Source organism: Pongo pygmaeus, chromosome 21, assembly GCF_028885625.2.
Source record: "Pongo pygmaeus isolate AG05252 chromosome 21, NHGRI_mPonPyg2-v2.0_pri, whole genome shotgun sequence".
Classification (NCBI taxonomy): Eukaryota; Metazoa; Chordata; class Mammalia; order Primates; family Hominidae; genus Pongo; species Pongo pygmaeus.
In genome coordinates, this window is record NC_072394.2 from 60,861,433 (window position 1) to 61,132,488 (window position 271,056).

Consider the following 271,056-nt stretch of genomic DNA (forward strand, 5'->3'; position numbering starts at 1 on the left):
CAGAGTTGATTTACAAAGAAAAGAGAGTCAACAGGCCCATCTGGGCTGGAGGGTGATGTTTTATATATATATATATATATATATATATGTTTTACATATAAATATATATTTACATAGACGTACCTCATACATATCCATACATGTCAGATATGTATCATATTTATTTTTTTCCTACCACCTTCAGTCTCCCAGGATTTGGGGGTCATATTTTCAAAGGAAGACTGTGAAGGACAATTTGAAGGCAATTTGAATTGTTAACCTGGTGAAGCCACAGTCCTCTTATTCACCTGAACACTCATCTAGGTATTGCTGTGACAGTGTTTGGTAGATGTGATTAAAGTCCATGATGTCAAGTAAAGGAGACTATCCGGGATGTCCCAGGTGGACCTGATCCAATCCATCAGTGGAAAGGACCTAGAACTGGGCTGAGGCTCCCTGCAGAAGAAGAAATTCCTCCTATGACAGCGGCCTGAGAGGTGCTTGGGAGACCCAACCTGTCTTCACCGTTTCTCCATGGATTCCAGACTTGCCTGGCCAGGCCCCACAATCACCTAAACCAACTCCTCCCAATAAATCCCTCAACATCTTCCTCCTACTTGTTTGTTCTCTGGTTGAATACTGACTGATACAAGGACCACAGAGAATTACTCCTCATGAAACCTGGCCAAGATGCTAATGCTCTAAGAGCTGGCACAAAACACCTTAAAAGGAATTGTTGGAGTCCTCGGGACTCATACACCCTGGGAGTCCAGGGCAGCCACAGAGACACTCCAGAGGCCGGCAGCATACTGAAATGCCCTCAGGAGCCTTTAGTCCACCCTCTCTGGGGGAAACAAGGCTCAGAAAGGGTGCGTTACCACCTTGAGACCACCCAGGGACACCCAGGCTGCCTGTAGCAGCTCCCATTCCCCAGTGACTGCTCCAAAGCAGGCAGCCTGTTTCTTGCTCTCAAAGCACCCTCCCTAAGCTGGTGATTATACTGTTAGTGGCTTGAAACAATAGCCTCATGCTTTGTGTGTCAGAAACCTGGGCAGGGCTCAGCTGGGATGGCTCATCTCTGCTCCACACGGTGTCAGCTGGGGTGACTCAGCTAGGGCTAAAGGATCCGAGATGGCTTCACTCTCATGCCTGGTGTCATGGCTAGTGGAGCTGGGAAACTGGGGGCTGGCTGGGCACCCCTCTCTCTCTCTCCCTGCCCCACAATGACCTCCCAACTATTCCTCTTTCCATCAGAGTTGTCAGATCTCTTTACATGCCACCTCTAAGAACCCAAAAGAGTAAAGGCAGAAGCTACCAGGCCTCTCACTGCTTAGCCCAAGACTGGAGTAGTGTCAGACAAATCCCAGGCCAGGCCAGATTTAAGGGGAGAGGAAATAGACTCCTCTTCCAATGGGAAGAGTGGCATGTACACACAGGGACAGGAGGAATTGTTGGTAGCTGTGGGAGGCTACATAATGCCCCCCAAAATGTCTAGGTCCAAATCCCTGTTCCCTGTGAATATGTCACCTTATGTAGCAAAACGGACTTCACAGATGTGCTTACGAACCTTGAGATGGAGAGATGATCTGGGATATCCAGCTGGGCCCTAAATGTTCAAGGGTCTTAACAAGAGGGAGGCAGAGAGAGATCTCACTACAGAAGAAAGAAGGCAATGTGACAATAGAAGCAGAGAGAGGCTGGAGGACGCTGCACTGCTGGCCTGGAAGATGGAAGAAGGGGCCACGAGCCAAGGAGTGCAGGCAGCCTTTGGAAGCTAGAAAAGACAAAGAATCGATTCTCCCCCAGAGCCTCCAGAAGGGATGCAGCCCTGCGGCCACCTTCATTTCATTCAGTGAAACCATTTAGGCCTTCTGGCCTCTAGAACGGGGAGAAAATAAAATGTGTGCTGCTTTAAGCCACTGAACTGTGGCCATTTGTTACAGCAGCTGCAGGAGGTGAATGCAGCTGCTGTCTCTGCAGATAATCACCATGGGGACTTTCGACCTCCTTGACCACAATGCCCTCAATGCCTGGCACAGGGTGCTCAATACTTATGTGGGTTGGGGAGAGCCAGCTTCACACCCCCCAGGGCTCTCTCTCCTCCCCATCAGGCTCAAACACAGAAGGCCAGCTGCCTGGAGCTCTCTGCCACACAAACCCTCCCCCTCAGAAAAGACACACCCACCTATCCATCTCTTGGACCAGGCCTCCTCCACCTCTTCTTCCCCACCTCCTCCTCCCCACCTCCCTGGACCCAGGCCTCTCCATTCACCCCTGGGGCAAGCAAACACCCAGGCCTCCTCACCTCCAAGTCTTGCCTCTCCCTGGAGAGGGACAAGACCTCTCAATTCCCATCTGATTCCGCCTCATTCTAAGGAACCCATGTTTCTCCAACCAACAAAAAGCAGAAGTTTTGGAGTAGCACAGGCCTTGGATGGAATCCTGCCTCTGAGATGTGCTTGTTGTGTGAGTATGAGTGAGAGGCTGGATTTCTCGAGCCTCAGTTTGCCATCCCGAACGTGACCACCCCCCTTGTACTTCCCATGTGTCTGCATGTGCATCCACGTATGTGTGCATACCTATGTGTGCGTGTGTGCCTGTGTGTGTTTGCACCTGTGTGTATATGTGTGTGTGTATTTGGGCCGGGGAGTATTAAACTAGATGAGGTGTGGTGAGCAGCTGGTACACGGCTGTGCAGTGGGCATCTCAGGTGTGGTACATCAATAGCAGCTCCTCTGACCTCCGTCTCTAAAGCCAGCTCTTCCCACACTCTTCCCAAGCTCAGCACATAGAAGTTTGCTAAGGCTGGGAAACTAGAAGTTATCTCACACCCCACACCCTTCTGGCAAGCAAATCCTCATCAGTTCTGTCTCAAATCTCTCCAGAATCCACAAGCTTCTCACCTGCTCAGAGCCCCAAGTGGAGGGTCCAGGCCACCCCACCAGGCGAGCTGCCCAGACCAGCAGAAGTGCAGGCCAGAGGCAGGGTGTCTAGAGGGGCCGTGGAGGAGGGAGAAGGTCAGTGTCAAGGGGCAGCCTCAGGGGCAACAGCTCCCCTCACCACCCATCTCCCAAGAAAGCCCTAAAAACGAGGGCTCCTCATCCAGGCAGGGTGGGATCCAAGAGGTGGTGAAGGGAGAACTAAGAGGATGGCTGAGGGCCGGACACGGTGGCTCATGCCTGTAATCCCAGCACTTTGGGAGGCCAAGATGAAAGGATCATTTGAGGCCAGGAGTTCAAGACCAGCCTGGGCAACAGAGCAAGACTCCATCTCGACAAAAATAAAAATAAAAGAGGGTGGCTAGACAGCAGATGGCAACCAGTTCAGAAAGTTATAGAACTTCTTCATGAAGCCAAAGATCTATTCAGTCACTGATGTGTTGGATAGCGTGGAGATCTCTGGGTAACCGGTGAAAAGTTGAAGTTGAATGAATCAGAAGAACACTTAAAAAAAAAAAAAAACTAACCAAGCAAGTAATGCTGTAGTTATTAACCCCAGGGAAAATAAAGCTGGGTAAAAAAGCAAGAATTTCATAGTTTATGACATGGTCCAGGACATTTACAAAGTAATAATATTGGAAACATGGAATATTGATCTAGACAACTTTATGTCATATGGCTCAGAAAGGAGGGTGGACCTGTGTGGGGAGCGTGTGTGTAAGGAAAGAGAGGGAAGCCCTTGTTTCCGAGGAAGGAAGTCCACGGGCAATGCCCGCAGCTGCTCTGTCCAGACGGAGCAGGCCGAGCATGTGGTTTAGGTGCAAAGAAAAAAATGGCTGAGATAATCAAGTCAAAGTGTGGGATCTCCCTGGTCAGGCAGGTGCAATGGATACCACCTTTTTTTTCGCCCTAACAACCTTTATGGAAATATTTGGCTCTAAGCATAGTAATTGCTTTGATTAAAATATAAATTTGAAAATAAGAGTCCCATTTGGTTCTAAATGGTATTTCATTTAAACTGTGCCAGCCCATGGTAAGCACAGAATAAATGAATGAATATTCCGTCCAAATCCCTCCTCCCACGCAAAGGCCAACCTGGGCTCTGGGAGAGTGGAAGGGGGCACGGCCACGCTTGGGCCAGCCCCTCTCGTCCACGCTTTCTCATCCTTCCCACGCTGGAGCCAGGTGTCATTTGTGAAGGGAAGGCCAGAGCAGCCCACCCTCATGTTTGTGGTGGTGCTCAGCCCCACAGCTTTTCAGTCACTCCGGCTAGTGGCATCTTGCCACACCCCCCTGACACACATGCTTCTGTGCCACACTGCAAGGATTCCTGGTAGGGTGAAATCCCCGATCCCATTGACCTTTCATGACCCAGCTCTGGGGGCATGCCAGATGAGTGAGCTCCATTCCCCGTTCTCAGGACCATGAGCATCGAGGGGTGGTGATATTGGTCACACCAGGACATTTCTCCCCAGCACTTCTCGCCTCCACAAGGCAAGAGAGCTGAATAAATGTCCAACTGGGGAAAGAGAAGTCAGCCTCCCATTTTTTTCAGACATCCCTAACCTTCCTGGGCTTCTCCTGAGTTGGTGTTTTTTCTGTAGGAGGAGGAGAACCTACTGAAATTGAATCCCCCAGGGGAAAAAAATGGTATTGAAACCCTTTACATTACAAAGTTTCTCATAAAATCAGATGTCCTCAAAAATATTTTAACAACATGGCTGGGCGCGGTGGTTCATGCCTGTAATCCCAACCCTTTGGGAGACCGAGGCCGGCAGATCACCTGAGGTCAGGAGCTCGAGACCAGCCTGGCCAACATGGTGAAACCCCATCTCTACTGAAAACACAATAATCAGCCAAGCATGGTGGCTCACACCTGTAGTCCCAGCTACTCAGGAGGCTAAGGCAGAATTGCTTGAACCCAGGAGGCAGAAGTTGTAGTGAGCTGAGATTGCACCACTGCACTCCAGCCTAAGTGATAAAGCGAGATTCTGTCCCAAAAAGTAAAATAAAATATGTTAACAACAAAGTTGTGTTTGAGGATGGCATATTATCTTAAAAAGGAAAAGGGTGTTACAATAAATGCTACTTTGGGAGGCTTGCCTTGATGTCATCAACAAGAAAGGAGGAAGAAGCCCATTGATTTTGTCATTATCTGGAGAGTATCTTCGCATAGCAATTATTGCTTCTCATTGTAAACAGGTGTGTTAGGCAGAAGGCTAAGGTGAGCCCATGATTCCTGCCTCTGATGTCAGTACCTTTGTATGGCCCTTTCCCTGGAATGTGAATGGAATCTATGACTTGCTTCTAACTGATGGACCAAGGCCGAGGTGAGGGCTATCATGCCTGTGATTATGTTAAATTATATGGCAAAGGTGAAGGAATTTTGCAGATATCATTAAGGTTCCTAATCGGTTGACTTAAAGTTACTCGAAAGGGAGATTATCCCTTGTGGGCCTGACCCACTCTGGTGAGTTCTCTAAAAGAGAGGTTCTCTAAAAAAGGTGAGAAGTCAGAGCCTCTCTCCTGCTGGCCTCGTAGAAGAAGCAAGCTGCCCTGTAGTGAATTCTATAGCCACAGAGAAATGGATTCTGTCAACAGCTTGAGGGAGCTTGGGAGCAAAGTCTTCCCTCCAGATGAGAACACAGCTCTACTGACACTTGGTGAGACCCTAGAGGAAAACCCAGATAAGCTGTGCCCAGACTTCTTACCTAAGAACTGGGAGAGAACAAACAACTATTGTGTTAAGCCACTAATTTTGTGCTAATTTGTTACACTGCAATAGAAAACTAATGTAATGAGTCTATTAAAATCTCTTTAAAATGCAATAAAGCAAGTGATTACACTGCGAGATCACTGGCTTACACCTACAGGACAAATGGGGAGAGCCATCCTAATACGGTGCAAACGTGCCTTACGATGAAATGGGGAATGACAGCCTTATGGAGGGAATTTGGAAAGTTCTGTGTGTCCCACAACTTGGGTGGTAGTGAAGACACTGAGCTGTAGAAAGCATCACTCAGACATCGAGGGGCTGGTGATGACCAAGAGGCTGGAGGAGGCCCAGCTGAAGAGTTGACATGAAACTTACTCATGAGATGCGCCAGAGGGAACTGGCCATGTTTTTGATTCACACCTCGTGTTGTGTAGTATGTGATTTTTTTTTTTTTTTGAGACAGAATCTCGCTCTGTTGCCAGGCTGGAGTGCAGTGGCACGATCTCGGCTCACTGCAACCTCCTCCTCCCAGGTTCAAGCCATTCTCCTGCCTCAGCCTCCTGAGTAGCTGGGACTACAGGCCTGCGCCACCACACCCAGCTAATTTTTGTATTTTTAGTAGAGATGGGGTTTCACCATGTTGGCCAAGATGGTCTCGATCTCTTGACCTCATAATCCGCCCACCTAGGCCTCCCAAAGTGCTGGATTACAGGCGTGAGCCACCGTGCTCAGCCTAGCATGTGATTTTTAAATTGTGAACCCCGAAAATCTGAGACAGGTCTCAGTTAATTTAGAAGTTTATTTTGCCAAGGTTGAGGATGCCCACCCATGACACAGCCTCAGGAGGTCCTGATGACATGTTCCCAAGGTGGTTGGAGCACAGCTTGGTTCTATACATTTTAGGGAGATGGGAGACTTCAATAAATATGTGTGAGATGTACATTGGTTCAGTCCGGGAAAGTGGGACAACACCAGATGAAGGCAGGACAACTCGAAGGGGGGAGGAAGCTTCCAGGTCATAGGTAGATAAGAGACACACAGCTGCGTTGTTTTGAGTTTCTGATGAGCCTCTCCAAAGAAGGCGATGAGATATGCATTTTTCTCAGTGAGCAGAGGTGACTTGTTTGGATAGAATGGGAGCAGCTCCCAGCTTGACTTTCCCCTTTAGCTTAGTGATTTGGGGGCCCCAAGATTTATTTTCCTTTCACAAAACATATGTATATAACTAGTTAAATAAACATTGTAAAGCCATTTGGCATCTACATCTCTCTTTGTTTTTAGATCTTTTTAGAAAATCAGGGAGAGGCTGTTTCAGTTCCCCCCATACATTCAAATGCTATTTGCTGTAAATGGATTCAGGGGCATCTGTTTCCCAGATAGGGGGTAGATCACTGAGCTTGCAAGTAGGGGAGCCAGGACACAGAGCAATCACCTCCAACTCAGAGACATCCTTTCAAGACTACATTAGGCAAACATGGAGAGAAGAAAGTTTCCAGGCCCGGAGAACCAGCAGATGACAGGGAAATTGAGGTAGCCCTAGGGCGTTGTGGAGCCCTGGGAGTTAGCCAAGACCCCTCCACTGGAATCACAGGTGTCCACTGGCAGCAAGTCCCCGTCCCCCTAGACTCCTAGCAAACTTCCCACCTTAGGTGCTAAAACTCACACCTCTTCACTAACACCTACTTGAAACTCCTCACCTCCCAGAGATAATAACTTGGCTTTCAGGACAATTTCAGTTGTGTTAATGGAAAAAAAAAAATCCTTGGACTAAGGCTTTTAATGACCAGCCATACCTTTCTCATTCCCCAGCCCACTGGGAAAAGGATCTTGTCCATTTACTCTCCTGAAAACGATATCTGGGGTAATGTGTTCCAGGAACCTAACTCTCAGGTCTTAATGGCAGAGAAAGCCCATCTGGGGGCCACACTTTGAGTTAATGACATATACTCATTTAATGCATGGACAGCTAAAAGCTAAAATGCAGTGGCTACAAAATTACTGTCAAATTCTACCTTTTTGTTTTATTTTGTTTTAAGTTCCATATACTACCAAAAGTTCTCAAAGTTAGATAAAAGCTACACATTAAGTTTGGTTTCCAAACTAGGTCAATCTAGGAAAAGAAAAAGATGATGTTGCCTTTTTAATTATAAAATAATGTAATGAGAAGAAATACACATGCTTTCTGCTCAATACTTTCCTTCAGAAAACCACCTTTCCAACTCCAGTCAGCCCCACTCCTGCAATCATGTGTCAGTCATAGTACTCCACCCCCAACACATGCACGAGCCAAGAGCCAAGCTGGTCAGTCAGAATCCTCCATCCTGGCTGGGCGCGGTGGCTCACGTCTGTAATCCCAGCACTATGGGAGGCTGAGGCGGGTGGATCACGAGGTCAGGAGATCGAGACCATCCTGGCTAACACGGTGAAACCCCGTCTCTACTAAAAATACAAAAAATTAGCCAGGCGAGGTGGCGGGTGCCTGTAGTCCCAGCTACGCGGGAGGCTGAGGCAGGAGAATGGCGTGAACCCCGGGGGGCGGAGCTTGCAGTGAGCCGAGATCGCACCGCTGCACTCCAGCCTGGGCGAAAGCGAGACTCCGTCTCCAAAAAAAAAAAAAAAAGGAATCCTCCATCCTATAGAGCCACAGGGATTGGTTCCAAGATGTGCATGTGACCCAAACTGGCTAATCAGGGACTTCGCTGAGATCTGATGCCAGGAGAGAGAGTTTCTCCTTCTCTCTGGGGTCTTAAGCTATGAAGACCACATAAGCTAGAGCTCCTGCCTCCATTGTTCCCTGACACACGGAAGGACCTGTCTGCAGGAAAAGAGGAAGACACAGATAAATGCAGAGACAGCGGAGATGAGAGAGAAAGAGAGAGAACAACCTGATTCTATCATCTGACTCCCTGGAGCCCCTAAACCCAGGGGACCCATGAACTTTTCAGTGTCTTGAGCCAGCAATGCCCTCTTTGCACTTAAGCCAGTTTGAGCTGATTTTCTGTCAGTTACACCCAGAAATGTCCTGAGTGATACAGAGAATTTCTGTCAGTCATTCACTCACTCAGACAAGAAAGACACGGTCCCTGATCCACAGCCAGCAGAACCGAGCAGAGGTCACAGCCACTAGATAAATAATTGCACAGAGTGTCAGTCAGAGACAGGAGTGATGGGTGCCACAAAGGAGAAACCGGGGTCTTCAGGGGAGTGTGCAAAGAGGATCCCAACCCCAACTGCAGAACTCAGGGGACCTTCACCCAGAAAGTGACCATGAGATCCAACAACAGCTCCTTCATTCCTCAGTTTTGCTTTGTAGGATTTTCTTTTTTGAGTTCAAAAGTCTTCACTGATACCACTCTGTGGGTGAAAGAGGATATGCACACACGCACGCGGACACATGCACACATAAACACGCACACACGCCCGGAAGCACATGCCGGCACACACAGACATGCATGCACCCAGACTCACATGCATGCATGCATTAACACACGGAGATATGCACACAGACACATGCAGAAACACACCCTGGCACACAACCACGATTCAGCCATATCTGGATGCATTGGACAAATCGGATTCAAATTCTGGCTCCCCTGAGCTCCCATGAGCCTCAGGGTCTCTCACTGTAAAGTGTGGAGATGGCGGTCTCCCTCACAGGTGTGTGAGCACTCAGTGAAGATGGATGTGAGTGAAGGTTTTAGCTCCAAGCTGGTCATGGCGCTAGAAGTCACCCTCATCATTAATAATGAGGAAAAGGTCATGTCTGAATCCAAGAGAGCAGGTCACGTGGGAAATGGCACCCTTCCTAAGCAATCCATAAGAGTCAGCAGTCGGCCCTGCTGGAGACCCTGACACCATCACTAGGAAGTTGGGGTCTTGCTCACCCCTCATCTGCAGCCCAGGGATGGGGCCGCTGCAGCAGTGCCCAGGGACACCAGCAGAGGGCAGTGGTGGCCAACAGACCCATTTATGAGCACTTGTGTGACCCCCCCCCCAGAAATGCCTGGGGTGGAGAGGACATGGGGGCTTTTCTGGGACCCCAGGAAAGTAAATGACCAGGACAAGACTGGGTGACATCTGGACTATCAATGTGGCCCTATTTGTACCCACAGGTTGGTGCAAAAAGTGCAAAGTGCAGGTCCCATCAGTGACATTCATACTTCTTCCTTGCAGAGGGGGAATAAAACTAGACCTAGAAAGGAATGATGTTGGGAGTGGGGGTTCAAAGAAACCCCATGAGTGTGCCCCATGCAGGAACAGTATTCCATGCCCAAGGGGGCAGAAGGCGCTCAGCACCCGAAGGAGAGCCACACATGCCGCCAGCCACATGGAAAGACCTTGGCCCCGCTCCTTCTCACCCCTGTCCAGCCCTGACCCTGCCAGATCAGGAGCACAGGCAGAGAAGGTAGCAGAGCAAGGAGGGTGGAAGACAGGCCATCATCCCAATGGCAGGACCCTGGCGTCCAGTTGGCCTGGTCTGGGGACCCTCTCTCAGAAGCTGTGAGCTGGACGTGAGCTTTACGTTTTGAGTTCCAGTCACATAGATGTCTTCACAACTGAGTGTGACTGGAGACCTTGGAGTCTGCCGAAGATGTCCCCAGAGGAAGGGGGTATGGCAAGGAAAAGCAAGGCATGTCCTAGCCCAGTCACCGTCTGCGGACACACCCTGCTCCTGTGAGACGTGGGACGGGGTTCCCAGCCAGGCTCTGAATTTCAGAGACTGGGCCTCACACAATCAGGCCACCGGCCTCTGCTCGGTTACAGTCAGACACAAAGCCAGGAATTAGATTCCTTTGCTGGCCTGGGGGCCCTCGAGCACCCTGTGTCTGTGAGCACCCTGTCCTCTGAGCAGAGCAGAAGCAGAGGTGCAGCCCCACCTCGGGGACAAGTCCGGAGGGGGAAGAACTTAGTCCCAGCACAGTGTGCAGAGCCAGCCCCTCTCCACGCTCCAGGCATGCTACACACATACCTGGAGCCCCTCTCTTCCCGTCTCTACCTGGCCAGATTCTTCCCATCCAGTAATGGCCCCTTCCTCCAAGGAACCCTCCTGGACTCCTTTGTGTACTGCTGAACTGCTTCCTAAGTTAGGCTTGGAAATGTCCAATTCTCAATTGCTTTTGCTTAAAATCCTGGAGTTCTCTGGACTCCATTGCAGGCCCTTTTCTCTCCTTGCTGTGCTCTCTTTCTTGGGTCATTGTATCAGTCAGCTACTGCCATCTCATGCTGCATAACAAACTGCAGGGTCTCGGTGGCAGACAACTGCAAGCACATCTGTAGTTCGTGCACTTATGGGTCACTGAGGGTCAGCTGCTCACAGTGAGGTCTGGCTAGGGCAGTCAGCTCCGTGTGCCTCTCAACCTCCTCCTTGGACTAGCAGAACAGCTGGGGCGGGTTCTTCTCATGGCAATGGCAAAACCACAAGAGGAGGAGTGGAAATGTGGGCGGCTCCTTAAGGCCTAGGCTTGGAACAGGAGATTATCTTTCCTGCCTGTTCTAGAGGCCAAAGCATGTCACATGCCAAAACCCAAGTCACATGACTCCTTAAGGCCTAGGTTTGGAACAGGCACATTATCTTTTCTGCCTTGGTCTAGGGGCCAAAGCAAGTCACATGGCAAAACCTAAAGTCAAGAAGCTGGAAAATATACACCACTCCATCCATGGGAGAAAATGGCAGAGTCACCAAAGGGTGTGGACACAGGGAGAAGACGAATTGCTGGAGCCAGTCATCTCCTCCAGACCCATGATGGTGACTCCCCAGCTGTGCCTCTAGCCCAGGCCTCTCTCCAGAGCCTCATGTTCATCTGGCTGATTCCCTACAGGACATAGCAGTGCAACACTGTGTTCATCCCAATAACAAAAAATTTGGAAATGACCAAATAATTAGTAAGCAGCTGGTTAAATATAGTTTGTGTGTACAATAAAATTGTTGAAAACAATTTTTTAAAGAATATTCATGTAAAAAGATGTGCACCATAAAAATTGTAGCATAGAATGTATAGTATAATGTCATTTAGATAGACAGATAGATAGATAGATAGATAGATAGATAGACAGACAGACAGACAGATAGACAGATAGACAGACAGACAGATAGACAGAAAACAGCCTGGAAAGGCATAGACTGTATCAGTTAGGAAGCTCTTGGCTAGAAATAACAAAGAATCCACTAATGTGACTTTAAAAATTAAGAGTTTGTCTTCTCACATCAGAAAAAGGTGAGTGGCAGCTGCTGACCCTGGCTTAGCAGCTCCATGGATATAGCTGCAGTCTCTGCAATTTTCTTGGTCTTAATGATGACAAAATGGCTGCCTCGTCTCTAGTCATCACATCTGAATTCAAGGCCAGGAGGAAGAAACAAAAGGCATCTCTAGCCATGCCGTCCTTTTATTAAGTAAGCAAAAGCTTTCTCAGCAACCCTGGCACACTTCTCATTGGCCAGAACTTGTAACATGGCCACCATCAGCTGCAAGACAGGCTGGGGAAATAGGGTTATTTCCACCTGTACAGTGAAATCAGGCAATGGAGGAGGAAGGTGGGAGCTGGTTGGAGGCCAGCCGATCTGCCAAGTCTGCCCCAAACCCAGACTGTTTTGTGTTGATTATCTTCAGTGGGACAAATGAAGTGAAATCTCCACTTTTTATGTTGTCCATGTCTGTACCACTTGAAGTTCATTAAGAATTAATATTATTACTTTTACAGTCCTCTTCCCAGCCAAGCTCCTGAGATAAAAAAATAATAATGAGTCTTGGGCCAGGCACAGTGGCTCACACCTGTAATCCAAGCACTTTGGGAGGCCGAGGTAGGAGGATCACTTAAGGTCAGGAGTTGAGACCAGCCTGGCCAACATGGTGAAACCCCGCCTCTATTAAAAATACAAAAGTCAGCCAGATGTGGTGGCAGAGGCCTGTAATCCCAGCTACTCAGGAGGCTGAGACAGGAGAATCGCTTGAAACTGGGGTGGAGCTTGCAGTGAGCCGAGATCAAGCCACTCCACTCCAGCCTGAGTGACAGAGTGAGACTCTCTCTCTAAATTAATTAATTAATTAATTTAAAAAAAAGAGTCTCCACTTCCTGCCTCAGCTTCTCTGTGCCCACCCACCCACGTTTCTCCATCCCCTCTGCCTCCACCTCCTCTCAACTCCTCTGAATCCCCCTGGAGAGACCTGCTGTGGCCGCCCGGTAGCCTAACCCAACCCACCTTCCAATCTTCCTCATCCTACGTCACCCATCCTGGTTATCACCTCCGTCTTGAAATCCTTGCTATTCTCTCCCTCTGGGATTTGGCATGCCATGCTATTGTGTAAGCCACACAAAGGAAGGGATGTTGTCTATTTTGTTTACTGCTGCTGTGTCTGCCCAGAATAGCACCTGGCACGTAGTAGGTGCTCAAGGACGTTTGATGAGTGGGCGAATGAACAAGTGGACAGCAGAAATCCTGCACCCCCTCTGCTTAGGCTGCCACTTCTCAGTCTTGGGCATCATGGCGGCCACCATGGAAATGTCCCCGAAGACCTTTCACTGCCTGCAGGGGGTGGAACTGGCCTTGGGTGGCCCCAGCTGCCTCCCTTTGAAAACATCCTGGCCTTCACACCTAAGGCACGCTCTGTCTATAGCGGACATGTCCAGGACGCTAAGATGGATCCCTTCTTCAAGATACTGCCTTGCAGTGCATTCGAAAACACGTCCGTCCCCTTCCTTCGCTCTCTCCTTACAAGGTTCTCCCAGCATCCCTGCCTCCTCCCCATTTCCCCATCTCTTGCATGGATGTCTACTTCTCCGAGGATCCAGACACCCAGCATCTTTCCCCCGCCTGGCTCTCCAGCGCATCCCCTTGTGTTCTCTCCTTGACCCTCCTCTTCTCATGCCACCAGCTTTCCCTGTGGCTTCTCATCCACACCCGCACCTGATGCGCACGCGTGCGCGCACGCGCGCGCGCACACACACACACACACACACACACACACCTTTTTTCCCAAACCTAGATTTCTATCCCTAACCCTTTGTGCTGCCTCCGGAGTGTTCCACTGGCCTGAAGTTAGCACAGCAACGCTGAGCTGATCACCTTCACCTCTAGCCCCGCCGGCCCATCCATCTTACCACCGCCCCATCACCCGGGCCACCTCTTCTGGCCCTCTGCCTCTCCCACTCCGCCCCATCACCGGGGCCACCTCTCCTGGCCCTCCGCCTCTCCCACTCCGCCCCATCACCGGGGCCACCTCTCCTGGCCCTCCGCCTCTCCCTCTCTTCTTTTCTCCTTGCTAGGTCAGCAGATCTTCGAGGACGGAGCCAGGCTCGCACTTCTGTGGCGCTGATGCTGTCCCACCAGCACACAGTCGCAGGCATTCATGATTCATGAGGCTGCTTTTCAGCAAAGGAGAATCCCCCTTTCTCTTGAACTCTACAGCCTTTCATCTGTTCAATATCTGTAGGTGCCTTTTTAAAAAAAAAAAGTTCACATACCTTGAAGATCACCCATTTAAAGTGAAAAATTCGATGGGTGTAAAATTCAATGTAAAAATTCACTGGGTTTGGCCAGGCGTGGTGGCTCATGTCTATAATCCCAGCACTTTGGGAGGCCAAGGCTGGTGGATCACTTGAGCTCAGGAGTTCAAGACCAGCCTGGGCAACATGGCGAAACTCCGTCTCTACCAAAAATACAAAAATCAGCCCAGGCATTGTGGCACGTGCCTGTAGTCCCAGCTACTCAGGAGGCTGAGGTGAGACTTGAGCCCAGAAGGCAGTGAGCCGAGATGGCACCACTGTATTCCAGCCTGGGTGATGAAGCCAGATCCCGTCTCAAAAAAAAAGGAAAAAAGAAAATAAAAGAAAAAGAAAATGAGTTTTAGTATTTTTACAGAATTATGCAACCATCACCATTATCTCATTTTAGACTATTTTCATCATCCCAAGAAGATACTCCCCATTCTCCCTAGCCCTAAGCAACCACAAACAGAAATTTTCTGTCTGCACAGATGGATTTGCCTTTGCTGGACACTTTGTGTAAATGGAGTCGTGCAAGATGCGTTCCTTCGCGATGGCTTCTTCTAGCTCTGATGCTGTGCTTGAGGGGTCTGCCTGTTAGATCCCACCCGTGAAAGGGAAAACAGGGCAAGAGCTGGCCCTGCTCTCACCCAGCCAGGGACCAACTCAAACACCACACAAGTTGTTGCAGAGTCCACCAGAGACGTCTGGGGGCTCTGAGGAATGGGTCAGGGCAAATGACGGGAGTGGGCTGGGAAAGCAACAGGGCTGCAGGATTGGGGGGTGTTGGGGACAGCAGGGAGAGTCAGGAAGAGCACTGGGTTGGGGAACAGCCTGAGTAAAAGATCTAATATGGGAAGGAAATGACGGGAAGCCACATGCCAGAGACTCAGAGGAAAGGAGCGTGGCCTGGAACGAGATCCACAAAGAAGCCAGCGGGACATGGGGAGCCTTGACCTGTCAAAACCATCAGGGGTTTCGACGTTATCTGAACAGCAATGGGAGCCATGGGAAGTCTGAAACAGAGGGGTGACGTGATCATAAATGTTTTTGGAAAGATCACCCTGGTGATGGGGTGGAGAAGGGAAGGTGGCTGGGAGCTGTGTGTCCATCTTGGGCTGTAGGGATGAGAGAGAGAGAGGAAGGAGTGGGTGGCACCATTCTGAGATGGGGTGGGACAGAGCCACAGCAGCCCAGGAGCAGGCCAGGGGGTGGACACCCTCTGGTCAGTACTCTGCACAATTTGGAGCCAGAGCAGCTGGTGACTTTCAGGCCCCAACCTCATTACTTAAGGCAGCTCGGCAATGAGCTTGCACAGGCCCCTCATCAGCCCCATCAACATTGCCTGGATCACTTAGAATGCATCTGGCTGCTCCCACGAGCGTCTGCCACCTTTTTGCTATTTTATGTCATCAGCAAACTGGCGCCATTGTGAAATTATGCTCCGCTCCTGGTCAATGCATCAAACTTAAATGTTTTCTATAACCAGTGCGCCCTGTGCCTGCCTTAATTCCCAACTGATTTATCTACCCGATTTATTACCAGGGCTCAATTCAATCAATACTGGCTGGGATTCCACCCGCAGAGGCATCTGATTTATGCACGAGACACTCCTGGGGTGATCTGAGAGTCCTCTCCTCCACCACAGAGCCCCAGGCCCCAGAAGTTGATGTGTCTGCCTTGCTCCAGGGAGAACTTGCATCAGCATCAAAATGACCCAGCCACAGGCCCTCCTGGAGGCCTCAGGCTCCCCCCTCCCTGCCCCAAGGGGCCTGCAGCCCTTGCTCTGGAGTGCCCTGGGCCGGCCCTGACCTCAGGGCTCCCTGGGAAAGGAAAGTTCCAGAAACCATGAATGCTCAGGGTTAATCTGGGCTTTAGGCTCTGGGGAGAGGGAAGGCATGCACGCCCTGTCTGAACTATGTCTTATTACACTAAGGGCAGGGTCTAAATCAGATCCTTATCTTTCATTCCGGACACATAAAAACAGGATGTTGGGTTTCTTATCCCCAAGGATTTAGCAAACTTCTACTAAGAAAAACCATATATATATGTACATAGCACAAAAGATTCCAGACAAGATTTTTTTTCCTTCCCAAAGGAGGATCATGGGGTCTGAAATCAAATATAAGAGGTCAAAGTCTTCCCTCTTGAACTTGTTCTGGCAAAAGTTCAATAGAATGACATCCTCTGGTTCTAATTCTAAACCTCCCTAGGGGCCACAGCAGAGGGCCCGCTCCATCTACAGCCATTCTCAAAATAAATCACCAGCGGCTCATGGCAACAGGAGTTATTAAAATATGAAATTATGTGGTGTCTCCATGTTCTTGACTTCCCCTTCTCTTTGTAGTCAGGAGGAAAAGCCTAAAACCTGATGTACTGGCCAATGCCTCAGGGGCCAGGCAAGTTCTGTAAAAGGGTACAAGGCTGAGCAGAAGAGGCCAGAAAGGAGGAGAGGGGCCTGGGGCAAACTCAGGAAGGGGGCAGCTGCTCCTCCACCCCCGGCAATCATTGCAGGGAAGGGGAACTCCAGATACCAGGGTTCTTGGCCTTGCCAAAGACATGTGACCCCAGAACGGGTACCTAGATCCAGTGCCATCAGGCCATGTACCAAGTGTGCTGGGACCACCGATAGCTGATCCACAATGACAATCCCACCCTTCCCAAGACTCATCAAAGCTCAGTTTACCGCCAGCCCAGAGGCACGAGGCTCTGAGTCAATATTTGCATTTGCATCAAAGTCATACTTCCCCATCTTCTTTTTCCCTTCTGACCCCTCTCCTCGTGTGGGAGTCAAGTCATGGTACTACTGCTCTGGGAAGGAGGGGGGGCTCCAGGAAGCAGAGGAAAACCAAAGTTGGTTCTTGGCTTTTAGGCTTCAAAAGTCTCGTTCTTAGAGAAGAGGTGAGAACTCAGGAAGCACAGAGCTGGGGAAGAACTGATGGGGGGGGTGCGGTGGAGCTTCCTAGAAAACTTGCCCTCCCACTAGGAGGTGTTTTTTTTTTTTTTGAAACAGAGTCTCACTCCGTTGCCCAGGCTGGAGTGCAAAGGCAAAATCTCGGCTCACTGCAGCCTCCGCCTCCTGGGTCCAAGCCATTCTCCTGCCTCAGCCTCCTGAGTAGCTGGTATTACAGGCGCCTGCCACCATGCCTCACTAATTTTTGTTTTAGTAGAGATGGAGTTTCACCATGTTGGCCAGGCTGGTCTCAAACTCCTGACCTCAATTGATCCACCCGACTCAGCCTCCCAAAGTTCTGGGAGGTGCATTCTAACAGGCTCCTGGGTAAATCAGGGTTTCTGGTCTGGGGACTCACTTTGAGAACTGAGGTGCTAGAAGCTGCGAAAAAAGGACCCTGAAGGAGGATCCGGAATGCATCAGCAGAATCCCAGCAGATCGGCCAGCTGGGATGAGTGCAGGCCAGAGAGTAAACACCAGCCCAGCGGGGACTTCTGGTTCATTCTCTACCTTGAGATTAAAGTTAACTAAAAAAACACAAAATTACCATTTTAAAATGTGAGTCCCGTATTCTCAAGTGGGATTGCGGTGATGATTGCACAAGTCTGTAAGTTTATGTACATTTAAAATATGTCACATCCCATTGGCCAAATTTGGAATTACCTAAGCATCAAAAATAATAATAACAATGACTGTAATGGTGGAAACACACTGAATGCATAAGTACCCAAGCACCTGTAATGATCAAGAACTAAGTGGCTGGGCGCGGTGGCTCACGCCTGTAATCCCAGCACTTTGGGAGGCCGAGGCGGGTGGATCACGAGGTCAGGAGATCGAGGCCATCCTGGCTAACACGGTGAAACCCCGTCTCTACTGAAAATACAAAAATTTAGCCGGGCGTGGTGGCAGGCGCCTGTAGTCCCAGCTACTCGGGAGGCTGAGGCAGGAGAATGGCGTGAACCCGGGAGGCGGAGCTTGCAGTGAGCCGAGATCGCGCCACTGCACTCCAGCCTGGGCAACAGTGTGAGACTCCATCTCAAAAAAAAAAAAAAAAAGAACTAAGTATTTTCCTGCCCCTTCAGTTGGAACTGCCTTTCAGGGAAACCAAATAGCTCCAGAGGGTGAAGTAAAGCTCTTTTTGACAAAGAGGGCCAGCTAACGAAATGCAGAAGAAGGGACAGAATTATAAAATCACCACTTTGCAACATCCATGAACTAATTGGCTCAGTCAGGAGCATCAATTTGATCAAGGGTAGATGGAGACAGACCACAATGAGACACCAACTCCCTCACTCACTGGGGTGCTCACTGGGGTGCTCTAACCGAAGACAGACAACGACACAGACTGATGAGCACGTGGAGGAATCCGAACCTTGTGCACTGCGGGTGGGAATGAAAAAGGTGCGGCTGCTTTGGAAAACAGTCCATCAGTTCCTCAAAGCCTGCACAGAGCTTTCATGTGACCTAGTAGTTCCACTCCGACGTGTTACCCAAGGGAATTGAAAACTCATGTTCCCACAAAAACTTGTACATACATGTTCACAGCAGCATTGTTTATGTAGCCAAAAAGTGGGGACAGGGAGACAAATGACCATCAACTGATGAACAGATGGAGTGGTCCAGTCATACGAGGGGTTATTAATAAGACATGAAGTGCTGATCTCTGCTACGGCCTGGACAACTTGGAAACCATGATGCTGAATGAAAGAAGCCAGAGACAAAGAGTGAGTGACTCCCTCTATAATCCCATTTATATGAAATGTCCAGAATAGGTCGTTCCATGGTGACAGGAAGTGAATCGGTGGCTGCCAGGAGGTAGAGGGAGGCAGAGGCGGGGAGTCCTTTGGGAATGATGCAAGCCTGTTGGAAATACAGAGAGAAGTGATGGTTGTACAACATCCTGGAAACTATTGAATTGAATTGCATACTTTTAATGGGTAAATTGTATAGTATGTGAATTACATTTCAATAGAGTTTTTGTTTTGTTTTGTTTGAGATGCAGTTATGCTCTTTTCGCCCAGGATAGAGTGCAGTGGTATGATCTCAGCTCACTGCAACCTCCACCTACCAGGTTCAAGCGATTCTCCTGCTTCAGCCTCCCAAGTAGCTGGGATTATAGGCACACACCACCATGCCCAGCTGATTTTTTTTGTATTTTTGGTAGAGACGGGGTTTTACCATGTTGGCCAGGCTGGTCTCGAACTACCTCAGGTGATCCACCTGCCTCAGCCTCCCAAAGTGCTGGGATTACAGGCATGAGCCAGCACACCTGTCCTCAATAAAGCTGTTTTTTTTTAAAGGTAGCCAGGAGGATGAATATTGGATGACTGCACTTATAGGAGGTCCCTAGAGTAGTCAGATTTATAGAAACAGACAAAATGGTGGCTACAGGCACCAGGAGGAGGGGCTGGGGAGCTGGTGTTTAATGGTTGTAGAGTTTCAGTTTGAGAAGATGAAGTTTTGTGGATGGATGACGATGATGGTTGCACAACAGTGTGAATATACCTTTTTTTTTTTTTTTTCTGAGACAGAGTCTTGCTCTGTCGCCCAGGCTGGAGTGTAGTGGCATGATCTTGGCTCACTGCAACCTCTGCCTCCTGGGTTCAAGAGATTCTCCTGCCTCAGCCTCCCGAGTAGCTGGGATTACGGGCATGTGCCACCACACCCGGCTAATTTTTTTTATTTTTAGTAGAGACAGGGTTTCACCAAGTTGGCCAGGTTGGTCTTGAACTCCTTACCTCAGGTGACTCGCCTGCCTTGGCTTCCCAAAGTGCTGGGATGACAGGCGTGAGCCACCACACCCAGCCAGGTGAATGTACTTAATTCCATGGAACTGTACTGTTAAAATAGTAAATGTTATGTTATATGTTTACCATCATAGCAAAAAAGGTAGGTGAGAAACAGGATACTCACAGGGTGAGAAAGAATCATCCAAAATTACTTGCTACACCCAAAGAAGGGTCTTCCCATGGAGGGGCAGCTCTCAGAGCCTCAGGGTTGGCAGGCTGGCAGCGGAACCCCTGTTGTCTGTGCCCTTTGGGGAAACCCTGTAACGTGCATGTCATCACCCACAGAGTGGTCTGGTGAAGGATGGTCCACCTGAATCAGACTCCACCTGGAGATTCCACTTCCTAGGAAATCGGGGGAGAGGGGGACAAGTGGAAGGGCCCCACGCAAATCAGATGCACTCAGGACACAGGGTCTGCGACGGGACACCCGGTTGGCCTTCTCAACAGGCCATGTCATGAGGTGAATCACTGTTCTGGGTTGAAAGAGGCTCAAGAGCCAATATAACCAAATGCAACAGCTAAATGAGAGGAAGCTGGTTTGAAACAGCTGGCTTCCCAGGCATTTGAAGAGACCTGGGGAGAGTTGACTCCAGACCAGTTAGCGGATGCTGTGGAAGGCTGAAAATGGCTCCTCAAAGAAGCCTGCGTCCTAACCCCCGGAACCTGCGAACACGCCACCTTGTGCTGCATAGGGGATTTTGCAGGAGTGATGAAGGACCTGGAGCTGGGGAGATGATCCTTGCCCAATCTAATCAAGGGAAATTCATGGAGGTGAGAAGAGGTGGTACCAGAAACAAAGTCAGATTGGTATGAGGCTGCTGACTTTGACAGTGGAAGAAGGGGCTGGACTGGAGCCCAGAAACGGGGCTGCTTCTAGACACCGCCAGCAAAAGCCAGGAAATAGGTTCCCCCTAGAGCCTCCCAGGAACCAGCTCTGCAGGGTTTAGTCCAGGGAGATCCATTTCGAGCTTCTGACCCTCAGAACTATCAGATGACACATTCATGCTGTATTAAGCCACTAAATCTCTGGTGATTTGGGACAGCAGCCATAAGACACCAATATGGGTGCTCTATGGGGGTCCCTATTAACTCGATAGAGTGTGTTTAGTGGGAGAAGGCCCTGATCTGAGAAGACGCAGGTGATATGGTTTTGCTGTGTCCCCACCCAAATCTCACCTTGAATTGTAGCTCCCATAATTCCCACGTGTTGTGGGAGGGACCCCATGGGAGGTAATTGAATCGTGGGGGTGGATCTTTCCCATGCTGCTCTCGTGATAGTGAATAAGTCTCACGAGACCTGATGGTTTTATAAAGGGGAGTTCCCACGTACACGCGCCCTTACCTGCCACCATGTAAAATGTGACTTTGCTCCTAATTAGCCTTCAGCCATGACTGTGAGGCCTCCCCAGCCATGCGGAACTTTCAGTCCATTCAACCTCTGCCCGACACCTGGATATCAGACTTCTAACCTCCACAACTGTTTTTAAGTTATTGAGTTTGCAGTAATTTGTGACAGCAGCCACAAGAAGCTCAAATGGTGACTTACGCAGAGCCCTTGAACTCCACCATAGGTCTTCCTCATCCCCAGAGTCTCCTCCTGGGTAAATGAACCACCATTCTCTCGGTCACTCCATCCACAGAGTGGGGTGCCTGCTGGGATCCCCACTTTGCTCCAACCCCATACCCGTTTTTCTGGGGTCTGCCCCCTCGGCTCCATCTCCCCTGACAGTCCCTCTGGCCTGGCCGCCAGCTGCTCTCACCTGGACAGCAGCATTAGCCCCTGACTGGCCTAATGACCCCACTCTTGCCTCCTGCCAACCATTCCCTTAAAAATATGGAGAAAATCACACTGTTCCCCTCCTAAGCCCGCCAGTCACTCTCCACTGCTCCTGGAGCAAAATACAAGCTCGTTTCTAGGGCCTCTGTGGGATTAAGACGTCGGTTCCAATTCTTCAGCCTCTGCCCCTTGCCGTGGCCTCATCGGAGGGAGGCATTGCTCCCTGCCCCTCGACTTTGAGCTTGGCCACTTGACTTGCTTGGCTTCCCACCTACAGCCAGAAGCGACGGCATAACAGGTCTGCGCCCACACCTGAAGACGCCTCCCACGTCCCCGCTCCCCACATCCCCACGTCTGCGCCCACACCCGAAGACACCTCCCACGTCCCCGCTCCCCACATCCCCACGTCTGCGCCCACACCTGAAGACACCTCCCACGTCCCCTCTCCCTACGTCCCCTCTCCCCACGTCTGCACCCGCACCTGAAGACGCCCTCCACATCCCCGGCTCCCCACATCCCCACATCTGCGCCCACACCTGAAGACGCCTCCCACGTTGACGCCTCCTAGGTCTCCACTTCCCACGTCTGTGCCCACACCTCAAGATGCCTCCTACGTCTCCGCTTCCCACGTCCCTGCTTGTGGAGCCTGTGCCCTGGCTGACCTGCTGGTGCCAGGGCCATGAGAGACGCCTGCTGCAGAGCTGCCCAGCTGCACCCAGCCTGGACCCCTCAGGCCGTGGCAGACCTGCTGGCCTGTGAGTGGAAATGCTCAGTTTTGTTTACACAGCAGGACTGTGGCGCTAGCTGGCCACACAGCCCCTGAGGCACTGCTTGACCAGCCTCCGCCCACTGTTCTAACCTCGTCTTTTACCCCATGGCCCTCTTTGGTAACCATCCTCTCATGTCAACAGCTTCTGGAAGGTTCTAAACCTGCCAGATTTTCCCTGTTCCTCAAGTCTCGGTGTCGTCTTACCTCCTCTGGGCAGCCACTCCAGCACTGCGCCCACCTAAATCCCCCTCAGCCACCCTCGGCCACTTCACTCTGTGGATTCCTTCTGGGCACAGCCCAGCCGCGCTGTCTTCTCTCAAGCTGTCCTATCACTCAAGCAGCTTTGTGAGGGCAGGAGCCGTCTCTGCAGATATCAAGCGGAACATCACCTGTTTTCTGGCATTTCAGCTGAAGCCCACAGCTGAGAACTATCCGTGACTCCAAAGAGAAGCACTTTACTGAGACAACCCCACTTGCCAAGAGAGACCAGAGGCCACTCTGAGACCCACGCCCCTCCCCTCCCCCATCAGGCCATTCTGAGATCCACACCCCTCCCCTCCCCCAGCCAGCCACTACTTTCTAGAAGGTTAGAAACTCAGTGCAGGGAGTGAGGGTTTCTTGGGAGAGGGCTGGCATCCTGCAGGAATCTCTGCACATTTCCTTACCTTCCCCACCACCACCACCAAAAGCCGAGCAAAGACCATCAGAGACCCCCCCACAGGGACTGGGGTTATCCCAGGAAAGCCCACCATCTCACCCTCGCCCGGGGGGTTTGCTGAGTGGGTTCCAGAGCAGGTTCTAGGGAGCAGGCCATGCTTTAGGAATTCCTCAGGACAAGGACAAGGACCGTTTTGTCATGGACCAAATGGACACATGGAAGCCAGGCTAGGTGGCAGTCGCCAGTGTGGGCATCCCGAATAGGGGTCTCCAAATACCCGCCAAGTGCCTGAGATCCCCCTGACATAAGGCATTGGATGGTCAGGGGGCACCCACATTCAGCACCCGCTCAGCTAACGCCTTTCAGCCGCTCACCTTCTTCCTGCATCCTGGGCCCACCTTGAGGAGCTGGGCAAGTAGAGAGGGAAGGGGAAAGCCAGCAGAGATGTCCCAGTCCCTCTGCATCCGCAGCCTGGCCCTGAGCTAAGGGAAAAGGGTCACTTTGGAAGAGCAAATACAGCTTTTATTTGGAGCAGGCTGGATGTTTTAAGATCTGCAAAAGATGACTGTTGATTGGCAGCTGTAAACAGCCCTACCCAGATTGCCTTGTGCTCCCAAAGGCAGGTGGAGGGGAAGTCAGCACAGGTGTGCAGGGCAGTGGTGGGAACAATGAGACTATTTTCTAATGGCCCCAGGAGAGCTTCCCAGCGCCCAGAGGAGCCGACCAGCCCACAAGTGCTCAAACAGTTCATTTGCTGAATGAATGCGTGGGAGTGAGATAGGCTCTACGCCACCTTCTAGGGCACTAATTTGTCTCTTCCTGTGAAGTCCAGCTCCACACCGCAGGGCAGGGATCCATTTCTCCTCAAAGCTAGGAGTTTTGGTTCTGCAAGCCTCTGTCTCTACCTGTGGGGTGGGAAAAATAATACCTCACTGGGTCATTACAAGATTGAAATGCGATACTTTATAGCGCTGGCAAAACCAGACTGATGAATTTTTTCTTTATTTAAAAATAATTCTTAAACCATGTGTGAGATGAGCCAGGTATAAAATACACTGCAGGCCGGGGATGGTGGCTCACGCCTGTAATCCCAGCACATTGAGAGGTTGAAGCGGGTGGATCACCTGAGGTCAGGAGTTTGAGACCAGCCTGGCCAACATGGTGAAACCTTGTTTCTACTAAAAGTACAAAAATTAGCCGGGCGTGGTGGCAGGCGCCTGTAATCCCAGCTACTAGGGAGACTGAGGCAGGAGAATTGCTTGAACCCGGGAGGTGGAGGTGGCAGTGAGCCGAGATTGCGCCACTGCACTCCAGCCTGGGCGACGGAGCAAGACTCTATTTCAAAAAAATAAAAATAAAAATCTATACAGTATGGTGAAAGTTAGAACTAAATCATGAACTTCTTTGATGATATAATTTGGTAAAAAATAGTAATTCTGACATGTGCTCACTCATTTTAAATCTCAGCCCTTCCCTACATGCCACGGATTATACCCTTATAACCTTTCAGTTCACAAGAGACCACATGTATGACAGTGGTCCTATAAGATTATAATGGAGCTAAAGATTCCTGTTGCCATAGCCATCATACAGTTGTAGTGCAATTACTTTTTTAAACAAATGTAATGTAACCTAAGTGTGCAGTGTTGATAAAGTCTACAGTAGTGTACGGTGATATCTTCAGTCTTCACATTCACTCACCACCCTCTCACTGACACCCAAAACAATGCCCAGTCCTGCAAACTCCATTCATGTATGTGCCCTACACAGGCGCACCATTCTGTATCTTTCATATTTTAGTTTTACTGTACCTTTTCTATGTTTAGATATACAAAGACTTACCATTGTGTTACAACTACCTACATCAGCAGTCTCCAACATTTTTGGCACCGGGGACCCATTTCGTGGAAGTCAATTTTTCCATGGACCAGAGGGGAGTGATCGTTTCGGGATGATTCAAGCACATTACATTTATTGTGCACTTTATTTCTATTATTATTACGTTGTTATATATAATGAAATAATTACACAGCTCACCATCATGTAGAATCAGTGGGAGCCCTGAGCTTGTTTTCCTGCAACTACACAGTCCCATCTGGGGGCGCTGGGAGACAGTGACAGATCGTCGGACATTAGATTCTCATCAGGAGTGCACAACCTAGATCCTCACATGAGCAGTTCACAACAGGGTTCGTGCTCCTATGAGAATCTAATGCTGCCTCTGATCTGACAGGAGGCAGAGCTCACAATGGGGAGCGCCTGTAAATACAGATGAAGCTTCCCTTGCTAGCCTGCAGCTCACCTGCTGCTGTGTGGCCTGGTTCCTAACAGGCCACAGAGCAATACCCCTCTGTGGCCAGGGGTTGGAAACCCTGGCCTACAGCATTCAATACAGCAGCATGCTGTACAGGTTAAGTAACCTGGTGTAGAAGCAATTGGCTTTACCCCATATCCTAGGTGTGTGTGGGCTCTGCCATCTAGTTTGTGTAAGTACTCCCTATGATGTTTGCACAGTGGCAAAATCACCCAAGGACACATTTCTCGGAATGCACCCCTTTTAAGTGACACATGACTGGTACCTTGCTTGGGGAGAATGATGTTGAGGATCTCGGGCTTGGAAATACCTAGGTTAGCCTAATTCCTTCTTGCTTTTCTTGTTGCAGCCCCTCCTGGGTGAATATTAATTAACATGTTCACTAGGATTGAAAGGAAGGTCCTAGACTTTTCTTCCCTTTAGGAGGACAAGTTTTAAAAAATGGAATTTATCTGTAAAGCTGGCTAGCTCTTATCCCTGACCCTAAAAACATAGTCTGTAAGCCCCCCGCCCCCGCCCCCACCGGGGAAGACTCTTTGGACTGGAGGACCGTGTTTCTCTCTAAATGCTTACACTATGAATGGCATGTGAAAATAATATCCACGTGGTTACATATTTTTCAAAACAGTGTCTACTATCCAAAGATCAACAGAGCACAAAAGTACCAAGAGTGGAAAATCTTTGGTGTATAACGGCCTAACGGGAAAGGGGAAAATTGGGGAATGCAACAGGATCTGCAATTCGGGTAGGGGCGGCTGGACGCGGATGGACGACCCGCCTGGATCCGCGCGAGGCGCCACTCGGGGAGTTGATCTGCGGTCTCGCAGTGACACCTACAGGCCGCCGTGGCCGCGCACCTGCAGCAACTGCGTTCGACAGCGCCACCTGGCGGGAGCCGACCCCGGCAGGCCCGGGGAGGATTTTCTTCGTGAATCCAAGACAAGAGGGGATGAAAGTTCTCAGGACCTCTAGGGTGTGTCCTGTGGGCCGCTGGGGCTGGGGTGCAGCCCAGGAGGAAGTGTCCGTGGGGTGTGCGTACCTGCCCGTCCATCCTGCCCTCTGCACTGCCTGGCCGTGCTCAGCCCAATGTGCCTGTCCCAGCTGGACTCTGGCCTGGCAGGGCCGTCGATGCTTTGAGAATGAGTGCTGGCATTTTCTGCCTTTTACAAGTAGGGAAAGAGGAGAATTGGAGGAGTAACCAAGGTCGTAGCCTCCAGGAAGGCCTCCCGGGCCAGCTGACTCCAGAACCAAAATACTCCCCCACCTGCCTCCCAAAGGTGGTGGAACCTCTACTTTTGCCGCTCAGAACAGTCACATTCAGCTTCATCCCAACAGGCACTCGAAACTACGGCAGAGGGGCAGGCATCCTCACTCTGCCACCTAGGTGCTGTGTGTTGCTGGGCAAGTTGCTAACCTTCTCTGAGCCTCCATTTCCTCCGTGACAAATGGGCATGAAAGAGAACGTGCTCAGTGCTGCTCAGCACCACCTTCCCAGGGAGTTTGTCAGAAATGCAGTCTCAGGCCCTGTCCCAAACACTGAGTCTCGCATCCTTGGGAGGTGGGGCCCAGCAATCTGTGTTTTAACAAAGCCCGCTTGCAATTGTGATACCGATTGAGAATGTCTGCCTTCCAGGGTCACTGAAAAGACCAAATGAGATCACGCGTGCAGGGTGCCTGGAAAATACTCAACACATGATTGTTGTAATTCTCCAACTCTAGACAGCCTGGCGTGGGGGCGGGGGGGGAGCATTTTCTCTTTTCCTTCCTTTTTTATATTGGTTATGTTTTTAATACAGGGTCTCACTCCGTCACCCAGGCTGGAGGGCAGTGCTGTGATCACCGCTCACTACAGCCTCGACCTCCCCGGCTCAAGCCATCCTCTTGCTTCAGCTTCCTGAGTAGTTGGAACTACAGGTGCATGCCACCAGCTAATTTTTTATATTTTTTGTAGAGATGGGGTCTCACTATGTTGCACAGGCTGGTCTCGAACTCCTGGGCTCAAGCCATCTTCCCATCTCAGCTTCCCAAAGTGTTGGGATTACGGGCGTGAGCCTCCACAGCCTGATTTTTTTAAATTACAAAAGTAAGACATGCTGTTAAACACAGAATTACTATGTGACCCAGCAATTCCCCTCCTAATGTACACCCAAAACTTGAATGCAGGAATTCAAACAAATCCTTATACACCAATGCTCATAGCAGAACTATTCATGATAGCCAAAAGATGGAAGCAACCCAAATATCTATCAGCTAATAAATGGATAAACAAAACATGGTATATTCATACAATGGAATGCCATTCAGCCATAAAAAAAGAATGAAGTACTAAGACATACCACAACATGGGTGAGCCTCAAAAATGTTATGCTAAAAACCAGGTCCGAAAGGCTACACGTACCTGGGCACAGTGGCTCACGCCTGTAGTCCCAGGACTTTGGAAGGCCGAAGTGGGTGGATCACCTGAGGTCAGGAGTTCAAGACCAGCCTGGCCAAGATGATGAAACCTGGTCTCTAGTAAAAATACAAAAATTAGCCAGACGCGGTGGCACGTGCCTGTAGTCCCAGCTGCTCAGGAGGCTGAGGCTGGAGAATCGCTTGAACTCGAGAGGCGGAGGTTGCAGTGAGCTGAGATCATGCCTCTGGATGACAGAGTGAGACTGGATGACAGAGCCTGGATGACAGAGCCTGGATGACAGAGTGAGACTCTGTTTTTTAAAAAAAAAAGGGGGGGGGGCTACATATTGTATGATCTGATTTATATGAAATATTCAGAATATTCAAATGTATAGACAGAAAGTCGATTGGTGGTCATCTAGGGCTGGAGGGAGGTGTCTGGGGTGAATGCAAATTGGTATGGGGTTTCTTTTTGAAATGATGAAAATGTTTGGGAAATAGTGTGATGGTTGCACAACATTGTGAATGTACTAAATGTCACTAAGGATAATGTTGTGTGTCTTTTGCCATGATAAAAAATAAAAGAAGGGCCAGGCATGATGGCTCATTCCTATAATCCCAGCACTTTGGGAGGCTGAGGCAGGCAGATCACTTAAGCCCAGGAATTCGGCAACATGGTGAAACCCTGTCTCTATTAAATATATATATATACACACACAAAATTAGCCAGACACAGTGGGGCGCTCCTGTAGTCCCAGCTACTCAAGAGGCTGAGATGGGAGGATCACTTGAGCCCAGGGGGTCGAGGCTGCAATGAGCCGTGATTGCACCACTGAGCTCCAGCCTAGATGATGGAGTGAGACCCTGTCTCAAAAAAGGAGACTTGCCGGTTGTAACAATTTAGGGCTGTGTAAAACAGTTCTCTTGCCCTGAAGCAAGCAATGCTAACAGTTTGGAGGTATACCTTTGACATCATTCTTTGTGCTCAAATAAACATATATAGACAATGGATTTGCGTCTTTTTAAAACCGTGCTCATCCACATTTCTTGGGCAACTTGCTGTTTTCACTTAGTGACACATCCCAGATACCCCTCAAGACTGTCCCCTGGCCTATACATACAGATCAAGTCATGTTTTCGTAGCTGCAAAATGTGCCACCATCCCTCCCACGTGTGGGCATGTAGAGTGTTTCCAGGTACCTGCTACCATAAACAGCAGTCACGAACATTTGTGACCAGGTCTCATTTTGTACAGGGGTTTCCTCTCTGTAGGATGGATTTACAGAGGTGTGGCGCTGTGCTGTTGCAGGGATTCTGAATACGTATTGTCAGATAGCAATCAATTCTGCAAGAAGATGGGAATCAGCAAGCTCCCCTGTGCAGCGCTGACATGTTTCTCAGGCGCACACACGTGCACACACACACACACACACACACCCCCCGCAGCCCCAGATATTATGAGTATTTATCATTTTTCCAATTGTAAATTGGTAATGAAAGCCAGTCAAATGGGCTTCGGTTTGATTACTTTGACAATTGCTATGGTTGAGTTCCTTGTTTTGTGAGCAGGTTTTGGTACCTTGGGGAAGGGGGTGGTCCACAGACCCTTTCAGGGTATAATGAGAACTATGAAGGTTCTCCCCAGAAAATGTGTACAGACAGGCACATTTTGCAGACAATTCCAGGGATTCAGGCAGAAAAGCCCATCTGTGAGGCCCCTTTTTCAAAGTGGCGCAGACTGCGGCGTTTCTGACATTTCTGATGAACACAAACACGAGTGTTTGTCTAAATGTTAATGGGTTTCTGTGCCCTCTGCTGGAAGCATCTGCAGTCAGTGCGGCACTGCGGAGGCAGAGCTCAGTGACTGGAATTTTCCTCTTGCCTTAGAGCTGTTTTCCTCTCCTGCAGAACTGGCCCTGGAGTTTCAAGTTCAGAACGCACTTTTTGCAAGTTGCTGAAAAAGCCCTCTACCTCACACCCAAATCAGCAAATTTAAGGGAAATTATTTATCTCCCATTTTGGGGATTATTAGTTCTGGACAGAGACTGTTAACTGTATAAGGTTTGCTGAAAATGTATGAGGCTATCTGGAGACAGGTGGAGGGGGGTGTATTGAATCCCAGTGAGTAAACATTTTAAGCAAATTAAGTGGTTGTAGCAATAATAATAATAATAATAATGGTTACCATTTTTCAAGTGTCTGCTCCGTGCCAGACATTTAATCCCTCCAATGACAGGGGCCAGGTTTTAAACTGATGTTCTGGAGGTGCCATTGCTTGGCCCGATGCCACACAGCTTGTGGTGGAGGAAAATTCTAAACCGGATCTGCCAGACTGAAAGCCCAGGCCCCTCCCACTGCACCTCGGGGTCACGCTGACAGCGCCTTGGGTCTTGAGGGCACAATCCACATTGGCAGTCTCCTTTCACCAATGCAAACCAGGTTGGGATGCTGGTTACGAGGCCCACATGATGGATAAAGACTCTGAGGCTCTTGGGAAGTGACCATTTGGTCCAAGGTCACACAACTGGTAAGGAGGAGAGAAAGGGATAGAACCCTGGCCTGCAGTTCACTGAAAACAAGACAGTGCCATTAAATTCCAGCAAAATACTGCTACCAACAAAACACTGCGCTCTGTTGATGTGTTTTTAGGAGGGAGATCAGCGAGGGTCAGGGAGGTGTTGAATCTATACTAGCACAAAAAGGAAACTTTCTCCTTGTGGATACTGAAAGGATCAAGAGCAATGTCAAAAGGGATTGCCTTTCCCACCCAGTGTTTCAGTGTCACTTCATACCGTGTCAGGGACCACCTGAAGTCCCCCTGAGGCGCCACCAGTGAGATGCCCTCCCTGCTCTCTAGGAACCCCTAAGTTAGTGAATACGCTTCAGGCAAGGGAGTGCCCCAGGTCTGAGATGGAGTGAGGAGATGGTGGCAAGAGCCCAGCATGCAGCTGAAGGCCCCGCGGAGTCATCTTCGGAGAGAGAAAGCAAAGTGCCGAGGACTAGGGCAGAGCCCCAGAGACCCAGGATGTACAGAAGCTCAGAGGGGCAGCCCCAACACCCACCTCCCGGCTGCAGAGGCTGCTGGAGACTCCAGCAATAGACTGGAGCGCAGAAGAAAAGCTCAGCATTTTTGTTTCACCACCTGGAAGGCTGGATGGCCAGGTAGCTGGGTCTGCTAAGCCAGTCCTGGGAGAGAAGTTCAAGTCACCCTCCAACACCACAGTTGGTGGCATCTTTTTTTACAATTTCTACTGCATTGACTTCCAGAAAGGAGGCAACTTACAGTTCAACACCTGTATGAGGCAGTTACTTTTTTTTTTTTTTTTTTTTTTTGAGATGGAGTCTTGCTCTGTCGCCCAGGCTGGAGTGCAGTGGTGCTATCTTGGTTCACTGCAAGCTCTGCCTCCTGGGTTCATGCCATTCTCCTGCCTCAGCCTCCTGAGTCACTGGGACTACAGGTGTCCGCCACCACACCCGGCTAATGTTTTGTATTTTTAGTAGAGATGGAGTTTCGCTGTGTTAGCCAGGTTGGTCTTGATCTCCTGACCTCGTGATCCACCCCCCTCAGCCTCCCAAAGTGCTGAGATTACAGGTGTGAGCCACCGCGCCTGGCCGGCAGTTACATTTTTAGAAAGGGAGATAACTCATTCAAGGGAAGATAAAAGGCAAGACGGTGGGGGGGGGGGGGGGGCGGGCATTGGATATTTGCCCCAGGTGTGCATTAACCTTGGCTCTGAGCCTCCCAGCAGCCAAGGCAAGTGGAAACATGATGGCTGACTCAGCTGCCATCATCATCTGCTCATGGCAAGTGTGTCCATCTCTCCAGTGGGCTCCGGCCTGACAGGCTGGCATAAGGCTCATGGGTGAGCAATGTCCCTGACAGTAACGAGGGGAGGAAGAAGACTCCGCCTTTATGTGGCCTCCAAGAAATCCAAGGATACACAATGGCATTTCCATGGGGCCACTAAGCTCAAAGGGTCAGATCATCAATTTTTTTGGTGATCAAAACTTGGGAGCCCAGGAAAGGCACCAAATGGGGGTCTCCTATCTCCCCTCTCACCAATGTCAATAATTTCACCCATGACTTCAGCAAGATTTTCCAGTCGAGCTCTGAGACAATAATAGTTGGCATATACTGAGTGCTTCCCACCTCCCAGGCCTTCCCAGAAAGCTCAGAGACCAGGATTACCCTCCTTCCTCCTCTACAGAGGACTCTTGGCTCAGAGCAGTGGGGAATTCACCCAAGGCCACATGGCAGAGCCAGTAAGATGCAAGCCAAGATCTGTGCTGACCCCAAAGCCTGTATCCCCACCTCCGCACAGGCAGCTCTTCCCCTCGGGTGACTGCAAGCCCAGCCCTACCTGGGGATGCCAGACGAGGCAAAGGAACTGGATGTCATGGCCTGGAAGACCAGAGGAAGCTCGTGTCTGCCCTATGCAGAGCAGAGATGTGCCTGACCACCATGCCGGACCACCTCCAGGGTCCAACAAAAATGCTTGAGATTGACCCCTAACACACACTCAAAAAAACTTTGTTGGCTCCCAAAATGTGGGGAAAAAACCTTCAAAATAAATGTTTAATGAAATATCTACAAAATGTAACATATCACCCAACGGCAACTCAATCCTTCTATGGCTCTGGATATATTTTATTTCGTAAGTGATACAGACTTGTTGAATATAAATAGGATGTCAGGATTGTCTAAAATGAAGCGCTCCCCAGGACCTATGAGTGTTCAGATGACCCTACCACAGACTGAGCAAAATGTCACCATGAAGAGTTTGGGACCTGCCCAATGTCTGGCCAAGTGCTTAATTGAATTGGGGGTAGATGAAGATAGAGTGCTTGCCCCCAGAATTTTACATATAGGAGTCAAGCTCTTGGCTCTCCAAACAATGAAGGCAGCTGGGCAGAGCTCCTGGCAAATGCACGACTTTGAGTAATGCCACTTGTTAAGTTAAAAGAGTGCCCGCATCACCCCCCTAACGCCTCATTAGCTAAATGGATTGCCCCATTGGGTTGGGGTTGCTTAATATCTTTCTATTGACTTTGCAGAACGTCTGCCAAGAACAAGATCTCAGTTTTGACATAGTTGATGCTGAGCTATTTTTTTCCTCGACTATTATTTGTCTAACAGAGTGCTGAGCTGGGTACAGCCACGTACACTGAGTGTAAAACCACATCATCAACACAGATCTTACTTGCTATGACAGCAGGAAATGCAGCCAGTTAATTTAAAAGCTGACTCCAGTTCTTGGGATGGAAGTGGGAAAGGGTGGCCAGGATACAGTGCCATTTCCCATCCCCAGGAAAACTGCAATGGTCATAAGACCATTGCCACACATTTTGATTCCAAAAGTTGCTTAGAAGGCAGAGCTTTAGAGAAACATAAATGGTCTGTGGGAGGTGGGAGAGTGGACCCCACATGCCACCCAGCAAGACCCGTGGCTACTCCCTCACTGTGGCATCAGAGTCTTGGATTGTTCCAGAAAGACTTTGGTTGTTTCTATCACATTTCTCCATGAAATGAATTAGAGTTTGACAGTGAGAGGCAGTCACATGGGTGTGCCCCATATCTTCTCACTCCTTTTGTAGCAGACCACATTCTTCAAAAATTCAAGCCAAATTTTAAAAATCAAGAGAGATCTGGCCAGATGTGGTGGCTCACACCTGCAAATCCAGCACTTTGGGAGGCCGAGGGGGGCAGATCATGAGGTCAGGAGTTCGAGACCAACCTGGCCAACATGGTGAAACCCCATCTCTACTAAAAATACAAAAATTAGCCAGGCATGGTGGCAGGTGCCTGTAATCTTAGCTACTCAAGAGGCTGAGGCAGGAGAATCGCTTGAACGCAGGAGGCAGAGGTTGCAGTGAGCCGAGATGGCGCCACTGCACTCCAGCCTGGGCAATAGAGCAAGACTCTGTCTCAAAAAAAAAAAAAAAAAAATCAAAGGAGATCCTTTCAAGAAGCCAGATTTCCAGGTCTGGAGAGCTCTAGAAAGATCTAGTGGCCTCTGCCTTTCATTTCTGCAGGAGTCGAGTCTCGGTGCCCTCTTCAGACAGCTGGCCCCATCCTTGTCTTTCCTTCTTATTTCCCACACCCAGCTCACTCGTGCACTTGGCAGGCTGGGACCCTGTAGGAACACCAGGCACATCCTGCAATGTCGTATAAGGTTTTGCAATGCAAAGCCCTGAGAGTTGAGCATAGACACTCCAAGGTGGTTTGCTTAAAGGAAAGAAGGAAGGGCTATCCCAGTGCTGGCAGGAAAAGGAGAACGCTGGCAAGAGGAGACTGCATGGACCACTGGAGATGGGACAAAAGAGAAGATGTGGCCAGCCTGATTCTCATCTTCTTTTACACTGTTTCCTTCCCATCTAGCACCAACGTGTTACCTTTCAACAAGAGTAATAAGGCATCCCTTCTGGAGAGTGTGTGTGGAGAGCCAAGCTCACCCAGCTTCCCTTCTGCCCCCGACTCAAGAAGCAGACCCCTCAAAGATGGCTCAGGAAACCTGGAACATTAGCTGTGGGAGCATTTAGTTCCATGGCTTTACAGACTGAAATTCACAGCCCACACTACACACGACCTCCTGACATTTGCTGGCACTTGTTTTGTACAATAACAATAGTGCTATTATCATTATTGTTATTACTCCTATTATGCCAGTGCATTAGACGGTCCCCAGAAGGGAGAGAAGGTAATTGGCTCCCATCACCCTAAGCAGCGCTATTGGGTACAATGTACAAATAGCTTAAAATTAAAGGCTGGCATCAGAGCCTGTTCAGTCTGTAATGGATTACTAAATGAGCACAGACTTACCTACTGCCATCAACACCCTCCAGAAATCATTTGCAAACAGGACAGATAATTTTGTATCTGATTCAGGTTAATTGCCCTGTTTTCCTGCCTCCCTGCTCACCAAAGGCCCCATGGGATTGAACTCTGCAAAGTTGCCCAAACCAGCCTCAGCAGGCAAACGTTCCCACTGGGAGCTAATGAGGGGTCATCGTCATCTTCTCAGACCTAAACCCAGACTTGACCCTCTGCAAAGCATTCTTCATGACCAAGTCATTCAGATCCCTTATCCCCGACTTTGCTATCCGGTGGAGGAGGAACATCTGCCGCTCGCTCAGTGTGTGGTTCAGGCGGTGCGCAATGGAGATGGGGGTCTCCCCCTTGGCATCTCTGTCGTGGATGGAGGCCCCGTGCTGGAGCAGGAGGCTTATACAGTCTGACCGGCCCATAGCTGCAGCCACATGCAGCGGTGTCCTGCCCAGGGGGGATCTGCTGAGGCAGCTGGCTCCTGTAAAATAAGAACATTGGCCAGAAGGAAGACATGCAGAGGGGGAACACAGGAGGGGTCCAGGGCTGTGAAGGGAGTGCTCCTCAGGGAGGTCCTGCTGCCTGGCCCAGCTCCAGTACTGCCCTGCCTCCAGTCCATTCCCCTGGCAGTAGCCAGGGATCTTTCCAGAATGCCCATATCAAACTCCTGCTCAGATCCATCACTGCCATCCCACCGCCTATGGGGTGATGTTCTAGGCCTTTCCCACTCACTCTCACCCTACCTTCCCATTACTGTTCCAGCATTCCCTCCTGCCATACTCTCCTCCCCCACCCCACCACCGAGGCACCAATTATACCTACCTTCCACCTTCATCCCTAAAACACACCCTGCTCTGCATCCTGCCCCAGGCCCATTCACAACATTCTCACCCATTTTATTCTGGGCTAAATCTGACCTTTCTTTAGGTTTCATTTCTTTCCTTGGGAAAATCTTCCTTAGTTCTCCCACCCCATGAAACCTCCTGTATAAGCTCAATAGACACTCTACATCTTCACAACACCGTGTACACCATTGACTATGGAATTATTTGTAATAATCTACTGACTTCCCCTCATAAACTCCAGGAGGGCAGAAAACACACACATCTGGCTTGTTGCTGTTCTAATCCCGAGCACGTAGCTCAGTGCCTGCAGAAGACAGGCACTAGGGAAATGACGCAATGGGCAGCCTGACTCATGGACAGATTTCACTTCGATTAAATTCCCCACCGCCTCCTGCAGATGGATGGGCTAATGACAGGTGTCCAATATGGAGTTGTTGAATTGAATCAAATTCTGGATAACAAATATGACACAGAAAACAAGGCAATTCAATTAAATTCAGCTGACATTTCGGTAGCCAGTTTTTATGAGCTCCGGCTGGTTGGTGAGGTAAAGTTTTAAATAGGCTCTTAGAACACCAGTGTCGACCATGACACCTCCCCCCAGCAGCTGTCTGCAGAGGACAGAAAACTTTGCAAAGCTGGCTGTAATTTTTTAACTGGTGCCTTCAAATACATCACAGTTCCATCAGAGTGAAAATGACTTTTTATGAGCTTAAAGGACTGCTGGGCTGTGCAAAGCCCATATTTCATTTTACAACAAGCAAAGAGCAGACAGGCAGTGAAGGAAGGAAGGAGAATATTGTTGAGGTAAACTTTACCCATCACAGAGGTTTATACACCCGATGCACGGCCCAATCATCTGGCCCAGGAAGTCCAAGATGTTTTCCACCTTGCTCGGTGTAAGTGGGAAAAATAGCAATGACTAAGTTGAGAGAGGCTGGAGCCAAGGCTGTGAGTAGGAAAGAAAGGGGTCTAATTTGGAGGCAAGTTGATACAGGAGACCCTTGAGAAAGGCCCCTCCTGAGCCCAAACCATTGACCAAACACCACGTAACATGTTCTCCCTTTTTCCAAGGAAGCTGGGGGTCTGGGCTGTGACAGCTGTTCTCCATTGTTCTTGAGGGTCTAGGCTGTTACAACTGTTCTCCATTGTTCTTGAGGGTCTGGGCTGTTAACAGCTGTTCTCCATTGTTCTCCACTCCACACTGAGTGGTCTGCATCTCCATCAGTGGGCATCTTTTCTCAAAAATATCCCACATCCAGGGAGGATAGAGTGTACACCTATGGAATATTATGTAAAGCTCTTTAATTTGGAGACAGTTGGCTAAGGCTTCTGTTTCTATCTATCAAGAGAGCCAGAGAGAGACAGAGAGAGACAGAGAGAGGAAGGAGGCCCTTAAGTGGAGGTGGGGGTGAAAAGAGAGTTCAGCATGAATGTCTTGTGAGAAAATAATAACAAGGCTTGGAGAAGGGAGAATGGTGAGCCTGCCATCGACCACAGAGCTGTGCTGGCTGGAGGGTGGACTATTTTGGGTTTTTTTTCTAGTGTGTGTGCGTGTGTGCGTGTGTGTGTGTGTGTGCATGTGTGTGTGTTGTAGTCTCCTGTCTCAGCCTCCTGAGTAGCTGGGACTACAGGTACGTGCCACTACACCCAGCTAATTTTTGTATTTTTAGTAGAGACGGGGTTTCACCAGGCTGGTTGGCCAGGCTGGTTGTGAACTCCTGACCTCATGTGATCTGCCCGCCTCAGCCTTCCAAAGTGCTGAGATTACAGGCGTGAGCCACCGTGCCTGGCCAGAGGCTAGACCGTTTTGGACCGTTGCAGCATCCTAATTTCATGCGAGGCTGGAAATCACGCAGACAGCATGGGACTATTCCCAGCAATGTGTCTGGTGAGAAATGAACCAGGAATCCTTTGTAGCTGCCCCCCGTATCTTGGGTCCTGAAATTTCTGCCTCACTGAAGCAGAAAGAATCTTCTCGAGACCTGGTGAAGAGAAGGAGGGCAGCCTCTGACTGGCGTGCCCTAAGACACTTGCCTAGACAGGGAGTGAGTGGCCCCATGGGGACCGTGATTGGTGGCTGACAAGACACAGGTCCAGGAAACCACTGCTAGAAGGACCGGGAACACAAGACACTCTGTCCTTTCTACCTGCAAAAAATCCCAACTCATGAATATAGCAAGCTTTCTACCAGAATTACCGTGTTCTAGAAGGTACTGCACAGCATCAAGGTGGCCTCTGTGTGAGGCCACATACAAAGCCACAAATGCTCTCTGAGACGTCCACTGCTTCCACTTCTCACCCTCAAAATGTTCTGAATTTGCAGTTCGGTAGAAGGAATCTTCAGTAAGCCCAAGACAAGATAGCTGGGCAAAATAAGAGGAGTTTGAGTTATTCTCAAAAGCGTGGCTACATTTTGCTGGACGGCTGATGGGGCATGCTCAGGGGAAGGCTTGCTTGAATGTCAAATTAAGGCTCATGATGGGAAAAGAGAGGTGCAAACCCTCACTGAAAAGCTGAGAAACACCCAGGACAGGATGGGGAGGCCATGATTTAACGCTTTATATATGTTCAGGAAATACGAATTCGCCATCATTCAGGCTCGGAACGCAGGAAGGTCTTCCTGTCGATGTTTTGAAGAGAGAAAATAGCTTTGCCAGGTGTCCACAGGAAGGTGGTTGAAGCCACTGAGGAAGACACCAGCCAATATAAATGGCCTCCCAGAGGGTGACAGGCATCTCTTGGAGACCGGCTCTGGCCTTCCCATCTATTTGTGTGCCCATTGCCTCCATTAGGTTTCAGAGCAAGCTGAACACGCACAGGTGAACAGCCTGGTCATGTAACCACCTCGTGGTGAATTAAGTCTTTGAGCCTGGGAGGAAGGCTATGGGTTCCCCCAGGGAGGATACTCTGTCCTGATGTGGGAGTCAGGACTGGGGCAGTGGGAGGAGCAGAATCGAGACGAGGATGACGGCAATTCTGACAACCTCAGACAGCAGGGAGGTGACCCCTGCAGCCAGAGCAAGAGCCAGAAAACCAAGCATGGACCACACTGCTGGTGACAAAGGGGAGGGAGACAGAAGGCGCAGAGGAGAGTGCAGAGGAGGAGGAGCGGGAGGGACTGGGAGGAGATGCGTCAGGGCTGGGACAGGGCCCCATCCTGCCTACCCTCCCCGCCAAGGCTGCCTCCTGCCGCACCTGCCCCGAGCCCACCCACTCTTCCAAGAGCGCCAGTCCCAGCGCCTGCTACACCCAGTCTTCCCTGACCCCTTTCTCAGGAAAGAAACTCCGTCTCCTCTTCTCCAGGAGCGCATAGCTTTCCATCCGAATTTCTTTTCTAGCAAGAATATAGCATTGCCCCTTGTGTCACAGTGATTCATCTTCCGTGTTGGGTACACATCTGGTTTCTATCCTCCTGCCCCCCACTGCCCACCCCTAGAGCCCAGCTGAGAGGCCAGCAGGAGCCCTGGAGGACAGAGCGCCCACCGCTCACCCCGGGAACAAGGGGCCTCTCCCCCCAGAACCAGGCAGCACGTGGCAGAGGCCTGTACCACAGCCCCGAGCTCTGAGTTGTACGTTTCTCAGTTATCTGGAGTTCTCCTCTCAGTATTAAATTAGATTTCCAACCTTATCACTTATAAACATGAATAGAAACGTGCTGCCTCGACTCCTTTGCAGGGCGGGGCGGGGCGGTAAGTGGGTTATAAATCACAAATCGATAAACCCAGCAAAATGGTAAACCCAAGGAGTGAAGGCAAACCCTCAGTGCGGTATTTCATAATTATGACACAGCTCATCATTCTCTCTTCCCTGCTCTGAAATTGTTACTCACATATCTGTATTAAAGACTAATTTTCCCCCCACAATTTACGGTTGCTTCGTAACGTATAATATCCATTTAAAGAAGCTTGAAAACACCTTGCTGGGATCCCCTTCCACAGCCGCCAAAACAAGTTCTGTCCATCCGTCATGATGCCAGATACATAATGAAATAATCCCTCCAGGAACAACATCATGGAACTTCAGGGTAGTGTCATCCATCAAAACTCCTGCAGGGAATAATTTTTTTCTTTTAAAAAATTGGGTATTAAAGATAAACTACTACATTGGTTAAGAGATTATCTGACCTTGAGTGACACAAAGATAATTTTAGAAATATCGAATACGAATCTCATTTGATGGTGCCGCATGGGTCTATCTGTTGTCGGTAATGCTTTTCAGAAGATAAATTTGGTTCAGCTCAGATGGAAGCCGAACAAAATCACAATGCCAACGATTTATAAAATTCTGTAATTGTAACTTGTCCTATTGTGAAAAGGCACATGAGTCAGTAAAGTCATTTTATGAGGCAAACTCCACAAATAGAATGACTTAAACCTGAAGTAACCAGTCATTAGACACACAGCACAATGTGGTTATACAAGTCATACAGGGTAAACCAAAATACTCCTGGATAATGTCATTACCTGGCTAAAGAGGTGACAATGACAAAAAATTGTTGGATCTTTCAAATTGAAGCCTGGGAGGGATTTTTCCACCTTGGCACTGCTGACAGTTTAGACTCCTTGTGGCAGGGGCCCCTCCTCGTTGTCCTGTGTTCACAGCTTCCCGGCCTCTACCCACTAGATGCTAGCAGCATGTTCGCCAAATCAAGACAATCAAAAATGCCTCCAGGCCCAGCACAGTGGCTCATACCTGTCATTTCAGCACTTTGGGAGGCTGAGGCGGGCAGACTGTTTGAGCCCAGGAGTTCGAGATCAGCCTGGGCAACATGGCAAAAACCCATCTCTACAAAAAATACAAAAATTATCTGGGCCTGATGGCTCGCACCTGTGGTCCCAGCTACTCGGGAGGCTGAGGTGGGAGGATCACCTGAGCCTAGGAGGCAGAGGTTGCAGTGAGCCAAGATTGCACCACTGCATTCCAGCCTGGGCAATAGAGTGAAACCCTGTCTCCAAAAAAAAAAAAAGTGTCCAGACATTACCAAATGAGCTCTGGGGGACAAAATCTCCCTAGCTGAGAGCCAATGTGATGTAAGGAGCTAATGCTGACATCCACCCCAGTTTGGACTTGGAGTACCAGAGCTCCTTAGGCCTCATGCTTTCTTTATGAGCAATGCTACCAACATCGAGTCTCAGCTCCGCCCAGGTGACACAGTCTATATTCCAGCTGGGTGGGATTCATGAGTTTTCTGGTTTCATGATTGATGGCTTTGTGCTTCTGTACTAGGTACTTAGTGATTACTTGGTGCCCAGACCGAATATCTATATTCTTTCATCCTTAGGACAGCCCTCCAAGGTAGGTTTGTTATCTCCATCTGTTGATGAGCAGACGGAGGCTCACGTAGCCTGTGAACAGCCACCCCGGTGCTGGCACCAGACCTGCCTCCCTCCAGGGCCACTGGCTTCTCACTCTTGGCTCTATGAGCACCAATTTGCTACCAGAAACTCAGGATGGTAGATGTCAAGAGGGAATAGTGATCAGCAAATCTGTTAATTAGTGTCCTATTTGTGGTTCAGACACAGAGGATAATCGGTAATTAGTCTAAGTAAGACAACTTGACTCCCTACAACTTTGAAAATATTGAGTAAAGCTGTGTTTTGCTGAGACGGGCAAGAGTACAACTCCCACATGCTGAACAGCCCCTGTAGAAATCGGAGTACATCCTCTTTTTATAGACAGGCAGCCACTGCCTTGGACTTAGACAAATACTAATTATCACCAGCTAAATAAATTATCAAAGTTGACAACAGACGTGTAAGGGCAACCCTGGCCCATGGATTTGCTCACTCCTTTTAGATTTGTGAATCTCAAGGTTTTCACACATGATTTCATTTGATCTCCCCCGGCCCCAAATTTTGAGGTGGGTAGGAAAGGCCTCAGAGAGTTATTTATAGGCAGTAGCCCAAATTTCTTCTAATAATGAGTAGCACTTTCTGTCTTTCTTGTTTGCCACCCACAGCAAGGACTACAACAGCAGAGAGAGGTCGAGCTTCTAACAGTTGCTAAGTGCCTGTTGAGTGATAGCACTGTGACATCAGTGTTAAGTCACCCCCTCTCGCGCTCCCTCTTAGCTCTCTTGGATTAATAGCCCCGCATAGCTCATCAGTGAAAATAAATGAACAGAAGGGGTGCCAGGCATTTGTAGTTGAGGATACATAATTTTCAAATTACTTGTTTGGGAACTCTTACTAAGTCCTTCAACAACTCTCCTCACTTTTAATATGTTAAATACAGACTAGGCTCAAAACACATTGCTTCCCAAATAAAGCCTCAAAAATGCCCAAGAGTAACTTCCAAACACTCCTATAGGAAAATAAATATGTCAGGAAAAATGCTTAACCTATTTTAAAGAGAGCAAAGGAAGGTATTTTGGCCTTCACTGTGCATTTTGAGTTTCCTGCGTCATTTCTGTCCATAGGGAGAAACGGCTCTGAGAATTCTAGAGCTGGTTTCTCTGTGTTACGGATTAGGAAACTGAGCCCAGAAGGGCAGTGTCTGGCAGCACCAAGCCCGTGGAGGCAGGCTGCTTTCAGATCTGTCTCCATCGTTCCCCAGCCCCTGCAGTACAGCTGCAGCCCTCTGCAATATCAGCTGTTCACATTCTCTGTGCAGCAGCTCAGAGATTTTTTCTATATCTTCATTTTCTTGAAGTGTGTTGCGTTGATTTCAACCAGGTGGGGAGATCATGGCGCCCAGGGACTTTGATCCTGTTCTCATATCCTAAATATTGTAGGGAATCGGGATAGGGAAAGCCACGCCTTCAGGTCAGGGAAGGAGACTGATGGAAGGAGAGATGGGCTCTAGGGTGCCTGGCCTCCACTGGGTATCTGCCACATGAGACTTGTCTGGAGTGGGGCCCTTGGGGTCCTAATTCAGTCACAGGGAACTTTCGGTTCTGGGTTCTGATTCCGGCTGGGCTAGCTTTGAGCTCCCGATGTGAACAAGGACACAGCTTGGAATTTGGGGTTCTGATATGTACTGGGTTAGTTGCCAGTATTTGGGGTTCAAACGTAGATAGCAGCATTTGCTTTGAGACTCGGGTTCCTGTGAGGGCAGCTTACTCTGGATTTGGGGTTCTGATTAAAGTAAGATTTGCTGTCTGTTTGGGGGTCCTGATGTGAAAAGGTCTGTTCTGGGATTTGGAGTCCTCATATGGGCAGGACTTGTTTTGGGATGTGGGGATCTGATGTAGCCCCGAGTAGTGTGGCATTTGGAGGGTAGGAATCGAGCACATCTGTCCTGAGATTTGGGGGTCTTCATGGTGATAAAATCTGTTCCAAAATTTGGGCCCCTGCTATATTCAGGGTTTGGTCTGGAATTTGGGGTTCTGGTATAAATAAGGTTGGCTGAAGGATTTGGGTTACATATACAAGAAAAGTTTGCTTTGAGTTTTGGGGTATTCATGGAGGCAAGGTTTGGTTTGAACCTTGACTTCCTGACATGGACACGGCCAGCTTCAACCTTGGAGTGCTGATGTAGACACGGTTTTATATCTGGGGGTTCAGATATGGGTGGGTTTGACTTGAGCTTTGGGGTCCTGCTGTGGACTGAGTTTGTTTCATTCTTTGGAGCCCTTATGAAGACACTTTGAGGGGATTTGGGTTCTGGTATGGTCATGGTGAGCTCGGTGACTGCCTTTCAGATGTGAGCAGAGTTAGCTTTGAATTTTGGGGTCCATATGTGGGCAGGGTTCATTTTGGGCTCTGTCATCCTTATATAGACAGAAGTGGCTAATGGATTGGGGTTCAGATGCGCAAATGGTTAGTTGGAGACCGTGGGTCCAGAATTGGGCAACTGAGGGGCATGACGTGGGTAGAGTCTGCTCTGGGATTTAGGGTTCTGTTATGGCCAGGCATAGCTTCAGGGTTTGAGGCTCAAACATGGGCAGAATTTGCATAGAGATATATGGGGTCTTGAGGCAGGCAGCGTTTGTTTCAGATTTTGGCATCCTTGTGTGGACATGGTTGTGGAGGATTCAGGGTTCTAATAGTCACATAATTAGTCTGGCAATTTGGGATTTCAGATTTAGCCAGGTTTGTTCTTGGTTTTGGGGTCCTAAACTGGACAGAGTTTGTTTCAGCTTTGACCTCTTTGCGTGGACACAGTTGTTGAAGGATCTGGCGTTCTGAGGTAGTCATGGTTAGCCTGGAGATTTGGGATTCAGTTGGGCATGTTTGCTCTGGATTTTGGGGTCCTGAGGTGGACAAGGTTTGTTCAAGCCCTGGCATCCTGGGGGGGATGTGATAGCTGGAGGATTTGGGGTTCTGAAGTAGTCATGGTTAGCCTAGAGATTTGGGTTTTGGTGTTGGGCAATTTTGTTCTGGATTTGTGGGTCCTGAGGTCAGCAGGGTTTGTTTCAGGTTTGGCATGCTTGCCTGGACATGGTTGGCTAGAGGATTTGGGGCTCTAATGTTCTCAAGACCAGCATGGAGAAGGACTTGGGGTTTGCTTTGAGTTTGGGGTACTGACATGGGCAGGCTTGCCTGGGCTTGGGGGGTTCTGCTGAGGACAGGCTTTGTTTCAGACAAGACTTACATGAACAGAGTTGGCTTTGGGACCTGGGTTCCTTATGAAGACATGGGGAGCCTGAGGGTCTGGCTTCTGGGGGGTCCTGGCTTGGACAGGATTTGCTCAGGGTTGGCAGATGCAGCCCGATCCAGGCAGGACCTGCTTGTGGATTAGGGTCCTGCTGTCGACAAGGTTTGCCTTGATTGGGAGTCCAATTTGAACGCCGTGTGTTTGAGATTGGGAAGTCCCTCTGTGGCCAGGACCCTAAGTGGCCCTTCCATCTGGGTTTCAGGGTGGCTGGGTTTCAGGGGTTTGCTTTGACATCTGGGGTTTCTCACGTAAGCAGGCTTCCCTTTGGGAATCCACTTCAGAAGTGGACAGGGTGCCCTTGCACGTGGCCAGGGAAGGAGTCAGGGCAGGAGCCACCTTCGTCGAGGTACTGGAGCCGCTGGAGGTTGAAGGGGATGCCGACCATCAGGTCCAGCTCCTCTTTGAGCTCCCGCACGGTCATGTCGCCGCGGCAGTTTGCCACTCGGAACATCTCCCCCGTCTCCTGCAGCCGCACCCGCAGGACAAAGACGTCAGGGGCCAAGTCGGGCAACGCACTCGCGGCCTTCGGGTCACCGACGAGCCGCTGGCTCCGGCCGCGGGCACAGGCCGGGGGCTGCGCGGGGAGGGCCCGCGAGCCCGCCGAGCCCGCCCTGGGCCCGCCGCACCCCTGCGCCCCGGCCCCCGCACCGCTCCTGCGTCCCGCATTGGGGTGCAGGCGAGAGGCGCCCCCCGTTGGCCCCGCCGCCCGCGCTCCGCCCGCCCCCGCCGCCGCCCGCCGCATAGCCCAGCCGCGGCCGCGCGTCATCCGCGGCTCGAGTGCGGTGGCCACGCGTCATCGCCGCCCCCGCCCTGACGCCCCACGGCGGCCCATGCGCCCCCCGCCCCACTGTGACGCCCAGGCCCCGCCGGGACCGCCCCCTTCAGACGCAAGGCGAGGCCCCCCCCTGCCTGCCGCCCGAGTTCCCAGGGGGACCGACGGGCGGGGGCCCCCCAAGGTCCCGCAGTCCTTTCCCGCTCCGCGATGAACAAAGACGCAGTTTCACGTGGCCGCGGGAAACGGTTCTTAAATAATGGAACAGGACATAGGTGCTTCCCAGAGCAACCGGGAGATTTATTGATAAATACAGAGACATCGCCGTGCGGCCACGCTCCGACAACCGGCACTGGGGCCCCGTCCCTAGCTCAGGCCACGTCCCCACCTCCTGGAAGCCTCCAAGTTGCTGTTAATGTCAGTTCTTTTCACCAGGCAAACGGAAGGGGCATTCTTGCTGCTGTTAGGAAACGGTTACCACTTCTCCGTGTCTGTTTAAAATGGGATCTTTGCATAAATTGGGATAAATCACCTGCAGGAATTACACGTGAACAAGGCTGTAAATCACCATTGCATGCATGGCCTGCAGAGTTGTAAAGTGCAGACGTTCGTTATAAAAACACTTCTAGTATGAATGAATAAAAAAAATAATAAAAATAAAAATAAACCAACATTTCATAAACATGACTCCCTGCAGCAGATCTGGTCCCGACTTGGGGGTGGATCCCAGAAGTGGGAGACAGCCTTCCATGGAAATTTGCAAAACTGCACCAAAATCTATCAATTTTGAAAATGCTCTTGAATTCTTGGCGGGAGAAAGATGCTGATAAACACACTTAAGTGGGGAAATGCCCCCTTGAGAAAGGCTGGGCTGGCTCTATGAAGACACCTTTAGAGTGAGCTCTGCCTGGGAGAAACCCATCTGTGCTTTTCCATTCATTCACCGGAGATGAGGCTGAGTGTTCGAGTAAACAGGAAGCTTACCTGTGGTGGTCAAATTACAAACACTCAACATGGCACCCATGAATAATTAGAAAATACAAGCGCCGAAGTGATGGGGGCGGGAGCTAGGAGGGCAAGGGGAAACAGAACAATCTTGGAAAAATCTCGGTCGTTGCAAAAAAAGAATAAAATGTACGCTTAAAAATTATTTTTACAGAGAAATTACAGCCATAAAAAATATCTTTGCATTGGAAAGGCACTCATATTATAGAAAAATGTTAACATATAAACGGAAATTGTAAAGGTTAGATTATTTACCAGTCTCTACAATCTCTCCAAGCATGTTGTGATTCAGCATGCAAATTATACACATCACAACACAAACTGAAGCTCATTTTTTTTCCTTAACGGAAAATTAAGCTCTGAATAGAATACAAGATTCCAGTTGAATAATTCTACTTGCTGCTAGATCAACAGATTTTAACAAAACAATCTCAATTTGCAGGCAATAAAAAAATTAAAAATTGCTAGTTATCAAAGCAAAACAATATCTCCATTTACTTTAGGCAAGAATTAAACACACGACGGATTGACTGATTTTTTTTTTTTAATATGTAGCTTCCGATTTATTAACTCACTTTTTGCCGATGCTGCCTAAATGCTACCCTGGGGTATGACTTACCCTGGGGTATGACTCACATACGTACCTTATTATTATTTTGGCATGGTGTATATATTCCTATCTTTCTTTTAAAAGAATCAGTTAAATGGAATTTGGAGGTGGGAGTAACATCCTGTATACTAGAAAATTCAATACATAGCTTCAAAAATTTCATTAAAAAATAAAGACAAGACAAACAAGGAAAAGACCAAAGGGCAGACTATATATAATAGCTTACAAGCCCTTAGCAGAGCTGGCTCTTGAACCCCAAATGGGCTGTTTCCTCCTTCCTTCCCTTATCCTACCTTTGAGAACATAAAAATAGAAACACGAAAAATGACATGTGCATACATGTATGTAAAATTTGTTCAAATGGTTAGAAAATCTTAAATTACTGATTTTAAAAACCTGGTTAAATTCTAGAGCATCGTTCTCTTAGTCTAAATTTGAAACGCATGAAATCTAAGTGATGTGTATTTAAGTCAATTTGAAGAGTATATAATTTGACCCCCAAAGTCAGAGGTGTGTAGAACTTGTGGGCAGGTTCTGATCAGAACTGAGTTTTCCTTTTTTTTTTTGGTTAAGATTCTAAAGCATTAGATATAAAGTCAATATCCACGCATCTCAGTTATCAATTTCCCTCCCAAGTTTTTAAACATATAGCATATCCATATAAAAATGGAAAAACCTCAGTTATCCATTTCCCTCTCAAGTTCTTAAACATATGACAGCATATCCATATAAAAATGAAAAATCTTTCAGCTTTATGCCTCTATCAAAGGCCAACACATATCTTCATGGAAACAGTTCCTGTCAGGCGGGGAGGAGTGAGTGCCTGAGGAAAAGTTCCAAGTAGTTTACAACAAAGGCACAATATTAGAAAGACTGCCATCAATCATTCTTTAGATTTCTTTATCACATTTTTCAAAAATAAACAAATTGAACCATATTTGTAGCAACTCAAAGTGGAGCATAGATTTAAATGATGTATTTGTTCAGCTCACTGATAGGGGGCAAATACTACATAATATATTTTCTGCCTGTCAAGAGTTATTTACATATGTACAGTATTTCAGTTAAAAATAAAATATAACACCATAAACTATATTTTATAGGAAATCATAAGGGAAGGAAATATGCAGGTCTATTAAAGACTTAAGAGCTTCTAATAAACTACTTTACTTGGAGAGGGTTGGGGAGACTTCAGATCATACAGTCTGCCATGGAGAAAAGAACTTGCTGGCAGGCAGCCTGATAGTTCAGAGGCTCCAGTGCCCAGTTAGCCACCTGGTCTGCAATCTTTCCACAGACTTACTGATCAGGCTTGATCAGGATGGCCCAGCCATCCAGAAAAAGCCCCCATCAGGTTCAGTCCCTTCGGGGTACAGATGGAGAAGGCGTCAGTCACTGAGTGCACAGTACGAAAGGTTCCAAAATCTCCCCCAGCTGGTATAATACAATCAGTTTCCCTTCAAGTTATGGTAAGCCATATGTGCCAAGCATGAAATAATCAGACTGCAACTCATCACGGAGTAGTTAATTCTGTTTTTCTAGTACAGCAGTGTCTATGATATTCCGCCGCTTTGGTTCTAGGGCTGCAAAAAACGAAACATCTTGGTCCCGGTCTGACTGCAATGCTAAGATGGTCTCTTCAATGACTTCAAGATGAGGGTTACCGGCATTTCTAAAATACGCTAAAGAGAGAAACCATGAGTCTGAATCAGGTAAGCTATGAACAGTGTTCAAAACACACTGGGTTTTGTTTTTTGTTAGCCACATGTCAGGACAATAAATCAAAGAGTATTTCTAAAATGTTAAAGATGGACTCCCAACAGTTATGCATATTTTAAAAATTATAGTAACTATCTTTTTTCCTGCAATACAAAAGAAATGACAATGTGCAGAGCAGGAGCAGGTTGTAGGTAGGGTGAGGCAGGGGGTGAAGTGGCAAGAAATGTACATGTAGGGCAGAGTTCAAGATATTTTCTTATATGTGTGGTGTAGAAATAAACTATCCAAGAAACACAAAGCTTTTATTAAGTCCTGTCCAGGTGTAAATAACCCACTAGTTGGGTTACAAACGTTTTCTAACTGACCACAAAATAATACCATTAAAACGTAATAGCAGTTAAGGCTTACATTTGCTACCTTTCATAATCTTTCATGTCATAACTCAAAATTTATCAATTTCCCTCATTTCTGGAAAGCTATGTAATATTTTGCATTTTAGCGTATGTTTATTAAGTATGAAGACCAAATTACATTCATTTCCTTAGTCATTTTATAAATAACATAAAATGATGCATAAAAGTTAATATATTCATTTACATAATAAATCTTAAGCGTGCTGTCACACAACCTGCCTCAGTTTCCTAGAGGAAATCTAGTTGTTGCCTTTAACAACTGGTGGAGTTTACCCGAAATGTGTAAGTTGCGAAAAGTGCTCCACCTACCCTTTTCCAACAGCATCTGCCTTAGGGCCTTGGCTAGCAGAACCCTCACGTTGGGCACAGGATCTGACGCGAGGCTCAGGAGGCTGGGAAGCAGGTGCTCCACGAACTGGTCCACGGGGACACACTCCTTGCTCACCACTGCCTGCTCCAAGAAAGTCACAGCCAAAGAAATGATGTTTTCCAGCAGTCTTCTAGAAACATACACTTCTTTAATCCCAAAGAAGTCATTTCAGAATCTGTAGGTTTGAGGCGTGTGTGTGAATTTTTAAATCTCAAGCACTGCATTTGGTTAGAAACACAGTTAACATTTTATTATAATTCACTACCAAGCAGTGAGTTCCAAGTAGGTTAAGATCTGGTGAGCTTAGGAGTCAGAAGTCTAGATTCAAAACCTAACTTGGTCTTAGTAGCTATGTGACTTCTGGTTAAGCGGCTTGGCCTTTCTGAGCCTCAGTTTCCTCATCTGTATGATGACAGGTCTGTTATGCAAAACATCTAGGACAATACCACCACACTGCATACAGCTGACCAGTAAGGAAGGGTCAAGAACCTCACCTCAGTCGTTCACAGCGGCCGTGGCTATCAAGTAACAGTCAAATCCCAAACCATAACCCAATGCCCAGACCTCTGTAAACAATCAGTAAACGCCAGTCCTGTAGTCATACCCAGCATGTGCACATAACTTCTCCACTTACAAGACTTTACATGTATTCTCTCACTTAATTCTCAGAACTAGCCCTGGAATTCAAAATCAGCCTAGTTTTACAGGTAAAAAACCCTCATTTCCAATGTGGTGGTGACACCCAGAGGTCTCATAACCACCAGGGGCAGCAGGGGGGACCGCGAGCCCAAGTGTGGGTTCTAACTCCTGTGGCAGCAGGGTGGGGACTGTGAACCGAAGTGTGGGTTCTAACTCCTGTGGCTTTTCTACGCCAGGGTAATTTGTGTCGTGGAGCATGGGCGCTGTGGCGGTGGCTGCTGGTGTTCCCTAGGTGCCAGGCGCCATGCTGGGTAGCTCAGCTCTATCAGCCCACAGAAGCCCATGACAGCACTAGAAGGCAGGCACATATTCCTGGGCTCCTTTAAGCAGTGTACACGGCACCCAATGTGTAGTCTTTTACCCCTCACCCCCTCCCACCCTTCCCCCCAGTCCCAAGAGTCCTTTTGTTTATTTCAGACTTTCTAAATCTCAGATAAAGAATTTAAAAATAAAAGCAAAAAATATTTCCTTTAAGCTTTCTCCGCAAATTGATTTGGAACATTGACTCTGCCTTCACAAAAGTCTGTGCCGTCTGTGAGTTTGTGAGTCTGTGAGTTTGTTGTTCACTCCGCCATCCACTGCCCTTCTCAGAGTGGGCTGCCAAAGCACTCCTGTAATGTCCCACTGGTCCAACAGGGGGCGCCGGTGAGTCCTCTGGTGCCCTTGGTCATCAGGGAGAGAAAGGGTGCTTTGTGGTCTGGGGTTAGATACGGTCCCAACCACGGCTTCACTGTATTATCAACAAAGCTGGGTGGCGGGTTCACAGAGGTTCATTACAGCAATCCCTCTACCTTTGTATATGCTTGAAAACGTGCACAATGAAAGTTAAAATGTTTAAAACAATACTTTAGCAGAAAAAAAAAATCATGGGCTTACACTTCCTGTGTGATCTTGAACAAGTGACCTAATCTCTCTGGGCTTCAAATGTTTCACCTAAAAGAGCTGGTCTAAAGGTAAATGGGTATGCCATGCTCAGTACACATTACCTCTTGTTTTTTTTTCTTCCCTGAGATGGAGTCTCACTCTGTTGCCCAGGCTGAAGTGCAGTGGTGCAATCTCAGCTCACTGCAACCTCCGCCTCCCGAGTTCAAGTGATTCTCCTGCCTCAGCCTCCCAAGTAGCTGGGATTAAAGGTGCCCGCCACGACACATTACCTTTTATTAGAAAATTAAATGTGTGATGTGATGCCTGGCACACAAGAGGTATTCAAGAAATGGCAGCCATTATCACTGCCATTGCTCCTAGGCAAACATAAATCACACCCTCATTTCCAAGAGGCTGAGTAGAGAGGGCGATCTGAGGAGCTGGACAGGATGATACGAACTCTACACATTTACTCTAAAGAGGTTAAAGTCTCAGCCCTAACCCACTGCCCAGTTCTTCATCTTGCCTTCCTTCCAAAGCCACTGGCTAAGGTGAGGTGTAGTGGTGGACACAGACCTGGATAGGGCAGGAGTGGACTGTGGGCCTGGCCCTTACCTTACTGGATGGAAGTGTGGGAGAGCAGAGGCTTGTTCACTCTGTCTTTAGCATCTAGAATCTGTCTGGACCATGGTAGGTACTCAATCAATAGCTATGTGGTGAATGAGTATGCCAGTGGGGTAACCCTGGGCAAGTCCCTTCACCACACTGGGTTGGTCCCAATGTCCTGTGAGATAACAGGGCCAGGTGAACTAATTCCTCAGTTCCTGGCTAGTGCTCCAGGCTGAGATTCTCTGTCTGGTGAACTTGATTTCATCACATGGCAGATGTTACCCAGGGTAGATCCCTCCCCGGGTCTTGCTAACCTGACAAATGAAAGCGAAAGCTTGCCTTCCAACCCACTTAGAACAGTGCCGGAACCTTATGATGAGCTCATTGATGAAATTTAATCCCAATGCACTTTCACTGTTGGAATAGAACTTCTGCAGAATTGCCACGACCTGTGAAAAATATCAGAAGAGCACATTTAAAATGCTGCCATCTATTTGAATTATGAATACTACTCTACAAGGAAACTAGACATTTTTATGCACCCTTCCACCTTTAAAATGAATGTATAAGCACAGGAGGAAGTAATTTTTGTCGCGGTCATCATTAGAACACAGAGAAAAAAGATGTTTAAATATATGGCAATACACACACACACACATAAAACCCTTCATAAAAATGAAATTTAAAAGGAGACTGACATTAGAAAAATACATTCTTAATCTTAAGGTTCCAAATTTTAGAGCATGTCCCCTTGCTTAATAACTAAATCATTACCTTTCAGAACATGTCATTTTTATAAAATTTTAATACCATCAGAGTATCTTAAAATCAATATTGTCAAATGTGATTTTTTTCATCAGTATTCAGCTGGTATAAAGCCCACATAAAAAAAAAGATCAGCTTTTCTATAGCAGAGTCTTTGCTCACTAAATATTTTTCTACAAAACCAAGCTGTAAATCAACCTGTATTTTAAAAACACTAACCTATTGCTTAAAGGGTTTCATATATAAAAGGATTACTCCACAATTGCCATCACTGAAACATATAACTTAACAAAAAAAGCTATCCTACAAAGTGATAAAACTATAATATAGTTCCTAATTTCAAATTTTAAAAGCTAGTTTCATAGGTCAGCTGACAAATTAAGCCCAGAAAAATTAAAAGAGTTAAAATAGAAGATACATCAACATTCCTATTTGTAAAAATCACAGAGCAAATGCCCTGATTCCTTACTAGTTTGAAGGAGATCCACCGAACTTCAGAAACTCGATCTGCACACAACTTTAAGGCAATGTGCATTAGGTAATCATAAACATCATTGGGACTATAGAGTTCCAGAATCAGTATCAGCTGTCTGAAATTAAAGGGAAAACAACAACAACAACAACAAAAAAAAAAAACATTATTTTTGGGCAAAAAAAAAAAAAACTTATTGATTTCTTTTTACTGTCATTTCATCTTACAGACAAAAATAGCCAGGCTGGGAAATGAACAGCAAAAGACCCAGCAAGATTTCGGTTTTCAGTAAAATGCCAACAGCAGAAAGCTGAGCAAAATGACCATGCAAAAAAATGTGAACAAAATTTTAATTCTTCATCTCACACACATACAAATCAAACAAAAAGTAAATAAACTGTAAAATAGAGGCTGAGAAATTTATGAATACAGATTTAATATTTCAATTTTAGGTTATCAGTTGAAAAGCACATAAAACTTTAAAAATCAGATAACATAAAAATAGCCAGAATGTTGAAGTTCACAAAGGTCAACAGATCAAGCGAACACTCTGAGATTGCACGACCGCCCCGGCGTTTCTCCGACTGCAAACCGAACCGGATGCTCCTGCTCGCGGCTCTTGGCAGCACGAGGTGGTTTCACTGCAGCGAGGTCCGCTTGGAGAGAACTGGGAGCGCGTGCTCCTTACTCCGAAAGGCGAAAGCATGCAGGAGACGGCTGGCTGCAAAAACCCACTACCAAAGCTTTCACTACTTTCTAAATGGGGACGGGGAGAAGGGCATGAAAATAAATGACATTGCTTTCACCCAGGCAACGAAAGGAAATGAAAAAGAGATGGGAAGGAAGTTAGAACCAGAAGCCCGGAGTGCTAGTGAATACTTTCATATCAAAAAGCACCGTTTTCAAAAACATGATACCAATATCATGGGCACCGGAGCACAGAATTCATATCAGTCGCTGTGGCTTCAATAAGCCGGCAGATGGGAGATAGGGCGCGTAGGGGGCTAGATAACGTGGTCGGGCACTGGGGCCGCGCAACCACCCGGGGAAGCCCCGCCGGGCACCGAGCGCGCCTACTTCCCGTGCGCCGCCGCTAGAGGTCGCACTGCTTTCATGGAAAACGTGGGCCTGTTTTTCTCGACTCAGAACAGGATGCTGGGAACATGGTAAAATGACTGAAACCTCAATCTCTCAAATTAAGCAGAATGATTAAAGACCATAGCAAAGAGAAAGGCTTTCGGTTTGCCCCTGGCATCAGCCAAATCATATCCTGAATAGCTGCAAAAGCCTGATGAATTTATTCAGGGAAGACAATTATTTGAGAGATTTCTAGTTGTGGATGAGAAAAATGAAAACTAAAAACACCGAAATGAAAACAAGGTAAAAACTAAAACCCAAACAACAACTGCCACAAACAAATTCCCTCCACACCGTGAAAGGCACATTATATACCTTAGGAAGGGGAGTTATTTAAACTGATGCTTCCACCCTTTCATCATCACTAAAGCCTGGAACATTCCTTTTGCCAGCTGAGGACAGAATTAAATAACTCCTTCAGGCACAAAATGATGTGCAGATAGGAGCCACCTTGGGGGACCTTTTTGTTTCATAATCATCTCATCTGGGTTAGACCCCTTCCTGTCTCCCACAGTAGCTAAAGGGCATTAGGCATGCTGTACCCTACGGAGAGGACCACACTCAGAATGTTCAGGAAAGCTCTGGCAAAAACTGCTCCGATTAATAGGAAAATACTGAAGAGTGGGTGATTCATCTTTTATTTGGTTCAAATAAATTGCCTTCTAGAACAGCAGAACACTCTAATTCGAAAGTGACTCAAGCCCTGTCTTCATCTGAAAATGAATGTCTCCCCGGAGACTGTGGTATTTGTAACTCAGGGTTTTTGGAATTCTGTTTATACCTTAATAAAAACATAATCTCTTTATCTAAAAGAACACTATTGCTGCTGCTTTAGAAATCAATTATATGGTAAGAAAATTAAGATTTATTCCATCTAGTTTGCTTTCTCATACCCCAAATATGTTTTTACTTACTCTGCTAGTTCATATCGAAACCTCCAATTCCTGCTGTTATCAGTCACTACAAATTCTTGAAGCTGATAAAGATAGTCTCTCCTCTTGTCTTCATGAAGCAACTATTTTTTAAAAATGTATATATAAACAAACATGTATAATCCTTCAAAATGACCCCAAATGCCCCCTTTTATTCCACTTCTGATTATACATTTGTCACTGGCAAGAACTTTTGCATTTCCCCTATACCTCGTAATCTATCACCCAGCGTGGCTGTGAACGAACATTGCTGTACACTGACATCAAATGCATCCCTGAACACCTCCAACCTTTTCCCCTGGCTAGGACATGTGCTTATTACGTATTTCTGAATGCCCCTGAGGTCTTCCTGCTTTAGTAATTTCCTATCTAAAAACAAAAAAACAAACAAAAGCCCAGTCTGTGTGTGTTTGGAAGACAGCGTGCCAGTGCCGCTTCCCAGGGAGTGAGGCTGCTGCTCGGCACCAGGAGAGGAGAGACTCAGCTGGAGCAGCGCCCACCAGAGTCCGTGAAGGGCAGCTCTTGGTCATGTGGATGACAGTAATTAGTTTCTCTAGGTCATTTTTAAACTCTTATTTTTATATTCATCATTCGTTTGGGGGGGTGGGGGGAAGCAGCAGCGACTTGCAGAAAAAGTGCTTCATGCAGAACAGAGGTTGGACTTCAGCCCAGGCTCTTCCCCTGGGTGACTTCTGGGCAAGTCAGGTCACTACCTGGGGGCCTTGGTTTCTTCTTTTGCAAAGAGTGTGCTAGGCTTTGTGTCTACCATCTTCCACAGAATTAAAACTCTAATGGACAGGAAAATTAGGAGAAAAAAGTTTAAAATATTTACCCATCACTGAAAGAACATCCACTTTAAGATTATGGATGGTACATTTCAGCTAAAGAAAGCTAAACAACTGCATTGTTTTTTTCACTGACACCATAGACATCCAGGGCTTCACAAATTTGATTCGGAGAGAGGAGGCTTGTTTTTTGCTTTTAACCCTTCTTCCTACCTTTAGAAAATCATACAGGTGTTTAAGAACTCCTATTCGCACTTCATCCAGATCCTTTAAAAATCCATTGAAGATAGGCACCAGGTCAGCTGCTGTTAACTGATCCCCAAGAATCACAGCCAGCTCGTGAATGGAGAAGGCTAGGGTTCGCCGTACCTTCCACTAGGGGTGCATAGCAGACACACGAATCACGACAAGCAAGTGCAATTCAACCTCTTCCGTATCTTACGTGGCATTTTTGGAGCAAAATGAATACTGCCAGGTGTTGGCCACTTAAAGCTTTATTTCATCAGAGACCAGTAAACATGCCAATTTGCATCCACATAAAATTCAGGCCAATAAGCCTTGCTGCAGCTTCCCTTTTCTCCCTAATGAATGACCCACCCTCTTTCTGCACGTGCCTCTGAAAAGGCTTTTACCTGTACATCAGAAGCCAGTGTTTCGTACGTATCTTTCAGGCAGTGCCAATTTTGCCTGCCCAGGGTCAGTGCCACCCCTGGGAGGCTGTAGGCACAGTGTTTGGCTATGTCAGTATCGACAGTCTGGGCTCGAGCTGGGTCAGTCATGGACACATACTGATCTAGCAGCGGCTGAGGTATTACATCCTGGGAAATGAGAGAAAGGAGGCCATCGTGAGTGCAGGAAAATACTCAGGAAAAGCAAGGAGTTTGGAGTTTAGAGGTGAAAACAATAAAGCAGAAATGTGAGAGGAACAGGAGGCCTTCCTAAAGCCAAAGGGCTTCGGATTGCCAACTCTGTTTTCTCCAGAGAGTGGGTTTTCAATTTTGCTTGAAGTGAAAGCAACACCCAGAACTCATCTTTTTAAGATTGGCACAATATTTGATATCATAGAGGACAGTCTAGACAGCAATGTCTCCTTAGGCTGGTACATCCAGCTCTTGAGAATGGAGACTGGCTTCTCTTTTCTTACAACTGCCCCAAGAACCTAGCACCTGAGACCTTATACTCTGATAATCACGTCTATGTTTGACTGTGTTTGATTGAGATAGAACTCAATCAAATCAGTGTTAGATGTCCTATTTTTTTCTCATATTAGTTTGCTTTATTAAAAACACTATTACAGATTGTTCAGAAGCTTAAACACTACCTTACAATTAATTTTTTACAATTATATTAGCAACACGAAATATGAATTAAAATATGTAATCAATATTGATGGAAGAAAAAATATTTGGTTCCAATTCTTAAAGTTAACTTTAAGAAAATATACAGTTTTGAGTTGCCTTCCCCGCCCCCCAAGAAACGAACCTGTAATTTAGATTTATTCTCTTCAAGTGGGGTGGGATCCTGCCTCTGGTCAGTCTCCAGATGGTCACTGGTTCCATTTCTGGATTCACCTGGATCCTACAGAGTTGATTGGACATGTTACCAATTTGCTCCAAAGGAAGCAGCTGTCCTGTCACTTCCCCTTCAAAGAGTCCTTTTTCAATGCCAGAAATTACTTCTGTAAGCCAAGGCAAAAGCTTTCCTTGAAGTCAGTGGTATCTTTCCAGATGTTAAAAATTACATTTGCACAGTTACATATGATACTGTATAAACCAGTTCTTTTAAGTGCTAAGGAAAACTGATTTCATACATTTTAATTTCAAGACTGCTGGAGGTCCTTACAGAAATACAAAGGCTAAAGTGAAAGCAGTGAGGAGCAACCCTGTGAGTTTGCATCCACTATTCCTTATGCCCTAGGGACTCCCCGGTATGGCTAACCAACACCTTTAAGTAATATTCACATGTTTAAGGCACAGACTACTCCAGAAGGGTGAGGTTTGCAAGAAACGGTAGAGCCAGCACCTCCAGCATTTCTTGGTAATCAGGGATTGCAGCAATGGTGGGTCCCTGAAAGAGGATGGGGGCTGGGGAACCCAATGAATTTGAGAGAAAAGATGTGGCTGATACAGGAGTATTTACTCAGAAAATTGTCCTAGATTTTCACATGTACAAACACTCCTAATGTTTGCTGATAAACCTTTACATTAGGTAAACAATTAAAATGAACAAGAACATTCAATGGTGACATTTTGGTCTCTGATCATTGATTAACATTAACTGAGATGGACCTGACCTTCTCCTTCAACCATAACATGGATTTCCAACTTGCACTTGAAATGTCATACTGTCTACCAGCTTAATGGATTCTGACAAATCAGCTCAATATATGATCCAGGAAAGTCGATTAACACACCGATAGATGCTTCGTTTGCTCTGAGGCGCGCCACCAGAACCTTCAATTCCCAAGGTTTTCACGGATATGTACTGTTTATTTTAACAGAGGACATGATAAAACAGAAATATTTTGGTATAAAAACCTAAGACCTCAATTTCTCCAAGTTAATAAATTCACATATAGTAACAAGATGTGTCATTAGAATCACTATTATCCCTTTAGAAATTAATTTTATTCCAAAGTCTTCAGTGCAAGCGTATGTGCAGCACTTAATCCAGGAGCCAAATCAAGGCTTAAGCAAATCACCACAAGTCATGGCACCTCCAGAAGGTATTGTGAGTTCCCCAAACCCCAGTGGGACACCATGCTGGCTGGCTACCTGTGCACCCACCACTCAGCATCCAGCAGCCTCCTTTCTAGCAGGATCCCGACTCCGTTCAGGGGGCTCCCATGTTTCTGCCCAGTTCACCATGCTCAACCCATGAATGCACGCTGTGCCTTCTGTGGCCAGAAAGAGGGAGGCAGAAGGAGAGGGCAGGGAGGTGGCTTCCCGCCTGGGGTGTCCTTGTTCTTCAAAAGAGACAAGTGGGAAGACACAGGCCCCGCCTTCCACTGGGCATTTCATGCTGACAAGAGCTACCACAGCAGAGGGGAAGGGTGGACAGATCAGAGCCAAAGGTATGGAGTCTAGCAGCCCAGAAGCTGCCCAACCACAGCACTTCTTCCTCTTGTCTTGTGCAAGAGAACATTTTCCACATGGTTCTTGGAGTTTTTTATTTCCTTTCCCTTCTTTTGTGACAGGGAGCATCCTAATTAATCCCACTAGGACCTCGGAGTCAAGCCGCAAATTCAAGGGCTCTGCCCTCCCACACCATAAAACAAAGGCCCCATTACACAAACCCTTTTAAAGCCGCAACTCAAAAGCCCCAGCCTGGAGGAATCGTTCTTTTTTTTTTTTCACCTCTATGATAAAGAAGTCCAAATACTATCACATCCCCACCAAGGTAAATGTGGTCACACCCTTCTACTTAACACTTGCAACTTTTGCACTCTAGGTAACAAGGTTGACAGTAATGAGCTTTCTTGCTAATTTTTTTTAGCAACAAACCAGCAGAAGAGGAGGATATCACCCCATTTCTTATTCAACACAGATAACCAACTCCTACACATTTTATGTTTGAGTTTTAAAATGTTTTCTTTTGCGTTATTAGAGCAGGCCTAAGGGGTAAAGGAGGTGTTAAGTTAATCACTGAAATCAAATTATAAACTGTATGAATAGAGAAACAATTGGTATTTAGGCCCTGGAGACCATGAGATTGAAGAGATTATCCATCATGGCACATGATAACGACACAGTGCTGTCCCAATGACTGTATGACCACAGACTCCTCCCTCATTTTAATCCTCCATTCTGCCCCCCTGCCTGTGGAAGACCCCAACTTAAAGTGGTCCAAGTGGAAGCTCAGTAGAAACTAGGACAGCTCAAGAACCTCCAGCTACAAGGGGTTGACCCACGCTTCTGGAGAAACCTGAAGAAATAAATCATGGGCCCCTCCTCACTCCAGCTTCGGGGCCGTGGTCTCACAAGGGGCTGGTTCCACCCACAGGAGGAAGGGGGTCACTGGTGCTTTTTCAAAAGAAAGAGAAACAGCATGCCAGGACCAGCACTGGAGCATCCATGTACGCCAGAGCACCTACCAAATGGGGGGCTGGTGTGACAGCTGCTCGCAGGGGCCTCGTCCACTTGAAATTCCAGGAACTGCCTGAATTCACCCTCCACTATTATTAAAAGATGTCGATGTCTGTTAGCAGTGACACAGAGCATTTACACGGTTAATCCCCCCCAAGAAGAAGTTCTTGTCATCTCTGGAGAAAAGGGAAGGCACTTTCTGGTGCCCACCCGTCTTCGTGGGAGCACATCGGCACTATCAATCACCTGATTGATTGGTTGTCTAGTTATCCAAAACATGACCTTAAGAATAAAATGAAATTTGCCATTTATCATCTCTGCTGGGATATATTAATAAGAGAAAATACTGCTTTGTGATTTCTGTCACATCCTCGGTGGCTGAGGGATAGGGCAGATACTTACTGGGCTTTGTAATATCCTGGCCACAAAGAGCTCATTCTGAGATGATGAGGCCGCCAGAGTGATCTGATTGTCAGAGGCAGAGCTGGGATGTGAAATGGACACTTCATTTAGGCCTGCTGTTGGCTTGCTCTCAGGTTCATTCACGCAGTCGAGCTGTGCAGCTCTCAGTGCAGCGGATAATACCTGAACTTGAGCTGTAGGAAGAGAAGTTTCAAGAAATTTAACAACTTTATTTGGTTTGTGGGGGTTTACTTCAGAGAAGTCTTCAAAACAACATAGTCTGCACTAAGCTACACGGTGTGGGTGTACTACACTGACACGTATCTGTTCTGAAGTGACAATGCTCTGGAGTCTCAAGACAAGCTCTCAGCAAGGTGGTGATATTTCCAGCCACTAACAATAACGACTTCAACTAAATGCCAGCCACGCACAGAACATCAAACCTGAACTTGAAAAGTCTCAATTCGGAAAAACCCAAGTGACTCCACCATGTTTCACGGAAAGACAGCATGGTATCACTGAACAAGGATGACTGGGAGGTCCAACAACTCAGTGAAGGGTATCCTGCTCCCCCATTTGTAAAGCAGGATGGCTACTTGCTCACATACACATACATACATGTGCACACACACACCCATGCATGAATACATCCATTTACACACAGATGAGTAATGCTCTCACTCACCAAGCCCCAAAGGCTGCCCATTCTTTCTGTCCAGAGTATGACAGTTTGAGATTATCTAAACAGTAAAGGTAACACACTTCACATACCTTTCTGTAAAAATAAACAAATGTTTTAGTGTCCCCAACCTCCCAAAAGACACACACACACACACACACACACACACATATTACTTCCTGCATCCTGCTTCTATTAGTTAAATTTGGTGGACTCCAACATTCATCAAAACACTGAGAGCTTGTAGCTGGCTCTGCGCTGTGCCCAGGACAAGTCCCACCGCTCCAGTGCTACACACCAGGCCCTTCCCAATGGCCTGAGTGACATCTCCTGCCTGCCATGGCCAGTTCACAAATAAAATGCATCACTTATTTCTAGATCTTCTGGGATCATAGATCTCTTTGAGCTCTGAAGAAAGCTATGGGCCTTGTCTTACAAAGAAATTAAGTATGCACAAACATGCAAGATTTTACAAATGATGATTTCAGGGAACTGAAAGAACCCTCTGAAACTCATCCCCTGACTTCTCTGAATGGTGGGTTCTCAGCCAATCTCTAAAGCCCAGGCCAAATGTCACCTGCTATGTAAGGTCTCTCCCAGACATTTCCTCTACACATCGCATCCCCTCCGTTCCCAGCCCTCGCCATGTCCCACAGGGTGGCTGCCTGCACAATCCCCTTAACCGTATCACAAGGGCCTCAGGGGCCACAGTCATCACTGCCCAGCCCCCAGTCCAGGTCTTACACCGGGGATTAAGGCAGCTCAGTAATGTGTTTTCCAAAAACAGACCTTTGTCTCTAGCTATTAGAAGTGATATGTTACGTGTACCTATTCCTTCAGCAAACATTGATTTAATTTCCTTCATAAATTTAAGGATAAAGAATAATCACAGGGCTAACTGAATTTTCACAGTTCCCTTCCCGAAAGCTTCACAAATCTCTGCCCAGCAACAGCAGCAAGTGATGTTTTTTTCCAATTTCTCCAGTGCAAGGAAGAATACAAATATAGCACTGTGCAGAGAAGGAAGATCACGATAATGGGATATGGATTGCAAGGTCCAGATCCCTGATCAGATGCTCAGTGGGAGCACGAGTCATAAAATGAAAAATACCCCAAAGAAGTAGCTGTGCTTTTCCTTCCTGTACAAAGACAAGAACCTTAAAGTTTAGCTAAGGGCTGCGTTAATAGGCTCCAAAAGGAGGCCATCCTTGGCTGTTCATAACTAGAAAGGGCATTCTATGTGGGAGATGATGTAAGAGTGTGTCTAAGGAGCTAATAAAATTTCCCCTGCTACAGATATGCCCACAAACTATCCACTTTCCTATTAGAACTGACTTCAGACTCTGTGCACGTCCATCTGCAAAATTAGAAAGCAAAATCATTGCACAGGTACCTGCACAGAGGTATTTCTGACTTTTCGAACTGTACTGAGGCTGAACAAGTCTCTCCTCTCAATGTGTATACAGTGTAAACGAATACAGGTCCACACGCACATGCGTCAGTACACATACCTGGGGAAGAAGGAAGTGGCGAAATGCAACACACGACACAGAAATATCCCATCTTCTCTTTAATGACAATAAACGACATTTACCTTGAACATCTGGATCATTCATCAGATGCTCCTGCAAACTATCAAGGACTTTCTGAATCTCACTCCGGGCCACACAGCTGTTATGCACAACCCCAGGTCTGTTGCAGTCGTCCTCCTGAGGCCCAGCCTCGCTCAGAAGCAGCTCTAAGTCCTTGCTTATGTCAGGGAGAGGAGTTCGCCAATAAAGAAAATGATTGAACACATCCTCAGTGTTCCCTGGGCAGGCCCAGGAATCTGATCCAGGGTAGCTGCTGATGGGGAGGTCGTTCATGTCAGAAAGCTTTGAGAAGGCGCTGGTCTCTGGGGAAAGCCTGGTCAACTCAGCTCCAGCTGACACACAGCTTTCCACAGGGTTTTCCGTTGGGCCGTCAGAGGAGCTACTGATGTGCGGGAAATTACTGGTTTTCGCTGAGGTCCCTTCCACGGGTAGCTCTGGCTCCCTCTGCACAGGCTTTGCTGAACTAGTTAAACTGAGGGAAGCAAACTTTTAATACTGTATAATAGACTGAAAGTCACAGGGAAAAACATGAGAACCACATCCTCACCCAGTCCTCTACTTCCTAGCTGACCACTGGCCCCTCTTTGTGTCTCCTGGTGACAGCTGACTACAATCTCACGAGAGGATAAGAGGTTTGTCAACCCCCACTGCCCCGCCGGGAGTATGATGGGCACTGAAAACACCACTTGAAAGTTCAGCCGTTCTCTCCACTATACTCCAGGGCTGAGCCGGCCTGGACTTCTGCTGGAGCACCTTCGGTACATTTCATCCATTTCCTGCTCATGAGTACCTCCACCAGGGGGCAGGCATTAGAAAACAAAAGGCGCTGAAACTGGTAAGAGGTGGCTGGCTATTTGTTAACCACCTTGAGGTCTTGAGGAAGACACTGCCCATGGGCCTGCCATACAGCAGGAGCTCAATGAACTGTGATGGAAGAGGGATGGAGGGAGGATGGGCCAACCTCGGAAGGATTTGTATTCTGTGAGAATTACCCACTCTCACACGCCTGCATGCTAGCAACAATGGAGAGACGTTTATGAACGACTTCAAATAGGATGGTTGGTGTATACACATCAGCCTCAGAGGAAAGACATGACAAACCCAAGATCCAGCGCCATACTAGCAAACACTGGAGGGTCTACCACTGTTGGTCAGGAGTGTCGCCTTTATGTACATGTAACCCAATCTCCAAAAAAGTACATTTGGGAGACTTCACATTTTTCCCTAAGTAAATTACCCAGAGAACTTCATTCATCAAAAAGTAAGAGAAAATTTTCTTTATAGGTTATTTAATCACTAATCTCAATGAATATTTTATCTAAATTTAGGAGACATAGTAGCTTCATTATTTATAACCCAGTAGTCATGTTTCAAAATCATTATTGCAATTACTTTTTGCTTCTTTACATAATTAAAGCTCTAATATTCCATCTTGCCCAGAAGGTCACTACTAAAACTCGAGACAAGATAATTGCTGAAATTTTAGGTGGGTGCTTAAGGTACATCGAGGGTCCTGGTGGTGACCCTAGCCAAAGCATACCTGGCAGGGGAAGTATTACCACCACTGCTGGGAGCAGGTGAGCCAGAGGCAAAACCAGAGTCCAAATCCTGGGTGAGTGGCCAGATGCTCAGGGCGCCATCCTCTCGAAGATAAAGGCCAGCCCTGGAGGGGTTTGCAAAGGTGGAAATGAAGGGGCCGAGGGACTGGAAGGCAGCCTGGCGCACCTGGAACCAGAGAGAACAGTGCAGTGAATGAACGCACCATCGGCCAGCAGCAGTGGCCAGGACTGAGCTCAGGCTGAAACAGATGGTTGGACCCCACACAAGCTACTCTCCACCACATTACATCTATGGAGATTTATTGCTTTCTAAATCATTCCCTAAATTCCAAATACTATTATTCAACAGAAAGTAAGGAAAAATTTAGCCCTATTATACTGTTTCCATTCTTCCAGAATATTAATTTTATATGAATAATACATTTTATATCAAGTATTTGAACAGGCCTTATTAATCATTACAGACATATTTATGATAGCAACAGAAAAGGTAACAGTTCAGTTACATAGTTTTTTCTTTCTCAATTACGATTTTCATGATATTCATTCACTATAAATGGTACAGTGTACCTCACCTTCTTAATTCACCCCAAGCTTTTGAGATTTTAGTTTCCCTGAGACCTCACAAGGTCTAAATGTGATTATGGTAATCAGTAACTGAAGGGACAAAATACAAAGTTACGAGCCCCGAAGTGAATCCCAGCCTGGAAGCCAGACGTAGCTGTTCAGTTGGTCAACAGAGGCCAGTGTCTGGACAGGGCTGCTGGCACTCACCCATCGGCAGGGGTCGCTGACAAGTCTGATGAAGAGCGGGGAGAGCTGGGTTCTGCGGACCCCAGGGGAGGAGCTGTGCGACACAGCCGTGAAGCATTCCGCACAGGCTTTCCGCATGCCCCAAACAGCATCAGAGCAGAGCTCAAAGAACTTTGGGATCTGCCAAAACAAACAAAAGAGTGCTACTCCAATTGGAGACTCTGAGGAAGAGCAGAACCTGTTGTATTTATTTATTTATTTATTTATTTATTTATTTATTTATTTATTTTTGTGAGACAGAGTCTCACTCTGTCGCCCAGGCTGAAGTGCAGTGGCGCGATCTCGGCTCACTGCAACCTCCGCCTCCCAGGTTCAAGCGATTCTTGTGCCTCAGCCTCCCGAGTAGCTGGGATTACAGGCGTGTGCCACCATATCCGGCTAATTTTTTTGTACGTTTAGTAGAGATGGGGTCTCTCCACATTGGCCTCCTAGCCTCAAGTGACCAGCCCACCTCAGCCTCCCAAAGTGCTGGAACCTATTTTAATGAAGCAGTGAAGGCATATGCAGAAATTAATGACAAGGAAAAGGAAAATACATACTGGTCTAAAAGGAATCATTTGAAACAAACAGATATTATGAGAAGTGGAAGAAATAAACATTTCTTTTACCTCCTAATCTTAGTAAATGACTTGGTTACCTTTAATAGATAATAGAGAAAATCCCAAAAAGGGCAGAATGACTGATATTTGTTATGTAAATTGTAGAGAAGATTGTGAAAGACTCTGAAACAGTAGATGTCCCAACTAACTCACCCACCCAGGTATCACTGTCTTTGCCTAGCTATTTTACAACTCTGAAGTGATAGAAGGTAGGTTGCTAAAACCTGATAGTAATGCAAATAATTCCTGCCAACAGAAATGCAAATTGTGTCCAGTGAAATGCAATCAATTATCACCCTGGATACTGACCAGTTTTGAATTCATTTGTAAGTTCACTTCGATATTCCTTGCTCTGACTATAAATGAGTACTTTGAGTTCTCCATTAAACTGGCTGTAATATCTTACTGGTTTTCCTCACTAATAAATGAGTTAAATAAAATCTTTGAAATATGTTCATTTCATATCTCTATAAAGGTCATGATTACATCCCCTTTTAAAGTGTATCCTTTAAAAGGGCTTTGTTTTTAATATCCTAATGTAAAATAGCCTAAAATGCTTCGCAAATGGGAATATGATATAATCATGCCAATATCTACCTACAAATGATTAGCATGTTACTCACTGCCATTCTTCATTCAGATATATTAAGTAGAAGATAACATTCACTGTAGATGGGCGTGGTGGCTCACGCCTGTAATCCCAACACTTTGGGAGGCCAAGGCGGGTAGATCACGAGGTCAGGAGTTTGAGACCAGCCTGGCCAACATGGTGAAACCCTGTCTCTACTAAAAATACAAAAATTAGCCGGGCACAGTGGTGCATGCCTGTAATCCCAGCTACTCAGGAGACTAAGGCAGGATCCAGCCTTAGCTTGAACCCAGGAGGCAGAGGTTGCAGTGAGCCGAGATCACACCACTGCACTCTAGCCTGGGCGACAGAGCAAGACTCTGTCTCACAAAAAAAAAAAAAAAAAAGAAAGAAAAAAAATTCACTATATATTCAAAGCAACAGCCCATTAAAAATTATTCTTGGGTTAGAACTGTGTTGACGTGGCTTATACTTTAAACAAAATAAAATGAGCTTCTGAACTTAAATTTAAAAATCAATTTAAAGATTAAACTTTTTGAGGTAAGAATCTCACCCATACAAGGAGTATATTCTGTCAAATAAAAGTGACAAATGCTTATGGAGCAAGGTTCTCTAGGGGCCGGGGACTGACAGGGTAGACACTGGGGAAACAAGGATGAACACAATGCGGTCCCTGCCCTCAAGAAGCTCCTCAGCTCCTCTGAACAAATGCTACCAGGATGCTGAGAAGGGAGAAGCTGATTCTCTCTGGCACTGCAGGTAGGTCAGCCTAGACAAGGAAAGAACTTCACAGAGGCAATTCAAGCTGGGTTGGAAGTGTGAGGAGGGTCCCACCAGGCAGGAAAGATGCTCTTAGTGAGCACAGGCCCAGAGGTATGAAAGAGCAAGAAGTCTCAAGGATGCTGAAGTCACCTGGCTGCTTAGGGAAGTGGATCTCTACTCTGCTATGCATCAGAATCATGTGGGACTTTATCAAAAATGCAGATGCCTGGGCCCTCGCCAGGCTTCAGATATATGGCCAGAAGTGAAACCCACCAAGACCAGGGTAGTGTTCAGAACTGAGAAAGGGGACTGGAGGTGAGGCAGAAAAGGCATCTAAGAAGGGACCTGGAAGGCCCAGAAGGCTCTAGATTTTAACCTGTAAACCAAGAAGAAAATCCCAATGATTCTTGAGGCCCAGGAGTGAGGTGGTAGAGTGGTGTTCTAGAAAGAGCAGCAGAGAGAGAAGACAGAGAGCAACTTGGACAGTGAGAAGAAAACAGGGAAAAGCGACTTTTAAGGAGGAGACAGCCAAGCCCACAGGAAAAAAGATGGGGGTTGCTTCCAGCCCATTCCACAGACCAGCTACCTAATGCTTAGGAAAATGTTAGCTTCAGAAGTTATGAAATTTGAAATTAACAAATGCAAAATTGAGCTGCCATTCACAAATACAAAACTTAAGTGATTTTGAAAGTGCATTAAGAAGCAAATCAACAATTACAATTGGCCAAAACGTCACATACCAAAAATTTCTCAGTAGCTTCTTGTCCAACAGCATGACAAATATCACCAAAATTTGCAGCACAAACCTTAAAAAGGCAAAAGGCATATCCATTATCCTTATCTTTCTTTTTGTCTTAACAAATTGTAAAGACTAACAAGCAGGAACTTTGAGAGCAATTACCCCTCTAGTCAGGCAGCTAACAAGCCTTTCCCAAGCCCATGGCCCATACAGCACAATGCCAGGTGCCTCCATTGCATCAGAAACAGAAGATTTACCATAAGGTGCCAAATTCTAAGATTTTCTGGCTCCTAATTGATCTTAGCAATAAGGCAAAAGAGGCCCCTTAACATTCCCTGCGTGGTAAAGGAGACCTGCTGTCCTGCCTGTGTATCATGAACAGAGACCAGAGGGGTGATGGCCAGTAACACAGCAAGGTGCAAGATGAGGCTGTTTAGGGAGGGATGGTAACAGACTTCAGAAGGAAGAATTTGACAACCAAGTGACAAGTGACTGAAAGGGAATTTGGGGTTGGAAGGTATAGCAAATATAAGAAGGTTCTGGATCAAATCACCACAGATAATCAAAGACCTTGCAAGCCTGGGCATCTAACCATAAACCAGCAAGGTCCCCTAACTCTCACCCTGTGCCTGAAAGCGACAGGTCTAGTCACACAGACTCTTATCTCCAGGTCTCTACGCATTTCTTAGCTTCAGTAAAAACTGGCAATGCTGTTCAGATATTTCCTTACATAGTTCACACTGGACACATCTTTCCCCCAGACTATGTCTACTGAGGAAGTCCAGAAACTTTAGAGAAATCAATTTTGAAATTTTAACTTTAAGAGTTTTGGAATTCTTACATTCCTACCTTCCGAACTTGAAAGAGCTTCCCGTCACCACACAGTTCACAGAATCGGGGGAGTAGCAGGCGTTCAACTGTACTCTTACTCAGCATTGAAGCCATTTTGCAGATTATCTATAAATTAAAAAAAAAAAAATCGAATCATTTAAAATGCCGAAGCATGTAAGTCACATGTAGCACTAAAGATATATTCCAAAAGCCAATATTCAAAATATTCCCAACATACCTAAGAAGGAAAAATAAAAAACACCTTCTTTTGAGTTTTGTCAAGTTATAAGATCAACAGAAGGCCCAACATTTCTCCAGTTTGACTCAGATAACTGTTTGTCTGAAGCTCTAAGAGTTACCATCTGCCAGGTCCCCACCTTGTGCCCAATACACAAACAAAAAAAATGTATGTGCATTGGCTCATTTTACCTTCCCAAGAATCCTATGACATGGGCATTATTTATCCTCATGTTTCCAGATGCGGAAATGCTGCAAGAGGTTAATAAATAGCATGACTAAACACAAACAGTGGGGAGGTGAGACATCCAGTGACAGCAGGACATGGTAAGCACTGGAAAATGATCACATTCTGGAGAAACTAAAGAGTAGACCCTTACAAGAAAAAAAAAAAAAAAAAAAAAAAGATTAAATTTTGCATTTATGCTGCTTTTTGCCTGAGGGTACTTCCTGTTCTACATGGCTACGCAGGGTAGCTAGACCTCAAGCAAAAGCAACAGGTAGAAGTCCTAGCCAGAGCAATCAGACAAGAGAAAGAAAACAGGGCATCCCAACCAGAAAAAAAGAACTATCTGTGTTTGCTGATGAGATGATCTCATACCTAGAAAACCCTAAAGACCCCCTCCAAAAGACTCCTAGATTTGATAAATGAATTCAGTAAAGTCTTGGGCTATAAAACCAATGTATACAAATTAGTAGCACTGCTTTATATGAACAATGAGCAAGATGAGAATCAAATCAAGAACTCAATAGCTACAAAAAATAAAAATAAAATACTTAACCAAGGAGGTAAAAGATCTCTACAAACAGAACTACAAAACCCTGCCCAAAGAAATCACAGATGACACAAACAAATGTAAATACATCCCATGTTCATGGATTAGAAGAATCAATATCATAAAAATGACCACATTGCCCAAAGTAATCTACAGATTTAATGCAATCCTTATCAAAATATCAATTCATTATTCACAGAATTAGGAAAAAAAAATCCTAAAATTCATATAGAACTAAAAAAGTCAGAATAGCCACAGCAGCACTAAGCTAAAAGGACAAATCTGGAGGCATCACATTACCCAACTTCAAATTATAGTACAAGGCTATAGTAACCAAAACAGCATGGTAATAGTATAAAAGCAAACCACTGCAACAGAATAGAGAACCCAGAAATAAAGCCAAATACTTACAACCAACTGATCTTTGACAACACATACAGAACATACACTGGGGAAAGGATATTCTATTCAATAAATGGTGCTGGGAAAACTGGCTAGCTACATGGAGAAGAATGAAACTGGATCCTTCTCTCTCCCTTTATACAAAAATCTACTCAAGATTTTAAATCTAAGACCTGAAACCATAAAAATTATAGAAGAAAATCTAGGAAAAACTCTTTCTGGACACTGGTGTAGGCAAAGAATTTATGACTAAGATCCCAAAAGCAAATTTAACAAAAACAAATATAAATAAATGGGATCTAATTAAACTAAAAAGCTTCTGCACAGCAAAAGAAATAATCATCAAAGAGACAACCCACAGAATGGGAGAAAATATTTGCAAACTATGCATCCAACAAAGAGCTGATATCCAGAATCTACAAGGAACTCAAACAAATCAGAAGAAAAAAACAAATAATCCCACTAAAAAGTGGGCCAATGATATGAATAGGATATTTCTCAAAAGAAGATATACAAATGGCCAACAAGCATATAAAAAAAATTCAACATCACTAATTATCAGACAAATGCAAGCTAAAACCACAATGATATACCATGTTACCCTAGCCAGAATGGCCATTATTAAAAAGTCAAAAAACACAGATGTTGGCATGAATGTGGTGAAAAGGGAATGCTTATATACTGCTGGTGGGGATGTAAATTGTACAACTTCTATGGAAAACATTACGGAGAATTCTCAAAGAACTAAAAGTAAGTCTACCATTCGATCCAGCAATCCCACTACTGGGTATCTACCCAAAGGGAAGGAAATCATTATATCAAAAAGACACCTGTATGCATATATTTATTGTAACACAATTCACAATTGCAAAGATACGGAATCAATCTAAGTGCCCATCAACTGATGAGAAGACAAAGAAAATGTGGTAGTCTGGGTAGTGAGACCTGTCTCTACAAAAACTAAACAAAATTAGCTGGGTGTAGTGGTACACGCCTGTAGTCCCAGCTACCTGGGAGACTGAGGTGGGAGGATCACTTGAGCCGAGGAGGTTGAGGCTGCAGTAACCCAAGGTTGCACCACTGCACTCCAGCCTGCGCAACAGAGCAAGATGCTATCTCAAAAAATGGAAAAAAAAAAAAAAAAAAATATATATATATATATATATATATATACACACACACACATATATTTTTTTTAATGTGGTATATATATATATATATATACACCATGGAATACTACTCAGCCATAAAAAAGAACAAAATAATGTCTTTTGCAGTAACTTGGATGGAACTGCAGGACATTATTCTAAGTGAAGTAACTCAGGAATGGAAAACCAAATGCCCCATGTTCTCACTTATAAGTGGAAGCTAAGCTATGGGTATGCAAAGGCAAATACAGTCATATAATGGAAACTGGAGACTCAGAAGGGAAAAGGGTCAGAATGGGGTGATGGATGAAAAACCACCTATTGGTGTTCAGTGTACACTACTCAAGTGATGTGTACCCTAATATCCTAGACTTCACCACTATACAATTCATCCATGTTGCCAAAAACCACTTGTATCCCTAAAGCTAGTGAAATAAATACATATATACATACATAAACTTTTTAAAGCTACAGTTTTACTGTGAAGGAAGGAGGGAGCCAAAGAAAGGAAAGCTCCAAAACCTGTGGTTAAATCCTACCCTAATCTTTGGCTGATCTCTGAACTGGTCATGCACACGGGAGATGATGAGGTTCACAGAGAAACAGTAACTTAGGGATGAAAGAAGTGAGCTGTTTCAGCTGCTGCCTACTACAGGAAAAACAGAATCTGAACTGCTTTCTAGAACAAAGTCAATACTCTCTAGAGGTAAATAACAAAATCCAGAGTTTCCACAATGTTTCAACAAAATACAATAGAAAATGAAAAATCTATAGACATGAGAAGAAATAAGAAAATGTGACCCACAGTCAAGAAAAATATCAGTCAGCAGAAAAAACACCCACAGAAAATCCAGATATTAGAATTAGAAGACTTTAAAAGGAATTTAAAGCAGCTATTACAAATATGCTCAAGTACAAAGAGGAAAATAGGGCCACAATGAATGAACAGATTAGGAACTTATCAAAGAAATGGAAACTATAAAAAAGAACCAAGACTTCTGGTAATAGCAAAGTCTAAGTTAGACTAACCCTCCTATAGCTAAAAATTACAGAATCTTGACAAAACATTAAAAAAACACCATCTGAAAGCAGTGGAAAGCAACCAAAAGGCAGAAACTGGGGGAGGGGCTACTCTTAAAAGATACACTGCAACAGGAGAGATTTGCAAGGTCCAAAATCTGTGCATAAAATGTGCTTAAATCTTTGGCTAACTGCTAAACTACATATATGTGGGGCGGAGGGGGGAGGATCCCGGAGGACCCAGAAAAAAAGCAGCAGCGTCAGAAATTAAACAAACTCAGCAGAGATTTCAGCTTCTGCTCACAAGGCAGATAATTTGGAGCTGGAGATTAATCAAGGTAACTGCCTCCTAGGACAAAAATCATTTGAGAAAAATATAACAGAATCCAGGGACTCTGCAATGTATCATTTATAATGTCCAGTGTCCAATCAAAAATCACTACTCATGCATTAATAAGAAAAAAGTGATCCATAATATAAGTAGTCAATGAAAACCAACATCAAGATGATCCAAATGTTGCAAGGGCCAGACAAGAACTTTAAAGGAGCTGTTATAAATATACTCAAGAATTACAAGGAAAAAATGCATAAAGAATAGACAGGGACTTTCTATATGATAGAGATATAGAAACTGTAAAGGTCTATAAAAGATCAAAATGGAAATTCTAGAGCAAAAAAGTACAATAACTGAAATTAAAAATTTGCTGGCTAGGCCTAAAAGCAGATTGGAGAGATGTAAAAAAAAAAGAATCAATGAACTTTTTAAATTAATAAAAATTATCAAATCTAAACATCAGAGAGAAAAAATGATTAAAGAAAAGTGAACAATGCCTCAAAGACCTGTGGGACAATATCAAGGGTCCCAACTTTGTGTTAATCTAAGTCACAAATTGAAAGGAGAAAAAGAATACAGAAAAAGGTATTTAAAACAACAATAGCCCAAACTTCCCAAATTATTTGAAAGGCTTAACACACAAATCCAAGAAGTTCGATGGAGACAAAACAGTATACTAACTATGCTAAATCCAAAGATAAAGAGAAAAATCTCATGAGCAGCCAGAGAAAAAGGGATATTTTATATATACGAGTACAATATAAATGACAGATGACTTCTCATGAGAAACAAAGGAGGCCAGAAGACAACAGAATGGCATCTTTAAAATGCTAAAAGAAAAGAAACAAAAAAACTTTTCAACTCACAATTCTACATCCAGCAAAACTATCATTCAAAAATAAATGCAAAATAAAGACATTTTCAGATAAACAAAAATTAGTAAATTTCATCATCAGCCAACCTGAACTACAAAAGGTACTAAAGGAAGTTCTTCTGGCATTAAGGGAAAGGATACCAGATGATAACTCATATCTAGGAAAGGAAAGAATGACAATCACCACAAATGGTAAAAACGGGCATATAAAAGGCTGTATTTTTTTCTTTTTTACTAATCTCTTCAAAAGATGTAACTGTTTAAATCAAAAATTAAAATACTGTACCATATGGTTTAAATATATGTCCCCACCAAATCTCAAGTTGAATTGTTAATCCCCAACATTAGAGGTGGGGCCTGGTGGGAGGTATATGGGTCATGGGGGTGGATCCCTTATTGCTTGGTATTGTCCTCACAATAGTGAGTTCTTGCATATCTGGTTGTTGTAAACTGTGGCACCTGCCTCCCCACTACTTCCTCTCTTGCTCCTGTTTTCATCATGTGACATGCCTGCTCCCACTTTGCCTTCCGCCATGAGTAAAAGCTTCCTGAGACCTCCTCAGAAGCAGATGCTGGCACTATGCTTCCTGTATAGTCTGCAGAACCATGATTCAATTAAACCTCTTTTCTTATAAATTACCCAGTCTCAGGTATTTCTGCATAGCAATGCAAGAATGGCCTAACACAGTGTATTCGCAGGCTCATAATGTAATATACATGAAAGCAACAGCACAAAGGATGAAAGCAAGTGAATGGAACCACGCTGTTGCAAAAGGTGATATATTTTTTGAAAATCCTCAATAGAGGAATTCAAATGCAATGCTAAAAAACATTCATTAGCCCAAAAGAAAACAGAAAAGAATTAACAAAAAAACAGATTAGACAAATGAAAACAGAGAAATGGCAGAAATAAAACCAAACATATCAATAATTACATTAAATATAAATGAACTAAACACACTAATTAAAGAGTAGAAACTATCAGACTGGATATAAAAGCAGGACCCAACTAGATGCTAACAAAAGCACAAACACTTTAAATGTAAAGACATGTAAGTTGAGAGTAAAAAAATATAAACAAATATACTATAATAAGCAATAAGTATAAAAATGCTAGAGTGGTTATATTACTATCATAATTGATTATAAAATACAGATTACTGTCAAAGACATTTCTTAATGATGAAAGGGTTAATATATCACATGGACATTAACATTAAATGTGTAGCTTTAAATGCTTAAAATGGAAAAGAATGCAGGCTTAAAAATATTGTTTCCTCTTTAAAAAGCTAAAAAAAAGGACAAGCAAACAACTCAAGAAAGGAGAAGGGTGGAAATAATAAACAGTAGGAATCAATGAAAAAGAAATAAGTGAAAAAAACCAACAAAGCCAAAAATTGGCTTGAACACATAAATAAATTTGATAAGCCCCTAGCAAGACTGATCAAGAGAGAAAAAAACACAAATTACCAAGATCATAATTGAAAGGGGATAACACCACAGATCTTACAGACATTAAAAAGATAATAGAACAATATCATGAACAAGTCTAACCCAAAAAATCTGACAACTTACATGAAATTAATAAATTCCCTGAAATGTACAACTTACCCAGTGACACAGATGAAGAAATCTGAACAGCACTGTATCTGAATTAAATCTGTTATGAAAAACCATCTCACAAAGAAAACTCTAGGACCAGAGGTCTTACTGGAGAATTCTAACAAATGTTTTAGGAAAAAAATAACTCCAATCTTAAACAAAACCTTTCAGAAAATAGAAAAGGAGGGAATACTTCCCAACTCATTTTTCTAAGCCAGAATAATTCTGATTCTAAAACCCGGCAAAGACATAATAGGAAAAGAAAATTGAATATAGATATGAAAATCCTCAACAAAATGGTGGCAAATTATGGAGAAGGGAGCATAGTAGAATGTCAACCAGAATTGTCAATAGACAGCAACGCTAGTGGGTGAAGGTCTGATGGAGAAGAGCATACTTAAATACAAGGTAATTCTCATTACTTCCAGAGGGAAAAAAGGGCACACTGGAGAAACCTGGCAGATACCACATCTATCTATTAGGTCATCAAAGTTAACATCACCAACATTAGGACAAGCTGAAGTCTTGTGCCTCCTGCCATGACACACTGGGAATACATCACTCCTGTGATACTCCTGCCAGAAAGACAGAGTCTGAATCCAATCACAAGGAAACATCAGGCAAAAGCCAAACAGGGAGACACTCTGCAAAAAAATGTGGCCAGTACTCTTCCAATATTTAAGTGTTACAAAATTCAAAGACAGACTCGGGAACTGTTCCAGATTAATGGAAACCAAAGAGATAGGAAGCTCATTGCAGCAAGTGACCCTGGACTGGGTCTTAGGCAAATGATGATGTTTGCATATGAATGGTGGCTATGACATTAGCACTGTATTGGTGTTAAATTTCCTGTTTTGATCATTGTATTATGGTTATATAAGAGAATTTCCTTCCTTTTAGGATATATACATTGAAGTATTTAGATGAATGCTGCTGTTTGTCCTTAATAAATAAAAAATTAAATTAAAAAATGAAGTATTTAGATGTAAAGAGGGACAATGCCTCCAACTGAGTCTCAAATGTCTCAGAAAATAATAAATACAGTAAATATGTATCTGTCTGTATGTGTGGAGAGAGAAGGAGAAATGGAGGAGAAGAGAAAAAAAGATGATAAAACAAATGAAGCTAAATATAAATTACTAAAGAAGCCAGAGAGAGGTATAGGGGAATTCATACTACTATTCTTGCAACTTTCTTGCAAGTTTGAAATTGAAACAAGATGAAAAGTTGCCAAAAACAAAATTGTGAAAGAATTCTTCCATTCCCCCAACAAAGTAAAAAGAAAAGGAGGAAAGAACAAAAGAAGGAAGGAAGAAGGTAAGGCAGGGGAGTGAAGGACCGAAGTAGGGAGAGAAGAAAGGAAGGGATGGAGAAAGGCAGGGATTGGGAGGAAGAAGGACTTCCTGTCTCTAAAGTCTGTTATTCTCACTATATACACAGCACTACCTATTTACAGTAGAAAAAGGTTCTGGGTTAGTAATCTCCCCATCATTCTATTTGGAATTTGCATACAGGAAGAGGGGGAAAAAAACCAATGGGGATGGAGCGAAAGGGGAAACTAGCCCATAACACAAATAAGGAAAAGGTTTGTGTCCTCAGAACAGAGAGGACACATATTTCTGATGTGATGCTTACCAGAGTTGTACAAAGTGACAGCCACAATAAATGAGGATGTGAGGCTTCCGTATGCAGGGTGATGGGCAACTAAAGCACTCCCAGTATCTCCATCCACCCCTCTCCATCTGCCACACCCGCATGATCTTATTACTATACAGTATAAAACAAATCCAGAGTCATTAAAAGTCAGCACACCAGTGACAAGAAATTATATTCCCGTGGCCCTAGGAACCACTTGTATGGAATGACGATCTTCACTTAAGTTGCTTGGAGCCAACTGTTCTTTACAGCACATAACCACAAGATTCTTCTTAAATAAGTGCACAAATAAAAATTAGCTTAAAAATAGGAATGATGACAAAAAATGAGGAAGCCTTAACGTGAAAAAGTGTTGAGAGAGAAAAATAGGCTTCTGACAATAAGTTATAATCTCAGAATGCTAATGGCGTCCTGCAAGCAAGAGGAATTATAATTGGTCTCCGGTGGCCTGTTTATCCTGTCTAGATATAATTACAAGATACAGCCCTTGCAGTTTTTACCGATTCATTCATCCAACAACTAACATTTATTTAGTACTGACTCTGGGCCTGGCACCATGCTGGGTGCTGATGGTGCAAAGATACCGCAGCCCAGTGTTTAAGAAGCTCACCATCTTGAGGGAGAAATAAACAAAACAGAATTTCACAACTCAACTGCTAAGTGACAGAAGACAGACAAAACCAACCCTTCTGACTGCATCAAGGACAGAGTCACTAACATTGCGTAGGGTTTCTAGAAGGACTTCACAAAGGAAAATGCACATACATTTCCCTTCCCAGGATTCCATGTACCCATGTCCCAACATGGAAGCTGTCCTGCATAACTCAATCTAAAACACCCAGGACACATGCAGTTGGTTATTTCTGATTTTCCCAATCATATATGCATAGAGTTGTTAGCAACAGAATCAACTAATTGTAAGTTCTAATGAGAGTGAAAAGTCGAATGAACAGATGTATTTTATCCATGAAGACATGCAGTCTCCTTGGGAGTTGAGGCACTTCCTCCAAAATGGCACTGCTCTGAGTAGGCATGTGTTTATGTACAGTACAGATGTAGCAATATTCACACCATCTAGATGCAAAGAGAGCCCCCAAACACATAGGGCATCTGACCAGCCCAGTTTGCTTCTTTCCTCATCACCCGTTTAGCTAACAGCTCCCTGAATCACCTCCTAATAGATACACACTGGCACCTGCAATGTTTGGGGTATCACCCACAGACTAGCTAAATCAGAACCCTGCCTTCCTAGGGGAACTCTACAAAGCACACATGTGGCCTTCTCTTCCTTGGATAATGACACTCACACTGTCATTTACTCCACCCACATTGTCATTTCCTAGCTAAAAAGAAGAGATTCTGTCTGTGTTCCACAGCTCTCTGGTACTCAAGGGGCAAGTCCCCCCAAGGTCCCTTGGCCTCCAGGGTCTGGGGAAATAGCTGGAGCAAAGCACACATGGGCCAGACCAGACACCCCACATTCCACTCCCATCAGATCTCCATGGGAGGAAAAGCAGAGGTCCTGCAGGAACACCTGGGAGAAACAGACAAGCACAAGTCTGAGCCTTGGTGGGTGGGAGGTTCAAGATCACTTCTGTTCTCACAGCCACAGTTCAAATCCTATCCATTCAAGTAACGAGACCAGCATCTCACTTGGAATGAAAAATACAATTTATGTGAACTAATTTGTTCTGCAAGTGATTTGTGCAGATAGCTTTTTGAAGGCTTATAATATTTTCCAAATATTTCTACCAAAAAAAATGAAGAAGAAGAAGAATATTGCTGACAAGAATGGAGTATTTGGAAAGAAAACAAAACAAAAATCATGCAAAAATGCCTTCAGCATTATTTTTCATGGTATTATCAGTCTTTAGGGATAAGATATTTGGTTGTCAGTCGTAACCTTGGAAACTTGCCTAACCAACTTCCAAATGAAAAAGAAGATCTAGCTGGCAAAGTTCACTGCTCAATTGCCAAATACCCCAACTAAATGATATTATCCAGGTTCATTTTGCAAAACAAATTTAATTTATTATAGAGAAACTTGAAATGTATAAAAGAACCCTGGAGAATTTGAATTTTAATAATCAATTATTCTTCAGCCTGATTCATCTTATAAACATATGGAATACGCAAAAATTAAATTAGTTTAAAAAGCCAGACCTTTAACGCACAGTTGAAGAAAACTTTTACATAAATGAAGAGTAATTGCCAAATGTTCTGATGCTGTAATACAATTTTTTAGCTCCATGGCGTATAATGCTTCTGCACTTTAAAAAAGAAAATAATTCCTTTCTCTAACGTCATTGTTTCCCAAACAGGAAAACAACTATCTTCGGTATATTTTATTATACTCATAATTAATGCTTATGAATTTTTACATTCTTTATGGACAAATTTTTCCTAAAATGCTGGAATAATCCTGGAGCTATTTGCTTCTATAAGGCAAACAGAAAGGTCATGCCATACAGCATCATTTGCATGGATCAGTGGAGGAGCAGCAGCTAAGAGAAAACAAGATGGCCCATTGTGACCTCCCCTTGAGCCACAAAGGAAAAGGCGCAAGGACAAATGGAGGCATCTTGATCTGAAGGCAGGAAAAGCCAGCACTGGATCATCACTGCTGGTTTGTGAACAAGGGCTTCAGAAGCAGGTAGAAAATCCCACCTGTATAATCATTTAACAATGGGCACAGAATCTTGCAAACCCAAGGATACCAGACTATTAACTAGAAGACACTGAGCATTTATACTATTCCTTTCACTGCACATCTTTGACTGATAGAAGCACAAATACTTTAACACAGCATCTCCCAAATGCCTGTAAATGTTTGGCCACATCTGCATTCTTCACAGTGACTCTTCTTATTTGCTTACACACCTATCTTAGTCTTCTCCTAATCTATAGACACACAAGTCTGCTAAATTTTCTTAATTGTCTAAGTACCACCTAAAATTATCTCACATACCATACTAGGGTTCTTTCTTTGAGAAGGAAGGCCCATGGTCCAAGTAGGTTCAAGGATTTACCTATAAATCTCAGCATCTTGTCCAACAGAAATCTAAGCCAGCTACTGCTGCTAAGCCCAAATCACTCTGATTTCTCAAGCCTTTTCTTCTTAAAACAATTGGTGTTTGGTTTTTTGTCTTTGTGATAGTTTGCTGAGAATGATGGTTTCCAGCTTCATCCATGTCCCTACAAAGGACATGAACTATTCCATGGGAAGGGGAACATTACACACCGGGGCCTGTTGTGGGGTGGGGGGAGGTGGGAGGGATAGCATTAGGAGATATACCTAATGTAAATGACGAGTTAATGGGTGCAGCACACCAACATGGCACATGTATACGTATGTAACAAACCTACATGTTGTGCACATGTACCCTAGAACTTAAAGTATAAAAAAAAACAAAAAAACAATTGGTGCTATAAGGATGCTTACTTCCAAAACATGCTCATGGCTGAACTGTGAGCTTTCTCCAACCTAGGTCGAGTAACTGGTTACCTTGTTCATGAGAACAGTGCTGACCAAAATCAAACGTGTAATACTTCAAGTCAGGTATAAGTCAACTTATGGGACAGTGCCCACAGGTGCTGGGCAGTCATTCCCTGGACAGACTTACGCTCACAGCTTCTGCTTTATATTCGTCATCACTGTCTGGGGCAGAGAGCTGCAGGAGAATGGGACACACTTTGTTTTCAATATCACGCTGGAAAATTAGGTCTTGTTCCAGAAGAATCAAGAGCACTTCCTGACTTGATTTTCTCACCTAGAAGGGAAAAAAAGGCAGAAGGTGAAGCATAAGTGAGCAGAAGTGCCCTCAGGATCAAGACCAACCCCACTGAGCAGGGGTGGCTGAGCCAGCCCCTACCTACCCCCACCCCCACACCCTAAACACCCTGAAGACCACTGGGTCTTCCTGCCTTCTGTTGCCCCTCCTGCCTGAGGCCTTTGAATAGGCTACTCCCTCTACCTGACTGGCTACCACTCCTCCGCTCCAGCCCAAAGCCCCTCTGCTCCTGGACCCTGTTCAAACAGGTCCCCAAACAATACTCAACTAGTGCCCTGGACTTTTTCCTCCACAGCTCTTGTTCCACATTTCTGCATTTATATACATACAAACATATAGAGGGTTTTTTTCTGTATGATTTCATAATTGCCACCTGTCTCTCCTGCTGCAGAGAGTGAATTCAGAAGGCAGGTACCATATCTGATTTATCCTTTGTCTTCCAGTGCACCCTCAGGACCTGGCAGCCTGTGGCACAAAATTTTGCGTTCTGTAAGGATCTGCTGAATCAATGGATGACTTCGTGCCTTTTCTCCTTTGTAGGCAAAGAGACTAGAAAACACTACAGCATCCTCCTGCGACTTTGTAAACCCTGGCATGCCACACCTGAGATGGGAATTATGTCTGGTACAACAGAACGCACAGGGAAGGGGCCCAAGAAAGAGACACTGACAAAGGGGGATGCTCCCACAGAAAACAAAGGCTCCCCGAGTCCACAGAAGAAGAAGGTGGAGGAGCACTTGTTCCTTGCAGTCTGCATGGAATGAGCAAGCACTAGAACTCAGAGGGGTCCAAAGAAGCTGAAGAGACATTTTTGGGGAAATGAAAGCACATAAAACTCCAACTTATAGACAAAATAATGAAATATGCAATTCACCGCAGTGATGAAGAGGCAGGAAAATAATAACAGGAGCCAGAAGTGTGTAGATGAGTCACAGATGATCAGTCGACAGCAGGTTATAAAAGGTTATAAAAGAGGGTGAGCCTGTGAGACACAAGCCACAGGGGCAATATGATATTAACACTTCTGACCAGGCGACAGATGAAAACAGTATTTCAGAAAGATCATCCTGGCAGTAGTGTTCCGAGTCAACTGGAGACAATGAGAAGACCAAGAGCAACGAGGTCAGCAAGGTAGCTACTGCAAACATCCAGGCAAAGGGAAGAGACCGGGGCTGGCTGCCAGGAGTGAGGAAAGCTGATGCCCCAGCAGCACCACCCGGGCACAGCGACAGGACCCGGGGTGTCACTAGAAGAAGCAAAGGCCCATGCTACCTCTAAAGTGTCATCACACTCGGATTGCGTGTCCAGCACGTGTCAGGAGTTGAGAGCATGAGGGGACTACAGACAAGGACAGACAAGCCCACGTGCCGCTTTGCTGCACGATGCTATCCTAGCTGACATACTGAGATGCATGGAGGACAGCAAGGATGGGAGGGTGCGCCAGGCAAGGAGGGGGAAGGCCCTGAGCAGCCACTCAGTATCAGATGCCAAAAGACACCTAGGAGTCTGCAAAGGGTAGTGGGCTGAATGGTGGCCCCCAAAAAGATCTGGCCACATCACACTCTGAATGTGTGTATGTGACCTTCTTTGGCTCTCTGCTGATGTGATTACGGAGCTTGAGATCACCCAGTTACCTGCACGGGCCCTAAATACAATCACGAGTGTCCTTACAAGAGAAAGACGAGAAGAAAACAGACAGGAGAGGAGACAGGCCGTGTGAAGTTAGCAGCAGAGATTCAAGTGATGTGGCCACAAGCCCAAGAAGCTGGCAACCGCCAGAGACTGGAAGCAGAAAGAAAGATTCTCCCCTAGAGCACCCAGAGGGAACCCACCCTGACAACCCCCTGACGCTGCACTTCCCACCTGTGGAACTGAGAGGGAAGAAACATCTATTGCTTTAAGCTGCGCAGTCTGTGGTACGTTGTTACAGCAGCTCCAGGTAATGAATCCGCTGAGCAAGGGTAGCAGGGGAGAAGGCCTTCCAGGGCCAGAGAACAAACAGCACGTTTTAAGGTGCAAGGTGATGAACTCTGGGGCCAAATACTCTGAAGAAGTAGGACAAGTTCCAGATGGCAGAATGGGAGGATGAAGGGCAAGCTGAGGTCAGGCCAGGAAAAGCATGCCAGATCCCACTAGGACCTCTGGTGACCACTTCAGGTGCAATGGGAGCCCCCAAGAGTTTAACAGCAGAGGAGCAACACAATCACACCTGGCCTCAGTGAGGGTGACAGTCTGGAAACCTAAAGTGGTTCTGACAAGAGAGAGCAGGTGAGGGGCTCCTGGGCCACTACAGGCTTTCATGAGGCATGATGTCGGGGCAGGGGACAGAAAGAAGAGGGCAGGTGTGACAGACACTGCTACAGAGAGCTGAGAATGACTACCCAGGATAATCACAGAAGTCAGAGCAAGATGGAGGATAGAGAGACTAGGGCGGGACACTAGAGTCTCTAAACTCTATGGGATTCGCTGGACATCTAGACAGAGCCATCCAGTGGGCTGTGGCAATGGAGGGCAGTGAGACTCCAGAGACCTGGGTGAGAGACAGCAGTCTAGTGTTCAGTTGTGTGTAGAGTCTCCCTAGGGCCACAGCAGCAGACGAGACCACGAAGAGAACCCTGATATCATAAGAAAAGGAAGACCAAAGACAATACCCTAGAGAAAAAACAGCAACTCTTAGGGGCAGGAGAGGATTGGACTAATGATGGAGACTGCAGAAGACACAGACAAGAAGTGCGGGCAGAGGCAGGGAGGAGGCCTGGAGCTCGAGAGCTAACACGGCAGTGGGTACAGGCTCCGGCTGTGGGGTCTGAATGCTGAGCCCCCATCTGGATCCTCCAAGTGACTAGCTGAGTCATCTTGGCCAAGTGACTCGGCCTCTCTCAGCCTCAGTTTCCCATCCATAAAACTGGGTAATCATAGTATCTATCTCATAAGCTTGTTGTGGGGATGAAAGGAGTGACAGGCTTCCGATGGTGTCTGGGATGTGGCATGCGCTAAATGAATACTGGCTGGTACTGTGAGTACAACCATGATTATTGGAAGCCAAAGGAGAGAAATATTTAGAGGATCCCAGCAAGGGGTGTGTCCAGTTACCTTTGCATCCCACTGTCTGGGGTGAAGCAACACTAAATGCCTAGTGGGATCCAGTAAAGGTCTGTGCAAACACTCAAAACTGGTCAACAGTGACAAATGGTGCAAATGGGTCAAACAAAGAAAAAAAGAAGAGAAGTCAGTGGGTAGATAAAGAAATTGGGAGAAATATAAATACTATACAGCAGCTAAAATGAAATATAAATACTATAAAGCAGCTAAAATGAATGACCAGCAGCTATCCTGATCAATGTGGAGGGGTCTAAGACACAAAGGAGGCACGCAATCGGCAGAATGGAATACACGTCCAATGATGCCGTCTATGCAAGCTTTCAAGCTCCCAAACAAGACACTCTCTTATTCAGGGGCCACCTACACAAGTGGTGTGAATGTGAAAACCTGGTGAGAAGGTCTCATGCCAGGCTCAGGAAGGGGAGGGAGGGAGATTGGGATGGAGGAGGGGTACAGAGAAGTTGCCACCGTATCTGTAACCTCTAAATAAAAAATAAAAGGATATGCAGAAAATTGCAAATGTTAACATTTGTTGAATATGAATGTTAGGTATATGGGTGTTTATTACACAATTCTGTCTTGTGTGATTAAAAATCTCATAACATTTTAAACATTCAACTATTAAAAAAAAAAAAAAAAGCACTGGATTTTACAATGAGCAGATTCACTGAGTTCGTGGCAAGATACCTCTCTACCAGCTTCCAGAAAGCATCAGCTGCCGCACGAGGAGCTGGTGCCAGAAGAAGAGCCCAGAGGTAGAGGCAGTGGAGGTTTCTCTTTGAAAAAGCTTGACAATAGGAGAAGGAGTGGGCCACAAGTTCTAAGTCAAGGCCAGGGAACGGAGAGAGCAGGGAGACTGAGGACTGATTATAATCAAACGAGAAACCAATGAGAGAGCTGGAAAAATAAGCAAGCTCTGAGACAACCGGATGGGACCACAGAGAGAAACTAAGACGTGAGACTTAAAAGGGGGGTGGGACATGCCTTCCTGTGAGACAGAGGGGAGGAGCTCAGGACCACTGAAGAAATCTGCCTACATTATCAAACAGCGTGTGCAGCTGATTCAGTTCTACAAATCTTTACTGAAACTACCAGGTGCCAGACCCTGTGCTAGGTCACGGAAGCCGACAAAATACAATCCTCAGCTCTCACTCAAGAAGGTGAGAGACACTTTGGCTTACAACATCTGGAAGAGCCTCCACAGCCCCGTAGCATACAACAGGCAGCCTCACGAAACCAGATATCCAGCCTCCTGCCTTCTCCAGCTGCTACTCAGCACCCATAACCACACCTCTCTGCTTAACTAGCAATTCACTCATACTTCACAGCAGGGGTGAACAAGAGGAAAGGAGATAAGGCCAAGCTAGCCTGGAGCACAGCCCTGGAGCACAGTGACAACTCAAAAAAGGGGTGCTGTGAGCGGCGGCAGTAGTCTTTGCAATAGCACTGATATTACCCCCAACGTTGTGAATTTCATGCCTCACATGTTCAGTGACCATGAAAAGCACCTGCTGATGAACAGAGAAGGGCCAGCTGGCCTGAGCTGCAGATGCTAGCTGGAACCTAGCACACCCATCCCATCCCCACATGCACAAGAATCTTCGCCTTTGCCGAATTAAGAATCCTAATCGGGGACCTTTGGTGTTTTCAGGGGCCCCCACTGTGGATGTCGGAAAGAGTCAGCATCTGTTAAAGGAAGACAGAGACTGACAGAAGAGAGGAGGGGGCATTTGGGAAGGGCAAGAAGGTCAGAATCATAAGGACAGAGGGGATAGGCAGATGCCAGCAGAGTCAAGGGCAGAAAGGGACAGGTGCCCAGGAAGGAGTCTGGGCTGTGCCTCAGGGAACAAAAGGTCAGCGAGAAGAACTTCAGCACTTTACTGTGTTTACTAAGGGTGGGAATGAAGAGGAGCGGGTGCCCTCAAGGGGTTAGGTACTTTTGATGGAAACAAAGGAGACAGGGCTTGGCTCTAGCTGGATGGAGGAGGTGAGGAGAGAAGATTTCGTCAGTTCCTGGGTGGCGGCTCTGGGGATTGTGTGAAGTAGGTAGTGGTTCCCTGCATGGAGACAGGGGATGAAGATTGAAGGCCTCTATTTGTTCTGTGATGTAAAAGGCAAGGTCACCTGCTTGGCGTGAGGCAGGGAGAGGGGAGGAGGCCTGATGAAATGGTGAAGGTCTAAGAGAACTGCCAAGGACAATGGGAAATGCAGCTGATGAGGGACAAGAGAAAGGACTGCCAAGCAACGCTGCAAGCCCAGCCACGACTGGAACCCATCAATTTGCAATGGCACCAATCAGTGCACGACAGGACTCCCTCCACCAAGCTCGGCAACCAGCAGTGGAAGACACTGAAGGGCTGGTGAGGACAGGCAAAGCCAGTGTGGCAGAAGCACCATCAAAAGGACAAGTAAATAGAGGGTGATGGCAGGGACAGGCCTGAAAGGGTGGGACAAGAGAGGGAGCTGCTGAGGAACAACAGGAAGTAAATGCAGGCAGGAAATAGGGGCTGCAGAGCCAGAGGCCTGCGGGGGCAGGAAGGCCCACGGCAGGGGAGCAAAAAAAGGAGGGCAAGCCGTGTTTGTAGTGAAAGTGGGAGTGCAAAGGTGCGGCAGATCTGGACACACTGGGAAGCTGGGTGCAGACACAGCTCGGGCTGACCATGGGAGTGCCTGCTCTCGGCCACGAATACGACTCTTCATCAAACACAGACTGAGTGTCAGGCACCATGCTAGATTCTGGAGTCAAAACCACGCTTCCTGACCCGGCTCTTCTGGAAGAGAAGATACGGCAATGCTACTGGACAAAGGTCAAGAAATGTCAAAACCCCTGACTCAGTGTAATCTCATTTTCAAGAATGAATCCAAAGGAAAAAGAAAAGTCAATGAAAGAACAAAACCACATCCTTTCCGATGCTCACTGCATCTACAGCGCACACACACACACACACACACACACACACACACAAAACCTGAACAAAATCCAAGTATTCAACAAAATTAAAAATATGACGATTATGAGGAAAGTGTTCTACCGCGTCTGTGACAGGGCTTTCTGAGGGCAGAAAATCTGTCCTGCTCAGCTCCCCACCCCCAGGCATGATGCACTGTGCTTGGCCCATAATGGGCACTAAGAAACTGTCCGAATAAATGAATGAGTGGGGAAATTGTATCACATTATGATTAGACCTATGTGGAAAAGAATGTTAGCACCTAGAGAGGAAAATGCAAAAATAATCAAAACACCAAATGTTAGCACAGTAGAAACAGGAGGACTTTTTCCTTATTTGAAAACTCCACTTGAAGCTGTCACACTGCTTACTAGTTCAAAATGAGGATTGGCTCTTTTTAAAATGCTTGGATCAAGGGAGAAATACAAGCCAAAACTTTAGAATCTCTTGAAAATAATGATAATGAAAACATGGTGTATCATTAAAAATCAAATAAATTTACTCTCTGTGGAAAACCATCCCCAAATACACTAGCACAAATAGAAATGATGTAAGTCTATTCACTGCAGCAATTTTAAAGTGGCAAAAGACTGGAAATAGCCCAAATGTCCATCAATAAGCTCTGCTCTGTTCCCCCACTGGGGTACTACACTGCAAAGGAAGGAGTGAGGATGCCACAGATGCTGGGGCCTGCGCTCGGGGTGCTCACAGAGCATACAGCATGGGGCAGTAGGAAGAGGGAGCTCCCCGCACCCAAGAAAGGGGCACGGGTGTGCAGAATGCAAGGACGTCATCTCAGTTGTTTACATGTATGTGCATGCGCGTGTGCGTGTGTGTGTGTGTGTGTGTTTTCAGAATCAAAATCAACCAAAAAGTAAAAGAAATAGTTACCTACAGGAGAGGGAGAGAAGAGGTGGGGGCCAGGGATAGAAGTCAGACTTCTCTGAACGTGCTTTGTTTTACAGTTTTGACTTTGGAATCAAGTAAACATTTTAAATAATTATAAATCAAAATGTACAAGCTAAAACAATTCCTAAAAATAAAAAACAAATGAGAATAACTATATATCAAGTTGGTGGCTTAACCACAAAAAGAAGGATTAATGCAAGTGACTTTAAAACACAATAACATGAATATGACTGGGTACCTCTAGCAGGACGTGGCCTAAAAACACAAGGAATTACAAAGAAATCTCAAGCTATGTTCAGTAACCCCATCATATTGTTAGTACTACTGGGATTTTTATTTTGGATACACAGACATACACATGTATGCTAATGTCATCAAGAAGTAGGATTTATATCATGCAAGTGAAAAAAGATGCAAATAAAATCAAAGAAGTAAAAGCCCTATAATGCTAAATTTGAGTTGGAAATATCAAGATAAACTCCAAGAATTTTTATCTTTAAAAAAATTGTTGTGTCACTAGAAGCAACAAATGCCCCCCCCCCCCAATACCCACATTCCATTTTCTTATTATTTGCCTCATAAAGGAACCTGGGCTCTTGGAGAAATGGTTGATCCCAGGTCGAGGTGTACTATCAGTCTACTGGGTCATGTTAAGAAAGATTCTGGAGCCAATTTGAAGGGCTGCAGCTGGTCAAAGCTGGGATAACTTGATCATCCTAAAGAATAAGTACTGGATAGCATTAGGAGAAATACCTAATGCAAATGACGAGTTGATGGGTGCAGCAAACCAACATGGCACATGTATACCTATGTAACAAACCTGCACGTTGTGCAGATGTACCCTGGAACTTAAAGTATAATTTAAAAAAAAAAAAAAGAATAAGTACTATAACATTTTGAAACATATCTACTATGTTAAAATGCAGGAGTTCCTAACAATACTCAAAAAAATTTTTAAAACCTAAGTGGTAACCTTTGTAGATTATTAAAACGCCAACGATGATTCTGGAAACTGGTAAATAAAGGGATAAAATAAAGCATTTATTCTATCTTTCCTATTCAAACAGGTTTTCAGGGCTATCAAATAGTTGATAGAGGAAGTCTTTACAGAAGAACTCTAGCTATTAAACTAAAAAGAAATGTTGGAATTAGTGTGTCAGAATTTACAACCTCTAATGAGATACTGGATCAGGGCAACCATCACCAATGGTTGCTCATACGATGATGGAGAACTTTACAGAAGTTTGGCCACCTTCATAGAAAAGGTGGCCAAATTCAGCATTAGGAAAAGATAACCATCCAGAGCTTTTCTGCCCCCCTGATTTGATATAGCAGGAAAACACAAACCATCTACAAAGTATTCTCACTAAAATAAAAAATCTGAGTCTGGCTGAGCTTCCAACTTAGCTACTAGTTTATAAGAAATGCCTGGAGTAGAGCAACATCTTAACACTACAGAGATGCAATAAACCATATCCCAAATGTGGGAAATTCTATAAAACTAATGACCTGGCTTCCTCAACAAATAAATAGCAAGGGAAAAAAGTGGGGAGGAGCAACATTATAAATTTTAAAAGATCTCAATGTGTGGACATTGTTTGTATTCTGGTTTGAACGGCCTCTGCACAAAAACACACACTTATGAGAAAACTGGGAAATTTGACCAATGACTAGATGTTAGATGACGTTAGATAACTACTGATAATTTTTATATTTGCATTAATGACATTATCATTTTTTTTTTAAAGAGTCGATTTCTTAGAGAACAATACTAAAAAGTATTTACAGCTGAAATGAGATGGTTTCTGCGAATTCTTTTGTCTGGATTGGATTTTATCTCGGTAAGATAAATGAAAAAATTAATAAAATTTTTTTTGTTTTTATTTTTTTTTGAGACACAGTCTCACTGTGTCACCCAGGCTGGAGTGCAGTGGCACGATCTCGGCTCACTGCAATCTCCGCCTCCCGGGTTCAAGCAATTCTGCTGCCTCAGCCTCCCAACTAGCTGGGACTACAAGCACGCACACTATGCCCAGCTAATTTTTGTACTTTCAGTAGAAACTGGGTTTCACCAAGTTGGCCAGGCTGGTCTTAAACTCTTGACCTCAGGTGATTCACCTGCTTCAGACTCCCAAAGTGCTGGGATTACAGGTGTGAGCCACCACGCCCGGCCAGGTCAAATGTTAACAACGGTTGATGCCAGGTGTAGGGCACATGGGCATTCATTTTCATATTCTCTCTACTGTTATGTGTGTTTGAAAATTTCCATAGTAAAATGCTAAAGAAAAAAAAGAAATATTTCACGATAAGAATGAGTGCTATCTATCTTCCTACATGACTAAAGGAACTGGACACAAATATACCTTTTGTTCTAGAATCACTTAACTCTAAGAAGTTTTTTGAAGTATGAATATCAGCTAAAACAAGACTAAAGAGAATTTGCTAAAGAGATCTTAAGGTTATAATTTTTCAAACCTGATTGTTTGGATCTGTGAGGTACCTCACTACAATAGGTATGAGATATTCAGAGAGCACCACTGGAAAATTTGATCTGTTTTCTTGTAAAAAAATGGCAATAGGAGGAATCTGTTCCATCAGCTCAGTCCGCACTGTGGGCTCTGCAGCAATAAAAAATTTAAAAAAAATTATATTAAGAATAAGCCAAGCATCTTAGATAGTATATACTGATAGTTTCTAGCTTTTCTTACTAAAATACTTCATCAAGGAAATTAGACAAATGCAGTTTAAAAATCATTTCCCGTTTAGAGTATTTATGCTACAGACAGGCTTAAAAAGCTAATGAGCTATACAGCAATATAAAAACATAAAAAGAAGAGAGAATGACAACTCTATTATAACAAGCCATATATAAATTTGAGAAGGGAGCAAGAAGTCTGCATGCTGGGCCAGCATCCAAAAGCCATTACAACTAATGGCTTATCTGCCAGACCTATGGGTTGTGCTTATTTAAATTCTAGCCAGAATGTATACATTATAAATAATTCTTTCATAAATGCACTCCGCCACAATCCACGCATCCCAATTATTTCTAAGGCAAAGCATTAAACAAAAGAGCAGCTCTAGCTCCAATATACCACATTAAATTTAACACAAATGTATAATTGCTACAGCACTGTAAATGGTGACTCATTTACAAAGAGAATCCATTTAAAGACTCAAAACATCCACTTGGGCCTTTTTAAAAGCATTGCGTTATATTCATATGAATATTTTAAACTAATGTGGGAGCTATACGAAAGGCTTATTTTTCTATTTTCAGTTAAAATGATTAAATTCTAAAGGCTGAGAGTCCTGAAACTTTCTAAAGCTTCTCATCATTCATTCTGAATGCAGGAAGGAGGGGGCTGTGGCACAGCTGTCAGTACCGGACAGCCCCGCCACTCATTCATCTAACTCATCTTTACTGGGGTGGTGGGGAAGACAACATCATTGTGTCTGCCGTACAGCAATGTGCTTTTCTTCCACGATACCAATCATGGAGAGGTAGAATGAGAAAGAAAAATCAAGATTCGCCTTGAGGGAAACTAATGACTGAGATTTTCGAACCCAAGAGGCTTCTTTTGATTTGGCATTTCTTAGCAACCAGTAGTCTGGCAAAAGTCAAGAAATACCAAAGGCCTAACTGCCAAGGCAAACAGCATTCATAGCCATTAATCATTTTAATTTTCTAAATATAAGAAAATTTCAGTCAAAATTCAAATAAGACATACATTCTTCAAAACAAAATCCATTCATGGTTAGAAATTGCTTAAAGGTTATTGATTAATAAACAGGTTTTTTTTTAAATAGCTATTATTGGTTATACATAATTTCTTAGAAATTCATAAGTAAAAAATAAAATTATAGAATCCTTATACAAACCTGCATCTTCTGACAATCTGACTACAATCTCCATTACCGTGAGGAAGTCTTCTTCATTGTTACTGAAGTCCCGGAAGATATCAAGCAGCCCTCTGGCAATAATCTGCCTATGGAGACAAAAACAATGCATGTGGTTATTGGGGCCACACTGACTGAAGGACCACAAGGTTCTAGGCATTGCGCTAAGAGCAGGTAAGTGCACCTGGGCACAAGACAAAATGAGCAACCTGTGTCCAGAAGGAGGACGGAGGCTACCCAGGAATGCCCAGCGACGGCCATTCCAGTGTGGGCCACAGTCCTACAGGAAAGGAGGACTGCATCTTCTAGTCTAGTAGTCATCAGAGTTTGAAAATGTCCACTTGAGAATAAGGCAAAACCTTTTTCTCGTTTTTTGACTGGTTCCTCAGGCCTACATAGGCTTAGAAGAAAAGCTCAAGACAGTTGAAGGGAACTAAGGGACCAATAAATGCAGAAGAGAAAGGCCCAAAGAGGCATCTGATGGCCTCTTAATGACTGAATGAGTAAGTGCCAACTAGAAATTCTGCAGAAATTCTCTCGGAAAGCCTTGAGAGAATTTCTAAAATTCAGATATTTCTCCACATTTATTATTTTTACTTTCCTATCTCCCTGTGCTGATTAACCATAAAACCTGTAAAATGAGAAGGACCTACAGATGTTTATTTTGAGGGGAGCAAGGGAAGGAGGAGCTCGGGATACTGCATCCCACTATAGGCAGAACTGGTCAAGAGAACCAAGATAGAGTCTGAAGTGGCAACTACCAAAAGGAAAAAGAAATCATTGCAGTCCACTGGCCTCAGCAATGTACAGGAGAACAGTTAAGTCAGCCCGAGACTGAGGAACAGGCCAAGACTCAACTCAGAAAAGTCTCACCACAAGATGGCAAGCAACAGAGGAATGACATGCACTACGGCATTCTATACAGAAGAAGCTCTGGCCATGGGGGGAGACAATGTGATTGTCATTGCAGGACCAAGTGACGTTGTCCCATCATAAGCATGATCTGAGCTAGAGCTACAAAATGCCTACTGAGGAGAAACATCAAGATCTCTGCAACAGCTAATTCCATCAGTATACTGATCAATGGAGCAGGCGGGGGGCAGGGGTACCCTAAGGTGTGGGGCCTTCCCAAAGAGTGGACCCACAAGCCCAGGAGGCCACTGTGAACTGTGGACCATCCAAAGACAGGAAATTTAAAAAGAATAAAGACTCTTTCAGACATTCAAAAAATCTATCACCAGCAGATCTGAAATATAAGAAATGATAAAGAAAATCCGATGGAAATCTGAATCTGCAGAAAGGAATAAAGAACACCAGAAGTGATAACTACATGCATACATATACAAACTTTTATGTTATTATTTAAATCTCTTTCAGAAATAATTGACTATTTAAGTTAAAAATAACACTTTATTATTACTGTGGATTTATAACACGTATATAATAAAATGCATGACAAAAATCACATAAAGACCAGGAGAGGGGAAACGAAGGCATACTATGATAAGGTCCTTACACTACACATGAAGTGGTAAAATACCACTGGAAGGTAGGCCATAAGTTAAATATACACACTATAAATGCTAAGGCAATCACTAAAATAAAAAAACAATGAATTATAACTAATAAACTATTTAAAAAGCAAACTAAAATCACAAAGAAGTTCAATTAACTCAAGAGAAAGCAGATAAAGAACAAAAAGGGAACAAAACAGATGTGACAAATAGAAAACAAACAGCAAGATGATATACTTAAACCTAACTGCATCAATAATTACATTAAATGTAAATGGTCTAAACATTGCAGTTAGAAAAGATTAACAGAATGGATTAAAAAAAAAAAAAAGACCCAACTACATATTACTTATAAGAAACATATGTTAAATATACAGATGCAAATAAATAATAAAAGATGAATATATTATGCTAACGATAGTCCAAAGAAAGCTGGAGTAGCTATATTAATATCAGACAAAACAGATTTTGGAGCAAAGAATATCACCAAGGGAAAAGAGGTCATTTCATAATGATAAAGGGGTAAACTCATGAAGAAGACATAATTATCTCAAATGTTTATATGCCTAATAACAGAGTTTCAAAATACATGCAGCAAAAACCAATACAACTGCAAGGAGAAATAGACAAAAGTCAATGTCGAAGTCCCGAAACAAACCCACACATATATCAAGTGATTTTTTTTTTTTACAAAGGTGAACAGGGAAAGTCTTCAAAAAGTGGTGCTAGAATAAATAGCCATATAGGGGGGAAAAAAGAACATTGACTCTTATTTCATACCATAAACCAAAATTAATTCAAAATGGACCCATAGATCTAATGTAAGAACTAAAACATAAAATTTCTTGAAGAGAAAAAAAAATCTTTGTGACCTTAGGTTAGACAAAAGATTTCTGAGGAGCCAAAGTATACAAACATAAAAGAAAAAAACTGATAAATTTGACTTCAAAATTTAAAATTTTGCTCCCTAAACCACACCACTGAGAAAATAAAAATCATGAGCCACAGACTGGAGAAAATATCTGACCAAAACTGGTATCCAGAATATATAAATAATCCTTGTGCTCTTATAAGTCAATAATAAGCAGACAAACAGCCCAATTAAAAGAGTAAGTGTTCATAAATGAGCCCAGCACATTATTAATACTAGTAACTGAAAGATGTAAACAACCTAAATATCTGTCAGCTGAGGAGTGAATAATCAAAATACTATGTATCCATTCAATGGAGCATTATTAAAGGAATGAGGTACTGATGCATACTACTACAACATGATGTAGCTTTTTTTTGTTTTTTTTTTTTAAAAAAAACACAGGGTCTCACTCTGTCACCCAGGCTAGAATGCAGTGGCACGATCACAGCTCGATGCAGCCTTGAACTCCTAGGCTCAAGTGAAACATGGATGAATACTGAAAACAGCATGCTAAATGAATGAAGTCAGTCACAAAAGACGACATACTGTATGATTACATTTCTATAAAATGCCTGGAATAGGCAAATCAATAAAGACACAAAGTAGAAGAGTGGTTGCCTAGGGCTGGGAGATTGGAGAGGAATGGGTAGTGGTTGCTAATGGGAACCAGGTTTCTTATTGAGGTGATAAAAATGTTTTAAAATTCATTGTGGCAATGTTGCACAACTCTGTGAATATACTACAAACCATCAACTTGTACACTTTAAAGTGGTGAAACGTATGACATGTAAACTAAATCTCAATAAAGTTGTTTTATTCTTTTAAAAAGCAAAAGATTTTAACAACTTCACAAAAGAAAATGTACAAACAGCCAAGAAATACAAGAAAAAATTCTCAACATCACAAGCCTTCAGAAAACTACAAATCAGCCAGGCACAGTGGCTAACACCTGTGATCCCAGCACTTTGGGAGGCCAAGGCAGGCAGATTGCTTGAACCCATGAGTTCGAGACCAGCCTAGGCAACATGGTGAAACCCCGTTTCTACAAAAAATACAAAACTTAGCCAGGCATAGTGGCACACACCTGTACTCCCAGCTACTCAGGAGCATGAGGTGGGAGGATCACTTGAACCCAGAAGGCAGAGGTTGCAGGGAGCTGAGATCGCACCACTGCACTCCAGCCTGGGTGACAGAGCGAGACCCTATCACAAAAAAAAAAAAAAACCTGTCAAGATCATGAAAGACAAGGATAGAACAAGAAACCATCACAGATGGAGGAGCCTCAGGAGACATGGCAACTGTAAATGTAATGTAGTACCCTGATGGGATCCTGGAGCAGAAAAAGAACATTAATGGAAAAATGCAGAATCCAAGTCAAATCTGTAATTTAGTTAACAGTATACCAATGCCAATGTTATTTTCTTAGTTTTGATCAATGTAACATGCTTATTTAAGCCGTAAACATTAGAGCAGTTTCCTGACCTCAGCATTACTGATATTTCGGAGCAGGTAAGTGTTTGTTGGTGGGGGGGAGGGGCTGTCTGGTGCACTACAGGATGTTTAGTAGCATCCCTGGCTTCTACCCACCAGTAGCACCCTCTGTGCCCCAAGATGTGACAACCAAAAATATATCTAGACATTGTATAAGATCCTTTGGGGGCAAAATTACCCATAATTGAAAGGCACTGCATTAGAAGTTGGGCAAAAGGTATAAGGGAACTCTCAGTACTATCTCTGCAACACTCCTATAAACCTAAAATTATTTCAAAATAAAAATCTTAAAGACAAAACAAAACACAAGGCCAAAAATGCAAAAGCCACAATGAGGTAACACTACAACTACTAGAAGAACTAAAATTATAATGACAATACCAAGTGCTGGCAAAGATATGAAACAGGAATCCACAGACATTGGTAGAAATGCAAAATTGTACAGGTAATTTGGAAAACAGTGTGGCAATTCCTCTAAAAGCTAAACATACATTTACCAGTCAACCCAGCAATTTCACTCGTAGGCATTTACCCATACGAAATGAAAACATATGTCCACACAAAGTTGAATGCAAATGTTCATATAAGCATTATTTATAACAGCCACGAAATGGAAAACTCCCAGTGTTCCCTGAACTGGTGAATGTGATACAAAACACAGAGTATCTGTACATACTCAGCAATAAAAAGGAATGAGCTATTGATAACAACAGGGATGAATTTCTAATGCATTTTGCTAAGGAAGAGAAGCCAGACATGTAAGAGTACATCCCATATGACTGAATTTATATGAAATTCTAGAAAAGGCAAAATCTTTTGAAAACATCAGAAACAGGGTCAGTGGTTGCCTGGCCCTATGGCGGTCAGGGAGGGAGGGAGTGCCAGACAGCCAAGGGGCAAATAAGGGCACTTGTCAGGTGACTGAAACTTTTGAACTCCATTGTGACAATGGTTGGATTACTGTATACATTTACCAAATTCATCCAAGTGAACAATTAAAGTGGGTGAAGTTTATTGCATATAAACTATGCCTCAATAAACGCTCTTTAAACAAAGACATTGATGAGGGATAAAATGAGGGCCATCAGCAGTGGCCTGGGGTGATCTGGAGGCCTCCCATGCAAGCAGAGGAACTGGAGCTCCTGAAGGCTTTCTCTGATCAAGTAAAAAGGGGCCCCTGACTGCTTCCGTCCACTCCTCTGAGCAACCCACCATCCAGGAACAATGCATGTCACTTCTGGCCATGCATGCATCAGAAGAATTCACTGAAGTTGAAAACCCACCCTGACTTGCAGGAAAAAAAGAATAGAAATATGGAATTCAAAGGGGCAGTCCTTCGGCCCAGTATACTACAGGAAGAAATCCATCAACTCAAGCCTGTATCCAGGGAGATTTATACCACCCTTGGGATGAAAGATCAAAATCTGGCAGCCAAGAGGTTTTGGAAAGTCAGAATAGACCCTGCAGAGAAAGTCACTAATTACATTTCACTAGACCACATTCATTCAGCTTCCCTTGGGAAATCAAGCAACTAAGATCCCCAATCTGCTTCTAGGGCCATAGAACAGAGAGGCAAATCTACATCCAGCCTCAAGTGGTCACAAGATACCTGCCCTCTTAAAGAAAGCGAGGAAAGGGATAAGAGAGGACCGACCCCTGAGGCAGAGACAACTCCACAACAGAACAGGAGAGAGGTAAAGATTCAAACAAATTGCTGCTTTGGAACCACCATTTTGGAAAACCTGGCTGCTTTGCAATGACCTGGAGAGCCCACAGTGGATGAGCAGAGTCCCGAAGCCTCGGCCTCAATACTTCTCACTTGTTTGTTAGCTTTGTTAATAAGATGAAAGAAGAAAGCAGCCCTCTGGAGAGATAAACCCTGCCTGACTCAGAAGAGTGCAGGGAGACTCAGCGACATGATGTGTAGCAAGCACAAAGCTGGGGAGTGGCACACTGTAAGTCCTCTACGGTGCCAGCCACTAGATTACAAGACATGCAGCTGCCAACAACAAATGAATAGAGAGAAGCTTAAATAAATTATGATCTATCTATACCCTGGCATACCATGCAACTATTTGTATGGTCTTAGTACCTCTAGATATGTACTAAGTTAGAAAGATATCCATGATACATTAAATGAAAAAAGGTGAAAAATTTTGCATATGGTATGAGCCCATTTCTTTCTTTTTTTTTTTTTTTTTTTTGAGACAGAGTCTCCCTCTGTCCCCAGGCTGGAGTGCAGTGGCATGATCTCAGCTCACTGCAACCTCTGCCTCCCGGGTTCAAGCGAGTCTCCTGCCTCAGCCTCCTGAGTAGCTGGGACTACAGGCGCACGCCACCATGCTCAGCTAATTTTTGTACTTTTAGTAGAGATGGGGTTTCACCATGTTGGCCAGGATAGTCTTAATCTCTGAACCTCGTGATCTGCCTGCCTCGGCCTCCCAAAGTGCTGGGAATACAGGCGTGAGCCATCACGCCCAGCCAAGCCCATTTCTTAATACAAGTTACATTTAGGTCTACATGTGCAATACATGTACACATAAACACATTCATATATACATACACTTATTTAGGAAACAATCTAGAAGGGTACTCACCAAACTTCACAGCTCTTCCCAAGGTTGTAGTGGGGGAGGGAGGGAAACTCTATTTAAATTCCTGAAGTTGTTAAATATTTCAATGGGCATGTATTATGTTTCTGAATTTTTTTTAAATATAAAGAGGATGGATGGGGAGGCCAAGGCAGGCGGATCACTTGAGGTCAGGAGTTCAAGACCAGCCTGGTCAATATGGCAAAAACCCATCTCTACTAAAAATACAAAAATCAGCTGGGCATGGTGATGTGTGCCTGTAATCCCAGCTACTCGGGAGGCTGAGACATGAGAATCACTTGAACCTGGGAGGCAGAGGTTGCAGTGAGCTGAGATTGCAACACTGCACTCCAGCCTGGGTGATGGAGCGAGACTCCATTTCAAAAAAAAAAAAAAGAGGATGGCTTAATTTTACATGGCAATATAACCAATGTTCCCTGGAAATCCAGCCATGGAAGTAGCCCTCCGTGTCTTTGTTCCTTCTTTCCCTCACTCAATCACTCAGTTATAGTCATGTGTTAAGCCCAACCAACTCTAGACTCAACGCAAGAAGCTTGGGATACCAGGATAAGCAAGGTCCAGGCCCTGCTCTTAGGAGCTTTACAGTCTAGGCCTGGAAGTAAACAAGAAAATTATGATGACCAGTAGGGACAGGACCCACAGAGAGCGCCCACAGGATATGACAGAATCACAGAAGAACACAGAGGGGCTAGCCAGAGAGATGAGGAGTGTGAGGATGAGAAGTTAGGCAGAGACCCTGGATGTCGGAAAGATGAGACGAGGACTTTAAGATAAGTGTGAACAGCATGGAAAGGTCTAGAGGAAACCCAGGGCGCACTGGGCAGCTATGGAATGCGGGAACTTTCTGTATTTCCCACTCGACTTTTCTGTAAATCTAAAATCCCGCCAAAAATAAAGTCTATTAGTTAAAGAAAGAATGGAAATGAAACGTTTTTTTCAGACAAACAAAAGCTGAGAAAATTCACTGACAACAGTCTCGTACAAAACAAAAATTGTTAATGGAAGTTCTTGAGGCAAAAGGATACCTGATGGAAATGAGCATTTTACAAAAAGAAACAAAAAACATCAAAAATGGTAAGAAAAAAAAAGATGGCAAATATTTAAAAATCTTCCTCTTATTTGTAATTGCTTTAAGATAGTTGCTATATAAAGCAAACATAGTAAAAAGGTATTCTGAAATGTATGAATTGTGTAGAAGTAAAGTGTAGGAAAGTAACAGCATGAAAAGATGGAGGGGAAGAGGTGGAAGAACACTGTTTTGAGGCTCTTATGCAACATCTCCAACTCTACAGCATGCAAAGTGGTATCATTTTGAACATATGTCGTGATGAATAAAAGAAGTATACTGTAATCCCTAGAAAAATCCATAAAAATGTTTAAGAAGAGGTACTGTATAACGAGTAAGTCAACAGTGGAAAAAAACTGACATATTTAAGGCAGGAAAAACACAAAACAAGAATAGTCAGACAAATAAAAAATAAATACCAAGATGGTAGATTTAAACAAACCACATCAATAGTAACATCAAATGGAAATGATTTAAACATTCAAATTAAGAGGCAGAGATTGTACAACTAGATAAAAAAGCAAGACCTAATTATATGCCTTCTATAATAAACACACTTTAAAGACAGATAAGTAAAAAATAAAAGTATGGACAAAAATATACCACACAAACATTAATCAAAAGAAAGCTAGAGTGTATATATTAATATCAGACATGGTAAGCTTTGGAAAAGGAGAATATCGCTAGGGAAAAAAAGGGACGTTATACAGTGTTAATAAATCAGGCCGGGTGCGGTGGCTCACGCCTGTAATCCCAGCACTTTGGGAGGCCAAGGTGGGTGGATCACCTGAGGTCAGGAGTTCGAGACCCGCCTGGCCAACATGGTAAAACACTGTCTCTACTAAAAATATATAAATTAGCCGGGCATGGTGGTGGGTACCTGTAATCCCAGCTACTCGAAAGGCTGAGGCATGAGAATTGCTTGAACCCAGGAGGCAGAGGTTGCAGCCTGGGGAACAGAACAAGATACAGTCTCAAAAAAAAAAAAAAAAAAAAAGAAAAAGAAATCAATTTATTTAACAAACCACAATACTAAATGTGTATGCACCCGACATCAAAACTTCAAACTACGTGAAATATGTAAAACTAAAATTAAAAGGAAACTTAGATAAATCCACAATTGTGGATGCAGGTAACAACATTTCTCTTAGTAATTTACAGAACAAGTAAACAGAAAATAGATAAGCATGTATTACCCTTAATCTAATTTATAAGATATTCGTAAGATACTCTACCCAAAAAACATTGCAGTGCATTGCAACACACATTCTTTTCAAGCAGACATGTAATAGTTTACTAAAATAGAACACATTCGGAGCCATAAAATAAATCTCAACAAATTTAAAAGAGAAAAAATACAAAGTATGTTCTCTGACCATAAACGAATTAAACTAGGAATCAATAACAGAAAGAGATCTGCAAAATCCTCAAATACGTGGAAATAACACACTTCTGAATAAGTAAATGATCAAAGGAGAAATCATTATTAACGTTAAAAATACTTGTGCTGAGAAATAACAAAAACGTTATATATCAAAACTTGAGGTAACATAGTACTTGAGAGGAAATTGTACAATATAAAATGCAGATGTTACAAAAGAAAAACCAAAAAAACAAAAAACTGAGCTAAATACCCTTAAAGTAAGAAAAAGAACAGCAATTAAATCCCAAAAGTAAAAAAAAAAAAAAAAAACAAACAAAAACCCCCAAGGAAAAAATAATACAGATTAGAGCAGATATTATTGAACTATTATAGGAAACAAACATACAACAGAAACAAAGCCAAAACTTGAGTCTTTGAAATAACTAATGAAATTCATAACCTTCTGGTAAGAATTATCTAGGGGGATAAAAAAAGAGAGAGAGGGCACAAACAACAAATAACAGGATGGAAATGGGAACACAACAGATCTCGCGGACAATAAAAAAAAAATTGTCATTTTCCAACCCAGAATGAAATAACAGATTTAAGCAATGATTATTTGTGAACCCTGAAATCATCAGAAGAAAGACTGGTGAGGAATTTTATAATGAAAGAATAAAACACCTGAGCCCACTGCTCAATATGAAATCTCTAAAAGTGTGACAACTAGACATTGTTTCCTGGTGTCTCGTAATAAGAACTTCACAAAACAACATATGAAGTATTGCTTTTAAAAAAATTGAAGCAGAATATAATAAATTCTCCAAATGTAATTTTCAGTTTACAGAAAAGACAGGGAAAATGATACCATGAGAATAATGACCACCAAATACAGAATGTGGAAAATTCTCTAAGCTAATGACCGCTTCAACAAATAAATGATACGGAGAAAGATGAAACAGAGAACCATTCGAGATTAAAAAGAGTTTAAGATCGAAAGGAAAAAAACCTGTAAACAAAAAGAGACTTAAGAGACACATCTACCTAATGAAATCTACAGACCTTATTTGGATCATGACTCAAACAAATCAACCATAAAAAGGTATTTTTTTAGTCAGGAAAACTCGACATAGAGTGATAAACTAGAAAGCATTGTTGTTAATTTTCTTAAATGTGATAATGATATTACAGTTAGATTTGTTCTAAGTCCTTAACTAGATAAAATACGATGTCTCAAATTTCCTTTAAAATACACAACCAAAAAAAAGCACAAAACCTCTGCAGAGAAAATGATCAGACTGTATCGAGAAACTAAAGAAAACCTAAATAAATGAAAAGATAAACCATGTTTATAGATTGGAAGTCTACACATTATAAAAAGGGCAATACTCTCCAAATTGACCTATAGATTCAATGCAAACCCAATCAAAATCCTAATAGATGTTTTGTTTTGTTTCATTTTGTTAGAATCTGGTGAGCTGGATTTTAAATTTACATGAGAATACAAAGTACCAAGAATAACAAGTCATGCCAAAGAAGAAAAACAAGATGGGAAGACTTGTTCTATCAAATATCAAGACTCATTATAAATCTATAGTAACCAAAACAGCGTAGTATCGGCTGAGGGGACCACTGGAAGAGGGGAGAGTCCAAAGGCTGTAAACAGAGGCTGGACTGTAACAGAGGTGGCACTCCAGAGCAGCGGGAAAAGAACATACTTTTGATAAATGGCATTGTGACAATTAGGAAAATGAAGCTGGAGCCATTTTTCTTATGGTAAAAATTAAGTTCAGGCAGATTACAGAACTATAGTATATCTATTTCACAGAAAAAAAATAAAGGCTTTAAAGCAATATAAAGAAATAGAGAAAAAAGCTTCCGAATGCACTATTAAGGAAAATGTCAATAAACTTAACTACATTAAAGTGAATACTTGTGTGCCTGGCACGGTGCTCACACCGTTGAGGCCAGGACTTTGAAATCAGCCTAGGCAACATAGTGAGACCCTGTCGCTATGCAAAATAAAGTAGCTGGGCATGCTCCTGTAGTGGCAGCTACTCAGGAGGATGAAGCAGGAGGATCTCTTGAGCCCAGGAGTTTGAGACTCCAGCTATGATTGCACCACTGCACTCTAGCTGGGTAACAGAACTTGTTACCTTGTTACCCAAAGTCTCAAAAAAAAACAAAAAATAAAAAACGAATAGCTTCTTGTCACCAAAAGAACACCATAAAGAGAGTTTAAACACAAGCCACCAGTTGAGAGAAGATGTTTATCATACATAATTAATAAAGGTTTGAAATCTAGAATATACACAGAACTCCCACAAATTGATAATAAAAAGACAAACAATCCATCTTCTCCCTACCAATTCAACCAAAGATTTGAACAGGCACTTCACAAAAAAGAAATACAGATGTTCAACAAACATATGAAAAAGTGTTTAAACTCACAGTAAAGAAAATAAAAATTCAAATCACAAAGTGATATCGTTATATACACTACCAAACTACCAGACTGGCAAAAATACAAAAATCTGACAATACCAATTGGCAGATAAAATGTAGGGCAAAAGTAAGGCCGAGCATAGTGGCTCACACCTGTAATCCCAGCACTTTGGGAAGCCGAGGCGGGTGGATCACCTGAAGTCAGGAGTTTGAGACCAGCCTGGCCAATATGGTGAAACCCTGTTTCTAGTAAAAATACAAAACTTAGCCAGGCATGGTAGTGTACACCTGTAGTCCCAGCTACTCGAGAGGCTGAGGCAGGAGAATTGCTTGAACCCAGGAGGCAGAGGTTGCAGTGAGCCAAGATCGCCAGTCTAAGCAATCGAGCGAGACTCCATCTCAAAAAAAAAAAAAAAAGTAGGGCAAAGGTAGGAGTATAAACTGATACAACCACTTTGGGAAACTGGCATTATCTACTAAAGCAGAAGATAAGCATACACCATCACATAGTATTTCTTTCCTGGGTACATGTCCTACAGAAACGCCTACTTGTGTGTCCCCAGATACATCTACAAGACTGTTCACAGCAAAACTCTTCTTTAACAATAGTAGATGGATAAATGTCAGTATATTCAAGAACACTATCACAAAAAGAACAAATTCAAACTATTAATATATGCGAAATCCATAAAAGTAATGTATCCTGTATGATTTCACATATATAAAATCTAGAAACAATAAAATTAAATTACATTATTTGGCGATAGCTAGATGCCAAAACTAGAAAGACAAAAAAGAAAAAAGACACCATTCAGGGTATCATCATTCCCTAGCATAAAAGGAGAATAACAATGGACTCATCCTGCAACATTAAATGGATCCATCCATAACATCCTTGTGAGCTTTCTATGATTTAATAGATGAAAGGGCTTAGCCTATATTTGGCATAGAATGTAATTTTTATTTTATCTTTTTCTTTTTTTTTTATAGAATGTAATTTTTTTTTTTTTGAGACGGAGTCTCACTCTGTCACCCAGGCTGGAGTGCAGTGGCGCTATCTCGGCTCACTGCAAGCTCCGCCTCCTGGGTTCACGCCATTCTCCTGCCTCAGCCTCCTGAGTAGCTGGGACTATGGGCGCCTGCCACCACACCCGGCTAATTTCTTGTATTTTAATAGAGACAGGGTTTCACCGTGTTAGCCAGGATGGTCTCGATCTCCTGACCTCGTGATCCGCCCCCCTCAGCCTCCCAAAGTGCTGGGATTACAGGCGTGAGCCACCGCACCCGGCAAGAATGTAATTTTTAAAAGTAAGAGCCGATGAAGGTAAGGAAAGAGGCTATGTGAGCACCATCAAGTCTTGGCAAGTGGTGTAGTTAGGGACTACATGGGGAAGAAGTAGGGAAGCTCAGAGGATAGTTTAGAACAAGACAAGTCAGGGTTGCAAGTGGGGTGAATATGCACCTGTAACAGGAGAGGAGACACAGATGACAGAAGGCAAACCTGAGGGGGGCGAGGGATCAGGGACGGAGGGCCCATCAAAGGGCAAAACAGGAGGAGAGAGACTTCCTGCTGAGAAAGGAGGGGAGAATGCTTTCAGATTCACAGAAGTTTGGGTAGCTCGTAAATGGAAAGGGAAGCCTTAATTTTTGCTTTCTTCAGGATATTAAGAATCAACATCATCTACTGAGCCAAGGTGGGCCTGGAGTCGAACCCTGCCAACACCGTACACAGTGACAACGGAGCATGGCATGACACATTGCCACCGAAGTCCCTGATGCACAGTGCAGTCAAAATACAAAGCGGGCAGACGATGCTTCCAACTGATGCTTCTTGGTGCTTCTCAATTGAGGAATGCATGACTTTTCTGAGTACTGCATATGTGAAAGAAACCCAGTTAGCAATCCTAATCATTGAAACACACTGAAATTCATCACCATTTCCTTCCTGGCTTACCAGGTGGTCAGCAAAACAATAACAAAAATAATGAAAAAGCCTAATAAGATAGTACCATTCAGACAGAAGCCCAGCATCCTGGTGACAATCTGTATCCAACCTACCTCATCATCCATGAAGTCTCCTCAAAGCTGTCACAGAGAAGTGGCCCCAGTGTCAGCTTAAAGCACACAACAGACAGTTGTCAACATACACAGGCCTGGTCAGGCTTACCGGTTGAAGGTGTTCTCGCTGAAAGCATACTTCTCCAGGCGAGTGAGTGGAGGCAGTTTATCCCGGCCTGGAACGTCCAAGAAGGCCGTTACTCTCATGTTGTTGCAATCTGTCCCATAGTCTTCAAATCCATCTAAAGAGGAAGAGTGGAGGGGGGAACCCACACTCAAAAGTGTGCATCAACTGTGACAAGTCACACTTGGGCAAAGACATGGCCTCGTGGCATGCGTTCTACCTTCACAGCTGAAGTCTCTAAGAATCGCAACGTTGAGAATTCACTCAAAATGAAATGGTCAGTTGAAGAACCCCAAAAGAAAAGTAATAGGTACCAGAGTAACAAAGAAGAGCCGGACGTCTTTCTTTTAGTGCAGTCTGTCTAATGCATGAGTGAAAGGAACCAATCCTCTACTGGAGAACTCAGCAAGTGAGCAGATGTTCACCTCTAAGAAAGCCCTGCTGTTTAAGAAGCCCTGCTCACCACGCAGGGCTGTGCAAACAGGTTAAAGCAGTTGAAGGAAAAACAAATCAGTTTGGCCTTACTTGTTAGCAAGACTCTGACAGAAAGTCCACCCCACATCCGGTCTGTTCTAAACGTACTCATGTAACCTCATAGACACCATGACATACATTCCCATCCATCCATATCTGTGGCCCCACCAACACCCAACCACACCTCTCCACACTGGTATCTAACAAGTTCCTCCAACTCATTCTGGCCAAAAACGAGCTAATTATCATCCTTCCTCTTCCTCTTTTTTTTTTTTTTTTTTTTTTTCCTGAGACGGAGTCTCACTTTGCTGTGCAGGCTGGAGTGCAGTGTCCCAATCTCAGCTCACTGCAACCTCCACCTTCTGGGTTGAAGTGATTCTCCTGCCTGAGTCTCCTCGAGTAGCTGGGATTACAGGCATGTGCCATCATACCCAGCTAACTTTTTGTATTTTTAGTAGAGACAGGATTTTATCATGTTGGCCAGGCTGGTCTTGAACTCCAGACCTCAGGTGATCCACCTGCCTCGGCCTCCCAAAGTGCTGGGATTACAGTCATGAGCCACCATGCCCAGCCCCTCTTCCTGTTTAAACCTGCTCTTTTCCCTCCTGTGCAGTGGGTAGCTGAATTCATGGGCTCTAGAGCCAAACACACCTGGAATGGGATGAATCCCACAACTACTACTCACTGCTGTGTGGCCAGAGTTTGTCACGTCGCCTGTCCACACTTCCATGTTCTCATCTTGAGGGTGGGATGAGACCCCTCCCTTGTGCCATCAGGATGCTGGAGTAAGTGGGACCATGCATGGGAAGACCTGCAGGATCTGGCCGACCTTGACATTGTTCACCTCCCTTTACTTACTCCCATGTTTCACATCCCCCACAGTGTTCAGAAGATGCTGTTCCCTATCTACCCTCTCTCATTTAGACTTAAGGTCTCAGCTAGGGTGCAGCCTCTTTAGAATGGCTTGCCTTGTCACTCTCCTCACACCTCAAGTACCCCTGGTGATGGCAACCTGTGCCAGCCTCCTGCAACATGAAGTTCACTGTGTATCTGCAAGAAGTCCTTACACAATAAACGCTCTTGAAGGCAGAACTATGTCCAGTTACTGTTGGATTCTCCAAGCCTAGCACATAGGCTTGGTAAAATGCATAGTCTTAAAGTGAATGTACTCATTATGTGTTTAATGAGCACCTACTATGTACCCCTGGAACATTATTAAACACATAATGAGTACATTTAAAGACTATGCATTTTACCAAGTATGGTCTCCAACAAAACACCAACCACTGAATTAACTTAATCTTTCCATCCACTCTATAAAACACACTAACTAATCCCAGGGCAATGAACACTCATAGCAAAGAGGCTACTCTCTAGGAATAACAGTGGTAAGGGGAGTTGTTGGGATGATGATAATAATAAAAATAATGGCTACATTTTTTGAGCTCTTATAATAGGCCAGGGACAGGGAAGTAGCTTTCACATATGATTCAATTCCCACACCAACTCAACCAAGTAAGATTCCTATCCTTGTTTTACCGATGAGCAAACCAATACCTAAAGAAGTTAGGCAACTTTCCCTCGGTCACTCACCCAGTTTGCCCTAACTAGAAGGAGGCTCATGCGCAGCTATTCCCAACAGGAGTTACCTGCTTACTAACAGTCAGGTCCTGTGCTGTTATTTCTGAACGTAAATTCTTCAGAAAGATTCAATAAAAATGAGTTATTAAAATATAGCTGTCAAATTAGGAGTAGATAAAACAAGTGGAAAATACTGTAAACACACTGTAAAAAATGACAAGGGCTTACATTTGCATTGTATGACATGTAAGTCTTCTCACTCCACATAAGACACTGAACCTGGAAATGTAGACGAGGCCTTACGGGTGTGGTCTATGGATGAAGGGAAAGGGTCCATGTGCCAAGCAAGGCAAGGCCTTGGCTCAGATCACACGGTCAGCCTATGACTATCTATTCTTTGATTAAAATTAGAAGTTTTAGAAATGTAGCCATCTTGGCCAGGTACGGTGGCTCACGCCTGCAATCCCAGCACTTTGGGAGGCTGAGGTGGGTGGATCACTTAAGGCCAGGAGTTCAAGACCAGCCTGGCCAACATGGTGAAACCCTGTCTCTACTAAAATACAAAAATTACCCAGGGGTGGTGGTGCATGCCTGCAATCCCAGCTACTCAGGAGGCTGAGGCAGAGAACAGCTTGAACCTGGGAGGTGGAGGTTGCAGTGAGGTGAGATCGCACCACTGTACTCCAGCCTGGGCGACAGAGCAAGACTTCACTTCAAAAAGAAAAAAGAAATATAATCATCTTTTTTAAAGAATCCCTGATATGACCAACTTTTTCTATTAAGCAGTCACCTTCTCCTCCCATTCCTGCTAGAAAAGAGGCTATCACTGAAAGAACAAGGCAGGCAGGGAACTACCTGCAGTTGAGAGCTAATTATCAAGAGGACTCCTGCTATTTCAAAGACAGCCTGGCAGAGTCTGTGCCCAGTAAAGAGAAACACACCTGGCAGAGCCCTACCTTCTCCCATTCCCCCACCTAGCCTTTCCATTGCTAACCCAGGAAAATAAAGATAAAGAAGCAGGCTGCTGAGGACTTCCCTGAGGCTAATTTTGGCAAAATAACAGCCTCAATAGTTAGTTCCAGAAAGATTAATCAGCACCTGCTCTAGAGGTGGAAATGCATCCCTCCTACCCCTCGCCCTGAAAACTAGACAGTTGGTGATGGCACTGATGTGAAAAAGTAGAGGAGTCCTACCAGGCAGGTAGAAAACCCAAAGTCAATGCAGGCAGTAATGGAAAAGAGTTCAATATAGAGATGACAAGTTTGTGCCTAGGTACTTACTTTTCTTTGAACGTGAACCACATTTTTCCTCAACTAATTCTTTTAGACTAATAATATGAGCTTACTAAAAATTTACACTGTATAACAGCTACTCAGAGAATTTTAATAATTATACAGTTACAGAAAAAATATGTATGACATAATCAAATATGCCATTTCTCTGCACAATAGCTGCCTTGATGAATAGGTCCACACTGGGTCACAGCCAAGCCCAATGACCAGAGTCACTGCATACGAGCTATTCTCAACGCACTTCAGAGTCCAGAAGGAATAGGCAGCCTCGATCCCACAGATAATTATATAGCATCTGCAGGCCCAGGCTGGAATGGACTTGAAAACATTAAGTTTAAAGCGGTAGTTCCCAAGCTTTGGGGTAACAGACAGTTTTGGAACCTGAAGATATCTACAGTCATATACATTCAATACTTTTCATACAGGATCAGGGATTTCAAAAGATCTTCTGAGGACCACTGTGTACTTTATGGGTTAAGAACATGGTGTTTTAAACTAACAGAAAATACCCAGACACTCTTCAAAAAACTGTGTTTAGTCAGACAACTCACGAACTTAGCAATTAGCTCCACCAAAGAATAGACGTTACTGGAGAATATTAATGATCCTACCACATTAACTATATAAAACTACACTATCAACAAGGAAATAAAAGCTATGTATAAGCCATAAAATAATGAATAATAATTTACTCTTCTTGGTTACCTCTATAAACCAGAAACTGTGCTAAGAGCTTTCTGTGTAGTAGCAGTAGTTTGTTAAATCTTGATTAAAAAACCATACTAATCCCATTAAAAAAATAAAAAACAGACCAGGTAAAGTGGCTCACGCCTGTAATCCCAGCACTCTGGGAGGCTGAGGTGGGAGGATCACTTGGATCCAGAGGTTGGGGATCAGCCTGGGGAAGAAACTGAGACTTTGCCTCTAAGAAAAATATAAAAACTTAGTGGTTGTGATGGTATGTGCCCGTGGTCCCAACTACTCAGGAGGCTGAGGAGGGAGGATCATTTGAGCCCAGGGGTCGAGGCTGCAGTGAACTATGATTACAGCACGGCATTCCAGCCTGGATGACAGAGTGAGACCCTGTCTCAAAAAAAATTAGAAAACAAAAAAGCAGCTCAGAGAAGTTAAGAAAATTGCTACTCATAGAGTGGCAGAGTCAGAATTATTACTATCATTAAATCATTAGCTGATTCTATTACTAATATTGCTTATGTTTGTGTCTCCAGAGTTCAGGGCAACCACAGACACTACAGAGCGTGGGCAAAGGGGAGGAATCCCAGAAAGGAAAGAGTCAAACAGGGGAAGCCTCTGTATTAAACTCTGCCCAAACCCTGGCTTGAGCCCTAAACCAAGCATTTGTGTGACAAATTCCAGTCAGTACAGCTAAGACTAAAAGAATTGAACCAAGATTTGGAATATTATCCACTCTAGGGGTGATGAGTTAACAGTCTGACCCCAGTCAATTTAAGTGCCTAGTAAAATAAAACAAAAGAAACAAAAAGAATCAATACTCTTTGGAGGCATATAGCAGAATCCAGAGGTTCTACAACATGTAACATTCACAATATCCAGGTTATACTCCAAAATTACTCAACATATGAAGAAAACAAGAAAACCTGAACTAGTTGAAAGAAAAAAAAAATCAAAACAGAGTGACTCTGAGAGGACCAAATGCTGGAATGACAGACAAGGACTTTAAAGCAACTATCACAATAATGCTTATGGATGGATGGAAAATATGCCATGAATGAGAAGGAGTCTCAGCAAAGAAACATTAATATAAAAAGGCACCAGATAAAAATTTGAGAACTAAAACAATTATCTGAAATTTAAAAATTCACTGAGAGAGTGGACTTAATAGAAGAACAAAGATGACAAAATAATGACCAAAAATTCCGCAAATTTGGTGAAAGACGTACATTTCCAGAATCAAGGATCTTAGTGAATGCCAAGAGGATAAATACCTAGAAAATTGCATCTAGGTATATTAGAGTCAAACTGCTAGTAACCAAACATGATCATCTGGACAGCAGCAGAGAAAACAAGTATCACACACATGGAGTCATGGCCTGAATGACCACTGACTCTTGACCAGAAACAGTAGAGGCAGAAGACAGTGAAACCACATCTTTTTTTTTTTTTTTTTTTTGAAACGGAGTCTCGCTCTTTTGCCCAGGCTGGAGTGCAGTGGCACGATCTCGGCTCACTGCAAGCTCTGCCTCCTGGGTTCACACCATTCTCCTGCCTCAGCCTCCCGAGTAGCTGGGACTACAGGCACCCGCCACCACGCCCGGCTAATTTTTTTGTATTTTTAGTAGAGACGAAACCACATCTTTAAAGGACTGAGAGACAAAACTAGCAATCTAGAACTTGACATCCAGTGAAAATATCCTCCAGGAATCTGACATTGTCCGATTAAAAAAAAATGCTAAAAATTTGTTTCTAACACACCCTTTTTACACAGCCAGCCAACATGGACTACAAGAAATATTAAAAGATGTTCTGTAGGCTGAAGTGGAATGATACCATTTGGAAACTTGTATCTTCAAAAGGAATCAAGAGCATTAGAAACAGTAAATATTTAAAAACTAATATTCTTCTTAACTTAAAAATGCACATGATAGTTTAAAGCAAAAATTAAAACCTTGTGCTGTGGAATTTATAACATATATAGAGGTTCTATATATTTTAAACTATAACATAAAGCAGGAGCAGTAAATGGAACTATGCAGCTGTCAGGCTTCAACATTTTACATAAAGTGGTACAATATTAACTCTAAGTAGACTGTTTCTTTCTTTCTGTTTTTTGTTTATTTTTGTAGAGACAGGGTCTTGCTATGTTGCCCAGGCTACATTTGAACTCCTGAGATCCTCCTGCTTCAGCCTCCCAAGTAGCTAGGACTACAGGCACACACCACCAGACCTGGTTTCTCTTTTTTCTTTTTTTTGAGACAGAGTTTTGCTCTTGTTGCTCAGGCTGGAGTGCAATGGTGTGATCTCGGCTCACTGCAACCTCTGCCTCACGGGTTCAAGAGACTGTCCTGCCTCAGTCTCCCGAGTAACTGAGATTACGGGTATGCACCACCATGCCCGGCTAATTTTGCATTTTTAGTAGAGACGGGGTTTCTCCATGTTGGTCAGGTTGGTCTCGAACTCCCAGCCTCAGGTGATCCACCCACCTCAGCCTCCCAAAGTGCTGGGATTACAGGCGTGAGCCACCGCACCCAGCCCAGACCTGGCTTCTAAGTAGACTGTTTCTATCTCTAGAGCTAGACCTGGAGGTCCTTTAAACACTGGGACCATGTCATATAATGCCTGGCACATAGCACAGACGCTTAATAAACACTGGTTTCTATAGAAATCACTCTCCCAAGACTTTGATTACCAGTATTCAATTCATGAAAGCCTACCAGCCCCTGAGAAAGCTGAGAAAATCCAGCTTTCACAAAACCAAACCTGAGATGCAGCACCTAGCCTAAAACCACCTGTAGGTGTACCCATAATGTGAGTAGAAGGCAGCCAAAGACATTAACTAATTTGCTTCTGCTTACAAAATGAGGTATCTCAGTCTCAAATAAAAAAAAGGTCAAAAACGTAACTGTTCAAGTAAAATTAATGAATTCGCACAGTCAATATAATGTACACGAATTAATCAAAAGTATTCAATCATCTTATTAATGAATTTAGTAGAACACATTTTGGTAATTCATGTTAAGTATACAAGGAAGGGCAGAGAGAGGAAAGATGTTTAAAATTCATCAGAAATAATAAGTCTAAATAACAGGGATTTCTGTTTTAAGCAACGGAATTACAATTTTAGTCCTATAAAGAACAAAGAACCAGGCTGTCTAGCTGCTACCACCCTGGGAGAGTTCTGCATTAATAGGCCATTGGTGGCCAATCACAGCCAACGAGATCCCGCCTCCATTCTCTCACTGGTTGTTTCTATACTATCAGGCACAGCTTTGAGCCCAGCCAGCCATGCTGCAAGTGCACAGCCTGGTCACCTGGCCACAGAGTGCAGACAGCTTGAGACAGCATATCTTCAAGTGTGACACACTGAATGTCATTAAATCACACAGTGGGAAAGTTATTCTCTTTTTCATTTTCCAATTAAATCAAGGAAATTCCTTTTGTTCAGGCATGTCTTGAACACGTCCCTAAGACTGGTAATCTTCCTTTTAATACAAAGCAGGTCTCTGCTCAGAATCTTTTGCAGGCACTGTGTCTATATATATAGAATTTAATTTTATTTCTGTTTTATATTTAGGTTAAGTTTCATTTAGAGCAACTGATGAAAGTTTTCTAAAATGTGTTTAAATAAAAGAAGTTATTTGATAGGAAGAAAAATCCAGGTGGTATTATTAAAAATAGAAAAAAGTGGCACACAAATGACTGATGTCTAAAAAATACTGGATTAGCAAAATCCAAGGAAAATATTCCTACTAATACCATCATATTCATATGTAAAGAATAGTATTTTTCATTCCAAGTACTGACAATCGCTTCTTTCCCCACATATGCAAACATTTTCCCTGGTGTGGATCAACAGTCTAGACTTCCTCAAAATTAGGAAATCCTACTTGAGTCCAAATTAATAAGATTATCCGTAAGATTATTACTATTTACCTGGGAATGGTGTATTTTTTTTTTTAACTAATCCTTCAATGCACCAGGGCTTCCTAAAATATACATGGAAGCAAGATTTGGCTCTCCTTTCCTCAAAGTGAATGAGAATAGCCAGCATTCGCTTCAACGTCAACTGTGAAGGCATTGTAACCAGGTAACATGATGAATAACCTTTTCCCATGACCTTTTTATGTTTTTTTTCTTTATTAAATCTTAAAAGACAAACTAAATCAATCAACAACTGATGAACTATATAAAGATAACAGAGCAGGATTCCTCAACCTCAGCACTATTGACATTCTGGGCCAGATTATACTTTGTTTTACGGGCTGTGTACTGTGGCAAGTTTAGCAACATGCCTGGCCTCTACCCACTACGTGCCAGAGCACTCCCTTCCCAGGTTGTGATGATCAAAACCATCTCCAGCCATTGTCTGATGTCCCCTGGGGGTGGGGGAAAGCAAGGCAAAATCACCCCAATTAAGAAGCACTGTGAAAGAGAAAGACAGGCCAGGCAGTGTTACCTGCGGGTTGTCCGGTCAGTGGAAAAGATCTGGCCCACCCTTACTTCTTCGCCTCATCTCCCACTTATCTCCTTCTCTGCCACAGGCCCTGTGGCTATTTCCCAGATGCTCAGTCCCTCGGCAGAGGGCCTTTTCACTGGCTGATCCCTCTACAAACAATTCCTTCTCCTCTTAAAAATCTTTGCTCATTCATCATCCTCTCAATGAGGTCTTCCCTCACCACCTTATTTTAAAATTCCAAGTCCCCCATCTATAGCCCCCTTATCCCAATCTACTTTCCTGTTTTTCCAGAGAACCCCCTGCCTTGGAACAAACAGAACATTTACTTTCTGGGTTTACTGCTTGTCAGCTGTGTCCACTGCTCCCACTCCTACCCTTAGGGTAAGAATCTTTGATTGACTCATTGATATGTCTAGGCCACCGCAACCATTCAGTAAAAGTTGCTGAATGAAAGAATGCATGCATGGTAAAGATCCACCAAGCTAGTTTGCTGTGTCCCTTAACAATGGGATTAGCACATAAAATGATCCTCTCTCTCAAAAAGAATGTTCTAGAGGCCAGTGTGGTGGCTCATGCCTACAATCTCAGCACTTTAGAAGGCCAAGGTAGAAGGATGCTTGAGACCCGCCTGGACGACGTAAGAAGACCCCATCTCAACAAAAAGTAGAAAAAATTAGCAGGGCATGTTGGTGTGCACTTGTAATCTCAGCTAGTGGGGAGGCTAAGATTGGAGGATCACCTGAGCCTGGAAGGTCAAGGCTGCAGTGAGCTATGACTGTGCCACTGCACTCCAGCCTTGGAGACAGGGTAAGACCCTGTCTCAAAAAAATAATAATTTTCTAGAATTTACATTTCTAAGGACAGGTGCGGTGGCTCACACCTGTAATCCCAGCACTTTGGTAGGCCGAGGCAGGTGGATTACTTGAGGTCAGGAGTTCGAGACCAGCCTGGCCAACATGGTGAAACCTCGTCTCTACTAAAAATACAAATTAGCCAGGCATGGTGGTACACGCTTGTAATGCCAGCTACTCAGGAGGCTGAGGCAGGAGAATTGCATGAACCAAGATCATGCCACTGCATTCCAGCCTGGGCAACAGAACAAGATTCTCTCAAAAAAAAAAGAATTAACATTTCTAGCCATTGCTAAGTTGGCATGTTGTCTGGAAAATGCTGATAGAAACAAGGGGCTATGGTCTACAAGGCAATATTACAAACAATGACTCTGGGACCCAGCAAGTCCAGACCACACATAAACATCAGGAATCTTAAGCACTCAAGTTACAAATGAAATATGAAGTAGCACAGAAATAATTCCTAGTTCAAATTTTTTTCACTGTATTTGTTTTACATTTGAAAAACAAAAAAGCTACTAACTCCATTTATGAAAGCTTCGCATGATGCAGAAAAACAAAGCTTTCTGAACAAAACAGTTTCTAATAATAACTTCAAGTTGTCTTGGCCCAGAGTAAAATATGAAATAAACCAGTATTGATCATGTTTTGACTTCATTTGTCATCTACACTATAATAAGCTTTTAAGCAGCAGCTGCTTTCTATGTTTCTGCCACTTTCTAAATTTCTAGGTTTTCTGACAAGTTGACACGGGATACTACTGACTCTCTAACAAAAATGATTAATATTTAAAGCTAGCAATGCACAGTAGGAAAACGGCTTGGAGAAGGGCCATGGTGATTCGCAGGGGTCAGTGGCCTCTCCTACCGTCCCATATGCTCAGCCCCCATCCCCTGGCTCTGCACATACGAGCCACCTTGAACTGTGTGCCCAACACCCCTGCAGCTCTGTTACACTGCAGTCGGCAACTGTGGCTGCTCCTGGCCCTCCAGGGAGATATACAGTTTAAAAATCCACTTTAATAGCTAAGACATAGACAGCTCACCTCTACCATCCAAACCACTTCAAAAGCTAGGACATAGACAGCTTACCTCTACCATCCACTTCAATAGCTAAGACACAGACAGCTCACCTCTACAGATAGCCTCAGCTATCAGGGAGGCTGAAGTGGGAGGATCGCTTGAGCCTGGGAGGTCGAGGCTGCAGTGAGCTGATTGTGCCACTGCTCACCAGCCTGGGAGACAGAGTGAGACCCTGTCTCAAAAATAATAATAATTATTATTGTCTAGATAATAATTGTCTAGAATTTACATTTCTAGCCACTGCTAAGTTGGCCAGGGTGGTTCTAAGCTCGCACAGCCTAAAACAAGATCAGTTCCTCTTCAGGAAGGTCCTGACCGCTTTGCAAAGAATAACAGGGTTTATTATCCCTTGCCCCTGATGTTAGGTGACTACATTTAAAAAAAAAAAAAAAAAAAAGGAACTCTTCTCTGACTAAAAGGCCCACCAGAGAAAAATATTTCTGGAAACTACAACATTGAAAAAAAAGGTTTTACCCTCCTCTATGTTAACCAGTTACTCAAGGGTTATCAAACCCTGTCAGTATCTCTATCACTTAACACACGTTGGGGCATAAAGGAGATCAGATGAGGATGCTGTAGTGAAACACACCATGGACTCCTGAGTCCTCACCTGTGTGTCAGTGCTTTTCACCAGACACCAATCTGTCCTAAAGCAGGCCACATATGAATTAATATGTTAAGCATAACATCAGGTGAATGTGCATTGCAGGTTCAACTACAGCAGATATAATCTAATAAATAGAAAAGAAACTTTACAGGTCATTTTACAGCAAAAAAAAAAAAGGATTGGAAGATCAATACAGAAACAGAAAGCATGCTGACAGCAGACTGATCTTGAACACCCCCTCCTCCCTCACGGTTCACAGCAGGCAACAACAGCAAAACCTACTTCAACAGAGTAGTGGTCCCTGGACACCATAAGCCCCCACGGGAAAAAAGATCATCAAGTACATCACCACCCACAATGCCATGGTGGCAAGCACCACGGGACATAAGCACAGACAAACAGGAGGGACACAGCTCCACTTGGAAGGCAGTGAAGAGATGGGAGAGAGCTTCCCTAGAACACAGGTGGGCCTTGAAGGTTGAACAGAAATCCGCCACGTGGGAAGAGAGTGAGAATCTGGGAAAGGGAAAAAGAACATTCCAGATGAAGGGGCAAGCACAGCAAAGTACACTGTCTGCCACCTTCAAGTGGTTCAGGGACACTGAGCCATTTCACACAAAGCCACCAAGCCCTGAGTAGCCACACCATAATCAGCTTTAAGTGGAAAAGGGGGAAAAAAATAAACACAATAAAACATACCCAGTGCGATCCCTTTATTGGCCCAGACATAAGCAGAACTGGAGCTGGAGGCAGAATGTTATGGCATGTCTACCCCAGCAAGCATTTTCACTCAGAGTTTGCTCTCCAGTCATTCCCAATATTTATGATTCTCCATTCAACATGTCACCCTATCATTATAACTCTACATGATATATGCCACCCTGAGCCAGACCAATTATCCATACAATCCAATATTCTGTTTCTGACATACCACCAGGGGACACTGAACAGGGAACATGATAGACGTGGTCCACTATGTCCACGTTTGACTCAAAATATTAAAAGATTGGTTGATGGTGGCCAAGGAGTTTAAGCCTTATTTGCAAAATCTGCACTTAGAATGTAGAATGTATTCATGGAAAACTTACATAAATAAAAATTAATTTTTTAAAGGATCACATTAGCCACTCTTCAATTAACTAAATCTTTGCAAGGCCTTAGGTGATTTGGGGGGAACTAGAATACACCACTCCCGTAATGTATTATTTAAAGTAGTTTTGCTCTTCTCACTAACAGGTTTGTAAGTACTAATGCAGATTCCTGAATTGGGACTATTTCTAATAGCGAGACTAGACAAGCTTGATCCATCTAACAAATAAAGAACACTCTTGATTCTTCACCAGCTTTTGGTGGGAAGTGACCCCCGCACACCTCAGGTCCTTGTTAACTTAACTAAATTCAAACGGCAAGTTGTGCAAGCAAACTTTCTCTATATAAACATCATTCTCTAACAAGACCCACACTGATTTATTAGCTCTCATATGAGCAGATCTATCCAATGCATAATGTTTTATATTGCAAATCTTTCAGGGCTACTGATAGGTTATTACTAGCACTATGCAATGGGCTGGCTGGAAAGACCAGCCTAATTCATGAGCAGCCATCCTTTCTATGCCATGCAGACACGGAAATTCCTCTTTGATTTGTGGCTTTAATCATGGCTTCCAAAACCCATCATTATTTATGACTCTTTTATTTACTTTTATTTTGAGATGGAGTTTCGCTCTTGTTGCCCAGGCTGGAATGCAATGGCGTGATCTCGGCTCATTGCAACCTCTGCCTCCCAGGTTCAAGCGACTCTCCTGCCTCAGTCTCCTGAATAGCTGGGATTACAGGTGTGCGCCAGCATGCCTGGCTAATTTTTTTTTTTTTTTTTTTTTTGTAATTTTAGTAGAGACAGAGTTTAACCATGTTGGCCAGGCTGGTCACGAACTCCTGACCTCAGGTGATCCACCTGCCTTGGCCTCCCAAAGTGCTGGAATTACAGGCGTGAGCCACCATGCCCCTCCGACTCCAACTTTTAAGTTGACAGTCAATGGGAAACAGGTTACCTGATAGGAAAGAACTCTGCAGCTCAAAGCAGTTCATATGCTCCATTTTAATGGTACCAATCTCCATTCTCCTGCCAACTCGTCCACTTGAGGGAGGGAGTTGGAGAAGATGAGGGTGGTAAAGTCTACATGGCGTGAATGAATGAATGAATGAATGAATGAATGAATGGAACAATATTACAAATGCAATGAGTTCTCTAGTCAGACTTGAGGTAGATGCAAAAGAAAAAAATGGTTACAGAAGACAGTCAAAATCTTTGGGATGAGTATTGGGGTATAGGGTCCTCTATTTTCGTACTGTTCAAAATAGTTAAAACAATCAAGCAATGCACTCAGACCAAGCAAGATAACTTTACCAGCATCTCCAAAACCACCTCTTGCTCCATTCCACTTACCACCTCCTGCAATGGGTAACAACTCTCCTGCCTTCTAACAGCCTAGATTCGCTTTGCATGGTTTCATAGTTTGTACAAATAGAACCATGTAGTGTGTACCCTTTTGTGTCTGGCTTTTCAGATGTTTGTGAAATTATCCATATTACTGATTAGAGCTACAGATCATTCATTCTTACAGCTGCATTGTTTTCCATTGTGTGAACATACCAGAATTTATAATCCTTTGTAGTCATGATAAATATTTGAGTAGATTGCAGTTTCCGACTCTTAAGAATCATGCAACTGGCCAGGCATGGTGGCTCACGCCTGAAATCCCAGCACTTTGGGAGGCCGAGGCAGGCAGATCATGAGGTCAAGAGATCGAGACCATCCTGGCCAACACGGTGAAACCCCGACTGTACTAAAAGTACAAAAATTAGCTGGACCTGGTGGCACGCGCCTGTAGTCCCAGCTACTCGGGAGGCTGAGGCAGGAGAATCGCTTAAACCCAGGAGGCGGAGGTTGCAGTGAGCCAAGATCACGCCACTGCACTCCAGCCTGGTGACAGAGCGAGACTCCATCTCAAAAAAAAAAGAGAATCATGCGACTATGAACATGTTTTTTGAGAATATATGTCTATGTTTTGTTGGGCATATAACCAGGAGAATTGGTGGGTTATTCAAATTCTGTTTTTAAGGTTTTCAGAGTACATATAAATCATGCAAATCTGTGCCGGAATCTTCCATCCCTGACGAAAAGCCCCTTGAAGCCCTCCAGCTGCTTCTTGAAAGGCTGTGCTTTCTCCTGCTGGGCTGTGAGCCCCAAACGCAGTGACCACTCCTCAAAGTGCCCAGTGCCTAGCTACAGCCTGCTGTATTCCTCACCTTGGCTACCAAGCATGGGACACTTTGACCACTGAGCTCCTGGATTCCAGACCACACTGCCTCAGCTTCCAAAACCTTCCCAATTAACTCCAATCTGGCTTCCACTTCTTGGCTGTGCTGAACTACTCACTGAGGTGAGTGAAGACACCCTAACTGCCAAACTCCATGGCCTGTCTTCAATCCTCATCTTACCTGACGCTTCCGGGGCAAGTGACATCAATAAATGATTATCCAATCAAAACTCTGGCTCCAAGGGTCTCCTGGTTTCTTGCCTCCATGGCTAATTTCTAGAAGCCTCTGCTGCCCAGGAAGTACCCCTTCACCTTCTTCTCCAACATTCCCTCTCATCCTGCTCCCTCTCATCCTGCTCCAGCTACCACTCACCACTAATGACTTTCACGTCTCCTCCCCAGTCCTAACTGTGCTCCAGAACCCTACAAGGGGGCTTTCTGGTGTCCTCCACAACGCCACCAGGATCTGTGTCATTGCTTCTCATGTGCTGTCCAGTGCCATTCACTATGTTAGACCACAGGGACCCAAAGAAGGATAAGACCCATTCTAATGGTCAATGCTATTAGTAAATTAGCAAATGCTGCCACAGGAAAATACAGGGCTCAGGAAACACAAAGAAGGAGCACCTAGCCCAGTCTGGGTGGAAGGGAATGGAGGTGTCAGAAGAGTTCTCCATGAGACCCTGTCTCTGAGTTGACCCTTCCCTCACCACCGGAACTATCTGTCAACCCTATTCCCCACTCCCAGGCTCATCTCCTTGATTGAGACCCCACTCCCCTCGCCTGAACCGCGGGAACACACTGGGGATCCCACCTCAGCTTTTCCTCCACCAGTCTTTCCTTTCTTTAAAGCACAGAGCAGCTCTAGTCACTCCCTGGTTCAGATTCTCCAGTGGCTCCCATGACTCCATGGATAAATGGCTAACACTTTACCTTACAATGGACTTAAGGGCGATGTATGGCCTGGCCCCCACCTCCTCCTCTCACCTCCTGTTTCTGTTATTCACTGCTCCAGACACACAGGCCTTCCTGCTAGTCCTTGACAAGGAAGAGCTGTATGCAGGAGGCTTTCTCTGGCTCTTCATGCAAGTATCTCCAGCTTGTTACTCAAATCTCAACTCAGAAGCACCTCTCAGGGCTCCGGAGATGCCTTCTCTGGCCACTTGATGTTAGCAGCATCTGTATGCATGCAACCACACTGTGCTGGCACCTTCAGTCACACTCACCTGCTGTACGTCCTTCTGCTTACCTTTTTAGTGTCTTGTTTCTGCTGCTGGACTGAAAGCTTCATATAAGCAAAAACTGGGTTCGTTTTATTCACTTCTGTGTCCACAATGCCTAACATAGTGCCTGAGACTTAATAGGCCCTTAATAAATATCAGTTGAATGAATGAGTGAATGAATGAATGAATGAATATAACAGTGAATTACGAGTCCTCCAAAGGATAGTAGTTAAGATAAACTCTGCAGCCTGACTTCCTGGTTTAAATTCCACCCCTGTCACTTACTAGCTGTGTTACTTTGGGCAAGTTACTTAGCCTTTCTGTGCCCGCTGTGAGCCTTGCAATAATAAAATGGGATTAAAAACACCCGGCCCGTGGGCTTTTGTTATAACAATAACGTGTCACAGCAGAGCTTGACATGCTCTTAGTCCTAAGTGGCAGTGTTTGTACCACTGCTTGGGTTGCATTCCTAAGACAGAAACCCAACCACAATGCTTAGGGACGCCCTACTGCCTCCCAGGTTAAGCCTAAACCCTGGGCTGGTAAAGCAGACTCTTCACTGACAGCCCCCAGTGCTATCTCCCAGCCTCTCCCACTCCCTCCCTCACACACAGCCCTTGTTCCCAAGTCTCCACCCCTTTCTCACTGGCTCCCAAGCAGACCAGGCTCATGCAACACTCTGCCTTTGTACATACCGCCCAAATGCCCATCGTCTTCCTCCGCCTGCCCCAACTCAAACGCCACCTTCCCTCAGAAGCCTTCCCCTCCTACCCCTGCCCTGTCTTCTTTTTTTTTTTTTTTTTGAGACAGAGTCTCGCTCTGTTGCCCAGGCTGGAGTGAAGTGGCACGATCTTGGCTCACTGCAGCCTCCATCTCCCAGTTTCAAGCAATCTTCCCACCTCAGCCTCCCTAGTAGCTGGGATTACAAGTGCGTGCCACCACACTTGGCTAATTTTTGTATTTTTAGTGGAGATGGGGTTTCACCATGCTGGCCAGGCTAGTCTCAAACTCTTGACCCCAGGTGATCTGCTCACCTTGGCCTCCCAAGGTGCTGGGATTACAGACGTGAGCCACTGCACCCAGCCCTGCCCTGTCTTCTTACTGGCCCAGATCTGTGTTCCCTCTTCTGCCTGGGCCCTTGAGACACTGCAGGCACTTCCCTGCCAGGTTGTGGGTGTGTCAGGAGCTGAGCCCCAGGCTTCCCCACAACTCTATCCCCAACGCTTTTGGGAAGGCTGATACCTTGGAAGATGTGGAGAAACACGTTATGTGCATGAATGACTTTCCAAGCATGGAAACTAATACCTGCCCTCACCTCTTACTTTTTTCCCATCAGGGTTAAATTATTTGGTATTTTCAAGGTCAAAACTATTTTCCCTTTTGTTAGCTAGGTTTTGTTGCAAAATTTGTTTACAAGAGCTTATTTTGTAATGAAGAAAGCCACTTAAAACTCTTCTTTTTAAACAGAGACAATTTGTGGGAATTGCTGATGTTCATCTGTTTGCCTCACAGGAAATAGAAAATACAGAGCAACTAAAGTAGAATGCATTACAACGACAGGAAAGGAAGCAAGGTGGATCCGCTTCCACCACTCTGACTCTTGTTCCTTGCCATTCTCATACACAAATGGGAAAAATGAGACATGAAGTTTGAGCAACTTGTCAAGGGTTATTCAACAGAGGTTTTTCAACAAAGCTCAGCTCTTCTAACCAAACCTAGTGGGAAAGATAGTGATCCAGCTGGCTCAGCTAATCCACAGACCTAGGGGCTCTAATGGAATAAAATCAACTCTGAGCTAGAGAAGGAGTCAGCAAACCACCTTCCCTAGGCCGAATTCAGCCCACCACTTGTATTTGTAAATAAAGTTTTATTAGGCCACACCCATGACTACTCATTTATGTGCTATTTATGGCTGCTTTCAGGCTACAATAGCAGAGCAGAGACCTAGCCAGCAAGCCCTAAAATATCTGATCCTTTCCAGAAAAAAATTGCCAATCTCTGATTTAGAGAATAGTTTGATCTCTGGGTTTTGTTCTATTTTCCAAGTATTAGATATTGCTGTTCAAATTATTTCAGTTGACAGGGAGATTTTTTTTTTAAAAAACTGACAATCTTTGGTTCAAGTATATATCATAGTTCAGAGAAAAAGTTCAATGGTTTGGTTTAGGATTGATTCAAGTGTATATCATAGTTCAGAGAGAAAGTTCAATGGTTTGGTTTAGGACTCAGATTAATATCGTTCCTCTGCTTTGGGGGCTTGGTTGTTGTCCTTGAGGAGATTTTTACAAACATAGAACAAAGTGGGCAGATGACATGGAATGCGTTTTGCTCTGGAAAATGTCTTTTATTCAAGGTTGAACATATATTGCTCCTTCTAGCATTAAGATTCCAACATTCTCTCTACATTCCATTGGCTTAGCTAATCCTGTTTTCACCAAAGGTCCAGATATCATTTGTTAGAACATGGCTTTTCCCATAAATAGAAGTATATCGTCTTCCAAGCTCTTTCATAGATACCTCTTGCAAGCTAAATATTTGAAAAGAAATACACTGCCCCCCAAGCACTAACATATTTTATGAGTCAGTCTTTTGAAGCTAAATGTATCTTACAAGAACTCTGCAGTGACTTCAGAATTGGAATCCAGCCTTCCAACTCTTCCTATAGATGTTTGATCATATGTGACACTTTCATCTCACTCCTTTAAACCTTTTACTATGGAAATTTTCAAACATATACAAAAATAGAGAGACTAGTCCCCAGCAACCAACTTCAACAAGTATCAACATTCTGCCATTTATCTTTCCATCTATCCCTCTCCTGACCTTTTATTTACTGTTTGTTGCAGTATTTGATAGCGGACTTCACACATCAAATGATTTCACCCACGAATGCTTGTTTCTGTTAGATGAGGCCCTTTTCCTTTGAACAAAACCATGACACTATTATCACATCCAACAAAATAATTATTATCTAATACCCAGTCCAACTCAATTTTCCCTGTCTCAATAATGTATTTTTATAGTTGATTTGTTCAACTAAAGATCCAAATATGACCACATATTGTCTTATGTTGATAGGTCTCTTAGGTCTCTTCATATTTGCAATAGGCTCCCCTCATTTTTTATTCACCGGGTCTCTTTCCATTTGCAATAGGCGCCCCTCATTTTTTACTCACCCATCCCTGACACACATTTAAATTCTAATTGGCCAAGCAAACCTTATCAACAATAACACCTCTTCAGCCTCCATATGCTATAAGCAAAACTAGACATTCATAGGCCTGTAGATGCTCAGGCATAGACATACAGCTCCATCTTCCATGTGCAATTCAACACGAAAACCAATATGCCAGGCCATCCCACATACTTTCTGCTTTCAAGAGAAGAAATTTAGATTGCTTCAGCAAGCCAATTCTCTGAAATTAAATCTCTTCTGTGCTGCAATGGCCTGAAGACTCTGAATGATTTAAAAAACAAGACATCCATTCATTATGGCTCCCTTTTGAAATTAGCCAAACATAATCAAGAATCACAAAGTAAATCAGACAAAAGCCTCGTAATCCATTATCGTTAACACTAACAACATTAATTGAGCACCCAGATCATGCGAGACATTGGATTATAGAAAGGATGGCCTGTGTCCCTACCCCAAGGGACCTACAGTCTAAACAGAGAGGCATCGCATCATTTAGACACAAATGCCCAAGGAGGACAACAGTCACAGTACCACCCAAACTGACATCCATCTCCTATCCCCTAGGTTAAGAATATTTATGAGGTTGATCCACGTGGTAGAATAAAAAGAAAAGAGCAGACTGGGCACGGTGGCTCACGCCTCTAATCCCAGCACTTTGGGAGGCTGAGGCGGGCGGATCACGAGGTCAGGAGATCAAGACCATCCTGGCTAACACGGTGAAACCCCGTCTCTACTAAAAATACAAAAAATTAGCCGGGTGTGGTGGCGGGTGCTTGTAGTCCCAGCTACTCGGGAGGCTGAGGCAGGAGTATGGCGTGAACGCAGGAGGCGGAGCTTGCAGTGAGCTGAGATCGCGCCACTGCACTCCAGCCTGGGCGACAGAGCGAGACTCCATCTCAAAAAAAAAAAAAAGAAAAAAGAAAAGAGCAGAAGGAACCACATTTGACTGTGAATTCCACCATTCATGAGCTGTGCCACAATGGGTAAGTTACTCAACCTGATTCTCAGTTTTCTCATCTGTTAAGAGGAATAATCCCACCTACCTCACAGAGTAGCAGCTGTTAACACTGAATCATAAGCTCTTACGTAAAAATCCAGCAAAGATGATGATGATGATAAAAGTCACTGAATACTTTATAAAGCACTAATTTAGAATGTTTTCTGGCTATCCATCTAACCCTCACACCAGTCCTATGAGGCAGCTCCCATTCTCATGCCATTTTGCAAAGAATTGAACAGAATGGGTGAGTGGTCCACCCAACGTAACACAGCTACAAGTGTGAGAGAGCCAGGATGTAGAGGATAAAACTTCAGGGTTCTTTCTGCCAATAATTGTATGATAATACCTCCCAATACTACCATGGGGAGGTGTAGGGGTAGAAGCAGGGCGACACGAATGAGCATGCCCTCCCGTACAGATCAATTATGTTATAAACTCCTAAGGTACAGCATTCCACAGCTCCTACCCTTGCCCAAACAGGAAGCCCCCAAGAGGCTGCCTGAGTTGTCCTACCCAAGGTGTGGTTATGTTCAGAGCCATAACGGTGGTTTCCTTCCTCATTGGGGCAAGTCTTCAGCTGTCTGCTAAAGAGTACTTAAGTCTTTTTAATCACAAGTCTCAAACACCTAACATTTGTTCAAATATTTGCCCAAAGTAAGATCATAATTTTTTCCTATATAATTCCTTCCTTCCTTTTTTGTACATACATAGGCGAAAAAGGACTGAAGGAGGGTAGCCGGCAGAAAAGAGGTGCAACTACCCTGTGGCCACTATACTGTGAGAAGGCTGACCTAGCCTCATGGAGAACTGAAGTCCTGGCCAATAGTCCTGGCAGATCTCCTAGCCAACAGCCAGGACCTATGCCACCCACATAAGTGACATCATTTCGGACTTCACCAACTGAAACCACATTAAGCAGAAGCACCACCCAGTCTACTCACAGATTTGTGGGAAATCAAATGCTGTTGGTTTAAGCCACTGAGTTTTGGGGTGGTTAGATAACTGAAGCAGCTAGAAAATAGCTTTCCAGTCAGACCAAATACCAAATCCATGAATGACAAGCACCATCATGGCAGCTAAACATTGTTTATCAATGGAAATGATACAACTCCTTCAATCTGAGCATGCCCATCGGCTGAAACATTCAGCTGGGTAAACCTGGATCTATACTGTACCAGGCTCAACAGTGTTAAATAACTACTAATAATGATCACATTAATAACAGTAACAGCAGCCAATATTTACCAAGTGTTTATTACATACTAGGCATTGTGCTAAATCCTTTATTCATTTAATCCCTTATAAAAGCCTTTTAAGGTGGGGCACTATAATGCCCATTTTACTGATGAGGTCGCTGAGGCATAGAGTGGTACAGTGACTTGCCTGGGATCACACTGCCAGTAAACAGTGATACGGGATTTCACTCTTGGCCATCTGATTCCACAGACACCGGGTTCTTAACTATCAGCTTGCTTTGCCCCTTCAAAAGTGTTATGCTACTTTAACAAAACTGCCCCTTGTTGGTTTTTTTTGTTTTGTTTTGTTTTTTTGAGACGGAGTCACTCTGTCACCCAGGCTGGAGTGCAGCGGCGTTCACTGCAACCTCTGCCTCCCGGGTTCAAGCAATTCTCCTGCCTCAGGCCTCCCGAGCAGCTGAGATTAGAGACGCGCGCCACCACGCCCGGCTAATTTTTGTATTTTTAGTAGAGACAGGGTTTCACCATGTTGGCCAGGCTGGACTCAAGTGATCTGCCGGTCTCTGCCTCCCAAAGTGCTGGAATTACAGGCCTGAGCCACCGCACCCAGCCGAAACTGCGCCTTCTGAGTTAATGTGTGTAAAGAGTTTAACACTGGGCCGGGCGCGGTAGCTCACGCCAGTAATCCCAACACTTTGGGAGGCCGAGGTCAGGAGATTGAGACCATCCTGGCTAACATAGTGAAACCCCTTCTCTACTAAAAATACAAAAAATTAGCCGGGAGTGGTGGCGGGCGCCTGTAGTCCCAGCTACTTGGGAGTCTGAGGCAGGAGAATGGCATGAACCCAGGAGGTGGAGCTTGCAGTGAGCCGCGATCGTGCCACTGCACTCCAGCCTGGGCTACAAAGCAAGACTACGTCTCAAAAAAAAAAAAAAAAAAAAGAGTTTAACGCTGTCTGGTCCATGGTAAGTTTTCAGTAAACACCAACTCTTACTATTAGGAAACCTGCAGATGTGGAAGGAAAGATGAGAGGAAGTACTGTATATGACTGGCGTATAGTACGCCCCCAATTAATGTTAGCTATTTGGATGATTTATATAGGGCTTCTTCACCAGCAAGCACTCCGGTGCTCGGTAATTTTCTGTTTACAAGTAGGCTCTCCCCACACCCTGTGAGCTCCCTGCGTGTAGAGCTGTTTTCAACACATCCTTGCAGGTTCGGAGCCCAACACGTGGCCCCCAGAGCAAGTAGCTGCTCAGTAAAAGTTTCTTGACGGGAGAGAAAACGCTTCCTTCACCAGAAATGCGAACTTGGATTTCTAATATGACACCTCCCCCAGCTACCAGCCCTTAACATGATTCCAAAGAAGAGGGCAAGAAGGGACAAGGGTCCCACTCAAGAAATGCGGGGGCCAATGGGCTCCATGGGATAAGAGATGGAGCCGGGCTTGTGGCCAGGACACTTGAGAAGTCCGCGCAACTCCGTGGCCGGCCACACCGAGAGGGAGACCTCCCAAACCCCCCAGCAGTCCTAAAAGTCCCTAGAAAAAGGGCGAGGCCCTGAGAGGGAAGTCACCCACCTCCCAGCTGGCGGGCCCCCCGCCCGCCCTGGGTCGACTAGGACTTGGGACTACCCCTTCCGCCCATCCCATGGCAGCTGCAGGCGCAGGAAGAAAAGAAGTGACAGGAAGTCAAAAGTTTCCCCAACAACAAAAATCCTTCCCCCGAGGGAAGGGAAGGGCTCCCACCCTCAGCCCGCCCCGCCCAGGGAGGAGGGACCGCCACCAGTGGATCTAGGCAGTTGGGGGTCCCACTGTTCTGGTCCCGACAAGGAGGGCCTAGCTTGAGGTTCCCCCGCCCCGCGCTTCGTGCACTCTGAATTCTTTGAGAGGGTCCCAGGGAGGGACAGGGGTGCCCCAACTCTTACTTACAGTCGTCTAAGTCATCCTGCAAGTCCACAAAGTACAGGGGGATCTCTGAAAACCAAGAAACATACAAGGAGTTACCAGGGGGCTGCGGCGAGAGGGGACGGGGTCGGGCAGGGGCCCCTCGGCCTCGCGGGGTGGTCACGGGGCAAGAGAGAAGAGAGGCACCTCTGGTATCCCCCGAGCCCAGCCCCACTCACCCGCCATCTTGGGATGGGCATGGAGGCGGGACCGGCAGGGGCGGGGGCCTGTAGACAGGGGCGGGGCCGTCGGCTTCGGGCCCCGCCCCCGGGCCGCGCTGGCCAGCCGGCCCCGCCCTCTCAGCGAAGGTGGCTGCCGAGGTGGGCGGGGAGGTCAGGTGACCCGGCCGGCGTCCCAAGATGGCGGCGGCGGCGGCGCCCGGAAGGCCGCGGCAGCGTCCCGGCTGCTAAGGTGGGCCCCACGCGGCTGGCAGCGGACACGCCGGACCTAGGGCCGGAGGACGGACGGCAACCGCCTCTGCGCGGACCGGGGCTGGGCCGTGCGGCGGCAGCGGCGCCAGGGGATGCTCTTGCTGGGCCTGGCCTCTCCCTTCTTAACTTAGGGCGGCGGCGGGCCCGCGCCCCTAGCTCCCGGGCCATGGCGCTGAGGGAGCTCAAAGTGTGTCTGCTCGGGGTGAGTGGCGGCGGGTCCGGCCGGGAGGGCCACGGGAGGCTGGGCTGGCGGGGACCCCGGATCCCCCATGTCCCCTCCTCCCTTCCCCCTTCCCACGTCCAAGACGCTGTCTGCCAGCCCCGTGGACCCTCCCTCCAGGTCGGGAGCCGTCCCGCCTACCTCTTGCACCCTCGAAAAGGTCATGGAGGCCGAAGGGACCCTTCCCCTTCTCCTCCCTGGAGCCCGTGGACTCTTCCCGCCCCACAAAGAGCAAACAGCCCCCCCTTGCCTCTCTATTGCATCTGGGTTAAGAGAGGCTCTTAAATAGTTTTCTCCCAACTTACCAAGGTATTAGTTGGGAGTTGGCCAAGTCTTCCAAAGTAAAACCAATAACAGGTCGTTAGGTTTTACAAGCAGCATTAGCCTACTTTGTCTCTTGGGTGTTTTTGAACTTGTGGGATACCCCTGCCACTTCTCCAAAGAGTTACTTTGCCAAGTACTCTTCCTGTGGAGAAAAGGGGTGTTCAAATCAGGAAGCCCCAAAGACTAGTTTGAAGCTTCAGCTTCCTGTCTTGTCAGGAAAGACAAGGTGTTGGCCATTTCAAAGCCTTCTTTCTGAAATTGATGCTGTCATTCCAGAGTTTCTGCTTTAAAGATCGGCAGGAACTCCAATAACTAATCTTTATTCCCCCCAAATAGGGTGGGGCTGGGATTCATCAGGGATTACTCAGAGGTAACTCAGGAGTTCAAAGTTTGCTAACATATGTTAAAGAGCAAGTGGACTTGTTACTTTTTACACGAAGCAGAAACTTTGGGTCTTTCAAAAGGTCCTAATCTGTTTTAACTGCAAAAACCTCTCCCTTTTAGTACAGTTGGAATTTCCTAATTACTCTACTGAATTTTTATGACAACCACTTTTGTGTTCCTCAGTTTATAAAATTTACACGTCTAGGGTGATTTTTCTAAAATCCTGAACTTATGCCACAAAGTAGTTTTTGGTGTCTGCCAAAAGGTGAATTTTTTCTCAGTCCCTCATCTCGTTCTCTTTCAGGATACAGGTGTAGGTAAATCGAGTATTGTGTGGCGGTTTGTGGAAGACAGTTTTGATCCAAACATCAACCCAACAATAGGGTAAGAGATTTTTATTTGATACACATCTAAAGGTGCATTGAAAATCCTTCCAAATACATAGTGTGTTACAGGTGTAGGCCCTGCGCTTTATAGTCATTGAATTCTGAGTCGCTGGTTCGCATCATCTCTGGAAGGCTGGACTCTTCGAAGAGTCCAGTGAGGATCTGTGTATTTTAGGAAAATTATCTTCGGACTTGTTGGGGGAGAGAACTTCAAAATGCAAATATGAATTGGAGTTCTACTAATTATTAGAATAGACACAGAAGCTTCAGTCTATAAATGTCAACAACAATTACACCTTGAAATAAGGCAGATGAAAATAGATCCTGGTGCTATTCTTTCAGACATATCAAGTAAAAGACATTTAAATGGTTTTTGTCCTTCCTGAAAGTAGTAGGTTGAGATCTGAACCCTTACACATTCCTGTACTGGTAGTAATAATAAATTAATAAATTCATATTGAAATGGAAGGTTTTTTCAGTTCTCTGGTTCTATGGATAAGTAAAGTTGATTGTTCATATGTTTTTGACTCTATAAGAAAACTTCTCATTTTGCAATACTAATCCTTTGACTACATAAGAAGTTGTGTTTTATAGGCTTTAATATTATGTTAACCTTATAAAACTAAATAGGTGCTGTGCTCTAGTTTTATCATCAAACCCTCAAATGGTTTCCAGGATTTAAAGAAAAAAATCTATGTTATCCATCATTAGGATAAAATTGGCCTTTTTGCTCTATGCAGATCATTCTTTGACTAATAGAGAAATATTTTACAGCCTAGGAGAGAAACTGCCATAAGATTGTCCCCTGAGAAATTATGAGCTCCTGCTGTCAGAGGTTATTTATTTATTTTTTTGAGACAGAGTTTCGCTCTTTTTGCCCAGGCTGCGGCGCAATGGTGCAATCTTGGCTCACTGCAACCTCTGCCTCCCGGGTTCAAGCGATTCTCCTGCCTCAGCCTCCTTAGTAGCTGGAATTATGGGCGCCCACCACCATGCCCAGCTAATTTTGTGTTTTTAGTAGAGACAAGGTCTCACCATGTTTGCCATGCTGGTGTTGAACTCCTGACCTCAGGTGATCCTCCCACCTCAACCTCCCAAAGTGCTGGGGTTACAGGCATGAGCTACCGCGCCTCGCCTATGTGTTCAATATTTTTTATCTGCTTTTTTTTTTTCCACCCAGGCTGGAGTGCACTGGCACAATCATGGCTCACTGCAGCCTCAATCTCCTGGGCTCAAGTCATCCTTCCGCCTCAGGTAGCTGAGATCACAGATGCACACTACCACACCTGGCTAATTTTTTGTATTTTTAGTAGAGATGGAGTTGCACCATGTTACCCAGGCTAGTTTTTTTTTTTTCTTTTTATTTTTTTGAGACAGAGTCTCGCTCCGTTGCCCAGGCTGGAGTGCAGTGGCGCGATCTCGGCTCACTGCAAGCTCCGCCTCCTGGGTTCACGCCATTCTCCTGCCTCAGCGCCCCCCCCCCCAGTAGCTGGGACTACAGGCACCTGCCATCACGCCCAGCTAATTTTTTTGTATTTTTAGTAGAGAAGGGGTTTCACCGTGTTAGCCAGGATGGTCTCGATCTCCTGACCTCATGATCCGCCCGCCTCAGCTTCCCAAAGTGCTGGGATTACAGGCGTGAACCACCGTGCCCGGCTACCCAGGCTGGTCTTGAACTCCTGGGCTCAAGTGATCCACCCACTTCAGTCTCCCAAAGTGCTGGAATTATAAGTATGAGCCACTGCACCCAGCCTATCTACTTTTTTTGTTTGTTTGTTTGAGACAGAGTCTCGCTCTGTCACCCAGGCTGGAGTGCGGTGGCAGATCTCGGCTCACTGCAAGCTCTGCCTCCTGGTTTCACGCCATCCTCCTGCCTCAGCCTCCCTAGTAGCTGGGACTACAGGCACCCACCACCATGCCCGGCTAATTTTTTTTGGTATTTTTAGTAGAGACAGGGTTTCATGTATTAGCCAGGATGGTCCCTATCTCCTGACCTCGTGATCCGCCCGCCTTGGCCTCCCAAAGTGCTAGGATTACAGGCGTGAGCCACCACGCCCGGCCGCCTATCTGCTTTTTTAAACCCTATGGGTCTCCTACACATTTGAAGGCATGGGGATGAAATTCGCCAATAAGTTTCTGCAATTAAAATGCTTTTCCGTGTCCTTTAAGAAGGAGCTGGGTATGACACATGTAAAACATGACCCCATCCTTCTCAGGGCCTGCCTGTCCCTACCTGCATGGGAAAGTGAAGTGTTGGGAAGTGACAGCAAGTACTGCTGGTGATTCAATGAGTGACACACTTCACACTGAGTCAGAGCTGAAAACCCAAAACCCACAAGACACCCAGACACCACCTTGGCTAGAAGTGCTCTCTCAAATAAGAAGAGAGAAAAGTGAAGGGTGTAGCTTCATGCATCTTGGTGAGGCCCGCCCCGTCCTGAGTGTCCACTGTTCCCTTTTTGCCAGTAGCTCCCAATCTGCCAGATGCCTTTGGCTCCTGAGCTGCCTCTAGTCCACTCTCTGCACCAGGAGATTTGGCTCACATTTTCACAGGGAAAATAGCATACAAGACTTTCTCCTCATTTTCTTTTTTCTGCCTTTTTTTGTTTCTTTTTCCTCAGTTTTAGAAGGTGGCTTCCTCCTTTGTGACCAACCCCAAACATGCCCCTGAGCTCTGGAGCCCCACCTCTTCATGAGTTACCCTGTTTCTTCCTCAGCCCTATCATCTTCTCATAGCCTGCACACAGGTTCCGAATCCACCCCACTCCACCACAACAGCACCCATTCCCCAACCTACTGCTCAGTTGGTGGAACTCCTGAAAGAGAAGTTACCACTTCCGCAACTGCTGCTCACTCCTCAGCCCTCTGTCATCTCAGCTCCACCCTGCCATGCCACTAAAACCACCTTCCCCTGGTACCAGTTTCCATCTAATAGCCAAAGTCAAATGGCCTTTTCTTGGTAGTTTTCTTTATTCATAGAGTGCCTGGTATCTGCCAGGTGCTAGACTGGGTGCTGGTGCCTAGACCAGGGGTGGGCAAACTGTGGCGTTTTTGCCCGCCTCCTGTTTTTGTAAATAAAGAGTTACTGAAACAGTCACACCCAATTATTTACTTATTGTCTTGCTGCTTTTGGGCTACAATGACCAACTTGAATAGTTGCAACTAAGACTTGATGGGCCACAAACCCAAAAATATTTGCTGTCTGGTACTTTTCAGAGCAAGTTTGCTGACCCCTGATTTAGACAAAATGGACTTCTGTCCTCGTAGACCTTACCTGCAAGAAGCTACATTATGACTAGTGTACAGGAAATTATTTATTCTTTTTCTTTTTTTTTTTCTTTTCTTTTTTTTGAGACTGAGTCTCTCTCTATCACCCAGGCCGGATTATAATGACACGATCTCGGCTCACTGCAACCTCTGCCTCCCATGTTCAAGCGATTCTCCTGCCTCAGCCTCCCATGTAGTTGGGATTATAGGTGCACATTTGGGAATCTGCCCGCCACAATGCCAAGCTAATTTTTGTATTTTGAGTAGAGACAGGGTTTCACCGTGTTGGCCAGGCTGGTCTCAAACACCTGACCTCAGGTAATCTGCCTGCTTTGGCCTCCCAAAATGCTGGGATTGCAGGCATGAGCCACTGTGCCCAGCCAGAAATGATTTATTCAACCCTTTTCTGTGCTATGAAGGAGAAATGTGCAGTACTATGAAAACGTGTGACAGGGACCTGACCTGGGCCTGTGGGGATAACTAACTCCTACAGTGATCAGTAAAGGTGTGAAGCACCTAGCAGCACTGACATTTAAATATTGAAAGATGAATGGATTAAGTTTAAGAATAAAAGTTGGCTGTGCGCGGTGGCTCACGCCTGTAGTCCCAGCACTGGATCACCTGAGGTCAGGAGTTCGAGACCAGCCTGGGCAACATGGTGAAACCGCGTCTCTACTAAAAATACAAAAATTAGCCAGACGTGATGGCACACGCCTGTAATCCCAGCTACTTGGGAGGCTGAGACAGGAGAATTGCTTGAACCCAGGAGGCGGAGTTTGCAGTGAGCCGAGATCGCACCACTGCACTCCAGCCTGGGTGACAGAGCAAGACTCCATCTCAAAAAAAAAAGAAAAGAAAAAAAAGTTTTTGAAGAATGAAAGTGAAGTAGTTGGTGGTGGTGAGGGACGGTGGGTAGAAAAGAACTGGAATGGGCATGAGGGACAGCAGGGACCTTGAGGCGGGAGGGCAAGGGAGGTTGGAAGAGGGGTCAGGAGGCTGAGGAGGCTGGGGTGGCTGGAGGACCCACAGCAAGAACCAGGAGAGATGGCAGGGAGGTTGGTGAGCCAGCAGGGACCAGTCCACAGGGCCCTGGAGTCCGGGGGAGGAGCCGACATCACTTACTGCAGGACACATCCCCGCTTCTCAGATTGAAGCTCCTCTGTCTTCTCTAGTTCCCTTCCTGCTTCATAACCGTGCTTCCTCACTGCAGTCTCCTGGCCTCTCATACTGATTTGATAAATGCTGGTCTTCCCCAAGCTGTGTCCTGACTTCCCATGTTTCTCACCTCCCTCCGACACCTCACCTTCACCTGTATAATGTGACCTCCAACCCATGATGTGCACCTATAGTCTCCTACAGAACTCGATCTTTGTTCCTCCTCCAGTCCTGCATACCTCACATGGTATCTGTGTTCTTCCCTAGGGGCTCGCCTCTGTCGTATCATGGGGAAGAGCATGGGCCTTGAAGAACCATGCTCCCTAGACTTAGGGCCCTGACTGTGTGCTAGCAGGGAGAATAGCTGCGCAAGTGACAGGGCCACTCTTTTGGAGGTGGGGGGGGGGGTCATAGTCCTGCTTACCTTATAGGGGGTTTTAGGAGAATTCCGTGACTCCATACACAGAGTGGGCATAGGAAGTGTGCAGTAAATGGTGGTGGTGTGTAGTGGTACTGTCATCATATCCCTCTTCACCCCACCCCCAGCCCAATCCCCAAACCCCATTCATATCCATTTAAGAAAGGGCCCTCTGGGACCCCTTCCTCAAGGAGAGCTTGAGTCCTCCTTCCCATCCTCACATCTGAGCCCTCATCCTATCTTGCCGGGGCTATTGAGCTGATTTCAGAACCAGTTGTTCTGTGGCCTGGCTCTGCCACTTGGAGTCAGTTCTCCTCATTGTTGCTGTGTGAGCTTCATTAAAGACAAGTTTGATCCCCTCAGTCAAAACCATGGCAGAGGAACCCTTTCCTAGCCTGGGCCCAGCCTCATCTCTCCTGTGCTTCCTCCATGTTTTTGTTGCTCACTTCTTCGCCAGCACACACCAAGCAGCACCCGTTCCACACCTGGGTTTTTGGCACATGCTGTTCTCTCTCAGGGCCCTTTCTTTTCCTTGTCTCCTTGGCAAATTCCTGATTGTCTGTGCAAACTCAGGTACATGTTAGTGGCTCTAAAAGTTGCAGACTCCAGGGTCAGCGAAGGCCAGGCAAAGAATCTAAATGGGAGATGGACCAGGTAGGAACACTGAAGGGAGCCTCTCAGGCATGAACTGCCCAGACTTCCTGCCCTCCCTGCACCAGGTCCCCTCGTTCATCTTCTTACCTCCAGGGACACTTTGCTTCGGTCTTCTTCAGTCTTGTCATCCCTTTGTATGTCCAGATCCCAGGGTTCTGAGGTAGACTCTTGCCCATTTGCATTTTGTCTCCTCTTGCTTGATGTCATGTAACTCCAGTTGCAACCACAGCAGGGATTTTCAAAGCTGAGGCTTTTTTTCAGACATATGCATGTCTCTGGTCCCTCTTCCAGGATTCCAGGAACCCCCTTCCTCCACACTACACATACGCTGTAAGAAGAGGAGGCCCCCATTAAAATCACCACCGTGGTGAGCCATTGTGTAGTGAGCCTATTGTGTTCGTCAAGTGTGCTAGAGTAGAAGAGTGGCTCCCTGCACGTGGGTGAGTCCTACTGCAGCAGCACCAAATTCCCTCTTAAGCTCTAGACCTGCAGATTCTGTTCACCATAAAGCCTGTGCCCACAGGTGGCCCATAGACACCTAGGGACTGTCCATGTATGTCACTGAGCTCGTGAACTCTCTCTCAGAGGCTTGGATCTCTGCTCCTCTTTCCATGGACCTTGGGGTAGAGGAAAGGACCAACTGTCCTCAGGTACTCAAGCCAGCAACCTCGGCATCCTTCTCAAATCCCTCCTAACTCACCATCTCCTCCCCCCAGCCAGTGGTAAGTCACTCGCTCCTGTCCAAGCCACCTCCCAAATATCCCTCCTTCTCTATTGTTGTTATATGACCTCTAGGGCTTCATCTTCCTTCGTGGAGGTAAGACATGGACTCTAGACTCTGATTAGATCACAGCTCTGCCACTTGCTAGCTAGTTAACCCTGGGCAGTTTATTTTATGTATTTATTTTTTGAGATAGAGTTTTGCTCTTGTCGCCCAGGCTGGAGTGCAGTGGCGCAATCTCGGCTCACTGCAACCTCGGCCTCCCAGGTTCAAGCGATTCTCCTGTTTCAACCTCCCGAGTAGCTGGGATTACAGGCACCCACCACCACGCCCAGCTAATTTGTGTGTTTTTAGTTGAGATGGGGTTTCACCATGTTAGCCAGGCTGGTCTCAAACTCCTTACCTTAGGTGATCCACCCACCTTGGCCTCCCAAAGTGCTGGGATTGCAGGCATGAGCCACCGTGCCCGGCCAACCCTGGGCAGTTTAATCTCTGATCTGTTTCTTCATAAGCAAGTAAGGATAATGATAGGACCAGCTCCATATTGTTAGGAGAATTCCAGGAGAGGTGTATTTAAAATGCTTAGGAAAGCACCATGGATACTAGAACTCAATAAATGATAGTTATTATTCTTTTTTTTTTTTTTTTTTTTTTTTTTTTTGAGACAGAGTCTCACTCTGTCACCCAGGCTGGAGTGCAGTGGCGCGATCTGGGCTCACTGCAAGCTCCGCCTCCCGGATTCACGCCATTCTCCTGCCTCAGCCTCCCGAGTAGCTGGGACTACAGGCGCCCGCCACCACACCCAGCTAATTTTTTGTATTTTTAGTAGAGACGGGGTTTCACCGTGGTCTCGATCTCCTGACCTCATGATCCACCCGCCTTGGCCTCCCAAAGTGCCGGGATTACAGGCGTGAGCCACCACGCCCGGCCTATTATTCTTTTCTAATTTTTTATTTCTATTTTTTAGAGACAGGGTCTTGTTCTGTCACCCAGGCTGAGGGACACTTTGAGCTCAGTGCAGCATCAAACTCCTAAGCTCAAGCAATCTTCCTGGCTCAGCCTCCTGAGTCGCTAGGACAGCAATAGCACGAGCAACACACATCACCATGCCTTGCTAATTCTTTTTATTTCTTGTAGAGATGGGGTCTCACTGCGTTGCCCAGGCTGGTCTCGAACTCTTCACCTCAAGCGATCCTCCTGCCTTGGCCTCCCAAAGTGCTAGGATTAGGCATGAGCCACAGCATTTTGCCTATTCTTTTGTAAATGTTTAAATCTTTTTAAAATTTTAAAATTATTTGTATCAAAGCAAAGTGTATGTGGTTTTTAAAACCTGAAATAGTGTTACAAGGCTAAGTGTTGTATAACAGTACCCTACTCTGAGCCATTCCCTGGAGGCTTACTGTTGCCTTCGCATTTAGCTATTCTTTCTGATTTTTTCTCCAAATTTTTTCGTAACATGCATGTACAGGTTCAGTATCCCAAATACAAAATGCTCCAAAATCTAAAACTTTTTGAGCAACAATATGACACTCACAGGAAATGCCCATTGGAGTATTTTGGATTTTTGGATTTGAAATGCTGAACTGATATAATGCAAATATTCCAAATTTTGAAAAATTCCCAAATCAGAAACACTTCTTTTTTTTTTTTTTTTCCCAAAATCGGAAACACTTCTGGTCAGCACTTCAGATAAGGGATACTCAGCATGTACTGGTAGTTGTTGATCCCTCTCTCCTCCCCGCCTCCTGTTTAAGGCAGTATCTACTGGTTCTTTTTCTTTGGAAGATGGGAATTTTGCCATCCTCCTCCTTCCACCTCCTTGTGCACATTTGCCCTCCCTCCATCTTTCCATTAAAGTTCTCTCATTGGGAGTCAATGTGCCGTAGTGTTTAGAGCCAGGCTGTCTGCCTTCACCTCCCAGCTCTAGCACTTAGTTGCCCTGTGGCATTGGACAAGTTATTTAACTTTTTTGTGCCTACATTTGCACATTTGGGAATCCTCCTTGGCATCTAATTTGTAGGGTTGTTGTGAAATTGAATTCAAAATTGCTTAGAATGGTGTATGTCATATGGAAAGCATTTGTTATTTCTTAGCAAATGACAAAATTAAATTTTAAAAGGTTATTTTTAAATCTCCCACTATGGTTTTGAACCTTATATAAGTGGAATTAGTATGCACACACACATACATGTAGTTTGTTTCTAGGATGATTAGACTGACATATGGAAAAAAAAATGATTCTTGACCCTTAACTCACAAAGTAAACGAGTAGAAACAGATCACAGACCAAAATTTAATAAGGCTGTAAAAGTTCTAGAATAACATTGGACATATAGGACATACAAAAAAACAAAGCATAAAAAGAAGCTGGAGTTGGTCAAAATTAAACATTTTTGTTGAATTCAGCATTTGTTGAATTAAATCACCTTGGCACCTATGAATTTATATATGTGTATGGGTGTATTTCTGGATTCCCTTTTCTGTCCCATTGGTCTATTCGTCTGTCCTCAAGCCAGTACAATATTGTGTTCATTGCTGTAGATGTATAGAAAGTCTTGGAATCAGATAGTATATGTTATCTAATTCTATTCTTGTTTTTCATGTCTGGCTCCTCTGGGTCTTTTGCATTTCTATATAAATTTTAGAATCACAGTGCCCAGTTCCTCAAAAGAGCCAGGTGAGATCTTGATTGGGAACACATTGAATCTCTTGACCAATTTGGGAAGAATTGTCATCTTAACACTATTCCATTTTTGATCCAGGAACATGATATATTCACCGTTAATGTAGGTCTTTTACCATTCATTCAGTCTTTTACCATTCAATTTGATGGCTGTCTCTAGGTCTTTTATAAATGCCCATTATCAGGTTGAAGATGTTCCCTTCTATTCCTGAAATAATGAGATTTTTTGTCATGAATTGTGTTGAATTTTATTAGATGGTATTTTACATATTTTGAGCTGTTCATATTCTTTTTCTTTCTCTTAAAATGGTGCATTACAACCATTGAGAGTTTAATACTGAAATATTAAACCAAGCTGGCACTCCTAAGATAAATTTCTCTTGGTCATTATGCATTATTATTTTTTATATATTGCTGGATTTGGTTTACTAAAATTTTGTTAAGGATTTTTATCTCCATGTAGTTTTCTGTAATAGTCTTTCTCTAGTTCTGGTGTCAGGACCTCATCAAATGAGTTGAGGAATGTCTTCTCTTCTACTTTTTTGGAAGAGTTTGTGTAGAATTGGCATTATGTCTTCCTTAAAGTTTTGGTAGAATTCACAGATGAAACCATCTGAGCAGGGAGTTTTCTTTGTCTGAAAATATGTAACTACAGATTGAGTTCCTTCAGTAAATACTGTAAAGGCTTATTCAGGCAACTATTTCTTCTTGAGTAAGTTTTGGTAGTTTGTGTCCTTCAAGGAATTTGTTCATTGTGTCTCTATTTTTTTAATTTATTGGCATGAAATTGTTTATAATATCCACTTCTTATCCTTTTAATGTTTTGGGATCTGTAGCAATACCCCCTCCTTCCATTTTTGATAGTGCTGATTTGAGCCTTCTCACTTCTTTTCCTGAACTGTCCAGCTATAAGTGTATCAATTTTATTCGTCTTCTCCAAGAACCGGTTTTTGTTATCTGAGCATTTAGAACTGTAAATTTCCCTTCAAGTGCTGGTTTAGGTGAATTTCACAGATTTTGATATGTTGTGTTTTCATTTTCATTTAGTTGCACCTATCATTTCTCTTGTGACTTCTTTGAGCATTGGTGTCTTAGAAATATATTTTCTAATTTCCAGTTCTTTGGGTATTTTCCAGAAATTTTTCAAGTATCGATTTCTAGTTTAAAGCTATTGCGGGTACAGGCGCGGTGGTTCACACCTATAATCCTAGCACTTTGGGAGGCCAAAGCGAGTGGATCACTTGAGGTCAGGAGTTCAAGACCAGCCTGGCCAACATGGAGAAACCCCGTCTCTGCTAAAAAATACAAAAATTGGCCGGGCACAGTGGCTCACGCCTGTAATCCCAGCACTTTGGGAGGCCGAGGCGGGTAGATCATGGGGTCAACAGATCGAGACCATCCTGGCCAACATGGTGAAACCCCGTGTCTACTAAAAATACAAAAATTAGCTGGGCATGGTGGCGCGTGCCTGTAATCCCAGCTATTCAGGAGGCTGAGGCAAGAGAATCGCTTGAACCCTGGAGGCGGAGGTTGCAGTGAGCCTGAGACTGTGCCACTGCACTCCAGCCTGGTGACAGAGCAAGACTCCATCTCAAAAAAAAAAAAAAAATACAAAAATTAGCTGGGCATGGTGGCAGGCACCTGTAATTCCAGCTACTCGGGAGGCTGAGGCAGGAGAATTGCTTGAACCCAGGAGGTGGAGGTTGCAGTGAGCCGAAATGGCACCACTGCACTCCTGCCTGAATGACAGAGTGAGAACTCCGTGTCAAAAAAAAAAAAAAGATCTATTGTGGTCAGAGAACATACTCAGTATTATTTCAAACCTTTTACATTTGACATTTGTTTCCTAGCCTAAGATGTGGTCTGTCTTTGTGAATGTTCCATGTGCACTAGTAAAGAATGTGCATTCTGCTACTGATGTGTGGAGTATTCTGTAAATGTTAATTAGCTCATTTAATAGCACTGCTCCTATCTCTAGTGTTTTTACTAAATTTTTTCTCTTATTTTGCAGTAAAAGAGTATTTGAAGCAGCCCTAATTAAAGATTTGTCTGTTTCTGTTTTTAATCAGGTTTTGCTTCATGTTTCGAAGCTTTTGTTATTGAGTGTATATGCAAGTAGCATTGTTTTTATATTTTTTATATAACATACATGTCATATATGTATTATATATATGTGTATTATATATCATATATATGAATTATATATCTCTGAAATGTATCTGTGTTATATATACATAAACAAGAGACAAGGTCTTGCTCCGTCTGCCAGGCTAGAGTGCAGTGGTGCAATCACAGCTCACTGCAGCCTCAACTTCCCAGACTCAAGTGATCCTCCTACCTCAGCCTCCTGAATAATAGGACCATAGGTGTACTCACCACATCTGGCTAATTTTTTTCATTTTTTGTAGAGCTGGTCTCAAACCCCTGGGCTCAAGCCATCCTCCTGCCGTGGCTTCCCAAAGGGCTGGGATGACAGGCATGAGCCACCTCACTGGGCGTCATTGTTAGATTTTCTTGATGACCCTTTTACCATCATGAAGTGTCTCTCTTTTGTCCGTGGTGAGAGTGCTGTTCTGAATTCTACTTGGTCTCATATTAATTTAAGCTGTTCGGCATGCTATTTGAATATCTCTTCCCATGCATTTACATTTAACCTATTTATAGCTGTAGTTTTCAAGTGGCTTTCTTTTAGATAGAATTATAGGCTCTGCTTTTATATCTAATCTGACAGTCTCTGCCTTTTAATTATTTAGCTCTCCACTGTCTAGTACAGTTGCTACTAGCCACATGTTAAAATTAAAAATTCAAATCTTCAGTCATATTAGCTACATTTCAATCCTCATAACAGATTTCTGTTGTATAGCACTGATTTAGATCATTTTTATTTACCATGACTGTCAATATTATTTAGTTTAAAACTACCATCTTACTTTATTTGTCTCTTGGCCCCATGTTAATGATTCCATTTTATTTCCACTATTATCTTGTTTACCTCTTTGTTTTTATTATTTTAATGATTTGCTAGAATTTATAATGTCCTTCTTTGATATATCAGTCTGTGTTCAAATAATAACAGTTTCACATATAAGAACGTCGCAAGAGTGTCCTTCCGTTTCCCTTCTCCCAGGCTTTGTGCTGCTGTTGTCATGTTTTACTTCTACATGTTATGAAACCACAACACACTTATTTTTTTTGCATTAAATAGTGACCTTTCAAAGAGACCATTAGTCTTTTCTTTCTATCCTTGTGCCAGTATCACAATTTCTAATTTTTGTATCATACTAAGTCTTACTGTCCAGTGGTGTGAATTTTCTGTGTTGTTCTTCAGCAATGTCTTGGCTGTTCTTGACCTGTTTCAATATAAACATTAAAATCATCATGTCCTTTTTTATACACACCAACACGCTAATCCCTACTGTGTTTTTGATTGGCATTGTGTTGAATTTATAAATTGATCTGGAGAGAAATGATATCTTTATAATACTGAATCTTCTAATATATGAACATAGATTACCCTTTCATATATATTAGGATTCTTGAGTTTCTCTCAGTGTTTTTTCTACTTCTCTGTGTTATGGACTTGGACATCTTTCCAAGGGTTTTGATATGTTTAGTGCAGTTTTATGCTGTTAATATGGTAAATGGCATTGTTTTGAAATTTTTATTTTCTTTTTATTTGTTGATTATATACAGAAATACAACTTTTAAAAATTGAGGTTATATCCAGTAACCTTGCTGAATTTATTCATTAATTTATAGAGCTTATCTCTATACATTATTTTATGTGTTTTCTGTATACTTTTATATCACCTGGGAATTAGTTTTTTTAATCTTTATTCTAATTCTTAAACATTTTACTTATTCTATGAGATCAGGTAGGATCTCTAGTTCAATGTTCAATAGAAATGGTAATACTAGGTATTATCCTAATCTTAGGGGGTAGCTTCTACCATCATACCATTATGTTTGCTGTAGGTTTTTTGTACATATTCCTATCACATTGCAAATGTGCCCTTTTTTTTTCTTTTTGTCTTTTTTTTTTTTTTTGAGAGACACGGTGTCACTATGTTGTTCGGGATAGATTTGAACACCTGGGCTCAAGTGATCCTCCTGCCTCAGCCTCCAGAGTAGCTGGGAGGACTGTAGATTGACACCACCATGCAGCAGAAGCACCTTATTTTGTTTGCTGGGATCTTTGATTTTTTTTTAACATAGATAATGTCGACTTTATCAAAATATTTTTCTACATGTATTTGGCTAATCACATAATTATACTCTTTTATGTTAATGTGGTAAATTATATCATTAAATTTTCATAGAACAAATACACTTAGGTCAGGACATGTTATTTTTATTAAATACATATCACTGGCTTTAATTGGGTATTATTTTTTAGAATTTTTATATATGTTTATAAATGGACACTATCATATAAATACTTTTTTATAATGTGCATGTCAGATTTGGCATCAATGCTATGCTTGCCTGATAAAACTGGTTGAGAAACTTCTGTGGAAGAGACTGTATACAATTGCTCTTATTCCTTCCTTAAGTGATGAGTAAAATTCGTCAGTGTTGCCATCTGGGCTTCAAGTTCTTCTTGTATGATAGGCTGATTAAAGAGTCAGTTTCTTTCACAGTTGTAAGGTTGTTGATACTCAGATTTTCTATTTCTCTTGTATTGATTTTAATACATTGGGGTTTTTTTTAAGAATTTTGACTCTTTCATATACGTTTTCCAATTTATTGACATAAAGATTTTAAGATTCTGTACTGAGACCCCGTTTTCATTTCCGATATTAGTTTTGCCTTTGATCAACTCTATGATATGTGTCTTCCCTGTTTCACTAATTTCTACTCCCATCTTTATTATTTTTGTCCTTATTCAATATGCTGTTCCTTTTCTAACTTCTTGAGATAGGCAGTTGTCACTGATTTTCAGTCCTCCTCGGTTGTATTCCTTGTATCTTAAAACTTTAGGCCAGGCACAGTGGCTCACGCCTGTAGTCCCAGCACTTTGGGAGGCCGAGACGGGCAGATCATGAGGTCAAGAGATCGAGACCATCCTGGCCAACATTGTGAAACCCCGTGTCTACTAAAAATACAAAAATTAGCTGGGCATGGGGGCACATGCCTGTAGCCCCAGCTACTCAGGAGGCTGAGGCAGGAAAATCCCTTGAACCCGGGAGTCGGAGGTTGCGGCGAGCCGAGATCGCACCACTGCACTCCAGCCTGGTGACAGAGCAAGACTCCATCTCAAAAAAAAAAAAAAAAACCTGTAGGCCAGGCCCAGTTGGCTCACGCCTGTAATCCCAGCACTTTGGGAGGCCAAGGCGGGCAGATCACGAGGTCAGGAGATGAAGACCATCCTGGCCAACATGGTGAAAACCCGTCTCTACTAAAAATACAAAAATTAGCTGGGTGTGGTGGCGTGCGCGCCTGTAGTCCCAGCTACTCAGGAGGCTGAGGCAGGAGAATCGCTTAAACCTGGGAGTCGGAGGTTGCAGTGAGCCGAGATTACACCACTGCACTCCAGCCTGGTGACAGAGCGAGACTCCATCTCAAAAAAAAAAAAAATTTAGGCCAGACGCAGTGGCTCACACCTGTAATCCCAGCACTTTGGGAGGCCCAGGTGGGCGGATCACAAGGTCAGGAGATCAAGGCCATCCTGGTTAACATGGTGAAACCCCGTCTCTACTAAAAATGCAAAAATTAGCTGGGTGTGGTGGTACATGCCTGTAATCCCAGCTACTGGGGAGGCTGAGGCAGGAGAATCACTTGAATCCAGGAGGCGGAGGTTGCAGTGAGCCGAGATTGCGCCACTGCACTGCAGCCTGGGTGAGAGAGTGAGACGCCATCTCAAAAAAAAAAACAAAAAACTTGACTGTGGCTTTTGCTGGATCCAACAAGTTTTTTTTATAGATCATTTCATCATCATTCAGTTCAGAATATTTTCCAGTTTCTATTTTGATGGTTATCTTTGATCTAAATGCCTTTTCTATGTATGTCTCTGAGTTTCCAAACAGGGATATCTTCTAGTTAACTTTTTGTTAATGATTATTGACATAATTGTTTTGAGGTGAGAGAACATATTTTTGTATGATATAAATCCTTGGAAGTCTGGTACTGTTTGCTATGTGGATCAGCGCATAGTCCATCCTGGTGAATGTTCCATGTTTATTTGAAAAGGTTGTATTCTCTACAACTGTTAGTGCTGTGTTCTCTGAATGGAATTAGGTCGAGTTTACTAATCATGTTCGTTTTTTCTGTTGTCTTTGCTGGGTTTTTGGCCTATCTGCCTTTATAAGTTACTAAGAGGATTGAGTTAAAATCTGTCACTATGGTTGTAAGTTTATTTCTCCTTTTCATTCTATCACTTTTGCTTTATTTTGCACCTACATTCCATACATACAGATTTAGAATTTAATATCTTACTGATAAAGCAAACCTTGTAACATTGTGAAATATATTCTTTAGTTCTAGGAATGTGTTTTGCCTTGTCAGCGTTTGCGTGGTGGATCTTTTTCCCGTTTTTTTGTTTTTTTGTTTTTTTTAACTTTCTGTATGTTTATATTTAAGGTAGGTCTCTTGTAAGCAGCTTATGATTTGATTTTGATAACGTAGATTCCATATAAGTACCACCCACCTTAATCAAAATGCAGAAATTTGCATCGGCTCGGAAAGTTCCCTCTGTGAATCATACTCTCCATAAGCAACCACCATTGCTTATGGGGAGTAGATTTTAATCAATATAGATAAATTTCCCTATTCTTGAATTTTACATAAATGCAATAACACAGTATATAATCTTTGGTGTCTTGATTTCTTTTTCATGAAATAATGTTTTGCAGATTTAACCTTGTTGCATGTCCCAGAGTTTTTTTTGTTTTGTTTTGTTTTTTATTAAACTGAGGAGTGATATTCTCTTATATGGATAGACCATAATTTGTCTATTCCTCCCCCTAGTTGGGGACATCCAAGTTCCAGTTTTTGACTATTATGAATATACATGCTATGAACATTCTTTTACAGGTTTTTTTGTGGACATAGGTTTTCATTTCCTTTGGGAACTAGAGTAGAATTGATAGTTGGTAGGGTAGATGCTTCTATAACTTAATATGAAGTTACCAAACTTGTTCAAATGAAGTTACCAAACAGCTGTTCAAAATGACTGTGCCATTTACCCTCCCACTAGCAAGTCCCCACCCATATTTGGTACTGTCTTTTCGGTTATTCTACTGGGTATAAAATGGTATCTTATTGTGATTTTAATTTGCATTTCTCAGATAACTAATTTTAAGTATACTTACAAGTGCTTATTTGTCCTTCATATGTCTTTTATGAAGTCACCATTCAAGTCTTTTGCTCATTTTTAATTGTTTTTTTGTCTTATCTCTTACTGAATATAAATTTTTAATATATTCTTTATATACTCTTGTTAAATATATTTATTGTGAATATTTTCTTCCATTTTATGGTTTGTCTTTTCATTTTCTTAGTGATGTCTTCTGATGAAGTTTTAATGTTAATGAAGCCTATGTTATTTTGTCTTTGATTTATGCCTTTTTTGTTCTCCCAAAGTAATTTCTGTCTGCCCTAAGTCCTCAAAGATATTCTCCTGCATTTTCTTCTAGAATCTTTGTAATTTTAACTTTATATGTAGTTCTTTAACCCATCTCAAATTAATTTTTCTGTATTGTGGGAGGCAGAGGTAAGGTTCATTATTTTCCCATGTGTTTATCCAGTTATCTTAGCATTATTTGTTAAAAAAAAAAAACAAAAAACTTTTCCTATTGAATAGCCTGGCACTTTACACAAAAATTATAATATTGAGGCCAGGCATGGTGGCTCACATTTGTAATCTCAGCACTTTGGGAGGCCAAGATGGGAGGATTGCTTGAGTCCAGGAGTTCAAGAGCAATCTGGGCAACATAACAAAACCCTGTCTCAAAAATTGAAAAAAAAAAAATATATATATATATTTAATATTGAGACTTTGATCCATGAACATAGTATATCTCTCTTCATTTACTTAGAACTTTTTTAATTTCACTCCGCATTGTTGTGTAGTTTTTAATGTAGAAGTCTTAAGAGTGTATTTGTTAAATTTTTTTCTAAATATTTCATGTTTTCTTAGCTAGTATAAATGGAATTGTATTTTTTCATTTTTATTTATAATTGTTACCCATGTTTAGAAATACCACTGATTTTTCTTTATTAAACTTGTATACTTTAATCCTATTAAATTCATTATTAGTTCTAGTAACTCGTCTTGTAGACTTCTTAGTATTATTTACATATACAATCATGTTGTATGAAAATAAAGGCTGACTTCTTCCTTTCCTTCTAGTTTTTTCCATGCCTTGTTGCACAGGCCAGGACCTCTGTTACCATACTGAATAAGTGGTGAGAGCCAACATCCTTACCTTTTCCCAGTGTTAGGGGGAAAACATTCAGTATTGTACTAGTAAGTTTGATGTTAGTTATAGGTTGCCCATTTTTAGGATGAGGAAGTTTTCTTGTGTTTCTGGTTTACTGAGTGTTTTTATCAAGAATGGGTCTTGTGGCTGGGCACAGTGGCTTATACCTGTAATCCTAACACTCTGGAAGGCCAATGTGGGAGGAACGCTTGAGACCAGTGTGGGCAGTATAGTGAGACCCTGTCTCCAAAAATAACAAAAAAATCGAATGGGTCTTGAATTTTGTCTTGATATTTTTTGCATCTATTTAGATTATTTTGTTTTTCTCTTATGTTAATATGGTGGGTTACAGTATTAAATATTGCTAAGTAACAAATCGTCCCAGTATTTACCTGCCTGAAACAACAAACATCTGTTATCTCACATTTTCTGTGTATCAGGAATCCAAGTGGCCTGGCTCATATGGTTCTGGCCGACTCTGATGGTGTTGCAATCAAGATGTCAGGCAGGGCTGCAGTTATCTGAAGGATCCTCTTCCAGCAAGGCTCACTCACATGGCTGTTGGCTGGAGGCCTCAGTTCCACAGTTCTTTGCCCTTTGAGCCTCTCCATAGGGCTGCTTGAGTGTCCTCACAACAAAGTAGCTAACTTCCCACAGAGCAAATGATTCAAGAGAAAGAGCAGGAAGAATCTGCAGTGCCTTTTGTGACCTACTTTTGGGAGTCATCTACCATGGCTTCTGTTCAGAAGGGAGTTACTAAACCAATCCAAAACTCAAGGGAGTAGGAAATAAGCTCCATGCTTGAAAGTAAGAGTATCCAAAAAAAAAGAGTGAATTACATTAATTGAATTTCAAAAGTTTAACTTATTTTATAGCATTATCTGTATCTAATCATGAGTAAACATCAGACACTTACATTGATAAACGTTTGACAAAACAACTGGCTGACAATCTCCAAAAGTCTCAAGGTCTAAAAAGTCAAAGAGAGACTGAGAAACTGATCCAGATAGAAGGAAACTATAAAGAGTCATAACAATTAAACGCAACATGTGCTTTTGAACTGGATGTTTTGCCAAAGGGATATTATCAGGACAATTAGCAGAACTCAAATGGGTTCTGAGGAATAGATGGTAGTAATATGTCAATGTTAAGTTCACAGTTTTGATTATCTTACTCTTCTTACATAAGAAAATAATCTTGATTGTAATTAATCTACACTAACATTCAAAGGCAATAGGCAACTCACTATCAAATGGATAAATCCTATACCTGCAACTTTTCTCAACTATTTGCAAAAAAATATTATATATATTTTTTGAGACAAGGTCTCACTTTGTTGCCCAGGCTGGAGTGCAGTGGTGTGATCACAGCTCACTGCAGTCACAACCTCCCAGGCTCAAGCGATCCTCCCACCTCAGCCTCCCAAGTAGCTAAGACTACAGGTGCGCACCAACACACATGGCTAAATTTTTTTTTATTTTTTGTAGAGACAGGGTCTGGCTATGTTGCCCAGGCTGGTCTTGAACTCCTGGACTCAAGCAATCCTCCTGCCTTGGCCTCTCAGATTGAATTACAGGTGTGAACCAGTGTCCAGCTACATTCTTTATGTTGTACTTGCAACTTTTCTGAAGTTGGAGATTATTTCAAATTTTTAAAATGATGGCTATTTTACTGTATTTCCCGCCCCCCACAATGTCATTAAAAGACAACTGGCTATTTGAGGTTTCAAAAAAGATGGTAACATTGTGTTGTGGATGCCTTCTTCACAGGATCTAGGATTTCCTGAACCAGCCCCAGCTCGCTTTTCCTCCCTACATAGGTAGTCTTTACTTTAGTCAGGCTTTGATACACCACTCTGGGCACCATGGCTCCCTTCCACCTTCCATACTCAAGAATACCTACCTGCTTGGCTACCTACTAGCAACTTTTGGACTAAATAATTGTTCCAAAAAAAGACCAGGAAGAAAGGAGGAAGAGCAAAAGTAGTTTTATTTTACACACATATTAGCATTACCATTGCTCTTCATTCCTTCCTGTAGAATTGAGTTTTCATCTGATGACATTTACCGACAGTCTAAAGAATTTCTTTGAGTATTTCATGTATTCAGGGCTGGTGACAAGATTGCCTCTGTATTTGTTTATCTAGGGTAATGTCTGCGTTGCATATTCCTTTTTCTTTTTTTTTTTTTTTTTGAGACAGAGCCTTGCTCTGTCACCCAGGCTGGAGTGCAATGGCGCTATCTCGGCTCACTGCAAGCTCCCCCTCCTGGGTTCACGCCATTCTCCTGCCTCAGCCTCCTGAGTAGCTGGTATTACAGGCGCCTGCCACCATGCCCAGCTAATTTTTTGTGTTTTCAGTAGAGGCGGGGTTTCACCATGTTAGCCAGGATGGTCTCAATCTCCTGACCTCGTGATCCGCCGCCTCAGCCTCCCAAAGTGCTGGGATTACAGGCGTGAGCCACCGCGCCTGGCTGCATACTTACTTTTGAGGTATGTTTTTGCTAGTTGTAGATTTCGGATTTTTTTTCTTTCAGCACTTTACTGTGTCATTCTGTTTTATCCTGGCCTTCGTTGTTTTTGTTGAGTGGCCTGTCATCCTCCTTCACATTGTTACCCTGTATGTAATGCCTTTTCATTCTCTGGCTGCTCTTAAGACCTATTCTTTATCTTTTGTTTTCACTAATTTACTTTAATATGCTAAATGTGTAATATACTCTGGGTTCACTGAGTTTCTTCGATCTGAAATTTGATTATTTTTACAGAATTTGGGACATTTGCAGCCAAATTGTTTTAAGTATCTGTTCTGCACCATTCTCTTGGTCCTTTTATGGGATTCCAGTTGTATGTATGTTAAACTGCTAGATATTATACCACAGGCCATGGAGGCTCTGAGTTTGTGTTCTTTTCCCTACCCCCATCTTTTTCTCTCTATTCTTAACGATCACATAATTTCTCTTGATCTGTCTTTATCTTAGTTGATTTCCTCTACTGTGTCTCCAAAGCTGTTGGCCCTCTTTAGTCATGGGTTTCACATCCAGGGGTTCCACCAACCACAGATTGAAAGTATCTGGGGGGGAAGAGTCTGTATATGTACTAAACATGTACTAAACATATACAGACTTTATTTTTCTTGTCATTATTCCCTAAATGATAAAGCAACTATTTACATAGCATTTGCAGTGTATTAGGTATTGTAAGTAATCTAGAGATGACTTAAAGTATATGAGAGGATACATGTAGGTTATATGCAAATGCTATATCATTTTATATAACAGTTGTGAGTATTTGCAAATTTTTATTCGTGGGGGGTCCTGAAACCAGTCCCCTGCAGATACTGAAGGATGACTGTTCTGTTCAGTATATCTAATATTTTTCCCCCAGTATTTAGATACTGTCCTTAATTCTAGAATTTTCATTTGGTTCTTTTATATATTTTACATGCATGGTTCCCCCATCTGCTCACTCAATATGACTTTCTTTAAGTCTAGATTATATTTATAGTAGCTGTTTTTAACATCTGTATGCTCATTCCAGCATCTGGATCATCTCAGGATCTGTTACATCTACTGTTTTTTTTTCTCTTGACCTTGGGTCACATTTTCTTTGATTATCTAGTAGTTTTTTATTTTGTACTGGACACTGCAGAAGATACGCTGCAAAGATTTTAGATTTTCGTATCTTCCACTGAAGAGTGCTGTTTTGTTTTAACGGAACATTAAATTATGGGCTAATCATCTTGAACTTGTGGAAGCTTCATCTTAACACTTTGTTCAGACGGTTGTGTTGGGATGTTGCCTTATGACAAATCCTTATTCTTGGGACACTATCTTTGCTTCTGAGATATGGCCTACCTCATTATCATTCAAGGTGTCCAGTGAGCCTCTGGATTGGCAGGATTTAAACTCCCAACTTTTCTCCCCTGCAGTTGGAAACAGCTAAAATCTCTGCTCAGCTCTTTTTTTGGCCTTCCAGCTGTTGCTGTCCATTAGACTCCTTGGCATCTCCCCAGTTGCATGCGCAATTATAGGAGTCAGCTGTGGCTCTGAGAGGAGTCTGTGTATGGATTTGCAGCTCCTTCTTTTCTAGAACATCCCCTCTCTCTTTCCAGCCACACTGGCAGCCCTGAACCTCATCCTCTGTCACTTCCAGCCAGCGCTGGTGGTTTGTCCTCACCTTGATTTTTTATCACTTTCTTCCTCTCTTACTACATTTCAGCCACATGGCCCTTCTTTTCAAACATTTGATAGTCTCTCCCAACTCAAGGTCTCTGTATTTACTGTTTCCTCTTTTTGAAATGTTCTCCCCCCTCTAAATATTGGAATGGTTGGATCTTCTTCCCTTTTAGGGTTCCTCCAAGTTTTTGCTATCATCCTATCTCAAATTACCACTCCAGTCACTATCACCACACAGTGTTTTTTTTTATCTTCGTAGTAAGTATCAAAATCTATAATCATCTATTTGTTTATTTATTGTCAGTTCCTGCCACTTGAATATAAGCTGTATGAGAAGAGGAACCTTATCTGAAATGACCACAGACAGCTGTATCCTCAGCCAACAATAGACGCTCAGTAAAAAATTATTATTGAAGATTTTCATAATTGTATACATTTATTGTCTCTATTTAACCAATCTCTTATTGACCGTTCTCTTATCAGCTTTTACCTCCATTATTCCATTGAAACACCATTGTTGTAGAGTTTGACTAAATATAAACCACAAATATAATTCGCTTTTTATTGTATTTGCCCTCTAGAAGTATTTGGCGTTATCTTGACTTTTTTTTTTAATCCTTTTGTTTCCTGGGATACGGTTCTGGTTCTTTCTACCTCTTGGGGCTTCCTCCTCCTTGTGTTTCTTGGCTTCAATATCCACCCCTAAAATGTCACAACAGAATTTCTTGCATAGTCTGTGTCTCTTCCTAGGTAATTTCATTCACTCACCACTTTGATAGCCACCTTTCTCCAGTGACTCCAGGTGACTGGTATTTAAACAGAGACACCTGGGTCTCCACATATCTACCACTGAACTCTTTCTCCTCGGTCATCCCCAAATACCTTGTTCTGCCTTGCCATAAGGGAGCATTTAACAAGTCCTTCGTACAACCACTATAAACAACAACTTAGCAAAAATTATCAAATGTAAGTAGTAATGATAATGATGGGCATATTATATCCTTTAAATGTAATAACTCAGTCCTTTAAACAATCCAGTATGCTTTCCAACTCATAAAAAGTCACAAGAGACCATTCTCACCCAAACAGCGAAAACAAGCAAGATAAGTTTTTAAAAGCCCATTAGGCAGCTGAGCACACAAAGAAACCTAAATAAACTAAACTTCAATAAGTGATAGACCATTCAGAAGAGAGCCATAGCTGCTCTCAACTTCTATTGAAGCAGAGGGACAGGGAAACTTTGCCATAGATGGGAACAGTTGGGCTCTTAACTGTGGAGACTTGAAGTGGGGCAGGTGAGCTCAGAGCAAACTCTCCACAGGAATTTCTACTTTTGCTGGGCGTAGGGTAACAGCACCCGAATCCATGGGTGGAGCTGCAAAGCAAAGGAATCTCTTAAAAATCTTGATCCAATTCGCTGAGCCTCTCCTCGGCTGTGTCCAGTCATCTTATAAAATGTCCATATAAAGTCAGATAAGTAGAACGTATCCAAACTGAAACTCGAAGAGAAGAGAAAGATATTTTTTTTAAAGACATCCAAAATCTGTAAGGTGCTGTCAGTTTCACAATTGGCTTCCCTGAAAGAAAGGAGAAGGACAAAGGAAAAAAATAATTCAAGAGATAAAAGGTAAGAGCTTTCCACAATTGATGGAAGTGATCAATGTATAAATCTGATAATTTCTGCAAACTCTCGTCAGGATAAATACAAAACAAACCACAACTCCACAACCTAGGTATATCATAAACTGCTGACAACCAGAAATAAAGAGAAGATCTTAAAAGCAATCAGAAGAGGGATAAAAAACATGTTATATACAGGAGGACAGTGATAATAATTGTCTCTGATTTTTCAGCACAAACAGTGGAGGTCAGAGTATAATGATACAGCATCTTTAACATAGTTTAAAATATATATATATATAGGCGGGGTGTGGTGGCTCACACCTGTGATCCCAGTACTTCTGGAGGCCAAGGCAAGTGGATCACCTGAGGTCAGGAGTCCAAGACCCAGCCTGGCCAATATGGTAAAACCCTGTCTCTACTAAAAATACAAAAGTTAGCAGGGTATGGTGGCGGGTACGTGTAATGCCAGCTACTTGGGAGGCTGAGGCAGGAGAATCACTTGAACCCAGGAGGCGGAGGCTGCAGTGAGCAAGATCATGCCATTGCACTCCAGCCTGGGCGACAGAGTAAGACTCCATCATTCATAAATAAATAAATAAATAAATAAATAAATCCTGCCAGCTAATTCTGTATCCAGCATTAATTAATTAATTAATTAAACCTGCCAACTAATCTGTATCCAGCAAAAACTTTCTTCAAAAATAAAGGTGAATGAAGATATTTGCAGACAAAAGCTGAATTTGTCTACAGTAGGCCCATATCAAGAAATATTAACAGGAGCCTATTTCATCCAGCTAAAAACACTATTGGCTTTAAATATATAAGTAACATATTGTTTGTTTGTAACATATGAAGAAGTTAAGTATCAGGCAACAGGAGCACAATGGATGGGAGGGGAATATATGAATATGTGGAATTCAGCTGGCAGAGTCTTACATTGTTCATGAAATAGTATAATATCATTTGGAAGTAGATTGAAATTTAAAGATGCATACTGTAATCTCTAGAGAAACTATTGAAAAAATAGAGACACATAGAGAGGTATAGCTAAAAATCCAATACAAGAAATAAAATCGAGGGCCCGGTGCCGTGGCTCACACCTGTAATCCCAGTGCTTTGGGAGGCCAAGTTAAGGGATGATTGTTTGAGGCCAGGTGTTCAAGACGAGCTTGGGTGGCATAGCGAGACCCTGTCTCTACAAGAAAATGAAAAAATTAGCTGGATTTTATGAGCCACACCTCTAGTCCTAGCTACTTGGGAGACTGAGGTGGGAGGATTGCTTGAGCCCAGGAGTTCAAGGCTACTGTGAGCCATTATTGTGCCATTACACTTCTTTAAAAAAATTTTTTTTTGGCCAGGTGCAGTGGCTCACACCTGTAATCCCAGCACTTTGGGAGGCCGAGGCAGGTGGATCACCTGAGGTCAGGAGTTTGAGACCACCCTGGCTAACATGGTGAAACCACGTCTCTACTAAAAATACAAAAAAGCATTAGTTGGGTGTGGTGGCGGGTGCCTGTAATCCCAACTACTTGGGAGGCTGAGGCATGAGAATCGCTTGAACCTGGGAGGTGGAGATTGCAGTGAGCAGAGGTGGCACCACTGTACTGCAGCCTGGGCGACAAGAGCAAAAGTCCATCTCAAAAAAAAAAAATTCTTTTTTTTAAGAAGCTGAATACTGCCCTCCATATTTGATCTATCCAAAGAAGATAGAAAAAGAAGAGCAGAGAAACAAATACCAAAATGGGGAACATTAAACCTGCCATATAAATAATTATATTGACTGTAAGTTTTCTTATTTTGAGCTTTTTTTTTTCTTTTTTTTTAAATTACAGACTTCATGTTTTGCCTGGGATTGGGACAATAGTTAACTGGAAATGGGCATGAGGAAACCTTCTGGTCATTGGAGATGTCATGCATCTTATTCTGAGCAGTAGTTACACAAGAATATTTTTTATGGACTCTGTGATATAAAATATATCACAATGTCTGTGAATATAATGTCTGACAATTTTACTGTGTTTACCAACTTTGTACTTTTTTTTTTTTTTTTTTTGGCCTTATTGTATTGGCTAGACCCTGTAGTCCAGTGTTGAATCAAAGTGTATGAGTAGACATCCATGCCCTGTTCTTAGGGAATAGCTAAAATTAAAAGAGTAACCAAATGTTGGCAAGAATATGGAATAACTAGAACTCCATAAAAATATAAATGGTTTAACTACTTTGGAGGACTCTTTTTATGTTTACAAAAACACTTGTACAAAAATGTTTATAGCAGGCTTGTTCATTATAGCCAAAAACTTGAAACAACTTAAATCTCTCAACATAAGAATGGGCAAAGTGCGATATAGTCACGCAATTGAATACCATCCGGCAATAAAAAAACACTGTAGATGAATTTCAAAACCATTGTTAAGTGAAAGAAGCTAGACACAATAGAGTACATATTTTATGATTGCATTTATTTGAAATCCAAGGACAGTTAAGCCTCATCTCTGAAGTGGAAGTCAGAAACGGCTTGTGTGGGATGGGGACACTCTTAGTATGCTGTTATGCCGTCACCTCATTCCCTTTGCCTCAGCAGTTCTGCTTCTAGGTCTTTGTCATACAGATAAACTCATATTATTTCTAAACCAATTAAAAATTCTCCAAGGTTAACACTTGCAGCATTGTTGATGAGTGGGGGTCTGATTATATCCATCATGGTGCAGGTACTCAATATAATAAAGGAAAAAAGCCATCTTCAGAAAACTTGATATGCTTAGGTTGGATGATCTCCTAGGTATAGGATAGAGAAAAAAAATCAAAGGTATGTAGTATGTATTGCCATCTGTGTTTAAAAATAAAAGAGAATACGGGGAAACTGTATGTGCATGTGCTTTATCTAAACCTAACGTATTTCTGAAAGGAGGTCTAAGAAACTGCTACGATCAACCTTCCAGGGAGAGGAATTCAATGGCTGGAAAAGGAAGGTGGGAGATGTTTGGGTCTATCCTTGTTTTGTATGTTTTGAAAATTGAAACATATGAGTGTATTACCTATTTTAAAAATTAAAGAATACAGTTACAGTTTGGAAATAACTGAAATAGTTCATCACACACAGAGTTGTCTGAACTGACAGAAGCCTGCTATGTAGACTTGCTGAGAACTCTCCCTTTCCCTCACCCCAGTTGATACCTTGTGAATTTTGTATGTTAGTCTTAAGTTGTCCTTTTTGTCCCTTCCTGCCCATCCTGTCTTTGTCCAGGATCATTTCCATGGGCCACTTAGCTTGCTTCCCGTCCTTGCTGTTTGTTTTCTTTGTTTGTTTCTTTCTTTCTTTGTTTTTGAGACAGTCTCTCGCTCGGTCGCCCAGGCTGGAGTGCAGTGGCGCGATCTCAGCTCACTGCAACCTCAGCCTCCTGGGTTCAAGCGATTCTCCTGCCTCAGCCTTCTGAGTAGCTGGAATTATAGGCGCCCAACACCACGCCCAGCTAATTTTTTTGTATTTTTAGTAGAGATGGGGTTTCACCATGTTGGCCAGGCTGGTCTCGAACTCCTGACCTCAAGTGATCCACTCGCTTTGGCCTTCGAAAATGCTGGGATTACAGGCATGAGCCACGGCGCCCAGCCGCTGGTTTTTTTTCAGTCATCCAGCCCAAAATGTCAGCCTTGCTATTCTTTTTGATCCACTTCCCTTTGTCTTGTCTGTGCCCTCACAGGGCTTACTATTCCTCAATTTTTGCCTACATCATCTGTCTCTACTTCTGTCCTGGAGGATCCTTAAAAGTAGAGACTTTAAGGATACTGCCTGGAATCTGGGGGGATAAAAAGTATTTTATTGTCTCTTGGGAAAAATAAAACTAGTTCATGAAACTGGTAGGTTTTAAATTTTACCAATATTGTTGCTTAGGCAAGGCTCAGTTTTAAAAAAGAGTGATTTTTTGAAATATTCAGTAGTAATTCAAACGAAGCAACATAATGCAAATGGTACATAGAAATGTACCATTTTTTTGAATATTTTTAGAATATCTCTGAAATATTCACTAGTAATACAAATGGAGCAGCATAAATGGGATGGCGGAGCTCTGGCCTCCAGGAGATTCTGGCTTACAAGGAACAGGGCCTCACACCAAGGAGGCACTTGTCACCAACCTTCACCTGCACCTGCCTGGAGCCTTCTATGTGGTCACCTAACTGCACTCTGCCCACCCCACCCTCCAAGTCTAACCCTGCAGAGCAGCCAGGCTGCTGCTTGACATTCATGATTCTCTACTTTGATTCCTGCCGTTGCTCTTCATGGAATGGGACCCCCCGGGGGTCCTCGCCCATCTTCTCCCTCAACTTTCTGGCTCAGCCCCATACTTCACCTCTTCTCTGAAGGCTTCCCTGATGCATTTGTTTCCTCTTGCTGCTTTAACACATCACAGCAAACTGAGCAGCTTTAAAAAACACACACTTAACTCTTTTATAGTTCTGGAGGTGAGAAGTCCAAAGTCAGTTCACAGGATTAAAGTCAAAATATTGACAGAGCTGGTCCTTCTGGAAGTTCTGAGGGGAGAATTCATTTCCATACCTTTTTCAGCTTCTAGCAACTGCCTTGGCTTGTGGCCCCTTCTTTCATCTTCAAGGCCCATCATTCTCTTCTCCATTTCCATTTTCAGATCACCTTCTCTTCTGGCTCTCACTCCTCTTGGTCCCACCTGAGTAATACAGGGTCCTCTCCCCATCACAAGATCCTTAATTTAATCACATTGGGCAGGTCTCATTTGCCATGTAAGGGAATCTGTTCACAGGTTCTGAGGTTAGGGTGCAGATCCTAGGATGCCATCACCATTCTTCTGCTCACACTCTGTCCATTCTTCACTTACCTCATAGGATAATTACCTGGTAATTATCTATTCACCTGACCAGTACCCCCAGTGTAAGCCACTTGAGGGCTGTGATGGGCTCTTTCTCATCTTGCCTGCCTGGTGTTCCTGCCATGTGGTAGAAGTCCAGGTGTTTGAAGGAGTGAATAGATTGCCCAGTACAAATAGCACTGTAGTTCAGAGCACAGACTTGAGGTTCGACTGCCTGGCTGTGGATCCTAACTGCACCTCTCACCAGCCCTGTCTATTCTGTGTCCCATCTGCAAAATGGTGATGAAGAATAAAACCCAGCCTGGAGCCCACAGTAGAGGGATTCAGTTGGGTCACATGTGAAATCATTAGAAGAGTGTCTAACAATAAAGTCAAGACAGTTTTGTCATTGTTGTTGATTTTGTTTTTGATGTGAAATGGTATATGTTATGTAAATTATTATTGACAAGTTTAGGAAAGGATAGGCTTTTTGCTATTTAGTTGTTTGTTTGTTTGTTTTTATTTATTTTTTTTTTTTGAGACGGATCTCGCTCTGTCGCCCAGACTGGAGTGCGATGGCGCAATCTTGGCTCACTGCATCCTCCACCTCCTGGGTTCAAGTGACTCTCCTGCCTCAGCCTCCTGAGTAGCTGGGATTACAGGGACCCACCACCACACCCGGCTAATTTTTGTATTTTTAGTAGAGATGAGGTTTCACCATGTTGGTCAAACTGGTCTTGAACTCCTGACCTCAAGTATCAGCCCGCCTCAGCCTCTCAAAGTGCTGGGATTACAGGCGTGAGCCACCATGCCCAGCCTGTTTAAAGAAATCTTTTCCTTGATTTTAAATATTTTTCAAAAAGTTTTTAGACTGTATGATGAACATGTAGAAGGTGATAAAGGATTTGCTTAGGATGACCGTGAACCTGTGGAACGGTCCGTTGTGCACCCCTCTGCTTTAAGTGGGTATCGACTGCTTGGGGGAGATTACTATGCAGAGTTAATCCTTAGATCTCATTAGCCTAAGAGATGGTGGAGATTCAAGAAAAGGTTAAAGGTGTGTGTGACTATGGAATGCACATAATACTTCACTGAATTTATGGATACACTTGAGACTTCCGGCTTTTTGAAGCCACTCTAACAAAAGCCAAATGTGCCCTTAAATTCAGCTAACCCTCACTGAGGACCCATCAAGTTCTTTGCACCATTCTAACAGAGATAACTTTGTGAATGTCCCTTGATACCTCTGTTAGAGGAACTTCTAGATGTCATGTGCCTTTCGTCTTTTTATGTCTCAATCTTGGTATTCAGTGGTGTTTCCATCAGTATACGCATAATCCAGAGATCCAAGGGTTGTTTGCATGAGATTTCTAGTTTTGAGAAGTGAGAATCCTTTGTTAATTGTAAAATGTGCTGGATTGTTCAACCTCGGGAGGCACTATATGCCATTATGGGGGTGACAGCATCCCATATGCCATGCAAAGAAAAGGGTTTGCAGTAAAGAGAGGTGCTGGAATGTGATGTCAGAGCACACCTATGTTCCAGGAGAGCTAAACAAGTCTACTGCAGTTAAAGAAAAGAAATGTTTAAAATACCTCGCAACAAGTATTTTCATTGAGAGCACGTACTCTGACCAAAGATCGTGACTACTTGGTGTGCATAAAGAAAGTCATATTTTTAGAATGCCATGAAAAATGAAGAAGTATATGAAAAGCATTCTAGCTTTAGGAAATAATGCTAGTAGGGATTTTAGATTAAAGACATAATAAGATCTGCCTAGGCAGAGTGAAGAGAGACGGTTTAGTAGTGAAAAATAAGGTTATCAGACAAGTAAATGGCAGGCTGGAAAATAAAAAGGTATCATTTGAATGGCAGGGAGCCATTGCCAGTTTTTCAAAAAGCAAAATATTGAAGTTATCATACCCTCTGCATCATTTAACTTGATCGTTAAAGGAGTGATCCTAGTGATCCTAGAGTTCTAGTGACAATGGGAGGGAAAAATTGTAGTAGTCCCACTCGAAGATTAGGGTCCAATTTATGAATTTATTTCAGGGATTGAGGTTCAAGTGTAGATTAAATATAAAAGGAAGAACCAGACAGCTCTACTTCAAAATTGAATGCAAGTAACAAAGGACAAAGAATAGTTGCAGACTCATTTCTGTTCTGTGGAAGGCAGACATAACGTTCTGTGATTGAGATCTTGGAATTTGGGGTGATTTGTGGGGGTAGAGTGGAAATAAAGCCCTATTTTCACCATGTTGGGCAGGAAAGGTGATGAAGTATCTAAATTGTGTAGTTAAACTAAAATCAAGCAGATTTGGAAAAGTGCTGTTCTCAACAGATAAAGACCTGACCATAGGAAGGAATCCATTGTTGAGTCCTGCAGGAGGCCTTCTGCCCGGGGCTAGCCCAGAGCTCGGGAAGAGCCACAGGCAACCACCCCTTCCCATGTCTCACCCTGAATCCAGGTGTTACCACTACGTAAAAGAATCCAATCCTAATGCTGAGGAGAAAGTGGTTCTTACAGATGTGATAGGCCAAGATTTTAACCTCTCAGAAATCAACAGAGATGCATCGTGGGGTTGAGGGGAGAAAGGTTGGCCACTTGAGCTGTGACGTGGGGTTAGGAAAAAACTCCTGATTCAAACATGAATGAGCAGGAAAGAGACACCCCCTCCTTCCAAAAAGCAATATGACTTCTTTCTTAGCAGAATTCCAGAGCTTTGAGTGAGAGAGGGACACAGTGACTCTTTGCTGTAACTCCTGGATTTTGCTGGTTGCCTGTGGGCTAGAAGGAGTTGGAGCTGGTGGCTTGGCAGAAGGCAGGAAGGACACTGCTTGGGCGTACTCAGCCCTGCGCTAGTTGAACCACTTCCCGCATACCCTAAAGGCCACACACCTTGCTAAGGTTGCAGAGCCCAGGTCTGCTCTAATCTCAACGTTTTACCTGCATTTTAATAGTACTTCTCACTTCATGCTTCAGGAAGTGCTTGGCCAAGACACCCTAGATCTGTTGGCATAATAGACAGCCACCTAGCTTGTAGGCTACGTGATAAATGTTTTGTTGGAGTTCTAGGATAGCAAGGAGATGGAGAGATGAGGAGATATCCCTATTACAGAGGAAGAGTTACAGCGAGGCCCCTACACTCAAAGAACTTAAAATTCTCATTGAACAGGCAAACTTTAAAAAGAAACGTAAATGAACTACTCAGATGTTATGAAAGGTGCTCTAAAGACAAAGCGCAGTGGTGAGTTGGGTGGGAGGCTGCCTGGTGGGGTAGATGGCACAGGTGTCTATGGTCATTAACATTTAAGTTGAGACCCAAACGATGGGGAGCATTTGGCCAGGGGAGAGCCAGTGGGAAAGCATCCAAGGAAGAGGAGCAGTCAGTGGGCAGTGGGAAGGTGGAGACAGGGACAATTGAAAAGATTTGAAACTTGAGAAGACCAGTTTGATGACTGCAGTGGCCAAGGCAGGATGTGCTGGGGTCATGAACCAGGGCAGCATTGACACATGATCCAAAGAAAAGACATCTCTGACTCAGCGAAAGTCAGAAAAACGGAAGTCACAGCAAGTATGAGTGGAAATTTGTCTGTTCTCTAGTTGGAAGTGTTGACTGGGGAGCTGGTAGAGAGTTTTGGGGCTTATAACCTGTTTTCTCTGAGAAGGCTGAAACAAGCTATTGTCCTGAAGAGACAGGTAGCTGGAAGTGGTAGAGAACTGGAAAGGAGGAGCGAGAATGTGGGATAATTGCTGTGGAATGGAAGAAGGCCTAAGAGGCATGCCCAGCAAAGTGTAGAATCTTCATGCCTGTCCACATAGTTTTATAATTTTTCCTCAAGCGAGGCCACCACCCAACCATTGGGTAGAGGAAGCAGGTGGAGAGGCTGTTGGGGCTTTTCTGGGTGGTTGAGACAAGACAGGCAAGGAGGCTAGAGAACTGGTGGTGTGGGCAAGTGATGCTGGTGATCAATGGACTGGAAGCCAACAGCAGAGACTTAGACCCAAGAAGGGAGCTTGAGATACAAGAAAACTTCAGGGTAGATGGGAAGGAGGAGTGGTGAAAGTGATGAGAGGGGAGAGTAGAAGGTGGTCCAGGGTCAGACAGGGAGTTAGATTTAATCCTTCAGGGCACTTTCATTACATCATAGCTGCCATTTTGTCTTTTATCTGACTCAATAATAAGTCAGTAATAAGTAATGTTTTCATTAAAGGTAAATGCTTGGCAGATAGGTTAAACTTCATTGAGTCCCGATCCTGTCATAATTATTGTGTATACCTTTCTCAGCTTTTTGTCTACTTGAAATATATTTCTTCTTTCATCCTTTGAGCAGCCAAAATGGAAGTGTTGGATGTGTTGGCTCTGTTGGTGGGCTCCTGTTGGATGCCTGTTGTCACTCATAAATGTAACACCACAACCATAATTGATGGAGAGTTGAGTTGCAAGCTTTTAGGACTAATTGCAAAGTCTAAACTAAAACATTTCCTGGAGCTGCCTTTAAATAATAATAATAATACCTTGTATAGATATAGTGCTTTATAATTTACAGAGCACTTCCATATACATCATCTCATGTAATCTTCACAATAAACAATGCTTTTTGAATGCTTAGATCTTTCCTAAGTGAGAAACCATGTTGTACATCCTGATTTAATCATAGCGAGTCACCAAAAGTTCTTGATACAATAACCATTTATGAGTACCTTCTGTGTACAAAGCACTTTACTAAGGATACCAAGGGGTAAATTTTCAGTAAATAAATATCCAATAAGTAGTACCTATCAGTAAATATGATCTTGCCTCCTAATTTACCTTCCCTTCCTAGTCACAGTCACTATTTTGGAGGCTACTTGCCATGCCATAAATTTATATAAATATTGCCAGGAATTCGTTGTATCAGAGTTGAAGTTTTAAAACTAAGGATTCTGATACTTGTCTAAGCTCATGATTCATCAGAAAGTCATCCTGTCTATTCAACTTGCACTTTTCTTGAAGATTATTACTTGAATCTCAAGAAAAATATTTCAAGACCTCAGCATATCTGAAAATGCCAGCCATTGAGTTCAATGTCCTGATTGGAGTGGTTTGGGTACAACTTGGCCAAAAAACAAGAGTACAATTTGGCAAAAAAAAAAAAAGTATAACTTCATACTTGCTTCCAGAAGGCTTATTATTCATTAGAAAAGAAGACACACCCATCTCTGGGCCCTACTGGCCAGACTGGGATGCTTTGAGGAGACTGGGAGACAAAGGACTTCCTGGGAGGCTGCCCTCTGGGTGAGGGGGGAATGGAAGGTAGTATTGGAGCTGGGCCCAGTCCCAGGGCAAGAATCCTGAACCTGTGTCCTGGAGTCCCCCAAGTGTCCAGATGTGTCTTCTGGGCCACCATGGCTCTTCAGAGGATACACAAACTTTGAGGTCTCACTCAAGATCCTCCAAATGTAGAACCCCCAAAATAATAGGAACCCTGCCATCAGAGTGCCCGGGGCAGAGTAGCTCCCTGAAAGTGAGTGGTGTGACCTGCAAACCATGATTCCTTCTCCCATCTGGGGCTGGATGAGGCCCCAAGGTGTGATGTTGAACTTCAGCTGAGAAACCCGTTTTGTCGATGAAATGCAGGTGGTCGTCAGGGGCGCTGATGATGAATCGGGTCCCCTTGGTTCAGCCGTTACTTCTCCAGCCATCTTCCTGCTCCTTGTTCGACACCTTAATGTTATTAATTCGCATGTTAACATTAGCTCTCACTCACCTATTTACATGGGCACGTGGTTTGGGAATTGGGGGAGGACAAAGCCAGATCCTAAAAAAAATTTTTTTTTTAACTAGCGTATACATTCCTGGACATAGTTTTTTAGGAATATTTTCCCATGATAACATCTTTTTAAATAACAGGTTCTGTGTTTTACAAGGGAGGCTAATGTCTGTATTGCCAAACTATCTCTTGATTCTTTTGATACAGAGCTTAGAACTCTTCTTTCTTGGTGTTGGGCAGATGTGCCTAATGCTTTATTTTGACGGAGGATATGCACTCAGCATCTGAGCATCCCATAAATACTCCAGAGAGGAACACAATTAGGATACAATGTGGTGCTGGGAGATTGAGCATTGGTTGAGTCTAAGTGATGTTTCCGACTGGGGCTGGAAACGTGCTTTACGTAATTGTATTCTGATCATTTAGGTCTCTCTTTATAGGGCATCTTTTATGACCAAGACTGTCCAGTACCAAAATGAGCTACATAAATTCCTAATCTGGGATACAGCTGGACAAGAACGAGTAAGTCACTCTTTAATTTACTCTGTTTTTCTGAGGCCCAAATGAAAGTTCCAACTAAACTGTCAGCATCCCTGTCATCTCACGTTACTCACTTCTCTTCTGTGCACCGGAGACACATTTATTTCCATTTGCGTAGGCCAGCCTTTGCCTTTGCCTTTTCAATTAGAGCCACAGAGTCCACCGATGGAGAAAGTGATAATGGGCACTGAGGGCATTTTTATACCTTGCAGTGTCTTAAAGTAAATGCTGACCAACAGGCCTGATAAAATCCCACTCAGAGCACTGTGTATAATTTAGGGCTCTCTCCTCTAGTAAAGATATATAAAGCAATTAGTGGTAGAAAGGGTGAGTTAAGCACAACTCATTTATTGCTGCCTTTTAAAAGCTAAAGAGGAAGAGGGAACTTTACAGCATATGAAGTGTGAGATTTAAGTGAAAAGGATAAGCTAACACAGTGCCTTGCAATAGATACTTAATAAATGCCTGATGACAAAATTGGCCACGATGGTTATCTACTTAAGGAAGAGCCTGAACCAGAAGCGGGGCCTGGACATGGCAGCATGGGGTCTAATGGAATTTGGGGAAGCCCACCGAAATCAGAAAGGGCCGGGAAGGCAGGGATGGGGACAGACACATCTGCCTCCTCCCCTTTCCTCTGGGTACTAAGTCCAATTTCCCTTCCAAGGTGTCTCTGGCAGCCACCCCATTATTCAGCTGCCGTTTAATTTTGTTTTCAAACAGTACGATCCAAACAGCACATCTGATAGATGCACGGTGCTATCTTAAGCTCTTAAAAGTGTACCAGAAGTAATCAGGAAAAATAGTCTGTCATCACAGCCTTATCTAAGACACCATAGATAGTGTGTGTAGTATGAAATCTGACAAGAATCATCACAGACAAATGGAGGAAAACAAAACAAGCCATTACTGTTGTCCTAGACATAGACTCCATGCATTTGTACAGATTTAATGTCTTAAGTTTGCTCTGTTTGGTTTCTTCTGTTTTTAACACTGGATGTTGTGCCTCTGTCCCATTACTCATCTAAGATATTCTGCTTACCGTCTTCCACTCCCCATTCCTTCTCCTTTGCTCATGTTGTACATCTAGAATGGAGCATTTAGGACAGCTGGACCTTTGCTAACCATCCCTCTTCTGTCCTTCAGAAGTGTGTCGCTTACCAGAATCCTGAATATATCTGTAGACACAGCCCTGGGTTCTGTCCTGTTAGCCACGAATCCGTGTGGCCCTTCCTACTAGTAATATATGTACCCTCCACTAAATCCCAAGTTTCAGTTACCCCTCACATATATTTGATGATACAGCAAAGCCCTCATCATAAAGAACCATGCTGTAATATAGATTCCATTATGCTTTGAATCAGAGCCTGTCCTGGTGTACGCAGTGACGTATAACATCTCTTTTTTTCTGGAACACAAAAAAAAATAACACAAAGGTGTTTGCCTCTCTCCCTTTCTGCCACCATGGTAGCAGAAGTCTGAAATTTTGTACTTAGCTGGTTTTCCTGCCTCTTGCTTGTCCACTTCTAATTGGTTCTGCAACAGGAGTAGTTGCTCTGAGATGCAAACCTGCCTACAGCCTGCCTGATGCCCCATCACACAGCCCAGAGCTGCACAGGAGATACTCATGGGGCCAGGCCACAGGCCAGAGGCGCTGACCAGGATGGCCTGCATGGAGAAGACAGGAGAGGGGCGCCACCTGATGAGCACTCACTCCAGCCGGTTGTTGCTGGGCGTGAGCACAGTGCTAAGGAAAGCCACACACCTGACGGCTACCCACAAATTGTTTGAAATGCTGGGAGGATCACATAAGACACGTCTTGTAAGCCTGTCTGGGTCAGGGACTGCTCGTTTATCCTGGGCAGTGCATTGAAGGTCCAGAATGTGCCATCCACAGCCAGGCTCTATTTTCACCTCCTCCCACCAGTCTGTCCTCTAGTACAAACTGCTTGCTGTTCTCCAGCATGCCATAGTTTCACACCCTCATGCCCTTCCACAACTCTATTCAGCCTTCGGAACCAACCTCCGATGTCACCTAAAGGGGACTTTCCTGCCATCTCTGCTCTCGGACAAATAACCACATCGCCACACTGCTGTGTTGCTCTAGACCCATATCTGGAGGCCTCCCGGGTTCCTCCCTCGCCCTCGGTGCTGGACACCTTCTCCATCCAGGTGTCCTGACAGCTTCATTCTCTACATGTGTCGCAAATCGATTCACTTCTCCATCTCCGCTCCCAGCATCCTGCTCTCAGCCACCTTTGGCCATTCACTGAGTACTCCTTTAGCCTTTTCATGGGTCCCCTGCTTTCCCTCTGTCCATGACATGTCCTCATAGGACCCAGAGGAATCTTGTGGAAACAAAAATCAGCCCGTGTTATTGGCCTGCTTAATATCCTTCAGTGACTTCCCGCTGCACCTCTCATAACAGCCACACTGAACAGAGACCTTCCAAGCCCCACGTGACTTGCCCAGGCCTCCCCCTGGGCTCCTCTCTTCTCAGGGCTTCCAGCATTCCTTGGCCTCATGCCTCTGGATACACTGTTCCTTCTCACCAAAACTCTCTGTTCCCTCCACTGGAGCCCAGCTGGCTCCTTTCCCGTCTTTTAGTCTCAGGTTAAATGTGATAACACTCAGAGTTTTCTCTAAACCCCCTGCATCTAAGCAGGGCCCCAACTTTGTTCGTCATTACTGCCCTTACTCGTTTTCCTCAGAACATTCATTAAAAATTGTCCTTAGATATCTGTCTACCTACCTTCATTGACAATCTCCCATCAGACTGTAACTCCAAGAGCTGGGACCACAGTGTCTTGTTCACTGCTGTACTCCCAGGGCCTAGCATGGTACCTGACCTAGAGCTGATGTTCAGATATTGGTTGGTTGGATGAATCAGCAAATAAACTCTTTGCAGTATTCCTTTGTATCCTGAAGTCTTTGATTGCTCTCATCCATGGGATTGTCACCTGTTTCCTTACCTGTCTGCCTTTCATTAGACTGTAAGCTCCTTGAGGGCAAGGACTGCCTTCATATCTCTGTTCTCAGCCCCTTGGCACATGGTATTGATGTCCATAGGTTTATGTCTACTGATTGACAGCCCTACTTAGTCACAGATAAGGACAGCTCCTCTGCCTACTTTTACCATGTGAGTAGTTCATGACTCAAATTATAAATTTCTGGTGTTGTATGTTTATTACTCTTTGTAGTTATGAGATTTATTATGGAACCAAAATTGTCATAAAATGAAAACCCTTTTGATGAATTGACCATTCAGACATCCTCCCCAACCTCCCCATTTGACATCTTGTACTGCGCATAGTTTTGACAGATGGGTTGTCTTTCTGATGGTCCAGCTACATTTGATTGCAAAGTGATTTCATTAAGTCAGTGAAAGTGATTTTGGAGAATTTCTCAAATGTCCTGTGAAGCCCTTGACAGTAGGGATCTTGTTAACTTAAGAGGAAAAATACTGCTCAGGATGATGATATAAGTGCTTCAGAAGATAATGGTTTGTGTATCAAAGGGTTAAGAGGAGCCTAGGGAAAATTGATGAAGCCCTCAAATATTTTTGTAAAAATTTGTCATTTTTATGATAAGACTATGAAAGTCAAACCTGAAATGAAGGATATCGTATTGTGCTAGCATGTAGTTTTATCAGAAGATTCATAGCTAAGTTATCAATCAAGTTCGACTCAGTGTTCATCCAGAAAATTAGCTCCTGGCTGCAATAATAAACCTAAGGTTTTTCAAATACCAAATAAAATTAAACTTGATTTTACAATTTTAAGTTTATCTTCTCAAGATAGAGTCTTTGTGAGACTATTTTTTCCCTATTATTTGCTATCTTGAATGAATGCATTTAAAGTCACCCTTTTTCCACCAATTATCTCCTTCAGTAACGAGGACTCCTGCAGTAGCATTGAGACAGACACAACACATACATTAAAAAGCCTCATAAATACACCATACATGTGGTAAGAACATGTCAAATACTTGCCATCTGTGTGTGATTGTATAAAAGAAAGCTTCTTGGTCAGGCATAGTGGCTCACGCCTGTAATCCCAGCACTTTGGGAGGCCAAGGCAGGCGGATCACCTGAGGTCAGGCGTTCTAGATCAGCCTGGCCAACATGGTGAAACCCCATCTCTACTAAAAATAAAAAAATCAGCCAGGCATGGCAGCGCACACCTGTGGTCCCAGCTACTCGGAAGGCTGAAGCAGGAGAATCACTTGATCCCGGGAGGTGGAGGTTGCAGTGAGCCGAGATCGCACCACTGCACTCCAGCCTGGTCCATGGAGTGAGACTCCATCTCAAAAAAAAAAGCTTCTTAACCAGAGTCTAATAGACATTGCATCCAGTCTTTAAAGATTTACATTCCTGCATCTTAATGTGGTTTCTCCCAATGACTGTTTTTACAGAGATCAGAACACTAGGAAGGCTCAGACTTATTTATTGTCACAGTAGTCATGTAAGGAATTGTTCTCCTGTTTAAAATCAAGAACAACTGTAGTGGCTTAGTATCATCTAGAATTGCGGCAGACAGTCCCAGAAACCAGTCTGCAGTGCATCATCCACACTGGCCAGTGCACAGTTACTATCCACATGAAGAGACAAGAAGACCTGACTCCGTGAGTAGAAGCAAACCCGAAAGTGATCCCATTATTAGAATTTGCAGACAGAATTTACACGTATATTTTTGGGCCAAATCCAACCTGCCACCAGTTTTTGTAAATAAAGCTTTCATAGAACATAGCCATGCTTGTTTGTTTATTATCTATGGCAGGGATGTCCAGTCTTTTGGCTTCCCCGGGCCACATTGGAAGAAGAATTGTCTGAGGCCGTGTATAAAATACACTAACGATAGCCGATCAGCTTAAAAAAAAAATCGCAAAAACAGCTCAATGTTTTAAGAAAGTTTATGGATTTGTGTTGGGCCACATTCAAAGCTGTCCTGGGCCACATAACAGGCTGCCGGTTAGACAAGCTTGGTCTGTGGCTACCTTCATTCTACAATAGTAGAGTTGAGTGGTTGCAGCAGAGATTATGTGACCCCTAAAGCCAAAATATTCACTACCTGGTCTTCACCAGAAAAAGTCTGCCATCACCTAATCTAGAGCCAGGTTTGGAGCAGAGATGTGCTGACATCTTTTGAGTCTCTTACATGCCTCCACCTTGTTTCTTTGCATCAAAAGGATATGAAAGTTTCCATGTCAGTAATAGCAGAGTGGCTTGCCCTCCCACAGCTAAAAATTATATATAAACTCTGGACAAAGCATTAAAAAAACAACTGTTTGAAGGCACTGCAGAGCAACCAAATGCAGTCAGGGACTGCAAAGGGGAGCTTTCTTGTGTAAGATCCACATTTTTACAGCTTTTCCCCGGTGGGCACTTCCCAGTTCGAGTGGCACAGGGTAGCTAGTACTTAAGCAGAAAGCTTGTGTTGAGTGCAGAGTTTAGGACTGCTAGAGCAGCCAGAAAAAGAGGAGGCAAATTGCAGAAAAGAGGGATTCAACAAGGAGGGACCCCCTAAAATCTGTTTATAAATTCCCTGAAGTTTTTTTGACCCCGAAATTGTGAATTCACAAGAGAGACGTTATAAAATGCAACAGAAACCAGTAGCTGGATGGAAAGGGTGACAAGACAGCAGAGATTTTAGCTGCTCCTCATTACAGCAGGGCTAGACTTCAGAGTTTGAATCCAATCCTGCTGTGTTACAGGGGATCACTAAACACCTTGGGCATTCCGATGAAACTTCAGAAGGGCCATGCCTTCGGAGTAGAAACCGTGTCCTAGGACTAAGGGCAAATCCAAAAACCCACATAGACCAACCCTTACAACGTGTAAAACCAATCTTAGGATGAGTCACCAGTAACTTAATACTCTGCAGAGAAGATAAAAACCAAGCGTCTACAGTGCATCATCCACACTGTCCAGTGGACAGTCAGCGCTACTACACACATGAAGAAACAGGAAGGTGTGACCCAGTGAGTAGAAGCAAACCCTAAAGTGACCCTTTTCTTGGAATTTGCAGACACAGAATTTAAAGCACATATTTTACATATGTTCAGAGATTTAAAGAAAAGTAGGCCAGGCACAGTGGCTCACGCCTGTAATCCCAGCACTTTGGAAGGCCGAGACAGGCATATTGCTTGAGTCAAGGAGTTCCAAACCAGCCTGGACAACATGGCGAAAGCCCATCTCTTAAGGGAAAAAAAAAAGGAGTGTTAATGACTTAACTGCAAATGGGGAATCTCACACAGAATGGAAACTAATAAAGAATTACATGAAAATGCTAAAGCTGAAAGCTGCAATATCTAAGATGAAAAACTCACTGGAGGATAATAGAACAAATTAATCAGAAGAATAGAAAAACAGTAGAAAAATATGGACAGAGTCTCAGTATCATAGGGACAAATTCAGACAGTCTAACATATATGTAATTGGAGAGCCAGGAGGAGCAAAGAGAGAGATGGGAACAGAAAAAAAGATTTCAAGAAATAATGGCTGAAAATTTCCCAAATTTGGTGAAACATAACTCACAAATCCAAGAAGTTCAACAAATCTCTAAGTACAAAGAACACCATATCTACGTAAGTTGTAGTCAAACTGCTGAAAACCAAAGGTAAAGAGAAAATCTCGAATGCAGCCAGAAGTAAAAGACACGTAAACAGGAGAACAACAATATGAATGATGGCTAACTTTACACATAAACACTGGAGACCAGAAGCTAGAGGAACAGGATCTCTAAAGTGTGGAAAGCAAAAACCTATCAATTTGCCAAAATTAGTTTTCAAATATAAAGTCAAAGTAAGAACATTTTTAGAAAAACAAAAACAGAAATCAACAGCAGCCATCCCAGAAAGTTTTTCACACTAAAGGAAAATGACACCACATGGTAATTCAGATCCATAGGAAGAAATAATAACCACTAGAAATGGCAAATAGAAATGTCTGTTTTTTCTTCTTCAATTATTCAAAAGTTAACTAATTCAAAAATTGTAACACTGGATTGTATAGTTTATAGCATATGTAGATTTAGATTATTTGACAGTGGTAGTACAAAGAATGGTAGGATAACAGAAATTAGACTTTTGCAAGTCTCTGATATTTTACATGAAGTGGTGCATTTTAAACCGAGTAGACTGTAGAAAAACGTGCAGTAGTCCAGACACAGTGGCTCACACCTGTAATCCCAGCACTTTGAAAGGCCAAGACAGGTAGATTTGAGGCCAGGAGTTCAAGATCAGCCTGTCCAACATGGCAAAACCCCATATCTACTAAAAATACAAAAGTTAGCCGGGCATGGTGGCACTTACCTGTAATCCCAGCTACTTGGGAGACTGAGGCACAAGAATTGCTTGAACCCGGCAGGCAGAGGTTGCAGTGAGCCAAGATCACACCACTGCACTCCAGCCTGGGTGACAGAGCGAGACTCTGTCTCAAAAAAAAAAAAGAAAAATGTGCAGTATATATTATAGTTACAAAAGCAACAACTTAAAAAATAATACAAGTAAGTGCAGTTCAAAAGTCAGTAGAGAAGTTAATATACTAAAATTGAACACTAAGAAAAATTCAAGCAATGGAAAAGAGGAAAAGAACGGAGGAGCAGGAATTTTAAAAGAAATTGAACAGATACAGGCCGGGCGTGGTGGCTCACGCCTATAATCCCAGCACTTTGGGAGGCCGAGGCGGGTGGATCACCTGAAGTCGGGATTTCAAGACCAGCCTGACCAACATGGAGAAACCCCATCTCTACTAAAAATACAAAATTATCCAGGTGTGGTAGCGCATACCCGTAATCCCAGCTGCTAGGGAGGCTGAGGCAGGAGAATCGCTTGAATCCTGGAGGCGGAGGCTGTGGTGAGCTGAGATCACGCCATTGCACTCCAGCCTAGACAACAAGAGCGAAACTCCGTCTCAATGGTAGACCTAAATCCAAATATATTAGTAAATACATTAAATATAAAGGAGCTGAACTGCTGAACCTTCCACTTAAAAGGCAAAGGTTGTCAAAAATCAGGACCCAACTATGTGTTGGTTATAAGAGGACTACTATAAATATAAAAACAAATAAAGAATGCAAAAGGATGTAGTATTCAAATAATAAACAAAAGATACCCTTGTGGTTATATAATATCAGTAAAACAGACATGAAAACAAGGTGGAAGAAGGACATTGTGAGAAGAATATTGAGGAACTTTCTGTGTTGATAGAACTGCTTGACATCGTAGTGGATGATATTCACACAGATATATACATTTGTCAGTTTATCAGATTGTGCTGTTAAGATCTTTGCTTTTCTCTGTATGAGTTTTACCTGACGAATTTGAAGGAAGAAAGAAAACACAACCCTGTAAAGAACGTTGCCAATATAAGTACATCAGAAATGAAAGCTGATACCATAACCTTTATTCCATCTGTGCACTTCTGCCTCATTTTCTCTTACGCTGTTGAAGTCAACCCAACACTTTATCTCTTTTTTACTCAATAATATAGTTTTCTTTTCTGTGGTGCTTTCTTGCTTATAACCTTTATTTTTGTTTTCTTTTTTCTAAAACTTAATGTCTCCTTTACTGGAAGTTAGTAGGCTTTTACCTCAGAGGCAGGGGTTTCTCTCACAAAAACTCGTAACAGTTTCTGTGTATGGACAGCGAGGTCTGACACACTCACGCAGTTCTTATTCATTTGTTCACCAATTCTTGATAACCTATAGCGTGTCAGATACTAGGCCCTGAGATAAAATGGCGTGCCTAGCAGACATGCTGACATCCATCATGGAGCTTACAGTCACAACTTCACTTCCTTTTGTAAAACTCAAATTGATATGAAATTTTAAAAGCCAAAAGGTTAAACTCATTGGATAAGCAGTTCCAGAATCCATAGTTCTGTATGTGGTTTATGTATGTGCACCAAATGCTCCCCTGTGATAGTCCCTGCCTGTGTTCAGGGGTAAACCACCATTAACAACAGGATGTAAATACAGTGTCATCAGATCATAAGTGGGGGTCAGGCTTCAGAGTTAGGGTGTAAGACGAAAATTAAGTATAGGCAAAATTCTTGTCATTAAACATTGACATCATATTCAGTGGGTGAGATGCTCACGTAGGACGTGTGCCCAATAACTGAGGTTGACTGGGGAAAGAGCTTCACAGTCTCCATCTCACACTCATTGAGAGAAATAGCTCACTGAATCACCCTTGCTGTTCAAATGGTTATTCCTCTCCCTTCTTTTTCCTCCCTGTTGTGTGTCACCGGTTGTGGGGGCCAGGGTGATGAGTGGGAAGAAGCTGTGTATACAGGGTTAAATTCATGTAAATGAAATGAGATCTGTACCCAGCATTTGAGAATTGGCACATGCATGGAGATATCAAAAAGCAAGTTGCAAACTCATCCAAGTAGTGAATGTAAATGTGTACTCATTTCTGAAGGACAATCAGTGTTCAGATTGCAGGGTTTTCTTTATGACACCCAAATGCAGCTACTTCTCTGGAGAACTATTTATAGCATTATTTTTATCTCCGTGATAGTTAGGGAAGCCAAAGTTTAAAGGACTATTGAACAAACGAATTTGGGAATTATAACATTGAGTTCAATTAAAAAGCCTTTTTAGCTGAAACAATTGTTTAAAGCGCCATATTTAATTCCTATAAAACTGTATTCTAAACTATCTTCTGAGAGACATTTCAGTGTTACATTAAAAGTTTTTGCCTTTGGTAATTACTGGTTCATTTGCTTTAAAGCAGCGTGTCATTTTCTTTGGCTTAAGAGAAAGATTACTTTTTGTGTAGGGATAATGGGCTTATAAGTCTAGTCTAAAACATATTTAACCAATTTTCCCAATTTTGTTTATTTTTCCCCCTCCTCTGCAGTTTCGTGCCTTAGCACCAATGTACTATCGAGGGTCGGCTGCAGCTATAATCGTTTATGATATCACAAAAGAAGTAAGACTATATAGTTTTCTTTTAGATTGTCTTGAAAACTCTCTTTTGGTTGCTTAGATCTCCAGTTGCTCTCCTTTTTTTGTGTTACAGGAGACATTTTCAACATTAAAGAATTGGGTGAAAGAACTTCGACAGCATGGCCCACCTAATATTGTAGTTGCCATTGCAGGAAATAAATGTGATCTTATCGATGTAAGGTAAGTTATTAGAATGAGAGATTACAATACCTATTATGTGTTCCTTTTCTTAATAAGCAATATCCAGTATAAGAATCTTGCTTTTATTTTATCTCTGACATTGAAAAATTCCTTTTGGTTATGTGGTTGGAGTCCTAAAGTTTCAAACTAAAATTAAGATTTCAGGCATTTGGAGCTAATTATATTATGTATATAGACAGGTGTGCAATTTACGGAAATACTGGTTGCATTGCACCCAACATTATCTGAGATCAGAGCAGCCCCCAGGCTCCCATGACTTAGAATACTTGAATGCAGAAAGCACATTTATTGGCAGTTTCTCTGGGCCACTTCCATCATTCCCAAAGCAAGGGCTTTTTGAAAATTTTGGCTGGGGAAGAAAACCCTACCATCCCTAATCATTCCATTAGCTACATTACTAGTGGTACCGAGTTTTGTTTCATTTTGTTTGTTTACCCATGGTTGTGGTGTAATCGGGAAGACCGTGTCTCAGGGCCCATCCAACAGCCATTTAGGCCATCCTTTGTCATCATAAATCTGGTTAACTACTGGGTAGGTGGGGGTACAACTAAGATCTTCATGGGTAGAATTTCTGATATGTAGTTGTTGCCTTCCAGAGAAGTCATGGAGAGAGATGCAAAGGACTACGCCGACTCTATTCATGCAATTTTTGTAGAGACCAGCGCAAAAAATGCGATAAACATAAATGAACTCTTTATAGAAATTAGTGAGTATCTCTGTGCCTTATCCATTTCCTCTGTAAAAGCAACTTAACACAGAATGATCTTCCTGGTTAGAATTCCTGTCTTACTTAGAGCAGTCTAGTCTCTGATATTGTGATCAGTGAAATGAGATTGGAGAAGGTAAGAGTAATGGCCAGTTTTCATATCATGTTATAGTTGCTGAAGAGCTGCTGCCCTTCTGGAAAGAATGTTGCTACTGAATAAATAATGCACAGGGTATTGAGGTCATGAAAGCTGTCCCATTTCTTTCTCTATTTAAATATGTTTCTGTTAGTCATCCAAGGTCATTGAAAATGAACAAAATGAATAAAGGGAAATGAAATGCAGGTATACTTGCACGGTAAGAAAACCCTCAAAAATAATACTAGGCAAGTGAAAGGTAAGACCTGTTTTCCCTTCTCTTTCCCTTCCCTTTCCAGAAGTGTTAATATGATGATACTAGACGGGAGAGGGGCTGCTGCATGCCTTTGGGATCCTCTGCAGATTGTATCTATGTTTATTCATTTCATTCAAATTCATCAGAATATTGATTGGGAGCTGTTCCAGGCTCAGGGGAAATAGCCGTGAAGAAGATAGACGCAGCCCCTGCTCTCCTGGAGCGCACATTCTACAGAGGGAAACAGACAGTGAACACCAAATAAATAGGATCATTTCAGATCATAATAACTGATACAAAGAAAATAATTTAGGATGAAATGAAGGAGTGTCTGCAAGCAATCAGGGAAGGTCTCCCTAAGGAGGTGCTATCAGAGCTCAGGTCCAAGGAAGCAGGCCCTGTAGAGGTGTGGGGAGTCACATAAATATGTCAGACTTCCAGGTGGAGAAAAGCAGAAAGCCATCAGAGCAGGGTGGATGTAGCGTTAAGATCCACCATGTGGTTGAGAGCCAAGGGGACTGAAGCAGGGAGGGTCCTTTGCCGTTGTGTCAAGGAGGGGCATGAACTCCAGAGCCCACCAAGGCCAGGCAAGGATGACCCATGAGCAGAGCAGGCCTAGATGAAGCCCTGGGAACCCCAGCTCAGGCCAGGCCCAGCTCCATCAGCTGGGGCCACACTGGAATGTGGGCCCCTGGTTGCTAAGGTTGTTTTCACATTTTTTTTTACATGTCCCATTGTTTAGATTTGGCCAATCATTTAAGTATTTTCAAAGTACTTTGCAGGCCTAAGGAGCCCATCTGCTGCCAGATATGGCCAGTGAACTACTGATTGCACCCTCTAGGCCAGCCCATTCATTTCAGTGTTAAAACGTCATGATGTGCCTGGGCATGGTGGTTGTCACCTATAATCCCAGCTACTCCAGAGGCTGAGGCAGGAGGATCACTTGAGGTCAGGAGTTTAAGACCACCCTGGGCAACATAGTATAACCCTATGTCTAAAAAAAAATAAAAATAAAAATACTAGGGCATTGTGGCACGCACCTGTAGTCCCAGCCACTCGGGAAGCTGAAGTGGGAGGATCGCTTGAGCCCAGGAATTTGAGGCTGCAGTAAGCCATTGATTGCACCACTGCAATTCAACTTAGGTGACAGAGCAAAACCCTATCTCTTAAAAAAACAAAAAATCATGTTTATTGTTGTCCTGGATGTAAATAGCAGGTACCCAGATGGATTTTTGAAAAGCAACATAAAGCCAGTTGGGAATTTTTCACAGCTCAAGCTAAAATATCTAAGTGTGTGGTGTCATGAGTATGTTAAAATTACCGCTATCTTTTTATGTTCTTTACTTTAGTGGTATTAAAAACAGGAAAGTAGGCCAGACATGGTGGCTCACACCTATAATCCCAGCACTTTGGGAAGTCAGTGTGGGTGGATCACCTGAGGTCAGGAGTTCGAGACCAGCCTGGCCAACATGGTGAAACCCCCATCTCTATTAAAAATACAAAATTAGCTGGGCATGGTGGTGCATGCCTGTAATCCCAGCTACTTGGGAGGCTGCGGCAGGAGACTCGCTTGAACCCGGGAGGTGGAGATTGCAGTGAGCCAAGATCACGCCATTGCACTCCAGCCGGGGCAACAAGAGCAAGACTCCGTCTCAAAAAAAAGAAAAAGGAAGGTAGTAAACTATACCAACAATGAAAAGGCTTATATAAAAACTAGTATGTACATATTCATTTTAACTGTGAAAAACAAAACCTGTATGTTCACAAAGATTAGAAAAATTGAGAGAGATGTACATAGACTTTCTTGTTCACTGGCTTAGTAAAACTGCGTGAGCACAGTGCCTGACACACTGACTTTGTATTGAAGTATAATAGACATACAGAAATGTGCACATATCAGAAGTATAAGGCTCAGTGAATTTTCACAAGCTGAATATACTCCAGTGCTTGGCACTCTGGTTGGGACATGGCCATTCCTACACCCAAGGGTAACCATCCTGATACTAATTCTTCAGATTGGTTTATCTGGTTTTGTTTTACATATATTTTGTACTTTATATTTTTAAAAACACTCTGTTTCCTCTTGTGTTTCCTCTTGTGTGCCTGGCTTCTTTCATTCTGCATTACATTTTTAGACCATCCATGTCATTGCATCTAGCTGTAAATGATCCATTCTCATGGCTGGTTTGTGCGTGTCAGTGTCAGAGTCCGAGTTGTGGGGGTAAAGGGGCAGTGAAGAATACCCACAATATAATTATCCATTCTGCTGTTGATAGACATTTGGGTAGCTGTTTCCTATTTAGAGTTATTACAAACAGTACTGCTCTAAACATTCTGATCGTATTCTTTGGTGAACATCTGTACACATTTTTGGTAGGTATATTTATACCCACAAGAAAAATTACTGGTCATTGAGTATGCATGCATTCAGTACAGCTTTACCACCAACCAGTTTTCAAAATGGTAGTTGTACTAGTTGACAACCATACCAGTAGTGTATGAGAAGTCCGGTCACTTTCTGTCTCTGGTGGGTAGGCAGTGATCTCCATTTTCATGACAGTTAATGAAGTTGAGCACATTTCCGAATATTTATTTACATTTGTCATATCTACATATCCTCCTTTGTGAAGGGCCTGTTAAGTCTTTTGCCTGTTTTCCTATTGGGTTACCTGCCTTCTTCTTAATGTTTTATAGTTCTTTATTTTGGAGATGAGTCACTTATTGACTATGTATATTGGAAGTATCTTCTACTGTATGGCTTGCCTTTGATTTTTTTAGTCAACTCCTTCAATGGATTGAAGTTTTTAATCTTCATATAATCTGATTGATCCTTGTTTTCCTTTATGTTTAGCTGCTTTAGGTTTTTGGTTGCTGTTTTAGAAATCATTACCTGTTCCCAGCTCATGAAAATATTCTCCTCTTCTTTCTTTTAAAAATATTATTTGTTCAACAATGTTTTGATGTCATATTTCACAGATGTCTCTAAGATACCAGCTATATTTCAATATCCATTTATTGAGAATAATGACAAGTAGCTTGGGTTAAGCTTTTAAACAGATTTGTAGTATATTCACAGCAGTGTCTAGTCATTTGAAAAGTAGTTACAAGACACTGGGAGATACTTTCTCAATGTGGAAACCACGCTGTGTACTCCCCACACAGATCTGCAGACAACTCAAAGTGGTGGAGGCTCAAGGCTTGACAGAACCTGAGAGTCAGCGGAGAGGCCATCTTAGCCTTATTCATGTCAAAAGGTGTACATGTCCATTTATTCCATGTTTACAAAGTACTTCTGTGTCAGGTATTGTGCTGATAAGATACTGGAAACATAAAGATGGACAAATAGGATCTCTTCCCTAGAAGAGCTTAGGGTCTAATGTGAGGGAGATAGTCATGTAAACAGATATGAGATATGTGTAGTAACCTGTTTCTGGTGTCCTGATTGATTGTAGTGTCTGGGATGTTACAGAGTAAGGAAGTGGGAGGGTGTCAGGAAAGCCTTTGTAGAAGAAGCAACCCTTGAGTTATCAGCCAGGTAGGTAGATGGGTGATTTAAGGATTCTCTTGAAATTGTCATTATGCTTCACGGAGCAGTGAAGTGAAACCTGTTCATTCTCATGCATTGTTGGTAGGAGAATATAGTGGCACAGCCTCTTCAGAGAGTAATTTGGCAGCATCTGTCAAAATTTAAATTGCACATTCTTCCTGCATTTGTGCTAGATAGACACTGGAATACAATGTATGTGTCAGACAAATACCCAGGAGTCTAATACCGTGACCTAGCTCTTCCACTCCTGGCATTAATCCTACACATACACTCGTAAGTTCAGAAAGATGCTTCTTGCATCTTTGTTAATAACATCAAAATATTGGAAACAAACTAAATACCCATCAATAGAGAAATGGTTAAATGAATGGTGGTACATCTACAAAAGAGCTGTTAAAAAGAAGGCAGCAGGCCAGGCAGAGTGGCTCACATCAGTAATCCCAGCACTTTGGGAGGCTAAGGCAGGCAGATTGCTTGAGGTCAGGAGTTCGAGACCAGCCTGGCCAACATGGCGAAACCCAGTCTCTACTAAAAATATAAAAATTAGCCGGGCATGGTGGTACACGCCTCTAATCCCAGCTACTCGGGAGGCTGAGGTGGGAGAATCACTTGAACCTAGGAAGCTTAGGTTGCAGTGAGCCGAGATCATGCCACTACACTCCAGCCTAGGTGACAGAGCCAATAGCTTGTCTCAAAAAAAAACAAAAGTAGGCGGCTCTTTCTCCATGTACTGTGATGCCACAATCCCCAGGATGTGTTGAGTGAAGGTATCAAGGTGGAGAATGGTGCATATAGTTTGCTTTATTTCTTGCCCCATTTGGCCTTGGAAAGGGGAGGTGGGTAGGGATATAGGTGTGCCTGAGTGTTTGTGCGTGTGTGTCTCTGGAAGGCTGCACGAGAAGTGGGCCACAGTGGTGGCCTTGTTATGAGACAGAGGGACAACCATGTTCTGGTTGAACTTTTTAAAAACAAATCCTGTATATTGCCTACTCAAAACAAAATGTTTTTGATGTGTGGCTTTTTTTAATTAAAAAACGTTTACTAAGTGCTGTGTGATATCCTTGTTTGGATCCTGGGGCAGAAGCAGGACATGCAGAAAAACTGATGCTATCTGAAAAAAGTCTGGAGTTAATAGTGATGTGGCAATGTTGAACTTTTCATTTTGACAAATGTCCCATGGTAATATGTCAGCACTGGGGGAAACTGGGTGGGAGGTACACAGGAGCTCTATCATCTTTGCAACTTTTCTATAAATCTAAAATTATTCGAGTATAAAAAGTTTATTAAACTTTTTTTTTTTACTTCAGTGAAACCTGTCAAATCGCATCTGCAAAATTATTGTGTCTGAGAAAGTTACAGCTCACTCCCTTCCCTTTTCTCATCTTGGTTTAGGTCGAAGAATTCCATCCACTGACGCCAACCCGCCATCTGGCGGTAAGGGTTTCAAACTCCGAAGACAGCCTTCAGAGCCAAAGCGGAGCTGCTGCTGACCGAACCTCAGCCTTTCAGACTTGATGATGAAGTAGGTGGTCCTGAAAGTTAACAGGAGGGCTGGGGTCCCTGCCATCAGTTTTCACCTAGCCGGTCTTGAGTCTACTCCGTGCAAAAAGGATTCACAGAAATTGACCAGTTCTGTTCTCCAAAGACTGAAGCAATGATATTTCAGTCTGTGAACTTCTATTATGTAAAGAATCTCTAGTGTACAAAGGGACTACATCGTTGGCTTTTGACCTTGCTGAAAAGGAACATATAATTGTATGGATGGTAGGATTAAGTTGTTGAGTAGTTTTGTAATCAAGATTTTATGTAACATTTGTAAAGGGAAAATTAGCACTTTCGTGGTTCTTAAGGGAAAAGAAAAAGACCTTGTGGAGGTTATAATTTCCTTGGTTTCTGTTCCCACTGTTAGAGGGAGTCGTATCATTTAACATATAGTAGGATAGTTTAAGTGGAGGGAGAACAATTATTATCTGAAGCTAAAATGGGTTATTTATAGGACTGATGGAAATGATTTCATCTCTGTCATCTCTAAAGCACTTTTCATTGAACATGTTAGCCTAGGATACGTACAGTAAATTAACAATCATAGCAGCAGATGCCTAGCTCACCCTGGGTTTGCTTCTGACCTTGTCATGTGTGTGCCACCAAACACGTTATTGGCACCTTTTTAAATAAGCTCTCATGATCAAGATGGTGATGGTAGAGAAGCTGCCCAGAATAGACTGAATTTCATATGTTCTAAACTGACTAGCAATGGTTTAAAAAGGAAGAAGAGCGGAAGTGAAGAAGGTGGTGTAAATGCTGTCAATTTTTTTTAAACCCAAGTATTTTGGTGGGGAAAAGCAAGTATCTGTTGCTTAGCATATGTAAAGTTGTAGTCTATATTTATGAGGCCATTGCTTAAAGATTATAAATTATGTAAATACATTAATAAATTCTAAGTTTCATTTGACATTCCATTGAATCTCGCACCCAGTCTTGCGTATGCCTGCCCAGTTTTCAGCCTCTTAACGGGAGACTCAAGCACATTGGTATTGTATAAAGGTATAGAGCACTTAGCTTACAATCTTTCAAGGTTTCTCTGCCTTCCCTTCTTACCCACCCGCCTCCCACCAGATCCCATCTGGAAATCATAATAAAGACATATGCCACTTGGACAAACCTGACTAGCCCTTACTAGCCTGAGGGTAAAAGATTAAGCTCCAACCTCAAGTCATTTACCTGGTCTTGGTAGTAAGTTTCTTTTAGCTTGTACAGCATCCTCAGACCAACTGAGGAGCTTTCCTTGTTAACAATTTAGCTTATCTTTCTGTTTCCTTTATTTTTCCCCTGCCTCTGTTAGTGGTTAACACTCTTTTCCCTCAGGGAGCCTAATGAGGTTTTTAATATAATCTAAAAATAAAGCATTGAAGTGAAGTTGGTGAAAATTTGTTCCTGGTCTAATTTGGCACCCTTCCAACCTGAGTATTGTAGGGGAAGGAAATTTACAAGATTTAATAGGAAATGAAACAGCTTGAATTTCAAACTAAATTGTATTTTCAGAGCTATCCTGAAACTGAACAGCTGAAACTTTAAAAAATAATTGGTATTATTTTGTGCCCCCCACTTAATATGGATAGATTTTAATGGGAAAATTACAATTCAGATTAAGTAAAAAACAATTCCCTTTTCCCTGTTGTATATCTTAAGCATTTGGAATTGTTTTTTTGTCTTCTGAAATCATATAAAAAGAATGTCGTTAGTAAAAATTCTAACTTCGTTTTGTTTAAAAGACATGTGGATGCCCCATCCCCCTAGGATTTTGCTTCCTCCCCAGTGCTAAATTAGCAAGCTCCTAGAGAAGCCACGTGATTCCCAGGGCCAGGCGCTTTACACCTAAAGTAGTTTGACTTTCTTCTGTATACATCCAGATGGATCCCAGGCATCCGGGCACCGCCCTGGTATGTCCCTAGAATTCCCACTGCTGGGCCTCTATCTCCATGACAACAAAATAAAAACAGAGGTTGCTTGACTCATTACCAAAGAGGCAAAGCATGTGCGACCCTTTCTGTCTTATTTTACCAAAAGATGGTGCAAATCTATTGCCTTCACATTTTTTCCACCAAACCCACCGGTAGCTGTTGGTGATTGCATGGTGTCTCGGTGCATGGGGAAAGGCAAGGTCTTCTGGGCTCATCTTAACTGGTGAGGCATCTGGATGTCTCTGATCTTACTGTGATGTTTTACTGTACCGAGCCCAATGTGGGTCCATCTCATCGGCCCTTTGCTGATTTCATGATTTCTCACCCTCCCTCCCATATGTAGGTTGTGATTCTGTTTAATTATAGCCACATGTTTTATTAACAGAATGAGTGATATGAAGCTTGTACTTATGCATTTCTCGGGCCTCTTCCCTCGTTTTCATCAGTCTGTCTAAGAACTTGACTCGGCACTGTTTCTCATGTAATATCCTTCTAATGCTTAGCAACAACAACAAAAAATTGCTCTCTCAGATCCATAATCCATACTCAGTGAAAGCAGGGAAAAAATATTTTTACTTATTTCATTTGCTTCTAAAATGCAAAGATGAATACTAAAGTCAGAAACAGTGTTTTATTTTGAACACATTTGGGATTATTAAGCTGACTAAGCAATGATCTAATACACATTTCATATTTTCTTTATAATAATTTCTTATGGAGAAGAGGCTATATTTCAAAGGAATTGAGACATACTCCCATCTATAAACATTTTTTGGTTTTCTTACGATACAGAGCCATTTTTTTAAAAACTCTCAGGACTGAACCGAAGAGAAAAATTATTAATTAGCTGCTACTGTATGTTGATTCTTTTCAGAGAAATTGAAATAAACTCTTTGCAGGCGTCCAATCCTAGAAACCAATGGTCTCCAGAACTCTCCTTTCACACAAGTGTTTTTCTCATTCTATGATAACTAATTAACTATCATCTGGTGATTAAAAGAACATAAAGTAAGATTATGATTAAGTGTCCATCACCTGCTTGTCAGCCGTGGTCAGGATAAGTTTTACACAAAGCAGGTGAAAGATTTAGTTCTTTTCAAAGTAACTGATTTTCTTGTGACCCGTTTATGATGTTGTTTGAAGTCCCTGTTTCCCATTGTGTACGCACTTTCTGGATGTTTGAAAGGATCGGGACTTTTGTGTGAGAGGCTTGAGCGCCTCCTCTTTGTGGGCTGGTGTCCTTGAAGTTATCGATTCCTCTTATTCTTAAATATCTAAAGGGAAAGGAAACCACCTTTAATTTCAGAACTTCTCTTTACGTCTTGTATGTATTTCTTTTCTGTTCTCAAGGAGGAAAATTGGTCTAGGAGGCCTTCTAAATTAAACTCTGGGAAATATAGTAATGAAAATATCCTTTAGCTAACTTTCCTGTAACTGTCAAACCAAAATGTCAGTATTTTTAGGGCATTGTGTTAAAATAAGCAGTTTAGATTCCGATGACACTGCACTAATTGGCATGTCAGCCTCCAGCTCAGAAAGGCATTTGCTCATGGTTACAGGCATCTTTTAGATTCTAAGAGAGTTACGGAATTCTTTTTGGTACTTTCACTTACTCTTTCGGAATACATCAAGGATGTGATTCATGGGCCCTTAAGAGTATAAGATATAGGTGCACAGTATGTTACTTAAGTAACGGATGAGCCCCCCTAAACATCCACATGTCTCTGCAGGAACCTGTGTAAGTATTGCGAAAACCCTTTTCTTCCAGGGAAAAATTATTAGAAATTCCTTAACTGAGCTATACTTGGTACTTGCTTTAGAACATTTGGGAAATGACAAACTCAGGCTGGCTCTCCTCTCTAACCTCACTGGGCTATAAATGTTCCTTCTAACTCTGTAATGAAAGTTCAATGACAAACTAGATAGTGAACCTGTAAAAGTCATTATTTACATTTGGTTTAAAGGGACAGTTTTACCATTTGACTTCAAGAGATTTTCTACCTCTTAACAGTTAATATTTTTTAAAGGAAGAAATGGAATGTACCTTCAGGGGTCAAGCTGTTAACTATATACCTGCCTCCAGTTAGCTTGGTTTATCAAAAGGATTTTTAAATGATTCAAGATAATGTTTAGGATATTTGTTTTAACTCCTGCTGTGCTATGATTTAAAAAAAAATAGTCTAAGAAACAAATTTATCCATGAGATAAACATTATATTTTATAGTTTTAGAAAAAAGGGTTGGGGGTGGAATTTAGCCTAGAACTTGAAGAAACAACCTCTGAGAATTTCTCTTGACAGCGGAGTTGCTTGTCTTGACTTCTAATAATAGAAATCCAGGCAGTTTGATTATCCGATTTGCAAGAAACTTTAATGGAATTCTGGGGCATTTGTCCTGTTTTATGTGCAAATGAAAGTCTAAAAAATATTAGAAGGATATTACATTTTTCAGGAGCCTCCATTTTTTCAGTCTAAGAGAATGATAAGTGAGAGACCTATTGTGATGAAGTTTCATTAGATATAATGTGGAAAGTGAATAAATAGAACCAAGAATCTTCATATTTCTCTGTTGGTCCTTCAGGATTCTCTTAGCATATAGGAAAATGATTTACTTTCCAAATCTCGAAGGACTTCCAGTAGCATAGATCAAGTTTAATTTGATGGTCTATACCATCAGAAATAACTAATATCTGTTTTCTTTCCTTTTAGAGTATAATCAATTACAGATAGGCCAGAATATTTTTGGCTTCAAAACAAAAGGATTCATAAGCTTAAAAAAACAAAAATCCCAAACCTTCCATCTATCCCTTTTATTACGTTGAACATTTTAGATAGTAAGATTAAGATATATCATTAGTATATGGTGAAATTAAAACCGTGGTGTCTAACAGATTTAACAAAAAATGTTTAATTTACTGCAAGTTCATTTTTAGATCTGTATGGTGCCCAGTACTCCACAAAATGCATCATAATTGAAACAACAAAATTATTTTCATGAACAAAAATTCAAGTGCCAACTCCTATCAGCCAATTAAAAGCTGTAAGATAGTAATGATTTTTTTCTTTTTTTAGATGGAGTCTCACTCTGTCGCCCAGGCTGGTATGCAGTGGCGCGATCTCAGCTCACTGCAATCTGTCTCCTGGGTTCAAGCAGTTCTCCTGCCTCAACCTCCTGAGTAGCTGGGATGACACGCGTGCACCACCACACCCAGCTAATTTTTGTATTTTTAGTAGAGATGGGGTTTCACCATGTTTGCCAGGCTGGTCTCGAACTCCTGACCTCAGGTGATCCGCTCACCTCGGCTTCCCAACATTCTGGGATTACAGACGTGAGCCACCGCGCACAACCAGTAATGATTTTTTTAAAGGGCCTTTCTTAATTTACAGTTTTAAGCTGTAGACATTAATATTCTAACAAACAAAACATGCCAGTTTTACTGATTCCACTTTTTGCTTGATTCAGGAACTTTTCATTGTTTGGGGAAACTTTTGAATGCAGTACTGTGGAGGAAATCATCCTTAAAATAGCATTTCACATAGGCCCAATAATTTTTACTCAGAACTGAAATTGTCAAGGAAACCTCCACAGCATCTAACGTCATCTTGTAGAAGAGCTGGGCATACCTCTTCCTCTAGGCCAATTCAGAGGCCACTGGCCACCCAAGTAGAGTGGGGCCCGCTGGCCTGAGCAGTCCCTGTACGCATGCCCATGGTGGTGCTTGACTTTGCTTTGGGGCTTAATCCTAGTATCATTTGGCCATTAATTTTTAATTAAGTTTATACTTGAATAATCAGTTTTACTCCTGAAAAATTTTGAAACCAGCACTTGAATTTGTTTATATTCACTTACCTTGTATATGAACTTACGACATTAGAGTTTGTGAAACCATCTTAACGTGGCTCATACACGTGATGTCAGAGGGACTGGTCAGTTTGTTACAGGGCGAATTATCGGCAGCTGGCTAGTCAGAGCAACTGATGGGTGGCTTTTTTTTTTTTTTTTTTTTTTTTTGAGACGGAGTCTCGCTCTGTCACCCATGCAGGAGTGCAAGGGCGCGATCTCGGCTCACTGCAACCTCCGCCTCCCAGGTTCAAGCAATTCTCCTGCCTCAGCCTCCTGAATAGCTAGGATTACAGGCGCGCGCCACCACACCCGGCTAGTATTTTTTGTGTTTTTAGTAGAGACAGGGTTTCACCATGTTGGTCAGGCTGGTCTCGAACTCCTGACCTCATGATCCGCCAGCCTCGGCCTCCCAAAGTGCTGGGATTACAGGCATGAGTGGTGGCTCTATTTTTAAACCATTTGTTATAATGTGTAGACAGAGCTTTATTGCCCTGGAAAAGATTTTTTTTTTAACTCTCATGCAGTTCAGTGTTTCCATCATTTCACTTTGTGAGTCATTCACATAATTGTCAATCATTCCTCTGACCTTCTTAAGAATTTACATCTTACCGTCTCTATGATTGAAGCAGACTTCTCGCTTTATTTCCCTTAGGCTCATTTTTCTGTGGGCTCTCCCTTAGAGACACATGGCCACAGACACCTCCTCCGCATATGTAATATGCCTTCCCCTGCGGCCTTCCGTGATCACAGCAACAGGGTCTGCTCACCCCCTCCAGCTGGGGCTTTTCTAACAAGCACAGTCAGAAATGCACAGGCCCGGGGTGGGGGATGAACAGAAGTTGATTAGTGGGCACAAAAATACAGTTAGATAGAAGGAATAGTTCCAGCATTCGATATTACAGTAGGGAGACTGCATTTAACAATAATTGATTGTATATTTGAAAATAGCTAGAAGAATCAGAATATTCCCAAAACAAAGAAAAGATAAGCAAGGTGAAGGAAATCCCAGTTACCCTCATTCAGTCCATTACACATTCGATACAGGTATCAGAATATCACAGGTACCTCAAAGACATGTACAACTGTTAATTTAACATTTTTGAAAGAAAAGAAAACCAGCCAGAGCATTAAAACAAATAAAATAAGAAACACAGAGGCCAGTGTTAGGTGAAGAACTCCGGTGCTTCAGAAACAGAATAGCAGCGCTCGCTTACCGTGGGAACACGGCCAGTTGACAAAATGGGTTTTGTTTTTTGTTTTGTTTTGTTTTACCATTGGTAATAAGATAGTTAACATAAGTGGTCAGAACTTCGCTGAATTTGTAATAAAGCATTTGTTAAGCGTGTAAAAGTCCAAATTAAAAGTCTTGAAGAAAAACAGCTATGGCAATGAGCCTAGACATTTTTCAAAAAAAAAAAAAAAAAAAAAAGCTAAGCCGTCCTACCAGCAATCTCTCTTTCTCCTAAGAATGTCATGCCTTTTCAAGACCTGATGAAAGGAATAAGATATTTGTGCCTTTTTATAATAGCATCTATTATGAAAGTAAAATTCAGTTGCTTACAGTTTTGGCCGCTTTGTAGCACTATTATAAACAGCCCAAATTTATGGCTTTGGCCTTACTGCATGACACATGGCCTGGTTACCTGTCATGGAATGCTGCAGTGGTGGTTTGCCAAGCTTCTGTGGATGTTTGAAGACTTTATTTTTGCAGTCTTAACCTTGGGCTGGACCTAAGTGTATGTAAACCATATGATGTCTGTATTGTTTATAGATGCCGACAAAAGAAAACTAGACCTTTTGTTTTTTGTTGTAAGATTTTTGTTTTCATACCTATGCTCATAGTAGATAGTTTGCAAATGAAAGTTGATTTGCCATACTTTTAAATAATATTGTTTTAGCTTGAATATTCTATAATACACTTTTATAGAGTATAACATGCTAAATCACTGTTTTGTTGTAAGAAAGGTGTAAACATTTTGTTAATAAAATGCTATGTTTACAAATATATATTTGCCTCCCAAATGTTTTCTCTTTGTGGTATTACTCATCATATGTTCTTCTTAACCAAATACTCTGAAGTCATTTTTAAATGACCTTTGGATACTGAAGTACCAGAATTTTGACAGCTGTAGTGTCTGGTGAGCAGCAAGTTATTTGTACCAAGGTATCTGAAGCTTCCCAGCTTCCCATATCCTTATCTTATACAACTCCTCCCTCTCCTTGCTCTTCAGTAGTTAAGATGGGGGTTCTAGAAGCAGGTCAGCAAGGCCACCAGTGAGCTCTTAGAGGGAAGTTTGCTGCCCCTGGAAGAAAGGAACAGTGCGGTGCACTAGATAGTAGAAGAAAAGGTCTTCCCTCATCTTCCATTATTTTGGGGATTTCATCAAAGATGCTAGTCTTTCCATCCCAGTGTTGACTTGAACTGTGCACCCCCAGTACTCTTCATTGCCAGCGGAAGCACTGGCTCACACACACCCGTGTTCTCTTTGCTGTTCCTCTTAGGTAGAAGCACATTTGCCTGTACAGTGTAGTTGTGCCAAAGAGTACCTACAAGTTCAAGTGAGGGAACCAGAGAGCAGAGAGGGCTTGAGACAAACAGGCTTAGATTTGAGTCTTATCAGAGCATCTTTCCAGGCTTTGTGGCCCCAGACAAGGCCCTTAACCTCTCTGACCTGTGTTTCCTTTATCTTCACAAAGGGAAGATAATAAGAGCTTATCACATGTGGCTGTTTTGGTGGGATACCTATAGCTGTCATTTAACACAGCATTAACAAAGCATAAACATCTCACATAATTTATTTTTGTAAGCTGTCTTCCTGATAATCATTTTCTGATTCAGTTAAAATAACTTTGCTATAAGTCTGGTAGTTTGCTGTTTTGTTTTTTCTATATTTTTAAGTATAAAACCTACAAAAAATGCCATGAATCTTGGGTACAGCTCAATTAAATTTCACGAAGGTTACCCACATAACCAGCCCTCAGATCACAAAGTGGGACATCTGCCACACCTCAGATGCCCCACCTTGTGCTCCTTCTCTAACATCACTGATGAGTTTTGTCTGGTTTCAACTTTATATACATACCATATGGTTCCATATGGGTCTGGCTTCTTTCATCCAACATGGTATGTCGTATTCTCATTCATTCTCACTGCTACGTAGGATTCCACTGTGTGAATAACCACCATTTATTTATCTAGTCTATATTGATAGGCATTGGATTATTTCCAGATTTTTGCCATTATGAATGTACCACAATGAACCTTATATACATCTCTGGTGTAAAGGCTTGTACAGGTTTCTCTTGGGCATGTGCCCAGGAGTGAGAAATACACACACACACAAACACATATTCTCAATGTCTGTATTTGGTTTTGCTTTTGTAGATAGTTTTCTAAAACGGTGTGTTTAGCTGGGTGTGGTGGCTCATGCCTGTAATCCCAACACTTTGGGAGGCCGAGGCAGGTAGATCACTTGAGGTCAGGAGTTTGAGACCAGCGTGGCCAACATGGCAAAACCCCGACTCTACTAAAAATATAAAAATGAGCTAAGCATGGTGCCAGCCTCCTGTAATCCCAGGTACTTGGGAGGCTGAGGCAGGAGAATCACTTGAACCCGGGAGGCAGAGGTTGCAGTGAGCCGAGATCACACCATTGCACTCCAGTCTGGGCAACAAGAGCAAAAGTCCATCTCTAAAAATAAAGTGGTGTTATCAATATAGCTCCCCGCAGCAGTGTGCACGAACTCTAGTTGCACAGCATCCTTGCTAACACTTGATATTATTCTTTTCTGCTTTTAAAGTCTGGAAATCTGCAGTCCAAGCTGTTAACAGAACTTACCTCTGAGAGGAGAGGCGTGGCCCACAGAACTGTCACCTGGTTTTCACTTTCTCCTGTATATGTACTTCTGTACTTTTAAAATTTTTACCATAAGTATGTGTGGATTTTTTTTTTTTTTAATTTTTTTTTTTTTGAGACGGAGTCTTGCTCTGTCGCCCAGGCTGGAGTGGTGCGATCGTGGCTCACTGCAAGCTCCGCCTCCCGGGTTCACGCCATTCTCCTGCCTCAGCCTCCCAAGTAGCTGGGACTACAGGCGCCTGCCACCATGCCTGGCTAATTTTTTGTATTTTTAGTAGAGACAGTGTTTCACCGTATTATAAAGTTTCACCGTGTTAGCCAGGATGGTCTCGATCTCCTGACCTCGTGATCTGCCCACCTTGACCTCCCAAAGTGCTGGGATTACAGGTATGAGGCACCGCGCCTGGCCAGATTTTTTCTTTTTAGAAAAAAAAAAATCAGGAACTCTTGCACTCTGATCCGGTCTTCAAATCCTTAATGAAAATTGGCTCAATAGATACACTGAAGTTGAATTTGTCTTACTTTTCTCCTTTTAAACACACACACACACCCTATTCAATTTGGTCAGTAAAAACCTTAGATCCAGATGTGGGGCAAGTGTGCAAAACTTTATAGCACCGCTTCATTTCATTCTGAAATGTAATACATATCTTTTCAAGCTGCCCTAAATCCTCTTGGACAATAGGGGATAGAGGGAGCATAAATAATACCTGTTAAGAAGGAGAATATGCAGGTGCCTCTCACTTGGGAAAAAAGAGGAGAATATTAGTCTACACCCTGTCAAGATAGTACTATGACAGAAGCCAGTCCCATTTGTTGTTGGCCAAGAAAAAGGGAATCACAGCCGGGCACGGTGGCTCACACCTGTAATCCCAGCACTTTGGGAGGCCAAGGCAGGTGGATCACCTGAGGTCAAGAGTTCGAGACCAGCCTGGCCAACATGGTGAAACCCCGTCTCTACTAAAAATACAAAAAAAATTAGCCGGGCATGGTGGCAGGCACCTGTAATCCCAGCTACTTGGGAGGCTGAGGCAGGCAAATCGCTTGAACCCGAGAGGTGGAGGTTGCCATCAGCCGAGATTGCACCATTGCACTCCAGCCTGGGGACAAGAGCGAGACTTCATCTCAAAAAAAAAAAAAAAAGAGAAAAAGGGAATCACTACACCAAAAAGGAAGACACAAATTAGCACACACGCAAAACAAACAGGGATGTTTTAAATGCTTACACAAAACAGCCTTGCTTTATTTTTCCACAAGCATCTAGCTGCTTGCCTTGGAGCATATAAGAACTAAATTATGGACCTAGATTTCTAAGTAACTTCGAAGTTTACTGCAGATTTTTTTTCCATTAGAATTTAAGAAGCAGATTTCCATTGAGATGGTAAACTATAAAACACAGAGCCTTTTAAATCTGTCAGTTGTTTGGCTTATAATAATACTGGCCAAAAACATGATTCCACTAAAAATGTCAGTGTTGGTTGGGAAGCCAAGCATCATCAGCCTTCTAAAATTTACCCACCGGGAGTATTACTGCTTTTCATTATAACACCAGTGGAGCTTGTAAGAGAGAAGAAGGGAAAAAAGAAAGCTTTCACCTAGCACGTGGTCAAAATGAATCACTTTGTTAATTATGATCTTAATCAGACCTCTATTTGCTTATTTTTTTTATTTTAAACACAACTTTTCAGCATCTTCCAAGAAACAATTTAAAAATCCAGAGACCACATTTTGAGAAATGTGCTTGAAGATAATAGAACCTCAGATACTGCTGTTAGAGGGGTGGGAACAGAACAACGGGGTCAGATTTCTCTTTATTAATATTCAGCCCAGAACGAACCTTCAGGCCTCTTTTAAATAAAATATATGGAAAATATAAGGGGAAAGCTACAAGGTTCCACTCTATTAGAAAAAGGGCATTTTTAAGAAGAAAATTGTGGGGTTGTGAATGTAAATTAGAGGCTAATGTACAGCGTTAGGGCATGGAATATGCTCCAGTGGTATACTATCGTCAACATTAAAATTTCCATCAGCCGCTCAAGTGATAAGGTCAAGTCATATCTTGTTTGCATATAAATGAGAACACACAACAGTTAAAACACACACACACAAACAAACATGACAACAGACTGGGCTGGGTGACGTGGAAGCTCTCTGCCAGCCGGGTGGTTTGCAACCTGGGTCAGTCCTTAATGTCCAGGCCCTCAAATCATGAACTATCCCACCAAGAATGTTTTGCATGCTTAAATGTATTTTTATATTTCCTATTTCCAAGATGATAAACCCCTTACTAGAGAATTGAGATCCCTGTGGGTTTCTTTCCCTGTTCTTAAATTACTTCTAAAGGTAATAGGAGAGAGCAATGTTGGTGGCCAAGTGGCAGTCTTTTTTTTTTTTTTTTGAGACGGAGTCTCACTCTGTTGCCCAGGCTCGAGTGCAGTGGCATAATCTCAGCTCACTGCAAGCTCCGCCTCCCAGGTTCTCACCATTCTCCTGCCTCAGCCTCCCAAGTAGCTGGGACTACAGGCGCCCACCACCACACCTGGCTAGTTTTTTTGTATTTTTAGTAGAGTCGGGGTTTCACCATGTTAGCCAGGATGGTCTCAATCTCCTGACCTCGTGATCCACCCGCCTCGGCCTCCCAAAGTGCTGGGATTACAGATATGAGCCACCACACCCAGCCTCAAGTGGCAGTTTTTATAAGCCACCTGTGAACGACCTTGTGCGTGCTGAAAGGACAGCAAGTTTTGAAGCCTCTTATAGTACACGTATGCAGATGATTATTGTGTATATCAAAGTCTCCCCCCCAAAAAACAGCCACCTGATGGAAGGAAGAACCCAGCCAACATGGAAAGGAAAAAAAAAGAAAACTTTACAAGCTCTTCAGCATTCACTGGAGTGGAGGGATGTGCAAGTTTAAATTTAAATCCAGAAATTGTGAAGAGAACAATTCAAGAAGTGGAATAAAATTGGACTTCCTTGTGATGATCTCTGGAATGAATGATGGTGGGGTTATTTATTAAAAGGGGCTTCAAGGTCAGGTGGAAGACATTCCTCAGTCTTTTGCTGAGTCAGTGAATGTACTTAAACTTTGCCTACTTCTTCTGTGAGTTGGTGTGTGATTTTACATTGCTAAAGGATAACGTTGCAAACTTTATGAGGCTACTGTGAATAGCTAATGAGGGCAAGCAGTCGGGCTATATAAATCAATATTATTAATTGCACCAATAATAAACATATAAATTCCATTATTAGCCTTAGCATACAACTGCTTGTTACAAAACCATGTACATTTTAGTGCCTGCTTTTTTTGCCATGGGTCCATTAGGGAATTCTTTATTGTTTTTATATTAAAGCCTAAAAAATATAAAAGCTTGTCTTTATTTTTCATAATCCTGTCATTTCAAAATAGTACACCCACGCATGCATGCATGTACACATATAAACACGAAACGAAGAAAAGAAAAATGACTTAAGTTGCAAAGTAAAATGAGAAAAAGACAAAAGGTTCCTTGTAGCCCCAGCTGCAGGAGAATAATAGGTTCAAAGGGGTTTTACCGAGAGAAATGATGCTCAGAGCAGGGAGCAGAGAAGCTGGGAAGGAACGCAAGGACAGCCGAGGAGGCGGGGCGCCCTGGAGATGTTGCAGAGAGCGCAGCAGCTGCTGAGGCCAGGCAAAGGTTGCATTCCTGCCCTCCCAGGTACCCGCTTTCAAAGGCTGAGCCATCCTCATTTATTATTTGTTTTGTCAAACATTAAAACATTCCTGCCACTGCTAAGTCCTACATCTCAGACTCCCAGGAATGAATAAATGAAAATCCAGGACACGGTTTCAGGACTCCTACCACGTGCCATGCACTATCACAAGACAAATAAATTAGGACCTCAGTAGGGAATTAATTAATCTTCCGAAAAATGAAGAAATGGGGGGGAGATGGTTCTTTGGGTGATAACTTTCCCACAGGAAGAAATAACACAAGGTATTTATGACATTTTTCTTTTCCTAGTTGCTGCAAATTAAGAATCATAGGCTTTTACTTAAAAACATGTAAATATTGGAGGAGAGGGGATGTCTTCACAGAGTTCAAAATCATTATGAAGAACCGGTTTTCGGCCAGGCATGGTGGCTCACGCCTGTAATACCAGCATTTTGGGAGGCCGAGGTGGGCGGATCACTTGAGGTCAGGAGTTTAAGACCAGCCTGGCCAACATGGTGAAACACCGTCTCTACTAAAACTACAAAAATTAGCCAGGTGTGGTGGTGCACACCTGTAATCCCACCTACTTGGGAGGCTGAGGCGGGAGGATCGCTTGAACCCAGGAGGCGGAGGATGCAGTGAGCCAAGATTGTGCCACTGCACTCCAGCCTGACAGTGAGACTCCGTCTCAAAAACAATAAAATAAAAAATAACCGGTTTTCAGTGCCCCAATTCCTGGATGTAATTGGGGTATTTGGTACAAGAGGGGTTTAACAACCCCAACTGCATGACGAACTTACTTCCTTCACCAAGTACCCAAAGACAGACAAACCCAGCTGCAACAACAGCCTAAGAGAACACAAGAGCTCCCAGGCTCAAACACCACACAACCCCCAGATTCTGACATAAGAGATAGATTTAGGGACCTCGTTGAAATCCCTGGTGATGTGAGACCCCATGAGTGTGCCATCCTTGTGATAAGAGCTAACATCACTGCAGCAAGAACTTTACTTGCATCCGTTCACTGACTTGCATCCGTTCACTGAGTCCTCCCCAGATCCAAGAGGCAGGAACTTCCATTATCCCCACCTTACAGATGAGGAAGTGGCCGAGGCTCAGACAGCGAGGAAGAGATCATCAGCCAGAAGCTGGCCTGGCCCTCGCAGCTGGCCTTGGTATACTCTCTCCTGTCGCAGAGACACTGACATCAACACAAAGCCACAATTTCACAGGACAATTTCAGCAATGTCACAGGACACTGACATCGCACAAGGCCACTCTGACCATGACGGGTCAAAACATAAACAAGACTTCTCCGTCACTCTAGTCCTTGTGGACGCAATCACAGTATGACCCTAAGTCTTGGTCCCGACAGCACCTAACCCAGAGCAAAGCTCACTTCCTGGACCCCTGCCCTGAAATCATCAACATTATCCCCAATCCCCAAGTCTCTTCTGACCCCTCTTAGGGAACTGCTTCACACTCCCAAAGTGCCCAGGCGGTGAACTTAGTCCCCCACACACGTGTCCTGGGGGTCTTTGTCTGGAAGGCATTGCCAGCAGCCTAAGGCCACACATCTGCTGAGTCACAGTGCTGCGAAGGGCAGGGTGGGACCCAGGCCATCGGTCTACAGAGCCCATGATTTCCCTACTGCCTGATCTGCACAGGGAGGGGTCATAGCAAAGACACGTTCCTTTCTCAGCACAAAATGGCAGGGCCTGCTGCGAGCATTTGGATTTCAGGAGAGTGCTGCAGGTACTTTACCTATTGCAATCACTCTTGTTTGGGGTTTTCCCCTAGAAACAAAAGCAAAGTTGTGACAGTCACTTGATAATCTATGGCTCTAAGCATTCCTGGGAGTGGGGAGCAGAAAAATGAAAATGGAGAAATCGAAACTTACAATGCCATGCCATGGTCTCCCCTGCCTTCCCACATTATACCCCTCTCTCTGTCGCTCTCCCTCCCTCCATCTCCGTCTCTCCCCTATCTCTCTGTCCATCTCTTTTTCCCTCTCTCTCCTCCCTCTCTCTTCCCCCATCTCTGTCCTCCATCTCCCTCCCTTCCTCCATCTCTCTCTCTCTCCCCCCTTACCCATCTCTTTTCCTCCCTCTCTCTCTCTCTCTTCCTCTTCCCTCTCTCTCTTCCTCCGTCTTTCGTCCTCTCTCCTCATATATATATATCTCCCTCTCCCCAGCTCTCCTTCCATGTCTCGCTCCCCCCCTTCTCCTTTTTCTCCTCCTCCCTCTCTTTCTCTCTCTCCCTCTGTCTCTCTTTCCTTCTCTCTCTCCCATCTCCTCCATCTCTGTCTCTCCCTCCTCCTCCCCCTCCCCCATCCCTCTCTCTCTTTCCCTCCCTCTCTGTCTCTCTCTCCTTCTCTCTCTCCCATTTCCTTCTCCATCTCTGCCTCTCCTTCCCCCTCCCCCTCCCTAGCTCAGGCATTCAGGGATTCGTATTTCCTTTCTGATGCTGACAACCAGAGGCTGCTGCACAGTTTCTCTTCTCAGACACCCTGCGGTGGCTGACTAGTCAGAAGGACAGTGGAAGAGGGGATTCGAAGCTGCATTTGCAGAGTAAGCACAGTTTCTAATCAGATCAATGAAAATAACAAAGTTTTCCAATGGTGCTGTCACTCACTGGTTGCATAATCTTTTTTTAATGTTTATGTATTATTGTCATTTCTTTGGGGTGGCCTGAGGATAGGCAGACAGAAACAACAGGGAGAGGTCTAAGGCCCTCGTCCCCAGCCACTCCTTGGCAGGGTCACTCAAGGTTCTGTCTTACTCTGCTTTGTCTCCTAGCTAGACAGGGGGAGACAGGGGTCTGCGTGTCTTTTGTCTCTGGGTCCTCGGTGTTCTGCCCCTGTGCCCCTCCACAAATGTCTGCTCAATGAATGAAGGCCGTGAGGTGGAAAATCACCAGGGCTTGGAGAAAAGAGAGATTTGCAAATTTGACATACACACTAACAAAACGCATCCCCGCCCCCTCCCAACTGCCTCAACACACTGGAAATGATCTGTGGGGACCCTGTAAAATCTCCCCACAGTTAAGAACATGCTCACTCACTGCCTTATCAAACATTTATCATACAGTTCTTCTGCCTCACACTGCCATGGGGGAACAATGAGGTAAATACGCCGTTCTTACCCCTGAGAAGCGTGGAATCTAATTATCTTCTAGAGATGCTTTGGGGATCTGCTTACTAAATCAATACAAATGATTCGTAATTAGAATATCAATTATTTGTATGCCAATGTGGTCTTCTGGGTGATTGGGGACAAGTCCTAAGGAGCAAAAAAACTCCCCCCACCGTGCCCCCTCAAATTCTTAATTGCATTATTTCGTTCATTCATCAAACATGTATTGAGCACCTTTTATATGCCAGGCACAGAGATTGGGACCAAGAATCCATCCCCTGGTTGCTCACAGGAATGAAGAATCAAGGTGTTCCGGGCCTTGGGAGAGAGCTTGCTTCTTGGGGACAAGGGGAGAAAGCATGAACTTTCTTCTATCCATCCTGACTGACAGCCACCTAGTTTACTGAGACCCTCAGCTGAGGAGCCAGCCCTGCCGGAGTCCTCCTGCCCGAGTCTGGAGGAGCCTCCCTCAACATGGGCAAGGGTTAGCAATATGATTGCACCCCTTTTTGTAAAGATGGTGCCTGGTTCTATGACTACCTCATCCCCCATCCAGGCTGGTTCTGAGCTACTGGATCTGAGTGGGGATTTTTGTTTGTTTGTTTTTGTTTTTGTTTTTGAGACAGGGTCTCACTCTGTTGCCCAGGCTGGAGTGGAGTGGCACGATCACAGCTCACTGCAGCCTCAGCCTCCCAGGCTCAAGCAATCCTCCCACCTCAGCCTCCTGAGTAGCTGGGACCAAAGGTGTGCGCCACCACACCCAGCTAATTTTCGTATTTTTTTGGTAGAGATGGGATCTGTCTATGTTCCCCAGGCTGGTCTTGAACCCCTGAACTCAAGCAGTCCTCCCACCTCAGCCTCCCAAAATGTTGGGATTACAGGCATGAGCCACCTGGTCTCTGAGTGGGTTTTTTTTTTTTTTTAACAAATCCTGTGTGCCAGCTTGTCCTGAAACTTCAGTCCTTGGTGACCCTGAATCTTCATTAATTTATTCATTCATTAATTCATTTCTTCATTTGTTCACACACTCTTCCCTTTGTTGAGACTTTGTTATGCTCCAAGCCCTTGTCAGGTGCTAGAGGGTAGAGTGTTCAGCAGAGATGGATCACTCATGGAGCTGGCTCTCTAGTTGGGAGACAGATAGTAAAAAAGTTAACAAATAAGCCCATGCCCCCGACTCTCTCACCATGGCCCCCACTTCTGAGCAACGTCCCTTCATCTGCCCCATGGTCTATTTCATCCAGGTCCTCCATCTCCAGTTTCTCACTGCTCTGGGGCAAGTTACTAAACCTCTTGGTGCCTCAGTGTCCTCACTTGTACACCAAAGAACATCATAATATTACTACTTCTTTGTTGTGAGAATGTATGAGGAATACACACGCAGCTCTTAGAACAGTGCCTGGCATGGAGCACTTGACCAATGGTAGATGCAGTTGTTGTTATTATTAGTGCATTCTCTACAAAAAAAAATAAGAATAAAAATAAAGCCAGGTGTGGTGACACATACCCGTAGTCTCCTGGGAGGCTGAGGTGGGAGGATTGCTTGAGCCTGGGAGCAATCAACACTGCAGTGAGCTGTGATGATGCCACTGCATTCCAGCCTGGATGAGAGAGCAAGATTCTGTCTCAAAGAAAGAAAGAAAAAAAAACCACTAAAGATGCTACACTGCTGGATTTGAAGATGGGGGAAGTGGCCATGAGCCAAGGACTGTGTGTGACCTCTGGAAGCTGGGAAAGGCAAGAAATGGGTTTTTCCTAGAGCCTCCAGACAGAACACAGCCCTACCATCACCTTAATTTTAGCCTTATGGGACCCAGTTTTGGATATCCGACCTCCAGAACTGTAAGATCATAAATATGTGTTGTTTTCAACCACTTTGTTTGTGGTCATTTGTTACAGCAACCATAGGAAACTAAAACACATGCTAATAAGGTGCTGGACCCAGAACAGGAGAACAGGAGCTCAGTCCATGTGAGTGACTGTTATTCCCCTTGCCTTTCCCCATGCAAGCCCCTGCAGCCCCGACCTTTGCAGCTGTTGTTCCTCGGCTGGGAGAACCCTTCCTTTTTTTCTGTCTGGCAAGATCTTTCTTATGATTTTTTTTCCAAAACTGTTCTGTAACACCCTCTGAGGTTCTAAGTTTTCTCTCAGTCTCTAGAGTAAAGTTAATTGTCTCTTCATAGCTTTCTTCTCATCCATTTTCGTGTTTATCACAGATTGTGATGATTTTGTTTTTCTTCAACATTCCCCCGCCAGACAGTGAGGCTAAATGCATCCAGTGCTGAGGGCTCACACAGTAGATGCTGAGGAAATGCAAAAAATAAATAAATTAAATACATAAATACTATAGGTTAATAAATAAATTCCATTAAAATCTGATTGCAAATTTTATTAAAAACCTGGATGAATGAATGCATTAAAGAGAAAAAGTGAGTGATGGGTAAGTGACTGAGGCCATGAAGGATGGGGGGACTTGGACAGCCAGAGGTGGCTGTGTTTCCAAAGGAGGAAAAGGGATGAAGAGGATGACAACAAAGTCACTCATTTCCTTAAGACGGTTCAGCATTGTGTGTTCTGGTTGATCAGAGGGTCTGAGTGCCTGAGAGTTTGCCCCCTACAGAAGGAGGTTGGAAATTCAATTTAAAAAATGTTAAACAAGTTTAATTTTAGAATAGCATTTTTTTTTTTTGTTTATTTAGAGTATGTTTGGAGTTACAGAAAAGTTGCAAAGATAATAGAGTTTCCATATACGCGACACCCAATTTCCCCATTCTTAACATACATTACTGTGGTACATTTGTCACGACTAATGAACCATTGTTAATATGATGAATACATTACTGTTAACTCCATATTTTATGCAGATTTCCTTACTTTTCCTCTAATGTCCTTTCTTTGCTTCTGGATACCACCTTACCTTTACTTGTCATGCCTCCTTGGGCTCCTCTGAGCTGTGACACCTTCTGACACTTCCCTTGTTTTTTATGACCTTGCTCTTGAGAAGTACTAGCCAGTGTTTTATAGCATGTCCTTCAGTTTAAGATTTTCTGATGTTTTTCTTATGACTTTACTGGGGTGGGCTTTGGGGGTGAAGACCACAAAGGTGAAATGCACGTCATATCACATCATATCAAGAGTACCTCCTATCAGCAGGACTTATCGGTAATGATGTTGACCTTGATCACCTGGCTTACCAATGGCTTCCCAGAGTCCCACTATTAAAGTTGCTTTTCCCCTGACTTTCCATCCTGTAGTCTTTGGAAGAAAGCCGCTAAGTATAACCCTCGGTTAAGGGGTGGAAGTTATGTTCCACGTCCTGGAGGGAGGAGTATATCTAACATCAATTATTTACAATTTTTCTGTATGGGAGATGTGTCACTTCTACTCTATTTATTATTCGGTCATTTATTTATGTCATTATAGACTCAAGGATATTTACTTTCTAGTTTGATTTGTTTATTTATTTATTTTTGTAGAGACAAAGTCTTGTTATGTTGCCCAGGCTGGTTTTGAATTTCTGGGCTCAAGCGATCCTCCCGCCTTGACCTCTCAAAGTGTTGAAATTACAGGTGTGAGCCACTGTACCCAGCCTATTTTCCACTTTGGGTTATAATCCGATAGTATGTTATTTATTTTATTATTCAAATTGTCACAGCTTCAGCCATTGGGAGCTCTTCCAGTTGGTGTCCCTTTGACATGTTATCATTATTTTATCTTTTGAGCACTTCCTTACTTTCTACCTATACAAGATGTTCCAAGTTCACCTCAAATATTCCCTACCCCAGGCCAAGAATCATCCATGTTTCCAAAAAGTCCTGGTTTCCATTTCTGGGGAAATGGTATGAGAAACTAACATCTGAGGCATGGGTGCAACGAAGTGTTTTTAACATGAAAACTTTACTCTGGTGACTTCTGTTTCTGGCAATATGGAGGATTAGACATGCATGCTGAGTGACCTTTCCCATCAAAACAACTCACATGCTGGATAAAATATTGCAAATGCATTGATGAGCCAGCACAAGGAGCGTTCTGAAGCCAAACAGTGAAGGGAAGATTAAGCCCTTAGGGATAAGCTGAGTCCCGAAGCTGGGTTTTTTTTTTTTTTTCTCCTGGGGAACTGTGGAAGCCTGTGAACAAGTGAATTAATTTTCTCAGTACTTTAGGTTTTATAGGACAAAAGACAAAGCTCAGGGCCCACCCAAGTTGGGAAGTCTAGCAGGATCCTTCAGTGTACAATGAGCCCAAAACACTGCCCCCAGCCCCAAAGGAAAAGTGTCAGGTGGAGGCACTCAATGAGGGGAAATGGCCAATTATTCTAAGAATCAGGAACACAGGGTAGGCTTCCCAAAGGTTTGCAGCCCAAATTCACACTACCTGGGTGGTCTGAAAATATTAAACTGAGACCTGAAAGCTACCCTGGTCAGTGCCCACCCTCCACTTCTACCTGGAATAAGACAAGGCAAAGGCAAATTCTTTCTGGAGGAGCCACCTTCAGCCCAGGTGTGGCTGATTGTATATTCTGCAGATGGCTGAAACAATATTTCCTACACGATGTGCTCTCCTAGAAACTTGCCATATCCCACCAGGAGATAGAGTTTCCATCCCCACCCTTTCAAACTGTACAGGCCTCTTGACTGCCTCAAAGGATAAAATGCAGTGAGCAAGTGATCCCGCATGACTTCTGAGGCTAGGTTAGAAAAGGTGATACAGCCTCCATCTGGGACTCTCTCTCTTTCTCTTTCTCTCTCTCTCCCTCCCTCTCTCTGACACTAGCTTGCAAGCCCTGAGCTGCTATGTAAAAAGTCCCGCTACCTGAAGCCTTGATCTGGAGAGACAGCTCAGGGATAAAACATATAAGTCATAGAGAAATGACCACAGAGTCCCAGGTGTTCCCATTGGCTGAACTCTTCCAGCCAGGGGCAGACCTGTGAGCATGCAAGCCTTCCAATGATTCCAGACTGGATAATGAAGAATTTGGCCTTACCCAGACAGATCTGTCCTTTGTCCTGGTGTTTGGGAAGTAATCTCTGGGTCCTCAGAATGTTTTAACTGATAGGAGTGTTCACCTGGTAGCCTTGTGTCATACTGGATAGTCATAACAAGGTGATTGGGGGTGGGGGCTGGCCAGATAGCAAGGGGTTGGCTACCAAAGACCAACAGTGTGGCTCAGGGTGGGGACTTGGGATCATGTGATATCAGTTGACCTGGAGACTGAAATCAGTCATGTGGGCAATCAATCAATCATACCTGCATAATAGAGCTTCAGTAAATGGATACTGAAGCTCAGGCAAGCTTCTATGGTAATACTCCATGCACTTTGTTACACAATGACACTAAGAGTCACACATCCTGTATTAGTTTGTTCTCACACTGCTAATAAAGACATACCCGAGACAGGGTAATTGTAAAGGAAAGAGGTTTAGTGGACACACAGTTCTACATGCCTGGGGAGGCCTCACAGTCCTCCATGGCTGGGGAGGTCTCACAGTCATGGCAGAAGATATAGGAAGAACAAAGGGATGTCTTACATGGCAGCAGGCAAGAGAATTTGTGCAGGTGAACTTCCCTTTATAAAACCATAAGATCTCGTGAGACTTACTCATTATCACGAGAACAGCACGGGAAAAACCTGCCCCCGTGATTCAGTTACCTCCCACCGGGTCCCTCCCACGACACTTGGGGATTATCACAATTCATGGTGAGATCTGGGTGGGGACACAGAGCCAAACCATATCATATCCTGACTCCATGGGGGAGGGTAACAGAAGCTCCACATTTGGAGCCCTCTGCCCTATGCTCATCTTCCCTTGACTGATTTGATCTGTATACATTCCCTATAATAAACCATAACCATGAGTACACTTGCTTTCAGTGAGTTCTGAGGGTTCTTCCAGTGAATTATCAAACTGGAGAGTGGTTTGAAGACACCAACAAACTTGCAGTTTTGTTGTGAGGGAGGGTGATTTAGGAACTATGCCCTTTAACTTTGTAGTTGGCCCTAAACTCCCTGCACAGACCCAGCTGCTGTTTTAGCTCATGTTTCAGAGTCACATGAGAGGCTCTGAGTATGAACCACCCAGCAGAGCCCAGTCAACCCCTACAAGTGTGAGTGAGAATAATTAAATGGTTGTTGATATTTGGGCCGCTAAGTTTTGGAGGTAACTGAAATGTTCGGCCTCCAAGGATTCTCACAGATAAGGTCAAAGACAATAAAACACACAAGGGAACAGGCCACACTGAGCCAAAGCCCCCAGAAACAATAAAAGTAGAACTGCACACACGTCAGGCACTGAACAGACTGTAAAAATAAGTATTTCTACTATGTTTAAAGAAATAAAAAAGGGATTGGTAGCTATGAAGCTGTTGTCTCTCAGCTCCAAATTAACCCTCTACACCCTGCTCTGACATACTGAGGCTGTGTCTCTGGACATGTCATTTCTCCTCAGTCAGCGGGTTTTCTCTCAGGCTCCTCTGGGAGAGGCACTCAAGGAAGACCTGAAATCGGAAGAGGGGAGAAGGGACCAGTCTTTCCTGTCCTGTTCCTGTTCTTGACAGTGTTGCTTCAGCAGTGACCTTTCATCCGAATGCAGTAGTTGTTCAGTCTCCACGTGGTTTTGGCACTCCCAGAAGCAGCCTCATTGTATCCCCTCAGAGGCCCCAGCCCTGGCCAGCCAGTGCTCCCTCCTAAGGAGTCCGTGGCCACCTCCATGAAGCCCTTCCACTGAGCTCCTGAGGTCCCATAACCCCAGCATCTTCCCTATGTTCTCTTAACCCTAGGAATGGTAGTTTCTTCCTGCCGTTACTACTCTTGTGATACCTCAGTGTCTTCTTCTTTTGGCTTTGACAGTTCGCCATTACCTATTTAACCAGTTCCTTATACTAAATTGTCTTTGTTAAAACAGCTGGTGTAATTTCTGCTTTCCTGGCTGGACCTTGACTAAGAGAGCACTTGGTACCAAGAGTGGTCCCAGGAAACAGACTCTCAAAGAAGGGATTCTGGGATTGGATTGGCCACATCCTCATGCTTGACTGCAGTGCCTATGAAATATGGAATACAAGCACAGGTGTGCTGAATACCAGCTGGTGAGAGCCAGTCATACACACCTCTTTTCAACTCTGTGTTCAGTGACATCCCATTGGCAGCCTAAAATCAGTCATGGTGGGAGTGTTTATACCATAGAAATCTGCAAAACCTGGCTGGGCATGGTGGCTCACAGCTGTAATCCCAGCACGCTGGGAGGCTGAGTCAGAAGGATCACTTGAGGCCAGAAGTTTGAGGTTATGGTGAGCTATGATCGTACCACTGCACTCTGTCCTGGGTGACAGAGTGTGACCCTGTCTCAAAAAAATAAAATCAACCAACCAACCAAACAAAAAAACAAAGAAAAGGAAATAAAAGGAATCTGCAAAAACTACAGATATTATTTCCCCCTAAGAGAGCCAGTTTACTATACACCAGTGATTACAAGTAATCAATGGCTCATACTGACATCACTGCTAATATCATTTGATTGTGACAATGTTCCCACTGAAGTAAGGGCATGGAGAGCCATGGGACTGCCACACTTACATGGTAGTGACGACTTCAGGACCATGGGATGAGATAGCTATTTCTGAGTTCACTGGAGCTATTATGGAAAGTAAAGGACACACTCCAATCTTTAAACTCTCAGCTTAACTCACAGTCAGAGAACCAGAGAGACTCTACAGAGCCCTAAAATAATCCTTTATTTCTTGTAGTTGTAGATTTTTTTTTTTTTGAGATGGAGTTTCTCTCTTGTTGCCCAGGCTGGTGTGCAATGGCATGATCTCAGCTTACTGCAACCTCCGCCTTCCGGATTCAAGAGGTTCTCCTGCCTCAGTCTCCCAAGTAGCTGGGATTACAGGCAGCTGCCACTATGCCCAGCTAATTTTTTGTATTTTTAGTAGAGACGGGGTTTCACTATGTTTGACAGGTTGCTCTCAAACCCCTGACCTCAAGTGATACACCCGCCTCAGCCTCCCCAAGCGCTGGGATTACAGGCGTGAGCTACCGCACCTGGCCTAGCTGTAGATTTTTGACCTTGCTGAAAATTATACTCAAACTTTAATTGGGTGGCCTGCTGGATTACAACATAAATGGAATTCACACATTTAGCAGAATCTCAAGCAGTGTGTTTGGCTGTGTACTTTGTGTGGCTGAGAAACGACCAAGAGCACAGAGGTGCACGAGCCCCTGGGTAATGGGTGATCAGGGACGGAGAGAGCAGATGTGGATGTGTGGTGAGGAGGTCTGGGAGGAGGTACTAGATGCCTCTCAGGATGGGTGTGAAGACACTGGTGTCTCGGCCAAGCGCGGTGGCTCACGCCTGTAATCCCAGCACTTTGGGAGGCCAAGGCAGGTGAATCACGAGGTCAGGAGTTCAAGACCATCCTGGCCAACATGGTAAAACCCCGTCTCTACTAAAAATACAAAAAATAGCCGGGCGTGGTGGTGGGCATCTGTAATCCCAGCTACTTGGGAGGCTGAGGCAAGAGAACTGCTTGAACCCAGGAGGTGGAGGCTGCAGTGAGCCGAGTTCGTGCCACTGCACTCCAGCCTGGGCAACAGAGCAAGACTCCATCTCTAAATTAAAAAAAAAAAAAAAAAAAAGACACTGGTGTCTCATGTGAATGCCCACTCAAAGACATCTACTGTAGCAGCAACTCTATTAATTGAGTGGACAAGATGGCACATTCTGCAGACAACAGTCAGCCTTTCCCACAGCTGTGCCATTGCGTGCTCAATGAGCTTATTTATGCGTGGCCATGGTGGCAGGTGTGGAGGCTCTGTATGGGCTTAGGAACATGGGCTTCCCCTTACCAAAGTGACCTGGCAGAAGAGACCAACACTAAAGCTTTGTTATGGCACCATTCCCTGGGGAAGGGCAGAGGAGCTGGGAACCAGTGTTAAAAAACCTATAAATGTGGCCAGGCACAGTGGCTCATGCCATTAATCTCAGCACTTTGGGAGGCTGAGGCAAGCGGATTGCATAAACTCAGGAGCTCAAGACCAGCCTGGGTAATGTGGTGAAATCCCATCTCTACAAAACATTCAAACATTAGCCGGGTGTGGTGGTGCCTACCTGTAGTCTCAGCTACTCGGGAGGCTGAGGTGGGAGGATGGCTTGAGCCCATGAGGTAGAGGCTGCAGTGAGCCAACATTACACCACTGCACTCCAGCCTGGGCAAGAGAGGGGGACCTTGTCTCAAATAATAATTAAAAAAAAGAAAAAACACAACCTATAACTACTTGGATATGTAAAAGAACAAAATAGAACTTATAGGCTTAAAAAAATAATAAACAAAATGAAAAACTCCTGAAACAGGTTTATCAATAGCCTAAGAGATAATTAGTGACTAGAAGAAAGATCTGAAGAACTATCCAGAACGTGGAATATAAAGAGGACAGATTAAGATGTGATAGAGAGGTTAATAGACATGGAGAAGGGCACAAGACTTCTCTCTTTTTCTTTCACAATCCACAGTAATAAATGTATTTTACTTGTGACTCACTCCATAGATATGTGTATAAGTATATTAATAAATACAACTGAAACAAAAGATTCATGAAATAATACAATACACTCCAATATATTATATTCTCGTTCTTTCTCAACACTGGTAACAATCTACTACATTGATTTTATAAGCCACTGTTGGAAAACAACCTACAGTTTGAAAAATATTAGTTGAATAACTACTAATCACACTACAAGATGTAAAGAGTGAGAGAATGAGGTTGTAACATTTATTTTTCTTTTTTCTTTTTTTTGAGACAGGATCTCACTCTGTTACCCCAGGCTGGAGTGCAATGGTATAATGGTTCACTGCAGCCTCCACCTCCTGGGCTCAAGTCCTCCCACCTCAGCCTCCTGAGTAACTGGGACTACAGGCATGCACCACCATGCGTGGCTAATTTTTTTTATTTTTTGATTTTTTGTGGAGATGGGGTTTTACCATGTTGCCCAAGCTGGTCTTGAACTCCTGGATTCAAGCAATCTGCCCACCTTGGCCTCCTAAACTGCTGGGACTACAGGCATGAACCACTGTGTCCATCCAAGATAACATTTAAAAGAGATATTGTCACATATGATACAACATGGATGAACTTTGGGGACTTTATGCTAGGCAAAATAAGCCAGTCACAAAAGGACAAACATTGTATGATTCTGCTTACAAGAGGTACCTAGACTAGTCAAATTCATAGAGGCAGGATGTGGAATGGTGGTTGCCAGGGGCTTAGGAGAGGGAGCATGGGGAACGATTATTTAAGGGATACAGAGTTCTAGTTTTGCAAGATGAAGGGAGTTCTAGAGATGGATGATGGTGAGGTTGCACCACAATAGGAATGTTCTTAATACCACTGTATATTAAAAATGATAGATAGTAAATTTTATGTTACGTGTATCTTACCACAATAAAAAGTAAAATTAAATTGAAAAAAAAAAAGGTATTGTCTGAGAGCTTTCAAGAATAATGAAAGACACCAATCATCAAATTCAGAAAGCCCAAAGAATTCAAGGCAGGATAAATAAAAAGATACAGCATAAGCTGGGCATGGTGGCTCACGCCTGTAATCCCAACACTTTGGGAGGTCGAGGTGGGTGGATTACCTGAGGTCAGGAGTTTGAGACCATCTTGGCCAACATGGCAAAACTCTGTCTCTACTAAAAACACAAAAATTAGCTGGGAATGGTGGTGCGTGCCTGTAATCCCAGCGATTCAGGAGGCTGAGGCAGGAGAATCGCTTGAACATGGGAGGCGGAGGTTGCAGTGAGCTGAGATGGTGTCACTGCACTCCAGACTGGGGGACAGAGCGAGACTCCATCTCAAAAAAAAAAAAAAAGATACAGCATGGTAAAACTGTAGAACATGAGAAGAGGGAGAAAAGACCAACAACCTATGAAGGAACGATGTAAGATTGTCACTGGACTCCTGAGGAGCAATGAGGGGGAACAGGCAAACAGTGGATGGCAATGAACTGTGCTGAGAGAGGACAGCCGTCATTCAAGCAAGCAAGCCAAAATATCTTTCAAGAACAAGGGCAAGGCCAGGCGCAGTGGCTCATGCCTGTAATCCTCGCACTTTGGAGGCTGCGGCAGGAGGATCACTTGAGCCCAGGAGTTTGAGACCAGCCTGGGCAACATAGTGAGATTTTACAGAAAATAAAAAAATTAGCTGGGCGTGGTGGTGCATGCTTTTAGTCCCAGCTACACGGGAGTCTGAGGTGGGAGGATTGCTTCAGCCTGGGAGATACAGGCTGCAGTGAGCCATGATCATGCCACTGCACTCCAGCATGGGCAACAGAGCAAGACCTCATCTCCAAATAAATAAATAAATAAATAAATAAATAAATAAAATAAAAACAACAAAAGGCAAAAATGAATCCATTTGCAGACGAACAGAAACTGAAAGGGTTTGCACCAACAAAGCTAAAAAAAATAAAATTTAAAGGATTTACTTCAGGCAAAAGGAGAGTGATCCTGTTGGCGAAAGCTGAGATGCAAGAAGAAAAGGTGGATAAAAATGGTAATAGTGTGGCTGAATCTAAACTAATGTTGACTGAATAAAACAATTCAGTAATGTCTCCTGGGGTTACAATGGCAAAGATTAAACTTAACATACACTACATTAAGGTGTATAATTTAGAGGATGGGTGATTAAAGTACTCCAAAGTCTTTATATTTTAAGGAAACAGGGTAAAGACATTTTTACAAATATTTAAAGATATTGGACTTTCACAAGGTGAGTATGCATGCCCAAAATTTTGAAGTAACCACTAAAACTTAGAAATAGAGTATACAGGTGAAGAAAATCAGAATGAGAATAAAAATAAACCCTAAAGAAGAAAGGAAAGGGGAAAAAAACAGGCAGGACAAATAGAAATAACAAAATACAATGGTAGAAATAATTCCAGATATATTAGTAAATATAATAAATGTAAATGGACTAAATGCTCCAGTTAAAATACAAAGACTATTCTTTTAAAAAACCTTTTTATCATGAAAAATTTCAAGCATACAGCAAAGTGGGAGAAACAGTACAAGAAAACCATATACCTGTGATGTAGAGTCAGCCATTGTTAGCAATTTGCCACGTTTGTCTCACCTATATGGGTATGTATAGGAGACTATTAAGAACATCTATTTTACTTCCATAGTAAACATAATATAATGAAATACAATTTAAACGGTAATCATGATGTAGAGTATCCACTTTTGAGGTCAAGCAGATCTGGATTCTCCAGCAATTTTTAATTATTTAACTTACTTGTGTGGTTATTTATTCAAAAGATGTCTCCTCACTAGGCTATAGTAAAAGGATTGGAATCAGGTTAGCTTTTCTGATCATTGTATTTCCAAATATTTGTTGCATAAACAAATAGAATTTACTAGTAAAGAATTCAGCACAGTGCCAGTTGCATAGTAAACATTTAATTTAGAGTAGCTTGTATTTATTGTAGTTGCTGTTGTTATTGGAAGCATTCAGTAGAGTGATACAAAATAAATAAGCAATAATTGGTAGTTTATTATATTTATAATTATTATTTACAAGACGTCACAGTGCCTAGCCCATATCACTCACCCATAAACATTATACTTATACTAAGTACTTTCACTATTATTCAAAGTCTCTAACAGTGCCTGGCACTACATAAGCAAGAGAAAAGTGGAAGTTTATTCTAATTGTTATTATTGAATAAAGCACTCAACACGAGGCTGGCCCCCAGCGGGCCCTTAATAGTTTTCGCGGTGGCTGTCGTAGCTGGACTACAGACCCCGCCTCCTGAGCGGCCCGAAGCCCCGCCCCTTGCTGCTCCGCAGTCCCGCCCGCGTGGCTTGTGCCGCGCCTGCGCACTGTCCCGGGAAGGGCTCCACGCGCGCAGCTTTAGTCCCCGCCCCTGGAGCCGGCGGCGCAGGGCGCAGCTTCCCGCCGCCCGAGCTGGCAGCCTGCTGCGTGCGTGCGTGTGTACGCCTCTGCGTGCGTGCGTGCGTGCGTGCGTGCCGTCAGCTCGCCGGACACCGCGGCCTCGCCCTCGCCCTCCGCCCCTGCGCCTGCACCGCGTAGACCGACCCCCCCCAGCGCGCGCACCCCGTAGAAAACCCCCGCCCGTGTCCCGACCGGTCCCCGCCTTTTTGTAAAACTTAAAGTGGGCGCAGCATTAACGCTTCCCGCCCCGGTGACCTCTCAGGGGTCTCCCCGCCAAAGGTGCTCCGCCGCTAAGGAACATGGCGAAGGTGGAGCAGGTCCTGAGCCTCGAGCCGCAGCACGAGCTCAAGTTCCGAGGTAAGCCCCAGGGGCCGCCACCTTCCTGCCCGCGGCCTCCGCCCCAGTGCTAGAGGGACGGAGCCCGGCGCGGTGGGTGACGTCGGCCCTCGTCCCCACCCCGACGGCGCTGTCGCGGGGGGCGGCGAAGCCGGGCCGGGCCTTGGCGCTCGCCGCGCGCCCCAGAACTGCCTGGAGTGGCCGGGACCCGAGAGGGCTGGTGCGGGAGCGGGAGCCGGAGCCTCCTCCCCGACCCCCAGCCTCCTGGGACTTGCCTTCGAGGCACTTGTCACTTTGCTTGTAACTTACTAGTTTTTGATCCTCTCTAGTGTGAGCCTCCGCCGCTGCCATTGCCTAGAAGGTTCTTCCCCTGCTGTGTGACAATGTTGACCCCAGGGCTTAGTTGAGGTGTCACCTGCTCAGAGAGGCCTGCTGTGACCACCCAGCCACCGTGCACACGTGCTGTCATTCCTATTCCGTCACTGTTTCGTGGTCAGCACGGCACTTTTCATACCCAAAATCACTGTTTCAATACTAGAAGGGAAACTGCATGAGGACAGGCTCTTGTCAGTTCGCTGCTGTGTACCCAGCACACATTATACGCGTAGTAAATAAATACCTGTTGAACCAACAAATGAACATGTTGAACCAACAAATGAACCTCCTCAGGACTTCTGATGGGATTGGGCCCATTTTCCTTTCACTGCGTCCCTCATGCTGTCTCCAGGACGCGCGGCTCAGGGAGGCTGCCAGGGTGCTGGGATCCTTTTTCTCCGCAGAGCTTCCTGGAGCAACACCTGCGGTGATGGGAAGCCGTGACCCTGGTTTCTCCCAGATACTATTACTTCTGTAATTTGTGCTTTTATGTCTTCTACGTTGTTACTTTTGTTTTTTTTTCCTACCTTCACCAGGGCCACGAGGTAAAAGTTCTTGTCTGACATGCTCATTCCTTCTTTTTGCGTGTATCCAGTGATGTGGAAGGCTCTGGGGAGGTGATGGATGCACAAGACAGACAAGGCCTCTGCTTGCATAGAGCTTACCTTCCGACGAGGACAGACAAACTAGCACACAAGATCATTGCAGATAGTGCTAAGTGCTGTGTAGGATATGGAACAGTCTGACTCCATGGAAGCGTACTTTAGATTGGAAGGCCAGGTCTCCACTATATCGCTAGCACCGGCCTCACAGTAGATGCTCAGTTGGTATTTATGAATGAATGAATGGCCAGAGGCTCTCCAGTTTATATGTCCTATTGGGAAGTAGTATAGGGTAACTTACCCAAAGTTACCCAGTTGGCAAATGGTACATTTGAACCCAGACTTCAGAGTTCACACTCTTAACCGTTATGCTGTCTGATCACGGGGAAATACTCCAGAACGGTGGCTGTCACTTTGCTTTCCAAGTTAACAATGTGAAATAACTCTGAATTTACAGAGAACCAAAGGCTTTCCAATTAAAATGAAAAAACCGAAAAACCCCACCAAACCTACCGTGGATTGTAATTCCAGGATAGTACTTGAGCTTTCATGATGTTCTTCTCATGGCCTTCTGGGGATGCCAGATTGGGAAAGGAGTCCAGGTAGCTAAAGTGAAAATAGTGAGCCATAGTTTCCACTTGAGTTGTCTGAAGTTCTTTCTCTATCTGGGAGGCCTGGCTTGGCTTCTCCTGAGAATTGGTGGGTTCATTCGGTTAGTCCACAAACATTTACTGAGTACCTGATCTGTGTTTCAGATACCCAGAGAAGCCAAGTCATATCAGCTGTACTCTCCCATTTTCCCTCAATGTCCTCTCAGTACTTTAGAGAAGGGGGCAGATGAGAATAACAGCCAGGACAGGACAATGGTGTAAGGTAGTCCAGAGTGCTCCAGGAGCATTGAGGTCAACTCCTGAAAGAGGTGTCATTTCAGCTCAGTTATAAAGGTCGAGTAGAAGAAGGCTCAAAGAAGGAAAGGGTCGGGAACATTTCAGACAGAGGAAATTGCATGCACAGAGGCACAAGCACTGAGATGACTGGGCTCCTTTGGGATGCCACTAGTAGTTTTTTTTTTTTTTGAGATAGAGGTCTCACTCTGTCACCCAGGCTGGAGTGCAGAGGCGCCGTCTCACTGCAGCCTCTGCCTCCCAGGTTCAAGTGATTCTCCTGCCTCAGCCTCTTGAGTAGCTGGGATTACGTACAGGCATGTGCCACTACGCCTGGCTGAATTTTGTATTTTTAGTAGAGATGGGGTTTCACTGTGTTGGCCAGGCTGGTCTCAAACTCCGGACCTCAAGTGATCCGCCCTCCTTGGCCTCTCAAAGTGCTGGGATTACAGGCGTGAGCCGGGCCACCACTAGTGGTTCTGAATGACAGCAACAAAGAACATTTGTTGTGGTTGCCTGGCAAGATGGGAGACAAGGCTGGTGAGTAGACAAGAGTCAGATCTCAGTCGCTTTATGCATAGATGCAGCCAGTGTCCAAGTTAAAATTGTGTTGCTTCTCCTTGAGCAGTCCTTCCTTGCATTAACTTTCTGAAAACCCCCAAATCCCAGTACAAACTCTGTTGTCTAATATGATGTTATGGAAAGAGGCACTCATTTGAGAAAATTTAAGATTTTGTTCAATTGTTTTACTGAAAGATGTGTGACCTTAGGCCACTTCACTCCTCAAAGCCTGGGGTCATTCTTCGGTCAATGGGGATGATGCTCATGTCCACGTTGCCTCTTGTAGAAAGTGTTTAGAAGGAATGACATGGCTGTTAGCGGCTTTGTAAGTGCATAGTACTATACAGAGATTAGACAACCACTTAACCACTTAAGTGCTTTCATCACTTCTGTACCTGAAAGGTGTGGCAGAGAATAGGGATCATTCTGGCCCTGGATTGGCCAAAGTAATTACGCCAAAGTCACTGGATATTTTTGCTGGGGAAGTGGTCCAAGATAAGTGGTACCAAATTGTTGAAGGCCTCTGGCTCATAACTTTAGAATAGACATCTATGTGTGTTCTTAAATGACGTCATGAGGTGTTTTGTTTGTTTTAAGCTGAATGCTAAGACAGTACAATTAATAGAGACTGAATACCCTGACTTACTTAGAGATAATTCATTTCAGGATGAGAAATGGCACATTTAACTGGTTTCTTCCAGGTTACTCAGGGTGACGACTCTGATTTCTGGTGGTTCACCTAGATGAACCTCTGAACTAACTTTACTTGAGAAGGTAGTAACTAAAATGCCCATTCAAAGGAAAAATTGTGTTTTAAATGCAGCCTAATTTGATCGTATGGGATTGTATATTGTCAGACTCTATAATCTTGGGAATTTTGTGTGGTATGTTAAATTTAAGGATGTTACAGAAGAAAAAACGCAAATTTATATGACCTTATGCAGTTTTATAGGAAGTACTATGCTGCATCATAAATATCAAAAGGAGAAAGCCTGGTGGCTTCCTGAAAGAAGCATGACACAGGAGGATTTGCCTAGACTTAAGGTTGATTTTCATGAGATATTTTTAGTAAGTGAACATTAAGCTCTTTCAGACTAGGGGTATCTTTCTGAGAGAGTAAATGTTTTTGTTTTTTGGCAGGGTCTTGCTCTGTCACCTAGGCTGGAGGGCAGTGGTGCCATCATAGCTCACTGTAGCCTTAAACTCCTGGGCTCAAGAGATCCTCCTGCTTCAGGTTCCCTAGTAGCTAGGACTACAGGTGCCACCATTCCTGGCTAATTTTAAAATTTTTTTGTAAAGATAGAGTCTTGCCATGTTGCCCAGGCTGGTCTTGAATTAATGGCCTCAAGCAGTCCTCCCGCCTCAGCCTCCCAAAGTGCTGGGATTACAGGCATGAGCCACTGCACACAGCCTAAGTGTGTGTTTTCTTTCATATTTCTTTCTGTCTTTTTCACTAAGTAATAGGAGTTTTTTAAAATTGTGACTCTCTGTTGATCTCAGTTCTTCCAAGTCCTAATCGTTTCCTTGCCATCTCCTCACTCTGAGATCCCACTTGTTGTCCAGCTCAAAGAGAGCTTTCCGAATGAGTCACTTTCAAGGCATTATATAGCGCTCTTCTTTCATTCCCTTCTCTCTCCCCTTCCATGAGAGTCCATCTGTGGTAAATAGTATGTCATATATTTTTTGGTCATTGTTCAGGACTCTAGATCATTCTTTACATCCTAGCCCATTCCCCAGGCAATGGTACTGTCCCATGGAAATGGTCTGTTGAACATCCATCCTCACTAGGTTAAGGGTTTTTTTTTTTTTTTTTTTTTTTTTTGAGATGGAGTTTGGCTCTTGTTGCTCAGGCTGGAGTGCAATGGTGTGATCTTGGCTCACCGCAACCTCTGCCTCCTGGGTTCAAGCACTTCTCCTGCCTCAGCCTCCCGAGTAGCTGGGATTACAGGCATGTGCCACCATGCCCGGCTAATTTTGTACTTTCAATAGAGACAGGGTTTCTCCATGTTGGTCAGGCTGGACTCGAACTCCCGACCTCAGGTGATCCACCCACCTTGACCTCCCAAGGTGCTGGGATGGTAGGTGTGAGCCACTGCACCCAGCCGGTTAAGGTTTAAACATAACTGTGGATGCATTTACTTTTGCTTTATTCCTTGACTAAACCAATGGCCTTCAAGAAGTCTTAGATAGTCCTACCATTAGTAGGGATATCAGATGGGAGGGCACCAATGAATCAGTGTAGTTGAGTACCACTTTTGGGAGAAAATAGAAACTTGGACACTCTAAATGATAGTTTAAGGACATTGTTTTGTTTTGTTTTGCTTTGTTTTTTGTGTAGGAGAAGCTGGCTTAGACTCTTTAGTTTAACCCTTCAAGTTGATGTGTAATTTAAGATTGTTTAGGAAGTTAAAAAATCTAAAGCCCTGTGGGTATAGTTCATTCAGTGCAGTAATTATCTTTCAGATGCCAAGTACAACATTAATTCTTTAGCTTTAGCATAGCACTGATTTTCTTAACACTTCATGATCACATAGAGCAGACTGTGTTTTACAGCACAACAAAGTGTCAGCCATGTGCTGAAGATTCTTCATGGTAGTGGTTTAGATCTACCCTGAATAGATTATCTTCATTTATTTAATTATTAAGTAGCTTGCTTATCAAAAGCGGCATTAAACTTACTAAACTTGAGTCAAACTTAAATCTTCATAGATAGTACCATTTACTTCTGAAATCTTGTTCCTGGGAGAAAAATGTGGACTGGAAGTTAACTTTCTTTTATCCACCTATTCAATCCTTTTTCTTCACAGTTAACTCCTTAGGGGAAAAAATGTATAGTTCTTGACCACGTGCTTATATTTGTAAAGCGATGATGATTCCTTAATGTGAGTGGTTGTGACATAGATCACTGTTATCTTCATAATTACCTGGGACCTTTTCATCCAAGTGTGGATTTACTAAAATAATTAGTCTGAATTGATGCTTATTAAAGAGCTGAACTCTTAAACATTAACACTATCTTTTATTTATTAAAATTGTATGCATGTTTCCTTCAAATGCTGAAGGCAGAATACTGAGAACTTTGACCCTGTGTTATTATCACTAAGTAGTTGAAAATTAGGGGAGGAGTCAAGGGAGTATATTATATTGGTTATCACTCAAATACTACCCCTAGGCTTGATTTTTAGAACCGAAACTTGAATTTTTACATAAAGAATTATCTCCAAAAGTGTCTTTTTTTTTTTTTTGAGGTGGAGTCTTGCTTTGTTGCCAGGCTGGAGTGCAATGGCGCTATCTCGGCTCACTGCAACCTTCGCCTCCTGGGTTCAAGCGATTCTCCTGCCTCAGCCTCCCAAGTAGCTGGGACTACAGGCACATGCCACCATGCCTAGCTAATTTTTGTATTTTTAATAGAGACGGGGTTTCACCATGTTGGCCAGATGGTCTCGATCTCTTGACCTTGTGATCCGCCCACCTCGGCCTCCCAAAGTGCTGGGATTACAGGCATGAGCCACTGCTCCAGGCCAAGAGTGTCTTATATATCCCCACTGTTTTGAAAAATTTGCTGTCTAAAGGATGATCATGATTTGGGACAAATGAGCACAGCTTTCAACTAGATGACAAGAAAGATGAATACAAAGAGTGCTGAGTTCCATTAATCAAGACAAGGTTGCCACAGAATGTCTTTAATACAATAAAACAAAAGCCTTTTGCAGTTATTTTGCACTGAGGATTGTGTTAAAAACAAAGTTGCATTATGGTTTCCAGACTGGCATCCTTGTTTTTTCCTATCATTTTAGGCCCCTTTCCGGCTGTTATCAGCATAGCATATCCAGGATTGCTTTGGCCTTGTTCAGTGGGTATGTGCATTCTTTGAAGTTTTTACCTGACAGAGGTGGGCAGCTGGCTTTACGCAAGGAAGAGTTGTTTAAAGAGCTTTGTTATGGAAACAAAGTTACTAAACTTGACAGTCACTTGAGGATTATTTAAAAAACAAACGAAATAACTGAATGTGGTAAAATAATATCTCTAGAATATTTTTCAAAATGTTAAGTGCATCCTTTTAACAGAAGCTGTTGATGTCTACAAACACTGTGTTTGTTTGTAGACAAAGACAAACCCCCCTTGCTTGGGGGTTTGGGGGCTGGGAAGCAGTTGAGAAAATGGCATAGTCCCATGAGAAAACCTTGGAATACTTTCTTTTAATAACATTTTTTATTGCATAGAACTGTAAAGCTAAGAAATGCTTTCTTGGAGTTTTCCTTCATCCTTTCAGAAGGGCTAATATTGACCTTTGGTTAGCATGTTAGTGTTTTCACCTGTGTCAAGTGATGTCTTCAGGATTTTGGGGGGTGTGTGTGTGCATAGCCACCTCGTGTTGCGGTGGGGCACATTCACCAATACCTTTAATGTGTTTCAATTACTACACTGTTGGCATTTCAATAGGCTCCTTCAGCCTTTGCCCATCTGGGAAGTGGAGACTAGGGCAATAAATGTTTTAGGGGTAGATTGAGACTGCAGTGTTTTTCATCTTTTAGCTTGTACTTTAAGACAATGGGATGTACCCCTAGACCATTTACCTAGATTTGAATTACTTCTTTATGATGTGGTTTAAAGCTCTAAGTTCCTTGAGTTGTCTTGAAAGGCTGAAGGGTGCTCAGAGAATGGAGGGGAATTGAAAATAGAACCTAAGGATCTGGGAGTGGTCATATTTGTGAGTGGTGAAATGTGCCCCCCAACACCCCGTTGGGTTGGGTCTGGAGCTAAAAGCAGTGGCTGACATACATTTTGCAATATAAGGGTAAAGAAAGGTAAAGAAGGAACAAACATTTCTAGAGGATAAATGCTTTAATTCCAGAAGATAGGCCACACAGTTTAGGAACTGTGGTGAGATGTGCTTTGCCATATTTATGTTACTGTTTAATCTGTAACAATCGTATGAGATGGATTAGTCAGTGGCTAGGTAACTTTCCACTGGATGAGGCTGCACTAGTAAATGGTGGCACAGGCGAAGCCTTGTACTTTCCCGTATACCACTGTCAGCTCATTAGAGTTAACTCATAAAGGGGTTTGTTCTTGAGAGAGGGAGGCAGAGAATTTAAAACCATTAATGAAGTATTAATAGCTGTCAGGACAATTTCTTAAGAACATCAATTCATTAAGAGTTATTCTCTGTGAATTTTTTAGGAGGGATTTCTTGCCCTACTTTTAGAAAAGTTCAGACAGATGACTCCAAAGAATTTTTTATTTCTCTTGTGAATATTCACTTTTATATTAGATTCTGATGGTTTCATGATTCTATATATTTAGAAAGCATCAGGCCAGGCATGGTGGCTCATGCCTGTAATCCCAGCACTTTGGGAGGCTGAGGCAGGCAGATCACCTGAGGTTGGGAGTTCGAGACCAGCCTGACCAACATGGAGAAACCCCGTCTCTACTAAAAATACAAAATTAGCCAGGCATGGTAGCGCATGCCTGTAATCCCAGCTACTTGGGAGGCTGAGGCAGGAGAATCACTTGAACCTGGGAGGTGGAGGTTGCGGTGAGCCGAGATGCCGCCATCGCACTCCAGCCTGGGCAACAAGAGCAAAACTCTGTCTCAAAAAAAAAAAAAACACATTAACTTGTGAGTAATTTTTCCTTCTGCTATCCAGTCTTTGGAAGGCAGGGCAAAGCTTGTGTGTGGTAGAGATTTCATAGGCTTGCAGGTTTGTAGAGTGGGAATTCAAGAAGTTGTAAAGGACACTTATTAAGATAGGAATGTCTAAAATAAATGATCTTTAGCAGTGCCACCTTAAACTTTATAAGTGTTGCTACAAAACCTTTAGTTCTGCGTGCTCCTGACCAGCCATTGCCTTGGACAGAGAAACAAATAAGGGTGAGTTAATAAACTAGAGACTTCTCTCACTTGTTCAAAGAGGTAAACTTAAGGTGATTAAAAAGTGCTGTTTTATTCTGTATGAGGTACACTTTGGGAAGTCATCATTTCCCAAGACGATGATATGCCTGGCATGTGAATTGGATCAGAAAGGATTTAGAGACATGCATGGATATAATGATCTCTTACAGATGCTCCTCACCTTACAGCGGAGTTACGTCCTCAGAAACCCATTGTCAGTTGAAAATATTATAAGTTGAAAACATATTAAATACAGCTTAACCTACCCAACGTCATAGCCTTGTCTACCTTAAACATACTCAGAACCTGTAAGTTAGCCTCCAGTTGGACAAAGTCATCTAGCACAAAGCCTATTGTATGATAAAGTATTGAATATCTCATGTACTGCATATTACTAGTCTGGGAAGAGATCAAAATTCAAAATATCTCTCGGCTTTCGGCTCGGAGGAGGCCAAGGTGCAACTTTCTTCGGTCGTCCCGAATCCGGGTTCATCCGACACCAGCCGCCTCCACCATGCCGCCGAAGTTCGACCCCAACGAGATCAAAGTCGTATACCTGAGGTGCACCGGAGGTGAAGTCGGTGCCACTTCTGCCCTGGCCCCCAAGATCGGCCCCCTGGGTCTGTCTCCAAAAAAAGGTTGGTGATGACATTGCCAAGGCAACAGGTGACTGGAAGGGCCTGAGGATTACAGTGAAACTGACCATTCAGAACAGGCAGGCCTAGATTGAGGTGGTGCCTTCTGCCTCTGCCCTGATCATCAAAGCCCTCAAGGAACCACCAAGAGACAGAAAGAAACAGAAAAACATTAAACACAGTGGGAATATCACTTTTGATGAGATCGTCAACATTGCTCGACAGATGCGGCACCGATCCTTAGCCAGAGAACTCTCTGGAACCATTAAAGAGATCCTGGGGACTGCCCAGTCTGTGGGCTGTAATGTTGATGGCCGCCACCCTCATGACATCATAGATGACATCAGTAGTGGTGCTGTGGAATGCCCAGCCAGTTAAGCACAAAGGAAAATATTTCAATAAAGGATCATTTGACAACTGGTGGAAAAAAAAAAAAAATTCAAAATATATCAAAATTGTGATGGTTTCACACCATTGTGAAATTGAAAAATCGCAAGTCAAACCAATCGGGGATTGTCTGTACATAGTAGATGATTGTCCAAATTAGAGCTATTTTGGGTTTCTGCCCTTTGCAGATCCTTTGAGGTTTTCTTTATAGACAGATGACTCCTTCTGGGGCAATTGAATGTGACTCTGATTGAGATTTGGTTCAGTTACCACATACTGAAAGCTTCCGGTGGGCCAGGCACTAGGTTGCATTGGGGACCTGGGAGGAAGGCCTAGCCCTTAAAGTTTCCAGCCTCTAGGTATTGGGAGACAAGGAGGGAAAATGGGGACAAGATATTTATGGCCTGTCCTTATTGAGAGCTTAGAAAAAGCTGTGTTAATTCTACTTTGGGTGTTCGATCTCACAGGGAAGATGGCATTTGGGACATGTGACTTGGCGAGCTTATACTGTGCGCTTGCCATTTTTCTAAGCGTTCATTTATTTAATTCTTAATGGAAGCCTAGGAAGTGGGTACAGTTATGATCCTGAAGTTATTAACCCAAGTTATGAACCTGACTGAGGGTTGGAGTTGGGATTTGAATCAAGATCTGTCTGATTGCAGAGGCTATGGCTTTTTTTTTTTTTTTTTTTTGTCGTTATGCTGGCTGTGTTTCTTCCCTTAAAAGATAAGTGGGGGTGTGCCCTTGGCCTTCTTATTTATTATGTTGTTAGGAAGATGAGAGGAGGAGTGAGACTAGAGAACGAGGCTTGAAAGAGAAATGGGATAGAAAAATAAAGGAAAAGGCCAGGCACAGTGGCTCACACCTGTAATCCCAGCACTTTGGGAGGCTGAGGTGGGTGGATCACCTGAGGTTAGGAGTTCGAGACCAGCGTGACCAACATAGTGAAACCCCATCTCTACTAAAAATAAAAAAGTTAGCCAGGTGTGGTGGTGCATGCCTGTAATCCAGGTACTTGGCAGGCTGAGGCAGGAGAATCGCTTCAGCTGGGGAGGTGGAGGTTGCAGTGAGCCGAGATCGTGCCATTGCACTCCAGCCTGGGAAACAAGAGCAAAACTCCATCTCAAAAAAAAAAAAAAAAGAGAAAAAGAAAGAAAAAGTGCCTTATTATAATTGTAGTCTTGTAATTGTCTCGTTGGCACCTCTTACGTAAAGTGCAGTTGCTCTGGGACATTAGAATGACTGTGACTGACTTTTAATCTTTGCCAGCCATGGTGACTCACACCTGTAATTCCAGCTTTGGGAGGCTGGGGTGGGTGGATCACTTGAGCTCAGGAGTTTGACACCAGCCTGGTCAACATGGTGAAACCCCTCTCTACTAAAAATACAAAAGTTAACCAGGCTTGGTGGTGTATGCCTGTAATCCCAGCTAATCCGGAGGCTGAGGGGCAGGAATCGCTTGAACCCAGGAGGGCAGAGTTTGCAGCTAGCTGAGATTGTGCCTCTGCACTCCAGCCTGGGCTGAGAGTGAGACCCTGTCTCAAAAAAAAAAAAGAAAAAAATCCTTCTACGAATTCTGTGTTTCCCCCTAAGAACTTCTGTCCTAACTTGATCACTTCTTATTGTGAGCTATTTGTTTATTAGTGTTGAAAATTCTGTGCTAATACTATCAACTATACCTTCCCTTCCACCACCCCACTCTCTACTCCGAGTCTTTCATGTCCTCAATACCTGTCGTGCAAACTAGGCATTTCTGGGTTAACTGAGTACTATTTTAGTCTTTTAGTTCCATCACTCAACATTTACAATATAGTAGAAAAAGGGAAGAAATTGAATGGTACGTACTTGAGAAATCAGTGTTATGGCTATCTCCATTTTAGAGATGAGAGGCCTTTGCGGAAGTCCTTTGCGAAGACTTTGCAGAATATGAATTTGTACCCAGGTCTTCCAGCCTCCCAAGCCTGTGTGCTTTGCATTACAAAGGGAGTCTGTGGTTCCTAGCATTGCTGTCACCTAGAGGCACTTGGGCTAACCTCCTTAGCTTTGGTTTCTTCCTTTGTGATGTGAGGAGGCTTGAACTCAGTACCTCTAGGTGGTCCTTCTAGCTCTAAGCTTGAGAACTTAAGTTTATTTTAGCTGACGAAGAGAGATGGAAAGCCCCTTGAGGACAGGAACCAGCTTGTATTTCCCACGGCACCTACTGGTACTTTGTTCCTATGGGCTCCTGAATATTAATGAAACATCTTCTTACTGTTTGAAAGCTCACTACTTATATTAACCTTTCCTGAGTATTCTTGGACTCTGATCCAGTTTTTTCTATATCACCTCTTATTGTACGAATTGTATGCCACTTTCACGTTTTGTTTTATTCTTTATGTGCTTCATTTACTTATTTATTGCTTGGCTTTCGCTGCTAGAATGTAAGCTCCTATAGGTTTTTGTTTTAGTATTTCTGAGTAGACTACATAGACTACATTCTCTTCTTATTGTTGTTTTCTTTTCCTAGTACCGCAAAGAAGGATACAACTCTGGATTTGGTCATCTTTTCAGTGTTTGCTATGATCATTTGAAATAGAAGCATACACAAGAGTAAAAAGAGAAATTTGCTGAAAAACCAGAGGTTTGTCCTTGTGGAGGCTTATTTGAATTCTCAATCTGTTGGTTGAATTGATTTGTTGGCATATAAATATATCCTGATGGACTCCTCTGAAAATCTAAATTTGTGCTTCTGACCTTTGTAAAGTCAGGCAGTGCTTTACTAATTGGATGAAGGAGAGCCGTGGCTTACTCTTGAGAGAATGTGCAGATGCACACAATCAAAACTTTTCATGTAATTTGCGGGCAGGAGGATCCCATCTTAGTGCATAGTTCACCTCTAACCTCGCTGAGACAAAAGGTGGAAGAAACATGAGCAGTCATCTAGAGAAATCCAGAGACCACTTGGTCGGCTCATTTGGATCTTTTTATTTACTATTATTTTAAAAATGAATGCTTTTGTTGCCTTTCTCTTCCAAAGCAAGATTGTTTCTTTTTCTTTCTTTATATACCTAGCACTCACTGAGAATAGTGCTTGGCCATTAGTCATTTTCATTAAACATTTGAGTATTGTCCCTTCCGCCTTTAAAGAAGAAAGACTGTGTTGTCAGTCCTTTTTACCCTGTCTAGCTACTCCTTTCACTTTCCTTCTTATCATGGTAAGCTTCTGGAAAACATAGTTTCCTGTCTTTTTTCTTTCTGTTCTTCACTTCTAATCACTGCCCGGGAGCTCAGTCATTGCTTCATCACTACATCTCCCATTGCATGTTCAGTCTTCACTACCATTTGACCCCTGTTGTCATCCTGCTCATTGACACTCTTCTCTTGACCTCCCTCATTGCTCTCTCTGCTTTTCTTCTGCCTGTGTGGCCAGTTTTGCCCACTCGTCATGCAGTCCAGTTGGTAATGCTCAGGGTTACAGGTTCACCTTCTCCCCCTCTTCTCCTTTCCCTGTTTCTCTCAGATTTGCTCTCTCTGTGTCTTCCCTTCTCCCCTTTGTGGAACTCTTTTACCAGTACCCTTAGCTTCTAACGTCACTTAGGTATGAACCCAGGACTGACCCAAGCCCATATAAAAAGCTGCAATACTTTAAATGCAGCATGACCCAAGCTGAACTCTATACCACCTTTTCATTTTTTCCTCCAAACCTCCCCTTCTTACTGTCTCACTGAATGGTACCTACATTCATGCATTTGACCAACTCAGAGTCTATGATTCAATTCTGTCCCTTCTTCCCCATTCCCTCTATGGCTGCCCCATTTTCTCCCGCAACTGTAATAGCCTCTTAACTGGTCTTCTTGTCTGAGTCTTCTCTTTCTTTCCACCCTGATGTGGTTTTCAAAGATGGTTTGCAAAGATGCAAATCTGAGCATATCTCTTGCTTACAATCATTAAATGTCTTCCTGTTGCCAAAAATAAAGTTTAAATTTTTTAACAAAAGTTGGAAAATTATTGATACTTGTTGCACTCCCCCCACATTGCCCTGCCCATCTCTCCAGCCTTGTCTTTCCTCATGCTTGTGTTTCAGCCTTTTAGTTCTCCTTGGCCATGGGGCTTTGTCATACTGTGTATCATGACTTACCCTGTATGTAGTCATAAAGTAACAGCTTTTAGCTGTTTCCACCACTAAAAATTAGTTGATTCCTTTTCCTCTTGCTTGTTTCACTGCGTCCCCCTGCTTACCTTTGAGGCTCAGCACGGGCTTCACTTCTTCAAGGTCACTTTGCTGACATTCTTCACTCACATTGTATCTGTTCCTCTGGCTCCCACACATGTCACAGCATGTTGTCATTGGCAACGTGATACGTGACTCCCTTCCGCTGTTAGTCAGCAAGCCCCCCCTCCTTTTTTTTTTTTTTTTTTAGATTGTGTCTGTTCTCCCCAGATCCCAGTGCCTAGCACAGCACAGTGCGTGGTGCATGGCAGTTTCTCAGGGAGTTAATGGTCTCTGGGTCTAAGGCATAGGCGAGGAAGGGTTGGTGTTTAGGAGAAAGCTGAGAAAGGAGAGGCCAGGCGCAATGGCTCACACCTGTAATCCAAGATTTTGGGACGCCGAGGCAGGCGAATCACTTGAGGCCAGGTGTTTGAGATGAGCCTGGGCAATATGGTGAAACCCCATCTCTACTAAAAACACAGAAATTAACCTGGTGTGGTGGTGCATGCCTGTAATCCCAGCTACTCGGGAGGCTGAGGCATGAGAATCACTTGAACCCAGGAGGCAGAAGCTGCAGTGAGTCAAAATTATGCCACTGCACTCCACTCTGGGTGACAGAGCAAGACTCTGTCTCAAAAACAAAAACAAAGCTGAGAAAGGAGAGAGGGGGGAAAAAGAGAAGACTTTCAGTGGTGAAGAGTAATGAAGCCTATCGGCAGGGCCTGTTATGTACAGCTGATCGATGTAGACACAGTGCATTTTGCTCAGAAAATATTTGAAGATTTTCCACTAAATGCTGGTTACTTTTCTCTCTTGTGGAAACTTATGTTTTTACTTATCCTCCTCTTCTATTTCAGAGAGTCAGGACTACCTCTTAGGTGTGTGTTCTTTTACCCCATTCCTTTCCCATCACTGAACAGTATTTTGCATCGTTAGTCAGCCTATTATTGCTGTCTCACATTTCTCTTGTACTTGATTCCTTCCTTGTGCCTACAAACATGCTTAAGTTGCCCCTTCCTAAAAAGAAATCTTGTTTTCTAGATCTTCCCCGCTTAAGCAAATGCCCAATCTTCTGTCACAGCTAATTTTGGGGAAGCGGTGAATCTCAGTTTCTGATATCTTCACTCTTCTTTCGTCAGACCTCACCCCTCCACTCAAACCCTTCTTAGTTCCCCAGCTTTCTCTCTGTGATACTTGTCTTTGACTTTTCTGATAAACTGTCCACCTCTTTATCGTCTCTTTTACTGGATGTTGAGGTTTCTCAGGTTCTGGCTTCAGTCTTGTCAATTTAACAATTCTCTGTATGTTGTCTCATTAATAATGCCTTCATCTTCCACTTCTGCACAGAAGACTTCCAAATCTGTATCTCCAAGCAGATCTTTTGATCTGTCAGCCTACTGGACATCCCTGTCTATCTGGTTGTTATGAGAACACCTCAAACTCAGCATGTTGCACACTGTATTTACCGTTTACCCTCTCATCTCCACTGACTGGCTTCTGGATCTTGGGAGTGGCCCTTGCACCAAGTTGGCAAGCTGGAAATCCTAAACTTGTCTTTCGCTCCCCATTTTCCGTAACCTTTCACATCTACTCAGTCCATTTAAATCAGCAACATCTCCTATGCCCTTTTGCTTCTTTGTATTCTGCTATCGTATCCTGAGTATAGGTCCTTTCCCTTCCAGACTATTGTAGTAGCACCGTGTCTCAACTTTCTGTCTCTATTTTTTCTGCCTGCTTCTCTTACCCTTTGGACTATCCTTTATACAGTTTCCTATCCTTTATACAGTTTCCAGAGATATTTTTCTAAAAATTGAAATTTGATATCATTTCTTGGTTTAAAAACATTCATTGGCTCTCTAGATCTTATGGATAGGTTCGTGGCCCAAATTCTTAGGCCAGCAGCAAAGCTCTTCAGAGTCAGGCCACACTGCATCTTTCCAGCCTCAGCTTCTTTCACTCCTCTTGTACCCCTTCCTCTTCAGCCATGTGATGCCCCCAGAAGCCCCTTATAGCTTTATCACACTATACTTTCACCCAAGTTCCCTACAGCTCAAAGTGTACTTTGCGTTATCTGCTTTTCAGACTCCAGGGCTTGCCTCAGTGATCAGTTCCCTGTGCTCCTCACCCTCCCCTTTTGATAGGATGCTTTACAGATTACCTTTCATACGGTGTTCGATGCAGTTAGAGGTAGTATACTGCCCAGGAGTTAAGAGTGTGAACCCCTAGATCTGCCATCTGAAAGTCATGTGTCCTTCAGTGATGCATTTAACCTCTCTGTGCCTCAGATTTCTCCCTCTGGGGCATGTTAGGAGGATACAAATTAACACATGTAAAGTGCTTAGAATAGATTGGTACTGTTAAATATGAGCTAACGTCACATTTGATAATTTTTTAAAAAGAAAAAATCATTATGGAGTCTCAGTCCTAGAGATTCTGATTCATTAATTCTGGATGGGCCCCAAGATTGTTCTGTGTATTCTGGGTGGGAGCTGCAGTGCCCTGTTTCTCTCTCCAGCTTGAGAGCCTAGCACAGCACCTGAACCATTCTGTTCATGGGTTACTTATTGAGTACCTGTAGCATGCCAAGCATTGCTGAGAGGCCAAGATGAGAAAACTTTTACCTTGTGGAGCTCATCTTCTAGTGGGGAAGGTGTACATTAAATAAAAACAGAAAATATATGTGATGTGGTGTCAGGCAGTAAGTGATAAATGGGGGGAAAAACAACTAAAAACAATGCAAGATAAAGGGATTTGGGAATGGATTCAATTTTAAGTAGGGTCATTAGGGAAGGTCATTTAAGTAGGGTGATTAGGGAAGGTCATTTACCTGAGAAGGCGATATTTGAACTGAGACCTATATAAAATGAGTGTGTGAACTATGGAGACATTTGGGAAGAGCATTACAGACGGATGGAAGGGCAAGTGCGAGGTGATGATGAGCTTGGTGTGTTCAAGGAGCAGCAAGGTCATTATGCCTGTGCTAGAGTGGTGGAGGGGCCTGCTAGGAGATGAGCTCAAAGAAGCGGGCAGGCGCCTTGCTGGTAGGCAGGCCACAAGAGGGACTTTGGATTTTGTTGTGAGATGGGAAGCCACAGAGGATTCTGAGCAGGAGTTTTTTTTGTTTTGTTTTGTTTTTTTTGGAGACAGAGTCTCACTCTGTCGCCTAGGCTGGAGTGTAGTGGCTTGATCTCGGTTCACTGCAATCTCTGTCTCCCGGGTTTAAGCTATTCTCTTGCCTCAGCCTCCTGAGTAGCTGGGATTATAGGCATGCACCACCATGCCCAGCTAATTTTTTTATTTTTAGTAGACAGTGTTTCACCTTGTTACCCAGGCTGGTCTTGAACTCCTGAACTCCTGAGCTCAGGCCTCCCAAAATGCTAGGATTACAGGTGTGAGCCATCACGCCTGTCCAGGAGCCTTTTTTTTTTTTTTTTTTTTTTTTTTTTTTGAGACGGAGACTGGCTCTGTTGCCCAGGCTGGAGTACAGTGGCGCGATCTCACTCGGCTCACTGTAACCTCCCTCTCCCGGTTCAAGCAATTCTCCTGCCTCAGCCTCCCGAGTAGCTGGGACTACAGGCATGTGCCACCACACCTAAGTAATTTTTGTATCTTTAGTAGAGACAGAGTTTCTAGATTAAATGTAGAGAAATGTAGAGGAATGTAGATTAAATGTAGAGGAAGAGAGACTGCTTTTGGCCTAAGCAGTTGGGTGAGTGGTGGTTTCTTTACTGAGATGAGAAGCATTGAGTTTGAGGGAGGAGAGTGGGACTCAAGAGTGCCGTTTGGACATGAGAAACTTGAGATGCTCAGTACACTTGCAACGAGAGGTGTTAAATAGGTAGTTGAGTCTGGAGCTCAGGGGAGAGGGCCAGGCTGCAGATATAAATTTGGCAGTCAGCTTATTGTTGTGACATAGAACAGTAAGGAGTAATTTCTTCGGACTAAAGAGATTTGGTAAACCCTTCCAAAAGAGAAGACGTTTGAGCAAAATTTTGAAGAATGAGCATAATTTCCAAAGGCAGAGAAAGGGAAAAATAGAAAATATTTTTCATCCAAGTCTCACAGCCTTTCCCCTGACCTCTTGTTGAGTTTAAGAAGCTGCTGACCTGGTTGATAATCTCTTATCACTGGTATAGCCACTTAGGTTCTTTATAGAAAAGGAACCAGACCCGATTACACACTAACTGATAAACCACGTTCTACTGTTTCTCATTGTTCACAGATTGAAAATTCCAGTTGGATCATCAAGGTGCAGAATGCTAAACTTTTTCTTCTCCCCTCTTCTGTATCTGGTGTGAATTGGATGTGTTGATTTTGGTTTGGAGGCTTTTTCACATGCTGTCATCTCCACTAAAGATGGAACACTTTGGAGAAGTTTTACTTCTATTGTTAATGACTTTTTGCACTTGAACTGTTAAAACAACTACAACCATGAGAAATTGGGACCCCATGCTATTTTATCACTCATACCCCTAACTTGAGCATATTATCTGTTTTGACTCATCCTGCTTTGTGTAAAATGTGAATCATCTTTTGTCACTCTTCTATTTAGATAGAATTTTATTTGCAGTAGAATATTGCTTATCTTTTGTTTATTTTTGTGATGACTGTAATCAGAAATTTTGGTCTTTCAAGTAGAGAATAATTACTAGATGTTCGTTAGTCAATGGGATAAAGAATGCATTGAAAAAATTCGGTTTATTAAATCGTCTAAGATCCTTTTAGAATTGATGTAAAATTCATCTGTGAATAATCTTCCACTGCACGATGATATTAGTGCTGGATATAGATAGAATGTATGAAGCCTCAGCTCTTATATACTCCTTTTAGCCATTTTTCTATTATGAAAAAAAATCTAATGTATTAAAGGAAAGTAGTGACAGTATTTATCTTTAGATGGTTTCTAGTCTTTGAAGTTCATACAGAAGCTTTTGTCAGAATTATACACATGGGTCTTTGTCTTGAGTTAATGAGACCACTGCAACTTTAAACATGTTTTAAGTGATAACCTTGATTTTTATAAATTATATAAGCATGACTATCAATGTTGGTTTATCAGTTTTCAACAACTTTACAAGTCTGAACAAGTAGAAAATTATTTCAAAAGAACCTTGTTTGGATCTCACATAAACTACAGGTAGCTTTCTGTATATGAAAAAATTTTTAAGTACAGAAAAATACAGATAATATAAATACCCCAGTATGGAGTAACTAAATGTTAATAATTTGTTAGAAGACTTGTTTTAAATCTTTCTTTAATAAAACAAGTAAAACTTCACTAATAATTTATGACATGTCTGTACTCCATATCTGCTGATTCATACTCCCTCCTTTTTTTTTTTTTTTTAAACTCCCCAGAGGGATTTAATGTGAACTATTTCCATTTTTTTCTAGATCACTTAATGTAGTGTCATGGTGTATGGATGACTTAACATGTTTTTGAGACCTATCAACTGTTGAAATACAGATCTAGTTCATTCTTTTAAAGAGTTGTATAGTATTCCTTCATGAGATTTTAGAATTTTTATTGTAAGTAAGAGAATTCTTAATATATTTTGAATTCTAGTCATTTGTCTGTTATATAAACTGCAAATATCTTAGTTTTCCAGGCTGTTCCTTACTGTCTAACTTTGTATTTTTTTCAGGTAGCTTTCCTGAATTTGATCTTAGGAATTCTTAAACTACAATAGCATGCCTTCCAGTTTAGTTTTCCCACCCGTGGAGGTGGTGGCAGGCTGACTTTTGTTTCTTTCTGCTCTGAAAGACCTGGGAAACTAGTGAATTGAGTAAGCAGCCTGCAAGTCTGGTATAGTCTATTTCAATCAAGTTGGCTTCTGGTGTGCCTTTGATGGCATCATCAGTGAGAGTTCTTGATGTTGATTTCTCTTGCTGCAATAACAGGTGTGATGTTTCTCAGTAGCTGGCTGGCTCCCGAGGATACCAGGAGAATACTTTATTAATTTAAAACACTGCATTCTAAGAGTTCTTCAGGAAAGTTATGTGTCTATGGGTAGGGTTGTTTTTGTGTGGTTATTTCAAAATAAGGGCTATACAATCAGGCTTTCTCCTGGAATATTGGAATATAATGTCTGCCATTTAAACACATTGGTTGCAAAGCTTTAAAGCTTTATTTTTGTTTCTAAAGCATTGATTCAATGTGTGAGCTAACAATTCGATCAAGAAAATAGATTTTTAAGAAAACTTCTCCAGTGTCCTTATTCTTGAGTTCATGGTTACTTAAGAGCTCACTCTCTTTGAATATCTGTTAGTATGGTATCTTTCATTTTTTAGGGAGGGGGCAACTTTAAAAAAAATCACCATAGAATAATTATGATGAAAGCATTATTGACACAGTGAGCATTTTTAATACCTTCCACCTGTATATAAGCAGCACAAATTTAGAATGATTTCAGATCCAGGTTTTGAAGTAGGTGTCTGTTTACAGGAAATGCAGCAGAATCAGAGTACAATGACCTCTGAGGAAGTCTCGTATTCATGCAGCATACATTTTTAGTATGTTTGTGGCACTGTTCTAGTTTGGAGGATCTGGTGATGAATAGGATAGACACCCCGCCCCCCGCCCCGCCCACCACTCCATGTGGAAACAGGAAAGGAACAAACAAAATATGTCCTATGCAGAAGATGAAAAGGGTATAATGCTGGAACAGGAGCAGCAGTAGTCTCAGTATTTATTCACCCAGAGCCTGGATGTGCGTACAGGGGTACACAGAGGAAGAATACAGCCATTGTGTGAAGTAGATGGAAGCATGGCATGGCTATTTGTTCATTCAGCAAATATATTTATTGAGCATCTGTTCTATGCCTGCAAGTGTTCTAGGTGCTGATGATCAGTAATGAACAAGAGGGACAAAAAAGTCTGTGTTGATGGAGTTTCGATTCTAGAAGGGGAAGATTTACATAAACAAGAAAAGAAATAATGTGGGGATTGGTGCACTGCAGATGGGTATGGAAAGCAGAAAGCAATAGGATACTTTTTAATGAAAATAGACTGTCAAAGGATAAAATTTAAAAATATTAATAAGGTATCCAACAGATTTTACTTTAGAATGTCCGTGTCCCTCCATTTTAGTGTATTTTTCCCACATTCAGAGTCTACTGTATTGAAACCTCAAGCACACTTTTATTGTCTTAACAAAATCCATCAAAAGTCATAGGCTTCTGGAGACAGATTATTACCTTCCCAGAAGGTAATCTTTTTAGAGTTGAAGTGAAATATGGTAACTTGTTTTTTGGAGAGGCTGTGAAAAGGAGAGATATTGTACCTAATTTGTGTTTGCAAGAGTATGAAATAATATAGCTTTTTCTATGCAGAGTGAAAAAAACTGTTGTGAAGCTAATAACTTTGAACTTGTATCTGGAAAGCTGAAACCTGATAGATTATGTATCAAATTGGTATATAACTTATTTGGTAACATATATAGGTTGATTTTCAAAGTATTGTAGCTACATCAGAAGATTAATTACAAAGGAAGGGTATGTATTTGTGAAACCAGAATTTCATGAACTCTAGAAAAGCAAGAGGAGCAATCACTTTGCACAACAAAGAATCTTTATTCATATATATATATATAAACACACACACACACACAATACAGATATATATTTTCAAAATCGCAACAATATTTAATATTAGAAATGTTAAGGGGGATACTACCGAAAGTGAATTAATATAAAAGACCAAATACTTTTTCCCCTTCCTTTTTAAAAAAAAATATAGTTTAGAACAGTTTTAGGTTCACACGAAAACTGAGCAGAAAGTATGCACAGAGTTCTCGTGTAACTCCTACCCCACACGTGCATCATAACCCCCTCCACTGGCAACATCCTACACTGAGTGGTACATTGGTTACCATTGGTGAACCTACATTGACATGTCATTGTTAGCCAGAGTCTGTAGTCTGCGTTAGTATTCATTTCTAGTGTTGTACCTTCTGTGGGTTTTGACAAATGTATAATGACATGTATCCACCATTATAATACCAGAGTAGTTTCAGCTTCACTGTCCTAAAAATGCCCTATGCTCCTCCTGTTCTTTCCTCCCTTAAATTCTGTCAACACCGTATTTTATTTATTTATTTATTTATTTTGACACAGAGTGTTGCTCCATCACCCAGGTTGGAGTGCAGTGGGGCGATCTTGGCTCACTGTAACCTTTGCCTCCTGGGTTCAAACTGTTCTCTTGCCTCAGCCCCCCAATTTGCTGGGATTACAGGTGTGTGCCCCCACACCCAGCCAATTTTTGTAGTTTTATTAGAGATGGGGTTTCACCATATTGGCCAGGCTGGTCTTGAACTCCTGACGTCAAGGGATCCGCCCCCCCTACTCAGCCTCCCAAAGTGCTGGATCACAGGCGTGAGCCACCATGCCTGGCCAGCACCTTATCTTTTTATTGTCTCTGTAGTTTTGCCTTTTCCAGAATGTCATAGAGTAAAATCATACAGTATGCTACCTTTTCATACTGACTGCTTTCACTCAGGAATATGCATTTAAGGCTCCTCCGTGTCTTTTCATGGCTTTATAGCTCATTTCTTTTTAGCACTGAGCACTATTTCAGTGTCTGGATAGACCACAGTTTATTTTATCCACTCGTAAAATGTTTCTGCATTTTGGCAGTTATGAATAAAGCTGCTATAAACATCCATGTGCAGGTTTTTGTGTGGATATAAGTTTTCAACTTACTTGGGTAAATACCAAGGAGGGTGATTGCTGGATTGTATGGTAAGAATATGTTTAGTTTTGTAAGAAACTGCTAAATGGTCTTTCAAAGTGGCTGTGCACCGTTTTTCATTCCCACCAGCAGTGAATGAGAGTTCCTGTTGTTCCACATCCTCACCAACACTTGGTAGTATTTTAGAATTTGGCCATTCTGAAACTCAACAATAAGAAAATGAACAAATGTGTAATAGTATCTCTTTGGACATCTTTTCTATTTTTGTTTTTCTGAGATGGAGTCTTACTCTGTCGCCCAGGCTGAAGTGCAGTGGCACAATCTTGGCTCACTGCAACCTCTGCCTCCCGGGTTCAAGTGATCCTCCTGCCTCAGCCTCCCCAGTAGCTGGGACTACAGGCATGGGCCACCACACCTGGCTACTTTTTATATTTTCAGTAGAGACAGGGTTTCACCATGTTGGCCAAGCTGGTCTCGAATTCCTGACCTCAGCTGATCCACCTGCCTCGGCCTCCTGATTACAGGCATGAGCCACTGCACCCGGCCAGACATCTTTTCATATGTTTATTTGCTTTCTGTACATTTTTGGTGAGATGGCTGTTCAGATCTTTTGCCCATTTTAAAATTAGGTTGTTCGTTTTATTTTATTTTATTTTTATTATTTTTTGAGATGGAGTCTCTTTTGCTCTGTCACCCAGACTGGAGTGCAGTGGCGCGATCTCAGCACATTGGAAGCTCCACCTCCCTGGTTCAGGCCATTCTCCTGCCTCAGCCTCCTGAGTAGCTGGGACTACAGGCGTCTGCCACCATGCCCGGCTAATTTTTTGTATTTTTAGTAGAGATAGGGTTTCACCATATTAGCCAGGATGGTCTCGATCTCCTGACCTTGTGATCCACCCGCCACAGCCTCCCAAAGTGCTGGGATTACAGGCATGAGCCACCGTGCCCAGCCTTCATTTTCATACTATTGAATTTTAAGAGTTCTTTGTATATTTTGGTTGACAGTATTTTATTCAGGTATGTTTTTAGCAAATATTTTCTCCTGGCTTGTGGCTTGCTTGTCTTCTGCAGAACAGATGTTTTTATTTTTAATGAAGTCTAGCTTATCAGTTATTTTTTTCATGGATTTTGTTTTGGTGTTGTAAGTAGAGTCATCTCCAAACCCAAGGCCATCTAGATTTTATTCTGTCATCCTGTAGGAGTTTTATAGTTTGGTGTCTAAATATATTTTAGCCTTTATTTTCTGGTAGAATTGCTAAGTTAAACGTAAAATTATGGCTGGGCGTGGAGGCTCACACCTCTAATCCCAGCACTTTGGGATGCCAAGGTGGGTGGATCATTTGAGGTCAGGAGTTTGAGACCACCCTAGCCAATGTAGTAAAACCCCGTCTCTATTAAAAATGCAAAAATTAGCCAGGTGTGGCATATGCTTGTGGTCCCAGCTACTTGGGAGGTTGGGGCATGAGAATTGCTTGAACCTGGGAGGTGGAGGTTGCAGTGAGCTGAGATCGTGCCACTGCACTCCAGCCTGGGTGACAGAGCGAGGCTCCGTCTCAAAAAAAAAAAAAAAAAAAAGGTAAAATTATATATTTACTCTTAAAAACTTCTATCTTGCCATTTAGTAGATAGGATGTTATGCTATGCTTGAGGTAATACGGATAGGTAAGGCCTAGATTGAGTTTTCAGTTCACTGGAAATTTTCATTGTTACTTTTTATAATTTGATGAGACATGAACTTTTAAATTATTCTTTTGTAGAGATAGTATTTACATTTCCTGAAAGGAAGCGTTTTAATTTTTCTTCCATGGCTCTTGAATGAATAATTACAGAAAAGCATTTAAATCATATGTAGATCAGGAGACTCTTTAAAGATTTAATGGAATACTTTTCCCACAAAATGCTCTTAGGTTTCCTGACAAGTTTATTCAGCCATTTTTTTATGACATTTTCAACACCTGGAACCTGACCTCTTAATGTTGTGCTGGATTGTGACGGTCTTTGACCTTCAAACCAGAACTTTATACATCTTAAGGCCCAATTTTTGTAATTAAGAGTAAAAAGCAACTATTTTTCTTTCACTTTTAACGGTATGCAAGTTTTTGCTGGTATTGTATTTGCCTTCTAAAACAGGTCAATTCTAGCCCCTCTTACTGTCTTACTCTTACCTCTTACTGCCTTAAACACAATTTAAAATGACAAAAATCCAAGCACAGTGGGTCCTGGGGGAAGGTAGAGGAAATAAATTATACTGTGTTTAGCTTTATCTAAATACCTTTTAGAGCATGTCAAGGAATTCATTTTCAGTTCGTTAGTGCTGTTTCATAAGCATCTTCAGCAAACTCACACAAATGTTCACAGATGAGTGTATGCATAATCTAGGACGTAAAGGGCATTGTTTACATTATTAAAAAGAGTAACAGTTTCAAAGAGTATCGCCAATTTCTCCCAAATTCATGTTTTTTCACTTTTTTAACCTCCCATTTCACATTTTAGATGCTTAGTTCCTGGTTTTGTTACAGACATTATCTGAAATAAGGAATAGAAGATTAAAAATGATTTAAAGTGTATGCTGTGGTTCTAGAGACACATCATGTTTTTTTATCTCTAAGAAGGAAAAATTCTAAGTTTAGAAGGAGATTTCATTTGTAAAATTGACTCTGTGCTTTATAAGCAGTGTTTAAATTCATTGGTGGTAAATATGCATGTTGGTATAGTAAAATCCCATTTTTTACGTAATGCTTTAATGAAAATGGCAGTTTTATGAAATGAAAGTGACTAGTAAAAGTCTGAATGATGCTCATAAGCTTTTACATTATTTTTATTGAGGGTTTTGTGTATGCTAATCCATTAATACAGGGGAAAAGGAGAACACTAACCTGGTTTATTTTCTATAATTACTCAAATAGAATATAATTTATTTTCAATAAAATTCTTGGAGTAAATTGTCCAGAGTAGGGAGAGGAAGGTTGGCCTGTTCTTACAAATATCTTGATTTTTACCCACGGGACTTTGTTATTTTACCAGTGATGTTGTTTCATTGCATATATTTTCAGTATAGTTCCCTCCAGATTTTTACAAATAAAAGCCTGTGAAAGGCCAAGAAATCCCAAGCATGTAAAGACCCAGGATTGTGGAGGGAGAAATCTGGGATGTTTATTTTATCCTGTTTATTATTACAAATGTTGCTTGTCTTTTAACAGTTTAGACTTCCTTTTATGTGATTTATGTAAGTTGAAGCACCATTAAGATTGCTGTGTAATAGCAATTAATTGCGATGTAATAGATTAACCTGGGGAAATTTTCAAAAACAGTCAAGTGTTTACATTTAAATTTGGCTTATTTTTGTAGAGTACCTTGAAGAAGAGGTCAGTGTAAGGAATAAACAAATACTTAAATTTGGGATCCTCACAGCACTACTTTATAAGGGGGAGAGGGAAGGAAGAAACTAGTAACTGAATTGGAAACTAGCAAATATTCTGGATTTCATCACAGTGAAATCTTGCCAGCATCTCGATTTTCTGCTCTCACTATACTTCAAACCATTTTAGAAAAAAAGATCTATGTATTTTTGGATGTTTTGGAGGCCATTATGAATTCTTGGCATTCTGCTCTGAAGATACTTCCATGTTTTTGAGGCGGAATCTTATTGAAACTAGTAACTTTAAGCTTTGATTAAGCTTTGATTTAGAATGCTTTGTGGCCTGAGAGTTTCTGAATCACATTCAAATTGTCGTTGAGTACCTTTCATTCCTAGGCTTTATATTTGAAAACTCACCCCATTTCAGGTGTCTCTTTATGTTGTGTACATTTTTGTCCTCTTTTTTCTCCCCCCAGTGTTGTGGTGCTGCTGTGCTTATGTGGAGTTCTTCTGAGTTGCAGTTTTTAGATGAGGGTCAGAGAATGCATGTACATGGTGATTTGCTTGTGACCTCTTTAGGTTTGTGTGCTCTTTATGCCTGTCTGTGTGTGTGTGTTTTATTGCTGGTTTGACCCTAGAAAATCAGAGCTTGCATAGCTATTCTTTTTCCCCCCACTCTGAGTGCTGAAGTGATCCTCTCCTTAAGCAAGCAAAGAGACTTACTAGGAGGACAGATTTTTCTCCATCTTTATTATGAGTCAGACTGCCTGTGTTGGAGAGTGGAGAAGGGTAGTCACAGAGAGTGCTGCCTCCATAATCTCTCTAGCACTGCCTCAGCACCCAGTGTCCTGTTTCTCCCTGTATGCCAAGAACTTGCTGCAAGGACGGAGCAGCGCCAGCATCTGGCACTCCCTTACTGTAGCTGAAAATCCTTTTGGGCCACAGGTACCTGGCCTCCTCTGTACTCTTAGTTTTCAGTGGGGAACTGACTTAGAGTGTAGTGATAGGGTTGTTTGTGATAGAAAGGTAAGCAAATGGAGCAATTCTCATGGAGTATTTCATCTGTGAAGGTGTCACTGCTCATGGAATGAGAATAGTGTTTGCAATAATAATTCACAAAACAATAAATGATGCAGTAGTGTAGTCAGTTCTGCTGTAATGCATTCCTGGAATCACCACACTATACTGAATAGCTTGGTAAAAACCACAGCGCTTATGAGGGAAGTGCGGTTAGGAGCACAGCACTCAAAGACTTTGTTGGTGACACATGCACAAAGATAGGGCGCTGGTAAAGCCACAAATGCTACAGTGGATATGGCACTTTCTTGAAAAAGACCCAAAGTTTTTCTGTGGATATGGACATCAGAAGAGTTGTTTTCTTGAAGTAAGGAGGATTACCTGAAATCATATGGAAAGTTGTAATACCAGGTGTGGATAGGTGTGGCTCATTTACCCACAAGGTGAACTGAGGTATCCCGTAGGTGGTTGAGGTGTGTGTGCTTGTGAGTTTTCTGTATTTCTTTGCAGTTGGGTTCAGCGAGGAGCAGTTTTCTTTGTTCACCAGTGTTGATAGCAGACAAAATCACACAGAAACAAATACGAAAATTGTTTTATGTCCAGAATGTCCCTCTAATATGCACATGAGTAACGTTGCATCAAATTTATGTTTTCAAAGTAAGTCTCCTAGCAGAACTGGCTGTCGTTTGATTTTGGATTGAGTCCCATTTCCTTCCTTCCTTATCACCATTTTGATTTCTTAATTTGTATTAAGGTAAGCCCATATCAGATTGATTTTTTTTTTCCATGAAAAAAAAGTACCTCTTGAGGTACTTCTTGAGCACCTCAAGAGTAGAGACACCAGCCTGAGGATCTTAATTTTGCTGGAGATAATCCACACACAGGTAGTTTTCTTCTTGGTGAATATGTAGATTGAGACCTTTATTCTGTGCCAGCCACAGTGCTGGGGCTACAGAGATGGATAAGGTATAATCCTTGTCTCAGGAGCTTACAGTCTCATTGAAAAGTTTTTCAAAACACACACTTGAATGATTTTGTTGGGTCAACATTACGTATTTGTTTGTGAACACATAAGCGCACACCCTTTCCCCACCTTCACTTCCTGTTTCCTTGCAAATGCAAAGACAAGAGTAAAGAACTTGCCTAGAGGAAACACAGAAATAGTGATTTACAGGTGAACAATATGTAAATTTGAAAAGGTGTTGAAAAGGACCTAAGTTTTTGTAGCCACCTGACTAATAAACACAGAGATCACATGTCCACCATAGATGGGTAAATGAAAAAAAGCAAGTTTCAGAGTAATAGGAATAGTATTATTTCATTATTTGTTAGCCCCTATCCCTTGCACATGTGTGTATGTATTGTTTGTGTAAACATAGATGATGTGGAAAGATCTCCCATATTGTTAATATTAGTTATCTCAGGGGACAAAGGAAAGCTTATTCCTGTTTATACATCTTTTATTGTTTGGTTTAAGAAGCATGTTTTACTTTTTTAATTAAAAAATCTAATAAAGTAGGAAGTGAATAAATAATAGTAATAAAAAGTATCTTCAGGTCGCTGAGCCTGTTGCAGTCTTGCCGGTGGCGTGAGTAATTAATACTGTCTGTAATGTTTCCGGTGTGGACTGCCCAGCAGGACTCTGAACTTCCTGCTGTAGCCTAAGGTGATACTAAGTTTTCTGTAGCAACACTATAATGTTGAGAGTTTCTGTGTTTATGGACCATTAACACCTCAAAGTCTTTCTTCCATCTGCTCCTCTTGGCACACTGTGCTCTAGATAATCATTTTGGAACGAGTTTAGTCCTTTACGCTCTCCCTGTTAGATTTCATATCGTTATTGTGGAAATCAGTATTTAGCACGGGTAAGAACTGGCCTTAGATGCAAGCCATCTGGTTACAGATCCTCACTACCACTATCATGAAAACTTGGACAAGTAACTTGTCTCCCCAAGCCTCAGTTTTCTCATCTGCAAAACAGCAAGAATCATAAAGTTGTGAAGTTTCAATGAGATGCCATATGTTAGAACACTTACACTAGGTACCTGGTGAAATAGTAGGAACATGGTAAATATTAGATGTTACTGCTAGTGCATTAACCTCAGCTCATCTCTTTCATCCATTGGCATGTTAATGAGATAATCGTGGATCTCAAATCTTCCCTTAACTATATTTATAGCTCTCTTTTCCACAAACCTTCTAAACTTTCCTCATGACACCCCCAATCAGTCTCTGTCTCATTCTACAGGTCCGTTCACTGATGTTGTCACCACCAACCTAAAGCTTGGCAACCCGACAGACCGAAATGTGTGTTTTAAGGTGAAGACTACAGCACCACGTAGGTACTGTGTGAGGCCCAACAGCGGAATCATCGATGCAGGGGCCTCAATTAATGTATCTGGTAAGTCCTGAGACTGGAGGCCTAGAGGGTGGGCTCAGAAGGCCCCTGGACAGTAGGTTTTCTTAAAGTTTGTATTTGCAGTGTAGCAGAAGAAGATGATAGAATTCTCTCCACCCCACCTCCACCCCACCCCACCCCACAACCCTCCACCCCGTGATCAGAAAGCTGGGTCTCAGTCGCCTTTTTTTCATAATTAATGCCTCCTTGTTTCAATGCTTACAGCCCCTTTGCACCTCAATAGTTAGAGCAAAACTGAAGTGATAACTTTAGACCTTACTTCAGAATGAGTTTTGTTTTCACTCCCTTGAAATTAAATCTGCCCTTTGGCAATAAATAAAAAAGGGCTAAACAAACTTAATTTTACTTTGTGGGAGAAAGCTAAATGGAGTTATTTTCTTATTTAAGCTAAATGATTTCTGACATTAAGCTCATACCATTTCCAGTGATTGGCCACTGCACTTTACTGACTGTGAAACGCCAAGAGAGATGAGGGCTGAGCAAATTGGAATATACTCATGGGTGTCAGTTTGGTGCATGTCTGATGGTTTTCTCTTCTGTCTGGAAGTGCATGTATTTTCCAAAATCCAACTTTTGAGAAGATACTGATAAAGTGCCCAAATTGAGAATTGGATTTCAGAATTAAGGAGATGTCAGTGATGGGTTGGAGTTTAAATGTATTTTAGAAATGGAATAAACTTTTAGCTCATTAGAACTTCCCCAGCCAAGAAGGAGCTATGGGGGAGTGTGTATTTATCTTGTAAATATCAGATGACTCAGTGTCACAGGGGCTTCTGCATCAATAGAAGCTACTGCTCATTTGAAATGAGTATCTCTCTGGCTTTTTCCATGATAGATTTTGATTGTGATACACTTGGCTATTCATTTGACACCTAAAAGAAAATGATGCACCTCTTTGGAAAGATATAAGGTGTTTCATTATCTGGTCATTTCTGCAAACTCTTATTCCCTGCATCTGGTCTCTCTCATTATGGTGCACCCATGCCAGCTCTCCCCCTGTGCTTCTCTGAGTCTGCAAGACCTGATCTTCGAATCAGGTTATTATCTTGAAGTCAGGAGGGTCGAAGCCAGCATTGATTGAGGGGCTTCTATGTGCTGGACCTGCACATGTACTATCTCATGTCATTTCTCTTACCTGCCCTGTGAGGGATGCATTGTTACCTCCATTTTACTAAGAAGTAGACTGGTGGTCATAGCATCGTGAAGCTAGCAAGTAACAGAGCCAAGATGTGGATCATTCTGACTGGCTCTGAAGCCCATGCTCTTTGAACTGCAGCACTCTGGAGAAAGGAAGGGACTGGGATTTTGGCATTTCTGTATCCTCTGGATAAGTATGGTTTAAATTTTTCTGTTGACATCAAGGGCAGCTGAAATCTTTTATTCCCCTCTTCTATCTACTTTCCCCCCTCGGTTTCCATGCCCGTATCAAATTTGAGCAAGTTTGTCAGTAGGTGAAAATTACCAATTTTTATAGTAAGAATAGGGAATGCAGCATGGTTTTCTGAATAAAAGAATCTCAGTAGGTAGTTGTACAATGTTAGTGTGTTTTCTGATATAAAATATAAATATGTATGGGTGGGTGTATGTATATGTCTCTCTCTCTCTTTTTTTTTTGAGACAGTCTCACTTTGTCGCCCAGGCTGGAGTGCAGTGGCGTGATCTCTGCTCACTGCAACCTCCACCTCCCAGATTCAAGCAATTCTCATGCCTCAGCCTCCCGAGTAGCTAGGATTACAGGTGCGTGCCACCACACCTGGTAATTTTTGTATTTTTAGTAGAGACAGGGTTTCACCATGTTGGCTAGGCTGGTCTCAAACTCCTGACCTCAAGTGATCTGCCTGCCTCGGCCTCCCAAAGTGCTGGGATTACAGGCGTGAGCCACTGCGCCCGTCATCTCCGTCTCTCTTTCAGAAAGATCCATTGTTTCCCCATCATAGGAATTTTTAAAAAGTAAAAGCGAACTCTGCCTTTGTTCTGATTTATGATTGCTTACTCAAGGAAGACCAAAACTTTGTGGTTGTGGCCTTCCTTTGGCAGATAAAGTAAGGCACAGAGTGTGGCATAGTCATCGAGGGTCACTTGGGTGGTCATGGCAGCACTGCTATTTGAAGCTAGTGGCTTGGCTCCTGATCCAGTGCTCTTTCTGTCATACTAAACTGCCTCAGTAGTGTTAGAGGATGACCCCACTTATGAATGAATGTAAAAAGTACCATCATTCTCAACGTTTAATGTATTTGGGGGAAAAAGTAGTTGAATAATAAAATGTCCGTGTGTCTGTAGACTTTCTTCCTAGATGAGACAAGATCATATCTGCACCTTAGAAAGAGCTCCTTTGTTATTATTTGGTATTTAGCTCAGTGCTTGGGGGGAACCAAGGTGAAACCAGATGTCATTGCATTTCTAGGACAGCCTTGCAAGTCAGCAAAGGAGGCCAGCCCCATTTGCTGCAGTTGTATGTGCTGAGGGACCACTGCATCATTTATTAGACATGCATAGCTTGGGATAAAAAGCACTGCCTTTTTCCAGGAGTCCTCTTGGTATTAATACAGCTACATGATGACCTCTTGGTGAGTCAGTAGAGTCCTCAGGAGGAGGAGGATACCAGTGGACAGGCAGTGCAGATTATCCAAAAGCCAGCCTTCCCTTCTCCCCAGATGTGCACATGGCCAAGCTTGGTTTTACCCACTCTCTTCAAAGATTAGTGGATTTGAGGTCAGGAAACCTGAACAGGAAGACCAGTTGTGCTGTTTAACCAGTCGGCTGAATTTTGACCAACCTATTAACCTTTCTAGGTTCTTGTTTTCTCACTTGTAAGGTAGGGAGAATAGTGTCTACCTTACAGAATATTTACAAATACTGCAGAATCAACAGCATGGTACAAGAGTGGTACATTTGTACGTTGTTCTTCCACTAGCTTTGACAAAAACCGGCTAGTTTTTGAAGAAGGTGGATTGCATAATACTTGAGTTGACTGTTTAGAAATAAATTAACCCCTACATTTTATTTATTTATGGACCTTTGCTAATTTTGAGAAGAAATTTGTGTTTTCTCTTCCTTGTGTAATGTTCATTTGTTTTATAGTGAAAAGTTGCCAGTACATTTTCAGGTGTAATCTTTAAAAAAGTGGCCACCACATCAGCTTAAAATACTGCTAGCATTGCCATGCCCACCACCCAAAGTGCCACCGCATACCTGAGAAGGACATGACCAGTGCATTTTTCCCATTTCTGAAAACCCTTGGGATGCACTAGCTATTCGGGAAGGCTATAAATCATTATTTTAAAGAGAGGAGGGAGGGAGGGGGAAGGAAAGAAAGAGAGGAGGGAAGCAGGAAGGTGGGAAGAGAGGGAGGGTTGATGGTAATGATGTCCGCCCATGGAGCTGGCACCTGTGCTGGCCAGAGGGATCAAGGTTTTGAAGGCACACAGGTTCAGATTGTGACATGGAAAGCCAGATGTCTTTCATAGAAACCCTGTGAAGGAAGCTCTTCTTACCTTTTCACGTTACCCTGATATTCAAGGGACCTTACATTGTGCTTCAAAAGTGCAGGCTCTGACCTATCATGCAGTTTTCTTCAGAATACAGCAGATCACTTATTGGGTCCTTAAAAAAACTCCCTTTTATAAACTTAGGTGGTAAAGTAACAGTTGGACACAGGCATAACCTAAACTTTTTGTGTCAGTGGATTATAATATGTGGGCTTGCCCAAAGAGTTGCTTTAGGCCCTGGCCCCTTGGACCTGTGATTTGAATCCTTTTCTTTGTCCTTTCCATAGGTGCTCGTCTCATCTCATTTTTATTGTAGCCCCTTCTGGGCTTTGTGCTTTTTGGATGAGGTCACGTGGTAGATAGGGGGTGCAGGGGGCTTTCTGTTTGCATTCACTGGCCCAGAATACTGTAGTTTTGGCCCCTTGCTCCATGATACATACTATCAACTAGGGATGGTTTTGAATTATTTAATCTGGACCTCAGCAAAATAGGTACACTTAAATAGAGATTGAAGCACGGGAGGTTGGATTTTTTTCCTCCTGAGATTTCAAATGTAAGGAATAAAGAACTTTTTGAATTAACGAATTGTTTTGAGGCAGTGGGGATCTTCCCATTTGTTCTAGCTTTACAAAATTAAATGTATTTTCTGAACTGTATGGTGGGAAAATATTTTTAAGGTACATAATTTCTGAAAATGTCTTTGTGGTAAGCTGTTAGTGGTTGTGGATTTTTTTTTTTTTTTTTAGTGCTTCAGTTAATAATGAGCGAGTTTTCCATTAATATTCCAAACCATGTTTGCCAGCGGATACAGCAGGTGAAGTGGTAAAATTATGGGCCCATCAAAAATACTTATGCTTCCTGTAATATGATATTAAGTTTAATATTTTTATAACCTTCACTGAATTCTAATTTCACTAAAGTAGCAAGCATGCTTCCATTTGCAGTTCAATTATGCACATTGGTTGCCTGTGTCCCAAGCAAATTAGAAATGCAAAATATCTGTGTGTGGAGGGGGGCATTGGAAAGAGTCATTAAAGATACCAATATTTAGGTACGGATACACTTTACTACGTGTACCTTGGGAATTGAAAATGGATTAAAGACAAACACAAAACTCCCAGTGTCTGAATCTGTATTTTAAATTAGAATTCAAAGGATTAAGGAGCAGTATTCATTCCTGACATACAGCCCTTTTCAGCACTCTTTTCAATCACATTTAAAGCATAAAGTTTTTCCAGTAAAATCCTCAGGACAGCCAGGTGTGGTGGCTCACGCCTGTAATCCCAGCACTTTGGGAGGCCGAGGCGGGCAGATCACCCGAGGTTGGGAATTCGAGACCATCCTGACCAACATGGAGAAACCCTGTCTCTACTAAACATACAAAATTAGCCGGGCATGGTGGCACATGCCTGTAATCCCAGCTACTCAGGAAGGCTGAGTCAGGAGAATCACTTGAGCCCAGGAGGCGGAGGTTGCGGTGAGCCAAGATCGCGCCATTGCACTCCAGCCTGGGCAACAAGAGAGGAGAAACTCCATCTCACAAAAAACAAAAAAAAAAAAGAAAAGAAAAATCCTCAGAGCATGAACATCAGCAACTCTTCTTGGATGGAAACATTGATCAGTTAATTTAAATGGATAGTATTGCGATTAATAATCCTTTTAAGATTTCCGTGACTCAGTTTAATGTAGCTGTTTGGTGGCCCTGGAGCAGTCAACCAGGAGTGCACCTTTCAGGTGATTAGCACTAGGGTATAAACGCACAGAGCCCTTAGACAAAGAAGCCAAGCATTTATCCATCAAGCACTGATAGTGGGAGCTGCATTTGAGGAGTTTGAGCTTCTTAACAGCAACATTCTTCTTCGTTTGATTGTTTGCTTGGGAAGTCTCTGATAAGCGAAACTTTTTTATAAGTGGTTTCCATGAACCAGGCTTATTACTCTCAGATAAGACCAACTCACATTCATACTTTAAAAGATGTCTTTAATCATTTTCACCACATGAGATTCTGGTTAAACAAAAAGTAGAAAAAAGAAAATTACCAACAAAAATTAAGCTTAATTACGCTTTTAAGGGTTTTTACAAGTTTACCGTAATACTTAGGTTTTTAAGGAAGAATTGTTACCTTTTTTTGTGACTATGAGACAGTTTATTCTTTACAAGATCAAGAGGACTTACACATTTTGTCTACCTCAGTTAGCTGAAGGTAACTTCAACTCTGTACAGCATAACTGAGAAGCAAAAAATAAGCAAAGTTTTAAGAAGCCAAAAGTGATTTTCTTTTCACTCATTATGGGTCCTTCCATACTTACACACTTGAGGGCTCTCCAGTCTTGAATCTTGTCTTGTTTATTCTTACCTTAGACTTACTGTTAACCCTGTCCTGGTTGCCAGCTCATCACAGATCAGAATAAAGGGAAAGGGGTACAGAGGTGGCCACGTTGAAGGCGGCCCATGTGACAGTGCATAGCAGACAGTGGACGGGCTGGGCAAGAACACCACAGAGAGCAAGTGCAGGGAGCATTCAGAAATAACAGTGGGGAGCTGGAATTCCTTAAACCTCGGGGAATTGTTCTCCATGTTTTAGGTGATCAGCCCCAAGAGACACAGCTTGCAGGTTTCATTAAGATGGTATATAATGGGGGTTCATGTCACAACATAAGAGTAATCAGAAAAGGGATATGTTGTATTCCATTATAAATGTTAGAGGAGATTGAAAAGTATGTTGGATTTTTGAAAAGATTTACATTTTTAAAGATATTTATAAAAAAGAGTGAATAAGCCTTGTTATTTGGCCAGTGCCTGTATGTAGCAGTCCTCATCTTCCATTGATACTGGAGAAAGGAGACCTCACTGTTAGCACATTTGTACTAGTCTCTGCACAAATAAATTAATCAGACTGTGAGGAGTTTGTTTTCTAAGACAGAATACACGAACTGGAAAATCCTGTAGAGAACACAAAGACACTTCAGTGTTAACTGATTTATAAATAAATGCAATTCATTATTTATTCGCTAGACTCAGAGTTCCATCCATGGGCCCCTGAATAGGCAGAGGTCCAGCAAGGTAGTCATGATCTCAACGTGTTGAGGACCCTAAAGGAAATAATAAATTTGCTCACAGTCTAACTAAAATGTCCAGCTTCTTTGCTTTAGGCTAGAATTATATCACCTCGTTTAGGTAATGCTGGTTATCTCCAGCTTATCAGGAGCTCTGCTTGGCATTTATGTATCTGTGTCTTTGATTAGTCTCAAAAAGGTATATCAGTGACTTCATTCCGACCCTGTAAGCACCGTATGATAGAGGACAGTCTTTCTCTGTGCAGCCTTTGTGAGAGGACGGGGAGTGCGAGACTGAGGGCACTGCCATCAGAAACTGTAAGCCCTTTCTTGCCCTCTTGGAAGGGAGGGAGTGACTCTGGGAAGTAGGACAGAAGAAAAGCCAGCTGGTGGGGGTAAAGAAGGATTTCCTCTTTGGGCTTCTCCAAGGATATTTCTAGGGAGAGCATGATTCAGGAATGCTTTGAATGTTGGAAGAGAAGAAGGTGCAAACCTGTTAGCTAATGAAAAATGCAAATTAGCACCCAGAATGTGAGCTATTAAAACATTAAGTTCTGGTCTCAGTCTCATTGGGGAGAGAAGGCAAACATGTCAGAAGGAGCTTAGGAGTCTTAGAGTTGACAGTCTCCCAATAAAGTAAGGTGCCCACAGTAGGAAATGTGGTATGAAATGGTGTTTCAGCAGGAACTGCAGTATTAGGAGGTATAGTACAGCACAGATTTTCCAGGTGTGGGCCCTGGGCCAGCAGCAGCAGCAGCAGCAGCCGCCCACCTGGGGACCTGTTAGAAATTGGAGTGCTCATTCTCACTCCAGCCCTGCTAACACAGAAATTCTGGAGGTGGGGTCTAGCAGTCTGTGTTGTAGCAAACATTCCTGGTGATTCTGATACTCACTGAAGTTTGAGAACTTTTCCCTCCAGAATTCTTATTTAAATTTTATTATATTTATATATTTATTTATTTTTGACAAAGTCTCTCTCTGTCACCCAGGCTGGAGTGCAGTGGTGCCATCTCAGCTCACTGCAACCTCCACTTCCTGGGTTCAAATGATTCTCGTGCCTCAGTTTCCCCAGTAGCTGGGATTACAGGTGTGTGCCACCACGCCCAGCTAAATTTTTTGTATTTTTAGTTAGGGATGGGATTTCACAGTGTTGGCCAGGCTGGCCTCAAACTCCTGGCCTCAAGTGATCAGCTCACCTCAGCCTCCCAAAGTGCTGGGATTACAGGTGTGAGCCACTGTGCCTGGCCTTGTTTATTTACTTATTTATGGAGTTGGGGTCTTGCTGTGTTGCCCAGCCTGGAGTGCATGCCGCTCTCATAGCTTACTGTAGCCTCAAATTTCTGGGCTCAAGCAGTCCTCTTGCCTCAGCCTCCCAAGTAGCTGGGACTACAGACATGCACCACCATGCCTAGCTATTCCTTACAGAGTTCTGTTAGTGGATTCAGTCCTGGAAGATGGGGTATATTGACATGTGAGTAGAGTAAGGGAGAATCAAGAGAAAAATGTCAGGCAGGGCCGACATGATAAGAGGAGACTTTGATGATGATAGGAGAGCATCACTGGGTATAAGGACATAGGGGCATGATGTGTGGCCTGAGTGATGCGCACACCTGTTGGAGCAGAAGGGAGGCCTGCCAATTAAGAGACCAAGAAATCCAAGAAGGGCCGGATTGTGAAAAGCTGAACTGATTGCCTTTTACTTCGGAAATAGTTACTCTTATAGGAGGTTTTTGATCTGAGGAATTACCATGATACAAGTAGGGTATTAAGGTACAATTAAATTGTGGAGTTAGTAGGGGCTAGGCAGGGTGATTTGGATGGGAAAGAAACTAGAAGAAACTTGGAAAAATCTAGAAGGATCTGTGGGCCTTAGCTGAGATTGTGGGCACATAAAATGTGGAGAGAGAGATTTCGAAGATAAGATTCTGAGATTAAAAAAAAGTGAAGCATGTGCCGTAGTACTTGTTAGACTTTATTTGCTCTGTTATGATGCAGACGAAAGTGATCTGTGATCTGTTACCATTATGATGCAGATGAAAGTGATCTGTGATTTGCTTGGGTTCTCAGAAGCAGCATTTATGCTGCATTTAATCAAGTCATCATTTCTCCAAGGGGTGTGTGTATATGTTTTAAGTAGCTTGTCTTCTGTGTTTCTTCTCTGTTGAGGAAACTCTGATCTTAATGATCCAATGTTTTGTGACCCCAAAGGCCCTTTCTTAATAGGATCCCAGTTTGCAATCTGTAATACAACAGGCATTGTATCACAAAGCGTTAATGTAGATGAGTAGTGACGTGGCTTCCAGGTTGTCTTCTGGTAACAGGCTTCTTTTTAGTGTAGTATCAGCAGATACGTTTTAAAAGTAGGATAGATGGTTCATTTAAGAGGGCTTTATCATCAGTATTCACTTGAATACCAGAGATACTGGTGAATACCATTTGGTGTAGCATAACAGTGCTTAAACTTTTTGGTCTCAGGACCCCTTTACATTCTTAAAAATGAAGACGCAGCTGGGCACAGTGGCAGGCACCTATAGTCCTAGCTACTCAGGAGGCTAAGGCAGGAGGATCACTTGAGCCCAGGAGTTGGAGGCCAGCCTGGACAACATAGCAAGACCCCATCTCTTGAAAAAAAGTGAAAGTGAAATAAATTTAAGTTAATGGGAAACTCTTTTATAGTCTGCCATGGTAAAAAGTACATAATTTCTGTCACAATTTGCACGTATGGAGCTGAAAGAACTAATGATTAGCAACATTCTGTCATGTTTTTATAAAGTTCCCACTGTTGTGTTTTTATAACTATCCACTAACAGGATAGAGCAAATTGAATTTGGCATGAGATGATAGTAGCTGAGAAATACAAACTCTTTGATGGGAGTTAGGGGCCGTGTTATGCAGGATCTGGATACCGAGATACTCCAGAAGTTTATGAAGTTTCACAGAGTCTGGGTGTCCCAAATCCTCACTGTGGCTCACTGATGTAGGAGCCCACAAGCCAAGGAGAGCTGGTGATGAAAAACACCCCCATTTGCTGTTCCAGGCTAGTAGAAATCTAGAAGTGAGTCTTTGGGGCCTGAGCTGAGATTGTAGGCGTGTAAATGCGAAGAGATTTCAAAGATGAGATTCTGAGATTTAAAAAATGAAGCATATGCCATGGTGCTTGTTAGACTTTTTTTTTTTTCAAAGCAGAAACCTTTTATCAGATCAAAAACCTCCCATAACTACCCGTACCTTATACCCAGAACTTCCTGAAAGTTGACATGCTGGTAGGGCACAGTTTTTATTCCCAATTGAAGTTTCCATTCACCAATGCATGTAGGCATCTGTGTATATATCTCCTCAGTCCTCCGCTTTTGCAGAAGGGCTGTTGAACCTGCTACCTCAGGCTGTCACCGGTGCTCCGTTAAAGTGATTGCTTGCACCCACTGCCTTGTGTGCTTGCGTGCCTGTTTATGTCTTCTCCTCTGCCCATGAAATGGTCCTTCCATGTCTACACTGTGGTGACTTGGTAGGTAGGATGTTCCAGGCCTGGAGCTGTGCTGGTGACATCTGTAAGGTCTGCAGTAAGGGGGCAGTATATCTCAGACAGTGCCCTTTTGTGGAGGTAGAGCAAGCAGTTGCAAAGGCGTTTGATTAGAGGAGCATAGGGAACGCCCGTTCCTTCCGTAAGGGATGTGTGTGCATGCATATGTGCCTCTGTTTTCACTTGAGGGCCAGGTACGTCCCGAAAACTCAAGACCTGGTTTGTGTAAATCTCCTTTCTCTTTTTAAACTGCAGATTCTCCCAAGAGGGTACTACACAGAGCCACCAGTGTGTTATTACGTGACCGCATTGACTTATTTAACTATATTTTTACCTCCTGGAGGGCCTGTGAGACCATTTGGTGTAGCGCAACAGTGCTCAAACTTTTTGGTCTCAGGACCCCTTTACATTCTTAAAAATGAAGATGCAGCTGGGCACAGTGGCAGGTACCTATAGTCCTAGCTACTCAGGAGGCTAAGGCAGGAGGATCACTTGAGCCCAGGAGTTGGAGGCCAGCCTGGACAACATAGCAAGACCCCATCTCTTGAAAAAAAAAAAAGTAAGACCCAAAAAGCTTTTGGTTTGTGGGGTATGTCAATATTTATTATATTAAAAATTAAACTGAAAATTCTTATAATTATTTAAGAATAACATAATTACATGTTAACAGAGTAACATTTTTAATGAAAAATAACTTCAAAAAAATTAGGAGACTGATACTTCACATTTTTTCATTTTTTGCTAATTTTTCTTTTTTTTTGAGGTGGAGTCTCTGTCGCTCAGGCTGTAATGCAGTGGCATAATCTTGCCACTGCACTCCAGCATGAGGGACAGAGTGAGACTCCATCCTCCCAGGTTCAAGTGATTCTCATGCCTCAGCCTCCCGAATAGCTGGGATTACAGGTGCCCACCACCGTGCCCGGCTAATTTTTGTATTTTCAGTAGAGAGAGGTTTTGCCTCTTGGCCAGGCTGGTCTCAAACTCCTGGCCTCAGGTGATCCACCCGCCTTGGCCTTCCAAAGTGCTGGGATTACAGCCGTGAGCCACTGTGCCTGGCCTGCAAATTTCATTTTTCTTTTTTTGTTTTGTTTTGAGACAGAGTCTCACTCTCGCCCAGGCTGGAGTGCAGTGGCGCAGTCTTGGCTCACTGCAATCTCCACCTCCCAGGTTTAAGCGATTCTCCTGCCTCAGCCTCCTCAGTAGCTGGGATTACAGGCATGCACCACCACACCCAGATAATTTTTGTATTTTTAGTAAAGAAAGGGTTTCACCATGTTGGCGAGGCTGGTCTGGAACTCTTGACCTCAGGTGATCCACCCGCCTCGGACTCCCAAAGTGCTGGGATTACAGGCATGAGCCACTGCGCCCTGCCGCACATTTCTTTAGTGTCTGTTTCAATAGAAGACAGGCTGGATGCTCATATCTGCTTCTGCATTTAGTCTGTTAGGATGTGTTCTTTTGGTGAATGCATATGAAGAAAAACTGCTGTCACCACAGATAATGTAGTTGGAAAAGGGAAGAGTATGTTTAATTGCTTTTTCAGATAAATCTGAACATTCTTCGATACTACACCAAAACTTGACAAGTGTTACTTTCTTCAAGGTTATTAGTATGATGTGGAATCTGAAGCCATGTCTGTGACTTTTTGAACATTGTTTCACTAAAACACATCAGTCTCTGTTGTACTTTGAATGGATTTTGTGATATCATGCATGGATTGTTTGGAAACCATTTGCTGAGTGTTGCAGAGCTTCCAAATGTTGGCATATTGCATTGTACACTTGCAAAAAAATCATTCTTTTCCTGATGATCTCATTGGAAAAGTCTGTAAGTATTTGCAAAACCATGAAGCTCTGGTTGGCAGATAAAAGTATTCCACAATTATAATTTTTGCCTAAAAGCCTGTATTTTATCATTGGCAATAACTACTGTAAATTGTTTTTCTCTAGAGTCAAAGCCAGGTTTGAGCCCTGGCACTCTTGTTTAATATGCTGGCCATGGGACCCAGGTGAGCCCACTTAGCGCCTTTCTGAGCCCTTATCTTGTTTGTTTTTTTTTTTTGTTTTGTTTTTGTTTTTTTCTTTTTTTTTTAAGAGACTGGGTCTTGCTCTGTCACCCAGGCTGGAGTTCAGTGGTGCTATCATAGCTCTCTGCAGCCTTCATCTCCCAGGCCTAAGCAGTCCTTCCACCTCAATCTCAGCCTCTCAAGTAGCTGGGACTATAGGCTACCATGCCCAGCTAATTTTTTTGTGGTGGAGATGGGGTCTTGCTTTGTCGCCCAGGTTGGTCTTGAACTCAAGTGATCCTCCCTCCTTGGCCTCCCAAAGTGCTGTGTTACAGTTGTGAGCCACCATGCCTGGCAGCCCTTATCTTTTTATCTTGAAAAAGGAGACATGTGCTGCTTTGATGGATTGTTGTGAGTAGTAAATGGGAGCACTAAGGAGAATTTGCCTTCTATGGTGCCTGTTACACAGGAGGCGTGAGTCAAGATTCTTTTCCTTTCTTTCCTTCTTGGGCCATCATGAAAGTATTGGGGATGAAGAAGCTGAGGGATGGTGGAGAAATGGGAAGGAAGGACCTGTTTTCCCTTGGGGCATTCTTAGAACCCAGGCGGAGCTCTAGACACAGTGCTCTTGGCTGTACTTTTTTAGTCCCACTGCCTCTAGGAAGGTGATGAATGGGAAGGGGCAGGCAGAGCTTCCTGGGGCTGTTTTTTGGGGGTGTGTTCTGTTCTCTGGATCCATTGGTTTTTGTATTTCATCTAAACAGCTTCTCTAAAAATTAGCATTTTCCTTGGATTGCTGTCATGTGAGCATCAGGGATCTTTACAAGTAAACCTTGTTCCTCCTCAGAGCTCTCCAGAGTGGTAGACTTGGGAGTGGTGCAGTAGCTGTTCACAGCTGGGAGAACAGAGGCTCAAGGGTGAGACAGTGTTTACTACTAGATCTGTGCCCTGCCAAAAATCTAAGAGTAGTTCAGGTCAAAGTTCTCTTCTTTCCTAAACTGAAAAATACCAGAGCATGATTTTGTCACAGCCAAGCAAGACCTGAAATTCTTAAAACTGAATTCACTTTAATTTTAGAAAGGGAACATTAATCTAACAGTGAGTCCCAGCTCCAAAGAAGGTTGACAGTCCCTGTCCAGGAAGGTTCACAGAGCATGTGAAGACATTGGCTCTTTACTTTAAAATGTGTGTTTTCCTTATTGCAATCTTGGGGGCAGAAAAAAAACACATTGGGAATTTGGCTTTCAGAAAAAGCATTGACCTGCCAGTCTGGTCATTTGTCCCTGAGGTTAAGTGTCAAGCCCAGGTAGGTAAATGTTCCAGGTCTGTCTGTAGGAAAGTTCAGCTCTTGCCAGCTCAGTGATGCCAGAGAAAGAGTTACGTTGATAAAAGGTTTACTCTCTGACAGTTATTGAATTTTGTCCTGAAGAAGTCTCCCAGCAAGGCTTCCTGTAGCTCAGGGCACTCAGGTGGGTCTTGTGGGCAGTGAAGCTGTCTGGGTGACTAGGGACACCAGTGCATTTAAGTCCAATGCATGGTTAGGTCTCAGTGGACTTTCTCTGTTCCCATGATGAAAAGTGCTGCTGCATCCCTAAGATGGATGGGGGAGGTTGGTATTTCTATCCTGTTTTTCCATTAGCTTTGTTGTGGGGCCTGGGTGCCAGATATAAATCTAGCTCATGTTGGAGTGACTAGTGTGGTGAAAGAGGTGCTAGACTGCACTTGGAGTCAAGTCTTGGCTCTTTGTCCCAGTGTTGCCACTTCTTAACATTGTGACTTTGAGGGAGCCACTTCACTTTGTGGAATCCCAGATTCTTCATTTGTAGACCAGGGCTATCCTGCTTTCTATCTGCTGCTGGCTGTGGTTGATTGTGTGACTCTAGAGGAAGCACCTGGGAAGTCCTAAGTTGGGGTTTCAAGGCAAGAGAATGCCGATGAGGGCCCAGCAGAAAGGTGGTAGAAGCCCTGCTGGTGAGAAGCATAAGACTTGTACTGTCAGAGGACAAGGCACCAGTCCTTTGTAGTGGCTGTGAGCTTAGGTCCCCACACCAACTGCCTGGGTTTGAGTCTGCACTCCACCAAGGTGTAACCTTGGGCAAATTCACCTCTCTGTGTTCATTCTTTTCATCTGAAAAGTAGACACCAGAATAGCCCCTCTCCCCCGACAATAGTACCTACTTTTTAAGGATTAAATGAGCTAATGGTAGACCTAAGGGACAGAGCCCAGTTTCTGGCACATGGAGATGCTCAGTCCATGCCCACTGTTGTGGTCAAGGCCACAGTAGGCTTTCCCTGCATGTGAAGTTGTTTCAGGGAACTTAACTAGATGTGTGGGTTAGCCAAAGCCTTGTAGCAAAGTAACGTATTTCAAAGCAGCCATCATTTGATAGGAGTAGGCCCAGCTGTACTCTAGGAAGTAGGCTGAAGGGAGCCACTTGGGGTAGGAAGGCACCTCCCTCCATGCAGTGGGTGTGACTCATCCACAGGATTCTCTGTGTGAGATTTCTCTAGGTTCTTAGGGAAAAAAAGGGGGAGTGTAAGCTGATACCGTTTTCCCTGCTGTGTGAGTGTCCTGATTGTAAAAATTTTCTAGCATTCTATTGGCAAAATTGTATTTCAAGGATTACCTTGATTAGCTATATGAGAAATGGGTTGGAGAGAAGCTAAAACAGTTCCTTAAATGTTCTTAAACATCTTAGATTATTCTATTTAATTCCTGAAAAGATCATTTGGATATGTTTTCTTGAGCAAAACAGGCAGATGGTGTTGCTACCCAGTTTCCCAATTCTGTAAGGCCTGTAGCAGACATTTATGGTAGGCTTGCAGTAGTGCAAGATCCATGGACTAGGAATTGGAAGACTGAGTCCTCGGCCTTATTCCCAGCTCTGTTATGCCTGATTTTGTGGCTCTTAGGTTGGTGACCTGCAAAATGGAGATGTTGGTCATCCTTGCTTACTTCACCAGGGGCGTCCATCCTAAGACATAAGAGAATGCTGGTAAATTGCTTTAAACCAAAGTACAAGTATTAGCATAATAAATGGCACTGACAACCAAGCTCTGACCCTCCTAATGAAATATTTTCTTTCTCAGTGATGTTACAGCCTTTCGATTATGATCCCAATGAGAAAAGTAAACACAAGTTTATGGTTCAGTCTATGTTTGCTCCAACTGACACTTCAGATATGGAAGCAGTAGTAAGTACTGAATGCTTCTTATTTTTTTCAGTAATAATAATTTAAAAAACCAATTAGATATGGAATTGTGGGTGCATGCATTTCAAAGTATGTCAAAATTGTTTAAAAGGGAATAGTTTTTTTTCAAGGAGGTTTGTACTTTAACTACCTTTATGGTTTTTCTAAAACTTTGAGGAATAATTTTAACATTTTTTGTGACTTTCTAGAAGGCTGTTCTTTTATGACTTTCCTGAGCTCAGTGTGCTTCAGCAGCTCCTTGCACTGGTGGATGGTGTCTTGCATGGTTAGGGATTGCCTTCTTTCACCTCTCCTTTCTGCCCGGACAGAAAAGGATACTTTTCATTGTCCCGCCTGTTTCTTACTTGTCTTCTCATCCCCCACAAACTCAAGAGCCATGTGAGAGTGCCAGTGCTGAGTGTCCTCACCCATTTAGATATACATGTGTGTGGCTTTGTTCTAGTAAACATGCTTATTTATTTTCCCCCCTGCTTAAATATATGTTTAACTTTTCTCTAATTTTGATAAAATTAAGATGACTTCATTTTTATAAAAGATATAAGTGATATTAATGATGGTTTTGGAAAAAAAAAGAGTATAATGTGCATTCCCTCCAAAACGAGCTTTTTATACATTTGAATAAGTCCTTTGGCATTCTGGGGCTGGGAGTTGAATTGAAATCTACAATACAACCCACAGCCCCAGCAGGGACAGATGCGCTTGTCCTTACAGTTCAGGAAAGCAGGACAGGGTTGCCTCATACCACTTGCATTGCTCTCCAGTTTTGGCCAGCCCAAAGGGGAGCCCCGAGTCATCCACTGCAGGTCTGCCCACCTGAGTCCGCTGTTCATCACACCATACTGCAGTTCTCCTCTGTCTGAGTTTCATACCAAGGGCAACTCAGGCCAAGACCACCCCATGCCCTATGTCACCACATAGCCTTTTGTTTTAGTTCTGGAAAAGCATCTCCACTGATGTTTCACTTGTAGGCAGAAAATGAAGGAGGAGGCCAGATATTTTTGAGTTTTAAAGAGATCAGTGATAATAGGCTGTCTTCTTTTCATAAGAACAATTCTTATGAAAACTTTCTCTGATTTTCTGCAACATGATGTGTTACTTCATGTTAATTTGTGTGATCAAAGAAACATGGCAGATAGAAAATAATGGAAGATCCAAGAGTATGTTCTGTTTGGCTTTTGCTGCATGGCATAGTGAAAAGAGCGTGGGCTTGGGTGTTTTCGAGCTGAGTTCTTCCTTTTACTAACGTTGTGGCTGGGAGCAGGTTTTATTAACTCTGTTGAGGTTTTGATCATTTGTAAAATAGGGATAAAAATGCAGCTCACACGGTGGTGAGTATGAAGTGTGCCTGTGTAAGTGCCTGGTCGGTCCAGTGTCTGACATTTGCTTATCAGAGTGTGTAATAGGCCAGTCACTGCATATCCAATAAAGGGTCATTTTAGTTCCTTGTATGATGATATAACAGTTTAAATTTTTTTTAATAAAATGTACATTGTGGGAAATTTTGGAAATACACAAATGAAAAAAATTTAAAGTGACCCATAGTTCTTTTCTACTAGGCCTAACCATCATTAATGAGAAATGAGAGCGTTGTGTTTTTCTTCCCTTTTTTTTTTTTTTTTTTTTTTTTGGAGACATGATTTTACTGTGTCACCCAGGCTGGAATACAGTGGAGTGATCTCAGCTCACTGCAGCCTCCACCTCCTGGGCTCTAGTGATCCTCCCACCTAGCCTCCCAAGTAGCTGGGACCACAGGAGCGCACCACCATGCCTGGCTAATTTTTTGTAGAGACAGGTTTCGTCCATGTTGCCCAAGCTGGTCTCAAACTCCTGGACTCAAGTGATCTGTCCACCTCAGCCTCCCAAAGTGGTAGGATTACAGGCATGAGCCACTGCCCCAGCCTGCTTTTTCTTTATTTTAAAATGTTTTTCTTTTTATTGTGATACACAGAAAGTTGAAAAAATGGCATGGTGACCACTCATATAACTTTTACCTAGATTTACATTTGTTAACATGTTGTCACATTTGCTTCCTTTCTGTCACAAACTTTCTTATTTGCTTAAGATGCAGATTTTATGACACTTCACCCCTAAATGCTTCAGAACAAGGACAGTCTCTTATATAGCCAGGATACTATTAATCATAGCTGAAAAAATTAACTTCAATTCAGTATTATTATGTGATAAATTCATATTCATTATTTCCTAGTTGTTCCAAAAGTGGCCTTTAGTAGAGGACACCCAAACCTTTTTGTTTTTCAAACTTTGAACTTTTTTTTTTTTTTGGAGACAAAGTCTTGCTTTGTCACCAAGGCTGAAGTGCAGTGGTGCAGTCATGGCTCGACCTCCACCTCAGCCGTTCGAGTAACTAAAACTACAGGCATGCCACCATGCTGGCTAATTTTTAATTTTTTTATAGAGTCGGGGTCTCACTATGTTGCCCAGGCTGGTCTTGAACTTCTGGGCTCAAGTGATCCTCCTACCTCTGCCTCCCGAAGTGCTGGGATTACAGGTGTGAGCCACTGCACGCTGCCCAAACTTTGAACTCCTTTTTTTTTTTAGAGTCCAGGCCAGTTGACTTACAGAATGTCCCGTATTCTGGATTTATTTGATTATTTCCTCATGATTAAATTCAAGTTAAATGTGTTTTGGCAAGAATATTCCATAGTTGGTATTTCATACCAGGTTGTCCCGCTGTTGATGATGCTGTTTGATCACTTGGTTAAGATGGTGACTGCCAGCTCTCTCCACTGTCATAGCACAAAGCACATTTGCCCCTGTGGTTAATAGGTAATCTGTGATACTCTGAGTCATCTGATGCTTTGAGACCATGTGAATATCCTGCTCGCCAGCCGTCTTTCACCTGGTGCTTTTAGCATTCAGTGATGATCCTTGCCTGATATTTTTTTGACTCATGTGGTAGGCACACGTGTACAGATGTGTGTGTGCAGAGGAGCAGACTTCAGTATTCTTTGCGGTTTCTTCACTTAATATTTTGGACATTTTCTCCATCTAACCGAGTGCTCTTCAGCATCATTTGAGTGGCAGCATGCTATTCCGTTTAGTGGATCTGCCATAATTTTTGTGGCAGTTCCCTAGGGTCAGATGTATAGATTGCTTCCCACTTTTGGTTCTTGGTACCTGTGTTACACTAGCTGCCTCTTGCATGGTTTTGGGAAGGGTTGGAGGCATGGAGGGTGGGGGTGCCTTCTTTTTCTATATTATAACCTTGCTGCTATCCTGGTCTGTAATCCTAGAATACCCTGGAATTCCCATCTTCTGCTGCCAAAAGGAGAAGTAATCAGGAGCATATCCTCTTAAGAGATGGGATTTAGCTAGGAGGGTGCTCTCACTACAGCCTGGAGGGATGGAGATGGGTCTTGGGGTAGACACAGCCCACACACTGCCACAGTGACAGAGGAGGGATTTGGTAATGAATGTGTTCCGTTGGTAGTTGGCAGAGTGGTTCTGAAACTAGTCCCAGATAGTATGCGCTTACACTTTCTAGATATGCCTTTAAATTGTTTCATTTTCTCATTTTAATTTAATTTATTATTTTTGAGACAGAGTCTCTCAGTGTCCCCCAGGCTGGAGTACAGTGGTGTGATCATGGCTCACTGCAGCCTCCACCTCCTGGGCCCAAGTGATCTTCCCTCCTCAGCCTCCTGAGTAGCTGGGACCACAGGCATGTGCCTCCATGCTCAGCTAATTTTTTAATTTTTTTGTGGAGATGACGTCTCCTTACGTTGTCCAGACTGGTCTCAAACTGCTGGGCTCAACCAATCCTTCCACCTCAGCCTCCCGAAGTGCTGGGATTACAGGCATAAGCCACCATGCCCAGCCTAAAACAAGTTTTATTTTCTTAAGGAGAGCCAAGGCTACCTGGTCATCCAGACATTATTTAGAGGATTCCTTTTTGTTCAGTAGTGGGCCTCTCCCACAGAGTAGCAACGTGGGGAGCATTGGTTGACTTTGAGGAGTCAGGCAGCAAGACTTCAGGGTTTGTGAAGTGTAATAAATATTTTGAGAAAGTGAGTGTATTTAATCTTGTCATGTTACAAATATTGAAATCTCAGCAGACTTCAGTTCTTTATTTGATATACAGCAGGGCTTTCTCATTAAGAGTATTTTTCTGAAATTGTCAGTTATAGGAAGAAAGCAATTCTTCCAGCAGGTTTATAATATCTTGATTATTAAATTTAAATTGTTTTAGTGGAAGGAGGCAAAACCGGAAGACCTTATGGATTCAAAACTTAGATGTGTGTTTGAATTGCCAGCAGAGAATGATAAACCAGTAAGTATGTTTATAATTAACAATAATTGAACGTTGTAAGCTGATACTTATTTGCATACCATTTCCTGCAAAACCAAGATTTAAGTTGGCAAATTATTTTCCTTTATCTGATGTCTGAAGAAAAAAATAAGCTGAAGTCAGCAAATAAGTGGGCCTTTATGAAATCGGCCTTTGAAAAACTCACAGAAAGACAACTGATTGAAACAGTGTTTCCCCTTGAAAAGTGCAGCCCGATGGCGGTTGAGATGTCATAAATCCTGAAGAGCTTCTATGGCCTGGCGAAGGTATAGGTTGCTGTTAAACAGTGGGTGAGAGTGAAAGGGAATAATTTGCCCTTTATCATGGTGCTTGATGGACGTGTGGGAAGCTTTCAGGTTCTCTTGTTTTACAAAGTGCCCTGTCAGCCTCCCTACCCCTTTTACCCTATCTGCCTCTTCAATCAAAGGCTGCTTTTAGATGAGGATTTCTCAACCTCAGCACTGTTGATATTTGGGGCAGATGATTCTTGGTAGTGGAGGTTGCCATGTGTACTGTAGGGTGTTTTATTAATAGCAGCATCCCTGGCTTCTGCCCTCTTGATACTGGTAGTACTTCCCAGTTGTGACAACTAAAAATGTCTCCAGATATTGCCACATGTGTCCTGGAGGGCAATATCAACCCCCATTGAGAGTGATCCCATTTCGGTGTTGCCTGCGGGGAGAAGGAAGGAGCCCCATCCTCTAGGCTGTCCACTTGCAAGTGCTTTCACCCTTCATGGTCCTCACTTGTGACCAGTTGAAGAAAGGAGACTGTATCTGAAATGCTAATTTGGACTTCCCTTCAACCTAGCCGAAAACATTTTAATTTCTATAAAAACACCAAAACTGTGAAAACATGCAGCATATGAAACTACCCTAGCCGTTAATAGCTGGAGTTGGGAAACAAAAGTGCCCTGAAATGTTGTGTTAACAGTATCTATGTTGGTCTGCGGGAATGCTGTTGATTTGTGTCAAAACTACCTGATATTTTATTTCTGCTGAATCATTTATCACTATCATTACCCTGTTTCTTTAAGTGGATAGTGGTCATTTTTTCCCTCTTCCCAATGTACATCCTGTCACAGGAAGGTCAGTTTGGAAGCTGTGAAAACAGTATTCTGGCCTCAGCTCTGTGATAGGTTGATTTGGTAGCCTGGGGCCTTGCTTCACAGGGCCTACTCTTCTCGTCTGGAAAATAATGGGTAGAGCTGGATTCCAGGTCAATGATCGTCAGTTACTCTTTCCCTGACAAGCTGCGTGCTTCCATACCCTCCCTCCACTGACTGGCTCTCATCCCCAGTAAATCTCCAGAGGGGTCACAGCTCAGTCTTGGCAGCAGAAATAAGGGGAGTATGTAACTTCCCAAGATTGAAACATTGCAGACACTGAGCTTGTTTCACCCTCATCCCAGCTTCCAAATGCTAAGTTGGTAAAGTAGTTTGCCCTCTGTCTAATGCTCTCCCAAGCCTCCTGCCCCCACCAAGGCAATCCTAGGGATGTTCACATCTTTGTGGTGACAGTAATTTGTGGCTAATAATTCCTGAGCTTGCACAATTACAGTATGCTAATTTTTGCATGGCAGGAATTTGATAGTGCAATATACACAGCCCTTTTTTCTCTTTCTTTGAAGTATTAGTCTCAGCCGAACTTCATTATTTGCCCTTATCCATAATTTCTAGGGCCCTGTTGCTTTAGATTATTAAGATACCAGATAAAGTAATCCATTTTAAAAATAAGTGTGACATTTTACAGTGTGGATGAAATGCTACCACGTTTGGTGTTTGCTGAGAACTACTTTACTTGGCATAAAAAAGTCCTTTATTACATGGTCGGTGACACTTAGGCTTTCATTTGTTTTTGAACAGCATGATGTAGAAATAAATAAAATTATATCCACAACTGCATCAAAGACAGAAACACCAATAGTGTCTAAGTCTCTGAGTTCTTCTTTGGATGACACCGAAGTTAAGAAGGTTATGGAAGAATGTAAGAGGCTGCAAGGTGAAGTTCAGAGGCTACGGGAGGAGAACAAGCAGTTCAAGGTAATAGTTTATTTTCTGGTAATCTACAGAGAACAAGGGCATTTTCACTAGCTTCTTGGGTGGGGAAGTTGATGAGCCAGTGAATATATAGATTTCTTTTTGCTTTTGGTATTTGGCTATTTTTTTCTCCCCAGGGAGAAATTTCCATGGCTTTCATGAGAGTCTCAAAAGGGTCCTTGGATCTGCCTAAATTAAGAACCACTGTCCCTTGATCAGAAATTTCTCAACTGTTTTTTTGTCCCCTTAAAAAAAAAAAAAAAAAACTTGGCCGGGTGCGGTGGCTCACGCCTGTAATCCCAGCACTTTGGGAGGCCAGGGTGGGCCGATCACAAGGTCACGCGTTCAAGACCAGCCTGGCCAACACAGTGAAACCCCGTCTCTAATAAAAAATACAAAAAATTAGTTGGGTGTGGTGGCAGGTGCCTGTAATCCCAGCCACTTGGGTGGCTGAGGCAGGAGAATCGCTTGAACCCGGGAGGCGGAGGTTGCAGTGAGCTGAGATCATGCCACTGCCCTCCAGCCTGGGTGACAGAGCTAGACTTCGTCTCAAAAACAAAATAAACAAAACCCCAAACAACTCAAACTCTCCATTATTGTAAATTGAAAATAAATGTTGAGACCAAAATAGCAGTTTTTATTTTGAATATGCATTTTTAAACCACTTGGGTGAGAATCTTTTTTTCAGAGAGTGAATACTGACCTATACTCTGTTTTAATGTAGGTATAGTTCTGATTTTAGAAGACTCTAAATAGGTCTGGGCAGTTGTGGCTCATCAAACTATTGATGTGGTGATGAGCTTGGAGGTGGGGTGCCTCACAGTGGATAGGAGGTGGAGATTATGGAAGGAGAACCTGAGTTTCTAGCTCGTGGACGAGGCAGTTGGCATTGGCAATGGAAGGTTGTATTGTACTGAGTGATGAAGTGGGGAGGCAGGAGGTGCTGCTTTTGGCTTGTGGTGGTGTGGAAGTTGCTCCCATCCAATATGAAACAGCTCTGAATCTGTGCTGGTCACAGCATCTCTTAGGCCTCTGTTTGCTAAACACCTGTAAGGCCCCTTCCAGCTTTAAAAGTATGAGTTTTCTTCTCTTTTACTCTGACAGTGAGGTATAGATACAGGAGAACTGACAGCATTTGGGAAATGGCATCATCTTCTTCCTTTGCAGTGATCTTGATTTGCCTCAGTCAGTAACTTCTTTAGTGTGTACTAAATTGTGAAGCTGACACTATTTTTTGGCTAAAAATCTAAGCTATGCCTGAAGCTTCTCAAGTGTATTTCTCTTCTGAAACAGAGTTCTGTGCTATTTAAAGTGGTAAATAGGTAGAAATAGCTTCTATATAACCCAATAAAATAAATGGTGTAGTTTGCTGGTTTTTTTTTTTTTTTTCAAGCCAGTCGGACACCACCAGTTGTTTATCACTGTGCAGTGATACTGGCCATGCCCCATGAGCAGAATATCCTTAAAATATGATCAGACCAATCTCAACATTAGAAGATTCTTTATCCTGCCAAACGCTGCCTTCTTGTTTTGTGTTGGTTTATTCTGTCATCTGGCCAACAAATTTACTGAGGGTCTAATATGTGCCTGGCACCGTGGATTCAAACACGAACAGTCCCTGCCCTTGAGGAGCTCTCTGTTGATGGGATAGCAGGGAGAGACATAGACAGAAATGATTACAAGCCAGTGTGGTAAATGTCCCACAGAGATAGCAACAAATTGCAGGGAGAGTCAGCTCCATGGGACTCATCTGCCTGTGGTCCCCAGGACCTACTAGGTACTCGGGTGGATGGGAGCAAATGGAAGGAAATGAAGAAAAGAAAGTACAGCTGGTGTGTGGGGTTTAAGGATGAGGAGATGAGGTAATTAGCAAGAGATCTATCAGCAAAGATGAGTCTGGGCCAGAATAGAATGGCTTGATGCATGTCCCTCTTCAGGGATGTGGGCTTGGCTTTGAGAGCATGGAAGTGGCATCATAGATCTACATAGTAACTTGCAGATTCTTAGGAAAGTGCAAGGCAGTTGTGGCAGTGGAGGTGAAGGAAGAAAAAATTTTTCATTTCTTACATATCCATGTAGTTTGGGGACAAGGGGAGGGTGGGGAATATGGTCAAGTATTTTCACATGTATGAAAAAGAATGTTGCTTCTTCAATGAGAAATCTATGCATTAAGTAGAAAATATTTGAGATGAGTGTATGAGGGCCAGTCACATTTTAATATTCCAAATATCATTTGATCCAGCAGTCTGGATGTAACTCATCAAGTACCAACTATGTACAGAGCTCTGCATTTGAAAGCTTCCAGATGTCCCACTTTTAGATTTTTTTTTTTTTTTTTAATATGGAGTCTCACTCTGTCACCCCAGGCTAATTTTTGTAATTTTAGTAGAGATGAGGTTTTACCATGTTGACCAAGGTGGTCTTGAACTCCTGAGCTCAGGTGATCCACCCGCCTCAGCCTCCCAAAGTACAGGGATTACAGGCATGAGCCACCGTGCCCAGTTGACTTTGTAGATTCTTATCATTTATATATTTATGTCTTGGGAAATGCCTGTGATTTTAAAAATCGATGATTTGATCAAGGAAGGCTATTCATTAGAGGCAGGAAGGACAGAGAGGTTGGGGTTGAAGAGAAGCATCTGGAAGACATGGCCATAAAGGTGGGTGGGGCCGAGGGTGCAAAGGGCCCAGTTGACCCTTTTAAGCACTTTTTTCTGTAAATCATGAGAAACCAAGGAGCACCCTGTTTAGATTTCTGTTATAACTAGCAGCATCAAGTGGAATGTATGAAAGAAAAGAAGGGACTGTTTTCTCAGTGGCTTCAGGCTAGCCCTTTCCCCTCTGTAGCCTGCAGTTTCTCCATTTGCAAAATGAGGTTGGACCATATCATGTCATCCAACACTGGGCATAAACAGCCCATCCCGTTAAGCTGTACAGTTGACTCCCCTTTCTGGTACCTTGGCTTGTCTTTAAAATGTGTGTTTGCTCCCATAGGAAGAAGATGGACTGCGGATGAGGAAGACAGTGCAGAGCAACAGCCCCATTTCAGCATTAGCCCCAACTGGGAAGGAAGAAGGCCTTAGCACCCGGCTCTTGGCTCTGGTGGTTTTGTTCTTTATCGTTGGTGTAATTATTGGGAAGATTGCCTTGTAGAGGTAGCATGCACAGGATGGCAAATTGGATTGATGGATCCACCATATCATGGGATTTAAATTTATCATAACCATGTGTAAAAAGAAATTAATGTATGATGACATCTCACAGGTCTTGCCTTTAAATTACCCCTCCCTGCACACACATACACAGATACACACACACAAATATAATGTAACAATCTTTTAGAAAGTTAAAAATGTATAGTAACTGATTGGGGGGGGGAAAGAATGATCTTTATTAATGACAAGGGAAACCATGAGTAATGCCACAATGGCATATTGTAAATGTCATTTTAAACATTGGTAGGCCTTGGTACATGATGCTGGATTACCTCTCTTAAAATGACACCCTTCCTTGCCTGTTGGTGCTGGCCCTTGGGGAGCTGGAGCCCAGCATGGTAGGGAGTGCGGTCAGCTCCACGCAGTAGTCCCCACGTGGCCCACTCCCGGCCCAGGCTGCTTTCTGTGTCTTCAGTTCTGTCCAAGCCATCAGCTCCTTGGGACTGATGAACAGAGTCAGAAGCCCAAAGGAATTGCACTGTGGCAGCATCAGACATACTCGTCATAAGTGAGAGGCGTGTGTTGACTGATTGACCCAGCGCTTTGGAAATAAATGGCAGTGCTTTGTTCACTTAAAGGGACCAAGCTAAAGTTGTATTGGTTCATGTAGTGAAGTCGAACTGTTATTCAGAGATGTTTAATGCATATTTAACTTATTTAATGTATTTCATCTCATGTTTTCTTATTGTCACAAGAGTACAGTTAATGCTGCGTGCTGCCGAACTCTGTTGGGTGAACTGGTATTGCTACTGGAGGGCTGTGGGCTCCTCTGTCTCTGGAGAGTCTGGTCATGTGGAGGTGGGGTTTATTGGAATGTTGGAGAAGAGCTGCCAGGAAGTGTTTTTTTCTGGGTCAGTAAATAACAACTGTCATAGGGAGGGAAATTCTCAGTAGTGACAGTCAACTCTAGGTTACCTTTTTTAATGAAGAGTAATCAGTCTTCTAGATTCTTCTTACACCACCTCTCAACCATTACTCACACTTCCAGCGCCCAGGTCCAAGTCTGAGCCTGACCTCCGCTTGGGGACCTAGCCTGGAGTCAGGACGAATGGATCAGGCTGCAGAGGGTTAGAAGCGAGGGCACCAGCAGTTGTGGGTGGGGAGCAGGGGAAGAGAGAAACTCTTCAGCTAATCCTTCTACTACTAGTTGAGAGTTTGACTGTGAATTAATTTTATGCCATAAAAGACCAATCCAGTTCTGTTTGACTATGTAGCATCTTGAAAAGGAAAATTATAATAAAGCCCCAAAATTAAGAATTCTTTTGTCATTTTGTCACATTTGCTCTATGGGGGGAATTATTATTTTATCATTTTTATTATTTTGCCATTGGAAAGTTAACTTTAAAATAAGCCCTGTCACTGAGAAATATGTGTTTCATGATTTAACTATGTGTGTGTGTGTGTGTGTGTGTGTATTTTTTTTTTTTTTGGTTGTCTTCAGCTGACAGTATGAAAAATGAAACTGCTGAAAAAGCTGAGCACCTGGTCACCCTTGGCCTTCCATTGCTTTGGCCTTCAGTAAAAAGCAGCCTCCCTTCTAGGTCAGGGAACCATGCCATTGAGACTAGTAACAGGCGTTCTGGGCATAGACCCGCTGTGCACAGGTTTGAGAGGACAAGTTCATCAGAAGGAAGGCAGTCCTTAGAAGTCACATACGTCGAGCCACGTTGCTCCTAAGCCTGGCTCTGCAAGCTGGGTCAGGGGCCTTGAAACTGGAGAAGTGGAAGTCTGTGGTTGGTCTGAGTAAGCAACTTCCTGTGTTCATGAAAAAAGTTGACTTTGAATCCCAGGTACTCACAGAAATGGTGAACAGACTTAGTTGTTACCCAGGCACCCATGGATTGTGTTGAGTGTGCAGACAGGGAGGCCACCCCAATAGGAATTCGTCTCCAGGATTTTTCCCACGTGGCCCCCAATACTTATAAAAGGGAGTGAAAAGACCAAGCTGTAAGGCACGTGCCTTCTGCCACCTGATTTTCCGTGAGGGGACTAAAATTTACTAATTGTAGCTGCTGCAGCCAGTTAAGTCCTGTAGCTTCCAGGCCCTCATGTCCTTGATAGGAGAGTGCTTAGATGGTCCCCAACAGTGCCTAGGGGTACAGTACAGTCCCATTACACTAGAGCAGGGCTCTATTTATTTTTAAAGGATATGGCCGTGTGTTTTGATAAAACTTTATTCACAAAAACAGCCAGGTCATGGGATTTGGCCTGTGAGTCTGTGACAGTTCTTAAAAAGAATATCTGAGAAACTACTCTGTTTTAGACCTTTGAACGTGATTTAGAGTTTTGTGTACATCTAGGAGAAGGTGTTCAGCTTCTCAGAGGATGTGGACATTTTGGTTGCAGCTGAAAATCAGCCTCTGAAGTCTCTCTCCCTTCTAGAGGTTAGGACTTGGTGAACATGTTTGTGGGCCTTTTGACTGAGTGGCAGAAGGAAACTCCTCAGGAAGAGAAGCAGGTGAGTGATGGGAAGGTTGATTATTTTCTCAGTCATCCTGGCAGCCAAAAATGTGCCAGGAAAAGAAAAAATGTGGAGCAGGCGTGGCTCCTGGAGAACTTGGAGATGCATGCACATTTAGGGTGTCTTCCCTAGAATTACATAATGAAAAAAAGAATAAGGCAAAGAGGAGGTGAATATGGGGCCTGTCACAACGGCCTGCCCTGCCCCAAGAGGTTAAGAGTCAGATAATCGGGATGAAACTGGCATGGAAAGAGCGAGCCTGGGGAGGGTGCCGCTGGGCAGTGTGCATGGGGGAGCTGCTGCCAGGCTGCCCTCCAGTCTGCTCCTGTGGTTACTGGCTCCACAGCACCTCAGAAAGGGCGGCCGTGGCTTCAGAAATGCCAGCCATAGTGCTCACAAATGCAGAAGAGATGGAAGCGGTGACAGAATCCTGAAAGTTTTTATTGATTGAAGTTTTAAATTGATAATTTAAGCTTCCTTGGCACGATACAAAATACCTCTTAAAGACAGCAGGCTGTTTTATTTGTAAGTGTGAGGAACTGGCTTTAACTTTTTTCTCCTCCTAGTTTGCATGTTTTCCTTCTCTAGTCTTCTAAACTGCTGGCACCAGCAGTAATACATACTGATAAAATCAAAATTGATTTTTACCAGTGGCCAGTTTATGGCTAGAGAGACGACTTATACCTCCATAACACAGAAGGGGGAAAAATGAAGAACCTCCAGTGATCCGTGAAAACCTAAACGCTTTCAAACAAATCCCAGGAACAGAATTGCTATCAAAAGATATCAGTGCCCAGTTTGCAGGCTGTGTTGAGTCAGATAGAACTGAACGTAGTGAGAGCTCAGAGCTAAAGAGCCTTTCAGATGAATTTGAAAACAGGCTCTGTGTGTGCGTGCATGTGTGCATGTGTGGCATATGTGCCGTATGTCAGTAGCTTGACAGTTTTCAAATCGTGCCTATGTTTTTTGCATACACAAATTTTTGTATTTGCAAACTCAGAATCCATGCCAAAATACAATGTCATTTGTCATTTTCAGCTCCTTCTCTAAAGGAATGGCCCATTTCTCATTGTAGTTTGAAAAATAACGTATATCAAGAGATAGGGGTCTTGGGCTTCCCAGTGTCACTTCGAACACCTGAATAACATTTAACTCCCGAGACCTTCTCGGTGTAGAGGCCACTGCTTCCCCCTGCTGGAGATGGCATTTCACTGAAGGGCCTCTCATGGCTTCCCCTGCCCCTGACTGTCTGGCCTGAAGAAGGAGAAAGAACCAAACTGAACTATGAAAAGTTACCACTCTGCGGAGACCTCTCTTAATTACGCTTGGGGCCATGTTTGCTGTTGTTGAGAAGGAGTGTTCTCAAAGATGAGCTGGAATGGAATTGTATTTAGAAAGGCCCCTGCAAAGTATATAGATGGATGACTCTAGTTCATGACATACAAATCCCATAAGGCCAACGACCACTCTTCTGGAACACCAAGAGCAGCTCTGAGATCATGCATGCCCTACTCGAATTGAGTTTCTGCAGCCTGATTGGATTTGGAGAACGCCTTCCCTGGCCCCTTTTTCCTCAGACAGATCTGCTCTGATAGGAACCTTTTCAAGAAAGTTACTGTTGTTTCAATGCCATTCCTTACCTGTATAGAACATTTCAAGTACATTCGCTCATTGAACTTAATCCTTACAACTGTGACTGGGGGGTAGATGGCTCTGTTTGCATACAAAGAAATAAAGGCTCCAGGAGGTTAAATTGGGCAACTTTTTAGAACTAAATCAGTCTCTGTAAGGCCTAAGATACCATTTCAGCTCTGAAAATCTGCTTCAGGGAACTGAGTGGATGAAGCCTTCCTGCCTCAGCTCCTCTGCCCGTCTGTACATCTTTTATGTGTCTGCCTCCATACCTTATTCAGTTATTTTCACACTAAAGTAAGTAGAATTAAGACTGTAGTTCAGATGCTTTTTCTTTTTCTGTTGGAAACTGAACACACTCCAGACAGTGAAAAAAAGTACATATTCCATTTTCTCATTGCCTGAAGCTCTCTGCCCGATGCTCCTGGGGAATGACTTTGGGGGCATTAGAAAGAATATTACCAGTCTGTCTCGGCAAGGAGGTGATGGGAACGCTTTATATGGAGGCTTTACATGACTTGTAAATTAAATGTGAATGAGGGCAGTTGATTAAAATTGGTATTACAGAAGTGCCCTGCCGAGGTTTGAAAACAGCTGAGCTGCTGATGTCTCAGGACTTTTCCTGAATTAGCACTGCGTTTCTCCAGGAAATCAGCGAAGGGGGCAAGTAATAGAAGCCCCTAATAAGGAGCATCAGCCGAGAGGCAAGCTTGGGAGGCTGTGGGAATGGATCTGCCCCCAGCTTCACAGACCTCTTCCTCCAGCCTCTGAGCTCACCCACCCCTGTGTCGGGGGGCCCTGACCTCCCTCCATGCCATGTTTTTAGCTGTATCTACAGCACTTAACAATAGGGGCTTCTTTTTATTTTCATTACAGAGATATTTTGAAAAATTTAAAAGACACGAACTCACATAAACAGTTATGGATGATAGTTAAAAGGGAAACCGGTGGAGGTGGATGAGAGGTTGTCTTCATGAATATAATTGAGATTTTTTTTTCTTAGTGGAATTAATTTATTAGAAAATGTCTGCGTTAAATTCGTAGAAAAGGAAGAAAAGTGTAGCAACAAAAATGTAGCTATTATCTAACTTGCCATAAATATTTGCAGTTATGATACCTTGGAATGTTGCCACGATATGGATTGCTTTGATTAAAAGATGTCAGTTGAATAAAACAGTACTGTGGGAGAATCGCTTTCTGCTGCTAGATAAATGCTGATGTTTATTTTTAAACCAGGAAACATTGATCCTGTAACAATGCCCGATTACAATTGCTTTATTACACCCCAGGGCTGATGGAGATGTAATCACTTGGCTAATGGATGTGGGTGCAGGACGGATGCTCGCTTGCTGGCCTGCTTTCCTGCTTGCATTCTGATGAGCTGCAGGAGCGCGCCTGGCCTTCTGCAGGTGGAGCTGCTGTCAGAGCTTCATTTCACTGATACTCAAAGCCATGTCTGACTGAAATAGAACAGGTTCCCTTTTTTTTTGTTTTTTTTTTTTTTTTTACTTTGGAAAATGCCAACTAAGGGAGACTAATCAGATATCTTAACACAATTTCATCCAGGCTTAGTGCTAACAAGATTGCGGGGCTTTTTAGGGTTTAAGAAGATGAGAAATTAGTGTGCACGTTTCACACGTTGACTTGCCAGTTTTTCCACGTCATACAAAAAAGTCCTGGCTGTTTCTCCGAACTGGCTGCCTGCATTCCTGTCTTTCTTTTGTTTTTAAGAAATAGACTGAATTCAGCTGTTAATCTGCTAGTACAGCATCCATGTTAAAATGTTTTTCCATTGCATCTTTTATGTGAATTCAAAGGTCAGAATTTATTGTCTGTGATATTGAGACCATGTGTATAAGAACTACTTTTTGCTTTTCATCATTCACTCCTTAGCAAACATTTCGTAAGTACCCTGTGTCTGTTTGCTACTCTATGAGGTGCTGCGAAATTAGTGGGAGTGGCTTTTTATATTTTTCATTCATATGTAGCCTAAGTAAGGTGACTCAAGATGATACACCAAAAGAAAAATGCAAAATATATTTGGTTCTCATTACTGTTGCTGTCGTTTACTTTTTAAAGATGATTTATCAACTGCTGCCATTTGGAACTTCCTATAAGAAACTAAAAATGATCTATTTCAGTGTTCCTTTCACCTTTCCTCTCCTTTCTGAATAAATGGTTTCAGTAACCCATGCTGTTCTCTCCCTATTCTACGTCTTTCTCCCTGTGTTGAAAAAAGATTCCTACAGTTTCTGATGTGTGTGTTTATTGTCTTCGATGTATGTTAACATTTTAGGAACTGAGGATCTTAAGAGATGTCTTAGAATGCTTTAGTTTTCATAATTTTTCCTTTATGTATTTTTCATTGTATTTGCTGTTTTGACATGGAAGTAATTTAAAAAGTTGGTGCAGGAAAGGACTCTTTTACCATTGCACATTTTGGTTATCTGATATGTAATAAATTCATGGCTTGGCAGCTGACATGATGTTTCCCAGAGAGGAGATGTATTTCTGCAGGGTCCAGACCGAAAGAGCCATTTACAGCATGTTCTCCCATGTTCCATATCAGCCTGATGAAACCTGCCCTGCCAAGGCATAAACTTTTGTACTAGCTGTCTCCATATTATGTTCAATAAATTCTGTGCTCTGAATATATTTAAAGGATGCTTCAGTGTAAAATTATTTTGAATGGATGGCTTAATTCCATTGAGATAGGCTTTGGAGTGTGGACTAGAGCCCGTTGCTGGACTCTCACTGCTTTGTAGGAACATGAAATTGCTTTAAATTAAAATCAGAGATATTTTGCACCAGAAAACAGATCTAAGAGATCACTTAGGTCAACGTCCTCATTTTACTGATAAAGAAACTTTTGCCCAGAGAGCTTAAGCACAGGGACCAGCTTGCATGCCAGTGTTTTCCTGTTGGGGGAAGTGTGTGTCATCACTGATTTACAAAAGTACCCACCTGTGTAAATTGCTTCCAGCTTTGAAAGGTGGGTGGATTCTGTCTTTTAAGTAGTGGTTGGCAGTTCTCCATCTTACAGTGTTACCTTGCTAAAACATTAATTAAGACAATTTTAACTTCTTTTGGAAAAGTAAGGTGGGCAAATGGTAAGACTTCATACCAGACCAAAGGGTACACAGTATACAAAATCAGGTTTCCTCCATTCCCAAACCTTTCTTTCCCCAGAGATATCCTGAACTTTCCATGTGTTGACTCTTTCCAGAGATCTTCTATGCACATATATGTCTTGTGTATATACAGCCTTGTGTTTTCCTTTTGTTTTGAGACAGGGTCTCACTCTGTCACCCAGGCTGGGGTGCAGTGGTGTGATCACAGCTCACTGCAGCCTCCACCTCCCAGCCTCAAGCAATCCTCCCACCCCAGCCTCCTGAGTATCTGGGACCATAGGCATGCACAAGCATGCCTGGCTATCCTTTTTATTTTTTTGTAGATATGAGGTCTCTCTGTGTTGCCCAGGCTGATCTCAAACTCCTGGGCTCAAGCCATCCTCCTGTCTCAGCCTTCTAGAGTGCTGGGATTACAGGCATGAGCCACTGCACCCAACCGTGTGTTTTCTAATACACAGGCAACAGCACACACTCACTGCTCTGTTGTGCATGTTCCTTTTTTGACTTTGAAGTTTATCTTGGAGATCATTTCATGCTAGCCCACATCATTCTTTATGGCTCTATAATTTTCCTCTGTATGGATGTGCCCTTAATTTACTTAACCAGCCCTCTATGGAGGTACGTTTAAGCAGTTTCTAGTCTCACTGCTAAAGACAACGCTACAACAAATACTCCTACAAATGAGCAAGAATATCACAGAATCAATTCGTAGAGGAGCAATGGTTGGCTCAAAGGGTGCCTGCATTTTAAATTGTGTTAGATGGCTTCCACATTGTCATCCAAAAAGGATGTACCAATTCATAGTCCTCGCAGGGTCTGCTGCTTTACGCTTTGCCAGCACCTTGCGCCATCTAACTTTTTGATCTTTCCTCACCTGTAAAATGCG

General features: G+C 43.3%; 4 protein-coding genes and 1 pseudogene across 10 annotated transcripts; 3 read left to right on the forward strand and 2 right to left on the reverse strand.

The window, feature by feature from the left end:
- Positions 1-32,393: 32,393 nt before the first annotated feature.
- Positions 32,394-44,804, reverse strand: ANKRD60 (ankyrin repeat domain 60). The gene is made up of 4 exons (XM_054467809.1): positions 44,375-44,804; positions 39,356-39,486; positions 37,638-37,803; positions 32,394-35,073 (listed from the first exon to the last, which is right to left on the reverse strand). Exons 1-4 carry the CDS (start codon positions 44,802-44,804, stop codon positions 34,763-34,765), a joined length of 1,038 nt encoding a protein of 345 aa, XP_054323784.1. The 3' UTR covers positions 32,394-34,762.
- A 285-nt stretch (positions 44,805-45,089) lies between these two features.
- On the reverse strand, positions 45,090-128,127 carry LOC129021558 (serine/threonine-protein phosphatase 4 regulatory subunit 1-like). Of its 6 annotated transcripts, none has more exons than XM_054467120.2 (20): positions 128,005-128,127; positions 127,034-127,078; positions 104,111-104,243; positions 90,522-90,628; positions 89,115-89,257; positions 79,513-79,659; positions 67,859-67,966; positions 67,011-67,076; positions 64,282-64,440; positions 63,489-63,673; positions 61,951-62,420; positions 59,678-59,871; positions 56,673-56,768; positions 55,823-56,008; positions 55,404-55,565; positions 54,388-54,488; positions 52,334-52,454; positions 51,414-51,548; positions 48,867-49,008; positions 45,090-48,107 (listed from the first exon to the last, which is right to left on the reverse strand). In XM_054467120.2, the coding sequence occupies exons 3-20, from the start codon at positions 104,206-104,208 to the stop codon at positions 47,950-47,952; spliced, it is 2,778 nt and encodes a 925-aa protein (XP_054323095.1). In that variant the 5' UTR covers positions 104,209-104,243; positions 127,034-127,078; positions 128,005-128,127; the 3' UTR covers positions 45,090-47,949. The 6 variants fall into 6 exon arrangements, with proteins under 6 accessions (XP_054323095.1, XP_054323094.1, XP_063515311.1 ...); XM_054467119.2 differs by lacking the exon at positions 128,005-128,127 and adding an exon at positions 127,228-127,422; XM_063659241.1 differs by lacking the exons at positions 56,673-56,768; positions 128,005-128,127 and adding an exon at positions 127,228-127,362.
- RAB22A (RAB22A, member RAS oncogene family) lies at positions 127,338-180,275 on the forward strand. Its single transcript, XM_054467122.2, has 7 exons — positions 127,338-127,681; positions 128,712-128,791; positions 162,918-162,999; positions 172,882-172,953; positions 173,044-173,150; positions 173,768-173,877; positions 179,209-180,275. Exons 1-7 carry the CDS (start codon positions 127,646-127,648, stop codon positions 179,304-179,306), a joined length of 585 nt encoding a protein of 194 aa, XP_054323097.1. The 5' UTR covers positions 127,338-127,645; the 3' UTR covers positions 179,307-180,275.
- A 28,420-nt stretch (positions 180,276-208,695) lies between these two features.
- Positions 208,696-264,203, forward strand: VAPB (VAMP associated protein B and C). 2 transcript variants are annotated; one of them, XM_054467589.2, is made up of 6 exons: positions 208,696-209,112; positions 237,933-238,085; positions 253,263-253,366; positions 257,595-257,675; positions 259,558-259,734; positions 262,726-264,203. In XM_054467589.2, the coding sequence occupies exons 1-6, from the start codon at positions 209,055-209,057 to the stop codon at positions 262,882-262,884; spliced, it is 732 nt and encodes a 243-aa protein (XP_054323564.1). In that variant the 5' UTR covers positions 208,696-209,054; the 3' UTR covers positions 262,885-264,203. The 2 variants fall into 2 exon arrangements, with proteins under 2 accessions (XP_054323564.1, XP_054323565.1); XM_054467590.2 differs by lacking the exons at positions 253,263-253,366; positions 257,595-257,675; positions 259,558-259,734 and having other exon boundaries at positions 208,721-209,112.
- LOC129021741 (large ribosomal subunit protein uL11-like) lies at positions 217,774-218,463 on the forward strand (annotated as a pseudogene).
- Positions 264,204-271,056: the final 6,853 nt, after the last annotated feature.

Coding starts and splice junctions, on each gene's coding strand:
- ANKRD60 (XM_054467809.1), bottom strand. CDS start 44,804: ATGACGCGCGGCCGCGGCTGGGCTATGCGGCGGGCGGCGGCGGGGGCG. Junction 39,487..44,374: donor GCTCCAGTACCTCGACGAAG/GTGGCTCCTGCC, acceptor TATTCCCTGCAG/GAGTTTTGATGGATGACACT. Junction 37,804..39,355: donor TGGAAGGGGATCCCAGCAAG/GTGTTTTCAAGC, acceptor TATTTTGCCCAG/CTATCTTGTCTTGGGCTTAC.
- LOC129021558 (XM_054467119.2), bottom strand. Junction 62,421..63,488: donor GGTAATACTTCCCCTGCCAG/GTATGCTTTGGC, acceptor TGCTTCCCTCAG/TTTAACTAGTTCAGCAAAGC. Junction 54,489..55,403: donor ACCTGTATGATTTTCTAAAG/GTAGGAAGAAGG, acceptor TTTAAAAAATAG/TTGCTTCATGAAGACAAGAG.
- RAB22A (XM_054467122.2), top strand. CDS start 127,646: ATGGCGCTGAGGGAGCTCAAAGTGTGTCTGCTCGGG. Junction 127,682..128,711: donor TCAAAGTGTGTCTGCTCGGG/GTGAGTGGCGGC, acceptor GTTCTCTTTCAG/GATACAGGTGTAGGTAAATC. Junction 173,151..173,767: donor TGTGATCTTATCGATGTAAG/GTAAGTTATTAG, acceptor GTTGCCTTCCAG/AGAAGTCATGGAGAGAGATG.
- VAPB (XM_054467589.2), top strand. CDS start 209,055: ATGGCGAAGGTGGAGCAGGTCCTGAGCCTCGAGCCGCAGCACGAGCTC. Junction 209,113..237,932: donor GCACGAGCTCAAGTTCCGAG/GTAAGCCCCAGG, acceptor CTCATTCTACAG/GTCCGTTCACTGATGTTGTC. Junction 259,735..262,725: donor AGGAGAACAAGCAGTTCAAG/GTAATAGTTTAT, acceptor TTGCTCCCATAG/GAAGAAGATGGACTGCGGAT.